This window comes from Stegodyphus dumicola, chromosome 5, assembly GCF_044657685.1.
Source record: "Stegodyphus dumicola isolate Sdum_Otavi_A_Nest chromosome 5, ASM4465768v1".
Classification (NCBI taxonomy): domain Eukaryota; kingdom Metazoa; phylum Arthropoda; class Arachnida; order Araneae; family Eresidae; genus Stegodyphus; species Stegodyphus dumicola.
The window spans coordinates 103,588,469-103,832,261 of record NC_140772.1 but is presented as its reverse complement, the minus strand read 5'-3'; the positions used below and the strand labels follow the sequence as shown (position 1 = coordinate 103,832,261).

The 243,793-nt window shown below is 33.0% G+C and overlaps 1 protein-coding gene and 1 long non-coding RNA gene across 6 annotated transcripts; one reads left to right on the top strand and one right to left on the bottom strand.

The window, feature by feature from the left end:
* Positions 1-2,215: 2,215 nt before the first annotated feature.
* Positions 2,216-165,540, bottom strand: LOC118201299 (putative sodium-dependent multivitamin transporter). Of its 5 annotated transcripts, XR_015041186.1 has the most exons (16): positions 103,377-103,558; positions 94,966-95,335; positions 94,800-94,865; positions 94,215-94,334; positions 93,816-93,970; positions 93,579-93,719; positions 74,566-74,704; positions 60,719-60,923; positions 57,795-58,103; positions 48,714-48,868; positions 35,895-36,127; positions 34,717-34,814; positions 29,146-29,222; positions 16,289-16,368; positions 8,506-8,550; positions 2,216-6,592 (listed from the first exon to the last, which is right to left on the bottom strand). XR_015041186.1 is itself a non-coding variant. In XM_085816933.1 (14 exons), exons 2-14 carry the CDS (start codon positions 95,308-95,310, stop codon positions 16,342-16,344), a joined length of 2,070 nt encoding a protein of 689 aa, XP_085673059.1. In that variant the 5' UTR covers positions 95,311-95,335; positions 165,366-165,540; the 3' UTR covers positions 2,216-16,341. The 5 variants fall into 5 exon arrangements, 3 of the variants coding, with proteins under 3 accessions (XP_085673059.1, XP_085673058.1, XP_035229275.2); XR_015041185.1 differs by having other exon boundaries at positions 2,216-8,550; XM_085816933.1 differs by lacking the exon at positions 103,377-103,558 and adding an exon at positions 165,366-165,540 and having other exon boundaries at positions 2,216-16,368.
* A 66,554-nt stretch (positions 165,541-232,094) lies between these two features.
* On the top strand, positions 232,095-234,560 carry LOC146997187 (uncharacterized). The gene is made up of 2 exons (XR_015041002.1): positions 232,095-232,436; positions 234,413-234,560. It is a non-coding gene; the product is annotated as an uncharacterized LOC146997187 (long non-coding RNA).
* Positions 234,561-243,793: the final 9,233 nt, after the last annotated feature.

The following is a 243,793-nucleotide window of genomic DNA, read 5'->3' as shown; positions in this document are numbered from 1 at the left end:
CTAAAGATAACTATGCATATTTTTGCTTTGTGTAGTTTCAAAATTCTAATATACATACTATATGGGCAACAACCCTGTGGTTTGCAACACACTAAATCAAAAACAAAATTCAAACGAACACTTCAAAATTCTAATTAAGCTTACATTTATTTTGGTTTATGATATGAGATATAGCAAACCGTTTAAATATACAATATTAACTTAGCATAATTCTCCCAGGAGTTTAAAGAAGACTATTAAATATATCCATTCCAACTTATACACACAGGTATTTTCATAAGGTTACCATTAACGGGTTTTTCATAAAAATTGCTATTAATACATATCTAAAAATTACTAACCGGTATCTTTATTTAATAAAAAATCATTTCATTGATAAGCACAAGATATTGCCCCTATAGATATTAATCACTATAGACATAGCTCTGGCAGGGTAAGCAAGGAATCAATTAAACAGTAAAAAAAATTAATTTACATCTAAGGATAACTTGATACAAAATTAAAAATATAAAGCTTAAAATACATATTGCACAAAATCCAACTGACCTACAACTAACAACTCCCATTCTATAGCTATCGAAGTACAAAAATTAAACTATATTGCACTAAAACGAGAAGCTCGAGATAAGGTAATTACACCCTAAAAGAAATTTAAATTTAGGAATCCAAGCTAATCTTATCTCATTTTTAGAGACACAGATTCTGAATCAAAGTTCAATCTTACGCTTAAATTTAGAACTCAACCTTAAAAAAAGAAACCTTTAGTAATCCTTTCCCCCTTTTTTTACATGCTCAAGTTTAGAATTACAATAAATCTTAAGAACTTGTAAAAAAAATTGACATAAAAGACTCAGTCTGACTGTCTTTGGGTTCAATGGACCGCTACTTCTACCAGCCATCAGGATATTACTGCAGGTGAGAAACCTTAATTCCAAGTAAAGACAACTAGCAGATGAGACTAAAGCCGGCGATAGGTAGAGACCTCCATGAAGGCGGATGATCTCGGAAGTAGAAGGTTATCTCTGGAAACTTCGAATTCTGCAGATAACCATACTAATTCCCTCCTTTCCAAGATCAGCTGAAGATAGATGAAGAGGGAAGATGAAATCCAGAACCAGCACCACAGCATAGGAATATGTAGTAAAGTGGAGAGCAATCACGTTTGGAACGAATGATGGATTACCATGGCGGTAGATGCACAACGATATTTAAGATGAGTATTACGAAACCAGTAATGGCTTAAGCTTCACATAAGATGAACTGGGAGTCAAGCTGGAATTTAACTAGACAAAGAGTTAGACTTAGCCAGTTAGTTGTAAGAAGCAAAATTCATCTTAGAAAATTTTTCGAGAAAAAACTAAGTAACTAATTCCACGGTTTCAAAAAAACAATTGAGTAGAATATAAAAAAAGCAGTAAAAAAAAGATTCCGGGTTTTGATTCAAACGTCTACCACATTCCTTGACAATACAATGAAACGTAGAATTTTTGGGAAATATTCATCTACTTTCTATTTTGTTTGTAATTTTGTTAAGTCATTGTAATGAGCATATGTAAGATGCAAAATACATACGAAAGCAAAAATTAGCAAAAATTTCAGTATTTCTCAAAGAATCAAATTTCACTAGAAATGAAAAGATTTGAAAAATGACTGAAAAGTAAAAAACATTCCATGTAGAATATCTTGACTATAATGTCTGAATGCATTTGTTTCGAATAGCAATTCAACTAAATCATAAAACACTGAATACGGCCTGTTTCATTAATGCTATAAAGAGATCTGCTTACTGGTAAAATATTACCTAAATTCTGAAGCTGCAGTAAAATACGACTTTCCTCAAATATGATATGTAAGAAACATGATATGCAATAAAAATTAAGAAACAAGACCATCCGTTGTTAGATTAGTAAAAGCAACTTATTTGAAATGGTTACTTCAGAGATATTAAAGAAGTAATGTTTGAATTAAAATAGGAACATACATATTTCCTAAAAGTGTTCTCTTTTTCATTAATGTTAATAACCATTTTCTTACCTCATTTAAAAGGAGGAAATTTTAACATGCATTTAAATTTCAGTACTATGACTTATCTGAAAATATATATATATATATATATATATATATATATATAATTGCTGTATAATATCTATTCTGTACATATGCCATGCAACCATATTTTAATATTTATATGTTTTATCAATGAAAAATAACATAGTACTTCTAAAGATAATTTTATTCACAAACATTTATTTTTTGTACATGCAAGTTATAAGTTAAAAATAATACAAGAAGACTGTCCAAAAATATTGATCTTAATTTCTATCATCTACTATCTACTGATCATAAATTATTAATAATACAAATTGAACATACTGCATAGATGAATACTGATAATTCAAGTATACCAAAATGATATATTAAGTACAAATATTTTTGTACAAATAAGTACAAAATAAGTACAAAAAATAAGTACAAAATTATTTAAAAATACTTATAATTTACAAATAAGTACAAAAATTTTATGAGTTGGCAGTAGTTGGATATGTAATGAATAAAAAAAATCTTAGAAGGAAAATTATACTCCTGAAATAAAAATATTCAGTGTGTTACAAATGTAAACAGAATGCAATACTTAAAATATTACATTTTACAAATGTAAACAGAAATGCAATTTACGAAAAACAACATATACTAAAGTAAATATAATACTTTTTCCTTCAAAAATCAGGACTAGCAATTTTATGCGTAAAAAGTGAATTAGCATATGAAAAATTTAAGAAACATCTCACTGCAAATTATTTTACACTTTTCTATACATGTAACATACATTTTACGAGGGCCATCCAGGAAGTAGATTACGTTTCCGTCTGTGTCCGCTAGGGGCGGGGCTAGCGCGGCCATCTTGGGGTCAGAGCGTTGCGCAGCTCAGTCTGCATCTAGCCGTGCTAGTGAGAGGTTCGTGCTGTGCTCCGTTCAGATACTGTGACGGTTTGAAATGTCTGCGTTAATTGAAAATCCCGCGAGGTGCGCTCAGTAATAAGGTTTCTGACTGCAAAAAACTGTAAACCGATAGAAATCTATCGGCAGCTTCGTGAAGTGTATGGGGACAACATTATCACTGAAGGTGGAGTGCGTCAGTGGGTCATAAGATTTCAAAATGGCCGAACCAATGTTCACGACGAAGATCGAAGTGGGAGACCCAGCATAGTGACCGCCGAACTTCTCGAAAAAGTCGATGCTAAAGTCCGTGAAAATCGAAATTTCACAATAACGGAACTTTCTTTGAGTTTTCCACAAATTTCGCGAAGTTTGTTGCACGAAATCATCAGCGAAAAGCTTGGTTACCACAAGTTTTGTGCAAGATGGAAGGCAAGAAGAGGTAACGAAGTGGTTGAAGGCGCAGGCGGCCGAATTTTTCGACGAAGGAATTTCCAAGCTCGTACATCGCTACGATAAATGCCTTAATTTGTATGGTGACTATGTAGAAAAGTAGTATTTGAGTGTGGCTTTCATCTGTATATAATAAAATTTGTTTCCTATACTTTGTTTATTTTTTTATTCCAAAACGTAATCTACTTTCTGGATAGCCCTCGTATTTGTAATGAATCACCAATATTAAAAGCTTCCACAGTTCCTAACACTTTCTACTTACAACCTTTGATAAAATACTTCTGCTCCATATTAATTGTTCTAGTTTTAAAAACCCCAAAATAAAAAAGCATATACTTACAAATATATTTTGCTACTTTAATTGATTAGATTTTTACAAAATTACTTTTTTTCTTCACATTTCTGTTTATACTTAAATTTCTGCATGCTGTCACATAAAATGTAAAGTACTAACAATTACATATCAGAAGAAAGTAAACAATTCTTTGAGTACCATCATAACACATGGATTGCAATGACTTTAAGCTTAACACTTTGAAATTAAATTCATTGCCTTCCAATTACAAATATTAAATTCTTTGTACTTTAAAAGAGCTGTCAAAATTTTCCATACATTTAAAATGACTAATTTTTACAGTTTTAATGCATATAGTAAATACAATATTCTTTCTACTCAGTTCAATGTACTAAGATAGATTTCAAAATACTATCCACTACTTTGCTTGCTTTCTCATAAGAAACACAAAGTATTCAGGAAAATAATTTGTTTATGTTTTTATTATTCTTATATACTAATTAAGATAACATATATATATATAAAGAGGAAAGTCACAAATTTGACACTTTCAGTTTAGTGTTAAACAGTATTAAAATAAAAATTTATTGCTTTACCGTTTATGAGGAAATGTTAGGGAAAATACAATGAACTTTTTCCTGCACACCATCTCTGAAAATGACAAAATTTTCAGAAAAAACAAACTTGCACTGATGTTAAAAATATCACTTCTCTAACATGACTTCCATAGAAAATCAAAATCAGATGGAACCATGGAAATTGTCTTGGAGAGGATTTACAATAGTTTCAAGGAGCGCATGATTATTTTAGGTGGCTGGTTTTAGTAATATAAACAGAAAACCCTAATACTTGCAATTAAAATAAAAACTCAAGTTAATGTTTAGTTGTCAAGTTAATGTTGTTTTGTAATTATGCACTGAGATTTAAAGAATGGAATTTCAGCACAAGTATGTAGCATAAGATTCAAGTTATTATAATGCATTTATACAATTAAGATGCTTTAATACACAGTAAAGCCTTCTAAAACAATAATTTTGGTCTAAAAGACCAAATGTGTCTAGGTGTCTGTTTTAGACTGCTTATAGAAACACAATTCTCAGTAATGCCAATATTATCATTTAATTATGCATCCCAGAATTACTTATCACTTTTAGATGTGATCAAAAGTGATTGTTGTGGTGAGAGATTTCATTGCATATCATATATAGCAAAGCATATTTTAAAATTAGAATAACTATACATAAATTTAATGCTCAGATGATTTTCAGAATGAGTTCAGAGATTCATAACAATTCTTCTATCAGATCTAAATGCTCTCATCAGTATGTTACTCATGGTTCAAAATCTGCTTTAAATCAGAGTATCTTAAACTTTTTTCTGTCACGACCCCCTTTTTTCATCACTGATATTTTTTTGCAACCCCCCAGGACCCCACAATATTTACAAAAATTTTGTTTGGACCCCATAAGTATTGCGCATATCCGACACACATGCGAGTGAAACTGCCAATTTTTTCACTTGCACTGTAATATACTATTGCTGTTTTAGGTCATTAACTCTAATTTCTAAGTTGAAGACATAAAACAATGTGAAAATTTTAAACAAGTAACAAACGAAATGACAGCGTCACATACAAAGAAAGGAAAATGAACATTTATACTATAAAAAGAATGCATCAAAATGCTGTCATTTTTTCTTTGTCTGTATTGTCTTATCTTTATATATTTTCAGATATACTGTGTAAAAATATTTGGTAATTGTAAAATTATTATAATAAGTTAAAGAAATATCAAAACTGCTAAAATTTTTGACGACCCCTTGCTGTAGGTCCCGCGACCCACAGTTTAAGAAACTCTGCTTAAAATTATAGGTTCTTCATGCATGAAATATAACAATAAATATATAAATAATATAACAGTAATTAAATATAACAGTAAAACAACAAATAAAACCATTTTAGATAGCAAATGTATTTACAACAATAATATTCAAATTTTTCATAGAATTTCCTACCTATGTTTAGCTATTCACTGCCTAGAAGACATAAAAGTTACAAATATATAGAAAAAATACCTTAAAATCCATAAGAGCATATTCATTACAAAACATATAATATTTTCACACTTTTTAAATGTTTCTTTCTTTTTTTTTTAAACAATCATTACATTGCTAAAATATGTGAATACAACTAAAATTTTAACTGTATGTACAATTAAAATATCATTTCTCAAAAATTCAACAGAAATATTAAAAAATTTAGCATTTCAGAGATTGCAAAGATTCTGTTCTTGCAACAGTAAATAATAACAAATTGCAGCTAATTAATTTTAAAAATGAAAACTCATAAGTAAGTATTAACAAATCATCCAAAAATAAGAGTCAATTATAAGGATATATATAATTTAATATTATAAAATAAAGCATATGAAAATAAACATATTACAGTGTTATATAAGACTAACTGAATACCATAAAAGGGAAAAAAATAAATTATCTTATAAACTCAACTAAAAAATTTATATATATATTATAATAATCAAGAAAATCAACACATTTATCACCTTAATGATCATTGACTGAAGACAAGTTTTCAATTTATGGCTCATCAGCCAATGGTAGACAACAGTCAAATAAATATATCACATATAATTTTGCAAAATTTAACATTATAATTCAATTATGTATTTCATAGCTCTTAACATAAAATAATCCAGTAAATACAAAAATTCACTTAAGATATGCTCATAGCTTAATGCATTACAAAAATTCACTTAAGATATGCTCATAGCTTAATGCATTAAGTACATCATAAATATTAAAAATCAAACAAAAATAAAATTTATAAAAGACTTCTAATATGCAATAAATTTCTTCATAAATGAACATTGTTAATGCTGACAACATAAGCTGAAAGAAAAATTATGTCAGCATTATAAAAATTATATAAATTATATGAGGTATGAGTAATTGCATAAAAAATCTTCATGAAATACATTTTTATTTTTTGACCATAATTTTAAGCGTCACATCACAATGCAATCATAAAATTTTTGCCTCAGTTCCATGTTAACCCGATCATTTCTCAATAAGCTGGATTAACTTTTGTGAAGAATGATGCAAAATGATTGTTGTTTATCTGTTTCCCCCTCGCATTAAAAAAAAGAAGAAAATCTCGGATCTGTGCTAAGCAGAAAGGCAAGATCCTGGCAAAGAAAAGTGAGCACTAATGGGCATATGTGATTTTATAGAAAACGGATAAACAATGGCAATGGAATACAAAAAATTATAACAAGCAATTTATGTTTATACATGTTATATCATAACTTGTATGCTGTGATTATGAACAACTAAATAACGGCCATGGGTTCTTTCAAACTTTTGCCAGAATGACTGATACAAGTTTGTAGAATCTCTGCTACTTACATGGTCAAAAGAATTTCATAATTGCACAAGATGTTTTACTTTCATATTTTAAAGGCCTAATAGCTGCTTTTTATGTCTGATACATATTCTTTTCAAAATTTTATACAATGTCATATGTATGCTTTTGGTATTCATGCTGATAACAAATAAGATGACTGTTTTTTTAATTTTACAGGAGAAAAATTTTCTTTTACTTATTTGTCTTTTCTATAATGAATTGCACTTTTAACACATTCGCTGCCGAGCAACATTTTCAGAAATGATTCCACCAAGCCAAGAAATTTTAATTAATTAATTGTAATATAAAAATACAAAATATGTATTTATGGAAATGATATCAAATTTAGATCATTTTTATACGAGTTACATCATAGTCGGTTTTTGCAATAAAATGCTTTACTACAGCACCAACTACGAGTATATTCGTAGCTGGCAATTGCTTTTAACAAAGATTGATTATTTTTACTACAATTATTATGAAAAAGGTTATTATAGATTGCTTGGTTATTTTTATAGTTCCTATATTATCTACTTTATAATTACTTATATATATACATACTTATATTAATTATAATAAATCTCTTGAATTGTGGCAAATTGTTGTGTTTTTTCCCCCTAATCCCCAAAGCCAGATACCTTCAAAGAACATGAAAATACTATGAGTTTGTATGTGGTGTAGCTAAAACAAAAACTTTCTACGCATTAACTCATAGCTGGCACTTAATCACAAACTTTGACCTACGAGATAACTCTTAGTTGGCAGCGAATGCGTTAAATGCTCAACTACCCACAATTTTCACATATCTATCATTGGGCACTTTCCAAGCTTTTCAGATAATCCAGCTTTCGCTAAAAATATTCAACTTAAAAAAAAAAAAATCTTTAAAAATACATATACCTTAAAGATACATACTTAAAAGAGAACAACTTAAGATTACAATGTATACCATAAAATAAATCTTCAATGAATTTTCAATCATACCTTTAATGAAAAAAAAACTACCCACATATTTTTTTCCCAAAGCTTCAGCAATGTTATTCTTATAATACTATAATAAAATGCAAAATGAAAAGCAAACTTTCATCAATCCATAACAAATATTGAAGAAAATCAAAAAAGATATTTCTTAGTGAAAAAGTGCATAAAAAGTCTCTTTTTTGGAAGAAAATTGAAAGTGAAAATGTAAAGAAAAAATGAAGATAGACTTGGAAAAAATACTGATGTGGCTCTAACTTTCAGAACATTTTTAGAATTTTCACACCTCTAAAAGACACACAAACACACACACAAAAAGAATAGTTAAAAAAATTATTTTATAGTGAATGGAATAATATTGAGCATAATAATAATATTTAGCTTACAATAATAATATTGGAATAATATTTAGCTCACTTACTAATATTTGAAACTCTGTTCAGCTATCAATGTTCAGGGGTTTTTACTGCTTGGCCATCGGTGGGATTTTATAATGCAATTAAAAATAATCTTTTAAAATGCAATTTTTAATAAAAATAACAAAAAGTGATAAGAATTACAAACAGCAAGATTATAGTTAATATAATCTATTAAACTTTCCTTCTTAATGCTGCTGATAGAAAATTCGACAGTAAAAATCAAAATAATACAAATAAATACACATTAGGTACACATCTAAACACAATTCCCATCTATAACACTGATCTTAAGAAGTATATTTTACAAAGATATACATATCTCACATAGCTTTATCAAACCTTTAAACTTTTAACACACGTTAAAAGAAAATGCTACAAAATGCTTTTCTAGCTTCTTTGTTTACTCATGATCAAATAAATGAAGCTGAAATTTTATTGGATTTTTAACAAAAGTTTACTGTTACTGCAGATATTGTCTGCACAAATAGTTTATGTTGGTGTGTTTAATCATATTTTGTCAAACGATTTTTGGCTTTTGGCATTTGAAAGAAATAGACTTACTTTAGAACACAATGTTGTGAAATTTGTAAAAAAATATAGTTATCATTAAATAGGAGGTGTCTGATATAGAACTATCAGATTAGAACAATCATTTAACTTCGAGCTCTGTTGCAAAACAGTTCACTATAGAATGTCACCAAATCATATGTATAGCTTTAGGTACTAATGTTGTATCATATGACACTGTGCAGGTTTGGTACTGAATGTTCAAAAACAAGGACTATGACATTCAAGAAACAAAGCACTCTGGATGGCCTACTGATGTTGATGAGGCCCACCTGTGAACACTTGTCGAAGAAGATCAGTATGCAACCACTTGAGAGCTTGCAAGGGAGTTACTCTAGTGCCATGCCAATTAGTCGTGCTATGCACGCAGAAACTTGATGTGCAAGTTCAATTGCTGGGTGCCACATGAGCTGACTTAAGCAGATATGTTCAGGCCTGCACTGATCTGTTCAAATATCGGGAAATTTTCCGTAACCGGCCCTTGACTATTTTTTGGCCGCCATCTTGGATTTCAAAAACGGACATTTTATGCATAAAAAGAGTAAAAATTAAGCCAGTTATCATTTGGCTTTGTGGTGTCATCGAAGCTTTGCTTCTTCTCCCAGCATAAATTCTTTGGTGGTACACTACTATACTGTCAACAACATTATTTTCATATTAGTTCCACAATAGTAAATTAACATGTTCCAGTTCAGAGTTTGAATGCATCTGAAATATTTTGTGCACAGTTTGAATTTAAGAAAAATTTCTTTGCTTCAGACTTATATTTTCAGCTTAATATTCTAATGATTTACTTTTTTTGAAATCATATACTACAGCTATATCCATTTGAATTTGAAGGGAAGATTAATAATTTTTATCTTCTTATATCCTACCCATATATCTTTCTATTTCTTTTTAACATTAGAATTCTAGTAAAAGTAAGAAAAAAGCTATAATAAATTAAATGCTGTTGTTGTTGGTTTCATTTTAACTTTTCCCAGTTTGTCTTCATGGCAATGGCAATATTTATAACATATATAATACCTAAAAAAGGAACTTTTTGTTATGTTAATAATAATAATTTGCTGCATTTTTTAACTCCCAAAACCCCATAAACGTTTTGCGAAAATATAAAAAACTTTATTTTCTTTTACCGTAATGTTCGAAAAATAAGCCCCATAAACGTTTTTTAACTCCCAAAACCCCATAAACGTTTTGCGAAAATATGAACTAATAATGATTTGCGACTTTCAAACTTTATTTTCTCTTACCGTAATGTTCGAAAAGTAAACAGAAAATTTCCCTTTTCCTCCTTCAGGAAAATTCCCTGTGTGGGTTGCGACAATTATCAGGGTTACCATATTCTGGCGCATGAACGCTCACTTCCGATGTAAACAAATCCGCAATTTCGCCAAGTGCCGGTTATGGAAACATCCCCAAATATCCATGCAAGGACTAAATTCTAGACCAGATAGTCACTTGTGATGAAACGTGAATTTACTTCAACAACAGAGGCCATAAAGCGGGTTCGTCTCTGCTTGGCAAGCCTATCGGCAGTGTAACAAAGTGTAATTTAACTAACAAAAAGATAATGCTTTGTATTTGGTGGGATTGCTGTGGTATTATCCACTAGTATCTGAAAAAAAGGTAAAACCCTTGACAGTAAGGTACACACCGAGATGCTGCTCCATGTTGACGCTGCTATCAAGGAAAAGCATTGAAATGAGTTTCGGCACAAAAAGGCAATGTTCCGTCAAGATAATGCAAGATTACATGTGTACATCGGTGTCTGCATTCACTGAATGGACTCTGTATGGACTCGAATTTTGTCTTTTCCCACACCCACCACATAGCCCCTTTGCACATCTACCTATTTTTCACACCTGCGGCTACATCTTGCTGGTGATATCGTCCGTTCTGCACAGGATGCTCTGTTTTTGAACTCATGGCCACCCCGTATCTTTGCTGAAAGCTTTGAAAAACTACCATAATGTTGGCAGAAAATCATAGATTTGAGTGGTGTTTACTGTCCACACTAAAGGTACTGCTTTCATGTTTTTTTTTTTTTTTTTTTCCTAACTTTATTAAGAGGGTTTTTTAACAGAAAACTTTCATTAGAACCAGATATATTCAGAATAATCATTTTATGCATGAATACAGTCTTCTGTCCTGTTACAGCAAGCACATGATTTTTAAATTTAGAATTTTTATTAAGATGTTAATTGTGCATTACATTGGTAAAATAAAGACCCCAGTAGCAAAAACACAAACATGTTATTAAAACTTAAAAATATTATGAAGACAAACTCTCTAAATGCTTTGAACACTTTGGAGACGTGCTTATAATACAAACCTGAAAAAATTGTTATATCTGTCACATGGCCTGTGGTATCAGTCCAAGTATTAAATAAGCAATAGCCCCCCCCCCACAAAAAAATTTTAATTTCAGATTATATATGGCTATTTCTAGATTTTTCTAATATTATTATAAAGTTAATATTTTATTCTCATTCAGAGATCAGCAGATGTAAAGACTTTGAAACATAAAATATATTTTCTTATCCTCAATACATTTTATGGCAAAATTCTTAATAACTCAGTTTAATGTACAATAGGCACTACTTGATTATGATTGTGTTTGTTCACAGCTATTTTGATAACTTTAACCAAATGATAACATTAAATGATGAGAAAAAACATCTTTCAATAGCAGTAGAATTTCACTAATTTAATATAACTAGAAATGTATAAATATTTTCACAGCATTTTAATTAGGAAAATGCAAAGCTTTGTTTATGAACTGTTCATTACATTTCTAGAAATTATTTAACTAGCTCTATACCCCTAATCTTGATAATCCGAAAGCATCCCTCATTCACTGGAAGAGGACCTGCTAATGTAATATATAAAATTAGGCAAAAAGTAACCTTAACATATATTTTTCAAGAAATTGTCCCCTTTTCCTTGCTCCCCTAAGAAGCTGAAGCAAACAAAAATAAAAATTCCACAGAAATTACCTTACTGCTGAAAAAACGGACCTATATTTAATCACTCTCAAAATCAATAGAGTTACTCAAAATATGCCATACTAAATTTCAATTTTTTGCCTAAATTCAAACGATTGATTACAATCAAATCCCAGCTGTTTGGCAACTTAGTTCCTTATTTGACAACATTTCGTTGCCACTTTTTATACTCTATTTTGAAATTACTTGATGACCTTGCTACAGTTAGAAAATTAATTCTAAATTACTTCGATAATATTAACTGAATTGTTGATCACAATAAGTAATCTCGCTTCCATGTCTTTATATACAAGCGGGCAGAAGCTCAGCAATTTGATAACATTAACCAGCATCACATTAAGTGGTGTCTACTGCATTCTCTTATATAACATAGTGTGTTAAATATAGATATAAAACGATACTGTGCTAAAATCCTATATATTTTAAAAAGGTACTAGTTTTAAGCTCATTTTGTTTTTGCTTCATATTTTCAGAAAGTGATACTACTTAAAAAAAAAAAAAAAAAAATCAACGCAACTGAAAGGATACATTGTATGGACAAATTATAAAAAATGAGACCTTTCATGGAATGAAGCAGAATTCTCTTTATAATTAAAATACTGTGTCTTTATTTAACATGTATCATAATATTCCCATTTTATACTACAGTTTATGACATTGTAAATATAATTTAACCATGATGTGAGTGATGATAAACAGAGAATTTTCTTTAAAAAAAAAGTCTGTACCTGATATGAAACAAAGTAATATTTAAGACTAGCAGAGCCTCAAATCAGAAAAGGAAGTTAGTCTTGATAAATAAAATATTCACCAGTCTTAAAAAATAAATAAATAAATAAAATAAAGTAATTGGTTAAAATGTGATCAATGAAATAACAAGAACAATGGAAGACAGATTCAGATTAAATTTCTCGTTCACACATCGTGCATCTAAATCTCTCTCTATATATAAAAGATTGAAATTATGATTATATATATGTAAGATAAAAAATATGTGAAACAAAATTATAATTTAAACTAATGGTAAACTCTTTAATTCTTTCTCTCTGTTCTTAAAATCATAATAACTTCTCTCGATTGCATCATTTCTAGATCTTTCCTTTTTGCATGGCCTGCACAGTGCTGATGACGTAATTATTGGAAACTGAAGTTTCTTTAACTCAAACCCAAAACTTTCTCTTTGTGTGCTTCTATCTTGCATAACTATGCACTTCAGCTTCCCTCTCTGCCCTGCTAGGATGTAATTTCCCTGTCTTGCTTGCTGTCGCTATAATATTAAAAGTGTAAATGTCTTGAATAGGCATGTTTAGAGTGGCAAGTGAATTGTGGCCATAACGCCAAATGGAAAATAAAAATGGAATTTAAACTGCCTTGGCTGCCAAGTTTCTTAGACACTATGAACTCAACATGTTATGCAATCATAGTATTACGCATCAACAGTGTTCTGGCTTTTCCTTTCGCATTTATTTCGTATATATATATATATATATATATATACAGGGTTCATAGCCACATTTTAGTTAAAAAAATAAGCACCTATAAGCACTTTTCAAGCACATTTTAAGAAAAAAAAATAAGCATCTGTCTAATTACATTATACACAACTGCATAACCTTAAAAATTAGACTTGTAATTTAAAATATGAGAAATGCAGTATTTATTAAGAGAGAATAAGCATTACCTCAACCATGGAAAATAATTACTTTTTTTTTTTTTTTTAATTTTAAATAAAAGTTCAATTTACAGAACTAGTTTACAATGAGAGAAAAAAAAACTATGCAGAACTAAACTATATTACAAGATTTAATGATGAAATTTCATTCAAAATAGAGAAAATAAATAATAATAAAACATATTTATTGTATTTGTCTGGAACCTAATAATAAATATAATTTATTTTTCCACTCATATTTATATTTAAATAATTTAAATCTAAATTCTGAACATTTTCTAAATTTTCATCGTATATCAGTTTTCCCTTAACAGATATTGCGAGCAAAGTAATTTAAGTAAAAAAGAGGAAAATTTCTGAAATCAGAAGACAGAAATTTGTTTCATGCAGTCATCCTTTAACAGTAAAAGCTTAACTAACCTGCACCTGAAATTGGCGAATATTCGGACAGTCGAGCGTAACTTGAAAAAGAGGAGCGGAGGGGAGTAGACTATAGCCGCTCTTTAGATTTTCCCGCTAAATAAATGCTTTTGACATTTTGATATGTGCATTATATAAAAATAAACCAATGGAACTGAAAAATATTCTGCTTAGCAAGCACAGTAAAACTCTTTTAAGTGTTCATAAACAAATCACGGACAGAACATCAAAATTAATTATCTCTGCAAAATATCGCGAACGTTATTGCGCAATACGTGCCCTGTAATTCTTCCCTACGTGATATTACGGAATCAACAGCTGCCGGTATTAAAGAACTAAATAACTGGGGTGTTTTTCATTCTAATTTTCAACAGATGGCGTTAAATTTCTGGAATAGAATCATTCTTCGCTTGGGTTGGTAAACCGCAGAACTTTTAGTCCTATTCAATCCAGATTGGAAAGTGACAAAAAAAATTCTGTTGTTTGTTTTGCAGTGAACTGTAACAGTTTCAATATTCGAGATTTTGCGGAGAAAGGGGAGAACCTCCCAATCTTCATACTGTATAATGTATTGGCCAAAAAAAATGAAATTATTTTGACTATTCGATTACTTTCCCTTTATTCAAGCCATTCTGAATATTATTCCTTAGAAAGCTAATCTATGTTAAAACACAACCATTTTTGGAAGTTTACTATACTTCAGCAGTTACTACAACTATGTTATTACAAACATTCATACATATATGCTCATAATATAAGCATAACGATCATAATAAACACGAATATGAATTGCCCAAGCGGAACGAGAATGCAAATTATTAAGATCTTGATAGAAATTCAAACGTGTGTAGTATTTGGGTGGGAGGAAAAGAACGCCGAATGTACCGGAATTTTCTACTGCTTTCGCAATTCTTTGACCAATAGACCGATGGGCACGGGCACCTACCTGTCTGTACTCTTCATTCACACCAAAGGTTATGTTAATGCAGAGAAAGGGGTAAAAGCTATTTCCGGGAGTATGATTCACCATCCGACATTCCATATTAGGAAGAAAAGTTATTTATTTAGTTTTGGCTTTGAAACGGGGAAAAATAGCACGCTCATTAAAAAAAAAAAAAAAAAAAAAAAAAAAAAAAAAAAAAAAAAGCAATAAAAGCAAAAAATAAGCACTAAAAATAAAAAAATAAGGGCTTTAAAGAAAAAGTAAGCACCTATAAGGGCCTTTATATTTTATTTTCAAATATAAGGACTTATAAGCACTTTTAAAGACCGCTACGAACCCTGATATATAATCATAATTTTAATCTTTTTAACAGCAAAGATCATAAAAGTAATATGCACAGCAATGAAAAATTATGAAAAAATTAATATATACCAACTATTTATAATAATGCTATTTCAATATTTTGTTTTTATAATAATTTTTTATTTATTTTTCAAAAAGTATAATTAACTAAAATACCTGATTCATCTTCCAGCTTTGGTATGGCTGTTTATAAAAGACAATTATTTCAGCAAATCCACACAAGTGTAAATATCTCACATATACAGCCTCCAGGCAGATCTCAAAGGATATTTAAATGTCCATGTATATAGCTTAACTGACAGTTTCAAACAGTACAAGTTAAATAAAAGACAATGTTGTCAAAATATAATAAACTGCTTCCATAAAATTTATGTTGAAAGAAATATCACCGGAAAGCATTCAATTATTTTTAAATTTGCATATTTATGAAAATGCTTATTTCAAATGTCCTTGAAAAAATACTATCATATATTTACAGTCTTTTAAAAGATTAAATCTCCCTAACAGAAAACAATAACAATTTTACGAAATTCATAAAAAAAAATTCAAGCAAAGCAGCAGATGTAAAAAATAAAAATTTGTTCTAAATATCTTTTATAATAATTTCCTTAATCACATTCAGTCACAAGAAATACACAAAAATATATGTTCTTCTTAATCAATTTGATATGCAGATCAAGTTATTATGGAAGACTGTGATTACTTGGAAACACACACACACACACACACACACACACACAAAAAAAAAAAAAAAAAACTTTCATTAGCAGCATAAATTAAACTAATAATTCTTAACATGAAATCTAACCAACAGCATTTTTGCCTTGAATTTTCCAGATACTTTTTTTTTTTTTTTCATTTTATTTTATCTGCATTCTTTCATCGGCACTTCCTAAAAGAAAGGGAGAAATAAAATTCAATACACAAAAGTATCTTCCATAACTTTATACAAATATTCATAAAAATTACAAATGTTATACTAAAAAAATTTGAAATATGAAGGCAGTTTTAAGTAAAGTAACCTTAATATCAGACCTATACAGAATTCATTCTAGGGGATGTATTTTGTTGAAAACTTGTACATAAACTACACAGACAACAAGGAAAAAGAAAATTGATATAAAAATTTCAGATTTTGACAACCATATGAAAAGGTGTTTGAATAAGAAATTTCTCATCCCAATATTTTTCAACAAATGTTTCCAGCAGCATCGAATGATTTGTCGGTCTCTTGTGGTCTACAGTAAAAAAAAAAAAAAGGTTCTGCTATCTATACAAAATCTACATGGAACAAAGTTGCACCTTCAAGACCTACATCAATGCACTGATTTTGCTTGACATTTTTGGCAAGAACAGCAATTGACAATGCATGGCCTTGAAACATTTTGTGATCAGACAAGGTGGTTTCTGCCTCAGATAGAGCAGTAAATACTTAATGTGGGATCCTCAAGTCCCACTGCTATGAATGAATGTCTCTGCATTCTGATTATGTGACTATAGGTGTGATTTCACTGCTGACATCATTCTTGTCTCCTTTTTCTTTGAGAGGAAAGCAACTTCAGGAAAATTTTACAGTAGTCAATGTGTAAATGATATATTTACAAGTGTAAACATGTATAGATAATAATATTTTATAATTAATTAGTCTAACTTAAAATCCATAAAGTACAAAAAGTTGAAAAATTAAATGTACGTCTTATAAATTATATGCATATTTAGTTAGAACTTTTATTTTATTACTCAAGCAAAAATATCAGTAAATCTACTATAACATATTTTTGAAATGAATATTGTAAATCACAAATAATCATAGGAACAGAAATCAGAAAAAAATTCTGTAATTCTACGGAGACAAGAAATATGTAAGTAATGAATTCATCAACAAAACTATTTATAAGTTTTTTATAAATTATGAATTTGAAATCTATAAGCAAGCTTAAGTTTATCTTTTTCTGTACCACAATTCTTCATTTTTTTGCACATTTACTTTTTCAATATAGTAACAACTTCAAGAATTTCCATATCAAAACTTAGTCAAAATACAGGCTGACTTTTTTTTTTTTTTTTTTTTTTTTTTTTTGATAACACCAGAGATCCAGAGATTATCCAGAGATTGTGTTTCAATGAGGAACAAAGAGTATTTATACATTTTTAGAACAATTTCAGGGCCATTTAATAAATTTTTAAAATGTAAAGAGTAATTTTTTAAATGCTTGATCTGATAGCCTTTTTTCTGGACTATATGTCTGCATTGTGATTTCCATGACAAAAAGAGCTTTTTGTAAAATTTCCAGGGATATTCATTACCATTCCTCTTCCCCTACTTTTCAGAGTCCATCACTCATGGCAGGTTTGTGCTTAGAAGAACCGAGGACGAGAGACCAGAGGTACAACAGCCCATAGATGAAACATCAGGTGACTTTGTAAGAATAAGTTGAAAAGTATATGAGCAATGCGTGTATCAGTCTTTATTGTTTCAAGGAATACAGTGATACTTTTCAAAGTATTACTTGTTGCTTTATGTTGAGGAAGTTTTACTCTTTAAAAGTCACTGTGATAAAGAATTGGAATTTCTTCTGTGACATAAAATATTCTCTTGATAGTACACTGAGCTGCTTTTAACATTTCTTCCTGAGTTGATTTTAACATTTCTTCCCATTCTTCTTGTTTTTATTTTCCATTGTAAAAGAATCATGTGACAATCATAAACGGCCTTACTGAAACTTTCTTTGCAATGATGGAAACAGGTTTGTATAATTTTCTCTTTGTTTTTTATAATAAATATAGTATTTTTGTTCCTGTCACTTAGGTAAACCTATGCCTCATAATGGGTACAACATATTCCCACTTATCTCCAGCTAAATAATTTTCACACAAGGTTCTAAAAATTGCTCTGTGTTTAGCTACATGGCAGGTGTTCAGCTAGTTCTGTGTTTAGCTACAAAAGCAGGTGAATATTATTCTGTTTAGCTTTTTTAATTCATAAATCTTAGTGTATTATTTTGTTTAATGTTGCTGTGATGCATTTAAAAAAAGACTTCCCAATTATATTGGTTTCTGTGTCCGTATATTTTCTTTTGTTACCAGCCCTTTAACTTTAGAAACATTACTAATGGTAGATAACTTTTTCAGGTATTTGTTTGGTGTCTTTGTTCGGTGCGGATGTAATGACAGAGGCTTTTTTCCTTTCCAATTAATAATGTTGTTTGTTTTGCACTTGGTTTAATATTATGCATTTCACAATGTTTATAAATTATGGAATAGGAATGGTTCTTTTCTAGAAGTGCAAAAACACATCCCTCAATCCACAGCTCGTTTACATGTGATATTTTGATAGAAGAATAAATTTAAAAGTAGCAGATGATACTCCTCATTTCAAGTAATAAATTGTTGTATGAAATTTTTATTCTAAAACATTTGCTTCTTTTTAATTCTTTATCAAAGTTGTTCTAAAAATGTGTAAACACCCTCTGTATTATTAAAAATGCAAGCATTATAACTGTGAATACTTTGTACTGAATGCAACCATATCTTCTAATTCTGCAATTTCTGCCCATGCTATATCAGAACACAAATCTGAAGCTTCTTATCTAAATCTGAAACTAAATTATTTACTTTATACAGTGTCTCACAAAAGTGTTCACACATTTTAAAAATTTGCAGAAAACGGCACTGTAACCTGGAATTGAATTTGAATATAAAGCCGATATTTTTCCATATCATCTCCATGTAATTTTGAATAAAACCAAACTTTTCATTTTTAATGCTGACTTATTTTCCTTCTCTCAAATTGAAACTGTAAGGAGGCATAGATAAAACATGCCACAAAAGTGATCGCACAATATTTTCGTAAAATTTCATAAATCAAATTATAGTCTACCTTTTTTTTTTTTTTTTTTAATTTTTGTATTTTAGTGACGTTTAAAAAATTGTTTGACTTTATTTTTTGCTTGCTTACTTTGTTACATTTTATTCAACATTTAAAAATGTCTCGTAGTCATAAAGAAACAACGAATAGCATTTGAAAATTGATAATTTTTATCATAAGTATGGAAATTCGGTTTGGGATATCGCTAAATTTGTAAATTTATCCCATTCTATGGTTCAGTATGTGATAAAATGCTTTAAAGAAGAAAATTCAGGTCCAAAATAAAGTCAGAAGTTGTTCGGCAAAGAGGACTCAATGTGATGAGAGATTTATGGATAGAAAATCTGTGAAAAATCCATGTTTGAGTGTTGTAAATATTTCTACAGTATTTACTAAAAAATTTTCTACTTCAATTTCACTTAAAACTCTTTGATGAGTACTCAGATCAGCTGGATTATATGGGCACTCTGTCTGAAGAAAATTTTTTGCATGTGCAAAAAATAGAAAGCTTAGGCTTTTCTTCCCAAAATGAATGGTAAAAAAAACCCCAAACATATTGGAATGTCTTATTTGCAGATGAAAGCAAATTTAACATTTTTGGTTCCAATGGGCATATAACTGCATGGAGGGGGGGGGGAAGGAGCTTAATTCCAAGACCTTGGTTAGAAAAGTAAAGCATGGCAGTGAAGGTGCTCTTGTGTGAGGGTGCATGTCAGCATCAGGATTAAATAATTTAGTATTTATTGATGGTATAATGAACCATACTCTTTATTTAAATACTTTAAAAGATACTTTTAAATTAGCTGGCCAAAATTTAGATACTGTAAACAACTTTATTTTTTTTTATCAGGATAATGATTCTATGCACATGGCCCTCGACAATTGCCTTTTGGGTGTCTACAAGTTCTGAAAACACCACCTTAGCAACCAGATTTAAACCTAACACAAAACATTTAAAAGAATTATAGGTTACAGTAGGAAGACACAACATTAAAACAAAACCAAACTAAAAACAGTAATGATGGAAGAAAGGAGAAACATTGATGCAAATATTGGAAAAAAAACTGGTGAACTGCATGCCCAGATGTTTGAAAGCTGTCATAAACACTACAGGATATACTACAAAATACTAATTGACAGAAATACTACAACAGTTACTAATATGGGCAGATTTCTTTAAAGCGTCCAAAGACTTCTGTCAGGTAACTTTTCGGTTACTTTTTTATTACTGATTTAAAAAAAAACACACACAAAAAAAAAGTTTTAATACCTTTATAAAATAATAAATGTAGTTTTGCTAAGAGAAATTTATAGATATTATTAAAAAATTATCATTCTAAAACATTAGTTTTTATTAATGAATAATGCAATATTTCACTGAAACTCATAAGTGTCCGAACACTTTTGTGAGCCACTGGATATAGAAAACTCAATTTCTACTTGATCGAGATATTTTTTATTGCTAATGGAAAGAAAATTATTCACCATGAAATCAGTGGATGAAATGAAACATCAATTCTTAAGTTTATGCCGCAGCTTCAGTTTGTTTTAAAAAGGGATAATTCAGAGAAAATGTATCTGCTATATGAGCTGTTCGCTGCACAAAACAATTAACTCGCCTTTTGGAAATTTTAAAGTTTTTGCTTATCAAAGCACTTGGTTCACTTATAGCTTTTTATATTTATAATAAATTTCCCAAATAACAAAGATTAACACCATTAAACAACAAAATGCTTTAAGCCATTGAATAATAGATAATTTATTTCAGGAGGGATTTTGATTAACTCCATACTTTAATGTAAATTGCTGCAATAATTCAACTCAAATCCAGCAGCATGTTCTGAATGACAATGATAATTTTTTTACGGCCATTTTATCAGAATTAAAGTAAAACAAATTATTTAGTCACAATATAGTTGTCAGAGAATCAAGTATTGTGTTTGAAATATTATAAAACATTACTTCAATTCGACAGTTATTTTTAAGGAAATAAATATTATGCCATTATAAGCAAGATGAAAGAGACTAAGAACAATTTGGATGTGGTAAAATAGTGAATAGTGATGGTTCTTTAATATGATTTATTAACAGAAGGCTTGGCTCAAGAAAACAGTTATGTTTACATTCAATTTCTTCTGATTCTAACAATAAAAATATTGCAACAAACATATTGATTGGGAGGAAAAGAAGCTATAAGCCTTATAACTGAATGCATAATTTGCAAAAGCATAAGAGAACAGAAGGTTTGGCATACATGAATAGAGGAGGAAATTTAATACTTGAAAAACATTTGTTGATTTAAAATGAAAATGTCATCAGACATGCAATCAAAAAGTTATTTCGGATGAGAGAGAGATTGCGATGAAGGCATTTTACAGTTTATATAGTCAACTTGAGCAAAATACTTTCTTAAGCAGTTGTATTAAAGAAATAAAAAGAAGATGCTCCACAAATAATACTAAAGAAACAAGACTACATTTCATTATGCATTATTTTCAAAAAGACTGACATGATATTCCCACTGGCAAAAAATATTTTAAGGACACCTATCAAGCAAGTGACAGACAGATAGACAAATGTTGTAATAAAGAACAAGTTACATATTTGGTTAATCAGCGCAATGGCCATGTTGCAAGCAATAAAATAGATGACATGTTAAAAAACATATAGAGTAATCTCCAGCCTGCATTAATTACTACACCAAAGCTCATACTCCAAGATGGCAATATTTAAATCCTAACCTAAATATTAAGAAAATGTATGAACTATACGTCACACAATAAGAAAAGGAAAATGTAGTACCAGTGAAAGAAAAATATTACTATTAGGTATTCTCTCCAAAATTTAATTTACATTTTAAACAACCATTTAGGGATACATGCCAAACTTGTGACTCTTTGCAAATAAAAAATCCATCTTCAGATGGCAACAGAATTCAGATGGCAGAATTTGAAAGGAAACTCACTTATATGAGTCTGAATGGGCTTGTGGTAAGATGGCTGCAGATCGAATGGCAGAATCCAAAAAATTTTCATATTTTCTTTCAACTTAGAAAGAGTTCTAATCATTCCTATATTGACCACATACATTTATTATTATGCTTAATATAAGCAAAATTTATATGTTTATAACTTCAGTTGCCATATTTCAATAAAAACATAAACTGTATGTTTAGCCAGAAACTGAAGGATCTCGTGGGTCTCAAGAAATTTTCTCATGCCTTTATTAAGCATGATGAAAATAATGACTTATGTTGAAAATAAATAAATACTTATGTTAAAAATTATAAATAAATACTTATGAAGAAAATAAAGACTTAAATTAAAAAAAAAAAACTTTTTTAAATAACATTTTCAAATTCATGTACCCAACAAAATTTTAAGTTTATAGAAACTTGTTTAAGGTATGGAAATAAGAACTGAGTCAACTGAAATGAAATTTGTGTTAAGTGGACATAGCTATTTGCCTAATTCAGATTTTGTCGTTATTAAGTCACATACGAAAAAATTCAAAACATTTTTTCACCAGATAATTGGTATGATACAATCAAAGGGTAAAAAAAAAAGTACCATTTAATATAATCCAAAAACTCCCCAACATATTTTTTGTCAACAAAACCTTAAGAAATTCAGTCATTAACAGAAAAGTAGCCACTGCAAGGTTTTACAGTAAACTGGCTTAAAATGTACAGGATAAATTTAGAAAGGTCTAAGCCCCACTCATACAATTCAAATATTACAATACTGGTCATCAAAATTAAAGGATAATGAGAAAAATAGCCTAAGTTAATGTTGCAACCAATGCCCAATGCTGTAATTATTTACATAATCAAATACACTTGAACACAAAATTGCACTTCCTTGCATACATTAGCATTAGAAATATGCAAATTCGGTGATTGACAATGTTATGTACAGTGGAAGAATGTTGGAATTCTGGTCTGTAGTGTTGTTTAAAGTGAATGTGCTTTCTGAGACTGACCAGTATTATGGCTGAGACTGACCAGTATTAGTTATGGCTCAAAGGCATCAATTAAGGGAAGGTCAAAAGTGGCAAATAATTGTTAGAATTGAGGGACATCAAACACAAATGGAGGTTGTACAAGATCTAAATATCCCTCAATGTGTTATATCAAGAGTTTGGAGCAGATTTTAAGCATTGGATAGTTGATAGCCTGTTCAAGAGCGATGAAGAGCAATGTCAGAAGACTGTTTTCTGTCGTCATCATCTCAAAGAAACCATAAAGCGACTACAAGAAATTTGGTTTTAGACCTTCAGACTTCACAGAAACTCGAATTACCCATTCTACTGCTGCCTAATGGATTAATGAGAAATAAAAGAAAAACCAATGGTTTGTGTCCCACTCACCCAGCTTCCTGAGAAGTCCGTTGAAACTGATGCCATCATCACGTTCAATGCAGCTAAGATAACTGGGCCAGAGTGTTGTTTACTGATGACTAGACATAGTCTGAACAGGATTCTAGATGTATTTTGATTTGGAGAGAGGTAGGAACATGCAATTAGTCTTCCCTTGTCTGTGAAATATCCCGTTTCTGAGACCACTGTTTAATGGTTTGGGAAGGAATTGTTATAAATGGCCACACTGTGCTGCCATATCTTTCAAGAAGGTTCTGTAACTGCTCAGAGAAATGTGGATGAGGTATTGGGATGGCAAGTTAGACTGTTTAGAGGTGCTGTGGGCACAGAAATTTTGCTAATGGAAGATAATGCTTGGCCTCATCAAGCATATGTAGTGTCAGAATACTTGAAAACATAAGATATCACTTGAATGGTTTGACCACATTACTCACCTGACTTGAACCCAACTAAGCACATGTGAGATGCCTTATGGCCCCAAACTTCAGCATGGCAAATTTCTCACCTGACCCTCCATGAGCTGAAAGTGGTGTGCAATTCCCCAAGACTTAATCGACCCTTTGATAAAGTCACTGAAATCAAGATGTGAACTATGCATATCAGTTCGAGGTAACCATATACCATATTAAAGAAAAAATGAGAGAGAGAAGACTTAATTTTCCCATCATTTCCCAATTCCTATAAATTTGGTTTTAATTTCAATATTTTGTGATTAATCAATGAATAATTACAATGTTGCAATGGAACATTGTAATTTATGTAATTATAAATTACATTGTAATTGATGATTACTTTTTAGCTATTCTTTTTTGCTAATTTTATATACCATTAGCTACATCTGTTTTTATGCATTCTGCAATATTTATTTAAATTCACATTAGAAAGGAAATTTTAAAACAATGTACATTAGTTCATTGCATTTCTCTTTTTGTGTGTGTGTGTGTTATGTGTGTGTAGTTAATTGATTTCTGCAGTGAACAACTCATATATGGGCATGCAGTCACAAAAAAAGGCCTGCTCTTTAAATCAAAAAGTATCTTTACTTTCCTTTCATTCAATTTGGCATGCAACTATTACACTTTTGATGGAACAGACATCAGATTGACTTATGCACCTTCTTCAAAAATTGTTGATGGTTTTATGAAACTAATAAACAATTCATTAAAAGTTCAGAGTTTTTTGTAGAGGAATAATTTATTAATTAACAAGCTGTAAATTGTTGCAATTCATGATCCCTCATCACCAAAAGTTCAGATCATTTGATCAATACACTATTGGTTGGTTCAGTATTGTCAAAAGAAATAAATTACAGATGAAAAATTCTTTTGACACAAATCTGTTTAGTCACTGTTTTAGTAACTTTAAAATGATGTCATTAAAAAGAATTTACCATATTTTCCATATTTTAACATCCAATGCTCATAAAAAAATCTGTTTTCTAATTCTGTACTGAAAGCTATTATTTTTGGTACTACCAGACTCCAAAACTTAAATCTGAATCTCACAACATGGAATCAGAGTGAAAATTGAAATACTGTCAGTTCTTGTGTAGCACACATAAACAAAAGATGTGCTGAGATTTTTCACTTGGTTTATGAATTAAATGTTTTTAATAATTTAATTTTTAAGTAAATTTAGAAGCAATAAAAATACTAAAAATCTTTTAGAGATTTAAAAACTTTTCACTGGTACTTTGGCAGTTTGGATTTCACTCTGCATCAGAAATGGAAAAATATCTATTTTTGATGTACTTGATTAAGAAGAGGCTTCAAATGATGCAGCTTTTGGGTGGCTATCAAATTAATATTATAGCGCATGCTGTAATAAGTCATACATAAGTATACATTTTCAAATCTGACCATTAAGATAAGAAACAAAACTAATTTCATTTTGAAGTTTCATAACATTCATCACAGCTCATTTATATTAATGCATAATGCCTTTCTTGAACACATTAAAAAATTTTTGAAATAATAAAATTTTTATTTTGTAATAATTAACTGCATTAAATCCACTAATTAATTTTTGTATTTTTGCTTCATGCTTGATGAATATACTGAAATTCACTCATTTGCTGAATCCATTATGGAAACTCCAACAAAACATTTCTTAAAAGTAAAAGTAAAAAAAAAAAAAAAAAGTCTTAGAATCATAAGTATAATTTTTTGTCATACTTTAAATTCTCAAATGCATATAAAGATCAGAATTTGAATTTTCATTCAAAACTCTGATATTGTTGCATATGCAGATACTAAGTAGCAATTTAATTATTACCCTTTCAAACTTCAAATACCTAAATCATTTACAACATGGTCTCTTAAAAATCAAATTCATATATATATATACACAAACAACATAAACAAAAGAAAAGGTCTGTTATTGAATCCTGTGCCTAGGCTGTAGTGATTTAATTAAACACAACCAAATGAATGAAAGGGAATACTTCTATTAACATTCAAATACAGTAAAAATGAATGCCAAAAAAATAAAACTAAGAATTATAATTTCTGAAGACTACATTAAATTCCAATCTGCAAAGTCGTAATAGAAAAGGTAAAGAAAAATTAATTTTATAAAATCCAAAAGGTAAAATTATTTTGAAAAGAAGTATGTAAAAAAAGAAAAGTGACATATGGACAAAATGCCATACAAGTACTAGCTAATAGTAGAGGAAAGTATATAAATTGAGATGCAAAAATTGCAAATAAAAATTACAGCAATATCAAAGAAATGACCAAAAAATGAACAATTGAAAAGACAGTGAAATAATCCTGACTCTTCAGGGGAAATTACTTTTTTTTACACTATTCCCTATTGCTCAAACATCGTGTTTCATCTTTGCCATACATATGTAAATTAAAAATTATTATACTTAAATATTCAATTATTGACACATATATATCCGAAATGATCTAAAATCCGGACCTCAAAGCCACCACCAACTTTTTAAAAATTTTCTTTTATTCATTTGTGTGTGTGCTTTACGCATGCGTATTTGATCACCCCCCTTCCCCGCATAATAAAACATGTAGAGAGTCACGATTCTCGATTTCACTTTGGCACTAAATAAAATACAATGTTGTTGAAGAAACAATCATTTTAGCATAAATTTGTATGATCCATAGCTGTGTATTTGGCTCCATAGCTGTGTATCTACTTGTTACATCTCAAACCAAAACATTCTACACAGAAACATCCTTGATTTTACACCTACTAATATGCCTGATGCCAACCTGGCGAATCATTATTTATTACATTTTGCTTTCATGACCGCATGTTTATCAACAACAACTCGGGTAATGACTCATGTAACGATATCTAAACAATTTTTTTATATTAGGAATTGAATAACAAAGAGTACAGTAACCTTTTATGTTGACATTGTGCTTGGCGATGATTACAGATTTAAGTTACAGAAACGTTGACAGAAAAAATTTAACAGAAATATCTTTTCATATGCTAAAAATACATTTTTCTAATGATACTCATAGGCCAAAAGAATACATTTAGTGCTATTTGAATTGAGAATAACTGATTTGTTATTCGCATAAACCCAGAACGAGCAGTAGAGCTCCTATGGCAGCATCGAGCGGCAGAATTTAGGGAAGACAAAGGATGGTGCTTGGTAGCATAATTTAGGATCCACAGAGACTGCATCCGGCGGTAGGATTTCTAATGCAGGCCCTCAATAAACCTTAAGTATATGTGAGAAAATATTACACTATGCACATGTTTAGACTCAGATAAGCCTTAAACATGTGCAAGAAATAGGCGTAAGTATAATAAACAATTCAGGCTTAATTGTCTCAGTGCGCAATAGGAACAAGATAAAATTTAGCGGAACAACTTGTCTTTAATCGCCAATCTCATGATACATAGCCAAATATGTACAGTGAACGATAGCTATTATGATGATAGCCGCGAATCTGAAGGTTTTTGGATATCGCAAACAAGGTTAAATTTTCTAATTAACGAATTTTGTAGAGAAATATGGAGAAGCGGTAATAAATAAAGGAGGATGATATAAAAGGAGTTTTTCATTATGAAGACAATGCTCCTCGTTCATCAATCAACGAATGGCAAAATTCGTAATATGGTTCTAGATCCATAAAATACCGCTACTGATAGTGAAGAAAGTGAACAGGGAGAATGAAAACAGTTTTATTAACAAGTTAGTTGGAATCCTAGACACAGAAATTACAGGCCTTCAACAATGGAACTTTGTAACTGAACAAATTATGTGTCTAAAGAATTAAAGAGAAAGTAATGGCACAAAAAATGAAGCAACTTAAAAAACTTGAAAGAAATGTTTAATAAAGTAGACAAATAAATATTAAGCCCACCAGCGGCTGAGCGGTAAAAGCTGCTGAACACTGGTAGTTCGTTCGGGGAACGGGCTGGCTGCATGGGCGTTTTCGTGGTTTTCCCCATGTGTAATGTGGATACGAGCCAGTTTCCCTTAAAAAGACCTCCACGAGGCATCCCTCCCTTTCCGTGTAGTGCCCAAGGGCAAAGCACTTAATAAGAGATAAAAAAAAATAAAAAAAAAATTAAAACGTGGTTTTCTAAATTGTGATATCCTTTAGATCATAAATGCTTAATTATTTCATAAATTAAGATTTTATGTTTTTTATTTTATTATTTCTACATGCCGTCTTACTAGATTTAAACTGATGATCTAATATCCAGAAAAATCCCAATCAATTAAGTCCCGACGAGTACAGATCTTGGACTTTGTACTGTAATAACTTTTAATTTACACTATGCATATTTACATATACATGGGAAGGACAAAACAAGATGTCTGAATAGTTGGGAAGAGTGTGAAATAAGCTAATTCCCCCTGAAGAGTCGAGTGTTATTTCCCAGTCTTTTTAACTGTTCATTTTTCAGTCATTTCTTTGATATTGCTATAATTCTTATTTGCAACTTTTGCATCTCAATTTATATACTTTTCCACTACTATTAGCTAGTGCTATTAACATCTAATTCTTACATAGAAATTAAATTTATTCATTTGGTTACATTTAATATTTGAATAGCAATTTCATAAATATCTTAAAACTATTATGCATTCAATTCATAATTTGGAAGAAAAAATACTTACTATGCAATTGAAGAAAGATTAAATAAATAAATCTGAACAGTGATTAAATAAATAAATTTGAATATAAAGATACAATTCTTTCACAATGCTTAGATTTATATGAACACACATATACCTATTCAATCCTGTGATGGAATGAATAAATTCTAATAAATGTACACTTTACTCACATCATTTCTTATTAAATTTTAAAACGAACAACAAAAGATTATTGCTTTCTAAAAGACACTATATTTTGGCATTAGAACATAAAAGACAAGAACCACACTTAAATCACATGATTTGTTAAAATTATGTTATGTAAAATAGAAATGTACCTCTGGAAGTGGTCCTTGATTAACATTCCAAAATTTAGCCAATGGACTTAAAAGTACTGGATTAACTTGTTCTTTTCCTAAAAAGAAAATTAATTTAAATGTGATATGAATATTAATTACCAGAATATGAATTCTAGTCATTGTATATGTTTTTCATACATAACAAAATAATAAAAAAAAATTAGTGAAACTACTCACACAATACCTGCTATTTTATATCAATAGATATTTAAAAGGAAAAGGAAAATTAATTCAACTTTCATCAGGCTTCCAATAAAATTTTTACATAAAAATGTATATGGACAAAAGTTAAACTATGGGAAATCTTACTCTCTTTGGAATCTTGAGAGATAACATGAGATCTACATACTTAAATGCATCTAATTTTTATTTTAATGTTCAAATGCAAAATATAAACCAAAAATTAGATTTCCATTAAACATACAACTTAATGGCAAGAACACCATTTTTTTTTTTATCCTATCTAACTCTGACAAATTCTTAAAATAATATAATTACTGTACAGCTGAGCATCAATGGTCACATGGGGGGAAATTTTTAAAAAGAAACAAATTGGTCAAAAGGGGAAAAATTTTAAAATAGAAACAAAACTTAAGTAAATTGCTGCCAAAGTATGAAAAGGGTTCACAACTCAATCTGTACCATTATGCAAGGGTTTTAATCTGTTATTCTGGTTAATAAAGCAAGCAAAAAAATCCAATTTGCATAGCTATGTCCCAACATACTTCAGAAATGCTTGTGAAGATTTCAGTTTTACCAAATATGGTTCAGTCTGCATAAAGGTGACAGCACCTTTATGAAAGGAAAATGTTACACAATAGTACTTTTCTAACAAATCTTCATAAAACAATCTTTCTCTATCTTTTGAAGTCTTCATTAGTCAGTTTTGAAGTCTTCATTAGTCACTGAAGTCTTTTGATGTTGGTAAACAATTGGATTAAAATTATTCTCTATTACTATTTGTCATGATGAAACTCATAGAACTAGTGGTGTGCTCTCAACAGTGGCATAGCAAGGGAGGGCATGACAGTTTATCATGCCCCAGGCATGACTTGAAGAAGGATGCCAAATGGTTCCCAGAAAAGAACTGTCTCATTATTACAAATTCAAAACAAATTTATTCATCTATTGGCATCAACAGCTCAAAATCAACTAATAAGTGACATCAAAAGAAATGAATATTGTAGATATTCAACTCCTGATATTGTTCATTAAGAATAAATGTTGCAAGTCTTTCAGCATGTAGACGTTGATTTTATTAACAGAAAAATTTCTGTCAAAGAACCTTTTTTTGGGATTTATTGAAATACGTGCTGAAGATGCAGCCTCAATTTAAAATATAATTTAAAAAAAAAATTAAAGTATAATGAGATTTCATTAACAAACTGTAGATCACAGTGTTATGTTAATGCAGCCATGATGTCAGGTTACATATCTAGCATTCAATAAAATATTATACAAAAAAATAATAAAGTATTATTTGTAAACTGTGATAACCACTCTTCAAATTTTGTAAGAGTTACTGCAGTTAAGCAAGATCCAATCTTTATAATATGTTTGGGAATAATTGAAAACATATATCTCTTTTTTTTTTTTTCTCATTCAACATTAAGACAAGAATTATTAAAAAACCCTTTAAAGATAACTGTTAAACATGAATCTGAAACACAATGGAGCACCAGAGGACAAGCAATTAGTGTTAGTATCTGGAAGAATTAGAACTATTAGAAAAATTAGCAGAGAACACACAGCACAAGTAACACCAGAAGTGAAGCTATAATTTTATTGTAAAATACACTGAATTTTAATTTCATAATTTTAGTCCACTTTTGGCATGAAATCTTGAGCAGAAATGATACCGTGTGCAGCTCAAATTACAAGATCCTAAAATGAATTTTAGAGAAGTGTTCTATAATCTTGAATCAATAGCAAATGAATTTGAAGTAATTCGAGATAAGATCTGTAAAGGAGCAATAGAAAAGGCAAAGCCTCTTTGTGAAAAATGGGATAATAATATAACAACCCATGTTAGAAGATGCCAAAAAAATGCCCGGAGAATCGACTGGAGATGTTGGCCTTTCTGCAGATTTTGAAATTTCTCGCATTACGGAAAGCATTCTTGATCCTCTGTAGCAGGAAATAAGTACACAATTTACATGACTAAGTGATCTTAATTCCAAATTTAGATATTTACTGGACATTGAAAATTTATTAAACAAGGTTAATGCTGACAATGATATGGAAAAGATTTGTAAAAATTTTAATGAATTTTATAATACTGATTTTAATGGAACTATGCCAAAATATATGACTACAAGATATTATTCCATAACAGAAAAGAAACTGAACTGCATTAGAACTCCATTGGAGCTTCTAAGCTTTATAATCTTGCATGGAGACGATTTTCCAAACCTGAAAGTTGCACTTCAAATACTCTTTACTATTTCAGAATCAATTGCTAACTGTGAACGCTCGTTCAGCAAGCTAAAATTAATTTTGACACATCTACAAACTAGAACTCCATTACAACTTCTAACCTTTATAATCTTGTATGGAGAAGATTTTCCAAACCTGAGAGTATTACTTCAAATATTCCTTTCTATTTCAGTATAAACTGCTAGCTATGAATTTTCATTCAGTGAATTAAAATTAATTTTGACATATCTATGATCAACGATGGGATGAAACTGCTAAGTGGCCTAGCATTTTTAAGTGTGGAAAGAGGAAAATTTGCAAAGATAGACTTTGATGAAGTGATAAATTTGCTAATAAGAAAAATGGATTCACAGTAATTATAATATTATATTATTAATAATAAATATATCTATTTATATAAAATACATATTAACTTTTTTCATTGTTTAGAAACTATCTTTTTTAAAACAATTTTATAAATATGTTTCCACTATGTTTGAAATCCAATCCTAGTCTTATCTTTATTAACTAGAATTTTAGTCTCAAATTTAATGCCTAACTTGAGCCTGTGTCCTTGTTTATCCCAAAAAACAGTATAGTATTTTGTAGAAGTGTAGATAGGTAGTGACTATTTGTTATATATTATAGAGTAATTTAAGTAGTATCTGCATCCTTTTATTATTTGCATTATATTCTTATTATGAGTACTATATGTTTTCTTGGGGAGCTCATCAAAAGGTATTGTGCTCCTGGTGCCGGTTATGTTTGCTATGCCCCTGGCTCTCAACGGAAGAGTGGTATTAGGTTAACATGCTAATATTTTACATGATAGAACTCAAACAAACTTTTACTTAAATTTAAAAAGCATTAAAAGGAATAACATTTTATCTTTCTTGAGAATACTCAAATGGAATTGCCCTTTGATTACATTTGGGTTTTTGTACAAATTGGATACTTTCAGATTACATTGCCTCTATGCCAGGATGGACAATCTAACTTTCACACCCAGTCATACACAACTGTCCACATAGTTACCTCAGGCATGCTGTTAAAGACTGGCAATAGGTCATAAGAAATTTTATCCAATTAATATGTAATTAATTGTAATTGAAATTAGACACTTTAGTTTTTAAATTAATTACACTTTTAGTGCTATATTTTAAATCATGTTCATGAATGTTTTCTTGTGATATCTTAAAAAAGTCAAAGATACTGATGCAAGTCAGCATCTCGGGCATCATTTCAAAGTGGAATATAATACAATTTTTACGGTATCTATCAGATTAAAAAATTATTTACTTATTAAGGCGCGAGTCCCATAATATTATTTGTACAAATTTATCATAGCATATTATGCATTTTGTACTTGTCTTTGCTATTATTCTATACGAGCTATTGTTTCTGAAAGTGGACAATATTTCTCAGAACATATATAAACAAAGGTAGTGAACCTCACTTTCTGTAAAACAACACCAGACACTGAGAACCCAAAGGTATAAGTGGTTATCTTAGTCAGAATTACAATTTTTGTTTAAACCTAGTCAAACCCATGGCATGCTGCTGCAAAAAACTGTTCCCAGCTTCCAGTTTAACTCCTGTTTTAAAATCCCAAATATGTAGTAGCTCTATACTAAAGCTAGACACTTCCTTCAATGCGCTGAAACTAACTAAGCAATACACTATGCATACTTAGTTGACGAAGTCCACAAGTAAATGATTCCTTACATTTTCAATGCAAAGTTTTTCACGATAATTTTTTTCCTTTTTTAATAAGAAAAATTTAAAAATAAATTACAAGCAGATACAACTCTTATGCCACATATTAAATTGGCAAGCAATTCAGTTTTATGTGAAAACACTGAAAAATGCACTCATTTTTTCAAATTACGTTTAACATACTTCAATAAAAGATCCTCACATAAGAACAGATACTTGCTGTTTATCACAATTACTTTAATAGAAGTCACCAAATTTTCAGAATTTGCCAAACTTTGACAGCCATGGCAACCATGCCCCTAATAATCCTTCAATTAAGCAACATTGCCATTTTCACATACATCTTTTTGTTGCATTCTAAGTTCTAATGGTTCTAATGGTTCTTTGTAGACAAATCATGATATTTTTTGCCTTAAATTCAATTTTAAAATATATGCTTGTGGAATCTGCCAGCAAAGGAAGATACTATAGCAAAATTTCTGCAGAAAGAACACTTGGTGCAAAATCACCACTACAGAAAAATAATTAGATGTATTGGTAGATAAACAGCATGCAATGCCGAGACCGCACATGATGCCAAGTTAGTGCAAATCTGATTTTTTTAAAATCAAAAACAGATCACTGTGCACCTGGGGAGAAGAGGAGTGGAAAAAAACTTAATGAATTTCACAAAAAAGAAGCATTTTATTTGCTTAATTATCATATAATCCTTATTTAATAATTAAAATTTGTACTTTAAATTACTAAAGTGTGTTTTCTTTTGAAATGTTGATACGATTTGCCAGCTTATAGTAAATATTAATATTTTTTTAATCTATTTTTTAAAACGGCACCAAAAATTGCCATTTTGTACCTTAAAAGTAACTTTTTTTTTCATCTGTAAAAAAAATCACTTAATTATGCCAAGGTGGTTGCATTAATACGCAAGTATAGAAAAAAGCTACCGTTTTACTAAGATGATACAAATGTTGCACTAAACAAAATATTGATGTGTCATCCTTCACTGAACTGAAATAGTGTTCAAGAAATTTAAGAAGGAATACTCTTCAAACAATACTTCAAAATAACGATAAAAATTTGCAGTTTTCTTCTTTAGATACCAAATTTAATATGAATAATTTAATCTCTCCTGATTAACTAATTGTTATTATTATTGGCTGTTGCTGCTGTTATTTTATACATGACCTAAAAAATATGCAATATATCTGTATATACTTTCACTTTTGAAAATACTTTACATAAATATGTTAAAAACCTGAAATAGTATATGAACATAAACATGCATAAACTTTTTCATATTCAAAGCACCCCCCCTCCACAAAGATAAGAGCAACAAATTTTAGTTTAGCATGGATATTCTCAATAAGCATCACATAAAAAAATATTAGCTACTATATTAATTAATAAATATTAACATACTAAATAGCAAGCTCACTCCTAGACCAACAATAATACAAGCTGACCATCCAATACCAGCATACCACATATAAGATACTTTGTACAAAGGAAGCACGTACCTGGATAAATAAGAAATGCAGTTAGAAACAGTATTAAAATTACAAATGTATAAAGGAAATACAGTAGGACCTTTGTTCCCAGCTACTTTGATAATACCAAACAATTACAAAAATTATCCTTCAACATAGCACTGAAATTCAGCTATTTTAAACTAAATGGTAATTTGAAACATTAAATACTCATAGCATTTTAATAATGGGAAAAAGATGTTATTAATTAAACTTCTGCAAGTGCCATGCAAAAGTTCATTTATGAACTATTCATATTGCCTCTGGGAATTATTCGGCCAATGCACCTGTAACTGTAATAAGTGATTATAATAACAAAAAACTTTAACATTAAATCTATGGCTAATACAGAAAGATCTATGTTTCATACTAAAAACATAAATCAATTTGATATAAAAATATAATAAATGTTTCAAAACCTCTGTTAAAAAGCATTTCACTATTTCAGCCATGCATGAATACTTAATTTGAACATGCACGCATGAATACCTAACCTTTTGTAAACCAATTAATCCTGCAAGTTTATGTCAATTACTCTTTCACATATAATTTTATTTACTTGCAAGATAATTTTATTTTAAAATAAACCCATACTTAAACTTTCACTTAAAAAAACACAATTCTCTTCAGAATTAATGCCAATCTAAGCTTGAATGCTTAATTTTTCAAATGGATAATTAAAATAAATGAATTCTGTATGATGATCTTCAATATAATAAAAAGTATTTTGAAAATTTTATTTAATTTAAATAAATTTTGGACGAAAACTAAGATCTACATTTTAAATATGTGACTTTGAATCACATGAATTTTAAAAAACGCATAATCAAAAATAAGAATCAGAGAAAAAAAAACTCAGATCATTTGACTGTTTGCAAATTTAATGCCACATATAACAATGATAAAATATAATTTCACATGCTATATAGTTTAACAATATGTTTTGTGTTAATGAACAGTTTCTATATCTTTTGTATATGTTAAAATATGAAGTTAAATACAGTATTTTTAAAATAAATTACATGAAAAATTTGTCATTAAAAAAATTTGCATAAATAAGGCTTGACTTACTCAGAGTCTTTATTTACAAATGTGACATTTTGAACAGAAGCAATAGTCCAGTTCTTTGATAGTGATTCAATTGAAATATTATACTGAAAATTTTCAGATTCAAGTATGGTATCATTAGACAGACAACTATCAGTGCTTCGATGATAGCTTAGAATCTTTTTGCTTTTCAGCATGCTTCCAAATCCAATCCAAAAACATAGACATAAAGCAAATAAAAACCCAGTCATAGAGCCCTAAATGAATAATTTCAATTAATTCATTAATTGGCTATGAAACTATTTAAATTTTACTAAACGAAATATTAAATTATAGAAGACATACTTTTCTAATTAATCATAAAATTTGCTCTCTGAACTTTCAATTTAAAGTGAAACAATATAAAAATTTCAGAAATACAAAACATATGTTTAAGTATAAAAGAATACATTTTAAGAATTGTGTCTTTGATTGGAAGTAAAAGCACAAAATCGTTTCAAAAACACACACAAAACCGAATTTTTTAATATAATTTTTATTTAACAACACTTAGCATAGAATTTTCTTGTTGTTAAATAGATCTAAGTAAATGAAATAAATTAGGAAGCATGAACCTGATAAAATTATGCTTTCAGTCAGTAAAATTAAATTAAGCAGATGTTAAGACCTTTTTTTTTCTTTCAGAAGTTTAATAACTGAAAAGGCTATGAAGGCTGACTTATATGTAGAATGGTAATCATCTGCTTAAATCAAAAGAAAGAAAAAATTAGATAATCATCTAATCTTAATTAAAGAACTAAAAACTAGCATGATCATGTCAGTAGAAGAAATTTTACATAAAAAAAATAATTCCTTTTAAATACTATAATAAAAATAACTCCCATACTTGCTGCAACTAAAAAACACACACTTTTTATTTTACTCATGTTGAATAAGTATTAAAATATAAAACCTGTTTCCCCCAAGTATATAAATTTTGAAATGATGGCACCCGAAAAGAAAGAAAATTTTAACTAAAAACGAGGAGCGGAGAGTAAACAGAGGGAGGATAAATATATAATTTTAAAAAACAATGCTGTATATGATTTTATTTTATTTATTAAACCTTTAATAGTCACTTTCACTTAATGTTCATGAAAATCATTATAAAACTATATTCCTTCTAAGAATACAGTTTCACAATACCAAGACATAAAAATCAGAAAGAAACGCTTTAAACCATTATACTGATGAGAGTGACTAGCAAGAAGTTTAAAAAAAAAAAAAAAAAAAGAAGAAGTATATGTATTAAGGAGGAAACAGCTTTTACTTGTATTACAGATAGAAAATCATGCATTTTAAGAAATCAAATATGTCCTGAAACAAAGTAAAGCAAGAAATAACAATACTTTTTTTTCTATTCCTTTAAATTTTTATCTACAAAGAAAGGAAAGATGAAAACTACTTCTGAATATAAATCTAAAATGTATTTGTTTAAAAAAAATACAGTGACATAGGGAGATATTTATAAAGAGAAAAGAGATGATACAACCAATTTTAGTCTTATAACCTTATTTTAAATAATCATTGCTCAGATTTGAGAAAGTTTTGGGCCCTTACTCGCACTTGTCTTTCACTTTCTGCTTCCGATGGCATATTTAGAATATTGCAATATTTATTGACATTATTATTTCATTTTAAAAATAAAAATTACGGGTACTTACTGTTGGGTAGAGGCGAGTGAGCGTTTTTCTTATGTGCATGCATATTAATTATAGTGGTGCAGCATCTCTTCTCGTGACACATCCGTCATTCGAGTGTACAGAGATGGTGAAATACTATATCCTGTGTAATGGTCAATATGATTTGCTGTGTGCTCTTTTTATTCATTAATCATGTAAATAAAGTGTGTTGTTCTAAATCGATGGCTTCTTTACTCTAAATATGGTCCTCTGAACAGCAAATGGTAGCAGGTCTGTGGTTATTTCAAGGAGATCTGGATGAAATACCAAGTAGAAATCCAAACTGCCTTAGTGAAAGCCAGAAATGGAGAAGTGGAATATTCCCAAATTAACTGGTGAGAACTATTTTATCTAGGCATTGAAAATAAAAGCTGCCTTATCAATGAAAAGACTTGACTCAGTAATTTCAATCAAAAAACAGACTAGAAAGATGAAAGATTGTGGAATGAGAAAAACACTGATGCCGTAGCGTATATAAAACTTTCACTGTTTCATTTCACAATGTAAACACTTCACAACAACTGTAAAACACTTCGCAACAGGCGCTTCAGTTCTTCACAGAAGAGAATGCAAAAATACTTTGGGAGAAAATAAAATCAACATTTATGGGACAAGCCGAAAATCAAAAAATAGATACCAGTAATAAGTTAAAAAATTTAGAAATGAAGCTGCATGAGTCAGCTAATGATTATAACGCAAGAGCGAGATTAATAGCAACTAAGTGCCCATCACTAGGACTAGAAGTATCTCCTCAGGAATTGGTGTTTTACACAGTCCATGGACTTTGTGGAAAATTCTCTCGAATTAGGGATATTTTAAAAACACTGCATGAAAAAAAGCAATTGATGAAGCACTTGAAATACTCTGTGAGGAAGAATCTACACACAGTTCAACGAAAGAGAAACGACCTAATGGAACCAACGCTGAGGCGTTCATATCAAGGAGAAATAAAAACTATAACCCAAGAATTTGTTACATTTGTCAATGGCCTGGTCACATCGCGAAAGATTGCTATTGCTAATCCAAAAAGTGAGTTATCCAAAGGTAATAAAGAAAGAAAGAAGTCACAAACTACAAGTGTGAACACTTCATCTTGTTCTGATGAAAGAGAAAGTGATTTTGCTCTTCAACTTACGCATGGAAAAAATGACGAATATGACAAAATTTGGTTGCTGGATAGTGGTGCAACTGGCCATATGGCAAAAGACTCATTTTGGTTTCAGAATATTACATCAGAGGTGAGAGAAATTTACCAGGCAGGTAAACATTCAAAAATATTTTCATAGGGTATTGGTACTGTTAAATCAAAAACTATAAGTTCAAAGAATTCTAGTTCTGTTAATTTAACTATTAGTAATGTAAGTTACGAGGGCTATCCAGAAAGTAGATTACGTTTTGGAATAAAAAAATAAACAAAGTATAGGAAACAAATTTTATTATATACAGATGAAAGCCACACTCAAATACTACTTTTCTACATAGTCACCATACAAATTAAGGCATTTATCGTAGCGATGTACGAGCTTGGAAATTCCTTCGTCGAAAAATTCGGCCGCCTGCGCCTTCAACCACTTCGTTACCTCTTCTTGCCTTCCATCTTGCACAAAACTTGTGGTAACCAAGCTTTTCGCTGATGATTTCGTGCAACAAACTTCGCGAAATTTGTGGAAAACTCAAAGAAAGTTCCGTTATTGTGAAATTTCGATTTTCACGGACTTTAGCATCGACTTTTTCGAGAAGTTCGGCGGTCACTATGCTGGGTCTCCCACTTCGATCTTCGTCGTGAACATTGGTTCGGCCATTTTGAAATCTTATGACCCACTGACGCACTCCACCTTCAGTGATAATGTTGTCCCCATACACTTCACGAAGCTGCCGATAGATTTCTATCGGTTTACAGTTTTTTGCAGTCAGAAACCTTATTACTGAGCGCACCTCGCAGCTCGCGGGATTTTCAATTAACGCAGACATTTCAAACCGTCACAGTATCTGAACGGAGCACAGCACGAACCTCTCACTAGCACGGCTAGATGCAGACTGAGCTGCGCAACGCTCTGACCCCAAGATGGCCGCGCTAGCCCCGCCCCTAGCGGACACAGACGGAAACGTAATCTACTTCCTGGATGGCCCTCGTATATTCCTGATTTAAGAAATAACTTATTGTCACTCACTGCATAAAGGATGTAAATTTGAATCAAGGAATAATTCTGTATTAGTTTTTAGTAGGTGTAATCAATTACTTCTTAAAGCATTAAGAATAACGATATAGGCTTGAAGTTAATTTAGAACCGTATTATAATTCTGAATGTCGCATTGCTAGTGATTGTACAGGTAATAATTATGAACTTTATGTGCCATTTAAATCCAAAATATATGGTTAAAATGTAAGAATACATTGATATTAATGATGTAAGTGATTTTAAGTTTGAAACTTGTCACATAAGTAAAATAACTAGAAAAAGTCACCCAAATATTAGCATTAATCAGAGTTCAGAAATTTTAGAATTCATTCGGATCTATGAGGCCCTGTTCAAACTGAATTAATTGGTGGGTCTAAATATTTTATGATCTTGGTGGATGATTTTTATGAAATGTATTTTACTTATTTTCTTAAAAGTATTTTATGCATTTTCTAAATTTAAAGCTAAGTATGAAAATTCAACTGGCAAAAGAATTAAACGTTTGAGAACAGACGATGGTTTAGAATTTGTAAATGAACAATTAGATCTTGCTAATTCTGGTATTTTTCATGAAAAAACAATTCCATATAACAGTGAAAGTAATGGGAAAGCTGAACAGGTAGATTTCTTTTGGAAAAAGCAACAACATTACTACATGACAGTGAGCTTCCGGTAAAATTCTGGGCAGAAGCAAATAATTTTAGTATTCAAGTATCTAATTTAACACTTCGGAAAGGAAAAGAAAAAAATCCTATAGAAATTTGGACTGGTAAGAAACCCAAATTAAACTATCTAAAAAAAATTTGGATAGGTGGCATACTTTCACATTCCGAAAGTAATGCGAAACAAATTTGATATACCAGGGGAAAAGGGGGATAATGTTAGGCTATGCTAGAGAAAGAAAAAGATATCATATTTATGATATAGGAAAGCAATAAAATAATTGAAGAACGATCAGTTAAATTTATGAATCTTTAAAAGGTAGTAATTATATGGGAAAAAATAAACCATAGAAACTTGGGATATTGAAGAATTAAAAGGAATTTGATGGAAGGAAAACGAAGTAGATCAAAAAACAAAAAGTGAAAAACCACATCTCGAATTGGTTGTTAGGGGAAATACTCAAGCAAGTGAAAATGATTGACTCATTGAATTTCGAAATTGGCAACATGAGCTGCTGTAGTGGGGGGTGATGACAGGGGGAATAAAATCCAAACATCTGATAGCTATGAAAAAAGTAATAAATATGGAAATAAAATACCATTAAGATATTCACATCAGAAAGGCTCAAATCTAAACAACTATCATCAAATAAAAAAAAAATCAGTTATGTTCCGGAAATCGGGGATGGAAAATGAATTAGATTCATTACATAAACACGAAGTGTGGGAAATAGCATAGAGGCCAGAAAAAACAAAATTAGTAAAAAGTAAGTGGGTGTATACTTTGAAGGAAGGAGACTCTGGGGAAGTAAAATATAAAGCCCTGCTGGGTTTAATCAAATAAAAAATAAGGACTATACCGAATCATATTCACCAGTAGTTAACATTGATTGTTTTAGATTATTACTTGCACTTTCAGCTAAATTAAATTTGACTGTTAAATTTTATGATGTAAAAACAGCATACTTGTACATTGACTTAAACAAGGATGTATATGTGACTCCTCCACCTGATTAGGAAAAATTGAATGGAGAAGGGAAAGTATGTAAATATAAGTATTTATGGGTTGACTCAATAAGGTAGGAATTGGTATATGAGAATAAAAACTGAATTAGAAGAACTTGCACTGGTACAATTAGCATCTGATAATTGTACATTCATTTATAATGATACCAAAAACATTTTTATATTGTGTTTGTATATCGATGATTTAGCTGTATTTTGTAATAATAAAGAAATGCTTGAAAATACTGTTTCTAAAATTAAAAATATATTTGAGTTACATGAAAATAGTAATTCAAAATTTTTGGAAAATGCAAATAGCAAAATTGAAAAGCAGTAATAACGTCAATCGTTAAAGGGGCAGATAAAAGTTTTTCATGTACAAATGAAAAGATTGATACAACTTAAGATTGATACCAGGAATTAATTGGAAAACTTTTATGTTTAGAGAATAGAACACATCCTGATATATCATTTGTAATAACTTATTTGTCACAATTTAATCATGTACCAGGAAAAAGGCATTATCTTTTGGCTAAAAGGGTATTAAAGTATTTAAAAGGCACAAAAAATAAAAAACTTTTCTATAGCAACGATTTTGGAGTTTTAAATGCATATGCTGATGCTAGCTAGGGAAATGCAGAAAATGGTAAGTCATTTTCTGGTGGTACTATTTTACTAGGTGATTCATTGATTTCTTGGAAATCTCGTAAGCAAAGAAGTTTTAGTCTGTCTACTTGTGAAACAGAATTATTTTCTATTTCTGAAATTGGTAAGGATATTATTTGAACTGTAAATTTATTATCAGAATTAAGATGTAACCAATTTTTGAATGGTGCAGTGGTTTTAAATACAGACAGTCAAGCTGCTATCCAGTAGATCAACTATGCCAGATCTTCTATGAAATCCAGACACATGAACTTACATTTCCATTTTATGAAGGACTTAATAAAGGACAGTGTCATTAAGTTGGAATATTCACAAACTGATAATATGATTGCAGATTTTCTTACTAAGAGTGTAAGTGAAGAAAAGTTAATGCATACATTGAAAATAATTTGCTTCATTTCTTTATGTAATGTTTTATGTATAGTTTGTATTTCATTTTTGTATTGAAAAAATGTTGCTCGCAAGAGAGGTGTGTTGGGTAGAGATGAGCGAACTTTTTTATTATGTGCATGCATATGAATTATGGTGGTGCAGCCGTCTCTTCTCTCAACACATCCATCATTCGAGCGTAGGGAGATGGTGAGATACTATAGGCTGTGTGATGGTCAATATGATTTGCTGTGTGCTCTTTTTATTCATTATTCGTGTAAATAAAGTGTGTTGTCCTAAATCGATGGCTTGTTTACTCTAAATATAGGCCTCTGAACAACAATTACATTATTATTATTATTTTGATTATTAATATCATCCTATAACCAAATAGATATAAATGCTTTAAAAACTGTAATGCCAAACATTTAAAATATTAAAGAGCATAATAAAAGAAATTTGAAAATCTAGCACAACTTCACTAAATTCAAAATTACATAAAATTCACTAAACTGCCACATGCAGAACTTAAAAAACATGCAACAGCCTAATTTATTACACCTTACAGTCCAATTTTATTCCTAGCCCCTTTCAGATTTGACATCATTACAGATTGCAAAATCGTAATTAAATAGTAGGTATAATTTTATATATATATATATATATATATATCTATATATATAAAAAAAAAAAAAAACATATCAATGAAAAAAGAAAAAGCTTTTCCTTCTCCCTAAAAAGACTTGACAGGTGCAGTTTTTATTTTAAAAAAATTTATCCATTTGAAAAGTGACTGACATAAATCCCTCTTTTTCAAGCAAAATTTTGATCCTTTATAATTATTTATTTTTGAATAACTTTCCCTTTTTATACGAAAAAGTTTACAGAAATCATATCATTGATGCTCTTAAATACATATAGTTTACCCAAATGAAAGCAATTGTTTACAATATGTTTCAATAATTCAATGTTCACACATTTTAAAAAATAATTTTAACTACAAATTAGCATTTGTATAAGAATACGCTTGATGTGCTCAAGACACCTGCAAAAGAAAATCATATTAAAAACTTTTTAGAACCCAGCTATTCACAAGATAAACAAAAATGATAAGTTATTATATTAAAAACTCCACAGTCTATAATATAAAAGCATAATATAACTCAATGGAATTGAAATAATCTCTGACCACTGAATCTATTAATACCCCATTCCCCACTCAATTTTTAATGTAAACAAACAAAATATCAGTTGCCAGAAAATTTTTAATGGCATTTTTCTCTATGTTTATGGAAATAATTTTTACAAATACACAGTGTATTTATAATATATTTTGACTGAAGAAGCAAGTTCATTTTATTGCTGAAATTATTTGGGATTTTTTTTAAACCTACATCAGTGCTCTCTTTTTATAGTAAACACAGGTTATGAATCTCTGCAATTTTTTTTTTAAATTTAGATAAATCTTTTGGGGACATTTGCTATTGTTTTCTAATATAAATTTTGAATTTACGGAATTAACCAATTTTGGAATTATGAACTAGATGTCTAGAATTTGTCGACAACTTTTCACATGTTGCATTTCAACTTGACACATTTTGAATTGTTTTGACTGAATTCCACACAACAAGCATGCAATCTTAAACTGGTAGCATGTAAAGATAGATTCTTAAAAACAGTACTTGTAAAGAGTTTTCTGGCATTAAAAATGGAATAAATGATAAAGAAAAGAAGCAAAAGAACACAGCAATTCTATTTTAATCGATCTCAATTAAAGGAAATCCTTATTGCTGGGGATTTTGTAAACAATGTTTCTATTTGCTAGTTTATTATTATTATCTTGTTAAAAGTGTAAAATTTATTTTTAAATAATTTTGTTAGTAGATAAAGAATTTTTTTTACAAATTTTTTAATACAGTTTTACAAGTTCTTTACTTCCTCTTTACAAAAGTCCCTACTTTAACTTGCTGTTGCAATTTTCCTTTGAACTGACATTTTCTATATATATAATTATAACTATGAAATATGTCAGTTTTATAGTCAATAAATCTTGACTTATAGCAAGATTTATTGAATATAAAACTGATACATTTTTAAAATGTAATTATATACTTTATGACTTGGCACACTCTTGTTTTAGGAGATTATAAGAATTTTGTTGTAATTCCTTTCTTTCAATCAATTAGCTATAAGACTGCACATATTTTACAGAAATTTCACTTTTGGGTTTATTCTCCTATCAATAAAGTTCACAGTTCCATACCTAAGGACCCCATTCCGGATATGAATTCTTGGAGTATTTATAAGATTCCTTGCCAATGTAGTTTAATTTACACTGGTCAAACTAAGAGAGACTTGAAATTTTGCATTAAATAACACAAGGCATATGTTAGGAAAAAGGAAACAAGGAAGTCCTCTGTTGCCCAGGACTGTTGGTCTGAAAATCATGCTTTCCATTTTTCTGCAACAAAAAGTATTTAAAAAACATCTTCCATTGGTGAATTAGATTTTCTAGAGGTGTTTCACATTCAAAAAATTCTTTCTGTTCTGGTTAGCGACCTTAATTCCAATCCATCTTTACCTTCAGCCTTTAAGGAAATGCTTTTGTTTTCTTGTTTTATCAAAAGATGGTGACAGTAGCTTAACTTCTGTCCTGCCATTCTTATCTTATCACTCCATCTTATCTTGTTCATTTGCACTTCGGCAGCTGAGGTAGACAGTTCCGTAATTAAACCACCAAAACTAGTCCTACAAAATTTACAAATATAATGTTGATTCTCGTTGCTTGATTTCTCCAATAAATCTTAATTAAACAATTAATCCTTGCAGTCCTAGACTTTCCTAGGTGTGACCCCTTCTAAAATAGCTATAAAATATTGTTTATAGGTGTTACAATAACTTCCCTTCAGCACATTAACATGTTTGTTGTACCTCTCACATACAGCGAGAATAAGTCTGGCAACAACTGCAGGTAGAAAAATTCTGCAGCGCTTGAATGGTAACAGCAAATAACATGCCAGACATGTTTTTGGAATGGAGCCAATTTCATCTCGAAGAGACGACTGCGTAATAAAAAAAAATTGAGCTTGGGTGGAAATGAAATGGAATCCACTGCACGCTGCATATATTAGTAAAATATATTTTTACAATTAGCTGTGTTTGAAATGATAAAATTCTTATGTTTGAGTTTGTGGTAGTTAAACTCCTAAATTTGTCTCAAGTTCAGAAAATAATGCTACGCTTATTCTCGTTGTGCAGATAAGTTCAATTTTTGTTATTGTGTTTATAGTATATAATTTGTAAATATATGATTAGAATTCTATTAAATACATTTTTAAAATTCTGGAATGGTGTTTAAAAATTTAGATGTACAGTATTCATTGCTATGTCAGAGCCAGTGGCAGTCGTGTGTAAAGTAAGAACGTTTTGCTCACAACATAACAATGTTCCTATTTTAGTTATAGAAACTAAAATGCCACCATTAGGTCTCAAGGCAAAAATTCATAAAAAAATCTAAAAGCTTTCAGAATTTGCACTATCCTCAAACAGGCATTTTTATTAACATTTTGTGTGTTACCTTTATTTATTAAATATCATATTCTCCTCACTTAAACCATAACATTCAGTTCAACAGCAATATCGCAAAATAATTTTAAAATGAACATATCTTTAGAATTTCTGATACACAGTCTCATGTGCTGGAGATACAGCAATCTCAGTCAGTTGCACACTGGAGTCCAGATTTCAGACTTTGTACATATAGCATTTAATTTAGTTGCAGTTGATATAAGAAAAGTGGTTTTTCACACAAATACAGTGAATTCAAAAGATGACACTTTTAGCCACTATACCACAGCATTTTTTATGGGCAGAAATGTAGTTAATATCAAAGAATTAAAAAAAAAAAAAAAAAGTCAAACAACATAACAGCACTCTTTACTCAGAAAATATCTATAATTTAAGTTTAAAAATACATACATATTGCATTAAAAATATAATCAGAAATAAAAAGGAAAATAACAACAACTTTTAATATAACATGGAATAGCTGATAGAAAATGAATAACCTACAATGAAACGTCTGTATGTCAATTTTTAGAAATACACTTCAAATATATTCCACACTTCTTACAAAAATCATACTTAAAAAAAAAGTATTTTCATTATAACACTGCTAATTATTTATCACAATGCAATGAATTTTGTGAAGCATAAAATTTTAAAGTCTTTTCCCCAGTATCCAATATTTAAAATCATATGACATACTTAAAAACTTTATATCAATCATTTTCTAACATTAAAGACATAGCTGCCAACCTTGAAATCTTAAAAACAGGGAGATTTTGGAAAGAAACTGGAAGGGAGATTTTTGGAAGAAACTGCACAGCAACACATTCTATTTCAAAAGAACTCCAAACTCACTTCAAAATGTTCAAGTTACTGAACTAGTTGTAATTCAATTCAGATGTGAAATATATTAGCATTTAATTGGATATTCTAAATTTTACGTTCTTTGGCTAAGTTCACTTTGTAATTTTCTTATACTTTTCAAGAAAATCCTAAGTCAGAAAGGAAAACTCTTATTTGTCAAAGTACTTTTAACTACAATGAAAATAAAATTAATAATTAATGTACATAGTATTCATGTGCATAAGCTTAGCAATATACCGTTTATTGAGTAAACAAAATTAAATATAAATGTTAACTGAGTAAACACTGCTTAAATCTTCACATAAAAATCTACTACAAGTACAAAGTCCATAATCCGGACGTCCATTATCTGGAATGATCTATAATCCGGACCTCAAAGCCACAAACTTACGCATGCACGTTTGATGTGTGTGTCCACTACGCATGCGCGCAAAGCCAGTAAAACATTTACACATGCGTGCTTCCAATAGTGAAGAAAGTGACAGAGAGGTTATTGAAAACGAAAAAATTTCAATTGACAAGTTAAAGTTAGTCTGTATTCTCAACACAGCAATTACAGGATTTGAACAGTCGAACTTTCTAACTGAACAAGAAATTATGTCTGCTTATAGAAGAGAGAATTAAAGAGAAAGTATTAGCACAAAAAACGAAGCAACTTAAACAACTTACATTGAAAGAAATGTTTAATAAAGTAAACAAATAAATATTAAGTTTTTTTTTTTTTTTTTTTTTTTGTAAATTTTGATACCTTTTAGATAATAATTGCTCTTTATTTCATAAACTACAGTTTCATATTTTTAATTGTATAATTTCTGCATGCCATCTTACCAGATTTAAACTGATGATCTATAATCCGGAATTGCCGAAGTCCCGACGAGTCCAAATTAAAGACTTTTGACTGCATTTTCTGCTTGTTAAAAATACGATTTCAACATACAGGTCCGGATTACGGACTTTGTACTGTATTATCTACAGTAGATTAAGACAAATCTGATCAAATGAAATTAAATAAGAAAAATTTAATAAAATGAATAACGTGTAATTAAAAAAATACAGTTCAGATGAAATAAAAATTTAACTAGAAAAATTATTCTTAAAATCATTAGAGGTATGGCATTCGCTTAATTTAAGTAGTACAGTACAAAGTCCGCAATGCGGACTCGTCACGACTTCGGCGATTCCGGATTAGGGGTTTTTCCAGATTATACATCATCAATTTAAATCTGGTAAGATGACATGCAGAAATTATACAATTAAAAATATGAAACCGTCATTTATGAAATAAAGAGCAATTATGATCTAAAGCGTATCAAAATTTACAAAAAAAAAAGCTTAATATTTATTTGTTTACTTTATTAAACATTTCTTTCTAAGTTGTTTAAGTTGCTTCATTTTTTTTTGTTAATACTTCCTCTTTAATTCTCTTTTCTATAAACAGTCTCTCTCTCTATATAAACAGTATCTCTTTATGCACATGATTAAATGTATTATGAGCATGTGTAAACGCATTAATGCGTTTACGCATGCGCATAAAGTTTGTAGCTTTGAAGTCCGGATTATAAATCATTCCGGATTATGGGCATCCAGATTAAAGACTTTGCACTGTATTATTAATCCAATAAATTCCAGAACTATTTTGCTTAATAAAGGAAAACAATTAAAAGCCAGGAAATTTGGTAATCTATCAGGAGACTAAAAGATGAGGTGAAAATCAAGGAGTCTTGTAGTAAAACCGGGAGGGTTGGCAGCTATGTTATTTACCATAAATACACTTTTAATTACATTTAAATGATATAAGAATAGGCTTACTTTTGCATTGGCTCTGTTACAGAGCATTCCTAAAGAAAATAAACCGAGCATAGGTCCACCAACGACATTAAATATAGTCAATGATGCTTGCAAAACACCTCCTAACTTCTCAACAATAACAGTTAATCCAATACAAAGCAGACCATAAGAAAATGCTGTAATTTAAAAAATGTATTATTTGCTTATATAATATGCTCAGATGTGCACAGCAAAACTCATCAGGTATATACAATTGTTAAAATAAATGTAGCAATAAAATAAAAAAAATTAAAAAAACACTTATCAAAATAAATAAAAGAATGCAACAATAATTTATGCAAATTTTTATCAGATCCAAAACAAAGACACATTCAATGTATGACGTTTTCATAGCTTAACACTTGCACTGCATGTTTTTTGTTTGACCTCTAACCATGATGTGCGACTTAGTTAATATATTATATATATCAGATTTGCACGATTTTGACCACAACTTAGTAAATGGAAAAAAATCTAGTATTCTGTTTATTAAACATAACTTACTTCCTTAAATTAATTTTTGTTGCAAAGTTAAAAATCTTCGAAAAAATTTTCTTTATTTTTTTATTTCACAGAATTACATGACAAAGATCAAAGATTCATCAAGAGAAACTCAAAGATTTAGTGCAAAGTACCATAACAGAATTTAAAAAAATGTAGAACATGTATCAAGAGAGTGACTGGTATATTCAGTATCAAAAGATTCTGTTTTTGTTACAAATGTTTTGGTAAGTCAAAACTGAGTTCGTTTTTAAATGAGGGTTACAGAAACTGGAAAAATATTGGCGAGATATGAAAATTTAGAATTTCATGTAAATACTTTGAAATAATGCATAGAGCTGAAACAAAGTTTGGAAACTTGTCAGACCATAGATGCAGCTGCACAAAGATGAATTTTTTCCAAAATTAAATATTGACCTGAAGTAACAGAATGGGAGTTATTGAATTGCTTGGTGAAAGCTCTGTAGCTTTTCTGGGTACCAGCAACAAGATTTATGAGCATAATAACAGAAAATTCTTAAAGTTAATTCAATTGCTTTTGACCCAATAATAGAAAAATATATTCGAAAAATCCTCAATAATGAAGAAAGGACAGAAACATACTTAGAAAAACTAAATAAAACAACATACTTAGGAACAACATACCAGAATGAAATTTTGAACAATTAAATAAGATAAAGTCTTATATTATAAAACAAGTTCAAAAAAAAAAAAAAAATGCTATTCGGTTACTTTTAATTGTAGTCCTGATGTGAGTAAGGTTAAAGAAATGATATTTTCAGCAAGATATGTTTCGACTGATCAATTAGGAGGAGGATTTGAATGCAATATTAATAAACATTTTTGTACAAGAAGCCTCCCCACTCCCTTCCATAGAAGTTTGGGCTTTAACTAAAAATAGAAAATACAACACTAAACTAATGCTAGGAAAATTTAATCAGCTGGAGCTGCACAGAATCACACTCGCAGAATTGGCCCTTAATTAAGATTACCGGCGTATGATAGCAGGCATGTATTAAGTATGGCAGTAGAATAGCAAGCTTTAACTAATAGCAACAGCATGGCTGAAAGGCAGAACACACTTTTCTATTGAAGTAACTGAGACCTCAGCTTAAATACTTGTTTCTACCTTATTTGTATAAATCATAATAATGAAAACTCATTCAGGCAGGGAAATGTATATAGAAAATCAAATCAAAATGTATAGGAAAAACTTGTTCCAATTTAAAAAAAGAAAAACTATTTGAAAAACAAAGTAAAACCCTACAACAGTAAAGTTTTGAAAGAGAATATATTCAGAATGCTTTATCAAATATTTATGAAAATGTAGAGATAAACATGATTCGAGATAAGGCCAGTAGTTTATTAATCACAATAAAACATTTTAAGTTTTTATGTTCGATCGTTATTTAGTATAAAATTTTATATCACATTAATCAGATAAGTAAGCTAATAAAAATATTTTGTTTTATCTCAAGCCACTGATTCATTAAATAATAGCTCATTAACTTTTTTTTAAAGAATTAAGATTGAATGAATCCTTTAATGAAATAGACATAGGAAAAAACTAAACAAAATTTTTTTAGATAAAAATGTAGATGAGCCTATACAAGTTTTAAAAGAAAATTATAAAACAGAATTTTTTTCTTTACTATACAAAAGGCAATCAGTGCACTAGAACTGAGATTTAACAAATTGAATAATCATAACTCTTTGGAGTTCTTATACAGAGGCTGTTCACACATTTCTTAGACGATGTATATTGTATTCACAAAACTAAATTACATAAAATTCTTGTGTTTTAAATGTTCTATTTGACATCCCTTATTCTGAACTATCTTTCGAGACCGCAATTTCCAGGATAATAATGCCTTTTGAAGTGGCAGAAGAGATATTCTATCCCATTCCTCCCGAACAGCTTTCCAGAGTCCTGTTAGGGTTTGGGGACAACGCTTGGATAATGCAAAGTCCGAAAGCACAAGTTTTTAAAAGTCCGAAAGCACAAAAATCCATAGGTGACACATCAGGAGATTTAGTAAGGATATCAGTGAAGGATATGGCCTTGATACCAGTTTTTTGTTCCATTTCTTTTAGGAAATTTACAGTGGATTTTGATGTGTGACTGCTAGCTTTGTCCTGATGGAGCCTCACAGATTGATGGCACTGTGGGTTAAGCGATGGTATTTCATTCAGAAAAATTGGCAATAAAATATGTTCCTGATAGTATTTAGAGTTAATCTTGACATTTTTTTTTTGCAATCTTTTTATTTTTAACTTTCCATTATAAGAAAAACCAGCAACAATCATAAATCCCTTAGAAAAAGTTTCTTTCAATTCTTTGAACCATGTACTTAAATTTTTTTCTCCCCTTTTATGATAATAAATGGCTCTTTTTTTGTTACAATCATTTAAGTACACCCATGCGTCATCTATTGTGACAATTACTTTCCCTTTTTCTTTGGATAAGTGTTTCTCATATAGAATTCTGCAGCATGTCCTGCGTTGAACGATATGCTTTGGAAGAAGACGATGCACATTGCGTTTTTTCGCTTTCTTAAGGTTTAAATCAATGTTTATGATTTTGTTTACAGTGGACACCGAGCATTTTAATGATTTTGCAACTGTCCTTTGACTAGGGGGATTTTCTTTTAACATTAAACAACGTACCTTTGCAATTTGACGTTTTTTCCTTTCTTGTTGATGATATTACCTAACCACACTTTAGATATCACAAAACCATGACTCTCACATAGTGTTTGGATAACGGAGTATGCATATTTCTCTTCGGAAAGACCGTAAATGTAGCTTTTGAACCACTGCTTTGTTAAAATTCTCCATTTTGAATAAAAACAAAACTCTCAAGCCACAGACGATAATTTTAACTTTTAAAAACATAGTACAATTGCAATTACTTCTTTTGCAGAATTACTTCTTTTTAAAAATGATTTTTTATTACCGCTTACCAAAATCGTCTATAAAATGTGCAAACAGCCTCTGTATGATGTCAACAATCTTATAAAATGAATTACTGGCACACTGTAAAGATCTGGAAAGCATCTTTAACAGATGGTGATTCCCCTGATCTTAACACTTTAGAATTTGCAGATTAAATTGGCCTTGTTTCATAATTTTTAAAGAAAGAAGGTTCAGTTGTTCTTAAATTCATTAATCCTGATGCTAAAACAAAGTTTAAGGTTTAAAGAAATTAAACATTTAGCAGTAGTAGCAATAAAAGCTCCCTGAGATATGTTGTGCAGACACTGAAGACAATAAAAGATTTTGAACTTAACCAATTTATTAACAATATAATAAAGAATAAAAACACAGAAAATAAATGTCAACAATATTAGAGTCTTAGGAAAAATATAATATAACCATCATTCATCAAATATTTTTACCTGGTCTCCAAAACACTGGCATTCTATACAAACAAAAAGTCCTAAACAGTAATTATGCGGCCTAAAATTGAAGCTGGCTACACATTTAATAAGTCCATAATCAATGGTCAAGAAAAACACCTGAAAATTTAAATGAAGTTCTTGAAAACACTTAAAACCGGCCTAACTCCGTTTGCAGAAGAAATCGCCGCTCACGTATTTTTAATTGCCGCCTTTATTGAAGAACATGGATGCCGCTCACAGCAGTCACTCACATGGTAGCCTCTGGAACCAAAGAACTCTATTCTGGAATCATCATCCCGCAAACCGGAACCAAGGCACTTTAATCACCGGACTGCATGCATCCTTCTGAAGGGGCTGGAAACCGCTCACTCAAGTGCCGAGAAAGCAGGAACTAGAAGAGTTGAGCCAATGTCAATGATTTGCAATTTTCGGAGTGCCTATGGTTCAAAACCATGTACCTCCACATCAGAATTACTAAAAGTGAGCAGAAATAGGAAAAATTTGGCATAAGTGATTTACTTGATGCTCAATAGAGGGAGCCAAAGGCTCGAGAAAGTTTAGGGATAGAGATGAGAAAATAAAAACTTAAGTATCATAATTTTTTTATAAGTTTTTAGGTTTTTATAATTTTTTTGTATTTTATATTTTATACTTTTTTTTTTTGGTTTTTATAATTTTTTATACACAATACAAACACTAAAGCAAAAAGCGGATAGGAAAGAGTTTACGATTAATAGGCTCATTGGCAAGTGGCTTGTGTAGGAGAGTGCAAATAGTTAATGGGAACGCGATGAAAATATTCATAGGCAGATTAGAATCTGCGGAAGATGTGATTCTTAAGTAAACAGATTGATAACTTTGCTTGAAGATCTTGGATTGCAGTTGTAGAAGATGAATAAGCAATTATATGGCAGCTCGCTGAAGAGACATCCTTCCTTCATGGTGCGGGGGCTGGAACTGATGTTGAGAGGGCGTGTCTTGCCCTTTTGGACGGCGGATAGATGCCGAACTCTCGGCCAATCACGGCTCTCGGTCTCTTCTGTGAGCTGCGAATAACAGGGTCGTATGCTGGTATCTGCTGGAGTGCTCGGTTTTCAATCTGTTCAATTTTGAGGAATAAATTTTGACTAAGTTTTTTAATATAGTAATCAACAGGTTTAATATTAAGGTCCGAATGAATCACATCTGTACGGACGTACCAGGCTGCATTCAGGGCCATACGTAAGGTCTTACTTTGAAAAGATTGAAGTTTTTTCACATGAGTTTTTGCAGCAGTACCCCAGATTGTACATGCATACATGAAGACAGGTCTCATAATTGATGTATTGAGAAGAATTTTGTTTTTAATTGACAGATGGCTCTTTCGAGCTAAGAGAGGGTAAAGTTGGGCTCTAGCACCTTTTGCTTTATTGAGAACATTTTCAATGTGAAGGTGCCAGCGTAATTTTGAATCAAGTACAACTCCTAGGTACTTGTAAGAATTTCACCAGGGAACATAATCGTCGAAAAACTTTAAATTAATGGAAGGGTATGGGAGGGGGCTACGTTTGAATATCATAGCAGCACATTTAACAACATTAATTTTAATTTTCCAAGTGATGAGCCAGTGCTCAAGGCTGGAGAGATATCTCTGAATGGTGTGAACCAAGTTTTCAAGGCGTTTGTGTTGAGCTAGGATGGCCGTATCATCTGCATAAAGTGCAAGAGTGATACTAGGTGATTTTGGTATGTCATTTATGAAAATGTTGAACAAAATTGGGCCTAAAAGTGACCCTTGGGGGACGCCGCTTAGTATAGGACAGGGTGCCGAAATGAAAGAATTAACTCGTACAGAAAAAGATCTATTAGTGAGGTACGAGTTAATTATATGAATTAAATGGGCCGAAACGTCAAGTCGTATGAGCTTGATAATGATTCCTATATGCGAAGTCCTATCAAATGCTTTGGCTATGTCAAGAAATAAAGCGCCAGTAAGCATATTGTTACGAAACCCTTCGTGAATGAACTCCACTGTCCTCAGCAGCTGGTGCGTAGTGCAGTGTTTTGCTCAAAATCCAAATTGTTCATCAATCAGAACGTTGTGATTTAGGAGTTCAGGCGTTTAAGTAACACAAATTCGTATATCTTTGATAACGATGATAGGAGGCTGATAGGTCTATAATTTTGAGGATTAGAAAGGCTTTGGCCTGGTTTTGGAATAGGCACAATGAATGCTTGTTTCCAGCTTTGAGGAAAATAGCAATGCTGTATCATAAAATTTATAAGCATTACTAGGAAAAATAGATAACTGGTGGGTGAATTTTTAATCATACGATTAGAAATAGAGTCCATAGCAGGGGCTTTTTTGGGTTTGAGCTTGGTAATGTATTCACTTACCTCGCTCATGGATGTGTATTGTATTTCTCTCGCGAAAGGCGAGGAGAGGAAACGTTCAACATCTTGTGGGAAAGAACTTGCGTTGTTCGCAAAAATTCCTTCATTATGTGGTGTAAATTGAGTTTGAAGAGAATCCACAATTAATCCAGATTTCTCAGCGTCTGTGTGAGCCACCGCTGCGTCCGTAGCTAAGGATGGAATGTGAGATTTGTGTTTGCGTAGGCGGGCTGATGCGCGCCAAAGACTGTTATCATTGGTCATTAGGGACTGAATGTATTTCGTGTATCGTGATTGGAAGAACTGGTCACATGATGCCTTGATCTCATTTTGGAGAGTACGGAGTTGAATTTTTAAGTCAGGATTTCTATTTCTTTGCCAAAGTCTCCGTACTTTATTCTTTTCTTTAATTTTGAGTTTAATTTCTTGAGGTAATTTACGAAAATTGGGTCTGAGGGTGGGTTTTGATACTTCCTTATAAGTATCAGTTAAGGTGTTCGTTAATTGATCTACTGCCTTGTCTATATCATGGCTGGATTTAATTTCGAGGGAGGGTAAGCTTTTAGAATTAAGTTTAAAATGAAAATTGTCCCAATTTGTTGAGACGAGTGCCGGAAAATTTTGAGTAAAAATAGTACAGCTAAGGTCGATGATCACGGGGTTGTGATCTGATGATAAACAATTTTCAACAGTCACTTTGTATCCAAAAGGGATGTTTCTAAAAAGTGCCAAGTCAATGAAAGAGGGGGCACCCCGTGAACCATATCTAGTGGGGGAATCCGGCGCAATAATTTTAATTTGGGCGCACTGAGCCCATTTTAGGAGGCCACGACCAGCAGGGTTTGATCTGTGACAACACCAATGCTGATGGTGACTATTTAAATCACCAGCTATGATAAGATTATTTGAAAAATTGAGCAGTTTGTTAAAATCTACCACAGGAAGATTTCCACCTGGTGGGAGATAGGCAGAGATCATAACTAGGGAAGGTGAATTTTGAATAAAAATTTCGATAATTGTTGCTTCAAGTTTGCTTATGTTCGGTGTGTCAATTCTTCGATGGGGTATTGAATTTTTTATGTAGACACAAGTGCCACCATGATAAACATCACGTGAATCTGAAGCTTGTCTGTCATTTTTATATAATGCATAGTTTACAAGCTTGGGAGCTCTCCCTGGCTGGAGTTTGGTCTCTTGGACAAAAATGATATCAAAATCCTTCTCTTCTACATAGTCTCTAAACTCATGGAGTTTGGAAAGAATGCCATTTGCATTCCAGGTGCATAGTTTAAGATTTTTCAACCCTTTCAAAGTATTGAATTTTAATGATTGGGGGAATCAGAAAATTGGAGAGTGATATAACTCTCAAAGATGTAGTAAGCCGCGTCAGCACCAGATGGAACCACTCTGAGCTGCGGTAAGGCGTTTTTGAATGCCAAAAGTAATTTGCTCTGGTCAATACCAGGCTGGTTAGAAATTTGGATTATAGCCAAAAGGATTTCGGTACAATTTAGGTTCGAATTGACTCCTATGGGGACCGATAAATTTGGAATAAGTTGGGGTGCAGTCTGTTGCATACCCGTAAGGACAGCGGAGTAGGAAACTCCAGGGCGAGTATTATTTGCACTGGGTGTGTGTGCAGCCGGCAGTGTTGGAAATGTTGTGTTTTTTAGGTTAAATTTGTTAGTGTTGTCAACGGTCTGACTGGGCTTGGTACTTGGCTTTGGAGGTTGTCTGTTTTTGGAGCCGGGAAACTTCGGGCAGGAACGCCAGTTTGCTGCGTGGTTTCCTGAGCAATTTGCGCATTTGTTTGGCTCTTCGAATGGCTTTGTACAATCTTTTGCTTGATGCGGCCCAGCACATCTGATGCATCGTCTTGGTAAGGTGCAAACTTCAGACGAATGAAAAAATCCCTGGCAACGCCAGCATTGGGAGGGACCCTTCTGTCCTTTGAAGTGCTCCATGGAGACTTCAGTTCCAAGGAGTTCGGTTATTGAGTAGATTTCATCAGCTTTGAGGCTATTGTAGATTAGCAAGTAAAACAGGGGCATTGGCATCTTGGTTTTCCACTTTAGTTGAGAAATTTTATGAATTTTGAAGCCAAGCACTTCAACCGCAGTCTGTACAACGTTGAGTGGTGTATTGGAGGGTAATCCCCTAATGACAACTTTGAGTGGTCTGTCTGCTTTAAGTGTATGTGATTTGAATTCAATGTTGTTTTCTGTGACGAATCTTACAACTGTTCTATAATCAGTTTCGTTAGTGGTTGTGAGTCGTAGAAAGTCTATGTCTTGTTTGGAAAGAACAGTTGGTGCGTGTCTGCGTAACTGATTGAGGAGAAAGATCCAATCAGCACGCGGTTTTATGAATATTGGAGGTGGTGCTTGAATTTTTGGTGTTTGAGTGACAGCTGGCTGCCGAGTGGAGTGTCCTGTGTTATCAGAGGAGTTTTGTATGTTTGCGAAAGAATTAGATGTTGTAATGTTGTCATTATCATTAGTGTTTGGTAATGTTTTTTTGGCAATAAGATGTTTAGGAGGGACTGCAAATCCTTCATTGTCTGTAGGTCTACTGTGTTTTTTAGATTCCAATTTGGAAGTATCTTTTGGAGGATTTTGATTGGCTGAGGATGAGGGTGGATGTGAATTTTGAATTTTAGGATCAGAATCGGGGGTTTTGGTGGATTTTTTACATTCTTTGAAGAATTCCTCTTCAGTGGCAGGGAGGGTAAATAAATTTATGCCGAGTTTAGTGCAGAGAGTGTGCAAGGAAAATAAAACTTTCTCACCCTCATCCTGTAACTGCTTGAGCATCAATTCCTTGTTCGGAGTCTCCGATCGTTGAAGCCGCTGAATATCGAAGAGGAGGTCTGTGTGGCGATTTTTGAGAGAATAAATTTGAATTGCGCTTTTCGACAGCTCAAGTGCAGAAGGAGAAGCAGGAGGAGTAGATGTAGTTATATCCATTTCAGTCAGTATCTGGAGAGGCGGAGGAGAAGTTGATTGATTGCCCGCTGGCGGCGCCGTATTCGGGATTCCATTCGCATTGACATTACGGAGCTCAGAGCTCGTACGTCCATCACTGTTAGCAGCCATCGCTGTAAATGTCAAAAAAAGTCAAGTCCAAAAAATGAAGAGTTGAGCCAGAGCGACGCGAGATACTTATAGCAGAAATAGGAATGACGTCATCTCACGGCAACCAATCAGCTATCGGCACGAATCGGCTTTTCAGATGACGTAACATCATGTTTCGTTTTTGCATCTCAATTAGGTTGAAACAGTCCATTCTCAATGCAAACAGTGGCAGCAAGAAAAAGAAGTAGAAGTAACTACTATATTACATTAAAATAAGGACTAAACTAAATAAACATTTCAAGGAGGAGAGATGATGCAGTAAAAGGTTTAAAAATAAGCTATATTTTCCAACAACTCCCCTTAACATTGGGCCAAATTTAAGTATTGCCATAAGAAGTTTGCTAACAGTGTCCATAACTGTTGCTATCACTAAAGATATTACTAAAATAATAATAAAAAAAAAACTGTAGCTAAAGATCTTTCTCTAAACTACAAATAATAATAATAATAATAATAAAATACTTAAGAGCCATGTCTTCTCAAAATGGCCTTGATGGGTTAGCAGTGTTGGCCACTGAACACGAACTGAGTATTAAATTAGATCCAAAAGAAGTTATTCAAAATTTTGCAGAAAAAAAAGGTTCAAAAGAAATTATTTTAATTTAGGCTTAAACTTTGTATCTTATAATAATCTATACTATTCAAATCTGTACGCATCTGTCTGTTTGTTAGTAATATCATCTCCTCTGGAATGGGGAGGGGAGTTGAGTTCCTTGAGAGAGGTACCCCGATTCCAAAAATTAATGGGAAACCATTCCGACCATTCTCATCTTTGTATGTTTTAATCAGCCAAGATATTAATTAAAAATTCTGAAAATGCTATATTGGAAACAAAAAATTTATTTATAAATTGGTTGTTGCGGGTTGCATGAGATATTAATTATTGATTACTGTGGGTTGTTGCAAGATATTAAATACTCTGACAACACTAATCTGGCCACAAAAAAATTATTTACAAATTGGTTGTTACGGGTTGCACGAGTTAATTTTTGTCTGTTGAGGATTGTTGCAACATATTAATCAAACACTCTGAAAATTTTAATTTGCTAACAAAAAATTTATTTGTGAATTGATTGTTTGCTTGAAAAGCCCACTAGCATACTCTAGTCTTTTAAAAGTATTGTTAACACTAGTTTTAATTCCCACATTTGCATGTTTTTCTTAAAAAATTGTTTGTTAAACATTGCATAAGTATTATTGTCTTAATTAAATTAGATTAAACCGTACTTTTCTGGTTTGTACCACATTGTTTTTTGTAAAACTGAAGTTTGTGAAGCTTCAGAGGCGTCACTATTAAAGTTTGCCTACCACGACAAAAACCCTAGAGCCAGCCCTGGTACACCGATGCCTAGATCATTGGAACTGTGATTACAATTTACTTCAAGCGTTCAGATCTAGCTCTTTCTAACTCTGCTTTGCAGAATGACTTCTAAAATTGGAATACATAATGGAACTTTCATTTTTATTATTTTTTTACTGCTTTTATGATTACTGCTATTGAAAATTTTGATACTTGAAAAAGAAAACACTTGTTTGTCCCTGAGCATACAGCCAAATGCTCCACAGAAAAAACACATTTAGTAAACAGACAATGTCATGTCAACAGTCAAATTTAGATCTCCAATTTTTTTACTTCCTTGTACGAAGGAAAAGAAGTATTGTAATTGCTAAAACTTTTGGGTATCATATTTCAACGAAAATTCTTTGCATCAAGAATACATATACCTCAAAACTGTTAAAAACAGAGTTGAGATGATTCAAATAATTTACAGTAACATTATATGTTCTTTTACTGCAACATATAATAAACTGCATTGCCATCATATTCTGATGGCAAATTAAAGTTTCATTTCATGATTATTTTCAAAATATCCAGTGAGTGAATTCCTTTCTATTGAAGAAATTTTGCTTCTTTTTTAGTAGAAGATAATCCTAAATTTTCCACTTAAAAAATTCATCTTATGGTTTTACATGTAGAATTGGTTGTTCATAAGATATAATAAAGTGCTGCTTAAGTTTTGATAAGATTAATAATAAATTGGGAACTTTTGTACTCTCATCCAACCTAGTAGTTGCAAGCATATAAAGTGCCATTTATCATTTTATGTTCTGTTATTAAACTAAAGTTTAAATAATCATTAGAATTATTCAGTTAAAACTTTTACACAATTCATCACTTACTTTTCAGGATAACAAAATTTTTATCAATAACCTCACTTCTGAAGTGAAATAGAAGGGAGCACAATGTTCTTTAACTATGGTTACAATGGACTTTAATATTGAATAAAAACCACATATTTCACTTTCATATTCAGTTAATAGTCAAAATATTAAATGCTGATTAGCTTATTGTACATTAGAAATAATTATGTTTCAAAAAAATGGAAAATCAGACAGGACACAGATTATGAAAATTACCAAAATATAAGAACTCCCTCGATATTTCATAGGAGTTGAATTCAAACTTTTAAAATTCAAATTTTATGAATTTCAAAAGAAATAATAACTTAAGTTGAACTGACTGCAGATTTTTTCATATACCATGTCAAAAATGAAATATAAAAAATATGACAATTACCAGTTACTTTTGTAAAACATGCAATTCGACTCTCTGAAATATCACGAAAACAAAGTGGTCTGAAGAAATCTTCAACTGTAACAGCTGCTAATGAATTAATTGCGGATGACATTGTGCTTAATGTTCCACTAAAGATGCCTGCTACAAATAAACCTGGTAAGCCTGGAATCATGCTAAGTGATGCCATCACAAAATAAGGCAGAATCTAAAAATAAATATATCTGACAACTTTATTTAAAGAGCATACAAACAATATACAACATAAATATGGCAATAATATTAATATAATGTTTTTAGTACATTTGTTATTCCAATATACAAATGCATAAACACATATGTATGTAGTTATCTATTTAATTAATGTTGACATCTCTTTGTTAGAGCAAAAATAGTCAACACAGGCAGTTACATATTTTACATCCCCCAACAAATATTCATAGCAACAAGGTTACTAACAATCCATTAAAAGCAGAAATTCAAACATAATGCTAATTTGAAAAATAATAATAATAATAATTGTTCACATAATATATAGTCAACATATTTGAAACTATACTTAAATCATAATTATTTTGTTATATCTACAGATCAGTTTTGAAAATAATTCATTATTACATTCATCAGTATTCACTGCTATTGAAGGTGATCATATGAATGATACTGAAATTATGCGAATTTGAGGCCTTCCAGTGTCAAAATTCGTTAATGCTTTGCAACTGTTATTACATATAATAAATAATTACTGATTAAAAGAACAACTTGTCAAGAATAATTGTTATTATAATAATGATAATGACAGACTAGATTTCCAAACTGTATAGTAACATTCAAATGCAAAATCAACTTCAGCATAATTAATTAAATGTAATCAAATAGTTAAAGACAAACTCTTAGTTAAAGAATTTGACCACAAAAGAACTACTTTGACTACTATATTTCCCTTTTATGCAGCAAAATGTTTATTCATAATACAAATGATTTTCAAAATAAAAAGTAACAACGGAAGTTATTTGTTGGCATAATTAGATGCTCAGTGTCATGCTCAGGTTTTATAATTTATCATAGTTGCAAACTATAAGAATAACAAAAGAAAACATGTTATTAAAACCTATTAGAACAATTCATGCCCACTAACAGCTCCGTTAATAGAAATTGTTAGCACTCAGATTTAAATTTCAACTGTAAAGGCTTGGTTGATGATTGTTTCTTTGGTATTTATTAAGGTTATGTTAATTTATTAAAGCAAAGCAACTTGAGGACTATTTGTCTCGGGGGGGGGGTAAATGCCTTCTCGGAGACTTTTAAAGGAAAACTGACTCATATCCACATTATGGGTGGGGGAAAAGGTCCCATGTTGTGAGCCTGTAAATTGAGATATGAACCTAGGTCGAGCTATCAATAACTGATGCAGCCAGATGGAAAGAAGCAAACGGAACAATCTGCCCAAGGAAGTATATTTTTGGGGTGGCAATTTTCATTGAAAACATATAGTACAATGGTATTCATTTAAATCTTGTGGCAGGAAAAACGACTGGTATATTTTATGTTATGGCAGTGCTTGCTATAGTTATCTGCTTAAGAGGAGGGATTTCTTAATGAAGAGCTAAGGTTCTCCATGAACGACTTAGAAACTGTAAAACTGCTCATATTCATGTTACAAAAGGGACACTAGCTCATATTAGACTTAAGATGAACTATCAAAATGCTAATGAGGCCAAACCTCATTAGCATCTTCACTGGATTTGATCCCAGGTCAAACTAGCAATATTCAGTGGTCTTATCAAGTTGGTAACTGGTAAAGTGAGAATACTAAAATTCTGAATCATCACATGAAACTGAGTTGAACAGAGGCTTGTTTTTACACTCCACAGAGTTTCAAAGAAATTGCAGTTTCAAAAAAAGGTTTTAACAACTAGCAGACATCCGATAAGGTTTTGCGCATAACAGTCTTTCTGTTTCTAGTTCTACATCATGTTTAGTAAGGTCAGTACATTCTGGTTCATTAGAGTTAATACAGGAATATTTGCCTATTAAGTGCTTTAAATCTTTTTGTTGGTCTTCAGATAACAGTGAATTCAACTGAATGCCTTGAAAAACTTCAGTATTTGAGCTATATAATTTAGACTCGATATTTCATCCCCATAGCCGTTTATCCTGTCTTCTAAGCATAGCAAGTTTATTTATATTCTTGCTCTGCCTTCCCTTACTCCATCGAAACTTTTGAATGAAAAATATGAATGTTGACAAAATTATGACACTAATAAATATGATTCCTTGTTGAGCAAGAAATACTTAAAATCTGTATTTCTATTATTGCTAGGAAAGATAAAATACAGCCACAATATTCCAACATGCTACTATGAATTTTCCTCACAGTTGTTCTAAATATCACTTGTTATGAGAGAATTTTTTTTCAGCGCAAATAAATTAAAAACCACCTAAAAATAAAAGAGTACCTTCTGTTTAAGAAATCATACTGTACTGTGTCCAGAACAGCAACTAGAGTTATAAGCAAATTTCAGAATGTCATCAATAATAGTAGTAATCAGAAGAACAAGCAAAAGAGCACTTTAGAATGTTGAGATTATGGTTTTATATCAAAAGTAAACAAACTTTTTTTTATTTTCCTATATGGCATTTTGACATTTAATGGATTTTTTTTAAAATGCATTCAGAAGGATAGCAAACAGGTCGCCCCGGGCAGCAAAAGCTCTGGCTCTGCTATAGTTAAGTCTGTTATTTTAACCCTCTGAGTGATATGACCGCCTTTATTCAGTCATGAGATATTTTGTCACTTGGTATATAGTAGCTTACAATTTAAAATATTTTGCTTTTTCACTTTCTTTAATGCTGTAAACACCATGATCTTAATAAATGGAAGTTTATGAAAACAAAACTAAAATAAGCAATTGTATAAATTTAGCTCATAAATGCAATTTAAATACAGGTCTTTGTGACCAGATCCAAAATGTTGTGTCAGGGTTAAAAGAAGCATTTCAAAGTTTTTCAACCTTCTTCATTTAGCATATCAGCAACAACACACAGCGCTTTTTCTGCATTTGGAACTACAGTTAAAGTAAGCTTTCATCTGTGTGCTCTTGCATGCTAAATAGAAAGAAAATGAGGGGGGGGGAAATAGGGGTATCGAACATTTTCCACCATCAGCTCAGGTTACCATGGTAACGAGGCAACGGGAAAATGACTCTGAAGTCTCATATTGCTTTACCCCATGCACTCTTTTCACCCGTTGCTAGCTTATTTCTCCTCTCCCTCCTTTCGAAACTCGAAAAATATATACCATATTTGCCGGCGTATAAGACACATATTTTTCCTTTGAAAATAGGTCTAAAAAACGGAGTGCGTCTTTATACGCTGATACTCAGTTTTTTATTACATTCATTTCTGGAAATTTCCTGTATTCGGAGTTATGAGATTTTTTTTCTTGTTTCCTTGAGGAGTGTGGGAATATTACAATAACATAAAGTTCAGTGAATGTGCATCTGCTATCATTGACTATCACTGCTGAGTTTATTTAAATTTTCCAATTTTTGCGAATGAGTTTTAAGTGTGTGAAATTTCTACTGTTCAATTTTCTTAAATTTGTTGGCAAGTTATGGCTCAAAAACAATGTCGATATTGCTATAACATCGCATATAAGCTACATATGATTGTGTATGCTAAAGAACATGGAAACAGAGCTGCAAAGAGGCATTTCGGGCCACCCTCAACTGAGAAAATGATCAGAACTTGGTGGAATCAGGAAGAGGATCTAAAAAAAAAAAAAAAAAGCAACTCATAGATTGGGTATTTGCAGCAACTTTGTATTTGCATTACATTTTATTTCAAATACTGTAAATTCATTATAATAAGGATAAATAATAAAGTTTTATCCTTCAAAAATGTGTATAAAAAAGTGGTGCGTCTTATACAACGGCAAATACGGTATACTCATTTATTTAGATTTAGATTATTTTGGTGTTTTATAAATTAAACAACACAAAGAATAAAAAAAGGTTGGTAAAACACCAAACTTGAATAAAAGTAGTTTATATATTCATAAATTAAAACTAAATCTTCAACAGCAAAATAAAAGGAAAACTGCATTCTCCTCCTCTAAAACTATGAAATCTACTCCCCCTGTTCTAAAGTATCAAACTATGTCATTACACACATTCACCTATTCCAACATTATATAAATATAAACATTAGTTTGTTTCTCTTAAATAACAAAAGTCCTCTATGAAATATGTCTCCCAATTTCAATTAAACAGCCCTAATGCATTTTACCATTGATTAGTTATACTGGACCAATCACCTCCTCCCCCCACAAAAAAAAAAAAAAAAAAAGAAAAAAGAAAAAAGAAAAAAGAAAAGAAAATGCTTTAGCAAGTCTTCAGTATTTTGTAGTTAGATACATTAAATTTTCTTCAATATTGTTTGGATAACTAACATTACACACACATATATAAAATAATGAAATTTTAAAGAAATCTTGCCATTTATGACAGAGCAACCAACTTTATTATCTTAACTTATAATAACTGGAAAACAGTTTTAGGTGCACAGATCTTCAAGCACAGATATTTTATGTGTGAGGTTTCTTTATATTTCTTAGTGAAATTATGTTGATAGTGTAGTAATGCAAATATTTTGCAGTTATAAACTCCTTTCCTCACAGGGAACTTTTCCAACAAAAGTTTTTCTTTCAATTTTATGGAACTTTCAAGAATTAAATTTGTTTACAAGACAAAATGTACTCTGTACAAAATGCATATCTGTAACAAATACAATTAGATACCAGACCAAATAAGTACAAGTGCTTTAAAACAAGCATTTTAAATAAACATATAAAATTTAATATTCTAATATTAGAACAATTTAAGCAATGAAGTTTTAAACTGCCTAGAATATATATTTTTAGTTGTGAGATGTTTGGATACGATGACTTAAACTGTCAGCATTTTGATGGTGCTTCCCCTTTCTATAGGTTGTAAGATCAAAGCCCATCTTAATAGTCTAGGATTAGTTCCAGTGTTTTTATCCACCCATATTAAAGGATTATGATCATTCTTAATGATGAACTTATGAGGTCCATCTATGTAGAATTTTACCTTTTGTACTGCAAAGACAATGGCAGCACACTCCCTTTTGATTGTACTGTACTTCTGTTCAGCAGGTGAAAACTTTTGCTAAGAAATATTATTGGATGTTCTTTGGCTATAGCATTTATCTGTGATAATACAACGCCAATGCCAATATTCGAAGTGTTGCACTGAACAATAAATGGATGAGAAAAGTTTGAACTGTATAAGACTGGATTTTGTGTTAACCATTTTGGCAGTCATCAGTCAAATTTACAGTTGATTTGCAACATTTTTCTTTTCTGTCAATGGAACAAATCTGTTAGTGGTGCAGAAAATACAGAAAATTCAGAAATATACCTTCGATAATACCCTGCAAGTCCTAAAAATGACCAGACCTGTGCTTTCGCGGTTCGTTTAGGGAAGTCCTTTATGGCTTGGATTTTAATTTCTGCTCTGGTCTTCTTTAATCTTATCCTACTACCTAGATATTTGACAGTCGTGTGAGCAAATTGAAATTTCAAAGGCTTAATATGCAGTTTAGCAATTTTCATCTTCTCCAAAATAATTTCTAGGAACTTCAATTGTTCTTTCCAGGTTTGCGAGAATACTGTGACATCGTCAATAGAAGGTACAGCAAATTCTTCACAGTTTCTTAATAATCCTGCCATCAAATGGCTAAAATAATAAGGTGTATTTTTTTCCCCGAATGGTAACCTTAAGGGTTTAAATGCTCCAAAACTTGCCACAAAAGCATGTGTCCTAGTTGCTATGGTCAAGCGACGGTAATCACTACATGGTCTTGCCTCTTTTCCAGGAACTTCAAACAATATGTGGAGAGGTAAAATCCGATACACCTGGTTCTATTACTTTGAGTTTTATCATCTTTCCTACTTCAGTTTTTAAAATCTCGGTTTGTCTAGCAGACGTCCGATAAGGTTTTGCGCATAACAGTCTTTCTGTTTCTAGTTCTATATCATGTTTAGTAAGGTCAGTACATTCTGGTTCATTAGAGTTAATACAGGAATATTTGCCTATTAAGTGCTTTAAATCTTTTTGTTGGTCTTCAGATAACAGTGAATTCAACTGAATGCCTTGAAAAACTTCAGTATTTGAGCTATATAATTTAGACTCGATATTTCATCCCCATAGCCGTTTATCCTGTCTTCTAAGCATAGCAAGTTTATTTATACAGTCAAAAGTCTTTAATCCGGACATCCCTAATTCAGAATGATCTATAATCCGGACCTCAAAGCTACAAACTTCCTGCACAAGGTATTATGCGCATAATGCGTTTACGCATGCGCGTCCAATGTATAACGGATGGTACAAGCTAAAATTATCTAATTATCTAATTATCTATTTCAGTTAATGTTGCAGATTGCATTGTTCCTTAATCTTCTAATTGGATCCGGCTTATTATTTTTTTTTTCAGACTGTTACAGCAATTTTATAAAAGGAAGCTTGAACTTTCGATTATGTCAAAAAGAATTTCAGATTCTGGAGCTGCCAAAGGATCTACAAAGTGAAAGCATGTTTCGATGTCCATCAAACAAAAAGTGGAATTGCTGCAAAAAATGGATAAAGGCATATCCTTTGTTTCTCTAACTATTCCGAAATCTGTTTATCAATTTCACACTGCTCTGCGGGGGGCGTCGGGGTGCGCAATGAACTGGAAGTTGATCTGCCAGCACTATCCTTATCTTCAGGGCAGATGTTTTTATTTTAATCGGCTTATATAATTCCTTACTAAATGGAGTATTTCATCTCGATGTACTCCATCTTTGATATGATTTAAATCAAATTCCTTGTTGTTATAAATATCACGAATACACATCAAATAGTTTTCTTTTTGCAATTTTCTAATTTCGACTATGCGTAATGTATGCTTTATGCATGCGCGCGTTGAAAGAAATGTTTAATAAAATAAACAAATAAATATCAAGCTTTTTTTTTTTTTTTTTTTTTGTAAAGTTTGATACCCTTTAGATCACAATTGCTCTTTATTTCATAAATTAAGGTTTCATATTTTTAATTTTATAATTTCCGCATGCCATCTTACCAGATTTAAACTGATGATCTATAATCCAGAAAAACGGATAATCTGGAATTACCGAAGTCCCGACGAGTCCAAATTAAAGACATTTGACTGCATTTTCTGCTTGTTAAAAATACGATTTCAACATATTAATAAGGTACACCTGAGATTTATTTTTCTCGAGAAACTCCTCAACAACATAATTTGTCTCTGATAATTGTTGAATTATTTTTCCACAATCCATCCTAACTCATAGTTTGTTTGGCTTCAATGGAACTACAACTGGAACTAAGTCTCTTTCTTGAAATTTACATTCTACGGCTTTGTGATCATACCAGAGTTTTTGCCTTTCTTTGGCTTCTCCCATATGTCGGACAGCGAGTTCTTGCCATCTCATTCGATTTATTAGTTCAAAAATATAGTCCATTACAGTACAGTCAAAAGTCTTTAATCCGGACTTGTCGGGACTTCGGCGATTCCGGATTATAGATTTTTTCGGATTATAGATGATCAGTTTAAATCTGGTAAGATGGCATGCAGAGATTATAAAATTAAAAATATGAAATTTATGAAATAAAGAGCAATTATGATCTAAAGGGTATCGAAATTTACAAAAAAAAAAAAAAAAAAAAAAAAAAAAAAAAAAAGAGCTGAATATTTATTTGTTTACTTTATTAAACATTTCTTTCAACGCGCACATGCGTAAAGCATACATTACGCATAGTCAAAATTAGAAAATTGTAACCAGAAAACTATTTGATGTGTACTCGTGATATTTATAATGACAAGGAATTTGATTTAAATCATATCAAAGACGGAATACATTGAGATGAAATAGTGCTACATTTAGTAAGGAATTATAAGCTGAATAAAATAAAAACATCTGCCCTGAAGATAAGGATAGTGCTGACAGATCAACTTCCAGTTCATTGAGCACTGCGATGTTCCCCTGTTGATCAGTCTGCACCTCTTTTGGAAATCCCATTCGATTAAAAATTCAAAGGAAAACAACAATCGTGGTTGAGCAAAGATTTGTGATAGGAACTGCATTCGGATATTTTGAAGACATGCAGATCGCAGTTATAAGATACTTATTTTCTGAAGGTGTCACGGGCAGAGGTCCACAACCATCAACATTTGTTTTTGAAAATATTTCTGCGATAACAGGGACAGTTTTCAATGCCGCTTTCTTTTTATCTTGTGGCCTTCCAATTCTTTGACGTTTGTCACAAGTTTTAATAAAATTCTCGACATCTTTGTAACAATCTGAGCAATAAACATTTTTGAATAATGCATCTTTGGTCTTTGTTGCACTAAGAAGGGTTGCTGTTTCTTCATGACAAATAGCCATCAACTGTTTCCGATATTTCTCAGGAACAACAATCAATAGTCTTTGTGTTCCATCATGATCTTTTTTGAGAAAGAGAATTTGGCCTTTTTTTATATACTTCATACCTTTAGAAGATTTTAATTTAGCTTCTTCATAAAGTGGCTTGAATTTGACGCTTTCCTTCTAAATTCCTTCTTCCTCCGACACTAAATATTTCTGGAGAGGCCTTTATCAGATCTAATTCAAAACATTCATATTTCACAGGAGGCAAACTTTCATTTTCAGTCAGTGTGTCTTTGTCGTTAAGTTCAGTTTCAGAATTTAACTCATTTGTTGAGAACAGATTTTCCGTTTCTTTTAGTCATCACTGTTGAGCACGAGTTTGTATGGCATTTATCATACGAATTTGAACTTCATCTACTTTTGCTTCTTTAAATAATGCAGCGGTCTTGTTACCTTCCTTGATCTAATGAATCTCTTAAGATTCCAGCCTTTGTTATTACATGACCAAGAGCTCACATTCAAGCTCTACCTCAGCCAAAGGTAAGCATACTGGATGTTCTTCCAGAGGTGTTCATATCCACACAGTTTCACGTGTATACGAGGCGTATTCGGAAACTAAGTACTGTTTTGAAAAAAAAAAAAAAAAATAGTAAAACAATTCTTTCGAATCCAATTTTATTTTTACATGAAAATACATGTCTTAAACTATTTTTCAACATAGTTTCCGCCAATGATCAAACATTTGTCATAGCGGGTGACCAGTTTTTGTATACCATCGTCAAAGAAACTTCCCGCCAGTTTTGATAACCACGACTCCACAGCATTTTTCGTGTCATCGTCAGATCCAAAGCGCTTGCCACCAAGCTCGCGCTTCATGTGCAGGAACAAGTGATAGTCGGACGGCGCCAAGTCCGGGCTGTACGGTGGGTGATCGAACTGCTCCCAATGAAACTGTCGAATTAACGATTGAGTGACACCACCAGTATGGGGCCGAGCATTGTCATGGAGCAACACAATTCCTTTACTGAGCATTCCTCTTCGTTTGTTTTGAATGGTACGCCTTAGTTTTGTTAAAGTCTCACAATATCGTGCCCCATTAATGGTTTCCCCTCTGGGAAGAAATTCAGTAAGCAAAACGCCTTTCCTATCCCAGAACCAGTGCACATGATTTTTTGTGATGACATTGTCACTTTGAACTTTTGTTTTTTTGGAAAATGAGTGTGTCTCCATTTCATCGATTGTTGTTTCGATTCTGGTGTGAAATGACACATCCAAGTTTCATCACCTGTCACAATTTAGTTTAAAAAGTTTTCTCCCTCATCACTGTACCGCGTGAGAAATGCCAGGTCACTACCAAGTGGCTTTGTTTTGTGAACATCGGTGAGCATTTTTGGAACCCATCGGGAACACAGTTTGTGATAATTCAAGCGGTCAGAGACAATTTCGAACAAAACAGTACGTGAAATTTGTGGAAATGCCTCTGAAAGAGTTGTCATTGTGAAGCGTCTGTTCTCATGAATTGCTTCATCAACTTTCCTTACCAAACCATCGGTGACAACAGAAGGCCGACCACTCCGAGCCTCGGCGTGGACATTTGTTCGACCTGCATTAAACATTCTTACCCACTTTCTCACCATTCCATCACTTATTGCGTATTCACCGTAAACTTCTGTCACTTGACGATAAATTTCGGCCAGTTTAACATTCCTCGCGTTCAAAAATTTAATCATGGCACGAATCTCCCAGTCAGCGGGAGAACTAATTGTCTTAAACATTTTGAATGTGCACAGCAAACTGAAAACACAACATAGAGCAACCAAAATGGCGACAATTGAAAGTCAGTGAACAAGAAAGACTAGTGCGCATGCGCAAGACGCCTACCACAGCACTGCGACGGCGCTAGAATGATACGGTACTTAGTTTCCGAATACGCTACGTACATGGAAGGCTGTACATACCTTTGGCAAATTAAATTTAAAGTTGCACCAGTACCTCTAAGTGTGGGCATTTTATAGCCACTTACTTTACCTACTCTGGGATATGGAGCCATAATATCCTTAAAACTATTTTTGGAAAATTCACTTGAGGGTACAGTTTCATTGGATGCTATAGTTTCTAAATCCTTCTTGAGTTTATGGTGGGGTAAGGGTTATTGCTCGGTATATATCCTTCAAAGACACGACTCCGCCTCGCTAAACATAACTTTATTCACATACATCATATTTTTAACACAACTATCATATTATAACAGAATAACATAACAGAAAAATCCTAAACAAAAATTCACACATCCTACACTCGAGCTAACGGTGAAGTGGGAGAGTTCACTGTCGCACTGGCAATTTTTCTTTACACAACATGATGTGGTCTGGAGGTGTATGCAGCCGGACGTCAGACTGCCACAAGTTTATCACACAGAGGTCGAAGATGAGAGTAGGATCCACATTCATAACAGCCAGACTATCTCCATTTCTCAAATTCCCTTTCATGAATTTTATCGGTACATTCTGTCTTAATTATAGGTTTAGTATTAAAATCTTCTGATATTTCTTTAGGATTATGTCTATGGTGATAACTACTTTGCATTTTTTTCCCCGTTTTGATGACTAATGAAGTTTTAAACCTTGTTTTCTAGGATTTTCCTTCTTATAGCTCTGTTTAATGCTCTCATACTTGTCTAATTTTTCTGCTAGCTCATATGGAGTTTTCAATTTCATCCACTGGTCAAGAAAATGATCCTTTACTTCCGTTGGAACCCTACACAGTCAAGTCGTTAATTCGGTCACCCATAATCCGGAATGATCTATAATCTGGACCTCAAAGCTAAAAACTTTCTGCGCATGACATTGACGCATAGGCATTTACGCGTGTGCATAAGACCTTTACGGCTGCGAATATGCGAGTGCGGATGCGCATAATACGTTTACGCATGCGCATTTAATGTATAACGGATGGTATAAGCTAAGCTAAAATTATCTAATTCAGTTAATGTTGCAGATTGCGTTGTTCCTTAATCTTTTAATTGGATCCGGCTTATTATTTTTTGCAGACTGTTAGAGCAATTTCATAAAAGTAAGCTTGAACTTTCGATTATGTCAAAAAGAATTTCCTATTCTGGAGCTGTCAAAGGATCTACAAAGCGAAAGCATGTTTCGATGTCCATCAAACAAAAAGTGGAATTGCTGCAAAAAATAGATAAAGGCATATCCTTTGTTTCTCTAACCATTCCGAAATCTGTTTATCAATTTCACGCTGCTTTGCGAGGGGGGTGTCGTGGTGCGCAATGAACTGGAAGTTGATCTGCCAGCACTATCCTTATCTTCAGGGCAGATGTTTTTCTTTTAATCGGCTTATATAATTCCTTACTAAATGTAGTATTTCATCTCGATGTACTCTGATATGATTTAAATGATATCAAAGACAGAGATAATGTCTTTGATATGATTTAAATCAAATTCCTTGTCATTATAAATATCACGAGTACACATCAAATAGTTTTCTGGTTGCATTCTAACTTCGACTATGCGAAATGTATGCTTTACACATGCGCGCGTTGAAAGAAATGTTTAATAAAGTAAACAAATAAATATTAAGCTTTTTTTACTTCCTCGTACGAAGTAAAAAGGAAGTATTGTAATCGCGAAAAGCTTCAGGCAGCATATATTTCAATAAAAATATACACTTTGACCGCTTTCGAATGCAATTTAATGATGCTTTTGCGTGATGTCTGTACGTAAGGACAGAATAAAAGACTCTTTTCCTCCAAAAAAACTAAAAACTGCTTTAAAATGAATTCTGAAGAGAATTTTTTGTGGTGTGCGTACGAACATACGTATCTCACATAACTCAAAAAGAGAGTAGCCTCAGAACGTTGAAATTTTGTATATAAGACTTCTATAACATGTAGATGTGCACCTCATATTTTGGTTTCAATCGGCCACGCGAAACGTATATAAATAAATATATTTATAAATATATCCACTCTGTTACCCGGCTCAGTGATCTCAGTTTCTTTACTCTCATATGTTTGTAAATTGTACATTTTTTGCTTTAAAAATGATTGAATTATGTTGTTTTTATCTTCCGGTTAAGGGTTTTATGCCTGTTCCCAGTAAATCTGTATGCAATATTTTTTGAATTATCAACAATTTTAAAATTGTTTAAGTGCCGCTAAGCCTACTTTGATGGCGGCCATTGATGTTTCCATTTGAAACAGGAGACTAGTGGATTTGTTGCCAATCTAGAGAAACTTAACTTCGCAACAACAAAGATAACGCATTCATTTATTATTGCCAATTAAATCATGCTTAATACTTTCTTGAATTTTTTCGAGGAAATAAGCGTTTAAGATTTACTTTGTAATTTTTAATACAGATATTTTGAGTTTTTATGTATTTTTACCTTGTCGCGAAGTGAGAACTGAATTAATTGAATGAGAAATACTCAATCGTCTGTGAAAAACTGTTTCTTTTTTGTTTTGTTTGCTTAATTTCTTTTATACATAGTTCTAGCTTTATTATAGTATTTGAATAGAACATGTGGCAACAATTAGATAATTCTTTAAATGATATAAATTTTGTGCATTCAGAGTTATAACATGAACGAAATATAATACTGTTAAGTAAACCTAGTGCCAGAGTGTCACTATGGTAAACAAAGTGAATTTTAAAGAATGCATTTATTCTATTGTGGTTTATGCGCTGTCAGCGAAGTAGGTTTAATTCAATCTAATAAGTTTAAATAAAATGCAAGAAAAAATGTGTATAATTTAATATTCCGTACAAGGAAGTCATGTGGTGTACACATCAGATTTTTTTTTGTAAATTTTGATACCCTTTAAATCATAATTGCTCTTTATTTATAAAAAAAATATGGTTTAATATTTTTAATTTTATAATTTCTGCATGCCATCTTACCAGATTTAAATTGATGATCTATAATCCGGAAAAAATGATAATCCAGAATCGGCAAAGTCCCGACAAGTCCGGATTAAAGACTTTTTACTGTATTTATCTTCAAAGCATATACTAATGTTTTATAAGTTTATTTTGTATAAAATTACATGAAGAAATTTTCAGCAATGTGTGATTAAGTAAAATTTATTTATGAAAACATTAATAAATATTAGAAATTTATATTACTTCCTATTATATGATATGCATGTTGCAAAAAAAAAAAAAAAAAAAAAAAAAAATAATTTAACAAAACTATTACTTACAGAACAAAATACTACTTATTTCTGCAATCATGGCGTTTATCTAATTTTGTAAAATATAATACAATTTCAAATGGCAGTCATAACAGATGTTTCATATTAAAAGTATCTTATAAATTTTAATTTGTAAAGAAGTATGAAATAAAATAAAGAGACTAACAAAGCAGAAAAATAACTCACCTGATCAGGACTTTGCACATTGGTCACATCTGATCTTAAAAGAGGATCACAATTTGCTAAATTTGCATACACTACAATACCAGCTAAAGAAGTTCCAATGCTCAAAAGGATTGTTATAGGCAAATTCAAAAACAAGGCACTGAAAAATAAATAATTCTTTCAAAAATGTTTAATAACTTTCAATCTGTAAGTAATAGTTTTATTCTGGATAAAGACTGCATTATGAACTATTACACAATCAATATTTTATTCTCATCAAAAGAATGCTGCTTGTATTTAATCTGTTTCTAAAAGTGACAAATGCATAAGTAGATTCAAAAGTTTCCGCCCTGATATACTTCTAAAAGAAATAGAGAAAATTTTAATAGTTTTCTCAATATAATCTCCTTGTAATTAAATACATTTTTCTCATCATTTAATGAACAACTCTGTGCCTTAGAAAATGTAACCTGAAGTTTGATCCCAAAATATTCCATAATCGCTCTTCTCTCAACATCACTAAATCTCTCTCTATGAAGATAAGACTATAGTTTGAAAAACAAACAATCATTTGCAGTTAACTCTGGGATGTAAGAAGGGTGGTAAAGGTCTTCAAAACCCCACTTCTTTATTGCTTTTTAAGCCAAATTATTGTGAGAAAGATGAATATTATAACTCAGCATTCCATTCTTTTTCTCTTTAATTTCATTGCACAACTGATGAAAAAGACTAGCATAATATCCTCCATTTACATTTGTGTTTCTTTCTTAAGTTTATTAGGAGGATTCCTTGATAACCCCAAAAATGGTCACTGTTACCTTTTATACTTAGTGCTGCACCTTTGCTTATCTTGGTGACACTTCTCCCCTCTCTGGTAATTCTCCCTTTGATATAGGATCATAGTATAGGACCACTGTTTCATCAGTGATCATGATCCACTGAAAAAAAAAAAATCCAGTTTGCTGTAAATGCAATAATTGCTCGAATTGCTAAAAGAAGTTGAGGTTTCCAACTTGTAGTGACTTTGCTCAGGTGAATGTGTTCCTGATGAATATGAAAACAATGTTGTTTGAGACAGATCCAATCTTGCTGCTATCTCTTTGATATTTTAATCTCCTACACTTAATATTTCCTTCTGGATACAAAAAATATTGTGTGATGTCAAAGTGTCTAACCGTCAACCTTCATGAAAATAATTTTCTATGGATTCACAGCACATGCAATTTGTTTTACCCATTATTCCATTGTAGGCAAAAGAAGATGAATCACCATACACATGAACCAAGAGTTGTTTTATTTCTTTTGGATTAAGACCTTTTTTGGACAAAATTCAGTCAAAGAACAATTCTCAGTTTGAAACATTTCAGAACAAACTAGCACATCACTTCAATAAGTAAACTGTCAGAAATGTGTTTAATGACACTGCAATTTGTTTTACGCATTATTCCATTGTAGGCAAAAGAAGATGAATCACCATACACATGAACAAAGAGTTGCTTCATTTCTTTTGGATTAAGACCTTTTTTGGACAAAATTCAGTCAAAGAACAATTCTCAGTCTGAAACATTTCATAACAAACTAGCACATCACTTCAATAAGTAAACTGTCAGAAATGTGCTTAATGGCACTGGCATTCAGCCAAAGGTCCTACAAGCAAAAAGGGAGGCATGCTAATTCATTTGCATTTCCTTTTTGTGAATGATTGTTGTAAAGGCTCAAGTACAGGTTTGTCCAGAGATCAATAATGCTAAGATATGAGTGAAGGCAGACATGGATCTGTCTACATGCATCAAGAATGTTAAGTACTGGAGATCATATTTTTAATGCTGTGAAATATTAACTATACCTCTGGAATAACTTTTACAACCCTTTTAATTTCAAAAATAAAATTAAGTTAATTCTTATAATTTTAAATTAAAAGAATTAAGAATAATATTCACTGTAAATACTGAAGAAATGCATCAAGACAAAATTTTGAATAATGGATGACTAAAAAAGAACTAAATGATTCTTACGTTGTTAATTAAATTTTGTTCCTAAATTAATGTAGATTATAATCAAGAAAAAAGGCAGAAATCTACATAACCAAAGAACTAGTTCATGAATTCTGTTTCTAAAAATAGGTCTCTTAAAAATAAGTCTCAGATCTCTTAAAAAAAGAAGAGAGAGGAAAAAAAAAAAAAAAAGAGAGAGCAACAAAATAAATACTACAAGAGCTGGTTTTTGTGAATTTTTCCTAAACACATCTTTTTAAGATGTTATGTTAAAATTCAAAGAAAAGGGACGAAGTACTCTAAAGTTTAGCAACTTTTTGCGCTAGCAGTTGTGGTTCTGGTACTAAAAATATTCTACATATAAAGATCATTCTTACCCATGGCTGCAATAGTTAGAGCAAAAGGTAAATAAAAAAAAGTATGCAATATCCTGTTGTTTCTGTTTATGCTTCTTCTTACCTACATCTTCAATATTTACTTAGATTCTTCAATATTACAAAAGTGTACAGTAATTATATATGCTTACATAGATACGACCATTAATGAGACCTTTAGAAATCTCCATTGACCTGCTAATATTTTACCCAAATGCACAATGTAATTTCTTATTTATGTTTGCACTGTCATAAGGATAGGTTTTTCCAACAAAACATTACAATCTCAAAATCATGAGATTAAGCTAAAAAAAATTCTTTGGGAGATTTAATAGTAATATACTTATTATTATTGGGTTTTGTGAACATCTCTATGAGTATGAAATACTTAAATACGTTGAAGCAAAAGAGAAGAATATGTAGTTGTAAGCATACTGACGGCTCCTGATATGAATTAGACTGTCTTGAATACCTATAAGGACTGTTTTAAATTCTTCAATATTATAAACTAAAGGGGGAAATGTCCTTTTGATGATAAAATAATTCCCATTAGAATTTATAAATCATTCCCAGAATGGATTTCATGAGGTTTCATACCATGGTAGAGTCTAAAAAAAAGTCAACCAATGTATACTTAAAAATCATGTCCCATGTCATTTTGTATGTTTCATGTAAATAAACCTATATGATACCTAGAAGATGCATTCAGTGAAAAGATTATTTCAATTTTTAAAAGCTTAAGTGTTTTGTTTAGTACTTTTTGTTTCCAAACAAATTTCTAATGAGTCTTTGCAACAATAGATGGCGCTACAGCCTAATGGTTCAATTATGGTTGCTATGGCACTGAATACTTTTCAAATATGTGATTTGTATTCTATTCCCCTCCCCACCTTTTTTTTATTGCTACAGTGCTTTAGACTGATGTATGCATCAATGCTGTGTCGTCATGTTGATGGCATTTCTTCTATTTCAAATTGTTATGTAAAATAAATAAGTGATATTTACAGTCCACTTACCTTTGTTTTTGTGAACTTAATCATTTTCTGGTTCGTGCGAACGAAGAATTTAATCAGTGAGCTTTGGATAAATGTGATTTATTCAAATATCAGCACACGAAATCTGCTTCGATTTGTGGATTAATAATCAATGTAGTGTACTTTCGATTGAATTTGTGGATTATGGGTGTGGCATGGTGCAGTGTAGAAACCTCAGCATTGGGGTGAATACCATTCCAATTTTCCCCTCTTCTTTTGCTAAAGTTATTAGTATAATATTTATTGTTATTCATAATGGCTGCTTTGAAACCAGTTTAAACTAAAAAGAAAGTTCTAAAAAGCAATATAACAACGTTTAAAGGCATGGTAAATTTAAATTTAGAATAAGCAGAAATTTTAGAGGTAAAGTTGTTTGAATTGAAACTAAATGCTTTTAAAAGTAACCTTTGCTCTACCTTTGAGGACATTTTTTTTGTTGTGTCCTGAAAAAGATTGTGATATATTCATTACGGAACAACAAACAATACAGGAAACTTTAGACGAATTATGAATAACTATAAAGTTAAAGAAAACTTCCAGTGATTCTGTTAACGAAACAAGTTGTATAGTAAAAGTAAATTTGTCTGACGCTCGATTACCAAAATAAGAACTTTCTTCCTTTACAGGGGAAAATATAGAAGAGTGGATTAGTTTAGAAGAGTGGATGATCTTTTTAAGGCAAGTGTAGATAACAATCTGAATATTTCTAAATGTCGGAAGTTTCAATATTTAAAGCCTTCTTGTAAAAAAGCAGGCTCTGTCTATTTATTATTGATTCTATTCCAATTTCTGATGCTAATTATGACATAGCCTTGCAGCTTTTACAGGAATGTTAGTCTAATAAAAGAGAATTAACTAATGCATTAATCCGTAAAATGCTTAATTTGTCAAATGTTTCTGATTCAGCTTAAGTTATTTTACATTGTGTTGATGTAGTGAATGAATATGTACGTTCCTTGAGAACTCTTAAGCTAAAAGTTTCTGATGTTCTTTTTGTTTATCTGATAACAGAGAAATTAGATAAAAACATAAAATTTTGGTGGGAAAGAACTTTGAAAAAAGATGAATTAGGTACTTTAGATTATTTACTTGAGTTTCTAAAAAACCAAGCTAGAACCCTTCAGAATAGTAGAAAGAAACCTAAGATTTAAGAAATTTTCTAATTCCAAAGTAGCTTCTTTAGTGTTGAGTAAAAACAGTTGGAAAATGTGCAGGGAAGATCATTCTCTTCCCAAATGTGATAGGTTTTTAAACTTAAGTGTCCAAAAAAAGAATCAAATTTGTTAAGAAACACAAACTTTGTTTTAATTGTTTATCTACTCAGCCTCATTTAGTGAAAAATTGTCATAGTTAACATAAATGTATTACGTGTAAGTTGCCTCATCATACTGTTCTTCATTTTGATCGAAATCCTAAAACTAGTGAAAATGAGAAACCCAAACAAACATCCTCACTCTCCCCCCATGCTGAAGTGTTCTTACCAAAGAATGAAGTCATTACAAATGCCACAACATGTACAGGACAATTTAATTATTCTAAAGGTGAAGCAAAACGTCTATTACTCTGTACTTATGCGATTAAAGTTAGTGATTCCAATGGTAAAGCCATCCCTTGCAGGGCTTTACTAGACTATGGCAGTGAAGACAGCTTCATAGGTGAAGAGTGTGTTAGAAAACTAAAGTTAGGTAAACTTAACAAAATTTAAGTGTCGGGCCTTGGTTCATTCAACACTGTAACAAGTGGAGAAGTGGAATTGATCTTTACCCCACTCTTTGAGTCAAACTCCAAATTTTGAACATATGCACTCGTGATTCCAATCATAACTTCAGATGTGCCTAACATATCGCTTCCTACTAAAATTGCGAATCATTTTGATGATCTAGTCTTAGCTGATCCTATGTTCAATGAAAGAAAAACCTATTGATATTTTGTTAGGTGCAAATGTATTTTTTACTATGCTTAAATGAGACATCATAAAGAGAGGACGATCATTACCTTTTGCTATTTGTTTTCAGTTGAGTTGGATCATATCCTGGAACACTATTACTAATGATTCAAATCTAACTACCCCTTATGCAGTACAAAGTCTGTAATACAGACGTCTATTATTCAGAATGATCCATAATCCAGACCCCAAAGCCACAACCCTTTTTTTTGTATGCTTTACACATGTGCGCTTAATGCATAACAGACTGTATAAGCTAGGCTAAAATTATCTTTACTGATTTGAAGGCATTTCAGTTAATGTTGCAGATTGCATCTTTCCTCAATCTTCTAATTGGATCCGGCTTATTATTACTTCCTTGTATGAAGTAAAAAAGAAGTATTGTAATCGCGAAAAGTTTCAGGCAGCATATTTCAACGAAAATATCCATTTTGACTGCTATCGAATGCAATTTAACGATGTTTTTGCATGATATCTGTACGTAAGGACAGAATAAAAGAATCGTTTCCTCCAAAAAAATTATAAAACTGCTTTAAAATGAATTCTGAAGAGAATTTTTCATGGAGTCTGTACGAACGTATGTACGTACTTGCGTACATACATACGTATCTCGCATAACTCAAAAACAAGTAGCCTCAGAATGTTGAAATTTTGTATATAGGACTGCTATAACATGTAGATGTGCACCTCGTATTTTGGTTGCAATCAGCCACACCCAACGTATATAAATATAAATATATTTATATCCACTCTGTTACCCCGCTCAGTGAACTCAGTTTCTTTACTCTTATATGTTTGTAAATTGTACATTTTTTGCTCTAAAAATGATTGAATTATGTTGTTTTTATCTTCCCGTTAAGGTTTTTATGCCTTTAATAAATCTGTATGAAATATTTTTAGAATTATCAACAATTTTAAAGTTCTTTAAGTGCCGCTAAGCCTTTTTTTATGATGGCCATTGATTGTTTACATTTGAAACAGCAGACTAGTGGATTTGTTCCCAATCTAGAGAAACTTAGCTTCCCAACAACAAAGATAACGCCTTCATTTATTATTGCCAATTAAATCATGCTTAATCCTTTCTGGAATTTTTTTGAGGAAATAAGTGTTTACGATTTACTTCATAATTTTTAATATAGATATTTTAAGTTTTTATGTATTTTTGCCTTCTCGCGAAGTGAGAACTGAATTAATTGAATGAGAAATACTCAATCGTCTGTGAAAAACTGTTTCATTTTTGTTTTGTTTGCTTAATTTCTTTTATACATCATTCTAGCTTTATTATAGTATTTGAATAGAACATGTGGCAACGATTAGATAATTCTATTCTTTAAATGATATACATTTTGTGCATTATGAGTTATAATATGAACGAAATATAATACTGTTAAGTGAATCTAGCGCCAGAGTGTCGCTATGATTAACAAATACTAGAGTGAATTTTAAAGAATACATTTATTCTATTGTGGTTTATGCTCTGTCGGCAAAGTAGATTTAATTCAATCCAATAAGTTTAAATGAAATGCAAGAAAAAATGCATATAATTTAATATTCCGTACAAGGAAATCATGTGGTGTACACATGAGATTTTTTTTTTTTTTTTTTTTTTGAAGACTGTTAGAGCAATTTTATAAAAATTAAGCTTGAACTTTCGATTATGTTAAAAAGAGTTTCCGATTCTGGAGCTGCCAAAGGATCTACAAAGCGAAAACATATTTCGATGTCCATCAAACAAAAAGCGGAATTGCTGCAAAAAATGGATAAAGGCATATCCGTCTCAAAATTATACGAAGAGTATGACATTGGAAAGTCAACTGTATATGACATAAGGAAAAAGAAAAAGGAACTTTTTGAGGATTCTGACACCCCACTTGTAATGAATAACAGAAAAAAAGTCCATTATGTTAAAAGTGACAAAGTTATGATTGAATGGGTCGGTATTCTCAACACAGGACTTGAACAGTGGAATTGTAGGACTTGTACAGTGGAACTTTGTAACTGAACATGAAATTATGTCTGTTTATAGAATTAAAGAGAAAGTATTAGCACAAAAAACAAAGCAACTTAAACAACTCACGTTGAAAGAAATGTTTAATAAAGTAAACAAATAAATATTAAGCTTTTTTTTTTTTTTTTTTTTTTTTTTTTGTAAATTTTGATACTCTTTAAATCATAATTGCTCTTTATTTCATAAATTACGGTTTCATATTTCTAATTGTGTAATTTCTGCATGCCATCTTACCAGATTTAAATTGATGATCTATAATATGGAAAGAAACCTAATCTGGAATCGCCAAAGTCCAGATTACAGACTTTGCACTGTACAGTGAATAATCTTTAGTTGAATAAAAATGAATTAGTTGAAAGATTTTGGTCTTTAGACTCCATTCCTGAAGTTAAACGCATCTCTAGTGAAGATCAAGAATGTGAAGAATTCTTTATAACAACACACTTCTGTGATGAAAATGGTCGTTGCACAGTGAAACTTCCATTTAAAGATAACCCTTCAAAAAGGCTGGGAAATTATACAGATATTGCTTTACAAAGATTTAAATCTTTAGAGAGAAATCTCCTAAGATCTCCTGATACATATGAGATGTATAAAAAATTCCTGAAGGAATACTTGGATCTCAGACACATGGAACCAGTTCGTAGCTCAGAGTCCCCAAGTCAGGCATACTACACGGGATATCATGCAGTAATTAAGGAATCTAGCTCTACAAGCAAATGCATGTGGTGTTTAATGCTACTAGTAAGTCTTCATCAGGACTATCTCTTAACGACATACTGATTACAGGTACTAGAATATAACAAGAGCTATTTCCAGTTTTGATCAAATTAAGATGTTACCCAGTAGTTGTTACAGCTGATATCATGAAAATGTTTAGACAAATTCTAGTTAATGAAGAACATACAGACTTTCAAAGGATATTTTGGCGGGACAATCCAAGTGATCCTATTCAATAATTTTACCTTATAAGTGATCCTATTCAATAATTTCGACATATACTGTCACATATGGCACTGCCTCCACTCCATATTTGGCTACTCGTGCTTTATACCAACTTGCCTACGATGAGCAGAATAACTAAGCTTTAGCTTCGAAGGCTGTACTTCAAAACCTTTTTGTAGACGATTGTTTGGTAGGTGCTCAAAACATTGAAGAGTGTAAAAATCTAGAAAATCAACTCTTGCAAATGTTAGGACATGGAGGATTTCTTCTGCGTAAATGGTCATTCAATGACTTGTCAGTGTTAGAGAATATACCTAAGGAGTTGAGAAATGATTCTGAAGCAATGAAAATTCAAGACGATAGCTCAATCAAAGTTTTAGGAATTAATTGGACCTCTCCTCCCCTGAAGACTACTTTAACTTTTCCGAGTCCATTTCTGGAGAAAAGTTTAAATACACTAAAAGAGATATCCTTTCTGGTTTAGTGAAAATATTTGGCCCATTGGGTTGGCTTGTTCCTTGTGTTACTTATGTATGAAAATCTTGATACAAGACATGTGGAAACTCCATTTATCATGGGATAAACCTGTTAGTGATAAGATTGCTAACAAATGGAAGAGTTTCCAAAATGATTTACATCTTATTCAACAATTAAAAATACCGAAATTTATTTTGATTCCTGATGTAAACAATATTGATAATTGTGCATTTTGTGATGCCTCCAAGAAAGGCTACTATGCAGCAATTTATTTGCGTTCAGTATCACGTAATTTGGACATCAAAGTCTCACTCTTAACATCAAAAACGAGAGTCGCCCCTCTGAAGGTGCAATCACTACCACGTTTAGAGTTGTGCGCCTCAGTTTTGTTAATGAATTTACTTAAATCAAGCTTAGAACATTTAGAGTTTCCTATACGTAATGTTTTGGTCTGGACAGATTCAACTGTTTTACTGTCCTGTATTTCTGCAGAACCCTACCGTTGAGTTCCCTTTGTGCAAACTGCATTGCCAAAATACAGAACACACAGAACACAATTCCTAATGTAAGGTGGAACCATATCAATGGAAAGCTGAACCCAGCTGATTCAAGTACAAGAGCCAGCCAAATTTCTGAATTATGAACGATGGTTCATGGGACCTACTTGGTTATATTACCAAGATTTTGAAACATGTCCTGAGAGCAAACATCTCTGTACTGATGTAGATTATGAAGGAGTTCGTAGAGAAGAGAGAAAAATGTGCATTTCAGCATCTTGTACAGTAAAAGAAAATGACATTTTTAAACAGTATTCATCTTGGACAAAATTACGTCGTACAGTTGTTTTAGGCCTAATATTCATTTACAACAGTCAAAACTCCTCCGAAAATAGATTGAGAGTTTTTCTGACAAATGATGAGCTTCAATTAGCTACAAAAACAGTAATAAAAAATGTCTAAGAATCTTATTTTCAAGAGCTCTCTTGTTTAAAAACATCAAGAGAATTAAGAAGTGTGAGCAGTTGAGTAATACAATTAACTTCCTTCCTTGATGATGAAGGTGTCATTCAAGTAGGTGATTGCTTAATAGCAAACATCCTATTTTGCTTCCAAAAGAAGGACATGTCACTAATCTCATCGTATCTCATTACATGTCAATTATTTGCATGCTAATCAAGAGTTATTGATAAGCACTTAGCAAATGCAGTTTTGGATTCCTTCGGTGAGAAGTGTAGTGAGAAAGATAATTCACAGATGTATTCCTTGTATTAGAAATCGAGACAAGACTGTGACCCAGATAATGGGTGATTTACCCTCGCCCAGAATTCAACCATCAAGACCTTTTACAGGCACCGGTGTTGATCACGCTGGCCCATATTCAATTAAGTCCCAAAGTGGTAGAAGAGCTAAAACTTTCAAGTGTTACATATCCATTTTTGTGTGTTTCTCAACAAAAGCTGTACACTTGGAGTTAGTCAGTGATCTATCAACTTGAACATTTTTAGCAGCTTTAAAAAGATTTATCGTCCGATGAGGTAAACCATCTGAAATTTTGAGTGACTGTGCTACTAACTTCAATCTTCCAATATCTCCTCACTTCTGTGGCTTGTGAAAATCTAATGTGAAGTCCATGAAATTTCATATTAAACGAGTATTAAGATCCACACTTACAAGGAATTTTTAACAGTGCTTACACAAGTGGAAACATGTATGAATTCCTGTCCTCTATGTGCACTGTCTAGTAATTTAAACAACTTTAGTGCATTGACTCCAGGTCATTTTCTGATTAGATCCCCTTTGCTTGCCATTCCTGAATCTGACTTGAATGATGTTAAATCTTCAAGACTTAAACATTGGTCTCTAGTTCAACAGACTGTGCTACATTTTTGGAAATGATGGTGTGCAGAATATTTAAAAACCCTTCAACAACGTATTCGGTTGAACCATAATTAACCATAATTCGGTTGTAAAGAGTATTCTATTATCCTTATTCAATTCTTAACATAAAGAGCAGATTTCTGTCGATAAGCTACATTGCCACATATTTTTCTTACCTAAACTTAATTTGATAGAATGGCCATTTCTGCACGTTGTGCCTCAGGAAGGTTATCAAAATCCTGAAGGACGGCTATAGCTCTGATTCCATCCACAGCAAATTCTTTAAATTGCATTTAATGTCTTATTAAGTGGTTTTGTGCATCTCCAAATCTAAAATGTGGTGACTTAGTTCTATTCAAAAACGAACAACTGCCTCCAAACCAATGGAAAATTGGAAAAATTGCTATAATTCATCCAGGCATGGATAAAAAAGTTCGAGTGGCTACAGTCCATACAGCTGCTGGTGATTTCAAACGAGCTGTTACTAAATCGCGTCTTATCCCCAATCATGACTAATACGCACTATGAACTTTTCTCATATCTTTTAACTTTAATTTTAGTTATATTTTCAATTAATTTTCTGTTAATGTTATTATGTATGCTTTAACTATTTTTTTTTTTTGGAACCCTTAGAAGGCTTAAAGGTCGGGGGCTATGTTTAGTACTTTTTGTTTCCAAACAAAGTTCTAGTGTGTCTTGTGTATCTTTACAACAATAGATGGCGCTACGGCCTAATGATTCAATTATGGTTGCTATGGTAATGAATACCTTTCAAAATATGTGATTTATATGTTCTATTCCTTTTTTATTATTATTATTATTGCTACAGTGCTTTAGAGTGAAGTGTGCATTAATGCTATGCTGTCACGCGGACGGCATTTCTTTTATTTCAAAGTGTTATGTACAATAAATAAGTGATATTATAAGTACGCTTATCTTTGTTATTTTGAACTTATTCTTAAACATGCTTTTTTCAATATATTTCTTTAATGTAAAATGGTATCAATAAAAATGTATAAAAATTATTCTTAAAAAGCACTTTATCATTCAAATAAAACCCACCAAAAAATATGACTCTTACATTCCTACAGAATCTATCTTATCTGTATCATTAGTTTTATTTTCAAGCAGATGATAAAATACAAAAGCAAATTATTCTACGGCACAGCTGCATCATATTAGGTAGCAAGGCTATTCTTTATTAATTATGGTATTAAGATTAATAAAACATTGCAAAATAATAAAAAGAAATTTATGTTTCTTTTAAACAGCTTATTTTGTGTTATGATAAGCAATGTATTGCTTTAATTTTGAAGGTAAAGAAGTTCTTTTTTTGTGTACATGCACCATGTCATCACAGCTACAATTTTAATGAAAGAAAGCAATAAATAATAAATTTACTAAAAACTACAAGTTTTTGTGATACTTCTTGTTTATCACTAGCCACATTTTCTTAGTGATATTTTGGGAGATATAAGATACATTTTCATCACCTTTAAATATCCTTTTATTTCTGTGGTTCTGCAGTTTCATAAAGATAATTGCATCAATGAACTGTCATTTCTAATAATATATCGACCCTCTTTTGTAGTATTTGATAGACATATCAAAACACCAACTTTTGATGAACCATAATTTGATTGTAAAGAGTATTTTACTACCCTCAATCAATTCTTAACATAAAGAGCAGATTTCTGTCGATAAGCTACATTGCCACATATTTTTCTTACCTAAACTTAACTTGATAGCCTGGCCATTTCTGCACATTCTGCCTCAGGAAGGTTATCAAAATCCTGAAGGACGGCTATAGCTTCTGATTCCATCCACAGCAAATTCTTTAAATTGCATTTAATGTCTTATCATCAATACTAAATGCTTAACTGAGAAACTGCAGAAAAAGGAGCGTGAAAAATATGAATGAACAGAAATAAAAACAAGTGAAGCCATGAAAAAACACATGGAAAACTGAAGTAAATGTGAATAAGGGCAAGGGAATTTTTGTTGCTAAGAAAATATGATACAAAGCACTCAAAAAGTACCACTTTCTTCCATTTTGTTATTTAGGGCCCATCAACAGTTTAAAGAAAAACAGGATTAAACAAACTTAAGTTTTATAAAATGGGTCATTTGAATAAGAATTTGGCACTTCTTGCCTTTAGCCTAAACCTCCCCTAACTGACCAGGACATATATATATATAAAAACTAATAATTCGTAATAATTTATAATTGTATTAAAACAAAAAATTTCCAGGTATAAAGCTATAAGGATCTTAAGTTTTACTAATGGTTATTTTATTTTAAAACTTTACTGTCCTCTCTTATTTTCCACTTAAAGCCAGAATAAATGCACTAATTTGTTTATGCAAATTGTGCTTGCTAACGCTCAAGAATTTAAGTTGTGGCTTTTCACTGAGAACAGAGATAGAAGGAGAGAGAGTGAGCCTTCTTGCCACTTTATTTCAAGCGTGCTTTCAGTCAGTTGCAGTCCGCCTTTAAGGCCAAAGGTTTAGTCCTCTTGATATCCAAGACGTATTGTAGTTTTACGCAGTTTGTATTCTACACACATAATAATCTGAAAGGCCAATCTTAGTGTCAGTCATCAGTGTAGAGTATTCAAAGTTAGCTCTTAAATTTAGTTAGCTAGTAGTTCTTATTTTCTTACGTTCAGACCACAAGGGGTTGGTCTTTGTATCCTGAAGTGCAAGAGCACCTGTTAAGTGTGGAAAATAAAGGGTTAAACTATTCTCATCTTTGTTATTCCTTCTGCAATTTACTAACTCCTTCTCATCTTTGTTATTCCTTCTGAAATTTACTAACTCCTTCTCATCTTTGTTATTCCTTCTGCAATTTACAAAACATAGTCTCCAGTAGACTCACTCTTCTTTTCAGGACACCTACATATTCCCTAAACAGATTAGAAGGAATAGTAGTCCTGATGGTGGCACCCAAAGAAGAAGATGCATGGCTGAGTTTCAAGAAATATTTGAGGTGTCTGCAGCATCGGCTAAGAATCCAGAATTGTCAGCCACCAGCCTAGAAGGATTTGGGTATATCGTCCAAACCATGTGGGTGACAACGAAGGCAGTGGCAAGCTTTGATGGGGATTCACCAATGAATAACATTTTGGAGAAATTAGATGCCCATTTCATGTTGTATCCAGTCCATGAGTTACAAAAAGTGACTTTGGCTACTAGCACTTTGAAAGGTCAAGCGCTTAATTAGTTCAAGTTCATCGGAAAAAATCTCTTGGGTCAACCAGGAAGTCTCACGTATAATTACGAAAATTTCAAGACCGCCTTGGTAAAGGCCTTCCCAGTAGTAAGAAATCAAGTGAAATTGAAGGTGGAACTCCTCAGTATATACCAGCAAAGAATTGAGGACCTCTCAAGTTTTATTTTAAGGAAAATGCAAGTGTTTAAACACTTGTATGGAAGACGGCCAGATCCTGAAATAATCCAGGTGATTTTGCCTAGGTTACTTCCCCAGGTACAAGAATTTATCGAATTAAGGAATCCTACGACGTTGGAAAAGTTATTCGAGCTCGCAATCCAGTTTGAAAGCAGAAGAACGTGGACAACGAAAGAAGATCCCAGTACGAGCAACGTAGCCAATTTGGTGCGCCAAGGCCACAGCGAAGGCAAGATCACGGATATGGAAGTAAGTCGAATCAGCGGTCAAAGAAACCTGAATACCCAAAAACAACCATCAAACGTAGTGGAAAAAGAAGGAAGGCCCAGAAAAGAAGAAAGAAGATTTAAACTGAAACAGATTTTTGCTGACAGGAGGGTGCGGAAATCCGAAGGCCAAGAAAATCCCTCTATCATCAAGCTCAATATAGTCATTGAGAAAAATTTAGTTCTTCTGAAGATTGAAGTTCTAGTTAACAATATCCCAGCTACTGCCCTCCTGGATACAGGGGCTCAGTGTAGCTTCGTGGCAGAAGACTTTTTTTAAAGAAGTATTTTCGTAGATATAGAATCTACAGTTCAGAGGATACGACGGTGATAGCTGCCCAGGGGGAAAGATGTAAATGTTTAAGTAAAGTGTCATTGTATATCTGGATTAAGAACGAGCAGGTAAAAATAATATTTTATATTGTAAGAAATCTTCAAGCATGTATTATTTTAGGGAAAGATTTTCTTTCAGCATCCAAAGCAACACTGGATTTCAGTCAAGGATCTCTCAAGCTGTCCAAGAAAGTCCCAAAAGTAAAAACGGAGCACCTCACATTAAATCTTCAACACCTGCCAGCCGAAGAGCAAGAAAAACTATGCCAAGTGGTACATGAATTTTCTACCTTACTCAGTGATGTTCCGGGATTTACACAGCTAATGACTATGAGATAGATACCGGAGATTCACAACCAGTTAGGCATAAGCCTTATCGGTATGACAAACCTAAAGAGAAAATTATAGAGTAGTACATCAAGGATATGCTAAATAAAAAATAATAACCCCAATTTCAAGTAGTTATGCCAGCCTGGTTGTTCTATGTAAGAAAAATAATGAGTATCAAGTTACACACCCAAAAAAGGTGGCGTTTTACAATAGAATATCATAAATTGAATAGTGTCACAGAGTATCCAGTGTACCCATTACACATTATTGAGGAAATCTTGAGAAATACAGTACAAAGTCTGTAATCCGGACTCGTTGGGACTTCAACGAATCCGAATTAGGGTTTTTTCCGGATTATAGATCATCAATTTAAATCTGGTAAAATGGCATGCAGAAATTATACAATTAAAAATATGAAACCGTAATTTATGAAATAAAGAGCAACTATAATCTAAAGGGTATCAAAATTTATAAAAAAAAAAAAAAAAAAAAAGCTTAATATTTATTTGCTTACTTTATTAAACATTTATTTCAATGTAAGTTGTTTAAGTTGCTTCTTCTATAAACAGGCATAATTTCGTGTTCAGATACAAAGTTCCACTGTTCAAGTCCTGTAATTGAATACTGACTAACTTGTCAATCGAAATTTTTTCATTTTCGATAACCACTCTGTCACTTTCTTCACTATCAGAAGTGGTATTTTCTGGATCTAGAACCATACTACAGATTTCGCCTTCCGTTAATTGGGGCATTGTCGTCGCAATGAAAAACTTCCGTTGTATCATCTTCATTTATTGCGTTTCTCCACATTTCTTTACAAAATTCAATAACTGGAAAATTTCACCTTTAGTTTGCAATGTCCAAAAACCTTCAAATTTGCGGCTATCATCTTCATCGTCCTCACCATGAAATATGTTAGCTGGCCATAAATTATGCCAAGCATGTTTTAACGTATCTGGAGACACATCCTCCTAATGTGCATGCATAAACGTGCATTAACGCGCATGCGTCAAGCGTACAGAAAAACGTTTGTGGCTTTGAGGTGCGGATTATAGATCATTCTGGATTACAGACTTTCTACTGTATAACTTCCACTAGATATACGACTACATTAGATTTAACACCTGAATATTTTATGATTTAACATAAAAACCTGAAGATGTACCAAACACCACATTTATAACTAAGTCTGGCACTTATGCATTTTTGTGTATGCCATTTACCTTTCAGGGGCACCAGCAAACATTTCAACGCTGTATGGACATTGTACTAAGACCCATCCAATTGAAAAGCACATTTATCGACTTATACGACATTATTATAATTTGGATCAACATATAAAAGATTTAAAGGAGGTGTTTTTGTTATTAAATCAGTGTTATAAAAGTTAATGTTGATAAGTCTAAAAGTACGGTCTAAAAGTTAATGTTTGATAAGTGCAAATTGGCAGCCACAGAATTACTTTACTTAGGGTATAAAATTTCTCAAAAAGGAACTGAAACAGATAAATCAAAAATAATTGCGATTCAAAACTATCCGCTGCTAAATACTGTGAAAAAACTATCTTCCTTTTTAAGACTCTGCTGATACCATAGGTCCTTCATAAAGGTTTTTGTTACTATTGCCTAAACGCTATTAATATTAAAATTAAAACAAGCTAGATTCACCTGAACGGCTGAAGCAAACATTGCTTTTGAAAAATTAAAACATGCGTTAACAAGCCCGCGTTTTGAAATTTCCAGAAAATGATGAAAATTTGGAAATTGCGTTAAGACGCATGGGATTATGCTGTTGGGGCGGTGCTTTTCCAAAATAAGCAGCCCTTAGCAATTTTTAGCCATACTTTAAATGATACTCAAAGTAATTATTCTGCCACTGAGAGAGAGGCACTTGCAGTTCTATTAGCAGTACAGGTGCATCAAATCACAATTTCCAAATGAAATAATAGGTGGCGATTTATTGGGCCCTTTCCTAAAAAGTGAGTTAAATAAAAGACGGTATATCTCCTTGTTAAGGTCAACAATTTTAGTAAGTGGACGGAAGTTGTTCCCCTAAAATGAGCCTCCATGAAATTAGTTACTGATTCTATTTTAAATAAACATATTTTAAAGTGGGGGAAAACCTTAAAAGTTATACTGGATAATGGCCTCCAGTTTATTAGTAATATTTTTGAAGACGTGTGAAAAACTGGGCATACGCCATTTAAAAATGGTGCTGTATTGGCCACAATTAAATATAGCGGAATAGGTCAATAGAAACACGTTATTCATAGTTATGTTAAAAATTTTCATAAAAGATGGGAAAACCCCGTCAATGAATTAGCTTTTGCTCTGAGGACTGCAAAACATGACACGATGGGAAAAATACCTGCAGAGTTATCTTAAGGCAGGAAAATTATAACTCCATTAGACAAGCTGTTTTATGTACAAAAAGGAGCCTCTGAATTTCAAACGGCAGATATACAAAAGTTAATTAATGAAGCAAAGGAAAACACTGAAGTATCACAGAAAAAACAAAAACTGTACTAGGACAAGAAAAAATGGAAAGTGACTTACAATGTGGGGAATGAAGTGTTAAAGATAAAACATTCACTTTCTTCAGCACCAGAAGATAAAGTAGTCAAATTTTGCCCACAGTCTGAAGGGCCATATGTTATTGAAAAAGTAACCCACGCTGTAGTGGTCTTAAGAACCAAGAATGGTGAGAAAATTACTGCAAATATCAACCAAATTAAACCATATTACAATCGAAATAAAATGAAAATTTTTCAAGATCTTTTGCAGGATTCGGCACAGCACGCACCATCTCATGACATGGCACGACAACAACGACTGCCAGAGTCAGCCACAAGTAAAGATAGAGGTAAGAAAAGAAAAGCTCCCTTCCCGATGGAAAACCGAAGGGAGCAAGAAGAGCAAGATACTTCCCTGACCAGAAAAGAGAAGGCACAACCAGCTCCAACAGGAAGAAAAGAGAAATGCTAGAAATACAAAGCAATCAAGAAGAAATGGCCGCAGTCATGGCATCTGTGAGAAAAGACACGGAGAATCATCGGAAAGGATTCTATGCAACAAGTTTCCACGAATCGACCCAGGAAAGCCAGTTGCAGACTCAAGGCAGCAAGGAAAATTTGAACAATGAGCAAGCAGAACCCGGCAACAACCAACAAGAGATGTCCTGACTACTCAAAGGACAGCACCCATCAAGCAACCAGCGGATAAGAAAAAGCTTTTCAAGGGTCAACAAGAACATCAAAAAAAAAAAAATTGAATGGGGAGGAGACTGAGGGTCAGCCCCAAACGAGACGACGGGTAAACCACACCATAGTCTTTGCTACCTTCCAGGAGTAGGTGGCAAAACAGATGTTCGAATATCACAAAGATAAGTAAAACTTCATGTTACTTTGCTAAGTTAATTTTTTGTTCTTTACTGCAAATGGCAGAATGATAAACGAGTTTATCGCCTTTAAGGCCAGAGGTTTAGTTCTCTTGATATCTAAGGCGTATTGCAGTTTTTCGCAGTTTGCATTCTACGTACGTAATAATCTGAAAGGCCAGCCTTTGTGTCGGTCATAGTGTACAGTATTTGAAGTTAGTTCTTAAATTTAGTTAGCTAGTAGTTCTTATTTTCTTACGTTTAGACCACAAGGAGTTGGTCTTTGTATCCTGAAGTGCGAGAGCACCTGTTAAGTGTGGAAAATAAAGGGTAATTAAACGCTTCTTTGTAATTCCCTCTGCAATTTACAGAACATAGTCTAGTAGACTCACTGTTCTTTTCAGGACACCTACATGTTCCGTAAATAGATTAGAAGGAATAGTAGTCCAGATAAAGCAAGAGGAGCATTTTAGAAATATTATTGATACAGTCATCAACTCCCTTTTCTCTCATTTCTTATATCAAGAAAAAATATTACTAATATATTCAGAAATTAGCATTAAAAATGGTAATATTTTACAAATAATCACATAAACCTGAATTTCCATGAAAAAGGTCAAATAAAGCAAAATGTAAAGACAGGACAGAAATAACAATACTCACTAACATTTGAGATTTTCTCAGACTTTTAACAGTCAATAGACGCTGTACTTGGGCTTGATTTACTCCATATATCGAAGTATAAAGAAATACACCTCCAATGGCAAGAGTCCATACTGTATGTCTTATAGTTGGATCAGGATCAAAACTAAAATTAAACATATGCACTGCATAAATAAAATAAAACTTTAATATGATACAGTTAGTTACTTGAATGAAATTTTAAGTAAAATTGCATGCATACTTAAAGAACTGTATTCTTTCTCCTCTCTCAGCAATCTCCCAAACTTTGGAAAATCCTCCAACATCAATTGTTCCCTTTGCAATTACAGCAAAAATGGCAGAAAACATTAACAATGATTGAAAAAGATCAGTCCAAAGAACTGCTTTGATTCCACCCTGTTGGCATAAATAACATGAGCTTCTGAAAGAAATCATGTGGAGGTTATTAGATTTATAATAAAAAAGCACCACTTGATCGATAAACCTTTCAACCCAGAAATGGTATAACTAGAATGCATTCTGTATGAAACAGTTCTTTAAATGCTTAATATTTTATTCAGTTCAAAAACTCTTATTCAATTAATTGTAAATCATAAATATTACTGAATGAAATAATAATACACAGTACAAAATTACTTACAACAGTACAATAAAATGTACAAACGATTCCAATAGATATTACAGAAATCCATTTAGGAAGACCTGTAACAGCACTCAGAGTCAAAGCTGGAGCATATAGTACAATGGACATGTACAAAGCCTGAAAAAGAGAATAGTCAAAATATTTCAGAAATTTCAATGAAGTGTTATACTCTGTACTTTAATTAAATGATTAAAATTAATAAATTTGTAATTAATTTAATTTAAATTAATCTCTTCACCCCCCCCTTTTAGTACCAATTAAACACTAAGAAAAATTTTCAATGAATAATATTTTTTAGAATAACATTAAACATATAATTTTAATTCATGCATTATTTTAAAACATCAAACTGATTTTCTTTAAACATCACAAGAAACCTATTTAAACATTAAAAGATACTAGATGTTTACAGCAGCACAGCAGAAAATTAATTATGTAAACATAGTCAAATATTTTATGTACCATAACAGGGAAAGATATACAGACTTTAGACATCTCATTCTAGCTAAATTTCATAAAGTAAACATAGAATATTATAAATGTAAAAGAAAATATATTCTAATTTCAGCAAATATATTATACCATTTGCAAGATGAATACACAACTTGCTAAGAGACGAGTTTCTCGGTTGAAACGCTTTTCTAAATACTGTGGAGGGAAAAAATAAAGCAAAATCATATTATTTTATTCACCTACAAATCACTGAAGAATTGAATATTAATGTTTTAAAAGTATGAATAAATCTTACCTCAAAAGCACTAGTTGCTTGCATTTGGAAAAATACAGGAAGAAAAATAAAAGCAGCTATAGGAGTACCAATAATATAAGATACATTGATGATTAGAAATTGAGTACCATACATGTAGTTTTCAGATGCTACACCAAGTAAAGTTATAGCTGACATGAAGCTGGCCATTAAAGAAAATGCAACTGGGGTGATAGGCATATTTTTATCGGCAAGGAAATATTCTTTGTTCGTCTTTTGCCTTCCACCAGTGAATCTGTAGTAAAGACCAATACCAGCAGAAAATATTAGCATAAAAGCAAATATCATATAATCAAGAACTGAAAAAGAGCCCTTTGATGGATCCATGGTTAGTTCCTCAACAACAGTAGTTCTGAAAGATAAAAAGAAAATAATAAAAAAATTATTTGTTAAATAATATGGCAAAAGAACCTGTTACAATTCTGCAATATCATTACAACAGTTCTGATATTTTTGGCGAATCGAATCTTTGTTCAAAATGCTACTAATAAATGACAGAATGACTGAAAAATTTTAAAGATTACTGAGAAAGTGAAGTAATCATAGTTTTGAAATTATAGAGTGCCAGCCACCTTGTAAAATCACTGACATTCCAAACATGTTTGAATTTATTAACCCTTTGATGCGCGGTGGTCGCGCCCTGAAACCACCAATTTTCGAATTTTTTTCTCCTCTTCTTTCCAAAATTTTTGAGTTAAAATCAATTTATTACTGATCTTTTGCCTCTAAATAACACAAAATGACTGAAGAATCATACATGTTTTAGGTCTTAGTACTTCAAATTGGATGCCTTTTAAAATCAGTTTTCAATGAAACAAAATAACTTCCTTTTATTAATATAAACAACTTTAAATTTTAAAAGTTATTCATCGCACATCATGATTTTTATCATAAACAATAAAAAATAGCAATAATTAAACTGTATATATAAAGAAAACCCTCTATATGTGTTGATTTGCTTTGCGGTTTCAGGAGGCGACCACTGCACCACTAGACCATTGTGTCACAATGCTTACAATGCTCTAGAGGCTCGGTGGTCGCGCCTTGAAACCACTGCTCTTCACAATGGCATTTGCTTGCTTCTCAAATAAGAATGTTTATTTTTACCCGGATATAGATAAGGGGTTTTGAAACCACAGAGTTATTTTATTACTAAACAATACATGCACTTGCCCTGTAAAAAGGTCTTCTTTTCCAGAGATTTTTCTCTGACCTCAATACACTTGCTCCCCAAGCTAGTATTGCGATTTTATAAATTATTTCCTGTGGTTTAAATTTAATGTAAATGTACTTTGCTATAATTAAAAATAGAAATCGCGTAAAGTTTTACTTAAATTTAAAATATTTTCTGAATATTTTGGGACGAAATACGAATAAAATAAATATGAATGGGAAACGAATGATCCGTACCAAAGCCAAAAAGAACAACCCACCCCCCATTACCATAAAAAACAACAAATTTCATGTGCCAGATGAAAAGAAACTAAATAACGCTAAACATATAACAGTGAAATTTAGATCCAGGCAGTGTACATTTTGTAGTACAAGGGTGAAACCTCATAGAAGAAGATACATGAGCGAAACGTGCAATGTGGGTCTATGCATGTACTAAAATGACAAAACATGCTTTGAGCAGTGTCACAAAAAAAAAAAAATTTTTTTTCTTTGATATTAAAAAAAAAAAAAAAGTCTTTTTTTATCCTTATTTTCAGTATTATCCTTGAGCTTTTCATCCATTTAGCCAAACCTCCTTATTATGTAGGTACTTATATTTTCACTGCTATAGAAAAATTACATAAATGTTTATTTTTTAATTTTTCCTGAAGATTTACTTTGTAAAATAATGTAAAAAATTATATATAATTCAATTCTTACATACATTATTTTTTAAATTCGTAAATTTCTTCATTTATTGAAAACACACACGGAGAAAGGTAAGTTTTTTTCCCCTACTACCTCAGTAAGTTTCAAAGTCTTAGACGCGCAGTGGTTTCACAGTGCGACTACCACCCACAGAACAATGGGCAAGAGTAGATTTTTTTAATTCATATATTATTTGTCTCTAGGATCATAATATTCAATTTCTAGAGTTTTTAGTTAAAAAAATTATTAAAATAACATCGGGGTTAAAGGGTTAAATGGCTGAGTTTAATAGATGGTGATCTGTGTATTGCAGATAGTGATAACAGTTTTAAACCCATCTTGTAAAATAATAACTAAACACTAATTTAATAATTAATAGTTAAAATAATAATTAAAAATTGATGCTGAAATTAAACTGTTTATGCAATTTTGAAATTTATTTTAAAAGCTTTTCATAAAAATAATTTTACATTTATGCACTTGATGAAATTTTTAACTTGAACAAACTAATTTTCTGTCCATAACTTTTGTATATGGATGGTTATGATGGGTTTTAAACTGTTATCACTATCTGCAATACACAGATCACCATCTATTAAACTCAGCCATTTAACCCTTTAACCCCGATGTTATTTTAATAATTTTTTAACTAAAAACTCTAGAAATTGAATATTATGATCTTAGAGACAAATAATATATGAATTTAAAAAAATCTACTCTTGCCCAATGTTCTGTGGGCGGTAGTCGCACTGTGAAACCACTGCGTGTCTAAGACTTTGAAACTTACTGAGGTAGTAGGAAAAAAAAACTTACCTTTCTCCGTGTGTGCTTTCAATAAATGAAGAAATTTACGAATTTAAAAAAATAATGTATGTAAGAATTGAATTATATATAATTTTTTACATTATTTTACAAAGTAAATCTTCAGGAAAAATTAAAAAATAAACATTTATGTAATTTTTCTATAGCAGTGAAAATATAAGTACCTACATAATAAGGAGGTTTGGCTAAATGGATGAAAAGCTCAAGGATAAGGATAATACTGAAAATAAGGATAAAAAAAAAAAAAGACTCAGTTTTTTTTTTTTTTTTTTTTGTTTGTTCACCAACAGTTTTTCAATTGTTTGTCAACTTTGTAAAACTAGTGGTAGCTTTTTAGATTAGCTCTACACAGTTCAAGAGTTTTTCTTAGAATAAGCAGTGCTTTTCTAGATTTCATTGATGTTAACATATCATCACTTTCTTCTAACCTTCACCTTCTAGGTTACTTTTTTCTACCTCCAATGTCAATTTTTGAAGTTCTTTTAATATGTTCTATCATATCATGATCAGTTTTTTTAACATATCTCAAAACTGATGTCAGTTGACACAAATTCTAACAATGAGCTTCCGTAACGTTTCTCACCGATGTCCGAAACATTAGCTGTAGCTTTTTCTACATAAATGCCATATTTTTAAAACAGTTTTTTAACTGTGTTTTAAGAGACCCTTGTATTGATTATAATATGAATGGCCTCTACCAGAGATACCAATTTAGTTATCTCCTTCGAAATTATTGCATTTTCACAAGGTTCAATACTGTTTACTATTTTCTGAACCTTATTTCTGTAATGACATTTGAAAACTTTTAAAATATCTGGAACTACTCTTATATATGCACTCGCTTGGCAACAAATTTCTCTCCAAATAATTTTGGCAAGAAACTCTACGGTACTATATTATTATCTAAATTTGTCTACATTTCGAGCTTTAAGCCTAAAATGTCTCCCAAACCGTGGTTTTTGCATGTGCGAAAACCACGTTTTGAACACATAATTTAAGTCAAAAATCTGAAATGAAAACAAAAAATTTAGATAGCAAAAATGTAAAGTTTCTAACCAAAAATATTCAACAAGATTCCACGTACGCAGCGATATGTTTTAACTTAAAAAAATATCTACAAATTGCATGATCTAAGCAGCGAAGGAATCTATGAACTACAAACACCTCACCGCGGGAAGAAACGCCGCGGCGGCACGCAACGAATTGGAAGTTGATCTGTCAGCACTATCCTTATCTTCAGGGCAGATGTTTTTATTTTATTTAGCTTATAATTCCTTACTAAATGTAGTATTTCATCTCGATGTACTCCGTCTTTGATATGATTTAAATCAAATTCCCCATTATTATAATTCACTTCCAATAGTGAAGAAAGTGACATAGAGGTTATTGAAAACGAAAAAATTTCGCTTGACAAATTAGTCGGTATTCTCGACACAGCAATTATAGGACTTGAACAGCGGAACTTTGTAACTGAACAAGAAATTATGTCTGTTTATAGAATTAAAGAGAAAGTATTATCACATAAAACGAAGCAACGTAAACAACTTACATTGAAAGAAATGTTTATTAAAGTAAACAAATAAATATTAAGCTTTTTTTTTTTTTTTTGTAAATTTTGATACCCTTTAGATCATAATTGTTCTTTATTTCATAAATTACGGTTTCATATTTTTAATTTTATAATTTCTGCATGGCACCTTACCAGATTTAAACTGATGACCTATAATCTGGAAAAATCGATAATCCGGAAACGCCGAAGTCCGAACGAGTCCGGATTAATGACTTTTGACTGTATAAGAGTAGAAACAAATATCTTGGCCTTAGGGATGAATGTTAGGAGTAGTATTTGCAAGAAAAAACACTAATATTTCTCAGAAAGAGATCAGAGAGGTTATGCTTCCCAGTTATCTAAATAGAAAAGTTATTTTTTCATTTTTCATTTTGCTGTCCCATTTGGAGGGGGGAAGAGAACAGCAAAAACAATACTTATGATACATGAGTTCTTATTGTTATAGCAAGATAAATTCTTGACTCATTTCAAATACTGAGGTTTTTTCGACAACAAGCACAATTAGATCCTTAATTGTTAGTTCCATATTGCATTTTAATAACACAGTAATCCATTCCTTCAGTTTCTTAAACAACCATCTGTTGCAGAAATATTAATGTGTGTTTTTTTAACAATCTGTAACACAGACCAGTTTGACCAGTATGATAAATTTTTTGTGGCTTGCAATCATTTATCAGCCTAGGTAAAATATTTTATTCAGTTATCAGCTGCATGATTTGCTTTTTCCTTTTCGCAGTGCAATTCCCAAGACGCAATCTCATTTCTCTCATTCCCAGTTGTAAGCCCTACATTAATTGATAGAAATTTATCTTTTCCATTTCAGCATATTAGCTCTAGAAATACAACTCTGGCTGCACTTATATAGAACATCAAGACCTTTCAACAATTTATCACTTTCTTTTAGACTTTTTCTCTTAGGCATTTTTGATAAGTACAACATTAATCATGCAACAAATTTTTAAAAAATGCTTTTTCCAATGATTTATTCAATTTCAAAAGACACATTTCTAGCCAGCAAAGAGAGTAATAAACAATGTTTTAATGAAACACTAAACACCTCAAGGGCAAAGCAAGTTAAATAAATAAAATATAAACAGTTTTGGTAATTACAATTCTGATATTCTGGCACTAAAGGATAAGTTTTTTCAATCAGAGTTTTACAAGCTGCAGACATTAGTTTAATAAATAATGGTTTTAATAGAGATACTATTTCTAAATTTTAACATAAGTGGCTGATTTGATTAAATGGTCAGCTTAATAAGCAGCAGGTACTATACTTGCATAATAAAAACAAAATGAAATATTTAGCTTCAGAAAATAATTACACATACCAGTAACACTTTAATTTAAAGTTTTTCTTCCAAATTTTTTTAATTTTATTTATTTTACATATTTATTTCTGATGATATTTTTATAACAACATTTAAAGCAGCAAGAAAGTTCTCATTAGAAAAAATAAAAATTTATAAAATTTTGAAGAATTAAAAATCAATATATTTTTATTTTTAAAAGACTTCAAAATTCTTATGTACATATTTAATTTCAAAAAAAGGTAAATTAAAGAATAAATATAATAGTGATTATGGTAAAGTATCCTATGGTATATTTCTGATATTTCATGTCACATTCAGAAAAACTTTCTGGATCTACACATTTATTACTATATCAGTATTTTTTCATTAATTATAACATACCATTAGCTGATCTAATATTACTGTCATTTATAAATTTTGTTTAGATATGCTTAATTGTTATTTATAAACTGCAATATAACCAAGCTCCATGCAACACAATATTTTAGAAACATGATTTTTCAGTGACTGTAGCGAAATAAAGTGAATGAAGGTAAAAACAGTTTTCAGCAAAAATATGCTTGAAAGATGAAATATTTATCAATTCTTTAATTTCCTAAATTACAGTTATTATAAAACACATTATTTTGGATAGCCAAAAACTCAATGAAATATATATATTATCTGATTACTGTATATGTACACATGCAAATGAAATTTATATATAAAATAAGAATAAAAAAATAGGTATAAAATGCATACACCAATTATAGATTGATTTAATAACGCATGATAGTAAACTGCGATTCTAATTCGGATATGAATTTGATAAATTAAATACTGAAAAAAATCCAAAATTTCAAAGTACTTTTGAGCCCACCAGCAGCTAAGCCCTCAAGGGTACTTTTCCGTTTCACCGGCGCAAATCTTGCCAAGCAGACTTTATTGGCGACAACATACAGTATACACATAAAAAATATTTAAAAAATTTTAGTTCTAAGAATTTTTTATTTTGAAGGCATAAACATTTTAATATCGCTTAAAATTTTATAAAAAGCCAATAAATAAAGACAATACATTTATAAAAAGACACTAATTTAAGAATTTACTATGCTTTCATGGTTCAACATCCTGATTCGCCGGTTCATATCACGTGACCCCAAGCGATCTCATCTCACGCAAACTATTCTACAAAAATCTAATGCTCTCAGTAATTATCTACATTAATTTCAAGTTAAATCTTAATTTGGAACACAAGTTTAAATGCAAGAAATATTTTAATTCGTACGAATAGCTTACTCAGAAAATTTGGAAAACAGCAGTGCTTTACTTCGCTAATGCATTCTCATTAGAATTGATGAATTTAACTCTTGACTTTACCTTTTCTATATTTTCGGCTTCGGGTAAGCGCTGTGATTGCATCCTAATTGACTTAATTACCAAAAATGGCCTTAGACATAAAACTGAACTATCTGATAAAAATTTTATGTAATTATATGTCAGTATTGAAAGAAACAATCAATCTGATAAGAAAAAGCTGCGACTTGTTTTGAAAATGAGGTAAAAGGTTACCAGCGAGAATATTCCGTTTGGCATCGGTTGTACCATTATTGGCGACTTTATCGCTTGCGGCGGCAAAACGGAAAAGTACCCGGTCAAGTTGTTGAATACGGGTAGTTCAACCCGAGTTTGATTCCAAGCAAACCGGCTGTTTGCACAATTTCATGGTTTTCCCCATGTGCAATGTGGATACAAGACAATTTCCCGAAGTCCTCCAGGAAAGCATCCCTCCTCATAACTCTTGTGTGTTTTGCAATAATCAAATAAACCAAACCAAAGTACATTTATAATTAATATGACACTATATTATTCGCTAGAAACATTGCAATGCTTATTTTACTTTAGTGATGAAATTTTCTGAAAATATATTTGCAACAAAAATTTTCAAATAAAAGTATATAATAAATTTAAACAGCACAATTTTAAAACGAATTTTTTCACAATCGCTTGTTGCTTTGTAAGACGATTTTTTTCAGTTATTTTTAAATTAAAAGGGAAAAACTATACCATATACTTGACATATTTAAATAAAGTTCATAACATACCAAAATTATATAATTTCATATATATATTATTCTCATATACCAATTCAATTTTCACGTCCTTTTAAATGTCTAATACTACGCTGGGCAACATTTCATACTCTAGATCATCTGTTTACCTACATTCTGCTAACTCAAATAAAACATGTCAGCAATATTTTGTGATTTATCTATTTTAGTATTTATCACAACTTTTATGAATCTCATGCTCAATTATTTTTTTTATTGCTGGTATAATAAATACTATTGCCGAAGATTCAGTATATTACATGACACAAATTATGTTTAAAAATTCTGATTTTAACAGAACTTAATGAATTGGGATATATAAATTTAAAATGCAACTTAATTAAAGCATAATTCACGTCTTTACATATACTTTAAGATGTATGAAAGTATAAAGCAAAAAAATATGACATAAAGTGTTACATTATTCATTAAATTTAATTGGGGAAATTTCTTCAATTTTAAAACTATAACATCTACGAAGTCGCGCAGCAATAATCGGATATCAACATATAAATATATTACGAACACACGCTCATAATTTATATTTCGCGAAAAATTATCATAAAAGTTTAATTTATTAAAACCATTAAAAAACTTACGATATAAAATTTTAAGGAAAATTTTGTCAAATAAATAAAGTACCTGTACATTTATTACAGCCTCAATATATATTTTTGAAAAGTATGAAGTATAGTGGATTTGGCCGCAAAATTTAAACTAAAGAGGACGTCTTACCTGTACAAAAATTTCTTATTCCTTATGACTACATAGCAAGCATCTCCAAATTTAAAACATTATCTCATGCACCAACCCTCTATATATGTTAAGAGAAAACTAAAATAGCGCAGACTTTATTTAAGTTATCTAAAAATCCATAAAGCATTCGAGCGCTCATAACTCACAAATACACAACTGAAGACATGCTAGTCATAGGAATAATCCGCAAATCCTCTTCCGATCAAGGTTCTTTAATATTAAAGCCAGGGGGGGCCCAAGAGCGATGCGTAGTGCAGGGAGAAAATTATGCCACCTGCGCATGACGTCATGTGGGTGACAGTCGTTAGTTCTCGGCGTTTGTTTACATTCGTTGCATTTGATCTGGGATACATTTGATTTGTGTTGTTAATTTGCTTTTATACCTAGTCGGAAATGGCAAGTTGTGTTATAGCGTTGTGTCAGAATTATAGAAGGAAAACTAAAAGTCAAGGCATCACATACCATCGTTTTCCAAGTGATCGTAAGTTATGGACTATTCGCTGCAAAAGAGCAGATAATTTCAACATCGAAAATGCCAGAATATGTGCTATTCATTTTATCATAATTTTCCTTTTATGAAGTAGACTTATAGTGACATATTTAATCTCAGTGTCTTGTTTACCAATAGTGACTACCTGAATGATTAGTTGATAAATTCGCTTATCCAAGTTAATTCACATGTTTTGGTTACTTTCTTTACATCCCAAAAGTAATTCTATGTATTGAAGCAATGTCTCAGTTAAGCATTGAGAACTAAGTAAACTGACACATGCTTCAGAAGAAAGAACAATTTCTCGACCACACTATGATGCAAACATCGATGAGCGAGCAACATATTTCCTTCAATGTTGTTTAACTGATGCATATGTCTGATGTAATTTAATTGATATAACTAAGTGAACTTACACATAGCTGACTCTGAAGGAAAAAAAATCTGTGTATAATGCTAGAATACAAATAGCGAAAGAGTAAGTAGATACTCTTCAGTGTTATTTAACTGCTGCATATGTTTTAATTTTGATTCCATATAACTTGTTTTTAATTATAAGAGAAAGAAAAATAATTTAATATTGAACACATATTTTGAGTATAACAAAAGTATTTTAAGAAACAACCTGATAAAAATACATTAGTAATTAAAAATATTTAATTTGTGTACAGGCTGAATTGAAACTAAGATGTGGTGGTGTATTTAATTACGGCAAAGCACACTAGGGCTATCTGCGTAATAGGTGTGATGCCTTCTTGGAGGACTTTCTCAGGTAAACTGGCTCGTATACACATTACACATGAAGAAAACCACGAAAACGCCCATGCAGCCAGCCCGTTCGCGGGATTCGGACCGAACTACCAGTGTTCAGCGACTTTACCGCTCAGCTGCTGGTGGGCTGAAACTAAGATGTATGGCAAGTTTATTATTATTATTATTATGCGTATATGTCTAAGAAAATGTATTTTAATTGTTCCATTTTTAATGTATGGAAGGAAGAATAGGATGCCAATATCGAAGATTATTTACTATAGCAAATAATCACGTCAGGATAAATGTTATATAGAAATCTTAGGAGTGTAAGGGATTATAAGAGTACTTTTAGATTATACTGAAAAAATATGCACTTCTGCTAAAATCTGAAGTGAATCAGTATGAAGTGACTTTTCACTTTAAAAAGAATGTGATAAGTATACTATTTAAAAGTATAATGACGGATATTAAGAAATTTGTAGAATTTTATGGTATTTAAATATGAATTTGTTAAGTCAAATCTTTTTATATATATTTTTGCTTGAGATATGTAAATTAAACTGAAAATCACGATCATATCTTTCTCATGGAATGTCAAAGTTCATTTGTATTAAGAAAAGTGCATGAGTAATGAAAATAAATAGAACAATACTTTTTTATTATGTTTTTACCATGGTCTTAGCAGTTATGCCATCATGTGTTCTGTTCAACAAAATTTATTTAGTGCAAACAATACTACGAAAAAATATTGAAAAATACCTTGTTTTACAATATTTATTTCCCTTAGTTAACTTAAATATCGTTTTTCATTTTCTAAGGCTTCCCTTTACGAAAAGAATTTAATGTTTATAATTATTTTCAGCATTCGTACGAATTCTATGCATAAAATAAACATTTTCTTTAACAAAATACTTAATCGGAAAGTATATACCCGGTATTTCCGGTGTATCTACCACATATAAAATGATCATTTTGCTTTAGTTTACATTTTTTCCATTACCAAAATCATGTAGCAGACGCGTCGGCCGATGCGTCCTGTCTCCCGGGTGACGTCACTACCAGCAACCAATGGCACGCTTTTTCCGTTCCTGGCCTAACCTTAGTATATTAAAGAACCTTGTATTAAAGGCTAGGTCAGAAACGGAAAAAGCGTGCCATTGGTTGCTGGTAGTGACATCACCCGGGTGAAAAGACATATAGGTCGGCGCGTCTGCTACATGATTTTGATAATACACACAGATCGTATTTCATTCTCGAGTGTCAAGATGTAGAAACATCTTTTTACTCGACTTCTGATAAAGATCGGGTGAGGGGAGCAAGAGAAGGGTGAAAGGAGTATGGGAGGCGGATGAAAGAGAGTGAGGTCCAGGGATAAATAGAAGGGCTAGCTCATTTCTTTGTTCGACTCCTCGCCGACGCGAGCCTAGTGGGGGGACGTAACAGGCAATAATCTGACGTCACAGTGATGCCACCTGTCCTGATTTCCCGCGTTTAAAACAGTAGTTTCATTGAGCTGCGAGACGATTTTCTAGAGGTTACATATCCCAAATTAATTTTAATAATATATATATCTGTTTTCTAATAATGTATATATTTAAAATAATTTATATATATGTAATTTTAGTCAGTTTTTATTTTAAATTCTATATTGTAAAATATCGTTTACGTAATATGGCTTTTTGCGCTGCAGTAACGTGCCGTAGCACTTACAGAAGTATGAAAGGATGAGATATTTTGTTTCATGGGACCAAAGGATCCAAATGAGAGTTTGCTTTTGACGAAAGAATGGATACACAAATGTCAAAGAGAAGATTCTATTAATGTGAAGAGCGGAAAAATCTGCAGCGAACATTTTCTATGCAGTGTTTATGAAGATGATATGAAAAATCGATTGTTTGGATAGCCACAAAAAGAAACTGTTGAAATGGAATGCTGTGCCGAAAGTAAATTATGATGGCAATAATAAATCGAAATTGATGATGACAATAATAAATCAAATTTTAATGATTTTGAAATAAAACTCACAAATGAAAATGTAGATCATCTTGAATGTTTAAGGATAAACAAGAATACATTGATAATTTGAAGAACAAAATAATATCCTTAGAAAATTGTATTAAATTGTATTAAAGTATTGAAAAATAGAGAAAAGAACAATTTTAGAATGTTTGTTCAGCGACAAAGAAGGTGGACGACATCTAGACAGAAATTGGTATCAGAAATTAAAATCTCAAATAGCGAAATTTGGGGGGGGGAGCACAAATCGGAGAATTTGGAAAAATGTCTAAAGCCTATTTTTATAAAGACGCAGATTAATGCATTACTGAAAAAGAAGAAAAAAATCAGGTGGACTAGTGAAAATATTTCACGTAGCATCGTCATAAGAGCTCTGTCACCTTAAAGCTATGATTTTTGGAAAGAAAAAAAATTGGAATATCTTTACCTAGTATTATCAAATTAAAGAAATGGTGTTTATTTTATTTTTTAGTGTTTTCTAAATTTTAGTGTAGTCCAAGAATTCAAAGTAATGTTCTTACTCTATCTTACTCTAAAGAAGGAAAGAGGCGAATATTTGTATTCTGTAGAAAAAATATGCGTTCTCAGTTTCGACGAAATGCATATAGATTGAAAACTCTGCTATGACTCTAAACTGGACTAAGTTGGTTCTTTTCAAAATGTGCAGTTTGTTTGAATCAGAGTCTCATTTCGCGCTCTGCCTCAAATTACTGAGAAACCGCGTTTTAGATAGAGGATTTGTTTTAGAAGATGTAACTGTTTGAAATTTTGATATTATTAAAGAGGTTTTAAATAGAGATTGAGAAGAAATCAAATTGTGTCACAAACTAAAACCAAATTATTTAATGGTCAAGGGAAACGAGAGACAAAAAGTCGCTCCAGAGAAAACATTATTTTCAAAAAGTACCGCAAAAGGTATACTCTACCCCACAGGAAATCAGAAAGCATCTGACTTCTATGAGTTGATCGATAATATCTTCGGTATTATGTGTATGTGTGTATTTAATTATGGCAAAGCACACCAGGGCTATCTGCCTAAGGGGAGGGATGCCTTCGTGGAGGACTTTCTAAGGAAAACTGGCTCGTATACACGTTACACATGGGGAAAACCACGAAAACACCCATGCAGCCAGCCCGTTCGCGGGATTCGAACCTCGGACCGAACTACCAGTGTTCAGCGACTTTACCCCTCGGCCGCTGGTGGGCCTCTTCGGTATTATGAATAGTACCAAAATAGTACCAACAAGAATAACAAGTATTTAACAAACTAATTTTGTAAAGTACTTGTTAAAGTTATTCTTATTGTATCCTTTGTAACTAATTATTGATTAGATTTTGTGCAAGATTAGCATTCTAGATAAAATATAATAGTATAAAACATCAAAGTAATTGGCATATTGGCATAAAAAGACCTGCTTCCTTTACTCACACTTTTGAAAAATTAAATAACTGTTTTAGGTACTCTGAATAAAGCTATTTTGTCAAAATTAAGGTAACAATCTTATATACATTTATTTAATTGTAATATAGATATAAGTATAAATTACAAAATTATTTAAAAAATATCTATTATATTGAATCGGAAGAGAATTATAACGATGTAAAATTTACAATTAGGCAAAAAATCAAACGTAGGTTAGCAGAAATGTTGCCATATATATCATATATGTTTAAACCTATGTCAATGTAAAGTTGTTTTTTGAGTAAATTTAAATAGCTGCTATTATAGTTATCTTAGAAACAGCATAAAAATTCTCTCAGTTAGTATGCAAATAAAGAAATGATTAGAAAAAAACGTGCATTAAATAAAAAACCTGCAAATAAAAATAAAAAAAACACGGAACTTTATGTTAAAAGAGTAGCACATTTTATCTATTATTTTAAAATTGAGTAAGCATTATTAAATTTTTAATGGTTCAGTCTAAAATTCATAAAGCAGTAACATTGCCTTTTCCAAATTATAGCTATCTTTCACACACAGCTCATTTTAAACGCTGGTTAAAAAACGCTAATTTCCAAGCTGTGAATTATATTGGCGCGCTCAGCGTCATCATGGCTACGTCATCACTTCTCACTTTCTGCTTCAGGGAGAAAAGCTCTATGAGCTAGCCCTTCTCTTCTAAGTCCTGGTGAGGTCCACACGCATATTCACAAAGCCTACAGACAATTTCGCTACTGGCTGCTCTCATTGGAGGAAACATCTGCTTGGCGGTCATATTTGGAATGGCGAGTTATCGCCCTGTAGGCGTGGTAATTAACGCCAAACAAACGGAAACAGCGTTTATTTCATTCAATATTTTTTTAAGTTTATAAATGAAAGCTTAGAGGAATTGTGTGGAATATATCTTAAATAACCTACTGATCTTATTAATAGTTTATTTGTATTTAAATTTAAACTTTTAAAAGTACGTAATTGTTTTACAAGAAAAGGTGTTTATATCGAGACAGCATATGCACTTTTTCGTTATTTCACTTAGAAAGAGTCTGTTGTGTAAATTTTCATAGCGCATTAATTTATACAAATAAAGAAATATTAAAAAATTAACCAAATGAAAACATTCAGTAAACATTTAAGGGTGTCGGATACCTATTCTTTTTACGAGTAAGTATAACTAAAATTATATTTTATTCCATTATGCGCTATATCTATTGAAATGCTTTTAGGGATCTTGGATTGTAATCTTGCTTACTGGTACCTACTACAAAGAGTACAAACCAGTATATAAAAATAAGAAAAATTAACATTAACAAAAATAGAGAAACTAAAGGCGTTTAATTTTTAACACCGTACCCGAAGGCGAAAAGACAAATAATGACAAAGTCATTCAATAAAGTTAAAATAAAAATAAATCCGTATAGAGCAGAGTTTATGAAAGCTACGAGCGGGGATAGAACCGGCGACCTAGAGGTCTGTGAATTATTCTCGCGCTCGTTACCACTGGGCTGCGGTTTCTCCGGTGGGTTATGCTCACTTTTTGGTACACGACGCTCAGATACAAATTGTAAAGACGATGAACCCAAAGTCGCCAAGCACTAGATTCTGTAACCCTACCTCTTTTAACCAATCGGAACAAACAGCAGAAGAAACGGTCTGTAGGCTTTGTGAATAAGCGGTCCACACTAGCGGCGGCGAAAAAAGGGGGGTGTCAAGTTCAGTGTCGTTATAAGATGTAGCCGCGGGTGGTAAAACCGCAGAGTCAGTTTTGCGTGAATGAGTCAATTAAGGTTCTGATTCTTATGTGGGAAGGACGTCACAAGGGAAACGATGTTTATCTCTGGGACGGGGGGAGTGTCTGAGAGTGCTAATAAGGCTATTACTGTGGGTTTGTACTGAATAAAAGAAGTTGACCGCTAATCGTTTAATATACTCTTGAATAAGTTCAATTCGAAGGTCTCTGTGAATATAGATGTTGGGAATATATCAAGGAGCATTGATAATTTCTCGTAGAATTTTATTTCGTAGAATTTGTAATTGTTTAATATTGGTTTTAGCTGCATGTCCTCAGATCGGTGCTGCATAAAGAAGAGCTGGGCGCAGTATAAAGCGATATAGAATTAATTTGTTTGTAGTAGATAAGATGCTTTTCCTACCAAGAAGAGGTCGCATAGTAGCTGTGGTGATTTTAAATTTTTGTACTACGGATCGGAAATGGGTTCTGAAGGTAAGTTTTTGGTCAAGGGTGACTCCAAGGTATTTGGTTTCATTAATCCAGTCTATTTCTTCATCAAATATTTCGGGGGGTGGAGGATAGTATTTCATGTTTCCTTTACGGAAAATTATTGCCTTACTTTTATCAGTGTTAATTTTAATCCTTCAAACGGTAAGCCATTTTTCCAGTTTTATAAGATAGCTTTGGAGTTGGTTTCTTACGGCGATAACTGTGCAGGCTTTAGTAAGTATGCCGGTGTCATCGGCAAAGAGTGCAAGATGAACAGAAGGGTCTTTAGAGATGTCTTGTGTATAAATATTAAAAAGGTACGGCGAAAGTGCCGACCCTTGTGGGACACCAGCATTGATTACTCTGGTGGTAGAGTAAGCAGTACCGATTTTGATTCTGAATGTTCTGTTGCTGAGAAAAGAGGCTATTAAGCGAAGAAAATGATTTGGAAAATTACGAGTGATTAGTTTGTAAATAAGGCCTAGAGGCCATACCCTGTCAAAAGCTTTCGCGATATCAAGAAATATAGCACCGGTCGGAAGCTTGCAGTTGTAGCCTTCAGTGATAATGTTGATAACGCTAAGAAGTTGGTGGCAAGTGCTATCATGATTAAGAAAACCGAATTGTTCTTCTGGGAGAAAGTTCATGGAAGGGTTAATTTTTTGGATATGGAAAAGTAGGATTTTCTCAGTAACTTTAGACAGGTGGCTAAGTAAACTGATAGGGCGATAGTTCTGTGAGAGAGTTGGATTTTGTTGCGGTTTAGCAAAAACAATTATTATAGCTTGCTTCCATGAGTTAGGAAAATGAGCGAATTTGATAATGTTGTTGATTATCCTAGTTACGCAGGTAAGAACGTTGATCGGAAGATGCTTCAGTGTTTTGATCGAGATGCTATCATGCCCTGGGGCTTTCTTCGTTTGTAAGGAGCTAATGGTGTTGGCAACGATTGTTGGGGTAGTCAGGAAAGTGAAGTTGTACGGAGCAAGGTATTAAGGAAGTTATTGACCACCAGGCTGACCCGTTGAATATGGTTATTGTATCAGGTTCTGTGTTCCTTCTAACCTTCTTCGGGAACATACAAGGACCTGACTCGGAACATAGAGCTTACTAAAGCTATATTCACTAATTGTGGTAAGTAGACAGGATACAGACGAAGGGTATACAAAACCCTTTATTTTTCTCTATATACAATAACTTCCGTACTTCGGAATACACTGACCCTCCACTCGGTGTCTAACGTAAAAAAAGTATAAAAATAAAACTAAACTCTAATTTAACTTTAGAATAATACACGTGGAAGATTGGCCTTGTAATAACAGGAAGCGTATGTAGCACAGAGACTGTGAACACTACAATACGTTTAATTTATCAAGAGGATTAAAACCTCTGGCCTGGAAGGCGAACAGCAACTGCGTAACTTCTAAGGTAAGCGGCCTGCGTTGACTTACTGCTTCCTCTCTTTCGCTTGGCAAAAAGGCCACACTTAAATACTTGGCGTTCGCCAGACAAACTTTGCATAAAAACCTTCACGCTTATAATTCTGGCCGGAAGTAGAAAATAAGAAGTGATAGTAAAGATTTAAAATAAAATAAACGTTAGTAAAACTTAAGATCCTTACATACTTCCCGCCAGAGTTAATTAGTTTGAAACTGAGGTCTAAAACGACCTTGTTGAAAACTTTTAGCTCTAGAATCTAACGCGAGGCCAACCTTTTACAAACATAACTTCGTTAGAAACTAGAAAATTTAAAAGAAAGAAATTTGTTACAATAGCAGCTCCCAGGATATACAACAATCTTTTTTTCATCTGTACTGCATCTAAACAGGAGCTTTATTCAATTCTGGTTCCTTCCAGAGATCTGGAAGGAAAACTAGTTTAATGAAATGTTACACAATGACATGGCAAGTAACATATAGAATTATACTGCTCTTAACATTCTTATTTCATTCATGACTATTTTAATTATCTCTCCCCGTGCTCTCTGACATGTGTTGTAAAAGAACACCAAACACGAATGTGTTTCTGTCTACGTGTGCCACACTTCCTCCTACAATCAAAACACTAGCGTGTTAAAATTCAACATAACGAGACCTCTTAACACACCCTAATTTCAACTCTAAACCCTGAGGTACTATTCTAAAAGTGGCTAACTCTAAAGTGTAGCGTCAGAGAGCCTAACTACATCATTCAACCTTTAACACATATTCGCCATGATTTAGTCTTTACAGTCACACGAATAAAAAATTTTTAACATTACTTTCACTTTTAGCATATCACGGTATTTCTTAACATTTAAAATAACAGAACATATCAACATGCCGTTAATTTTACAGATTTGAAAACATACATTAGTAGTACATTGTTAACTTCTATTCTTTTCAAAGCAAGTGCCAATTCTTTTTACATTGAAATAATACATTTCAAAAAGTCTTTCAGACTAAAACTTCTCTCTTGCTAGAATGTTTTAAATAAAATTTATACCATAACTTTTTACAATATTTAAGTTTTTACACAAAGCTATTATACATCAACTTTAGTTTTACGCACGAGTAATTGAAAAACATAATACGAAAAACGGTCACAACTCATTTCTCGCCCTTTTGGCGATAAAGGTAGACCTCGCATGAGGTAAAACTTCTTGAAATCTGCCACTTGCAGTAAGAATGAAAGATTAACTTAAGTTTGCAAAGTAACATAAAATTTTACTTATCTTTGTAATATTCGGACATCCTTTTCTGGGCCCAGTCTTTAAAGGTACTGCAGATAGTAGCTTTAAAGCTTGGTTTATCCTCCTTCTTGTACGGCCTCGCCCTTCAGTGCTTTCCTCTGGAAGCTTCCTTTTTTCACCAGTACGGCCACCCTTGAATACTTTCCTTTTCTCCTCTGCTTGTGGTCTTTGCCGTTTGATGGCAGCTGGTCTTGGCGGAACCGGGAAATTTCTTCCGTGTTCTTGCTTGGACCTCGTTGCTGGCCGTTCAAACTTTCCTTGAACTTTTTCCTCCGCCGCTGATGGCCCTTCCGCAGTTCGGCGACTTTTGCTGCGGAGAGTTCTGTCGGATGAGTAGATCTTCCGTTTTAAAGCCGGGTTATAGTTGCCGTCATTTCTCCTGGTCCTCTTCACATACGTCGTCCTTCTCCCTTCTTCATTCTGGGGGTGTTCGTGAACTCTGTTTTCTGGACGGTGGAACGGCTTCTTTTTCTTGTTGCATTCAATTTTTCCGCGGGGCAATTTTCTTTTCACTTGCTTCTGTCTCTCATTGGCTTGCCCTTGTACTTGTCGTTTTTCCACCTCTGGAACTTGTACCTGCGGTGTATGCCGTGCCGGATCCTGCAAAAGATCTGAAAAGATTTGCATTTTATTACGATCGAAGTAGGGCTTAATTTGATCAATGTTTGCGGAACAGGTTTCACCATTTCTGGCTTTTAACACTACAACAGCGTGAGTTATTTTTTCTATAACATATGGTCCTTCAAATCGTGGAAAAAATTTGGCAGTTTTATCTTCTGGTGCTGAAGAAAGTGAATGCTTAATTTTTAAAACTTCATCCCCTACTTTATAAGTTACTCCCCGTCGTTTCAAATCATAATATAATTTCTGTTTTCTTTGTGCTACTTCCGTATTCTTTTTTGCTTCTTTTATTAGTTTTTCTATATCACCCATTTTAAATTCTGGGGCTCTTTGTTGCACATAAAATAATTTATATAACGGCGTTATAATCTTTCTACCTAAAAATAACTCAGCAGGAGTTTTGCCCGTTGTATCATGTTTTGCGGTCCTAAGGGCGAAAGCAAATTCATTGACATAGTTATCCCAGCTTTTATGAAAATTTTTAACATAACTACGGATAATTTTCACTATATTTCTGTTGACCCGTTCCGCTATATTTGATTGCGGCCGATACGGGACCATTTTTAAATGACGTATGCCCAGTTTTTGGCACATGTCTTCAAATATATTACTTACAAATTGAGGACCATTATCCGATATAACTTTTAGGGGCGCCCCGTATTTTAAAATGTATTTATTTAAAATAGAATCAGTAACTAATTTCGCGGAGGCTCGTTTTATAGGGAACAATTTCGGTCCATTTACTAAAATGATCAACCATAACAAGGAGATAGCGACTTTTATTTAACTGACTTTTTGGGAAAGGGCCCAATAAATCGATGCCAATTATTTCATTTGGAAATTCGGATTTAATACTATTTTGAAACCCGGCCGGGCGGAAATTAATATAATTAACGGCTTGACATGTTGGGCAGGACTGGACATACGCCCTTGTTAACTTTTGCAGTTCAGGAAAGTAGACTGCCTCGCGTACGCGTTGGATAGTTTTTCGAATACCAGCATGAGAAGCTAAAGGGCTGTCATGGAGCTCCTGCAGGATATTTAATCTAAGACTAGCTGGGATAACAGGTCGAAATTCGTTGTTGGAATTCGTAGTTTTTGTGTAGAATAATAGACCATCTATTAGTTCGTAATGGGCCGCCCTATTTCTTATCGCCACAATATCTTGGTGGCTAAAATTTTCAGGATCCTTCAAATACTCATAAATACTTCCAAACTCAGGATCCTTACCCAGTTCGGTTATTACAGTTTCTCGGGAATTTATTGTACATGCTGTCAGCATTGCCATCTTTACGGTATTGCCTTGTTCGTCTATTTTAATCCTTGATAGGGCATCTGCTACGATATTTTCCTTTCCGGGGGTATGCTTGATTACCAGATTATATTCTTGCAGCTTGAGTGCCCATCTTATTAACCTTGGGGATAAATTTTTCCCTGAGTACAATCTAGTTACTGCCGCATGATCAGAGTATACTGTTAACGGCGCCTTTCCAAAATAGACTCGGAACTTTTGCACTGCTAACAGAACTGCAAGTGCCTCTCTCTCGGTCGTGGAATAGTTTCTTTGTGTTTGATTTAAAGTTCGGCTAAAAAATGCCACGGGCTGCTGATTTTGCGAAAGTACCGCTCCTACCGCATAATCCGAAGCATCCGCTGAAATTTCTAAATTTTCATCCTTTTCAGGAAATTTCAACACAGAGGCTTGCGTTAATGCTTGTTTTAATTTTTCGAAAGCACTATTGGCTTCGGCCGTCCACGAGAATCTTGCCTTTTTCCTTTTTAATTTTAACAATGGCTCAGCGATAGCCGCAAAATCTTTTATAAAGGACCTATAATATGAACAAAGTCCTAGAAAAGAAGAGAGCTTCTTTGCCGTGTTTGGAGTCGGATACTTTTGTACAGCGATTATTTTTGATTCATCTGTCTCGATCCCTTTTTGCGATATTTTGTAACCTAAATATTTTAATTCAGGGGCTGCAAATTTGCACTTTTCGACATTAACTTTTAGACCGGCCTCATTTAATAAAGAAAACACCTGTCTTAAATCCTGTACATGTTGATCTAGATTATCCCTAGTAATAATGATATCGTCTAAATAGATAAATGTGGACTTTCCAAGAACAGGTCTTAACACAATGTCCATGCATCGCTGAAATGTTGCCGGTGCCCCTGAAAGGCCAAACGGCATACGCAAAAATGCATAAGTGCCAGACTTGGTTATAAAAGCAGTCTTAGGCACGTCCTCAGGCCTCATCCCTATTTGAAAATAAAAAGTCGTTAAGTCTAAAGTCGTCATAAATTTGGTTGATTTTATGTTCCTTAAAATTTCTTCTATGATCGGTAACGGATATACCGGATATTTCGTTATGGAATTTAATTTACGGTAATCAATAGCGAATCTCCACTTTTTTGGATGCTCCAAAGGATAGTCATTATTTTTCTTACATAAAACCACCGGCCTAGCATAACTACTTGAGATGGGCGTTATGATTTTTTTACGTAGCATATCGGTAATATGCCATTCTATAATTTTTTCCTTATTCTTATCATACCGGTATGGTTTTTGACGAACTGGCAATGCATCTCCGGTGTCAATACTATGGTTAGTAACCTGAATAAATCCTGGAATATCACTAAATAACGAAGCAAATTCACTTACCACTTGTCGGATTCTATCTTGCTCGTCATTAGGCAGGTGGTCAAGATTTAACCTTGGCGGTTCAACCTTTTCTACACGCACTGGTTTCATTGTCAGCTTAAGGGACGCTTCATTAAAATCCAGTGCAGCTTGTGCGTCTGAAAGAAAGTCTATTCCTAAGATTAAATGTGCTTGCAGATTCTTTACTATAAAAAACATCACCTTTACTTGTTCGTCCTTGATACGGATATACAAAGGTACTTTACCTACGCACTTACATTTTTCTCCTTGCGCCGCTAATACTGTCGTATTATCCGCATTATATATGCGGTATTTGCGAAAATACTTTCTAAAAAAGACTTCTGCCACACAGGAACACTGCGCGCCGGTATCCAGGAGTGCGGTGGCCGGGATATTACTCACCAAGACTTCAATCTTCGAAAGAGTCAAATTTTTCACCATTACTGTATTTATCTTGTAGGAAGAGCGGTTTTCGTGGCCTTCGGATTTCCGCACCCTCTCGTCAGCAGAAATCCGTTTTAGTTTAAATTATTTTTCCTTTCCGTGCTTTCCTTCTTTTTCCCCTGGCCTTGAGACTTTTTTCCTGGGTTGCTATTGAACTGTCGACGTTCGCCGGCTGTTTTTGAATGCTCGGGTTTCCTTGCCCACTGATTCGCTTTTTCTCCGTAGCCATGTGCTTGAGTTTGCTGTAGTCTTGGCGTACCAAATTGGTTTCGCTGTTGATATTGGCGTCTTCTTTCGACGTCCGCCGTTCTTCTACTTTCAAACTGGATTGCTAGCTCAAATAACTTTTCCAGTGTAGTCGGATTTCTTAATTCAATAAAGTCTTCACTTGGGGCAGTAACCTCGGCAAAATCACTTGAATTATTTCAGGATCCGGACGGTTTCCATATAAGAGCTTGAAAACGTGAATTTTTCTTAAAATAAAGCTCGAGAGGTTTTCGATTCTTTGTTGATATATACTAAAAAGTTCCGTTTCTAATTTCGCACGATCCCTTACAACAGGGAAGGCTTTTAGTAGGGCAGTCTTGAAATTTTCGTAAGTATAGGTGGGACTTCCTGCTTGACCCAAGAGACTTCTGCCGATACATTTGAACCAGTTAAGCGCTTGGCCCCTCAAAGCGCTGGTAGCTAAGGTAACTTTTTGAAACTCGTGCACGGGGTAGAGCGTGAAGTGGTCATCCAATTTTTCCAAAAAACTGGTTACCGGTGAGTTTCTGTTAAACGTTGCTTCTGGTTTCATCGAAGCGCGCATGGTCTGGACGATGTAACCGAATCCTTCCAGGGCGGCAGCTGGCATTTCTGGATTCTGAGCCGTTTCTGCAGGCAGCACAGGTTCTTCTTGAAACTCGGCCATGGTTATTCTTCTTCGTTGGGCGCCACTATCAGGTTCTATGTTCCTTCTAACCTTCTTCGGGAACATACAAGGACCTGACTCGGAACATAGAGCTTACTAAAGCTATAGTCACTAATTGTGGTAAGTAGACAGGATACAGACGAAGGGTATACAAAACCCTTTATTTTTCTCTATATACAATAACTTCCGTACTTCGGAATACACTGACCCTCCACTCGGGGTCTAACGTAAAAAAGTATAAAAATAAAACTAAACTCTAATTTAACTTTAGAATAATACACGTGGAAGATTGGCCTTGTAATAACAGGAAGCGTATGTAGCACAGAGACTGTGAACACTACAATACGTTTAATTTATCAAGAGGATTAAAACCTCTGGCCTGGAAGGCGAACAGCAACTGCGTAACTTCTAAGGTAAGCGGCCTGCGTTGACTATTAATATTGTAAAAATTGTGCATACAAAACAAATACTAATTTAAAATCTGGCGTGTGCCAAAGTAAAAATAAATTTCTTTTAGACGCATTTTAAAGTTTACTATGCTTAAAAGAATAATAAGCCATATCTTTTTTATTCTCTGTAAGAGTTAAAAACTTTCCAAGTTGTAGATTTTAGCTGCTGATATATATATCAGTTTTGAATAATAAAATTGATAGATTAATGACATACCTTAAACGGATACATAATCAATTTATCAAATATCGGATTTGTACCGCAACTTAAATAAGTTTAGTATTAGTTAACTTAAATAAGCTCTTGTCTAGATAAATATTAAAAAGTCTTCTTAGATAGCAGAATGGTTTTAAATTTCAAATTTACCATTTTAGGTAAACAGTTCTAATTTAATTAAAAAAATTCTCTTATTAAATCTAAAAATTGATTTCTTAAGTGGTTCTAAATTCACACTAATATTATTGCAATACATGCCGTATTAAGCTTTCCATTTTTAGTCATTGAAGTTATTTAACTTTCTTAGAAATTCCACATTTTAATACTAGAAACGTTTAAATATTTATTCTGTTCCCCAGTTACTCTACCTGATGTACTCTGGCATACATTTAATTTCTAATACGCATTTAATTCATAAATTGATAATTATGAGCATCTACAGAATTTTCATAATTAACAAAAAAAATTCGAACTCCATTATATTAATATCTTGGAATTTTCAGTTCCCTTTTAATCCATTCCTTTTTCACATATTGTACTGTATTCAAGTTTTCATGTATGTAGAATTTATATATTTTGTATTGTATTTATGCCAATTTATATTTAAATGATACTTTTTACAAATTCTTGCATCATAACTCTAGTTAACAGAAGATGTTTTTAATACCTTGGTAAAGCTTAAACTTCAGCATGCAGCTTATTTTCTAATCTAGTTTCAGGCTGAATTATTTGTAAAATTAATTATTTGTTAACAAAGAAGGTCGCTAATAATATAACTTTTTCAGCAGTATTGAAATTAATAGCAGGTACTGATAATGTTTATACATTTAGATTATAATGATTTAGATTGCCATTGCCTTCTTCACTGATGCTTTTATGATACATTCCTAATATTTCATAATGGCATACAGATAAGTTTAACTCCTTCACCAAACATGTAAATCTCTAATTCAGCCCACTTTTGTTCTTATCTGTGCTGTATCTTCTATTTTCTTTAATATATTGTTCAGCCTAATTTCAAAAGGTCTTATGATCAATTGGAAAAGTCACTAAACATTAGTAGTTCGACCCGAGTTTCTAATCCCAGAGATCTCTCAGCTCTTTCTTTTTTTATACTTATTTACTGTGTAAAAATGTATCTTAAAAATTTCAGTTCATGAAGTAAAAACACTTTTTTAATTTATTCTTTAAAAATATTCCAAAAATTTTCACCTTGGCATACCCTTTTACAAATCCCTCTAGTAAGAAATAAGGAAAGAAATTAACTCGTTTTCGGTGATTGATTCCTCGATGCAAATTATATGTAACTTTTTCCAAAAACATAGAGTTTATATGGATATCAATAAATGAAGGATTATTTCTCCAACTAATTTTAACATGTTTATTCCAGAATTTTCTTTTCACACTGTAGCGCTTAACTTTATGAGTTTTCTATAATCATTCAATTTCTTTAGCCATGGCAACTTTGCATACCTTCTGACAAGTAGTTATATTTTTAACCACTGTATTTTAATTCCTGTTGATTATCAGTACATTACTCACTTGTTTCACAAGTGCAAATATTTATTTTATACGCAAATCTACGTAAAATAGCAATAAAACTTCAGTTATGCGGAGCTCCTCATCGATTGCTTGTTTTAGATTGAATGAAATTATGCTTAATGTTACTGTTAACTAGATTGTTATTAATTTAATTATACATTTCTAATTAATCATATGTTAAGATATTTCCGAGTATATTACACAAACTTTTGCATCCCAATTTTTAATGTTTGGTTAAAAAAATAAACTTTTATTTATTGAGAGGCCTGATTGCCTCTCAATATTAATTTGCAGTACTGTTTAGCTAATTCTTTTCTTCTAGATAAATTTTAGAAAAAACTTCTTAGCATAAGAATTTAAATTTATTTACAATTTATACGTCAGTGTTCCAAACGCATAGTAATGTTGTTATAATACACTAAAAAGCCCGGCGCTCATACGAAATGACCGCTGTTCTAGATATTATAAATTGTAATTAAAATGATTTGTGCAAAGGTTTTTGCTAAATTAAACTGAATTGCCCAGGGCAGGCGGCGAGGACAGCCCTTTGCTTACTGCCTCAAGGGTTTCCCCCCTTTACTTGCTTAATTTCTTAAAGTAGAGTGCAATGAAGGAAACCACTGACGGTACATTTCTTAAGAGCCACTGCTAGCTCAATAAATAAAGGTGATTTAAATAATAAAACGTTAATTCACATGTCAAAGATCTCTTTGTACACAACATTTCTTGTGTAGATCGTTCCATCATTTTTAAGCTCGCCTTGCAGAGGACCATCAACTATTTTTAATTTTACGTCCGTTCTTTCACGAACTCTTGAACAGGCAACATAAAGTTGACTGTGTCCAAATGTAGGCTCAGGTAAAAAAATGCCAACACGCTTAAGCGTTTGGCCCTGAGATTTATTGATGGTCATAGCAAAGGCAAGTTTTACAGGAAATTCTCTACATCTCAATTGAAACGGCAACCCTGTGCTGTGGCAACTTCACTCCATTGGCTAGTACAGTTACGCAAGCAACCAATAAACTATCGGCGACAAACAGACACTTAAGCCGCATATATATATATATGGGGTGAAGTAACATCATCTCCTCCGAAACGGCTGGCTCCCGGGCTTAGCGAAGCACACCGTTGGATTCCGCAGGTCCGTGGCACGCCATTTTGTCCATTCGCGTCTCATTGGGTCTTTAATTAGCCGAGATATTATTAATTAAAATCTAATTTTCCCCTACGTTTTCCCTACATTTTGAACTTTCTTTCTTGGGTTTTCTCTATTAGAGGGATCTGGCTACGTGCCAAATTCTTTTTCCTCGAATATCTACAGAACGGCGCCGAATTGAAATTCGAGACGCGCATCCTCGGATTTCAAAAAATTCTCCGAAACATTCGATACCGTTCTCATCTTCGTACGACTTTAATCGGCAGAGATATTAATTAGAAACTGCGGAAACGTTAATTTCCGCGCTCATTTTTCCGAGTGGCAGCAATAAACTATCGGCGACACACACTTTGGCCGCTTGTATATATAAAGATTTCATGCTAAGCTTTTTTTTTTTTTTAAATTTAACTATTAATTTCTGCAAACATTTACATGAATACTTTATTTAACAAAAAATATTTTTAGCACCCTTTAACGCACTTTGATATGTTATAATCTTGTGCATGCTAGTAAACTCTATTAAATTTTCAAGTCTAGTTCAGACATCTTAACTATTATTGATACAATTTATAAAAAATATAATTGGTATGCTTTATAATTATTTAATTTATGATATTATTATAATAAATGAAAGATGTTTGTAATGCTAATATGTATGTTTACCACTACCTTTTATTTTCTTTGTTAGTCTCGTATTTATTACTGTTATTCAAGTAATTAGCCTGCTTGTTAGATATTTTTTACTTGTTCTTGTGATATGTAATTCTATTTCTTTATTTTTATTTTCCTCTTGGCTACAACTGGCTTCGAAAAGTTAAATTGCAACCCTATAGGCAACAGGGGTAAGAAATTTTGATTCGCGCAGTTGGACTATAGCAGGACTAGGGGGGGGGGTTCATTCGCGCAGTTGGAGTACACCCGTAAATTTTAAATTATCGAAATCCTTAATAAATTAATTACGAAATCAATGCTTCTTGATAGTCCATTTCCTCAGCTTATTGTTAATACTTTGTTAAATATCCTCTATGCGTATAGCAGAGAGTGAAAAATCAAGGGTGAATTCCGTTTCGCCGGCGCAAATCTCACCAAGAAGACTTTATTGGCGAAAAATTTTAAAAAAATTTTAACAAATGATAGTTCTAAGAATTTTTTATTTTGAAGGCATAAGCATTTTAATATCGTTTAAAATTTTGTAAAAAGCCAATAATTAAAGACAACAAAAAAATTTGTAAAAAATTTTCTCTTAAAGTCCCCTTTTTTAGTTTTTACCACACATGATCGTACAAGACCATCACGTCCTTTGAAGACTTGAATTACTCGACCTAAATCCCAGAGGAACTTAGATTTAGTTGTTCCTTCAAGTAAAACTATATCACCAATTTTAAGATTTTTCTTGGCTTCTGGTGTACCGAAGAACTTAAGAAGATACTGATTTTTCAATTTTTTCGAGAACTGTTTTATAAGTGTTGTCTGATATTCTTTTCGTTTTATTAGACTCTTTCTTGTTGGAGAGTTATTCAGGATCTCAGCAAAGTTGTATGGATATTCATCCTTATGTCCGATCAATAGAAAATCAGCCGGCGCAAGCGGTTCAGGTTCATGTAAATCGTTGTAAAGGTAGGTCAAAGGACGTTTGTTCACAATACTTTCGACCTCTGTCAACACAGTCATAAATTCTTCAAAATTCAGTTGAGCTCTGCCTAACATCTTTTTCAACGGTTCCTTTATGGTTTTCATAAGGCGTTCATAAAAAGCTCTCTACCATGGAGCAAGCTCGACGATAAATTTCCAAGTCAAGCCTTCATTTGCTAGAAAATTTTGAAAGTCTGTACCTTTAATTATGCTGTAAAAATACTGTGAATCATTGGCAGCATATTTGAAAGTTTTCGCGTAATCTGAATAAAAGATGCGACAGTTTCCTCTTCTCGAAATGAAACGTCTGAGAGCCAAAATGAATTTGTTTGCAGACATATTGGAAATGAGCTCTAGATGTAACGTTCGTGTAACAGCGCATGTAAACAATACGATGTATGATTTCTGAATGTCGTTTCCAGACGTTACGTAAACTGGACCTGTGATATCCACGCCTGTAACATAGAAAGGTGGAGTTTCAACAATTCGGTCTTTAGGTAACTGAGCTGTCATTTGTTTCGCTGGTTTCACTGTATATTTCCGACAAATTAAACAGTTCCCTAAGACTTTCTTTACCAACTGACGGCCTTTAGGAATCCAAAGTTGCTGTCGTAGTTTGGTTAAAGTTGCTGCAACTTCAGCATGCAGAACGTTATTATATTCCCTTTTTACAATTAATTCAGTAAATGTGGAATCTTTAGGAAGAAGAACTGGATGCTTCTCGTCAACTGCATATTCGGTTTCTTCTAATCTTCCCTTAATTCGAAGAATTTTATTTTCGTCAAGAAACGGTGCCAAGCTGAATATATTAGAGCTTGGAGAAATTGACTTGTTAGATTGAAGAGCCTTAATTTCAGGTGTGAAGAAATCCATCTGGGCTTTACGAACACAAACAATTTCAGTGTCCTGAATTTCAAAAGAACTTAATGTTCCACTATTAGCAGGCAGTTTTCCTGCTTTAGCAACGAAACCTCTAATCCATGCCATAATTCTGAGATATTTCAGCACATTACTGAATTTTGTTATATCCAATAGTTGATCATCTCTTTTCACAACAATGTCATAAACAGATATCTTACTACGGCGTTCTAGTTGTTTATCGTTTCCCACGTCAAACTTCGGTTGAACTGGCCAGTCTATACGTTTGTTTTGTAACCATTTTGGTCCAAACCACCAAAGTGAACAATTTCTTAAATTAGCAACAGTAGTTCCTCGTGATATGAGGTCGGATGGGTTATCTTTCCCACGGCAATAATGCCAATTATTGCTTTCAGTTAGTTTCTGAATTTCATAAACTCTGTTTTTGATGAAAGATTTAAATCTTTCGGGAGATCCATGAATCCAAAAATACGTTATTTGAGAATCAGTCCAGTGGAAGGGGATTACTTCGTATTTTAAACATTTTGCGATTTTATCACTGAATCTAGCGGATAAAAGCGCACCCAAAAGCTTCAGTCTAGGAAGTGTAAGTGATTTCGGAGGTGCAACTCTACTCTTGGAAGCAACAAAAACTGTTTGAAAGTTCCATTTTTCAAAACTATTCTTAGATATACCACACATCCATAAGCTTTCAAACTAGCATCAGAAAAGCTATGGAGTTCTATTTGTTTCACATCTGCATCTAATATTCCCTCTAAATAGTAGAGGGGAATTCTGAGGTGGTTCAGTTTTTCACTTTCTTCGTACCAGGCTTTTCATTTATAACTAAGATCAGGTGGCAGTTCATCGTCCCAATCAATTTCGGCAGACCAGATTTCCTGAATCAGACACTTTAGTCTTATAGTGAAAGGGCCATAAAATCCGACAGGATCACGAATACGGCCTGCGGTTTGCAATAGAAAACGTTTTGAGTTGATTGACGAGGAAATGAAATTTGTCAATTGCTGAGTGTCAAAATAAAAATTATCATTATCCGTATCCCAGTTAATTTCTAACACTTTGATCGAGACAACTTCAGGAGATTCTTGCATCGAAAATTCTTTGCGATGCCAAATATCTTTGAGTTCTTTGGAATTAATATGCCACTTATGTAGTGATATGCTAGCTTCATTAAAAATGTTCACAATTTCTAAACTTGTTTTCGGGGCTTGTTCTAAATTTTGTTGACCACCAATAATGTCATCAACGTACAGGCAGTTGTTTAAAAGTTCTACTGTTTCAGGATATATTTCTGAATATTTTTTAAGGTGATGCTTAACTGTAGCAGCTAGGAGAAAGGGACTAGATTTTACTCCAAACAAAACTCTTGTAAATCTAAAGGTTTTCAAACTTTCATTGTTATCATCAGGATCGTCTTTCCAAAAGAATCGTGTAACGTCCCTATCTTCTTCATTTAACTCTATCTGTAAGAAGCTTGTGAGTAATAGCTTGTGTAATGTCCGCTGTAAAGGCTATCGAATTTTGTCTAAATTTTATCAACAAATCAAAAATATCAGGATATAGGTTCGGACCAGTATATAAACAGTCATTTAGAGAGAGTGTTTTTGGTTTATGAGCTGAAGAAACATAAACTATTCTTAGTTTGCTTGTTGCTCTATCATTTCTGATGACTGCTCTATGAGGTAAATAAAATAGGGTTTTATCATTTTGATTGTTTTCCTGAACTGGTTCAATAATATGATTTAACTCGTAATCCTTTAAAACCTCTGTGTATTGAACAAACAAAAAGTTATCAATTTTAAATTTGTTACTCAATTTCTTAAATCTTTCAAGTGCTATGTACCTATTATCTTCCGTTAAATGTTTTGAATTCGGTTTCCAAGGTAATTTTACTTGGTATCTGCCGTTCTTATACTTGATATCAGATTCGAAAGATTTCATAATTTCTAAATCAACAGCTTTGTCGTTTTGAGTATCACTTTCCAAACCTAAGTTTGTAAGGATCCTAAGTTTTATTAACGTTTATTTTATTTTAAATCTTTACTATCACTTCTTATTTTCTACTTCCGGCCAGAATTAAAAACTTTAACTTATTTATGCAAATTTGTCTTGCTCACGGCTTTCTTTTTGCCAAGCAAGAGAGAGGAAGGAGTTATTAGAAGCAGGCCGCTTGCCATAGTAGTTTTACTCGGTTGCTGGTTGCCTTCAAGGCCAGAGGTTTAGTCCTCTTGATAATTTCAAACGTATCGTAGTTTTAGCAGCTCTCTGTACTACATACGGATTTTGTTAAATAACGGCCAATCTTGAAGTTAGGCACTTGTATATTAATCCAAAGTTAGTTTTAGTTAGAGTTTTTAGTTAGCATTTTTATATTCTTACGTTCAGACCACAAGTGGTTGGTCTCTGTATTCCGAAGTTCCGGAAATCGCTGTAAAGATAGAAAAATAAAGGGTTTTGTATACCCTTCCTGTGTGTATTGTCTACTTCACAATTTATTGAACATAGCTTGAGTAAGCTCTCTGTTCCGAGTCAGGACAGTTAATGTTTCCAAAGCAAGTAAAGAGGAATACAAGTCCTGAAAGTGGCGCCCCACGAAGAAGAATAACCATGGCCGAGTTTCAAGAAGAACCTGTGGTGCCTGCAGAAGGGGCTCAGAATCCAGAAATGCCAGCTGCCGCGCTGGAAGGATTTGGGTACATCGTCCAGACCATGCGCGCATCGATGAAACCAGAAGCAACCTTCAATGGAAACTCACCGGTAACCAGTGTTTTGGAAAAATTGGATGACCACTTCATGCTGTATCCAGTCCATGAATTCCAGAAAGTCACCTTAGCTACCAGCGCTTTGAGGGGCCAAGCGCTTAATTGGTTCAAATGTATAGGCAGAAACCTCTTGGATCAAGCGGGAAGCCCTATACTTACGAATCACCTATACTTACGAAAATTTCAAGACTGCCTTAGTAAAAGCCTTCCCTGTCGTAAGAAATCGTTCAAAATTAGAAGCGGAACTCTTCAGCATATACCAGCAACGAATTGAAATTCTCTCAAGCTTTATTTTAAGAAAAATTCACGTCTTTAAACTCTTGTATGGAAGCCGTCCGGATCCTGAGATAATCCAAGTGATTTTGCCGAGGTTATTGCCCCAAGTACAAGACTTTATTGAATTAAGGAATCCGACTACACTGGAAAAGTTATTTGAGCTAGCAATCCAGTTTGAAAGTAGAAGAACGGCGGACATTGAAAGAAGACGTCAGTATGAGCAACGAAGCCAATTTGGTGCACCAAGACCACAGCAAAGGCAAGAACACGGCTACGGAAGCAAATCGAATCAGTGGGCAAGGAAACCTGAGTATCCAAAAACAACCGGCGAACGTCGACAGTTCAATAGTAAGCCAGAAAAAAGTCTTGAAGGCCAGCGGAAAAAGAAGGAAGGCATGGAAAGGAAGAAAGAAAATTTAAACTAAAACGGATTTCTGCTGATGGGAGGGTGCGGAAATCCGAAGGCCAAGAAAACCCCTCTTCCTTGAAGTTAAATACAGTTATTGTGAAAAATTTGACTCTTCCAAAGATTGAAGTTTTGGTGAACAACATCCCAGCCACCGCACTCCTGGATACAGGCGCGCAGTGTTCCTGTGTGGCAGAAGATTTTTTTAGGAAGTACTTCCGTAGATATTCCATATATAATTCGGATAATACGACAGTGTTAGCTGCGCAGGGAGAAAGATGCAAATGCATAGGTAAAATACCATTATATATTCGCATCAAGGACGAGTAAGTAAAGATCATGTTTTTTATCATAAAAAATTTACAAGCACATGTCATTTTAGGGATAGATTTTCTTTCAGAGGCAGAAGCAACGCTGGATTTTAACCAAGCGTCCCTTAAGCTGACCATGCAACCAGTTCGGGAAGAAAAAAGAGAACCACCCACATTAAATCTCAATCACCTGCCTAAGGGAGAGCAACAAAAAATTCGACAAGTGGTAAGTGAATTTGCTTCGTTATTTAGTGATATTCCCGGATTTACTCAAGTTACTAACCATAGTATCGACACAGGAGATTCACTGCCAGTTCGCCACAAACAGTATCGGTATGATAAGAATAAAGAAAAAATTATAGAGTGGCACATTCGAGATATGTTACGTGAAAAGATCATAACGCCCATCTCAAGTAGTTATGCTAGCCCGGTTGTGTTATGTAAGAAAAATAATGACTATCCAGTAACACATCCGAAAAGGTGGCGTTTTGCAATTGACTATCTTAAATTAAACTCCATGACTAAATATCAGGTATATCCGTTACCTATTATTGAAGAAATTTTAAGGAACATAACTTCTACGAAATATATGACTACGTTAGACTTAACGACTGGTTATTTTCAAATAGGTGTTAAACCAGAATATGTGCCTAAGACTGCTTTTATAACCAAGTCTGGCACTTATGCATTCTTGCGTATGCCGTTTGGCCTTTCAGGGGCACCGGCAACATTTCACCGTTGTATGGACATTGTGCTAAGGCCTGTTCTAGGAAAGACCACATTTATCTAATTAGACGATAGCATTATTACTAGTGATAATCTGGACCAACATGTACAGGATTTAAGACAGGTGTTTTCATTATTAAATGAGGCCGGTCTAAAAGTTAATGTCGAAAAGTGCAAATTTGCAGCCCCTGAATTAAAATACTTAGGTTACAAAATATCTCAGAAAGGAATCGAGACGGACGAATCAAAAATAATCGCTGTGCAAAAAAATCCGCCGCCAAATACGGCGAGGAAGCTCTCTTCTTTTCTAGGACTTTGTTCATATTATAGGTCCTTCATAAAAGATTTTGCAGCTATTGCTGAACCATTGTTAAAATTAAAAAGGAAAAAGGCAAGATTCTCGTGGACGGCCGAAGCCAATAGTGCTTTCGAAAAATTAAAGCAAGCATTAACGCAAGCCCCTGTTTTGAAATTTCCTGAAAACGATGAGAATTTAGAAATTTCAGCGGATGCTTCGGATTATGCGGTAGGAGCTGTACTTTCGCAAAATCAGCAGCCCGTGGCATTTTTTAGTAGAGCTTTAAATCAAACACAAAGAAATTATTCCGCGACTGAGAGAGAGGCACTTGCAGTTCTGTTAGCAGTGCAAAAGTTCCGAGTCTATTTTGGAAGGGCGCCAATAACGATGGAATGAGGTGGCGAATTGTGGGGAGGCTAGAGACAGGCCAATCGCAAGTCCAGATATGCAGAGAGTTTAATTTAACGGTCAGCGTCGTGTGTAACTTATGGAAACAGTTCCAGGATACTGGATCTATCGAGAGAAAACCTGGGCAAGGTCGTCCAGAAGCCCCAACAACCAGAGATGATCCCTGTTTGTCAATTTTAGCGAGGCGTAACAGAGGAGCTAGAGCTTCTCAGCTTTCTCGGGACCTGTATGCAGCCACAGGAATCCGTGTAACAAAGGTGACTGTTTCCAAAAGACTGAATAAGAGAGGTTTGTTTGTCAGAAGACTGGCTGTTACGTCCGGCTCACATCTACGGACAGGAGAGTCCGATTAGCATGGTGCAGGCAGCATAGTGATTGGAGTACGGAGCAATGGGCGAGCGTTCTGTTCACCGACGAGTCCCGTTTTAGCCTAAACATCGATTCTCGCCGTACTTTTATATGGAGAGAGTTGTAGGGACCCGCTACCTACTCTCCAATATTCGCGAAATCAACAATTATGGCGGCAGCGGTGTAATGGTCTGGTCAAGCATCATGTTTAATGGCCGCACACCTCTTGACGTCTTTGACAGAGGCTCTGTGACTGGTGTGAGGTATAGAGATGAGGTCTTGGAGCCCTATGTTCGTCTTTTCCTGTGTGCAGTGGGCCCCGAGTTCATCTTACAGTTTAGATAACGCGAGGCCACATAGAGCTCTTCTGGTCAACGAATTCCTCGAGAGCGAGGATATTCGCCGGATGGATTGACTAGCCAGATCTCCAGATCTCAAACCTATAGAGCATGTCTGGGACTCTCCGGGGAGGGCAATAGCACTTCGCAAATCCCCCAAGACCCCTCCAGGAACTCAAAACAGCGTTGCTGAATGAGTGGGACCAATTGCCACAGGCACTGATAAACTGCCTTATTTCCAGTATGATATCACTCTGCGAGGCCTGTATGGCTGTAAGAGGGGACCATATGCCCTATTAACACATTCCTTTTGTGTCATATGCAACCTCTGATTCAGACTTTCAGACTCCTCATGAGTGTTACACACGAACATGTGTGTCTATGATAACTGTTGAATGTTTATTTTGTTTGTATTTTATCAATCTATGTTCACACCAAATTTTGTCCAGTAGTTCTGGAGATCGTAGATCAAATATAAAAATTCTCTTAATTTCTTACACCAGTGTAGATTGGAATGCTGTCAAGAAAGTCATTCGATACTTATATACAACTAAAAACTTTAAGTTGGTCTTTAACAAAATTGAAGAACCTATACCAGAGGTGGGGAAACTTTTTACGATTAGAGGCCACATTTAAATTAGGCAGCAATAAGAGAGGCCGCATAAGCTGAATGACCTAAGAAAGTGACTTTTGTGAAATTATTATAGTTTTTCTATAGATTTAACAATTTATTGCATTATATAGAAAAAATAAAATATAATACTACAAAATTTTAAATATAATATGCATATAAAATAATATAAAAATATTATAAAAAAATACAATAAAAATATTTTTTTATTCACTAAGTTAGTGACTTATTTGGCTTTGTTTTTTGTTTGACAGTAATTGTATATTTGGATCAAGCTTCGTAACACACAGCTTTAATTGATCCTCTAAATGTGCATCTGTAATTTGCGTTCTTAAATTTGTTTTTATTTTTGACATGAGAGAAAATGTTGTCTCGCAACAGTAGGTACTTCCGAAGCAGGAAAGTAAACGGCGAGCATGTTCTCGAAGGCATGGATATTCAACAGCAATTTTCCAGATTTCTATGGGATCCTTTTTAGCGTTAAAAAGGAATTTGATGATACTATCTTCCCCTAAATCAATTAACTCCATTTGTAGTTCTGCAGGGGCGTCGGATATATCTATTAAATGTGGTTCAAATGCCAGTTTCATAGCAGGAGTGTGCTCGTCAAAATCAGAAAATCTATTAATATACTCTTCTATTAAACAATCCAAGACACCTACATATTCCTCGAATATTTTATTTTCACAGTTCTGCTCATTTAACATTTTAGCTAGCTCCGAGAAGTGTTGTGCAGATATTTCCGATCGACAAAGCAATGTTTTGAAAAATGATAATTTTTTTCTAAACGCTTGGATCTTTTGCCACATTTCATAAATATACCTCGTTTCACCTTGCAGGCATATATTTAAATTGTTTTGTTTTGTCATCATATCGGATAAAAATGCAAGGTTTCTGAGAAATACTTCATCTGATAGATCACATTGTTTTCCTTGTTCTTTATAAAAGTTTAAAATTTGTCGTCGTAAAGACAAAACTTTTATCAAAACCTGACCTGTTGATAGCCAGCGAACCTTGCGGTAGTATGGCAGGTCAACACTATACGTTTTCTCATCTAAAGAGAGCATCTGCCGAAATTCACGATGACGCATTCTATTTACGCGAATATAGTTGACAATGGCAATGGTTCTATCCAGAGTGTCTTGCAAAATGGTAGATTTTGCGCAAAGATTTTGCTGATGCAAAATGCAGTGAAATGATATCAATTTTTTCAAGTTTAAGTTTTCCTTTTTTAACAAAGCAACGAATCCTTCTTTTTTGCCTCTCATGGAAGGTGCGCCATCGGTGCAGACACTGACTAAATTACTGACATTCAATTGTAATTTATTACTTACTTCTTTGAAGTTTTCGAAAATATCGGCTCCGCGAGTTCTTCCAGTTAGTGTACCCAACGTAAGCAGTTCTTCGTAACATTGAAAATCTTTAGTTAAAGCACGAATAAAATATAAAACTTGTGCCGAATCTGTTTTATCAGTGCTTTCATCTAAAGCAATTGAAAAATAAACATCTTCATATTGTATAATTGCATGAAGTTGCTCTGTTACATTTTGCGCTAATTCGTGCTGTCGATCTGTTACAGTTCTTCTTGAAAGAGGTAATTGTTTGTATTTGTCGACATTTCTTGGATCTAACATACTCACTGCTTCAACAATACATTCTTTAATTATTTCAATGTCACTAAATGGTTTGCCCCTTTTTCCAAGTATGATATATGTGCTATTTTATACGTAACAGCAACTGCAGCGGAATTTTGATTTACAAAGGCACTAAAAGATGCCTGCTGATGATGCTTCTCATTTTTCAACTTTTGAAGTGCAGCTTTTCGTGATTCACCTTCTAAAGCGAAATATTTATGTTCTTTATGAGTCAAATAGTGTTTATTTGCATTCGCTTTTTTTTAAAGTATTTAAAACTGTATTGCACAACAAACACATCATTTTATCTTTCTCAGCAGTAAAGAAAAAATCTAACTCCCATTCTACATTAAATGTTCTGTTTTCATCACCTAATTTTCTTCTCTTACTATTTGACATGATGGATAAAAAAAACGAATATCAATGAGCCTCATGCGTGTTAGAGTCCGTTTCAAACTAGTATTCTGACGTCATGTTACAATATGACTGTCTTTGGCGGGATTTTTCGCGCAACTGACATGGCGTTGATGTACAATAGTTGTTTGAAACGAACTCTACTATTTTGTACTAGGTGCAAAGGGCCGCACAAGAACCTCGCGGAGGCCGCAGGTTCCCCCACCTATGACCTATACTAACTGCAGATTCAGATGCAGATTCGGAAAATGACAGAACAACAAGAAAATCCATCATCGGATACATATTCAAACTAGGAAATAACTGCATTTCATGGAGCAGCAAAAAGCAAAACTGCATTGCACTATCTTCAACTAAGTAGAATATATTGCAGCAGCTAATACAGCAAAAGAAGCACAAGGGCTGTTAAATTTGCTTAAAGATCTAGGACTAAAACAAAATCTGCCGAATACTCTACATGAAGATAACAAGTCATGCGCCGAACTTTCACAGACGGAGAAGAAAAATACACTGGTGTGCAAAAATTAAGGACGAAGTCGAAAAATTAGCATATCAGCTGAACGAAGAGACAGAGCGGACAGAAAGACCAATCAGGAGATTAAGTAAGGTGATGTACGGTAGCACATGCGCAGATATGCAGGTAGACGTAATGGGGGAGTGTCTGAGTAGTATAAAGCATGTTGTCGGTGTAAGATCAGTATTTCTGGCAAAGAGATTGCACGCCGTATAGCAGTTAAAATCACACCGAGTTGCTGCCTCAGCGAGAAATGGCGAATAATCAATTTGTTAGACGACATCTGGATGCTTTTACCCGACGTCGAATCATTGGGAAGTTGGAGGAAGGCCGCAGTGTGACAAGTGTGGCTGCAGAGTTCGGAATTGCTCACAGCATCGTTTCACGACTTTGGAGACAATTTCAAACTACAGGAACAGCTATCCGGGGGTTTAGTAGTGCTCGTCCACGAGGAACCACACCCTCAGATGACCGGTATATTGCCTTACAGGCCAGAAGAAACAGGCGCAGACAGCGGGAGAAATCGCTAGACACACGACACAGGCGACTGGACGACCGATATCGCTTTCTACTTGGCTAGAAGACTGCACGGTGGTGGTCTGTTTGCACGACGCCCTGTACGGTGTGTACCTCTAACGCCTGCCCATAGGAGAAGGCGTTCTCTGTGGTGCCGGGAACACCGGACTTGGAGAGACAATGAATGAGGACGAGTACTCTTTAAAGATGAGAGCAGATTCAGTCTGAGTAGCGATTCTCATCGCATACTCATCTGGAGAGAGCGGGGAAGCCGCAATCATCCCTCGAACATCATTAAAAGGGACAGGTATGGAGGTGGCGGTGTTCTCGTTTGGGGAGGCATCATGCTTGGTAGTCGTACAGACCTTCAGATCTTCAACGCAGGTTCAGTCAACGGGACCCATTATTGTAACGAGATTCTTCTTCCATATGTGCGTCTTTTTAGAGGCGCTATGGGTCTGCAGTTCCTTTTCATGGACGAAAATGCATCATGTCATCCCACAGTAGCTGCCGAGCAGCTCTTAGAGAGTGAGGATATTGAACGTATGGATTGGCCGGCACGATCTCCGGATCTCAATCCCATCGAGCATGTATGGGGTTTTATAGGCAGACGCTTGGCAGCTCGTACCTTACCACCAGTAACGATTCCGGAACTTCGATTGGCGCTGCAAGACGAATGGGCAGCAATGCCTCAACAACTCATTGACACCCTCATTCTCAGCATGGGCAGACGCTGTGAAACCTGCCTAGCAGTCAGGGGAGATCATATCCCCTATTAAAGACCGGATGTTTCTTGCTGGACACCCATCACAGGGATGTTTCGGCCTTCAGTCGCATTGCGCTCCATGCTACTTTTTCAACAAAGCTTCTTTTTATCCCTCTGATTTCTCTTTTAGTAAGTGTTGCTTACATTACTCATGTCCTTACGTATTGGGGATCTTACGGTATTAAATGTGTTGATTTGGAAAGCTTTTGTACAAAGTTATATTGAAAAAAACCGTCTCGTCCTTAATTTTTGCACACCACTGTAGCTCCAGAACAAAACATATAGACGTCAAATACCACTACTTGCGTGAACTTCAACAAAACGGACTACTGCAGAAGTTCTGACATGATTTGGGGATCTACTTACCAAACCACTAGGCAAGCCTGTGTTCGAGAATCGCTGCAAATGGCATCCCGTCTATCAAATAGGGGTGTTGGTATGTAAATAATGATGGACTGTCGCCAATAGCGCGATAAACGGTATGAACTGGGAACCTTGCAAAGGAGTAATTTGTGTAACTCGCTTTTTCCTTTATCTTACTTTTCTCACTCCTTTAAGAAAGGACAGTGATATGACACTCTCTATTATATAAAACTCCCTTTTTGATATGTATCTAGAATACTAACAAATTTTATTCTATTTTCATTGTATTTTCATCTACAACCTCTTTTGGATTAAGTTAATTAGCCATGATCTTGCTTGATGCTGCGCTGAATACAAGGTAAGAGGAATCATTTTGCTCTCTACTTTTATTAATATGTTGTGAAATTTCGAGGCTATAAAAATCTTTTACAACAAAAGATCATGAGACTGAAGTGAAAAATCATAGCTTAATTGAATAATAAAACACTGTAAAGGCTTAACTGTAGTTTCATATTCAAACCGAAAATAAATTTTTTCGATGTTTTTGAAACAATTTTAATTTTTAAAGTTATTATGTTTTTTTGAAAGGATTTCTAGTTTTTTTTTTTTTTTTTTTTTTTTTTTTACAGGTGAATGTATTTTAATTCTTCAGATTTTTTTAACGATTTTAAGTTTTTTGAAGCTGCTTACTATGTTTTCTTAACCATGTTTGTTTTTTAAAATAATTATTGTGCTGTTTTTAAAGGATTTTCAGTTTTTAAATTTTTGCTTCAACTTTTATTTTGTATTTATTTTACTTGTTTGCCTTGTGTAAATGTCCCTCCTTGCGTAGTGTTTTCTGGAGGGGTTGCAAATCCAGGAGACAAGACGCGAGAGCGCGCTAAGTTGGCGATTTTGGAAAACGCGTCACCAGTACCGAAATAAAGTTAGAATGCGTATGAAATCAATGTTTTATACATATATGCATAAACACACTACTTAGCGTATGCAGTTCTTACCAAAGTATGCAGAAAATTTCACATTATTCAAACATTACACATATCATTGCTAAATATATAAGCATTTTCCGGCAATGGAAAAGTAATCTGATCGAAAATGAAAAAGACTTCCTACATAAAAATTCGCTACAGGAACAACATCAAAAATGGAAATTTAGCGTAAAGAGTTTATTCTTGAAGTAAAACTAAAGGAATTACAACAGAAATCATAAATATATGTGAGTTAAAAACCATTGGATATACCAAAGAAACAAAAGCAGCTTCCACGCTGTTTTACTGTGCGAGACATGAGAGCAGTGCGTTTTTAAAAGTCTATTTGGTGACAAAATTGTTTAGCAAGATATGTAGCTGTGATAAGTTAACCTCAGACTGCTTCAGATTATTCCTACTGTTAGCGTTTCTAAGACAGTAAAGCTTCTGCTAGCCGCATTATAACGATAGCAATACGCAGAATATACGCATCAATAAATTTGTAATACCCCGAAACAGGTAATTCCATCAAAAAATCATCAACTATTTTAAACTGCAAGAAATAGCGAAAACTTGCTGCTTAAGCAAAGCACTTTTATCGCAAGGAAATACAAGCCTCATAAAGACTGCATGATAAAATCAGTGTTCAAAAACATTTATTTTTTATAATGTAACTTGGATATATTGTTCATTTGATGTAGAGTAATATTTTGCTTTGATGAAGGAGATGTTAGGCTTCTGAACATAAACACCATAGCAAGTAATTGGCATGGAAAGCGGAATGATTTCTCTAGTTCTTCCATAATTTTGCTTTATTAATTTTCACATTTTTCGGTGAATGTTATCTATGATGGTATGGGTAAAACAACGATCTCACTACAAAATAAAACGAACCCACATAAAGATTTATTTCTGATATTATTTTTCCTGATTGTAGAGGTACATATTTATAAATACTGACTCACTGCTTCTAGTTAATTACACTAGCAGAATGAATCTTTATCAGTGGGAAGTAAATTTTATCTTTTAAATTATAGCTACTGATTGATTCCTTCCGGAAATATCACAAAATATGTGTATGATCAAGATACCAACGCCACAAATTCTATATTTTCATTTAACTTTGTTAAGTGAATTACTCTTTGCGCAAACTGGGGGGGGGGGTAGGGGGAACACGCCAAGATAAATTTTAAAATTTTAAAGTTTCTACCATGTTCTGAAACTTTTAATATTTAGAAGCATAATTTGAGTAGTAGAATCGAAAATGAAAAAAATCGGTACGTCATTTCAGAAAAAGTCGGATTTTTGTGTTAAAATATCTAGTATATTAGAACAATGCTATGTATATATATCTACTAGAAAGCCGGCGGTCATCCGAAAACACTCTCTGAATAAACACCAAGATTCATCCGTTTAAATTCTCACTTCACTTAACTTTAAATTTACATCCTGGCAAGGAAATACGAGGGGAAGTTGAGAAGTTCAGGAAAGATAATCAAAATTTGAATAATATGTTAATTTTAAAACCAAAGGAAAGCGTGCAAACTAAGCTAGCAGGATTGTTTTATTAATTCCTTTTAGATTTCTTTTGATCTAAGTTTTATTAACCATCGTGTCATAATTTTTGTTTTTCGTAGCATAGGTTATTGTATATCAAATAGTCTTTCTCTTTTCAGAATGTAATATTTCATGCTTATAATGTAATTGTCTTTTACTGTTTCATTTTTTTTCCGGTGTATTTTTACAATTGAATTATTTTTACGAAGTATTTTGCGCTTTTATGATTGTTAATTTAATGCATTATTTTTTGCATATGACATTTTAATCTTCTTCAATAGTAAAATCATAACATTACGAAATAATAAGGGTACTGTACTGAAATTGCTCTCTTCGAAGTATTTTTTTAAACTATAGAATTCTCTTGTCTTTTAGCTTTCATACTACAAATGTACAAATGTTTTGATATTTGCTGCTTAAGAAACACATAATACGAAAGGTATCGAAAAATGTTCATAGAAAAGTACAAATAAAACAACGACAAGTACAGGTGACAGATGACGGAGGACGGGGACGCCTGGCGTATAACATAGGTAAACAGGCATATGTCCCACGTCCTCCACTATCTCGAAGAAGCAACTCGCTGGAGCCCCGTGAGGCTGTACCGGGAGTTTACATGGCCATACAGGGGCTAGATGTCGAGTAGTTTTTACATAGGACGTTGTTAATAACACAAAGTAACGTAAAAAGAATATAAAGGATAGCATTAAAACACTAAAACACTCATATAAGCTGAAACACGTAGATATACAAAATTAAACGTAAAAGCATAAAAGCACACTCGTAATTACGTAACATAAAGACATAAAAACACACACGAGAATACATATCATGACACATAGAATACATATGGAAACACGTAGAGCACATAAATGCAAATATTACACACAGAAGAAACATATGAGACATAGTAAGGTGTGCGTAAAGCAGTAGCGCTGTGCGGAAATATGCTCAGTTCCCATAATACATAATGTACATACTTTCATTAGGGGCTTCTGTTGCATGAATTACATATTTCGTTGCATACACTACATTCGTGCATTGTACGGATATTATATATTTCGATTTACGATAACACATCATTCCATTGGGTGCCCAGTGCTTTACACTGATAAACGATTTACGAGCTTGGAAATCCTTCCAAATCACAGGTATAGCTATAAGAAAGATTGGTGTTGGTCAACCAAAGAAAACAACGGTGACTGATGACGATACATTGCCCTGCAGGCGAAAAGAAATCGAAACCAAACACAAGAAAAATGAGCAATGCTGGGATTCGAACCTGGACCTCTCGAATACACGCCGTGTGCGCTACCGTTATACCACGAAGGCATGCAGAAAGGAGGAAGAAAATGCCTTATATATTTCCCCTTTTAAAGGGCGACTGGTGATTAGGGAACCAGTCGACGAATCCATGTGGCGAAGAATCATCATCCGCCATCTTTTTAGTTCGGGTGGCACTGTAGAGTCACTCGGATTTTTTAAAGCAGGAGATGTGGAAAATCAGCAATGCCTTCGCCGGGACTCGAACCTGGGAATTTTCGAATACGCACCGAGTGTGCTACCTTTACACCACGAAAATATGTGGAGAGAAGGGAGAAAATAGCTTATAACTTAGCTATGTTTGTTGGGCGTCCTTCTCCGTTCTACACTACTTTAAATATTAATTTCTAGAATCTACAGACGACATAGTGTCCTGTCGTGCATTCTAAGCAAAGTAACAAATTTTGGTGAAGATTTAAAATTAATTTTTTTATTATAACGTCAGTGTAATGGTTGCACAAGTTATCTAATAAAGAAACTTAGGTTTCCAAGTTATACAATAACAGAATGCCCGCTATTTGCGGAAAACTCAGGACAAATGTTCCAAACAAATTAAAAATATTAAATACGAAGTAACACACGCTTAAATAAGTTTGGATTCTGACATAAATACTTCACAAAATAAATGCTGCTGATGAAGCTAAAGCTTATGAATCAGTTCAGTAGCTGGGAGGTGTAACATGGTAATCTTCTAGCAATAACTGCCAAACGCTGTTTACCAAACTCAAGAATTCTATACTTATTCTTTACTACTAGCTTTGAGATGTAACATGGTAACCTTCTAGCAGTAACTATCAAACTCTGTTAACCAAACTCAATTCTTTATTTATTGTTTGTTAGTAGCTGGGAGGTGTAACATGGTAATCTTCTAGCAATAACTGCCAACGTTCTTTATCAAACTCAAGAATTCTTTACTTATTCTTAACGAGCATCTGGGATGTGTAACATGGTAAACTTCTAGCAATAACTGCCAAACGCTGTTTACCAAATTCAAGAATTGTTTAATTATATACTGTGGATCCTCATGTTCTTTGGTAGAATAGACGAGAATTCTAAGACCTAATTCAATTATCATTTTATTTTGTAAAATACCAGAGAAACTGTGAAAGGGACAGACCCTTTTATTTAACTCAAATAAAAGCTAACAGAGGCACTACTTGTTCTTACAGAACTGGTAGCATTTATGGCTAAATGAAATCAAAAATAAAGAATGCAGCTTAACCAAGTAAAATGCAATCTAGACACACAGACAAATAAACGCTCAAGCTGTTTCTGACCTAAAGTTGGCGTGAAAACCCCAATGGCAAGAATAACGCAAGGCAACAGAATTCTACTCTCAAGGGAATCAATTAGTAAACGTGGCCTTCAGCAGGGTAACACGCTCTGATTCTACCTAAGACCTTTTATTAAATATTATCTCCTTTTCTACCTCATTTGTATATACGCGAAATAGAAATTTTCCTTCTGGTGGGAAAATGGGAGTCAGCAAGACAGATTTAACATAAAACAACAAGTTTATAAAACTAAGCGAATCCTTATTGCATCGTAGTGGGTGTTGACGAAAATAGAAATGATAGCATAGGCAAAATAGTAAGATAACTAGGTTAATTAACTTGAAACCCGAGAACTTTTTCGCAGGAGACCAGTTTTGTTTTCGTTTGCAAATAATTTACAGAAATAATTATACCCCTGGTCTTTGGTTAAAAGCTTTACTCAGTGAGTTCATCCCCCCCAGATTATTCTTTAATTTTGACGAGCAGCCGAACAGCTAGAGGATCTGGATACAGTGTGCAATAACGACGGTTACGTCAGTAGGTTCACATTTGCTTAAAAGTAGTAATATTTGTTACAAGATATATATTTGCGTGTGAAAGAGAATAATATTTTTTATTGAATGCACGGATGTAGAGTATTTCTGAAGTGTAGTAGGATGTTTGTAAAGTGCTTTTGTATAGTTTACTGAGATACAAACAGACTCTCAAAAATTTCTTTCTACTTCACGTTTTATTTTGAATTTGATTATTACTGTGTAAAGAAATGTATTTCATACCTCGATCGTAACTCACCCAACTGAAATGAAGAGATTAGATAGATAATAGACGTTAGACGGGAATGGAGTATTAAGCCGCGTTCTTTGATTTATAGATATTCTATATGTGGTTTTGTTTGCTAATTATCCTCTAAGTATTGTATTAATAAATGTTTATCTTAATCAAGCTTCGAATTACCTATCGATATAGAAACACTGCTCACATATAGAATTCGAAGACAGAATTACAATTTGACATAGAACAGTTTCGTTTTGATCTCCCCTTTGTTTCATGGTGTATCCTGTGAGCCAGGAAAGGCCGAGCACTTTCGATTTTAGATCTGATGTATTCGCGAACTTTCGAAAACGGAATTTCGTGAATGAATTTCGAACTGATACTATCGTCTCTTCGTATTGGATTAATTAAAATTATTTGGCTACTCCTTTTTTTGGAAACGTGACAAGAAAGAAGTAAGTTTTGTAAGATAGATAATAGACGTTAGACGACAATAGAATAAATGCACGCTTTAAAATTTACTATATTTGTTTACCGTAGCAACAATCTGGTATTATAGGATTTACAATAACCTTGTTACTGACAACCTGCTTTATTTGACTATTGAATTTGTGTGAATGGCAACAGTTGTTCAAGTTTATGTTTCAGTAGAATAGCGTTCTTAGCCGCACTGTGCTGCAGGCAATCTTCCTGTTAAAGAATTTCATGTTTTAGAATATAAATAAAGTTTGTACACAAAGCTGATGCTTTTTAGTTCAAGGCAACTATCTGGTCCCCCATTGGCAACTATTTAGTGAGGCATTTAATGATATTTAATATGTTGTAATTATATGCTTTAGAACTGCATTTAATGAACTTACTGTGAATCGTCTGCGTGACGTTAGAAAGATAAGTGGAAAGACAGTGTCTCACAAAAGTGATGGGACACTTGTGCTTTACAAAAGGAAACTGTGATAAAATAAATTAAAAAAACATGGAAAATTTTTTGTGGGTGTGTTTCATACTTAAATTTAGTAAAAATTATTACATAACATACATTTTCTCAAAATATTAAAATATTAATTTAATAAAAATGCAATTGTTTAAAACGGAGCAAAAAATGGCTCACATAAGTGATGGGACACCATTAGATACTACTACGTACTACAATAAAAATATTTTTTAGGGTTTTTATTTTTATTCAAAAGCAATTGGCAATAATTTATAAAATCGTCTGCAGTATTTCTCTCCAGTTTGTTTTGGAATTTTTGTGTTTTTTAGCTCTGTGCAGCCATGAATGCTAAAAGAAAAGAAACTTTGCCTGAAATTCGAAAATTAGTATTAATTTGCATATTGAACGGGGAAAATCTATTAGAGAAACTCCTGAAACAGTTAACCTGAGTCATTCAACAGTTTACAATATCATTGAACGATATAAAAAGAATCATATGATTCAGGATAAAAGAAGACCTGGCCGACCATCAAAGCTATCCAATGGAATAAAGCGAATTATCGTTCGAAATATTTAAAAAAATCCAAGAATGAGTGCTCCTAAAGTTGCTGCTGATTTACAAGCATTATATGGAGTAATTGTTAAACCTGAGACTATTAGAAGAGTAATTCGATCTGCTGGATATCACGGTTGAGCAGCCAGGAAAAAATTCCTCGTAAGTGAAAAGAATAGAAAACTCAGACTGGCTTTCGCAAAATCCAACATAAATAAGAATTCTGATTACTGGAATGAAGTCATATTTGCTGTTGAGAGTAAATTTAGAATATTTGGTTCTGACGGTAGAATCTTGGTGTGGAGAAAACCCAGGGAAGAATTTCGAAAACGGAACTTGGTGCCAACAGTAAAATATGGTGGAGGAGGAGTTATTGTATGGGGGTGTATGTCGTCCATTGGAGTTGGTACTGTTGTTTTTATTGACAGTATAATGAATCAGTAGAAGTATATTGACATTTTAAATCAAAATTTGAAATCTTCAGCGCGAAAATTGAACCTTCATAACGATTTTAAATTCTACCAGGACAATGACCCCACGCACACTGCTTTGAACATTAGACTCTGGCTGCTGTATAACTGTCCTGAAATAATAAAAGCACCACCACAATCTCCAGACTTAAATCCCATACAGAATATTTGGCAAGAATTGGAATCAAGAATTCGCAAACACACGATTTTTTCAAAACAACAATTAAAATCGGTGCTTCAAGAAGAATGGGGTAAAATCACTCCAGAAATCACAAAAAAATTAGTCGAATCCATCCCAAGAAGATTAAATCATGTTTTAAAAGTAAACGATATCCAACAAAATATTAAAACCTTTTAAAAAGTAAAATTTTTGGATAAATATTTGTTGAAAAAGTAAGTGTCCCATCACTTATGTGAGCCATTTTTTGCTCCGTTCTAAACAATTGTATTTTTATTAAATTAATATTTTAATATTTTGAGAAAATGTATGTTATATAATAATTGTTACTAAATTTAAGTATGAAACACACCCACAAAAAATTTTTACATGTTTTTTTTTAATTTATTTTACTACAGTTTCCTTTTGTAAAGCACAAGTGTCCCATCACTTTTGTGAGACACTGTAGTTTTGTGCTGCTTAAGTATCTTGTTGAATTTTTTGTGTTTATTAATCATTATTCATGGTAATAATGACTAAATTAAGTGATAAGATCAGTGTCACTTAAGAGAGGAGACGAACAAAATCTTCCCAAACTTGGCCTCACAATAGTTTGAGTAATCAGTTAAATCTAACGGAATTAGAAGCGCGATTAGAAAGAATTGAATAAATATTTAAAGAACTTGATCAATATAATGCCGCTTTACCCGAAGAAGCTTCTGAAATTGCTGAATTCGAAGCTAAATATTTTGAGACGAAAGTAATGTATCAGTCCGCCATTGAAATATCAACGGCCAGAAATCTTTTGATTTCAAATCCCACAGCAGTTGAGGCTAGCTTTAAACTTCCTCCTTTAAACATTCCAAGTTTTAATGGTAAATATACTGATTGGCTTAATTTTAAAGATCTGTACATGGCGACAGTTCATACCAATCAGTCACTAGCGAAAATTCAGGAATTCCAATATTTGATAGGACTTCTAACGGACGAACCAGCTGCTATTATTAAGCACATTCCGATTTCTGAAGCTACATACGATGAGGCTTGGAACAAACTGATGAATCGTTATGATAGAAAAAATCAAATTGTCATGTCGCTGGTCAGAACATTTCTTGAGAAACCCAGAATTATTAGCGCTGATTCTGTTAAGAAATCTAAGAAATCATCGCAGAATTTGTGCTTTATTTGTAAAGCAAAACACAATACTTTACGGCTTTCAAATTCATCTCCGTGTGATGAACAAATTTCTATTCAGGTTTTTCTATTCAGGCTCAGAGTACTTCATTTTTACCAACAGGGCAGTAATAATTTACAATTCTGCTGGTCAAGGTCACGAATGTATCATCCTTTTTGACAATGGAAGTGAAGTTTCTTTCATCAGTAGTCATTTATTCGACTGTTAAATATATGCAGACAAAATACCCGTATTTGCGTAAAGGGACGTGGTGATTCTGGAGCAGCTTTGAATTGAGGTTATGTAAATGGAAAATTGTTTCTGAAATCTGAGTTGAAAAAAAAATGGTGTTTTAATACAAGCATATACTCTTAAAAATATTAACTTCACATTTGCCTTCAGTAAAGATTGACAGCAAAGACCTTGATTATTTAAATTCAATTAATCTTGCAGGTCCGAATTTCAGTACTCCCAAACAAATAGACATAATAATTGGAGCTGACTATTTCTTTTTTCTGCTTCAGCCAGGGCAGATTGTTGGCTATAAAAATGTAACTGCGCAAAATACTATTTTTGGTTGGGTTGTATCGGGCAGAATTGAAACAGAAGGCTGTGATGAATTCTTCACACGATGATGGATAGTAATGTCATGTTCCTGGCGTCTCTATATCCATCTGTCTATTTGGCCTTCAGGATTCTCGAAATTTAATAGCCGGGTCAACGATGAATGATCTGTGAGAATCGAGAATTTTCTGATGCAGAGATAATCATGGAAATCTTTTACGGCTTTAATGATGACGAGCAACTCGTTCCTGGAGACGTAATAATTCCTCGCAAGTTTAGATAGACACTTACTCCAGTATGCCACGACACATTTTTGACCGTTTATTTCTTGGACCAAAACAGCACACTCCGCATCCCATTAGTGTTAATCGCATTAGTTTACATATTGAGGATAACGTCGATGCAACACTTGAGCGTTTTGGGGAGTTGGAAGAATTGACGTTCCAAAATTAACGTTCCAAACGTTCGCTGAACACTGGACCGAACTACCAGTGTTCAGCAAATTTACTTGTCAACAGTTAAAGAAGAGTTGTACGAGAAGCATTTTAAGGAAAATTATCGAATAAACGAAAACGGCAGATTTGTTGTCCGACTGCCCATTTTCAGTTGTAGGGTTTATATTTAATTTAACGAACATTTATTTTAAGTTTAAACTATCTTTCCTGTCAAGCCTTACTTTCCCCTGGAATTGCCAATGCCAGAGTATGTAAATTTTAGTAGAACGCGCAAGGATTTAAAATAGTCAGCGGAAGTTTCTGAGTTAAATAGAAGGGAAACGAGTTCGAAGGTGTGCTTTCTTGCTTCACGAGCGTGGAGGTGGCTAGTTAGAAATTGAAGAACCACGCGTTTCGGCCTGTGTACTTGCGTCGGCAGTTTGTTAAGCTTTCAACATAATATTCAGAGTTTGCTGAATTATCAGCGGTATTTTAGAACGCGGTGAGGTTAGTTACGTTTAGAGAGCCTCGTAGTTAGTCACGTGTTACTATTCTTTTCTTAGTTTCTTATTTTTATTTTACCGCCGGGTCGGCGTAGTTTATGAGCGTCAAGAGCACGCATTTGTAATTTCTAAAGTTGAATAAAAAGGGATTTAAACCCTTCTCAAGACTTTGGTCTACTTCCAGTTCTTAGCAGTCACCACTTTTGTTGCGTGCAGGTCGGAAGCGCGCAACGTTACATTGGCGCCCGAACACTTGTCAAACTGAAATGGCCCAAAATTGGATGGAAGTTGCTGGACAACAACAAGAAATGGTAAGTCAATTGGAAGGATTTGGATACCTGGTCCAGACGATGAGAGCGTCAATTAAGCCAAACGTCAATTTCGACGGAAAACATTCGGTGGCGATATTTTTAGAGAGCCTAGACAATCACTTCCAGCTCTGCCCTGTGCCTGAAAGACAAAAAATTGCCATCGGCATATCTGCACTAAGAGGACAGGCCGCGCTATGGTGGAAGAATATAGGCAAATTTTTATTAGGGGAATTCGGAGGCCAGACATATACATTTGAAAATTTCAAAAAATCCTTATTAAAGGCCTTCCCCTTAGTGAAAGATCGAGCAAGGCTAGAAGACGAACTATGTAGTTTTTATCAACGGGATATAGAAGAGTTGACGGACTTTATTCTGCGAAAAATTAAGCTGACGGATATGCTGTATGGGAAGAAACCCGACGCGGAGATTATTGAAATAATCTTACCAAGATTGTTACCTGCTGTTCAAGACTACTTCGAAATTAGAAACCCAAGCACATTGCAGGAGCTCTTCGAATTGGCAGTCAAGTTTCAAAATCGCAGAATAGCGGGAAAAGCTAGAGGGGCATCGTATTCTCAAAGTATCCGAAGGCAATCTTCAAATGAGCAGACCAGAAATGCAAACCGCTCTTATGCGGGAAAGAGCTATCAAGCTAACTCATCGAAGCTCGAAGGTCAAGGCCCAAAAAGGAAATTCGAAAATAAACGTCCTCGTACCCAGAAGGCAGAATTTGAAAGGAAAGCTTTAAACGAGTAGAGGGGCCTGTGAAAGCGAGGGTCCAGACCCCGGAAGTTTTGAAAAAACCCTCAAAAATACACTTAAATACGGTCATCGTAAGGAACTCGCAGTTACCAATTATACAAGTCCTAGTTGGCGATGTACCAGTAGAAGCCCTCATCGATACAGGAGAAGAAGGTAATTTTATGAGCGATAGCTTTATTAAGAAGAATTTAATAGGTTTCGATTATTTAAAAATAAAAACACAGAAATCATAGCAGCACAAGGACAAACTTGTCAATGTATCGGAAATCTATCTTTAAAGATACAAGTTCAGAATGAAAGCCTTAAAGTATTAATTTTTGTAGTAAAACATTTGCAAAGTCCACTTATTTTAGGTATGGAGTTTTTAAAAGCCGCGAAGGCCAAACTGAATTTTCAGGACAGTTCTATTGTGCCGGAGATGGACCGGAGGGTGATGGAACCAGTGGAACAACCGCAAGTCGACCTTAGCCATTTAAATGACCATGAAAGTCAAGCCATCCAGCAAGTGGTGAGTACTTTTTCAAACCTGTTTTCAGAACGGCCTGGTAGCTGTCAAATAGTTACGCATGAGATACAGTTAACTGCCGACAAACCCTGTAGGACTAAACCTTATCGCTATGATAAACAGAAAGAGCTAATCATAGAAGAACATATGCAGGAAATGTTAAAGAACAAAATAATAACGCCCATAAATAGTGAGTACGCGAGTCCAGTCGTACTATGTAGGAAAAAGAACGAGTTTCCTCCTTCGGATAAAAGGGCTTGGAGGTTTGCTATCGATTACAGAAAACTGAATAGTATTACTAAATTCCCAGTTTACCCTTTGCCGGTTATAGAGGAAATTATTAGAAAGATTAAATCTACAAGATACATGACTACTTTGGACTTAACGTCTGGCTACTATCAAATAGCTATGAGACCCGAAGACATACATAAAACCGCGTTTATAACAAAATCGGGCACTTATGCATTTTTAAGCATGCCCTTTGGGTTGTGTGGGGCCCCAACAACATTCCACAGAGCTATGGACATTGTTCTAAAGCCTGTCCTAGGAAAATCGACTTTAATCTATCTAGATGATATAATTATAACGAGTAGTACGTTGGAACAACATATTAAAGATCTAGAAGAAGTTTTTAAATTATTAAAAGAGGCCGGTCTTACAATTAACGCCTCAAAATGCAAGTTCGCAACTAAAGAACTTAAATATCTAGGTTATAAAATTTCGCAAAAGGGTAGAAAAACGCAAGATTCAAAAATAAAAGCAATCAAGGATTTTCCACCTCCCAACACCGCCAAGAAACTTTCTTCTTTCCTTGGGTTATGTTCTTATTATCGGTCATTCATAAAAGATTTCGCTAATATTGTTGAACCACTCTTAGTAATCAAAAGAAAGAGAAGCAAATTTACGTGGACAGCGGAAGCAAATACAGCATTTGAAAGATTAAAAGAAGCGCTCATCAATGCCCCTGTCTTGAAATTCCCGGAGGGGGACGAAAACCTGGAAATTGCAGCAGATGCGTCGGACTATGCGGTGGGTGCGGTTCTTATGCAAAATAGCCATCCTCTGGCATTTTTTAGTAAAACGTTGAATCAGACACAAAGGAATTATACAGCTACGGAGAGAGAAACATTAGCCGTATTATGGCTGTTATGGCTGTACACAAATTGAGTTTATTTCGGCAAAGCGCCAGTAACAGTCTTTTCGGATCATGCGGCTGTTGGTAGACTTTACTCGGGGAAAAACCTAACGCCCAGGTTAATAAGATAGGCTATAAAACTCCAAGAATATAATCTCAGAATAAAATATAAACCGGGTAAGGAAAACAATGTAGCTGACGCACTTTCTCGTATAAAACTGGACGATGAAGGCAATGAACTTAAATGCGCTGTGTTGACTTCAAAAATTTTAGATTCTAGAGATACGATTATCACTGAGCTGAAAGCTGATCCTGAATTTGGAAATATCTATGCATATTTGAAAGACCCCGAAAGCTTTGAGCACACAGATATCGATGCGATAAGAAGTAGAGCAGAAAACTATGAAATAAAAGATAATTTATAATTTTATACGAAAACAACAAACGAAAACCTCGAGTCCAAACCAGTCATCCCAGCCTCGCTTCGATTAAGCATTTTGAAGGAATTACACGACGCGAAAACAGCGGGTCATTTAGGGGTCAGAAAGACTTTACAAAGGATACGCGAGGCGGTATATTTCCCGCAATTATACAAAATAGTAACTGCGTATGTCAGGTCCTGCAATCAATGTCAGTTAATAAATGATATTAATTACAACCCGGCCGGGTACTTAAATAGCATTCGCGCTACATTTCCGAATGAAATTTTAGGCATAGATCTTCTTGGTCCTTTCCCCAGAGTGAGTTAAATAAAAATCGTTTTCTTTTAGTAATTGTAGATCATTTTTCAAAATGGACAGAAATTGTTCCACTTAAACGCGCGTCAGCCAAAACAGTCGCAGATGCATTCTTACACAGATACATTTTAAAATACGGTGCACCGATAAAAGTCATTAGCGATAACGGTAAACAATTTGTTAGCCAAATATTTGAAAACATATGCACTGGACTTGGCATACGCCATATCAAAATGGTTCCCTATAGACCACAGGCAAACATCGCAGAAAGAGTTAATAAAAACATTGTAAAAATAATTCGAAGTTGTGTTAGCACACATCACAAGCGCTGGGATGGCTACATAAATGAGTTAGCTTATGCTTTAAGAACGGCAAATCACGATACTACGGGAAAAACTCCAGCAGAATTATTTTTAGGCCGAAAGTTAATTACGCCTTTAGATAAATTATTCTTTGTGCAACAAAGAGAGCAAGAGTTTAAACAGAAAGATGTGCAAAAACTTATTGATCAGGCGCTTAAAAGCTCGGATACGGCAAGAAATAGGCAAAAATTATATTATGATAGAAAACGCCGTGAAGCAGATTTTAAAGTTGGGGATAAAGTGTTGAAGCGGAAGTTTTCTTTATGAAGTGCCCCAGACAATTTTACTGCAAAGTTAGCTCCAAAATTTGAAGGCCCCTATGTAATTCAGGAAATCAAGGGAGTCGTATTGTACTTTAAGAACGAGAGAGGGGAAATCTGTAAAGCAAGTAGCGACCAGGTGAAAAAATATTATAATCCAAATGATTTTGAAATCCTTAAAAGTTTCTTGCAGGACTCAAGCGTAAAAGTAGTAGAAGGTCCAGAAGTAACGTCACCCGTTCCACCACCCAAGAAGCAGAGAACTGAAGAGAAAACTAACCCTTCTACAACCCATACGACGGTACCGAAAAGAAGAAATGAAAACTTTCAGACTCCAGCATTTAAGAAAAACAAGAAAGCAAAGCCGCCGCGTAAAGAAACCTTGGTAAAGAGGAAAACACCACTTACAACGTATCGCAGTAGAAATTCTACATCGAGGAGAACGCTTCCAGGGCCAGAGAGTCAGGTGAAAACAAGGCCGCCGTTCCCGAAAACGAAAAGACAGCAGGAGGAACGAAAAGACCACCACCAACAGAAGAAACTCAAGAATGATTCCAGACCGGAGGACGCCAAGACCACCCGTCCAGGTGAAAAACGGAAAAGACAGCAACCCGACGACTACCACTCCAAGAGGCCAGCATGCAGAGGGCGAAAAAGAAAAAGAAAAAGTAACGTGGACGACACTCGGAGGACACTAAGGAGAAGACTGACGTCGATGAAACCTATAACGTGGGAGCAGTTCTGCCAGAAAAGGATGTCGGAGTTCCAATCATCGAAAACTCAAAGATAAGTTAAAATCTTCTATAATTTTTTTTCTTTTGTTATGCGTAAATGCGAAGTTCTATGTTTTGACGGAAGTCAATGTGTCTCGGTTGAGACTTAGTTTTGTTTTACTTTATTTAGCTAAGGCAAAAGTATTATTTTCTTTAAGTATAAAATCTAAGAACAAGCAGTTTCTGTTGGTCGAAAGACTAATTCTGTTATGTTAAAGCCAAAATTTGGCCGAAGATAAAAATAACTTCGTATTCTTGTATTAATAAGAACTTTAGTTTCAGTGCCGCCAGCTTGGCGAAGAATGAGTAAAGTAAAGATTTATTTTTCTCTTATTCATTTTATGGTAAATTGTAAAAATCATATGTATTAGAATTTTGTAAATATACGTAAATGCTTGAAAGTTATGTAAAAGTAGAATTTAGTCCAGAAGCATAAAATTTTAGATGCTAAAAGTAAATGCTCAAAAGCAATGAATTCAAATTAAGTATTAAACTGTAGATAAAATCATGCTTTAGAGCGAAAGCCTGCATGTCTAAAGATGAATGACGGGGAAGTTAGAATGAATGTGTTTTGTAGGGTTCTCCACCTACACTTGAATTTTAAGAATGTAAAGTATCTCATCGAGTTGTAGAATGTCGAGTAAGGTGTGTCTATTTGGTCGTTGAATTTTAACAAATCATTGTGGTTAGGGGAAGTGTTGCAATACTAAAACACGAATATTCCCGTTTGACACCACACATGGTGGAGAGCCAGGGTAAAGTTAAATTCATGTTTGAATACTTGAATGAATGTGAATTGAGCAGTAACTAAGGAAAATAAATCGTTCAAAAACAAAAACTTATTCAGTGCAAGAAAGTATAAATTATAATGTATTTAGAAAGATACTGATACTTATTCCTTCCAGATGCTGGAAGGAAGAGAACAGATTGATTGCTGAAGTCCAGGAAAAGTTGCTGTAAGAAGAGAAAGTTAAATAAGTATATACAGAAATTTATTCTACCTTTTGTAAGATAACAGATTTTTTTTTTATGTAAACGAGGCTCTTAAAATTTAGTTCAGAATTGTGGAAACTTTTCAACAGGTCGTTTCTAGGACCTGCTTTAAAGTTTACCAAATTCTGGCAGCGGCAAATGTAGGGTTTATATTTATTTTAACTAACATTTATTTTAAGTTTAAACTATCTTTCCTGTCAAGCCTTACTTTCCCCTGGAATTGCCAATGCCAGAGTGTGTAAAGTTTAGTAGAACGCGCAAGGATTCAAAATAGTCAGCAGAAGTTTCTGAGTTAAATAGAAGGGAAACGAGTTCGAAGGTGTGCTTTCTTGCTTCACGAGCGTGGAGGAGGCTAGTTAGAAATTGAAGAACCACGCGTTTCGGCCTGTGTGCTTGCCTCGGCAGTTTGTTAAGCTTTCAACGTAATATTCAGAGTTTGCTGAATTATCAGCAGTATTTTAGAACGCGGTGAGGTTAGTTACGTTTAGAGAGCCTCGTAGTTAGTCACTTGTTACTATTCTTTTCTTAGTTTCTTATTTTTATTTTACCGCCGGGTCGGCGTAGCTTGTGAGCGTCAAGAGCACGCATTTGTAATTTCTAAAGTTGAATAAAAAGGGATTTAAACCCTTCTCAAGACTTTGGTCTACTTCCAGTTCTTAGCAGTCACCACTTTTGTTGCGTGCAGGTTGGAAGCGCGCAACGTTACACAGTAAAGCTGAAGAGTTAGGCGAGTCCAAATCTTTGGCTATTTCCCACGTCTTCTATCCGTGGAAAGAAAATTTGATTTAGATAAAGAGCTTGGTAGGCAATACAAGGAGTTCATGCAAGAATACGAAACTTTAAATCATATGGCTCCAGTTGTTCAGACTGAAGAAAATAATCAAGTATATTATCTACCACATCATGCTGTTGTTAAACGGAGTAGCTCTACCACTAAACTTCTTGTAGTATTTGAAGGATCATGTAAACATATAAATTCAGTTTCTTTGAACTCTGGTTTAGGGGTAGGTGCAACACTACAATGAGATATATTTTCAATATTGCTGAACTTTCGTAGACATAAAATAGCTTTTCCTGCTGACATAGAAAACACGTACCGCCAGATTTTAGTAGATAATGAGGATAAACATTTACAAAGAATTGTTTGGAGAGAATCTGTTAATTCAAAAATGCAGACATGCAAAATATGTACAGTTACTTATGGCATTGCTTCTGTCCCAAATTTAGCGACACGCTGTTTGTGGCACATTGCTTTGGATGCAGAACAAGATCATCCTCATGTATCATCCATTCTTAAAAATGATGTCTATGTAGATGATTGTTTATCTGGATCAAACAGTTTAGAGAAAGCAGTTGACCTATATGTTCTAAGCTTTCACAGTTATTAGAGAAACGTGGATTCAATTTAAGGAAATGGAGCTCAAACTGTCCTAAGCTTCTCGAAAATTTATCCATTGATAATCAGAAAGAAAGTTACCTGGAAGTTCACTCAGATGAATGTGCCAAAACTTTAGGGCTGTTTTGGAACTCTACAGAAGATGTATTTTTATTTAACATTTCTGTGAATTTCGGACTGAAATTACTAAAAGAAGGGTCATTTCTCAATCTTCTAAAATCGTTGATCCTCTTGGCTTGCTATCGCCATGTACAGTCAAGTTGAAAATGTTTTATCAGCAGTTGTGGTTTTTAAAACTTGACTGGGATGCTGTACTGCCTAAAGAATGGGAAAAGAAGTTGCAACGACTTCAAGAAGATCTTAAGGTTCTCAGCAACATGGTTTTTGTGACGTGTCAGAATCTTCTTACGCTGCTGTCATCTAATGTGTTTAACCAACATCTCACGACAGGAATGAAGTCAATCTGGTGGTTGCCAAAACCAAAGTCGCACCAATTAAAAAAGTGTCTATACCTAGACTGGAACTCCTATGTGCATTACTCCTTGCGAGACTAATCAAAGCTCTCCGTAAAGACTTCTCCAGCACTGAAATTTCCTTCCATGCTTGGACTGATTCTAAGGTGGTTCTCTGTTGGTTAGCAGCTCATCCTCGAAAATGGAAGCTTTCTGTGGCAAACAGGGCTTCAGAAATATTAGATACTATTCCCTATCAACAGTGGAGCTATATTTCGTCGAAACAGAACCCTGCTGATCTTCCTTCTAGAGGAATCGATCCTAAACGTCTACCGAACATATCCCTATGGTGCTATGGTGGCATGGGCCATCATTTTTAGCATTCGACAGTTCAAAGTGGCCTCTACAATGTTCGGTCAGTAATGAGACCATTAGTGATGCAGCTGTCTTAGCTGAACAAAGGACAAAATCAGTTTTTAGTGCAACTTCTTATTTGACTAATGGCGCTTTGCATAATTTATTTCAGAACTGTTCTTCTTTATCTAAAATAGTTAATGTTATTTCTTTTTGCTTAAAATTTACTTCTAGGTGCAAAGAGCAGGTGTTTGGTTCTGAAGATAATAGGTTAAAAAATTCATCTAATGAAAGGCAAGAAGCTATGAAGTTGATCATTAAATGTATCCAGTTTGTGCACTTCCATAAAGATATAAAGGTTGTAAAAAATAATTCATCTCTAAGTACTAAAAGTGTTTTAAGCTCACTTTTTCCTTTTCTAGATGATGATGTGTTTTACGGGTGGGAGGTCGTCTGCAAAATTCTGACTTACCATTCAATGCTAAACATCCCATAATTATCCTAGGTCAACACAGGATTGCCTTTTTTCTTGTTAAACAATATCATATAACTTATATGCAGGCAGTGCAGGTTACTAGCTAACATTTTAAAGAAAAACTATTTGATTGTAAATGGTAAGAAACTTATTCAGTCTTTTATCCATAAATGTATTGTTTGTCACAGATATAAATTGTCATCTAATAACCAATTAATGAGAAACTTGCCAAAACAAAGAGTAACACTTGAGAGACCATTTTTTAGCACAGGTATTGATTATGCCGGGCCTGTAATTTTGAAATGTTACAAAGGTCGTTGCCTTAAGACCACTAGAGGTTATATAGCTTTATTTGTATGTCTAGGTAACAAAGCTTACCATATTGAGGTAATTAGCGACTTAACTGCAGATTTTTTCATTGCTGCTCTTCGGCGATTTGTATCAAGGCGTGGTACACCTCGATACTTCTTTTCGGATAATGGTACGAACTTTGTTGGGGCAAAAAGAAAATTGTCCGAACTACACACTATGCTACTTTCACTTAACAGCAATGAATTGATTTTAAATTATTTGATTTAAAATACTATGGAAAATGATTCCACCTGCTTCTCCCTACTTTGGTGGTTTGTGGGAATCAGGGATCAAGTCCATAAAATTTCATTTGAAAAGAATGATAGGAGAGACAAAGTTAACATTTGCGGAATTAACTACTTTACTAACTCAAATTGACGCTGTGTTAAATTCACGCCCCTTATCTAAAACTAATCACAATGATGTAGCTAATTTAGATACCTTGACTCCATTACATTTTTAACTGGGAATGTTATTACTAGCATCCCAGAACAGGATTTTTCTAATATTCCCAAACCCACTTTACTAAAACGATGAAAATTATTACAGCAAATGAAACAAGGTTTTTGGAAGAGATATTATAAGGAGTATTTAAATTCTTTATAACAAAGAAGATACAAATGGAAGGAACAACTTCCAAAATTTGTCTATAGGTGATATTGCATTAATTAAGGAGGACAACATGCCTCCAGGTGTTTGGACTTTAGGTCGCATTGTTGAAATCCATCCTGGAAAGGATGGCAATGTTAGAGTTGTTACAGTAAAAACTCTTAGTGGTCATTTTAAAAGACCTATAGTAAAACTTTTACCATTGCCATTGCATCGGGAATGATCTATTATAATGCAATGGCAAGGGTGGGAGTTAATGTTTTTTGGATGTATATTTAATATTTGGTTTTCTTTTTTCCTTTTGCTTTATTTATTTTCTCACTGTTTAATTTTATGTTATGATTTACAATAACCTTGTTACTGGCAACCTGCTTTATTTTACTGTTGAGTTTGTATTAATGGCAACGTTTGTTCATGTTTATGTTTCAGTAGAATAGCGTTCTTAGCCGCACTGTGGTGCAGGCAATCTTCCTGTTAAAGAATTTCATGTTTTAGAATATAAATAAAGTTTGTATACAAATCTGATGCTTTTTAGTTCAGGGCAACTAGTTTCGAAGTTAACAGTGTTTCCGGTGGGAGTCAGACTACAAACAATACTGAAATACAGGTACATTCGATCAAATTACCCAAATTAATGGTAAATAAATTTTTTGATGATTCCTCGCAGTGGTTAGAATTCATTGGGTAACTTGAAACTGCGACTTATAAAAATCCGAATTGATCAAAAATAGAAAAATTAATTTACTTAAAAAGCTTTCTTGGGAGTTCAATCGCCAAAGCTATTTCTGGTTTCTCTCTTATTGAAAATAATTATTAATTTTTGAACTGTTACGTTCTAGATTTGGGCAAACGAATATCTTGATTAATTCGCATTCAGTACAACTGTTAAGTATTTTACTTGCTAGAAATCCTGATGTAAACTTCTCGACTATACCGAAGTACAGAAAAGAAATCTTGAAGCATTTAAAAATAGACTGATTCATACAGAAATATTTTAACGCCGTTAATTTTGAAGTTTCTTCTGAATGAATTCGTTCTTGGTTATATCATATCCTCTTGCCTTCAGATTCAAAATTTACAGAACTGATTATTGAAGAGAACATAAGTTGATGCGTAGTGGAGTTACAGCCACTTTGACCAGCTTTTGAAAAGAATATAGAGTACCAAAAAGCCGACAGCCTGCGAAGAAGATTCTTAGAAATTGTTTTATTTGTAGAAAGAATACAGCAAAACCTGATCAACAGATGGTCGCACAGCTGCCGAAGACAGAATAGTTGAACTCTAACAATTCTTATCTCTAGAATCGAATTTACTGTTTCGATTTGGGTTAGAACAACAACCGGAACTAATAAATCGTATATAGCTCTTTTCACCTGTGCCGTTACCAGAGCCTTTCACTTAGAGCTGGTTTCCAGTATTTGAACAGAAAATTTCTTATGGCCTTTAAACAATTCGTCTCGAGACGAGAACATTGCCACACAATTTATTCAGATAATGCCAAAAAACAGACAATTCGAGTGTTTTTCAAAATTATTGAAGGATTCCAAATTTCCAAGATATTATTGCCTGCAAGAAGATATAAGGTATTTCCTCCCTCTTTTCTGTATGCCTTCGTGGTGTAACGGTCAGCACACTCGGCATCTATTTGAGAGGTCCAGGTTCGAGTCCCGGCGAGGGCATTGTTCACTTTTCACTTTTCCAGCATCAAAAATCCCTAATAACTCTATAGTAGCGCCCGAACTATAAAGGTGATGGATGACGATTCTTCACCACCAGGATTTGGCGACTAGGTCTCCTAATCCAAATTCACCCTTTAAAAGGGGGAATATATAAGGTATTTTCTCCCTCCATTTTGTGTTCCATCGTGGTGTAACGTTAGCACACCTGGATCACTCGGCGTGCCTTCGAGAGGTCTAGGTTCGAGTCCCTGCGAGAGCACTGCTCATTTTCATAGCTCCTGCTTTAAAATAACCTAATGACTCTACAAAAATAAGTTGGAAATTTATCGTAGAACCTGTTGCTTGGTGGGGAGGGTTTTACGAAGATTTAGTAAAATCTGTAAAAGATTGTATAAGAAAAATACTTCAAAAAACCTTACTAAATTTTGAAGAATCAACTACAATTTTGACAGAGGTTGAATATGTCATAAATCAAAGACCCTTATTAATGACCTGAAAGAACCAGAGCCTCTTGTACCAGCAAAATTTCTCAACTTTAATCGAAAAATTATAACTACTGTAGAGTCTTCTAGCCCTTTAACGGTTTGACCTGGAATATCTAGTTCTTTTATGCGAGTTCCTTAGCGGTTTTTACGGAATATTGTCATTTTAACCCAGGAGCGCGCGCCCTGGGTCCAAAAGACCCAGCTCCTGTTTTTTGAATAAATAACTGTTACTCTTCAGGTTAAAGTGCTACATTTATGCCAAAATTTTATGATCAAACTTAAAAAATATGCAAACTATAAAAATTAAAATTTCGATTTTAATTTCTATAATATTCCTTATGAAATAATTTTTTTAAGGAATAGAAAAGCGTATTATATTAACATAGAATTTATTAGAAATTCATTATATCATTATTCAGGTTATTCAGGAATTATTCAGGTTTATCAGGAATATATACTGCCTGAAAGAACATCTTCCTCGAAAGGCTTCAAGTTTTTCATTAATTATGAACTCACCGACAGTGTAATATTTCTGGCAATTACTCACAAAATCTTCAAAAAACTCCCTTATAGGTGCAAGTTTATCTGATTCGTTCTTGACGACGCGAGTTCCTTTGTCATCAAAACGCAAACATCTTTATAAAAGAAGAAAACATTTGTAGGACATAGTTTGTGGAAAATTTTCAAGCCAGTTCCGTCTATTGCCAGCAGATTCCGCACATTTACAGGAGACGACTTATGACACAAAAATATAAAAGTCCTATAAAAGTGTGAATTTCAGTTAGAGTTGTGTTATGAGTCTCTCTCTTTGAAAGCTGTCAGAAATAGATGCAATATAAATATTTCTATAACTGACGACTTTCAGCAACATTTGTTCACTTAGTAAAAATTACCACTATTCATTTGGAGTCTACACATATTTTGCCTTACCGATGTTTCCAGGCAATTTAGTAATAATATTATGAGCAGGAGTTCTAACATCAGCTTCAGACTTTCTTTTTACCATTGGGTTTTTTGTCTTTTCCAATAAAGCAATAAATGTCATTCTCATTTTCGTTTTCAGAATGCATCTCGTTTTCTGAATCAGTGTCATGACAACTAAAAAATTCATTATAACTTTCACCATCAGTTTCTTCAATGGAGTCTTCAACAGTTGATACATCAAATAATTTTTGCAAACGTAACATTTCTTCCTTATAGGATAAATTACGCGACATACTTGCAGTTTTCTGTGCTACCACAAATGAACTACCTTACAGCAATGCGAATAGGCGCGCTGGGTCTGAAGACACAATCCGATTAAAACAAAACTTCGAATAAAATTTCCGGCATAAAACTTCGGAAACATAAAGAGGATGGCCTTGGAGGAGACTACACTGAATCACAACCACTTGGGGAAAATAGGGGCGTTTTTAGAAAGGTTTCTTTAATCGGGTGGGTCCATTGGATACAGCGCGCGCGCTCGCGGGTTAAATATCCCCTTGGAAACGGACTGTCCCGTGTTTTTGTTAGAGTTAAAAGATACGTCAAGAAGGGCTAGTCCGAATTTTTGTTCACATTCACCCCCATATGACTAAGGGACAAGTGTTCACTCCAACCCTGACGACAATAGGTAATGATCTCTCAAATCAACGAAGGAATAAATTTTTTATTTAAAATTCCATATTATTGGCAACTACATAATAGCTAAACTTACCATAATATTTTTAGAAAACCGCCAAAATTCTAGAAATTGCTTTAAAATCCCGGAAAACAGTTATTAGGAAGATTGTTTGTCAGAGTTTCATGCTGATAAGATCAAGCGTTTACGAGGATGAACTCGGCTGTTAATGTACAACTTGTGGGAAAAACTCAACGCTAAATATAAATATGTATACCAAATTTTCCAAAAATGCCTGAGAAATATTGTACTCTTATTGTAAATATATATGGACTTATAATCTCAAAAAAAACTGCGTCGGTAAAAAAGGGATTAAAATTTAATTTCGCAAAATAAATTGGTCTACTAAAGTTAAATAAAATAGATAATAAGTAAGTAGTAAAAAATTTTGTGTAATAAAATGAATAATGATCTTTCTTAAAATACTGCCCAATAAAACACATCGAATAACTGAAAATTAGCATGGAAGCTAAAATGCTAAAAAGATTTCGGAAAATTCGGAAGTCAAATATTAAAGAAACAAGTCTATAAGTACAAAGGAAGAGGAGAGACCAAACTAACGCAAACAGCGAATCACTTTTGAAATTGTTGCCACCAAATATTATCCCCTGTATTATATTTAAATAAATTAAATAATGAAGAATCTGCATGAATGTATGTATATTTCCCGCAGTGTGAAAAAACAAAGGTGCCTAGAAACATCAAATTTTGAATAAGTAGTCCTCCACTCAAATATGAACCTCTGGAAGCCTGAATTTGAATTTGTTTTATTATTCATTTCATAATTTGTAACACTTTAACAAATTTTTGATTAACAAACTCAACTATTTCAAAGCGAGCAACGGCAACACTGCACCAAAAAAAAAAAAAAAAAAAAAAAAAAAAGACATTTTTATCTCTAGCGGGAGAGACGGTGTAGCGGAAATCGTAATGATATGCTCTTTTAAATGTTTTGCAATATTGCTGATGGATTGAATTTTATGGTTTAAGTGCGAAAAACATGGTATTTAAAATAAACAAAGGTAATACACAGAACGCCCCTTTAGGCGTAATACAAAATCTGAAAGCTTTCAGATTCTTTTTTTTTTTTTTTTTGGTTAACTAATTTTAAACAGAGTTAAATTCATATAAATTGTATTTTACTGCTGAACTTGTTCGACTGCTGTACAGCAGCCAAGTTTAGCAAGTTATCGCCAAATGTGCAGTTGTGCATATGGATAACTTGGAGTAGAGGAAACTGTTTGGTCATGTCACAGCTGATAAGGATCGAGTTACTTCCACGTATTCTTTAAGTGGGGGGGGGGCTGAATTTTTGGCTAAAAATCCATTGTTTTCTTTTTCGGATCAAAATCCACGGGTAAAAGTGGACATCACCTTCGTTCGATTTGGTAATATCATATCCGGCTTAATTAGACATTGTTATAAATCGATAATAAGTTTTCATTTATAATCGATGCTAATATATTGTTTAGTATATGTCAATATATTGTTTTAAATATGTCAATATATGTCAAGATAAGTTAATCATTTTAACAGCCAATTTCATCTCAACATAGTAACAGCATTTTACAACTTTTATTTTATACAACGAGTGCCGTAAATAAAATAGGTTTCTAGCGCCCTATAATATGTAGACCGAAAAAAACTTTAATCCAACTTTTTGCGTAAATGAAGTCTGCATCCATAATAAAATATGCTGATTATAATGAAGTTTTATCGCGTAATGTAGACTTCAAGCTCCTTCATATATATATACACACATATATATGTCTGAATGTATAAAATAATTTGGATGCTGAACACATGTCGATGCATAACGTAATAGCAGTGGTAATCTTGTAGCCAATTTAAAATTACTTTATTCTCATGATAAACATTTTTAAGACAACACATACATATGAAGTAGCAAAATAAGCGCGCTTGTTTCTAAAACTTTTACATTTTTAAGAAATTCCAGTAAGAAAAGCAGCAGCAATACTCTCTATACCAGAGGGTAACAGAGAGTATGCAACAGAGAGAAGCAGAAAGCAAGGCATATAAAGTAGCACAATGAGATAGATACATTCCTAAAGAGAAGAAGAGGAATTTTTTTTTTTTTTTTTTTTTTTTTTTGTCACATGCTTTAAGAACAACATCCGCATAGCATATGCTATGTTTACAGTGGAGTCGAAAGCAGATATTCCACTGAAATTAATTGATTTTTCGAATTTAGAAATTTGTGGCTATTGCGAGAAATTAAAAAATACGCTTGGAAATGATTTCTCTTTCCTTGATGTCAACAAGAAGGGTCTTTTGTTATTCAAGGAAAAACATGTGAACAATATTTGTTTCAAAGTAATGCCGGATAGCACGGTACTTACAACAAGCTGTGTTAAGGCCGAAATGAAGAAATCAATTAATTATGAAACATCTGTGCAAATTTCTACAGAAAACGAGGTAAGATTTATAAATTTTTCTTATGCATGATGCTTGCCAGTATTAATAACGTTTTCATTAAGAATATCAATTTAACTGAATATTATTCCCGAGACCTTGAATAATGTTTTCCAAACTTTAAATAAAGTTTACTAATAGTATATTCACAGTTCATGAAGTTGTTCTAAATTACTGAAAAGTCGAATTCGTGGAAAATCTGTTTATCTGAAAGACCATAAATACAAAGCCATTTTCTTTTATTACTATTAATTAGTGTCATAGAAAATTTTATGCAGCTAAAATTTTATTAATTTCATCAGGATATGCTTTAATATTTTAGCAGTTGTAAACGATTTTTAATGAATACACATAAATATCGGAATGTTAATTTTTTATACCTTCCATTGTAGGTATTAAGGATACCAACAGCTGTAATATTAGAAGCATCAGTAATACTGAAACATTTTAATATAAAAGGATGCTTTTATAAGAATTTATACTTAATTCTAAATTTTCATGGGAGATTGCTGAGATTTTTAGTTTAAATATTAAATCAGCATGTATGTATAGTCCTTGAAAATCAGTGGTTGTATCAGTCCATAGTTTGATATAACATGTGCGTTAAGTATATACATTAGAATTACAATAGTTTATTTCCTATGGTGGATCTTTTCAATAAACATACTTCAAAATCTTTTTGAGCTACATGATTTTAAAATAAAAAATTCTGAACATAAATTATGTAACTTACAAGATTAAAAATAATTTCAAATTTATCTTTTGAATATTTAAAATTTATACAGATAGTACTTTTTTATTATTTATTATCATAAATAGAAGAAAATGTATTATGAAAAATTATTAGTTTCACAGCTAGTACTGCAGTGAACTCAGTTGCACAAATCTCTTTATTTTTCTTTTTGGCATTTATATTATAGTATACAAAATATGTTAATTTGCAGTTTATACTATCAATAGGATAAAAGTCAGTTGCTAAAAATTAAATTTTAAATTGTATAAAATTATATATTAATTTTGAACTGCGCAGAATATTGGCATCGTTATTATCCTTACATGATTTAGTTTAAGGGCCAACTGCATTTGCACTGCTCCGGAAATTTGACTATTACTATTTTCAGAATCGAACTATTTATATTTACTGTTCTGCTTGTTAAGCTGATAAATTTATGACTTTAAAATATTTATAGTAACTTTCTTTTCAGTGTAGAAGAGCAATCTATGTAAACATGATTTTATGTATTCCTTTTTACACTTTTTATAAATGAATTAATTATCAGATCAAGGAAAGAATTCATAAATAAATATTAACAATCAAAACATGGTAAAGCAGGGAACAAAAGAGTGTCATGAAAATAACAATAACATATAAGAGTTACCAAAATTATACTAACCAAATGAATGAACAGTTAATTAATGAATGAAATAATAATTAAAGATGAAATGCAAATGTCATAACTAATTAAAAATAAACAAAGTTTCCGAATTGTCAACACATCTACCACAGCAGAAGCTTGTTTGTTTGCATTAGGAGTTCTTACATCACGTGACCTCCAACGTCCCCGGAATGTATCTCATAAGCGCATCTGTTTTTAAAACTTTTACATTTTTAAGAAATTCCAATAAGAAAAGCAGCAACAAGTCTCTATGCCAGAGAAGCAGAGAGTATACAACAGAGAGAAGCAGACAGCAACACATATAAAGTACCACAATAAGAGCGCCTGTTTTTAAAACTTTTACATTTTTAAGTATTTCAGTAAGAAAATCAGCAACAGGATGAAATCCCAGTTCAGAAAGAATCAATTTGAGTTCGGATTAAGTCCTGATTGGTTGTTAAAAGTTTTGATTCCCAAATTTGAAATTATTAATTGGCTGAAGTATTATGTGTTTTTTTCTGTCTTTAGTTTATGCAAGAATCATATGACGCAGATTATTTTGAAATAGCACAATTTATATATATATATATATATATATATATAATGTTGTATGATCTTTAATCCATTTAGTGCGAATACAAGTTATTACTACTTGCGCAATTGTTGCAAAGTTAGTTAATAATAATTTATTTCCTAAATAGTATTGATTAATTGATTATATTATCTCCTAAGTTTAATTAAATATATATATATACGAAAGTATAAAGATAACACTAACAAGAGAGACCTATGTGGTCATGTTTATAGATGTACATATATATGTAAAATATAAAAAATAAGATGACTTTGCTGTACACGAATAGGCAACCTCTAATTAACTTTCCGCAATTTCAGGATCTTCCCCCTATACCAGTACTTTCGAGCATATTAAGCTTTCGAGCATAACAGCTCCTATAAATTAAGAATTCGCGCCAATTTATCGGAATCCCCCATAAATAATTCTAACTTTTTCCAGCCAATTTTGAAGTTTCAAAGTATGACACTTTCATTTACACTGGCCTGGGCCACATCTACACAATCTTCCTCAAGGTATTCCTGCGAAGCACTGTATGTTATGTCTCCCCTAACCAGGGTTATTTGAGGTGCCTGTAATAGCGGGATATAATTCCTGATGAAACAGGCATATCACAAGTATCAAAGTTTGCGTCAGAAGAAGAGACTGCTTTCTCCTCCTGCTGCTAACAGACCTTTGCTGCCGCTCTTCCGATCTGTTTCCCTTTGTTCGAATAGCATGACGCAATAAATTTAAAGTCATCTTCTTAGGACGCAATAAATTTAAAGTTTATCTTCTTAGTAAATCACTATTGAATATGCAATTTTGGTGAATTTAATCTAAAAGAATAATGACCTGCCGTTTGATTGAATAAAGAGATGGAGCTGAAAAATTAGGAGCTAAAAAATTAAATTCTGTGTCGCCATTGGATTACACTCAGCCATAACAATGTCCGGAATTCTGATGTGACCAGATTGCCAAGCTTCACTCATGTGCCCGACTGCCAAAATAAATATTATATATATATATAAGGTTTAATAATAAATAAAATGAGAAATCCCTGCTCTTGAGCTAAAGGACTGAATTTAAGAAATTAAGAAATAACATTTCTTATATATATAAATCGAAAAGGAAATGTCGGAACTAAATTGAAAATTTTTTCCCCTTCTATATGAAGGCTTAACCATTTCATCTCCAGCTAAGAAAATTACCAATTGGTGTAGATGTAAATTTAATGAATCTATAAATACGTTATCTAAACGAAAAATTAATATGAGCAAAGAGAAATTTTTAAAAAAATTACAAAACATCATACAAAACAAAACAAAATAACATTTTATGAATCTTCTCTGTTTAACGCTTAAACAGAACTTTTCAAGGGAAAAGAGTTTTGAAGCCTTAAACCAAGTTGCCAATCCAAATTTCAATATAGCAGCACCTGAGAAGATCCTTCTCTAGGTTTTTTTTTTTTTTTTTTTTTTTTTTCAAAAGTACAATTTAAAAAAAAAATTCATTTTGGACTATCTTAAGAATAATTTCTTATATACCATATGTATGTATATATGTGTGTGTGTTTCATTTTGTCGAAACGGTAGTAGTATATTTTTTTTTAATATTTGTATTATCTTTCATTTTATACCATTTACAAAATTAGGAGAGAAATGGAAAACAAATGTCCAAAATTGTGGTTCTTTCAAAACTAAAGTTGTGCTTCGGTAAGATTCAACAACAAAGAGTTTTATGAATTGGTTCAATAGATATTTCTTTAATAATAGGAAGAGAAACACGTATTTGGATCTTGTTTTATAGTTTACAACTTTTATGTATTATATATATTTTTAAAAAATTTAATGGGAAACTCTGCTTTGAAGTAGTATACTCTAATATGAAGTTTACAGAATCATTAGGTTTATAGATTCATGAGACTTGAAAAATGTGCAGCACTCTGGCCAAGATTAGACCGCCGGACCTTTCGATTTCTAGTTAGACGTACAATAAGGCATTCGGAAAGGAGGAATAAAACTCCTTATAAATTTTCAGTCTAATTTTATTTTTATTATTTATTTATTGCATTTATTTTCCATAAATTAAAGAAAATTACAAACTTTGCATTTACATTCCTAAAAACAATTACATCTAAAGAAAAATTTTTATCGCTTACCATTAATGCAATATTAAATGATTTTGTTACTTGAAAATTGTTTTGAGTTGTATACAGTTTCATAAAATATGCATTTCCGAAATTTTTTTTAAATTAATTTCCAAGAGCTAAGTTTAATCTTTGGCTTTTCCCGACAGTTTACATGTGTAACGTGTATACGAGCCAGTTTCCCTTAGAAAATCCTCCACGAAGGCATCCCTCCCCTTAGGCAGATAGTCCTAGTGTGCTTTGCCATAATTAAATACACCACCACCCGACAGTTTACTTTGTATATTATGTTCAGCCTCCTATTGTTCGAATAGCTAGGACGCTTTGCAAATTTCGTGTTTGCAGGTAAGAATTGTCGTGCCTGTATTCGGCTAAGTATTTTATGAAGTTCAAAAAACATCGTAAAAGTTATAAATGAAAGGGTTATATGCAAACGTAAGATTTAATAAATGGGAAATTCATATAATTTTTTATTTAATTAAAAAAGAAGGAGAAATTAAAAAAGTTTTAGTACAATATGTTAATTGTATTTCATGCTGAGTTTAGAATCGAATGAAAAAGTATTGAATCTTATCATTTACACAAAATTGTGTAAAAAAATACTTACATGATATGTTGTTGAGTCTAGCCTTAACTTCACGCCTATCTGATGAACTTTCAGCTAGACTTACTCTGTTTATGGCAAGTTCCCACACTTAGCAGAACTCAGTTTTACAATAACGCAAATACAGCCGTAAATGAGCTGTTTAGTAAAGAGTGGCAATACCTTCCGACATAATATATAGGTATCTTTGGGAGCTGCAAAAGCGACTGGAGTAAGAAGTTGTCAGGATGAACAAAATGACAAAGTTGCATCACTCAAGGACAGCCAGTTTTAGCTTTTAATTTGCACAGATAAAACATACGCACTTGCTTTTCATAAACAAATTTAATTTAAATGTAAAATATTTAATGTGCTTGGTCAAAGTCAAACATTTAATTTTGCATTCGCCTCAGCAAAACAGTAATGAAAACTTATCAAATATTTCCTTTGGTATATGAAATTCTCCACTGTCATTTCATATTTTCGGTAATTAAATAAAAAGGTAAAAACAACCTTAAATTTTTCATATGAGTTCTGAGTCGACATTTACCTTGAAACTGCTTTAACTAAAAAATATTGTAACATTAGCGTTAATATTTTTATTTAAGGATGATTTCTAAGAAGTAGTTTAACTTGAAAGCTTCATCAATATAAAGCAAGATGTAAAGCAATCTTGAGGAATGTTTCCAGTATTTTGCAATATCAGGCACAAGACACAAAGCGTATGCCTCATCCAACTTATAGTCCAGATATTGCTCTCAATTTTCTTTATCTTTAGCCTACGACTAATTAGGAAAGATTGTGTAAAACTAGTTAAGAAAGTTTTGAGACCTAAATAGCAGTTGAAACAGCTTTTAGAGGCTAATGGAAGAGATTTGCGAGGAACTTAAAAGCTGATAAACATGAGCAATATTGTTAAGGTCATATATTTGGTAAGTTTAAAATTTAGGAGTTGAAGTAAAAGTAAATTTAAGCGAACATAAAACACATAAAAAATTTTTAATTACTCGACGTATTCAACTTTTTAGTTAATTTCCTTAAACAGTAAAAATAATTTTTCCGTTTTCATAGCATGCTGGTCATATGTAACTAAAAATTATGGAACTGCTAGCAGTGATGGATGTTTAGACGGAATTGCCTAATAGTAATTGAATTTAAATGAGCTAAATGTAATAATTCATACATGAATTAATATTAGGAGATAATATAATCAATATTTCTTTAGTAAATAACTTATTATATACGGACATATATACATAAATAATGTCAAAATACGATTGGTGCTTCTTCATGTCTTTCCTCGTATACTAAACTCTCTCTTGTTTCTCTAATTCTTTTCTGCCACCCAGCTCTCCCGACTTTTCTTTTGAAGGGGAGGGTATATGTAAGATATAACAAAATACGATAGCTGCTTTAAAAAAATTATTTGCGAACTCAAAATTAACATTTTAGATTTGGTGCTCTTCCCTTGAATTCATCTGTTCTCCCAAATTCAAGATTTTTCTACGTTACGTACGTTTGAAAGGGGCAACCAAAACTAATATTAACTAACCATAGCTTGTCTCTAGAATTTCACGTTCTCTGGTGTATATACCTCTGGCAGTTAATTATATCATTCTTTTCCTAGCTTCCGCCACTGCTACAATATCCTCGCTGCTCTTCTTCTCCATCTAAAATGCCTGCGTCGTAATTTTAAGAACCAATGTACATAGCAGTCTATCATATTTCATTATGATTAAATCATAGAAATGTCTCGTATTTCATTGTGATTGGATAAATATCTACGGAGATGATTTTATATGCGTGCAAATAAAGACTGTAAGTTCTCAAGTTCATGTTTTGTTATCTTTACTTGTAAGCTTTCACCCTCAGCCATGGCGACTCTTCAGAGCATAGAAGAGGAATCAGTCCATGCTGATTCCTCTTCTATGCTTCCAGAAATATTACATATACAGGATGTACCGTAAATGTTGCGACAAACTTCTAGGGAAGGTAGGGCAGATCATAAGGATTAAGAACTGCATAGGAACCTATAACCGGAAATGTCAGGGGTAAGTGGTAGCAGAGGTAGAAGATGGAAAAGGAAACAAGAGAGTGATTAATTTTAAACATTTATTGGACATGAATACAAATGGTGTTTCGATAGCTTGAATGTTACAACAGATGCTCGAAGTTTGCACCATCAGAAGCCAAACATGCCTCACACGACGGACCATTGATTGCCGAACATGTTCAAACACACCGGGAGTTTTTTGATTGTAGCAGCTGCGTAGGAGAGCCTTGCCACGAGATCCATTTCAGACGCAGCAGGATCGTGACAAGACACTTTTGATGGCTTCTCACAAAATGAAATCAAGGCTCGATAACTCCTGTGAGTGTTGCAGTCAAGGAACTGGTCCACCACGCCCACCCATCGATGGGGGAATGAGCTTTTCAAATGGCTAGGAAACACCCAGTCCAAAATGAATCCACTTCTTTAATGACCCGTAGTCGCACAAATTTTGATGCAGACGGGCAAACAAACTGTGATGTGGTTGATGCCTGTCAGGGAAGCGTTTTCAATAAATGCTTGCAGCGGCTCGTCCATTACTTTCAGCTATTCCATACACTAAATACATGTCTGCAAGCTCTCCATTTGTATAGCGTTCCATGCTGTTCGTATGGTGGCTACCGCTCGAATGAGGCAATCCTCACTTCCCATTAGCACTCTCCTGTAGAGCCCCCTGGCGGCGTACAGTGACGTTTCTGGACATGGATTCCTTTGCAATTCTTAATCCTTATGATATGCCCTACGTTCCCTAGAAGTTTGTCATATATATATGGTACACCCTGTATATATATGGACATTCCATCTTTTTATTCTTAGTTGTGTATGACCATTTACATTTAGTTTAAAATTGGCTACTTATTAATGATTAATGCGAAATTTTGTCAATATTTACTATAATTCATTTGCCGATTACACTTGGAAATATATTATAGTGCGATTTGCATGAAGCAAAACTGAATTATGATGCAAAATGACTGCAAATTTTACCCGAAAAACTTCCATTTCAGACCTCAGGTGTGAGAAATTTGAATTTATTATAAGCATTTAAATATTTTTCCCGTGTTATATAATGTTTAACAATATATTAGTACTCAGATACTGCACTAAACTTTTCAACTTTCGAACACATGTAATTCTAACTTTCATTTATTAATTTAAGTTTCGAAATATTTGGTGGTCAGCGGTAAGCCCTTTATGCAAATTCAGGATCCTTCCCCGATTGTTCTGTATGACTTGTAATTAATAATTTATATGCGCGTTGGGGAATTATCCCACATATCTGAATTTGTAAGATATAATTCAGATACTATAAAATTGAATACAAATGTAAAAATGAAAAGGGATTTGTTCAAATATGTAAGATGACGAAATGCGCTTTTCATGAATTGTTGATGGTTTTGAATGAATTGATGGTTGTATAGAGTAAACTACCTTTGATAAATTGGGATCTTTCCATGGAATCAGCAATAATTCTCTTGTTGTATTCTTTCATTTTACATTTTAATTGGCCATTTCAACGTATATATTGACCAATTACAATTAATAATTACAACAATAGTGCACTTTTGCTTCCTAAAATTCACCTCGCATTTCCTTGGGGATAAATCTCATTTATATTCTTTATTACCTTATTAAATTAAATATTATCTTTGCAGCAATAGCTCAGGATTTTATAACATTCACGAAAGTTTTTCTTCTTACTCTTATTTATATTATTGTTATTAGTATTACTATTACATGAAACTTTCAATTTTTTTAGAATGATAATGTGTAGTTTCGAATGTCTGCCAGCGTATAAGATTGTCACCAAATTTTTAAAAGTTCGCTGTGTACACAATGAAGCTTCATAATGCTGACAAAAATGAACATTGCTTCTAAAATCTTATGAAAGTATGCCCATCTTTCATGGGCTTTCTTCCACATAACTACTTACTCTGCTTGTTATCTTCAATTCCTTCTGAGGATCCACTTTGGCGTAATGGAGAGGCGGCAACATTTTTCGGAAGGGAAGCGGCTAACGGGCCCGATACTAAGCTGAAAATGGCCTTCCAACATGGGGGGCTTAAGCAGATCTTGGTGGTCCAAACCTACGTAACCTTGATTTTCCTTTTTCTCCTCTTCACTATAATTTTTCTCCTTTCCCAGTAGGTGTCGATTATTTCGTCGTCATGCTGAAAGAGTATGATGGGAACAGAATTACCTACATCCATCCAACCCTGCACCTCTTCACCAACCTTCTCAGGACTAGTAAATCCAAGATGTCGTATGTGGGCCCCGAATGTACTTTAAAACCGAAAGAATCTTCGTCACTCGACTCGTTATTTACGAACGTGATAGTACGATACAGTCTGCACCAACAGAAATGTAAAGCAATACTCTTAACATATTTTCAGGCAAGGGAAAAATATGGCGTCTTACTTTCTGTGAGAATTGTTACTAAAAATCATGGACACAAAGTTCACACATCGAGACAAAAAGAGATAGGTAATTCATCTTTATATTTTGGTTAACTCCTTCGTCTAGTAGTTGGATAAGGTTTGTTATGTTGATCGCAGAAACATAAATTAAGTTCATGTGATTTTTTAATGCTGTAATGAATGGATTGATATCAGAATGTTAACGGGATTTCGGCATGTCATTAGAGTTTAATGTGACAATAGTGTACTGCTGTTAAATTGTTCGCTTAAAATATGTTAAAGGTAAACGGTATAAACTGATAAAGGTATAAAGGTAAGTTATGATAAAGGTGATAAGAACAAAAATATAGAAACAGTTTTTGTTTGTATTGTTACGGATTTTGTATTTAATTTACTATTTTTAGTAGAATTATAATTAAAAGTGTTTTATTCCCCGCGTAACGCAGCGCGTGACGAGTTTTTAAGAGAGAGATACGCCGAAAAAGCAAAAATACGGGGGCACGCGCGTATATAGGTGTTATATTAAAATCTGTGCGCGTTTGTCTGTCTGTTTTTTTTTTTTTTTTTTTTTTTTTTTTTTTGTAACATCATCTTCTCTCAAACCGCTCGCTTTTTTTGGGCTTAAAGAAACACACGCCTTTAGATTCCAAAAATTCCTGGTAAGCCATTTTGGCCTCATCGTCGTACGACTTTAATTAGCCGAGATATTAATTAAAAATTAATTACTCTTTTCCAAACGATAAATTCAACGCTAGTTTTTCACTTTTTTTATTGGGTTTTTCCCTATTAAAGGGATTTGGATATGCGCCAATTTCATAAATATCACAAATATCTTTTTTCACAAATATCTATCGAACGGTGCTTAGTTGAATTTCGAGACACATATTCACTGATTCTAAAAATTCGTCGGAATCCGTTGATACTATCTTCGTACGTCTTTAATCAGCTGAGATAGTAATTCAAAACTCTGAAAACGCTAATTTGAATGAGACTCAATAGCCACTTTAGGTATTTTTTCTTATGTTTCCTTTTCTTAAGGCTTCCTGAAAGACGTGGGGATTTAGCGCCAATGTGTTAAAAACTATGTACCGCTTTAGGGATTTTTATTTTTAGATTTTTTTAGTAATGAATTGTTCTAGCTTAGAAAATTATTTGTTATTTGATTTGATACCAACAATTTCTTAGTCAGTAATTTTTTGTTATCAAGACGCTATTTTGAAGTCTGATAAAAAGATGAAGTTTTACATTAAATTTAAATAACGACGTAATACATAGTATCTGAAGAGTAAAAGTTTTGTTTCCCGGTTTGGCAACAAAAAATTCATTTACGAATTGTTTGTTGGCAGGCGGAAACAATTCTAAATTTTTTGAAGAATACAATTTCGTAAATATTTCCTGTTATTACTTATTGCATTTAATGCTCCTTAGTGTATAATATTTTATTTAGTCTAGGATTTTTTTTAATTTGTCTTATATACGTTTAGAATTAATTAATTTATTTTTACCAGAATTGCTTTAATGAACTAGTGTTTTCTTTCATCTGAGGACTTACTTTTTTAGTTCAATTACACTGCTGGCCACCGTAAATGCAACACCCTGAAGGAAGAATGCAAAGAACATGAAATTTACAACATGCATTAGCGGAGGTGAGGCATGCAAATGATTAGAATTTCAGCGCAGACGCACATCACGCGCGCCTGTGGTGCCACTTCAAAGCGCTATTTAAGGCTTGGAGTTTTCGACGATTTCAAGTTTGGCAATTGTGTTTTTCTTGTGGGTTTTTTTATATAAAAAAAGAAAGATCAATTATGCCTCGTAGTAAACAGCGATCATTGTTTGATCAAGTATCCGAGTTCGACAAAGGAAGGATAGTGGCCTACCGAGACTGTGGATAATCTTTCAGGGAAATCGGTAGTCGTGTTGGACGAAACCAAACAACTGTAATGCGGATATGTGACCGCTGGACGCAGGCGGGTACGATGGACCGACGTGTTCGATCGCATCTACCTCAGTGCACCCCTTCACGTGATGAGAGGAACATTGTGCGCATGGCAGTAACGGATTGCTCAGTCACATCACGAACCATAGCACAGCACATTCAGTCTGTAACACATCATCCAGTGTCTGCGCGTACCATTCGATGCCGTTTACAGCAGAGTGGTCTGTCAGCAAGACGTCCGTTGCTTCGTCTACCCTTGACGCAGAACCACAGACGTCTCCGCCGCAAGGGGTGCGATGAAAGAAGGATGTGGACGGCAGAATGGAAGGAAATTGTCTTTACTGACGAGTCACGCTTCTGTCTGCAGCACCACGATGGTCGATTTCGAGTCTGGAGACACCGTGGAGAGAGGGTGCTGAACATCTGCGTTATGAACCGCCACACTGGTCCTGCACCGGGTATTATAGTATGGGTCGGTATTGGATATCATTCTCGCACTCCTCTAATACGTATTGCCGGTACTTTAAACGATTTAAATATTTAAACAGCCAGCGCTACATCTCCGAGGTTTTGGAGCCAGTTGTCCTTCCTTACCTTCAGGGTTTGCCCACAGCCATATTTCAACAGGATAATGCGCGAACACACGTGTTTTGAAAGGTCTTTCCAGCGAAGCCTGTCTGATGCACATGGATGACATCATCATCATCAGAAAGAATTTTCAAGAACACCTAGAAAATCTTAGAAAGGTTCTTCAGAAACTAAAAGAAGTTAACCTAAAGTGGAGTCCCGCTAAATGCAAATTATTCAGACAGGAAGTGACTTACCTTGGACATGTCATCACTGCTGAAGTGCACGGATCCTGAAATAGTGTCAGCCGTTAAAGACTGAAAACACCCTGAAAATGTACATCAACTGAGAAGCTTCCTAAGGCTTTGCCCCTACTATAGGAGATTCGTGAAGTACGTTTCTTCCATCGCAAGACACCTTCACAAGCTGACAGAGAGCAAGCAAAAGTTCTTGTGGACAAAAGACTGCGAGGATGCATTTAACAAGTTAAAGGAAGCTTTAACATCTGCTTTAGTACTGATGTATCCTCAGCTCGACTGACCATTTATTCTCGACACAGATGCAAGCAATGAAAGTATTGGTGCTGTTTTGCCCCAAGAAATAAACGTCCAAGAACGTGTCGTGGCCTACTGGGGCAAGTGAATGTCTAAACCGGAAAGGAATTACTGTGTCACCAGTAAAGAGTTGCTTGCCATAGTCAAAGCCGTAGAATATTTCCATCATTATCTATATAGCAGAAAATTCCTGCTTCGCCCGGATCAAGCATCATTGACCTGAATTTTAAATTCCAAGAATCCTGAAAGTCAAATTGCCAGGTGGATACAGAGACTCCAGGAATGTGACATCGCTATTCTCCATCGGAAGGGATCATCACATAGAAACGCCGACGACCTGTCTAGCTGGAAGATAGCAACATCAAACCCATAATTCATTTAATGGAGATATCAAACAGGAAACCTACCTGGCAGGACATTTCGAGCTGTAGTCCCACAGCAAAACAATATTGGGTTCTCTGGGACTCACTTCATATTCGAAACGGTATCTTTCGGAAATTCGAATCGGATGATAGGAAGGCTTTCCGATGGCAACTGATACTTCCAATATCGCGGATTCTGAATATCCTTAAAGAATTTATAGCAGTCCTACAGGAATGAAGACCTTGCAGAGAGTTCGTGAACGCTTCTACTGGAGTAATGCAAAGGATGACATGCAAAAGTAGTAACGATCTTTCCATGCCTGTGCAGGTCGGAAAAGGCCAAAGAAACGCAGTCGAGGCAAGCTGCAACCTTACAATGTAGGAGCACCTTTTGAGCGTATCGCCTTTGACGTCTTGGGACCTCTGCTACGAACTGCAGATGGCAACAAATACATCCTCGTTGTCATTGATTACTTCACCAAATGGCCTGAAGCATATCCTTTTCTGATCAAGAGGCTGTCGCAGTAGCAGAGGTAATGATACAGCACTGGATTTCCAGGTTCGGAGTGCCTCTTCAGTTACATTCCGATCAGGGAAGAAATTTTACCTCAGCTGTAATCAAAGAACTCTGCAAGCTACTCGGCATAGACAAAATCCAAACGACGCTTTTACCTCCCCAGTCGGACGGCATGGTAGAGAGTTTTAATGGAACCTTCCTTAATAACCTCTTATTAGTGGTTTCCAGCAACCAACAGGACTGGGACAAGAAGTTACCACTATTTTTACTGGCTTACCGCAGTGCTGTCCACGGCTATTCCCCATCTCAGATGCTCTGCGGTTGTGATCTTCATCGGCCTAGTGATCTCTTGTTTGGTCGCCCTCCGAATGCGCCTTCATCGCCTGAAGAATACATCTAAGCTCTCTAGGCCCGGTTTGAAGTGATACACAATTTTGCAGAGTGAGTCAACTTGGGGACGGAGAAGATGAATACCCAATACGACACGAGAGCTACTTGAAATCGATTCAACGAAGGAGAGAAGGTGTCGTGGAATGCGACTCGACGGATAGGGCTCTGTCCGAAACTAGAGTCACGTTGGGATGGTTCGCACACAACTAAACAAGCTGAACGACGTCATGGTTCGGATCCGTAAGTCATCGAACTCTAAGTAAAGTGGTAAGTAAAGTCGTTCATTACGATATTCGTAGTTCATTGTCATAATTAACGACTAAGTAAAGCTGTTCATTACGACAGATTAGCTCGTTACTATGGCCATAGTACGTAGTGTATGCTATGTAATGTGAATAGTATAAAACCACGGTCCTTTTTGTGTCTAAATTTGTAATTGATTTGATTTTTATTTAGTATCTGATTTGTTTTAAGTTACTTATTGCAATTATTGTTTATGTTGTTGTTTATTGTAATGTTTATTATAGCAGTTTTGTCTTAGTTGTAAATTTGGCTTCCTGTCCAGGGATTGTACTGCCCGGTACGTGAGGTCCTTGGGAAGGGGGCAGTGTTACGGATTTTGTATTTAATTTGCTATTTTTAGTAGACTTGTAATTAAAATTATTTTATTTCCCAGTGCAATACAGCACGTGATGAGTTTTAAGAGAAAGCTACGCCGAAAAATAAAAATGAGGGAGCACTCGCATTTAACATTAAATAAATGGATATCTTGTAACTGTACTCTTTTCCTTTCCAGAAACCTCGAGAAAATACCAGAATGTTCTTGGTCATGATTAAAAAATCTTATAAAAGCCGGAGGAAAACATCTCAATTCAGTTGTTTATTTAATGCTGTTACTGATTTACTGTAGCGAATTCGCCGTGAGATCGGATTAGTATTGGATTGATTTCTATTTAACATTTTAGTAGTTTAAAATATAACTAATGAGTGGTATTGCGATATTGTACGAATATCTGTGAGGAAAAATTTCAGCATTTTGTTTAATTTCTTGTAATAAGAATAAATTTTATTGACTTTTTATTGGACTTGGGCATTCAATTTATTACGAACCCGTACGCACGCAACAGTATGTTTGTCTGGTTTCATTTGTGGAGTAACCTCGGTTGTTTTCCAAACTAGGAAAGCATCAGTCTTGAATGCTAAGTTGATGACCTTATGATCCTTCTAGGGAAAATATTCAGCCTTGACTGCTAAATTAAAGTAATAAATCTTGATCTGAAATTGAAATTGCTTGATAAATTATTTTTTCAGCATTGTATTTGTAATTCAGCACAGTACTTCTTCATATTTTAAGTTTTTAAAGTCATTAATAACTGTCGACGAGAGATTAAAACAATTTTGTTCGGGTGGAACTATTTTTTTATTTTGAATCATGCATTCAGGATATAAACTATATATTCTGTATACGTGCGCAGCATACTGCTGCAGGGACGGTAAAATATAGGCGCTGAGCCATCTGGAACTAAGGTGCATGCGATGGGAAATTCCGAAAGCAGATGCGGATATGTAGAAAGAGGCTTTGAAAGAATTGGGGAGAGGTCACAGGGCTTTGCATTTTGAAACGTTACGTCTTGTTTTGACATTAGATTTACATTTTTTATTTATTTATTTTTTTTTATTATTTTTTCGTAACTTTCCTGGATTATTTTTTTTTCTTAAATTTTTTTGCGCATTTAAATACCTTTTACAGTGCAAACGTATTGCATTGTTTTCATTTTTGCATCTTATCTGTGCAATATATTTTTACATTTTTAAACTATCTTTCTTTTATTTCATCTCTCAGTTAACTTCCGACGCTTGCGCTTTTGGAATTAATTAGCAAAAAATAAATTTCTAAACGAATAAAATCTTTCAGATATTAAAGAACTATCTTCAAATTTCAAACCAAAACTTCATTTTTCTCCATGCATACTGTTGTGTTTACGTATACTATATCTGTATATGTTTGTTTGGTACGAATTCTTTTTTTTTTTTTTTTTTTTTTTTTTTTTTTAGCCCAAAAGGGACGTTCTCGATACGGCATTTTATGTCGAACCACTATAACGGCATATCAATTTTCAGATTGTTGCCACCAATCGCCATGTATTATAATTAAAGAAATCTTCTTGCATTGTGAAGACAAAGGTACCTAGAGCCATCAGATTTTGAATAACGCAAACCTCCAACAGAACTTGAGCACCTGGAAGTCCTAATTTTGAATTTGTTTTACCTATTTCATATTTTATACAACTTTCATGAAATTTTGACTCACACACTCAATGATTTCAAAGCGAACTCGATTATCTGTCGGAAATTTCAAAGATATGCTGTTTTTATATATTTTGTGATTTTGCTGTTGAATCGAATTTTATGCGGTGTAAGTACCAAGAACGTAATATTTAATAAATAAAGTAAACACGCAAAGCGTTAATAATGAATAATAAAAAAAAAGTTTTATAAAGCCATCTTAGTGAGAAAAACTGAACATTGATATAATGAACTGAGAAAAGACTGAAAAAAAAAAAAAAAAAAAAAAAAAAAAAAAGTATGCTAACACTTAACACCTGCATCGGGAATTCTAAACGTATAATGCTATGCAGTTGTTTTCCTGTTGTTGTTGTAGTTTTCCTGTTGAATTGTATCTGGTGTACGTGGAAGAAAATGACGCTAAATAATGAAGCTAAATAGTCAAAAAAGGGGTGTGTTAATAAGAGTGGATGTAACAGCAGACTGGTAGGCAGCGAGCTGAGCGAGAATTCATTAAAAAAAAATTCCTCGAACGTATTTGTGCCTTGTAGAACTTTTGAAGCAAGGAAATCGAAGAAAAGCGCAATGTCCTCGAGCATGCAGAAAGGAGGGAGAAAATACCTTATATGCTCCCCCTTTTAAAGGGCGACATGGGATTAGGGGACTTCAGTCGTCAAATACTGATGGTAGGGAGGAATTATCGTCCACCACCTTTTAGTTCGGGCGCCACTTGTAGAGATTTTTAAAATTTTTTTATGCAAGAAAATCGAAGAAATCCAAAATTCCTTTGCCGGGACTCGAACTCTGGATCTCCCGACTAAAGGCAGTGAATCAATCTTAGCTCAAGCAATCTGTTAGCTCCATCCGATAAAAGTATTCTAAAAGATATTTTATGTGAATTAACCAGTTTTTATAATTTGGATATTTACTATAACTTCTCTTTTCGGTTAGCTCTCACTAGGATACAAATGAGTTTAAGGCAAGTTTTAAGGCAAGGGCTTTGAATTTTTTACAGATACAGCTTTCGGCAGTGCCTTTTGCAGCTGTACTTACTGTCGACCAGCTCTGACACTTAATATTCTGGCATTAGCTATTGGTTAGTCGAGATTAAATCGCACCATTAAAGTTGAGACAGCTCAGTTAGGTCAAATTTGAGTCTCGGATATAATCTCTTCTTTAAATTATAAATCTAACTTTGTTATTTTACTACATTCAAGTGGTGGAGTTTTGTGTGTACACTCAAGTTGTGGTCTCTGTTCAAAACAAACTTAAATAAAAATGGTTATTGCAGGCCTTCATAGGATTTGAGTTAAATAGAGAGATACATTTTCAGACGCAGTGATACTTTGCTCATCATCTTAATAGAGTATGGAGAGTTCGCTTATCGTTTTAATAGAGTTTGAATTAATATTACACATTAAGACGCTACAACTTGAGCACTTTTGTTCTTACGACAATACGCAGCAGAACGAGAGCGAATATAATTGGGGAAGCAAAACGTTATGTCAGTAAACACTGCTGAAAAACGAAAGTTTCAACTTTGTTTCCTCGTTTAGTTGTGTAAACATGTACTTTTTCGCTTCTGTTTTAAAACTTATTTTAGCTTTTTGAAGTGTTCTTATACAACTTTTACGCAGCTGCACCTGCTGGCTAAAAATCCACTGCACAACTTTTCTTTTATACAGTGCTTCAGATGTCGTTTCTCTCTCCTACGTCATTTAAATGCTCTGAAGTACTAACCATTTGCATATCCCAACCTCTTCTTTCTTTCATGCAATTTTGACGTTCGTCAGATCATTCTTTACTGATGTTGAAATTTTAATGGCCAGCAGTTTACATCCAAGGTATCCAGAAAGGGAATTTTAACCTGAAACTGTTTTTGTTTATTGGCTGAGTTTAAAAATTTTTGCTCTCCTGTCCAAAGAATCAATTTTATCGGAAATAGGAAAGATGAGACATAGTTAATAATAAACAAAGTCTTACTCATTAGGTTACAATATAATTGTTCAGTATGGTATATTTAAGAAAGAGTGTTACTGTACATTTTGTAAAGAATAATATTTTTGGGCGATATTTTTTCTAGGAATCCCAGCATTCCTTTTTTTGAAGCATTATGTTCTAAATAAATGCCTTATTTTATAATTATTCACACAAAATCCCCAAACAAAGAAAATGTCTTACTAGGGAGGATTTTTAAACAAAACGTTTTATTAGAATAAATATTTTTATTATTTTAATACTAATACAGCGAGAGTAATTTAAGTTCACTATAGTTAAGTGAATAAAATTGTTAGATGTTGGTAGTTTGTTGTTAACAACCAAACAGTTTTAGCTGCCTGGTGTCTTTATGATTTTCCCCATGCGCAACGTGGATTCAAACCAATTTTATTTAGAAAATTACCCACGAAGGATTTCCCTTAAAACAGAGAGCCCATGACTTTTTTTAAAACTGTAAATATAATCTATGGGTATTTTTTGTTGTACGACAACACGAACAAAATGGTTTTCTCTTTAAAAATATATGATCAGCGCTACTTATTGTCCGCCATTAAATTGAATACATCGTTCTTATATTCCTTACAATAATTTTCATTTCTCAAAGAAAGTTTTTCAGTAAATTGTACTATTTACAATCTGCCGCTTAATTTTGTTCTTTATTTATGCAGATAAAAAATTTCAGATACATATAACTTCAGATCTTACCGTCACCAAACGGTAAGATCGCTGACCACTGGTAAATCCTAGCGGCTATATGGGAGGTTTTCAGGGGTTTTAAATGCATTGTGAATTACCAGTCTGTTTCCCTTCCTTTTCCTTAGACAAATAACCCTTGTGTGCTTTACTATAATCCAAAATCTTGCGCTTAGAAACCTTTTATAATAGCTGATGATGACGATAATATGTTTTCTGGTTGATGTGTCAAGTTAGCTTAGTTGTATATTTCTACCGTAAACAGTTTGGCGCATGTTATCCTATAATGAAAAACAGATTCAAATCAGGTTTTAGATTAAGCAGTATTTTCAGTATTAATCATATATATTATATCAGCAGTGTTCTTAGTATTTGCAAGCATGTATATATCATAAATTAGTATTTGCGAGCATGTATATCATAAATATAATATACACAAGAGCTGTGCCTAATGAATGTGCCTAATTTTTATATAAAATTTTACTTCAGAAAAATTTAGGTTACAATTATTTACAGCAAAATTCTGGAGGACTGTACATGTAATCAAAACCGTATGGGAATTTCTTTTTCTCACATCCAACCGAAGAGCTGAGGGGACAATTAACACATAATGGGTGCTTGGGATTATTTTGCTTTATGTGCAGTTTTCTTGTTTATACAAAATAAAATAAACTTTTACCCATTCCAGGATTTCAAGAACTCACGGAGAGTAGAAATATCTACACCAAATTTTATTGCTGTCAGACTAATTGCTTTGGAAACAATAAGTCTTCTAACTCAAGCTTCTAGCTCGCTTCTCAGAAGCCGTTCGAACCGCATTCGCTCTGCTGCAGAAAGTCTTTTGGTGGTGAAACAGATCTATTTCAACAGGTTTCTCAAACAAAATATTCAGTGGCCTCTGTTACCTGCTGACCTGAAGAAATGCCACAGAAACTTTTGTTCGGAAAATTGAGTTTTATATTTTTAAGGATTTTCAGTCTGATAGCAAGATTTTGGTATTCTCATATATAGAAGGAAAAAAAGGTGTTTTTTAACATAGAGGAAAAAAATTAATATGCTCATTTAAATTGTTTTACACAGTACCGAATAAGGAGACGAAATTTAATTTTTTATACATATTTTTCTCAGAGATTACGTGTGTGTTTTTCAAATTACGAGAAAGAAGCGTTAAGTGGATGCATTTTCATTTAATTAATATCGTATATGGATATGCTGAACAAGCATACGGGTACATATATAAAACATATATTAATGAGTACATGGAAAAAGGAAATAAAATTTGAAAATAATGCAATTTAGAAACTGCTATTAAAAATAATTAAGAATTTGTTCTGATTTTTTTTCGTTATATGCCTTTATTTAATTTTATATCGTTATATGCATCTGTTAGTCTTTTTGATATATTTTATTAGATTATTTGAATATGGCAAAGGAAACGAGATCTCTCAGCCTAAGGAAACGGATGTCCCCACGGAGGACTTTCTAAGTAAAACTTTTTTATATTTATGTTAAACATGAGAAAACCACAAAACACAAGCTTACAGCCAATTCGTTCGTTTGCGTTTGAATATGAGTCGATTTTACCCAGGAGCCCATTAGCTGGGTTTGACAGATTTGGAAACCTAATAAATAATATTTAATAAATATAATATTAATAAAAGAATCCGATTTATAGAAACAAAATAAATTTCTTATATCGAACACAACTAAATCTCGATATAAACATAATTACACAGATAAACTGATGTATAATAATACTGATAAATTCAAATAGTAGAGTAATTCAATCATTAATTCTATATAGAGGAAATTTTTTAACATGTTTCTCTAGGAATGTCTGGCGAAAAATCCTGATTATATATACCCTTCTTTTAAATTCATCACATATCTGATGTTTTGACTTTTACCTTAAAACGCAAAGAATCCGCAACCTTCAATAAAATTAATACATTTATTTCCTGCTGAAAATTCTCCGGATCATTTCAATTATAAAACAACACGAGCAGTTTTCTTTCAATAAATATATGCAGCAACGAGAGAATACACTTTTGACAGCAGCTCATTTCGACAATGGAGAAGTTTTCTAAACATTAGAAATTTGTGACTTAAACTAATTTTTCATTAACAAAAAATGGGTGGGCTCCAACTGCGCAAATCAAAATCCCTCGCCCGTCCAACTGCGCTAATCAAAATTTCTTTCCCCCGTTGCCTACAGGGTTACAATTTAGCTTTTGGAAGCCAATTGTACCAAGGAAATAAATATAGAATTACATATCATCAATCAAAAATATAGAATTACATATCATCAATCAGAAGAACAAGTAAAGAATATATAACAAGCAGGCTAATTACTTGAATAGCAGTAATAAACGGGAGAGCTAACAAAGAAAATAAAAGGTATTGGTAAACATACATATTAGCATTACAAACATCTTTTATTAATTACAATATTAGAGCAAAGAGTATCATAATAATATCATAAATTAAATAATTATAAAGCATACCAATTATATTTTTTATAAATTGCGTCAATAATAGTCAAGATGTCTGAACTAGACTGGAAAATTTAATATAGTTTACTGGCGTGCAAAAGATTATTCCGAATCAAAGTGTGCTAGAAATATTTTTCGTTAATTAACGTAAGTAGTAGGAAACCATGGACCTTATAAGAAATAGAGTAACCCAAACGGGTTTTCTCGCTTGTCTGAGGCGTTGCCGGCTGTCATCTTCATCTCATCCGGAGGAGTAGGGACGACTTCCAGAAATTTACATTGATTGCCTATTGCAGCGTGTATAATTGTCAAGAAAAAGCTGGTTTTAGCGCCTCATTTCACAAATTAGAATTTCTACATGTTTTTATTTTTGAAATTGAGATTAATTTTTAAAAATGTAGCATATTTATCGAGCATAATTAACATTCCAAATAATTATAAAGCTATTGCATGCTTTCAGGACTGGATATTTTTTTAGCTTTTCCTATGCTGTAAGGAAATTTGTAACTACTTCTTTTAGAAAATAATATTTTAAATCTAACTAATAGAAAATTTCAAACAAGCAATTTTCTCTTGCAATTTTTATGCTTTTTATTAGTGTAAATAAGTAAAAAATATTAAAATATTTAAAAACGAATTTTTGAAAGTTTTGTTTAAAATTCTAAATTGTGCTCCTTTTTTAAAATTGTAGATGAGTATTATAGCACAATTTCTATAAGGGAATTTTATTTCAATTATATTTCATAATACATCATAGTGATAAACACGTTTGACTCCTTAATAATTTTTATACATTTAATTCTAATATTAAAATTGTATTTAACCGTAATAATTAATTTTGCTGGTATTTTATAATGATTACTTTTTTAAATTTATTTTTAGTTCTGCATAAGAATTTTTATTTATTGTTAATTTAATTTATTAGCCCATGCATGAATACATGTATGTTTCTCGCACTGTGACAAAAACGACAGTATCTAGAGCCATCGAATTTTGAATAACGTAATCCTCCACCCGAACATAGGCATCTGGACGGCCGAATTTCGAATTGGTTTTAATCTATTTCACATTTTGTAAAATTTTAACGAATTTTTGATTAACAAACTCAGCGAGTTCAGAAGTACTGTACGGATATGCTGTTTTCAAATGTATGTGGTTTACGGGCGAAGAACATGATATTCAATAAATATAGGAAACACACAAAAATTTAAAAAAAGAGTGCTTCTAGATTTTATTTTATCTTTTTTTTTCCTTCATTACGCTCAGAAAATTTTATGCTCCGAATTTTATGAATTATTAAAATAACTAATCCACTTTAATGTTAATAATTAAATGATCATATAATCAAATAAATATGATCGTTTTTAAATGTTATAGTTTGGAAAATCACTGCCTGAAAATGCTCATTAAATTTAAAAAAAAAATTATCAGATCTTGTTTAATTTTACCTTATTTATTTCAAAGCATCGCGTACTATCAATCTCATTTAATTTTACTTTATTTTTAAGCAAAATTAAGCTCATAAATTTTGTGCTTAGAGTTTTTAGTGTTTTACCAAAGTAAAGATGTTTGTACATGAATTACGCGTGAAAAAAATGCGCGAAATGCAGTAAAAAGTGCTTTAATGAGATATATTAAATCCTATTTGGAAAAAACTGTGGCTTTCATAGTCTCATCACTATACAACGTTTCACATTAAATAATTAAAAAGAGTTATGTGATACAAACGCCATAGGTAAAGTAAACCAGATCGTCCCTACTCTTTCTTGCCGACATGTCGGTGACGAGCGCCCCGCCCACTGGATTAGTCTATTTCTTATAAGGTCCATGTAGGAAACAGGGGTTTCAGCAACAGGAGGCGGATTGCGAATGAGCTCGCGGGCGGTGCGCGCAGGCGGAGCGCTGAGCAAGGCCGCACGCGGAAGCACAGCAGATAAGAAGGAGTGTTTCAGAATTCTTTATTTAACTCATAAGATGACGTCACACTTTGATAAAAGATTAGCTTTGTTTGATTTTCCCAAGGTTTTTGTTAATCAATGTTTAGCCTTTGTATTTTTTCTTCGTCTTCCAGCTCTTTTAGGACGTATACAATGCTTATTTCCTTAACAGCTCTTATTTTTAAATTCAATGATTGATTCAGAAAGTCTTGATTTTAGATGTATTTTTTTTATGTTTCCGTATACTTTAAGCCTTATGATTTCCCATACACTCAGATAATTTTACCTATTTCTTAAATCTTCTGTTCATAGTACCAGATTTACTTTCCATAATCTTAATTATATTCCTTATTTTTATTGTTTATTCCATTTTACCCAGAATTATTTTCATGCCTTTTAACCAATACTCTTAACTCACTTGTTACATTATACGAGCTTATTCAGATCTGCGTTTCTATTTATTATATTACTTAATTTTAGATGTAAAATTTAGCTTATTTTTTACATTTTAGCCGTCATAATATTTAATGTACTCTAATTTTTAACCAATTTCACACTATATACATGACTTTTATTTGATTTCTTTCATACATTTTATCCTTCATCATTTCCAATATAGTCTTAAATTTAACACAATTCCTATATTTTCAAATCATATACCTGACTTTTATTTAATTTTAGATATAAATTTTAACTTCTTTTCTACTTTTTAACGTTTTTAAGTTTCCAACATACTCTGAATTGTAACTAATTTGCTATATTTTCACACTATGTTCATGACTTTCATTTAGTTTTTAATTAATTTTCATACTTTTCTAACTAATTTCATACGTTTTAACCTTCGTAATTTCAAACAGGCTCTTAAGTTTAGCTTCATATCTCGATTTTCTGACTATATATATGAACTTTATTTAATTTTAGATGGTATTTTTAACGTGTTTCGTACATTTTCCTACCATACACCTAACTTTTATTTAGTTTTAGATATAAATAACTTCTTTCCTACTTTTTAACTTTTTTTAGTTTCCAACATACTCTGATTTTTAACTAATTTGCTATATTATCACACTATGTACATGACTTTCATTTAATTTTTAACTACTTTCATACGTTTTAACCTTCATAATTTCAAACAGGCTCTTAATTTTAGCTTAATTCCTCTATTTTCTGACCTTATATAAGCTGTACTGAATTTTAGATGTTATTTTTAACTTGTTTCGCATATTTCAAATCTTCGTAATTTTTAAAGTACTCTAATTTTGAACTTGTTTATTACATTTTCCTACCATATACATGAACTTTAATTAATTTTAGATATAATTTTAATACCTTTTAGATTTTTTTTAATTTCTAGTGTCCAACATACTCTAAATGTTAACTCTTTTTTTATAATTTTCGATTGTAGTCACGCATTTGATTTTACTATTTCAGCTAAATTTACATATTTAAATGTCATGAACATACAGATAGTTTTCAGTTAAGCATTTTATTTTACAACCGATAACTATTATTTATATCCAATGCGTTGAATAGCCCTTACTTTATAGTACTATTTTAATTTGCCAATTCTACGATTTATCATTCTGTAGCATTCTTACCATGACTAACTCTACTATTTTACCTCATTATTAACTTCATTGGCATTTTCAAACTTTTAACATTTCCTGCACATTCTGATATTTCCTTAAAGTTTTTACATCATTTTTATCTGAATGCATGCTTTTAAGCTCTTCAGTGTTACCAATGTTCGGTTTTGAATCTCGATTCTCATTAAGCTAACTTTATAGATTCCGCATTTTTAGAATGAATTAACTACTTTCATGCATAATTTTATAACCATATTCACAGTTTCATGTACACATCCAGAAGTCTTTCTTATTAATTTGAACGCTTAATACCTTTCAATTCAGTATTTTTTTATAATTGACTACATTGCATGCTATTATTTTTAAACTTTAAATGTATCGACTATGCAAATTTTCACATTATTGCCTTTTTCCTGCAACTAAGTACGGATATTTCTGCCTTCATTGTCAACTTTCATGTGAAATTAACGATTATTTAAATTACACATGCAAAAGAAATGCCTATGATAAACATTTTCAGTATTGAATGAGAGGTGCATGACCATTGATTTTACCCATTGGTTATCATTTCAGTTCCTGAAATTTTGTTTAATCGATATAATTTTATTTCTAGTGTATAATGTTAACACAATTCTTCGAGCCTAGTTCAGTTACAACTAAATTTCCCTAGGCAATCACATATATAATCTATTTTTTAATTTCTTATACCAGGATTTTCTTTCGTGAGTGTCAGTTTTCATTAATTTATTTATCAATTTATTCTGTTATGAACGAAATCCTGTGAAACACTACCATACCTTTACACAACATATATCATTAGCAATATACTTATGTTCATAGAACGAACCAAAGAAAGAAAGAGTAAGAGACATTTTACCAAAATCTCCGCTATACTTTTGAATATTTTAACTTTCATCCATCTCGAATACAGAAATTTACTCATAAATACTCATTATATCAGTTAAATATTCCTTACTAATACCCATTTAATGAAGAATAACCTCTTTAGAATGTAAAATTACACCCAAATAAGTGTTCCATTTTCGCATAATTGTACATATAAGTTTGCATTATAGGAACTTTCTATGCATGTTCGAGAACTGTAATTTAATTAATGCTGTTAAATATTACCTTTTTCTAAGGATAAAACTCTAAAGATCATTCAACTTTCCAACTCCAAAGGCTATTTAAATCATTCATCTTCTTCTGCAGAATTTTCTCAGCACCAAATACCTATCTTAGAACTATTTTCTTAAGAACTAAATACGAAAGAAACATTGTCTACTGTAGAATGTTTACTGTTTTATCCAAAATAAGGATAGAACCTTTACCAAATTTAAGCTTTTTTACCCAGAATTCCCCAACAAGATTTAGAAAATGTAACATAGAAAGAAACTTATGTACCTAAACATGAGTCTTAACAGATTCTTATCGGCTCCAGATTTACTATCAGTGGGAAACTTGAAGTTAACTTCATCTATCCTTGTCAGTATATACACAAAAGTCATGAATCATTTTGCAGTACAATTAGCATTTTAGATACATTTAATACTAGTTAACTAATTTTAATTAACTTTCAATTAGGATTTTAAAAAGAAAAGCATATTTATGCGACATATTATTAAATTATTCCCAAGCATTATTAAAGAAAATGCAATTAAATATCCACGTACACACTACGAAAATATCATTCATTAGGAATAGTAAAACTTTACCAATACTTAAATTCAATGTAAAATCTTGTAATGCATTAGTGTAAAACCTGAGTAACATGTCATTTCCTATAAGCAGTAAACGGTAAAAAAGAGTATTCTTATTAAGACATGTATATTAAGACTTAAGCAGTAAGAGTAATATAAAGAGATATATTATAGATAAAACATAATATGAAACAGTTGACAGCTAAATAAAGATACATTTCAATATAAATAAAACATTTTTTTATTAAAATACATACTTGCTAAAACAATTTTTTTCTCACAAATTTTCTATTCTATCACGTAAAGTTGTCAATGAAATATTCTTTAAAACGTCATCACTGTCATAAATACAACAGCAATTGTTTACATAAAGCTTTTGAGCAAGTCTTTTAAAGTTCATTGATAATATAGCTTTGTCAGCATTATTCATAGCTTTTTGCCCGAGTTGTCTGCATTATACAGAGGTGGCGACGCTGACTTGGATGATGGACTGCACATCCCTCGCAGATAAATACCTCGTTGAGACTGGTTAAGTACTCCTAGTAAATAATATTGAAAACTGAAAAGTTTCTGCATGCATTGCTCGCTAGTTAAATGTTCCAACTGCTGGCATTTTGATCGTCGTTTTCTTATCTCATGCGGTAACACATTTCGAAATAGAGCAGTTTGGATAGTCTGTGTTATTTCACTGTATAAATTTAAAAGTTTATCAGTCTGATATGACTCTAATTAAAAACAATTTGCTACGAGACGGAATCCACCGCAGGAGCTTTTAAAAATTTGTTGAAGAACACATTGCGCGTTTGCACAAAATACCGCCAATTGATTATTGGCTATGAAAGATGCTTCCGAATATTTGAAATTAAAGTTTGGTAATTTGTTCATGAAATCATACCACGTCTCAGGAGTCATACTCACACCCTCAAGAGAAGATCCACAGTTGAAATTATTCTTTTCTGCATAGTTCTGTATATGAATTCGAACGTTATTTTTTCTACTTACAACGATGGAACGACGACACATCTGTTCTAATGACCAATAATTGATCACTTCATCATGATTTCGTGATGATTGATAACGCCGACTCAGCCACTCGTCCTGGGGTATCTCGAGTATCTCATCTTCTAAACGTGCTTTCTTGCGCAGAAAAGTCTTTTTATTCACATACGGTTTTGGGATTATGGAGTTAATTATGTCATCGTAATAATCGAAGTCCATTTCATCAGAAGACCGGTTCAATTGCAAAGATATAATTTTTCTAATCGTGGAACTTATTCGAATAATCTTCACTTCAGGCTGGGATGGGATACCGTGTTTCCAGACTACATTCGTGGGGGGTTTCATCACTAGAAGCGATCCATGTTCTAGACTCAGAATGTGTTAACCACCATTACTAGGATATGTACATATCCTATTTTAACAAGCCCTCACTTCCCTAATCATTGCTCCAAAAAACCTATGCAGAGTTTGAGAAGTGTGTAGCGATTAAACAAGCTGCAGGAGATTCAGTGCAAAATATGTATCTGCGGTAGCATCCCGTTAGTTAATACTAGCAATGCTTCGACATCTAATCAAACTACAAAGCAACCCAAACCAGTTTCAAATGTTATTCAGGAAATAAGCAAAATAAATAATTATAATGAAAAATGGATTACACCCAAAAAATACCACAAACGCACACTTAGTGAAAGCAGCAACGGTTCAATGACGTCAACCAAACATAAATACGCTTCACTAAAAATAGATGATAAAATGGACACTACAAATGTTAGTTCGCTAAACTCACAAGAAGACAGTACTAATAATGAAGGTGATTTCATTACGCCCAACAAAAAGGCTAACAGAATTCCGCCGATTATCATTTCAGATGTCACGGACTGGAAAGCCCTCAGAGATAATATTAAGCAATTTATCATATCCATGGAATGTGTACAGAAAGGTGGTGATATCCACATTAAAGTTAAATCGGACACTGAGTATCGTGAAGTCACGAAATATCTAGACGAAAAGAAAATTCCTTACCATACCTTTCCTCTCCCTCAGGATAAACCGATAAGAGTTGTAATCAAAAAATTATCTGTTCACACAAACCCGAGGACATTATGGAAGAACTAATAGACAATAACATCCCGGTTAAACAGTAAGACAAGTTACCAAGAAAATAGACAATGAAATTGTCAAACTACCCACTTTCATGGTTGAAGTCAAACGCAGCATAGAAGGCAAGAAAATATACAACATAACGCATATTCTAGATTTGGCTGTTAAAATTACTCCCTTCAAACCCACTCCAGGACACAAACAGTGTCACCACTGTCAGAGGTATGGCCACAGTCGTGCTCACTGTAAGCACAAGCCCGGGTGTTTAAAATGCGGGCAAAACCATATTACTACTACATGCACAAAAGACAGAAACTTACCCGGCAAATGTTGCCTCTGCGGAGGCCCCCACATTAGTTCGTACCGTGGTTGCGAAATGCATCCGGATAACTTGAAAAGAAAAATTGCAGAAAAAGAATTCCAAAAAGAAACGAGAAAAACTTCAAAAAATAGTTCCCCTGATATCAACTTAGAAAATTTCCCACCTCTTCCAAGAAGAAACATAACCCAAAATAGCAGTGAAAATGTTAATGAGCAGAATGATTCATCCACCAATCAGGACGCAGCTGTCGAAAGTGAGAACTTATGCTCCGTTTCCGATTTCATAATTTGGCTGAAGAAATTATTCCTGCAAGGAAAAAAATCTCTTCGAGCGGTTCTTAAAAATCTAAATCAATATTGGAAAAAATCCAAGTCGGCTGGGAAGCCTTTGAACTTTTATCAAGCATCAATTATGAATTTTAACCACATTAACAGTAATTCAAGAACTCACCTCACTGCCCCCAGCAGTTTAAATCTCGCATTTTTTAACGCCAACGGTATTCGCCACAAGAACGTTGAAGTTGCAAACTTCCTTAATCACCATAATATTGATGTATTTCTAGTGAATGAAACTTGGCTCAGACCTAATGATAAGTTCAAGATCAATGGTTACAACGCATTCAGGACGGACAGAGACCATAACAGGGGCGGCGGTACTATGATATTAATTAAAAGGCATCTGCACGCCAACGAGTTTAATATTCCCAATAGCAGCAGCATTGAAACCACTGCGATCGTTGTGCATTCGCGCACAAATGAGCCGATTGTCATCATCTCGGCTTATAATCCCCCCAGAAACATTCTCACCAACAATGACTTGCAAATTTTTAACAATATCACTCACCCTGTTATTATAGCAGGGGACCTGAATTCTAAACATCATAGCTGGAATTCTCAAAGAAATAACACAAATGGCAACAAACTTTATAGCTATGCTCTTACGAACAACCTTAGAATTTTTGGACCAACGGAACCTACCAGGTATCATCATACAGGCAGCTCGGATGTTCTCGACATTGTTATTACAAAAAATATCCAGCAAATCCCTTTCCTACAGGTGATTAATCAATTAACCTCTGACCATCTCCCTGTTAAATTTACTTACCATGGCTTTGAGAAGACCTTGCCTTTAAAGAAAATTATAAACTGGCAGAAATTCAATAATTCTCTAGAACAATTACCTGCACACCCGGCTCTTGCCGATATTGTAGACATTGAGTACAATATCACTAAGATCAATAGTAAAATTAAGAAAGCCCTTGATGATTCCACCAAATTCAAAGATTATAAGAAAGATAAGCTCCCCGACCACATCATTGAGAAAATAAAAGACAAAAACCGCACAGCAAAAATCTGGCGAAGAACAGGCTATCCCACTGTTAAAAGAAATCTGAACAGAAAAATTAGGAACATCAAGACTCTCCTCCTAGAGTACAGATCAAATTGTTGGGACGATTTCTTAGACTCCATGGATTTCTCTCCGAATACAGTCTGGCGTATTGGAAATTCCTTAAGGAATAATAATAACAGAAATATTGGTCCTCTCCACACCAGTAGTGGAATTGCTTATTCTGAACATGACATGGCTGAAGCCCTTGCGCAGCATCTAGAAAAGACATGACATGGCTGAAGCCCTTGCGCAGCATCTAGACTAGACACCAATCATGCCTCTAATAATGATGAGACAGATGAAGAAGTCGATAATTTCATTAACCACCTAGCTGACAGAAATTGTAATAATCACTTCAACCCAACTTCTCCAGCAGAAATAAGTAATATAATTAGCAACTTTAAGTCCAGGAAAGCTCCCGGCTACGATAACATCACCAATACGGTTCTCAAAGCTCTCCCAAGAACCTACATAGTCCTCATTACAAACATAGTCAATGCTTGTATGAGGCTCAATTACTTGCCGCAACAGTGGAAGCACGCGCAGATAATTACGTTTGTCAAGCCGGGGAAAACCCAAAGGACTTAAACTCCTACCGTCCGATCAGCCTTCTCCCCAGTTTGGGAAAGGTATTTGAGCGTGTGCTCCCATGGAGGTAGGAAAGGGAGGAGAGGCCATTCCGCGCTAGAAGTGAAGCACTGCTTTGAAGCTTGGGTCACCAGACGGGGTGTTCTTTGTTTACATTCAGAAGCTCGCTTGACAAGATTCTGATAGTATTTCGACACAGGACAGTTCCATAGAAATCGAAAAAGGGACACTCTCGCATGAAAGAAACATTCATAGTGTGATGGATAATAGCAATTTGTATAGTTTACTGACATTTACGCAAAAATCACATCTTGGTTATTTTTCTATAACTACCAACAGCGATTTTGACTATGAATTTGTTTTATAAAATTCTAAGCTGTTGCACTACAAAAATATAGATTTTAAGAAAATTGCTAAAAGAGATCTGCCAAAATTTATTTTCTAGAAGATTTGAAAAGTTTGAAACTTGATGGCTAAATGTACATATAAAATTATGTATGTTAAAATATTTGTAATTAGGCACATAGGTCAGATTAAGTTTTTATTAAATAGAGTAACGCATGCAAGGGCTATCTGCCTAAAGAGAGAGATGCCATCGTGGAGGAATTTTGAAGAAAAACTGACCTTTGAGTGGGTATTAAAAATAATACTTATAATTTTCATTCAAATTATATTCATATATATTTTTTATGTAAAGCTTTCGGGTGTATGCTAAATTAGTGTAAATTACACGAAAAATATAGTGAATGCACAGAAATTAAAGATTTGCACATGCCGGAAATGATAAATAGGAAATATGTATGGGTATTTATGCATGTGCTTGCAAAAAGCATTTATCTGCCTTTGACAAAATATTTAAATATTCATTAAATTATTTATAAATGTATTTGAAATGAAGAATTTATTCACTTATAAACAACTGTGAAAGCACTGTGAAGAAATCTAATGATTAAATGTATCTAATTTATAATGATTATAAATGTTATCTAAATATATAATAACCTTAATATTGAATTGCAAACATAAATTGAAATCCTGTTGACAAATACGTTATAAAACTATTTAAGCAAGAATTGTTCGTATTGGAAAGCAATCTGTTAAAAGGTATTATTGTAAAGCAAATGCAATGAGATGCGCACTTAGGAACGTGATAAAGAGTTTTGTAATATGTATTGTTGAAATAAAGGGTTTAAAAAAAAAAAAAAAAAAAAAAAAATCTGATAAGTATAATTAAAAGAATTATTCCCTTTACATTTTATAATAACTCAGTTACAAGTTTTAAATAATACTTTAAAAAAAAAAAAGACTTATTTTATTCCCTTTCAGTAATGTTCAGAGAAAAGTCAAATACTATTTAATACCTATTTAATTATTAGGAATTAGCGAAATACTTATTTAAAGTATTTCGCTAATTCCTAATAATTCTCTAATTTAAAATGAACCGAATAGAGCATTAATTATAAATTGACTTACATTTTTCGATTTAAAAGAAGCCAAAAAATCATGTCATATTTAAGAAAGTATTTTAGGAAAAAGCTCTATAAATAGAAAAGAAATAATGCCTAATTTTAATATTAATAATACAATAAACTTTGATCTTAATTTTTGTACCTTAACCGAATAAAATCGAATTACCTTAATTTTTTTTCTAATGTAATTAACGAAAACTTGTGAAAATATTTCATTCAAATTAAACCATTCTGAGAAAACTGTCCTATGAAAAGTATAGCATTTAATTCCGTTCAGAATAAAATGCTGTTTAAAAATATGTTGTTTTCACATACTTAGGATTCTGAAGTATTGTAGAAAAAGAAAATATATACATTTATAGGTATATTTACGACGTAATTACAAAATATTTACATCCGAACGCGTCAAATCCCATAGAACTCAATGGTAAATGACCCAATGTTTTGGTCACCACGTAGGGATCGCCGGTGCTTCAGAGCAGGGTACGGGAGAAACTTGTTTAGGGCGACTCCATCTTACTTCCTACCTCCATGGTGAAAGGAGTATGGGAGGCGGATGAAAGAGAGTGAGGTCCACACTAGCGGCGACGAAAAAAGGGGGGTGTCAAGTTCAGTGTTGTTATAAGATGTAGCCGCGGGTGGTAAAACCGCAGAGTCAGTTTTGCGTGAATTAGTCAATTAAGGTTGTGATTCTTATGCGGGAAGGACGTCACAAGGAAAACGATGTTTATCTCTGGGACGCGGGGAGTGTCTGAGAGTGCTAATAAGGCTATTACTGTGGGTTTGTACTGAATAAAAGAAGTTGACAGCTAATCGTTTAATATACTTTTGAATAAGTTCAATTCGAAGGTCTCTGTGAATATAGATGTTGGGAATATACCAAGGAGCATTGGTAATTTCTCGTAGAACTTTATTTTGTAGAATTTTTAATTGTTTAATATTGGTTTTAGCTGCATGTCCCCAGATCGGTGCTGCATAAAGAAGAGCTGGGCGCAGCATAAAGCGATATAGAATTAATTTGTTTGTAGTAAATAAGATGCTTTTCCTACCAAGAAGAGGTCTCATAGTAGCTGTGGTGATTTTGAATTTTTGTACTACGGATCGGAAATGGGTTCTGAAGGTAAGTTTTTGGTCAAGGGTGACTCCAAGGTATTTGGTTTCATTAATCCAGTCTATTTCTTCATCAAATATTTCAAGGGGTGGAGGATAGTATTTCATGTTTCCTTTACGGAAAATTATTGCCTTACTTTTATCAGTGTTAATTTTAATCCTTCAAACGGTAAGCCATTTTTCCAGTTTTATGAGATAGCTTTGGAGTTGGTTTCTTACGGCGATAACTGTGCAGACTTTAGTAAGTATGGCGGTGTCATCGGCAAAGAGTGCAAGATGAACAGAAGGGTCTTTAGAGATGTCTTGTGTATAAATATTAAAAAGGTACGGTGAAAGTGCCGACCCTTGTGGGACACCAGCATTGATTACAAATAATACAAAGCGTAATTACAAAATATTTACATCCGAACGCGTCAAATCCCATAGAACTCAATGGTAAATGACCCAATGTTTTGGTCACCACGTAGGGATCGCCGGTGCTTCAGAGCAGGGTACGGAGAAACTTGTTTAGGGCGACTCCATCTTACTTCCTACCTCCATGTGTGCTCCAAAAGAGATTAACTCAACATCTAGAGGATAAGGAAATTATATGTAAAGAGCAGTTTGATTTTAGAGCCGGTCATAGTACCGTGCACCAACTACTGAACGTTACAGAATTTATTGCAGACTCCTTCGCAAAAAAGAACACAATCGCCAGCTGCTTTCTAGACCTAGAAAAAGCATTTGACAAGGTGTGGCATGAGGGTCTCCTCTACAAGCTGCACCTTGTTCATCTGCCCATCAGTTTTATTAAGCTCATGAAAAGCTATCTTAAAAACAGGACATTTCAGGTAAAAATTAATGGCTCTCTCTCTTCAAGAAAAAGAATTAAAAGCGGAGTGGCTCAAGGAAGCGTTCTGGGACCGCTTCTGTTTAATATCTACACGAATGATATGCCGGTTTCTTTGAATACAAAAGTAGTGAAATATGCCGATGACACAGCAATTTTAACCAAGTCGCTAAAACCTCAGCTCACTGTAGATAAACTTGAAAGCGCAGTAAATATCATAGAACACTATTATGATTCATGGAAATTAAAAGTAAATTGGTCAAAGATCCAAATTCTCCTTTTCAGACGTCATCGGAAGTTCACTCCTGTGAATGTAAATATAAAAATTAATGATCAAGCCCTAGCAATTGTTTCAAGTACCAAGTATCTAGGAGTGGTCTTCGACTCACAGCTGTTATTCAAAGAACACACTGAGTATGCCTTGCGCAAAGCCACCGCTGCTAAATTGTCTCTTTACCCTTTAATAAGAAGAAATGCTAAATTAAATATCAGTCTCAAGAAGAAGATCTATACCAGCTTAATAAGACCCACCCTACTTTATGCAGTGCTTATCTGGGCCACTGTGTACAAGACTTATAGACACAAACTACAGGTCTTTCAGAACAAAATACTCAGACAAATTGTTGACTCCCCATGGTTCGTACGTAACCTGCAGATACATAAAGAACTAAAAATAAGACCCATAGCTGATCAAATTCTCACCACGAGCCACAATTTCTATACTAAAATAGAACTTTCTCAATACAAACATATCCGTGATCTGATAAATTATGATCCTACTGTTAACTAGAGAACAGGGGCTCCATTACCTAGCTGACATGATGTCTGCCTTACATGGATTAAAGCCCCTGCCTCCAGAAGCTATTTATTATGACTAAGCAGAATAAGTTTACAGTGGCATACAAGGCCTTCAAGAACACAAGAACATAAGTAACATAGTCATAAAAGACCCTAAAGAAAGCATGTTACAAGTAGTACCTATAGCATTCAAACAATAAACCGAGTATACTTTCATAATTTGTACTGCAAATACGGAATACTTTCAAAACTGAGTCCAACTAATTTAAATAAAAACTATAGTACAAACAAAATATAATACATCCATTACTGCATTATACACAATTAATATCAATTAGATTCACAATTTCAAGAAAAACCATTCAATTTAGAAAAAAAAAAATGCATAAAGATAAACTAAGACAATAATAAACTGCCAAATAAAATTTTTTCATATGAATTCAGAATTAAGAACCAATAACTTTGATACCTGAACAATATTATCATAAAATACACTGAACCTGAGATATTATTACAATGCAAAACATAAATTTGGTTTAAAAACAAAACCACTCCAAGTAATATAAAAACTCTACATCAGGTTTGCTGGCAACGCGATAGAAATACAGTACAAGAATAATGCCAACATAAATATATGAAAATTTCCGATTCCAAAAACCACATACATTCAAAAATAAGTCAAAGAAAATTATTATAAAATACTGCCTTAAATGCACATTTTACAATAGAGAACTCAAGTAAAACCAGTAAAATTCACAAAAACAGGTCAACTATTCAATTCAGAAAAGTGCAAAAAGGTATACAAAATAATTGTTCTAGATTAGGTTTGCTGGCATCGCTAAGACAAATGCAATACTAGAAAAATGCCGACACATTTTACAGGATTTCAAAATCAAAAACAAAATGCATTCAAGATTAAAGTAAAGAAAATTAATATAAAATAACTATCATGAATGCAAATTTTTATAATAGAATGCACAATTAATGCCTATCAAATTCACCGAAGTGAATCAATTCAATTACAAAAGAACGCATTAAAATATGCAAAATAATAAAATTGTCACAAAAATTTTCTGTTAAATTTAATTAACAATTACAAAACTAATAGGCTACAAGTAACCGTTACAATTTATAAGAGCATAGATGCATTCAATGTCAGATACGTCTGTTCTACGTAAAACCATTTCTAATTTTAAATCAGTAACATAAGTAGTGGAAACAACAAAACTGAACAATAATAAGCATCAAGCACACAAAGTTAAACAATTACCATTATACAGTAAAAATCTAACAGTCGCTGAAAGTCAATTACTCACTCCCAATAGAGATGATCTGAGAGAATTATTTACAGAAAAATTTAATTCCTGACAGAAAAGCATAATTTCCTTAAATTTCTTACTCTCACTAGAGTTTTTTAATATCATTTCAGCCCATTTTGGCCTGTGTTGATCTAAAGGTTTATTCAAGTGAAGGCTTTTAGTAAATGGACAGTGAAAGATAAAGTGTTCAGGGTCTCCCAACTCCCCGCAAGAACAAAGCTCAGTCGTACGTAGTCCAAATCGAAAGAGATATGTATTAAAAGGTCCATGACCAGTGAAAAATTGAGTATAAAAATTCGATGTGCTTCTTTGACTGAGTGAAACTTTTGGAAAGAAAGAGAAGACTCGTCTTCCTGTGGAGTCATTAGTCCATCTTTCCTGCCATTTCACAAGCAGTGTATTTAAAGTCTCGCTCTTCAAGTGTGAAAAAGGCAATTTCGTTGGATTTTCAATTCCGTTGATATCATTAGCAGCCCATTTAGCTAAAGTATCTGCTTCTTCGTTGCCCAGTATGCCAACATGAGCTGGCACTCAGGTAAGAAGTGGTCTTTCAGATGAATTAAATCTTAGCAATTTCTCTTGAATAACTTGTACAATCGGATTTCTATTCGTAATGTCTGAGATAGCCTGCAGACTAGATAATGAATCACTGAAGATCTCAGTCTTGCCCGATAGATTTCTTTTAACATAAGTGAAAGCAGCGTTTATCGCTAAAAGTTCTGCCTGAAAAACAGTATTTCTGTTATCAAGCCTTCGAATCCATGTATATACCTTTTGAGTATTGTTAAATACACAAAATGCACAACCTGTTTCACGTTCAGTTTTAGAACCATCTGTAAATAGAGCAATGTCATTGGCTACTGGAGCCGTATAGTATAAATTGACTGCAGATTTGAGTTTTAAAGAGGCAGGATGGCCAAGATTAGATGGAACCCGTAGTTCATAATCATTTACTAGGTGATGTTGGTTCCATAAATCCCCATTTAATCGTAATCGTAGGATCCGTCCTAAGAAAGAGTCTCTTTGAGCCTGCAGATCTAATGGAGGTATACCCGCCAAAATCTGCAGTGAGGCTGTCGAGGTTGTTCTATAACCTTTGGAAATAAGTAATAGCTGATGCCTCTGTATTGAATTCAGTAAGCCACTCATAGTTTTGTTCATATCAAAACCCCAAATGGAGACTCCGTACAAAAGAACTCTTTCAGTGATTGTTTTATACCACAGCCGCAAGATTTTTGGAGAAGTACCCCAATTAAGGCCCATAGTCTTTGTCATGCCATTCGTAAGAACGGCACATCTCTGTTTAAGATGTTTCACTTGTGGAAACCAAGACAGCGTATCGCTGATAACAAAGCCTAAATATTTATATTTCAAGGTGTTTGCACAGACGGATTTCGACGCATTTTTCTTTTCCTACCGATAAACAACATAGTAGTTTTTTCTTCGGAAATTCTTAATTTATGCATGTCTGCCCACTCTACAAACTTATTAATCGCTTGTTGAGCTCTTTCTTCAATGTCCTTTACGCCTGAGATAATTAACAGAAAATCGTCGGCATAAGCTTGCAAAGTTACTTGTTCAGTATTTTCAAACATACCAAAGGCCGAATTAGCGACTAAGTTCCACAGGGTTGGTCCTAAACAGGAACCCTGTGGACAGCCTCTTTGCAAATCTTTTATTAAAATTTCATTATCCAGGGTTAATTGAATTTTGCGTTGTTCCAAATAATTTCGAATTAAATTCAAAATTTCTACAGGGCAGTTTGCGCTATCCAATGCATCAATTATGTCAGGCCACCAGACCGTGTCAAATGCACCACGTATATCAATGGAGATGATTAACGTGTGCCTGTTACCATCCCTGTTGCGTTTTACTGTGTTTAGCAGATTAAAAACAGCCATTTTAGTTGAAATCCCCTTTTTAAATCCAAATTGAAAGTCGCTGATCACTTTATTTTCAGTTAGAAAATAATTTAGTCTGTTCAATATTAATTTTTCAAAGAGTTTATTTAAAGAAGAAAGAAGACTCACTGGTCTATAAGAATACAAAATAGCAGGATCTTTACCTTTTTTGCCAAATAAAACTATTTCGGCAATTTTCATCTGCCGTGGAAATAAAGCCAATTTCCAACATGCTCGATATAAAGATAACAACAATTGGGGGAATTCTTTGAAAAGTATCTTTATGATAATATTATCAAGACCGTCTGGTCCGGGGGCCTTCTTAGACGGTAGAGAACGAATTGTATTTTTTAACTCCTCAAGCTCCAGGAGGGCAGAGTCACTTAAAGTAGAATTCCAAGTTTGATTTTAAAATTTTTCTCGCATTACTTTATGTAAATCCATATCGTCAATCTCCAAATCCAATGGAAATAACTCATCTAAAATTTTTTTATATTTCTCTCCCAGAGAAGTACAGTCCGGAGCTACCTCTACTGGCAGCTGAAGAGGTCGAAATACAGCAAAGCGCCCAAGAGGCATCTTCCATAACAGCAAATGGTGAAATGTGTATATATTGTACATAGTACTATTAGCTTTATTTTATCTTCATTGTGTCATTTTACCAGTGTCTTTGAAACTTTATAGACTTATGGACATGATCCGTGTACCTGGATCTTCAAAGCACTGATCTTATGTTTGTCATTTTCGTAATCTTCTTATTGTTATATCAGAGACTTCGTAATATTGTGGACTTATGGACATGATCCGTGTACCTGGATCTTCAAAGCTCTGATTATTTATTTATTGCTAGTGTAAAATGTTTTTCACCATTTACTACTTCGCTCAAATACCGCCGTCCCTATATGTACATAGTGTATAGTTTCAATAACTCATGTGCCTCAGTGTTGTACAAGAACTTTAGTGTTTAATTTCTCAGACCAAGACTTCACTGAATTGTGATGTCTACTATTTCAAGATGCATTGGCTGTGGACAGTTCACGGGAGGGTGACCCCCACGTGACTACCACTGTCCAATCTGTGTTTTACAGCAAGGATGAATTTGAATATTTTGTTTAGCTAATCTGTTGCACTTAGTTGTGCCATTTGTCTTCATTTAGATCGCGATATTAGTTTAATTATTCCAATCTGGATAACCTCTTCCCAAACTTGATAATTATTAATACATCCAATATTTCTCATTGCACGCGTAAGCTGCTTTGCTCGGAGTCTGAACTTGGGTGGGTGACCACCCACGTGACAGGCTCCTGCCAATCATCTCCCTCCACTCCACCTACATTTCACAAAATTTGACAAGTTTCGCCTAGTTGGCGCGGCGTAAATCGTCTTAATTAAAAACTTAAGTACCAACGCCTTAGGCAATTTACCAACATAGACGGTTAAAGTAGCGGTTGGCTACTAATTGCCGCCTAGCCATTGACTCGATTTCGATTTCCTAATCATTGGTTATACATATGTTAATGACATGTATATGTTTATGAAGTATTCTGTTATATGTATATGGTGTTGTGATTAGTTTTCTACTTACTGTTTATTTAAGAAAAATTATCTGTAAGAAAGCGAATATTCTTTACTATATGTAGGAGTAAAATTGGAAAGGCTAATGCAATATAATTAATACAAAATTAAGTTTTTTCTCGTGTACTTAAATACAAACATAGCCATTAAAGACTTTCTTAACCTTGCAGTTCTAAACAAATCTTTAGGTATAACAGGATATTAAAGGCAGCGAAATATAGAACAAATATGCCGAAGCTGAATGAAATCTATGTTGAATTTTATTATTGAACAAATTATGCTTTTCAGATTTAATGTTAGTTTTTATTGTTTAACAGTAATTGCAGTTTTTAAATACCTGTAAAATAAACCTAATTCTTAAATTAATTTCATGTGTATTTCTTTTGCAAGTATTACAGTTCATAATACTTGAAACTTGATACTTGTTAATTTATGTGGGATATGTTCATATTAATTGTATAATTTAAATAACTCATTGTCATCATATGAGCGTAATCTAAAATACAATTTGCATTTGACAACAAATTAATAAAATATTAGCCAACTTCTAATTGCTTTCTTTTGTCCAATTGCCTCCTTTTAAATCATTTAATACCATAAAGCTATTTGATGAAAAAAATAATTGGTATGTCCACATCAACATGTACATTTATAATGTTATAGAAAAAGTCACATGACATAAATATTTAAAAACTTCAATATTCCTAAACAAATTAACTTTTTAAAATTTCATCTGGTATACAAGATAAAATAAAGAACATATTTAGGTAATTTTGAATTTGCATAATTTTATGAACTTATTTATGAAATTAACAGTTACATTGTAAAAGGGAACTTTTTAAAAATGCCTCGATAAAGCATTTCTTTTGTAGAGGTGAACTTTTAGTACTGATCTAATATATTTATAAGATTTTAAACTGAGAAAGACAACAATAATAGATTACAATACATTGCAAGATTGACTGATAATTGTAAAATTTTTACATATCATAATTATGTGTGTAACTAAAACAGATTTTTAAAACAGAAGTTACTCAATTAACTTACATGCAAATTAATAATATTTTCTTTAACATGTTTTTGATAAACTTAATTTTATCAAATGAATATATATATAAATATTTGTGTATTATTTGAAGATATGAATGCAATATTTGTGACATTAAACATTCATCTTCAAGGAAAATAAGCAAAAAGAAAACTTCGTAACTATTGGAAAAGATAAGTTTTCTACAATATCCCTCCTGATTTATATTTAACAATTTTAAAATTTAGCACACTCATTCAAATAATCTAAATGTATGATGTTTTCTTTTGCGCTACAGTCGTTTACTGAATTTGGTAATTAACTATATTGTACTAGAATTTGGTAATTAACTATATTGTCGTTTACTGAATTTGGTAATTAACTATATTGTACTTTGGTAATTAACTATATTGTAACTATATTGTAGCTAGAAATTAACGTAGATATTTCCCGTATTTTACGGTACAAAAACTTATATATTTGATAGTAATTGACCTAAATCTTCCCTGTTTTCTTTGCATATGCGAATGACTTTGGTAAAAATTCAGTCCGATGTCTTCTCTTTACTGTGTATAAGTGCACATTTTTGGTAAAATATTTGCATAAATCTCGAATTACCTTTTTACTGCATTTTTCGTCAAATGTGCTTATTTTAATCTCATATTTTTTTATATAAATCTATGCAAAAATGTTTTACATATTATAATTAAAAGATAAAATGTTAATGTGATATCAAGTTTTTACATATCCACCTTTTAGGTATGTACAGCAATATGTAATATATATAACTGGAAAATTTAAATGCAAAAAAAAATTAATTTCTATTCAAAAATTACGTAATACTTAAAGGCTGAAAATCACTTTTAATATTTCATTTCAAAGTGACTACAAAATATGCAATAAATTTCGTTAATCTTGAGTTCTATGTTTTAAAGCAATTAATACTAGCGTTCATTTACATGGCATAAGAAAATGTCCTTCGGAAAAGCAAATAATTTATAATTATAAGTGTTATTTAGCAAAAATGAATTTAGTAAACAACCAAATTTAAATTTATGAAATGAATTTAGTAAACAAAAATGTAAATGGACGATAGCATTAGTTTATTTAAAACATAGAATTGATGTTTACGAAATTTATTGGATATTATGTAGTCACTTTGAAATTAAATATTAAAAGTTTTCAGCCTTTAAGTGTTATGTAATTTTTGAATATAATTTTTTTTTTCATTTACTAGTGCATTTAAATTTTCCAGTTATATAAATTCCATATTGCTGTACAAAACTAAAAGGCAGATATGTAAGAATTTGATATAAAAATGACATTTTACCTTCTAATCATACCATGCAGAAAGTTTTTGCATAGATTTATATAAAAAATATGAGATTAAAATAAGTACATTTTACGAAAAATGCAGTAAAAAGGTATTTGGAGATTTATGAAAATTTTTTACCAAAAATCTGCATTTATACACAGTAAAGAGGAGAAGACATCGGATTAAATTTTTACCAAAGTCATCCGCATATGCAAAGAAAACATAGGGAAGATTTAGGTCAATTACTATCAAATATATACGTTTTTGTACCTTAAAATACGAGGAATATCTACCTTTATTTTTACCTAATATAGAAGCATACGTGAAGCAAAAAATTGAAGAGTTTTACGTATATGCGATAAATATACGTAAATTTTTACTAAAAATATACGTAAATCCCTGAAATTTACGTATATTATACGTAAAAGTTGCGAATGAACAGCAGCCTCTCGCGTAAATATACCTAAATGTTACGTAAACGTTACGTATAGTATAACGTAAAAATATACGTAAAATATCTAGTATTTGCTACTGGACACTTTTTACGAATGGCCCTTCGTGTAAAAGAAATTTACGAATGGCCCTTCGTGTAAAAAACGTTCAAGTTGAACGTTTTTTACACGAAGGGCCATTCGTAAATTGCACGTATTTTTCTCGTGCAATTTACGAATGCATGCTGCCTGGGAAGCATCCAAAATCTGTTCGTCATACAAAAGTGTATAATGCCTTTCAAACATTCAGACAGCAAAGAATGGACCATTGTTTAATTATTTAAAAGAAATTAGTAGATAGTTGTGCAAGATAATATTGAAGATAAAGCGAAATAGAATTTATTAAAGAGAAATTGTGTTGAAATAAGAAAGTGAAATGAGTAATTACAGAGAATTTGAAAACTCATGTATACTGCGAAAAAAAAGGGGGATACAGTTCTATATCTCCCGTTCTACTGGGCCGATTGACGAAATTGAACTTGCGTTTTTCAAGTCTCGAAAGCGCAACTTACGATATGTATTAGATTTATATATAGCATTGTTCTAATATAGGTATTCTGACACAAAATCGGACTTTTTTTTAAATAACATACCAATTATTTTCCCATATTTTGATTCTACGATTCAAATTACGCCAAACTACTAAGTTTTGTAAAAATCGCACGACTAGTTTTTAAAAAATTTGCTCTCAAAATTTTAAACAACATTACTCTCTCTTTTTTTTTATTAAACTTATTTGATTCTTCTTTTCACATTTCGAACTTTAGGTTCTTTCCAAATGAAATTTACCCATTTTTTATGATTTATTTTTTTAAATTTGTATTTTTAAATAATTTTTATAAATTTTTCAACAATATTTTTACCATTATCTTAAAATAAACGTATTTCTAAGCATACCTGCAAAAAATTACAGTTTGTTATTCAAAATTTCCGAAGATATACGCGAATTTATGTATTGGTGCGTTTTGAAATTTCGCATATTTGTTGAATGTGATAAAACATCAAATGTGGTTTAGACACTTTGCTAAAATTATTTGGAAGTAGAAACGAAGTCACTTTTTTGCCGGTCATGCACACTGTAAAAAAAGGAGAAACGAGGTGCATGCTGCCTTTTCTTCCTCTCCGGCATAATGGAAGGGGAAGGAAAATTGGTTGGCATATATTAAAAAGTTTTCCAAGGGAATTATTCTTGGGAAAATCTAAAAAATTGTGCCAAGATAAATTTTTGAATTTCTCTGTAAATTTCGCACCAAATATTACAGAATTTAGTATTTAGGCATGATTTGAGTCGTAGAATAGAAATATGGAAAAAAATTGGTATGTTATTTTAGAAAATGTCCGATTTTGTGTCAAAATACCTATGTTAGAACAATTTGGAATGCTATATATAAATTTAATGCATATCCTAAGTTGCGCTTTCGAGACATGAAAAACGCAATTTGAATTTTGTCAATCTGCCCAGTAGAACGGGAGATATAGAACTATCTTTTTTTTAGTCCAAAGGGGCTTTGTCCCTGAAGGACTATTGTTTTCGTTTTGCGATTTTGCGTCGGACTCATAAACGTCGGTTCACTTTTCAAACTGTTGCCACAAAATGTTAGAGTCCTGCATTATATTTGAAGAAATTAAATAATGAAAAATCTGCATAAATGATTGTCTATTTCTCGCATTGTGATAAAACAATGGTACATAGAGCCATCGAATTTTGAATGACGAAATCCTACTGCGAATATGGGCATCTGAAATTCCAAATTTGGAATTTGTTTTATTATAGATTTTACATTTTGTAAAACTTTAACGAATTTTTGATTTACAAACTCAATGCTTTAAAAGCGAGAAATGGCAACCTTATATAGAAAAAAAATACTTTTATCTCCAGCTCGCGAGACTGTGTATATCGGAAATTCTAAAGATATGCTTAATTTAACATTATTTTGCGATATTGCTCTTGAACTGAATTTTATGGTTTAAGTGCAAAGAACATGATATTTAATAAATAAAGGTAACACTCAAAACGTTAAAAAAACGCCCCTTCGGACGTTATTTAAAATCTGAAACATTTCAGATTTTTTTTTTTTTTTTTTTTTTTTTTAGTCCAAAGGGGCTTGAAGGACTGTTGTTTTCGTTTTGCGATTTTGCGTTGAATCACTATAAATGTGCGTTTCACTTTTCAAGCTGTTGCCACCAAATATTAGAGTCTTGCCTTATATTTGAAGAAATTAAATAATGAAAAATCTGCATAAATGCATGCCTATTTCTCGCCTTGTGATAAAACAGCGGTACATAGAGCCATCAAATTTTGAATGACGTAATCCTCCTACGGATAGGGACATGTGGAAGACCAAATTTGAAACTTGGAATTTGTTTTATCATCTATTTCATATTTTGTAAAACTTTAACGAATTTTTAGTAACATACTCAACGATTTAAATGCAAGTAATGGCAACACTCTACAAAAAAACTTTTTATCTCCAGTCGGCGCGAAACTGTACATCAGAAAAGTAACTGTACATCAGAATAAGTAAAGGTAGCACACAAAACGTTAAAAAAACGCCCCTTTGGACGTAATTTAAAATTTGAAACCTTTCAGATTTTTTTTCCTCTCTTTCTCTTTTTTTTTTTTTTTTTTTTTTTTTTTTTTTTCCCGCGCAGTGTACATACATGTACATGGAGATGGTGAAAATTTTAGGTACGGATTTTATTTAATTTTAGTTAATAATTCAAATATATGTGATTTTTTTTAAACATATCACTTGTAATGTAAAAACATTTCACTTGTAATATGTATTTGTACTGTACTTACTATTATTACTAATAAAAGTTAGATTAGAAATACCTAATATGCTTTTATATTGCAATTTTGCTTGTGAAATGATAAGTCTAATTATCTATTGTACTGAGGTACACTGGGAAAAAAAAATGGGAAGCTAAACAGCCGGCAATCTATAAACAGATTGTCAAGGTACTTAAAGACGCAAAAATACTTTTTCACTGTCGCGAACTGCCAGAAAGTCAGAATGTCAAAGTGGTAATACGTAGCTTACCGATCTATTATAAACCAGAAGAGATTGAGGAAGAACTAAAATGTAAAGGATATGATGTTATTCGTGTAAATCAATTAATGAGACGCAGAGATGGAGAAATCCACCTTCTTCCATTATTTTTAGTCATTATTTCCTGTATCTCCCGTTCTACTGGGCCGATTGACAAAATTCAAATTGCGTTTTTCATGTTTCGAAAACTCGACTTGGGATATATATTAGATTTATATATATCATTGTTCTAACATAGGTATTTTGGCACAAAATCGGTCTTTTTCTGAAATACCACAATATTTTTTTTTTTACATATTTCGATTCTACGACTCAAATTATGCTTCGATATTAAATTTTGAAAAATTTGGTGCAAATTTACGGAGAAATTCAAAAATTCATCTTGGCGAAATTTTTTTCAGTTTGACTCAGAATAATTCACTTGCCGAACATCTTAATATATGGCAACCAAGTTCCCTTCCATTATGCTGGGGCGAAAAAAAAAGGACCCTGTTCCCACCTTTTTACATTGTGCATGAGCGGAAAAAAGTCACTTCGTTTCTACTTCCAAATAATTTAAGCAAAGTGTTTAAACCACATTTGATATTTTATCTCTTTCAACAAATATGCGAAATTTCAAAACGCGCCGATATATAAATTCACGTATATCTTCGGAAATTTTGAATAAAAAATTGTAATTTTTTGCAGGTATGCTTAGAAATACGTTTACTTTAAGATGATGATTTTATAGATTATAATTCGAATTTTTTTTGAAAAATTTATAAATTTTTTTAAAAAATACAAATTTTAAAAATATTGTTTCTTAAAAAATGCGTGAATTTTATTTGGAATGAACCTAAATTTCGAAATGTTAAAGGAAGAATCAAATAAGCTTAATAAAAAAGGAAAGATTAATAAATATATACCAAACTCAATTAACATTGAGAAGCTAAAAATTTGAGAGCTAATTTTTTAAAAACTACTCGTGCGATTTTTACAAAACTTGGTATTTGGCGTAATTTGAGTCGTAGAATCGAAATATGGAAAAAAAATTGTGTTCTCTCAGAAAAAGTCCGATTTTGTGAAAAAATACCTATATTAGAATAATACTACATATAAATCTAATACATATAGTCGCTTTCTGAAGACATGAAAAACACAAGTGAATTTCGTCAATTCGCCCGGTAGAAAGGGAGATATAGACCTTTTTTTTTTTTTTTTTCGTAGTGTACATCGATGTTGAAAAAACTTGCCCAAAACGATATTTGGAATTTTCTGATGCCAGTATCTATCCTGCATTTAATTAAGAGCACAGAAAATTTAAATTGCACAAACACAAGTGCGAATGAAAAGTTAAGCTATTTTATTACTCGTAATAAAGCTGACCCATTAAAAACCATCTAAATGGCTTGTGATAAGAATAATATGAATTGCATATGTATAACAATATTCATTCGTTAAAATGCCTCGATAGATTATTTTTAGAAATCATCTGAATTATTTAATGTCTTTTTCCGGGAGTTTAAATATGTTGATAGCGATCGACAAATAAAGCCATCACATCTCTTTCAAAATGCTAAAATTCACATTTCAATTAGTAAATATGTACAGTCAACTCTTGTCAAACATGGATTTGCTGAACCTCCATTTCGCATATACACACTGTCTTAATTGTTTCCATTTAATACATTTTATTCACATGCGGTTCAACGTTCATTGATCAACACTGAATGCTGGCTGGCATCAGTTCTGGCCAGAAGTTATCAACAATTTTAAAGGAATTCTATGGACTGAAAATGAAGCTAAAAAAAGCTCCTGCAAATTGCAATGGTAACTGGCAGCGAAGGATTTTCAGATGTGGTTTACTATACCTACAAAGAGGAAAGAGCTGAATTAACCGTTTAACAAAGTAAGGATATGATTAAGGCATCAAGTAGAAGACGTAGCGCAAAAATTTTGTCGGTTTTACTATGAAATACGAGCATATGGTGTAACTAAACCAAGATCAGGAAAGAAGGAATGGGGAGAAAAGACGCATAAATGTATGGCCAAAAAATCTCTTGCTCAGAGTCTTTAAAAGTCTTGTTAAGAGCGATGTAATTAAACACAAGTGTATAGATATTAAATACCAAAATTTAAATAGCTGTAAGTATTCTCTCCATTACCTTAAGCACAAAAGATTAGTTTTCGCGTAATACGTTTTTCTGTGGCATTGAAACGTCGACCTCGTAACTTGTAATACTTTTTCTTCTCTTCGTGATTAATATTCGCAGAACGTGACAAAAGCGATAAATGAGGCAGTATGAAATATAGGCTTCGAATGCATCTTATAGTCTGGGTTTTTCATCCAATCTGCGTATCACCAAAAGTCTCGCTTATCAGAACACTTTTACTATCTTTTACTATCATACTTCCCTGATTACGAAAAGTATTGAGTTTTTACAGCACCATATATGTACACCCTGCACACAAAACAACAACAACGACAAAAAGTGTTACAAGGAGAATACCCCCTTCCCCATTTTTTTTTTTTTTTTTTTTTTTTTTTTAATCTGAGTTTTCAGATTTTATGTTACCCCCAAAAGGGGCGTTTTATAACGTTTTGTGTGTTGCCTTTATTTATTAAATATCATGTTCTTCGCGCATAAACCTTAAAATTCAATTCAACAGCAGTATCACAAAATAATTTAGAAGGAGCATACCTTTAGAATCTTCGATACACAGTCTTGGGCGCTAGAGATAATGGTTTTTTTTTTTTTTTTTTTTCGTATTACAGTGTTGAAATTGCTCCTTTTGAAATCGCTAAGTTTGTTAATCAAAAATTTGTTAAAGTTTCACAAAATATGAAATAGATAATAAAACAAATTCCAAATTTCAATGGCTTCCAGATGTCCATACTCAGTGGAGGATTTACGTTGTCCAAATTTCAATGGCTTCCAGATGTCCATACTCAGTGGAGGATTTACGTTGTCCAAAATTCGATGGCTCTAGGTACGGTTGTTTTATCGCAGTGCGAGAACCATACATACATTTATGCAGATTCTTCATTACTCAATTTCTTTAAATATGACACAGTGCGGTAATATTTGGTGGCAACAATTTGAAAAGTGATACGCCCTTTATAGTGATTCCACGCAAAATGTCAAAACGAAAATAATAGTCATTCTGGGCTAGCGCCCTTTGGACTAAATATATAAAATAAAAATCTGGAAGATTTCAGATTTTGCATTACACCCAAAGAGACTGTTTTTTTTTTTTTTTTTTTTTTTTTTTTTTTTTTTTTTTAACGTTTTGTGTGCTAACTTTATCTATTATTATGTTCTTCGCACTTAAACCATAAAATTCAATTCAACAGCAATATCGCAAAATGATTTTTAAAACGATCATGTCTTTAGTATTTTCCATTCGCAGTCTCGCGCGCTGCAGATAAAAATGTTTGTTTTTTCCGTACAGCGTTGCCATTGCTCTCTTTGAAATCGTTGAGTTTGTTAATCAAAAATTCGTTAAATTGTTAAAAAATAGGAAATCGATAATAAAAGAAATTCCAAATTAGGTCTTCAAGATGCCCATATTCGGTGGAGGATTACGCTATTCAGAATTTGATAGCTCTAGGTACTGTTGTTTTATCACAATGAAAGAAACATATGTATATATATATATGCAGATTCTTCATTATTTAACTTTTTTAAATATAACATAGGGCGATAATATTTGGTGGCAACTATTTGAAAACTGAAACGGACATTTAAAATTTTCGACACAAGATGCCAAAACGAAATTCCCTTCTAGACTTAATGCTCTTTGGGCTAAAAAAGGGACAGTTCTATATCTTCTGTTCTACTGGATCGATTGTTGAGATTTAACTTGCGTTTTTCATGTCTCGAAAGTGCGACTTAGGATATACATTAGATTTATATATATCATTGTTCTAACATAGGTATTTTTGACACAAAATCGGACTTTTTCTGAAATAACGTAGAAATGTTTTTCCACATTTCGATTCTGCGACTCAAATTATGCCTAGGTATTAAATTTTGTAATTTTTGGTGAGAAAATTGTGGAGAAATTTAAAAATTTATTTTGTAGCACTTTTTTTCAGTTTGCGCCAAGACTAATTCACTTGGCGAACTTCTTAATTTATAGCAACCTATTTTCCTTTTCGTTTTTTCATTGTACTCGAGGAAAAAAAAGGTTATCGTTCATGCTTTCAAACAAATATGTTATTTAAAAATACAAATTTTTAAATTAAATCATAAGAAATGGGCTAATTTTATGTGGAAGGAACCTGAATTTCGAAATGTGAAAGGAAGAATCAACTTTTCATGAGAAAAAGAGATAATAATACACTCACTTCTAAAAGGTAAGACTGGTAATCTATCCTGCGAACCTTTCGATATATGCAGGGTTTAATGATCCACATAGCAGAAAAACATCCTTGGGATATCCCGAGGATGTTGCTCGCGGGATATGCGCACATCCTCAGGACATTCCGGAATATCCCGCGAACCTCCTAAGCACCTCCTCCTGAGTGCTTAATGTCACATCCCGGGATATCCTCAGGGCATCCTAACTAAGTCCCATCGACAGCGTGCGGGATGTTATTAGGATATGAACTCCTACTTACTACATCCTCAGGACATTCCACTAACCTCCTAAAACATCCCATTATATCCTAAAAACATCCTATCTATGTCCCATTGACAGTGTATGGGATGTTATTAGGATTTAAAGTCCTACTTACTACATTCTCAGGACATCCCGTAATATCCCAGTTTCCTCCTAAACTCATCCTCCCGAGTGCTTAATGTCACATTCCAGTATATCCTCAGGAAATCATATCTAGGTCCCACCGGCAGCGTATGGGATGTTATCAGGATTTGAAACCCTTTAACCTCTTAAATACATACTCTCAACTGCTTAATGTTACATCCCAGTATATCCCCAGAAATCTTCTTTATATTCCAGTGAAAGTGTGTGAAGGTGTTGTGATAACCTGAAACTTGCTTATTTTCCACAGACAGTCTCAGGTCCTCCATCTGTGGTTACTATGGAAAAATAAGAAATGTTAAGAATATTTATTCAATTTATTTTTCTAATTTGATTTTCAATTTATTTAATAATTTGTAAATATATCTAAAACTGAGCAAAAGACTTTAAATGAATTATTAATACAAAATACTATAAGAGAAAATTTTGCTTTAAAATATGAAAAATCTTTCGATCATTTTTAACCATTCAATAGCCCAAAACTGAATTCTTCGATATATTCATAATTAAATTATTCTACAAATTCAGTTCTGACTTCAGTTAATTTGTATTTAAAATTCAATAATAAAATTAAGCATTTAATAACTTTTAAGTAGTGGACCACACGTGTGTAAATTTTGAAATTCTGAACTTAAGTAGGTTACGTTGATTGAATCATTATTCATGGCTACAATACGATTAAACAGTTCATGAGTTCGTCTTGCTATTTGCTGTAATGGAGCGGAAGATTTTCTTTTATAATCAATTTTTTTTATAGAAGATATATAGCTTTCAAATTTAAATGCACTGTAATTATCTAACGGCCCAAACATTTTTACATCTTCGCAAATATGCAGTAGGCTGTGAACATTATGAGAAATATACTGTTTTTCATAATAAAGCCCAAAATTTACTACGAAGAGTTTTAATAGAGACTGTGCATATTCATCAATTGCCGTCTGATTCTGTATTTTGCATAAGAGTCTAATCGAAATATGAAGTAGTAAAAAATGATCATATAGCTTTTGGTTAAATTAAAAAAAAAAAAAAAGTGTGGGCTAGTGTACAGTAAAAATTGACGGTATTCTGTAGCTTTCCAGTGTTTCAATTCTCTTAGAGTTGGTTCCTTGGTTTTCTTGCAAATTCAATTGGTACATAAGGCATTAAAAACTGGTCATTTTAAAAAAAAAAAAAAATTAGTTCGACACTTTTATGTGGTAATCGTCTTGTAAGGGGCCTCCGCCTATCCTAATAGTAATCATTTTTTGTACTACTCTTAAGCACACAAGGGGCATAAAGTCTAACAGAATATTTATTAGTCCTATATTTGGAATATCCCTTAAAATGGGATAATCGTTTTGGTAATCATCATCAGTCAGTTCTTCTTGAGACATAAAAGTTCGGTTGTAGGAAAAAATGTCACCCGGAAAAAAGGGAAACGGAAAGAATATCCCCGGAAAATAAGGAACGGAAAAAATGTCACCCTTCGTTTGCAATGGGAAATATAAGGCATGTTTAGAAAGATCGCCAAGCTGGGTGATAAAAGTTTTATCTCATTTAAACATTTAATATGCAATGAACCCTCTTATGGCGACCTCTTCCAAAATAATTTCTCAGAGTAGAAATTAATACTTGTACCGAGCATTATCTCTTTAAGACGACCACTTCCACCAAAGACCAAAATAATTAGAAACGTGGATGATCGTATTAGAGAGGATTTAATGCATTTTACAATGCACCAATGCGTAACCTACTCAGAGCCGGACCATCTAGTAGCCCATAAACGATTGGCGACCATCTCCTTAAGACGATCACTTCCAAAAGTGACAGGCATTTCTATGGGTATAAACAAACGCTTGCACTGAATATCATCTTTCTAGGGTGGTGATCTTCACAGAATACCAAAAATCAACTAGAAACATGGATGGATTAGAATTATTCAATTATGGCAAAGTGCACGAGGGCTATCTACCTAAAGGGAGGGATGCCTTCGTGGAGAACTTTCTAAGGGAAACTGGCTCGTATACATATTACACATGGGGGAAACTACGAAAGTGCCCATGCAGCCAGCCCATTCGCGGTATTGGAATCTCGGACCAAACTACCAGTGTTCAGCGTCTTTACCGCTCGGCCGCTGATAGGCTGAAATCTGATGGATGGCTGATGGATATCTTAGAAAGGATTTTTACTTATAGTAGTTATATTAATTACAACTACGTGTAAAGCTTATGGAAACTTAAAAGCGGCCGAGCGGTTAAGTTACTGAATACCCTGGTTGTTAGATCTGGGTTCGATTCCTAGCAAAGCAGCTTTTCGTGGTTTTTCCCCTATATAACGTGGTTACGAGCTAGTTTTCCTTAGGAAGCCCTCCACGAAGGAAACCATTCTCTTAGGCAGATACCTTTCGTGCGCTTTGTTATAGTCAAGTAAAAGAAATACCCTCATATACGGTCAGATCGTAAATTTAGAACCCCTTTTTTCACGGGGGGCTGAAAAGTAGGGGATAATCCTGCTCCTGCTCTTGAGAAAATGTGGGGGTCATTTAAACATCTAACTTCTCTACATTCAGTTTTATACAGAGGAAAATACAAATTGAATTCTTCGAATGAATGCAATTTTGTACAATGAAAATGTATTACTTAACGATAAACTGTAAGATAAATAACATCTTTTTTTAAAGCCATAGGTGTAGAAAGACAGATATTTGTTACACGAATGAATTTGTAGTAAATATTGAGTTTTTCATTTCGAATGCTATGTTCCATGTATGCGAAGTAGCTGAGTATGTGAGATAATAGTCATAACCGAATGGCTTTCAACCTTTTCACGGCTAAGGACTGTTTCTCAATTACATTGTGGTCGCTGCTTTTTGGTTAATTTTCTAATGACATATAAACAATAACTGTTTTTATTTGAGACTTATGAATAAAATAACGCAAACTAGACTGCAGAAAATTCTTAAGAATGAAGTTAAATAATACTGAAAAATACATTATTGATGCACTTTTGTGTTTTATATGTAGTAGTATTAACTACTACTATAATCCTTAAATGGAATCCTTAAATTATATATATCTATGTATAGGTATATATAAATGGAACCAAATATAGAACAAGGTATAAAATATCTTTATTATACAATGTTCATTACCATACGTATATTTACGTAATATCAATATACATAGTTAGTTAGGTTTCGAACATATATAATTTATTTTTATAATTTTGTATTTTTTGTATTAGATTCAGTATTGTATACGTATCTGAAGTTTAATTTGTTCTCTTTTTGGGTTACGACTTTAAGTGAGAAAGAATTGTTAGGACCTTCATAGGGATTACATTATATACAATCAGTTAGGATCCGACTTTTCTTTTCTTTTAATCATTATATATATTGAAATACTACTTGATAAGTATACATAAAATATAGCAGTTTTTTAAGCTACTTATTTATATATCTATTGTTTGGTCTGGTTTGTTTGATTATAGCAAAGCATTCGACGGTTATTTGCCTAAGGGTAAGGGTGCCTCGTGGAGAACTTTCGAAGCAAAACTGACTCTTATGCACGTTACACGTGGGGAAAACCTCGAAAACGCCAATACAGCCATCCCCGTCGATCCGGATTCGAACCACGGATCGACCTGCCAGAGTTCAACGACTTTACAGATCAGTCGCTAGTGAGCCCCCCCCCACACACATCCACACATATACATTAAATAGTATTTACATGTCGTTTATAAAGTATAATTGAGTGCAATTTAATCATAAAGAGTTAGAAAATATTCTACGGAATTACTTCACTTCGTAGACTTTTTGTTAAGCTTCACCATATTTCTTAAAGAGAATCTCAATGCTAGTTCCATTTCCAAGCTGTTTATGTACCTTATTTTTCATGCTTTGAATTATATTTAGAAAATTATTTCACTTGGTTATAGCTGAAAATGCAGTTTTTTTATTGAAGAATTTAAGGGTAAGAAGAGAATTATGCCCTTTTCTAATTATTCTTGAAGCATTTAAATTTTTTTTTTAAAAAAAGCGCACATTAATACGGATCACTGAACTAAAGTGCTCGATACAAGACGGATTAATTAGCTACTAAATTTTGATTTTCGTTGAGTAAAAATGAATTCATCTGCATACTATAAGAAAGTAAATATTCAAAAAATGTTTTTTTTTTTTTTTTTTTTTTTTTTTTTTTTTTCCCCTATTCTCGCAGTCATAATATTTTTCTTAAATATTCAGCTAATTCATATTCAAATATTCCAATCCATTACAATAAGCAATAAATGGATACAGTAAATAAATTGCCCTATTGCGTACATTAGAAATAGTTATTCTCGTAATAACATATACGTATGTGTTATTCTCTTCGTAATTTTCAGTATATATATTTATATTTATAATTAAGAAATCTTTTAAAAGTAGCGTCAAACAGCTGTCAAAATTATATTTTAAAATTATTATTTAGAAATGCGCTTATAATGGCTTTTATAACGAAAGATACTTCCCGTTTACTCAGGCTCACTGTATTCAAGTCGATAGGACCAATTGAATGGAAAGATCGATTTGTTAATTCATTTCCAAGTTTCAAATCGGATAAATGGACTCGCGAATAAAATAGCACATTAAAATACGGTCACTGAACTACATTGAGCAATGAAAATTTTAACAAAGGTTTCGTACTTTATCTTATGAAAACAAAATATTAGAATCTAATTAAATGTTTCACTTATTAGAAAAATAGAAAATATAAATATTTGTGAATAAAAAGAAATTAGCTTTAAAAAAATAAAATTTAAATGAAAAAAATAAAAGAATTACAAAATATTGCAGAAATTACATAAAATAGCGAATAAACTTATTCCGCACATGCTTGCTAAATGTAAAACAGATTGTACAGTCAGAAAGCTCGCCTTGTCAGAAATATACTGTTCATCGGGTTTAAAGGTTATTCAGACTAACGCGCGAAGTTCAGTGAGTAACTTGTATTTTCCTTTGAATGTATAAACTAGCCAAAAAAATTGAGCACTTGACAATTAGATGCAAATTTAACAGATGGATTGAAGGAACCCTACTGCAACGTACCACTTTGTGTAAGCATTTTCGTGGATTTCCTTAAGGTATGTAAATATGAGCCCATTTTCCTTAGAAAATTCTCCATGAAATCATGCCTAGCCAACCCTTATATGTTTTGACATATTCAACACAAAATCATTTTTAAGATGATTAATTAATTAATTTTATGTTAGATGATACGAAGCTTTTCAAAAACTAGGATGCTTTCCTTAAACAATTAGTATTAATAAGCGCTGTTCAACTGGAATTGGGTTGGATTATTTGTTTATAGCAGTGCTTTTCAGCCGACTTATATGTACCTGTATGTATTGCTTAGAGGGGGTGGAAGGAAATTCCTGAACGAAAACAATGTAATAATGAAATGTTAATAAACAAACAAGTATAACTTTTCGTATCTTATGTAATTTCTCTCCATTCTGATACCATGTGCATCATTTATTTCTGATATACTGATACTGAATGAGACCTAAAAACACTTTTTTTAAAAAACATCTCCCCTTATGATCCCTGACACAGCCGTTTACTTTCCCCTTCCGTAATTAACGTCAGTCTCCTGCTCTTGACCGCATTTGCCAAGCCACCCAAGTAAATCAAACCAAATTAAAGAAGCTTATTCATTCTACTCTCCAAATTGAGCTCCAAATAAGTCATACGGGGGAGCTTTTCGTATTCATAACGTAAAACGTATCAAAACGGAAAATTAAATGAATTTAATTATTTAACTTGGTTATCTAGAATTCCAGTTTTTAATTTATCTCTTGTTTCCAAAAATCTGAGCATGAATAATTGTGTAATAAAGCATAAACCGATAACTTTGAAATTCAGAGAATAACTTAAATGGCCTTCGACCACTAGCAGCCGAGAGGTAAAAATCGTTGAATATTGGTAGTTCGACTGGCGTTCAAACCATGGCGGATGTGCTGCTTACCAGGAAATTTTCGTGTTTTTCTCCATGTGTAACATAAATACGAGTCAGTTTCTATCAGACGTATGAAATAATTTTTGTCAACTACCCGCTATAAACAGTCCTCCATGAAGGCATCCATATTCACTTCGGCAGATAATCTTATGGTACTTTGCCATAACCTAAATAATCTGATTTGATGATCCTGCTAATTTTTTCACATACTGAAGCCTGTGATGCTTTAATTAATGTTTTATTTATCATAAACTGTGTTAACTGCTTTAAATTAAATCAGGATTTTTTTTTTTTTTTTTTTTTTTTTTTTCTGTTAGATTTTTTTTTTGAAATTTTTGACATCATTTTAGAAGCCTAAATATGTCAGATCGATAGTAAGACGTATTATTTGTAACTGTTTTACATGTAAGTACAGAGAATCTCATGACGGCGAACTCTAAAAGTGTTTCCTACAACATAAATAAACAGGCTTTTATTCGTTTGCCTCTCTAATGCAACCATCTATATAAGTGGCTTAAAAATCGCTTGAAGCGGCCGTTAGTGGTCGCATTAGAAAAGTCTCATTATATTTGCATTTTTGTGGTATTTAATAATTTCAGTTACATGTCTGCCTTATAAATTATAATATTGATTTTTCAAGGTCGTGTAACAACTTTCAATATAAATTAGAATAGTAATAATCTCTTACATTCCATTCGGATTATTGTATCCGTATGAAAGCCTTGAATCAATTGTTGATCATTATTTTGTACGTATGCTATTGCAAAAATTTAAAAATTCTTAATTATGATATTTTCCAATATTCGGGCTTTAAATGCCCAAGTTATTTAATTTTATGCCAAGATTTAAACTTTATGCATTTACAATAAGATCTTAATTCTGGAACTTTTTAACATCTGAAGCTGGTTAAAGCTGGTTGAAATGTGTTGCAGTCGCAGTTCGTATGCAAAACCATTCTCGCACTGATTTGTTTAATGCGTAATTTATAGCAATTTCCCTAAGTACCCAAATTTTAGATTTATATCATTTTTTTTTAAATTGTGAAAATAAACAAAAGGAAAGGAGAACATTTTTCTTTCTTACATTATAATTATTTTCAGTTCATCTTTTATGATAAATAGTGTATTTTTCAATTTTCCTCAACTGTCAAATCTTCTTGTATTTCTAAATATCTTTAGATTATTTACAGTCCCTGCAATTTTAGAGTTTTTATGTTAAACTCTAAAATAGTTATTAGAAGAATTATTAGAAGCATTTGATGTAATTAATGACGCACGTCGCCCATAGATTCGCAAATTTTGAATTTTCAATATTGTTGCAAGCACTTGAGCAGAAAATTCGTCTTTTCTAGCAAATTGCAAATTTTAAAATTCAAAAAATTCAACTCCATCAATCTAATTTTCAGACTCAATTAAAGACACTGAAGTTATTTAACATTTAAGAACTCTCGGTGATTTAGAACTCCCCGGAATTGGTACTCAAGAAATGATTTCAAAAATGCTCTTCTACATCTATTAATAATTGTTCTATCCCTTGAATAGCTAGTATCTACTGCATTTTCTCCTCATTTCTTCTTTGATGGTTATTTGAATCATGGCAAAGCACGGAAACTGTCTGTCTAAGAGAAGGGATGCCTTCGTGGAGGACCTAACGAAGTATGAGAAAGGGAAACTTGATTGTATTTACCTTACACATGAAGAAATAACTAAATTATCTTGCAACCAGCTTGTTTGCTGGGATTTGAGCCCCTGTCGAACTATCAGTGTTAAGCGACCGCCAGAGTCGTAGCTACGGTTTTCAGCGCCCAGGGACAACTGAAGATTTCGCGCCCCTTACTGCTTGCCAAGGATGGAAAACATTTAATTCTACAATGTCGTAACATCAGTTTGGCGCCCCTTGGATTCTGCGCCCGGGGACAGATCCCCCCTTGCCCCCTTCTAGCTATGGCCCTGGCGACCGCTGGAGCGCTGATGAGCTGCATTATGTATTCTGCTTAAGAATATAGAACACAAATTACTGTCAATTTTATCATCAGTGTTTGGTAACTTTCCCTATGAAAATAAAATTGTTAGAAATATGAGTGAAAAGACATGTAAATATTTTGAATTTGGATTCAATTTAATCCCCTTCATGTAACATATAATGCTGTAATTTACGTAATAGCATTTAAAATTTTTGAATATATTAACACAAAAGGATACGGCAATGCTGTTACGGCATTCGACAAAATATTTACGAATCTTTGCAGAAGGAAGAAAATTATAGCCGATGCAGAAAATTTCTAAATTCAATTTCGCCAGATAAATTTTACATAAAATGAAAAAAAAACAAATTTTAGTACACATAAATAATTAATTGAATGAATGTAAATTTTTACTGCAGAATACATAAACTTATTTTCAGCTCAATGTAAAACTGTTCCCACGGAAAATTTATATTATAAGAAAAAGTTAAATGTCTGTTATGGCGAATATTTCTTCACTTAGATTGCAGAGACATTCGATATTTTATGGAAGCAGGAGACTTGAAAAATGAGCAACCCCTTCTCCGGGAATCGAACCGCGGATCTCTGGAATACGCGCCCAGCGTGCAGACCACTACACCACGAAAGCACGTCAAGAAGGCTCAAGTCTAAAATTTATGCATATTTAGTATTAATTCTATATTTTGCATATTAACATTTAAAAAATACCTGACTAAATTATTCCTGGACTGTTGTGTATAAGCCTATGGTTTGTTTGATCAAGTGCGACTCATTTGTAAAGTATTGAATGGTGTACTCGCTTGCAAAACCTTGTGAATTTTGTGTTTCTTGAAAAATCGGCAATACTAAGTATGATTGCTAAATATTACATTCTTTTTAAGGGATATTTTATAGTATAATAATAAGAATATTTTCTCCTGGGATATACTTTTATCAATGATATGTTACTGTAGCGCAGTTTTGCTAAATTCCTATAAATCAGTTCTAATTATTCTAAGCTGATTTACTAAGACTTGGAATGATGCTCAAGGCCGGCGCTAGACGTTCTGCCGCACGGTGCCTGCTTTACAACTTCAAAATTCTGCCGCCCAGCTCTTTACAAAGTTCTAAAAATTTTGCGTTCTCTCAATTCTGCCGCCCGGTGCGGCCGCACCGATTGCATATGCTCTGGCACCGGCCCTGATTATACTAGGAATGACTAGGAAACGATAATATTGTCATTTCCTCATAAACATGATGCTTATTAAAAATTACAGATGTTTTAATTAATAACAACCTTAAAAACTGGTTGTTAGTAGCTTTAATTTTGACTCCATACACTTCAACAATTAAGAAAAGATAAAAGATAGGAAGTTTCCTTGTCAGCTCTTTTTGAGTCCTTTTCTAATACTGCTAAAATTCTGCATGATATTTGTTTTAGAACTGCTAAGAAACTGCTAACAAAATTTTAAATACAAAAGTTATACTGCAATTTTAAGTCTGAAAAGTAATTAATTCAGACTTGAAAGCTCTTGAAACATAGAACTTGAGCTCAAAACAATAAGAATAGAATTTTGCATTCATTTTTTTAAGTATACGATTGTTGCTTCATTGATAACAATGTTATAAATAGTTCATTTAGAATTACACTACAATTGCTGCATTAGAATTCATATTTCTTACTAATTATTTAAACATGAAAAATGAGAACTATAATATTTATATGTACTTTTTAATCTCCAAAGTCATAATAAAGTTTTCTCATAAATAGGATATTGACTGTTTTCAAGTTTTCACCTCTTCGTCAAGAAACATTTCTTTTACGGTCCTAATTAAAAATTACAGAACAGCAGAACATAATCTATCTCACGAAATTTGCTAAAACAAATTCTTTCGCATTAATTTTGAATTTTATTTAACTCAAATTTATTCAATATTTCGATTCTGGATAATCAAATTAGCGGTATCATTCTAAAGCTATGCAAAATGTAATTAAGAAGCTCAGCTTCGTTTTTAATGATTCATTTTACCACGCCACTGGGGGAAAAAATTATATCTGAGTTTTCAGATTTTCAATTACGTCCAAAGGGCGTTTTTTTAACGTTTTGTGTGTTACCTTCATTTATTAAATATCATGTTCTTTGCACTTAACCATAAAATTCAATTCAATAGCAATGCCGCAGCATATCTTTAGAATTTCCGATACACAGTTCCGCTCGCTGGAGACAACACTCGTAGAGTGTTGCCATTGCTTCCTTTTAAATCGCTGAGTTTGTTACTCAAAAATTCGTTAAAGTTTTGCAAAATATAAAATCGATAATAAATCATATTCCAAATTTCAAATTTGGTCTTCCACATGCCCATATTCGTAGGAGGATTACGCCATTTAAAATTCGATGGCTCTATGTACCGTTGTTTTATCACAATGCGAGAAATATACATACATTTATGCAGATTTTTCATTATTTAAAGGAAAATCTCAAAGCTTTCATATTTCATATTGCGCCCAAAAGGATTTTTTTAACGTTTTGTGTGGTACCTTTATTTATTAAATATAATGTTCTTTGCACTTTACCATAAAATTCAATTCCACAGCAATATCACAAAATATTTAAAAAGCGCAAAATTTAAGACTTTTCCAATACACAGTTTAGGGCGCTGGATATACATTTCTTTTTTTCGTACAGTGTTCCCGTTGCACGCTTTTAAATCGATGAGTTTGTTAATTAAAATATTCGTTAAAGTTTTGCAAAATTGGGAATAGCTAATAAAACAAATTCCAAATTCGGAATTTCAAGTGCTCATGTTTGGTTGGAGTATTACGTTATTCAAAATTGGATGGCTCTAGGTACTGTTGTTTTTTGAAAATGCGAGAAACATTCATGCATTCATGCAGAATCTTCATTATTTAGTTTCTTTAAATATAATGCATGGCAATAATATTTTGTAGCAACAGTTTGAAAAGTGAATCAACGCAGGAAGTGAAACCACGCAAAATGTCGTTTTGAGACTAATAGCCCTTTGGGTCTAACGCCCCTTTGGGCTAATAAATAAATAAATAAATGTTAAATTAGCAAGTTAAAAGTCAGAAATAGCAACATTTAACCGATAAGAAAGTCAGAACTCTACTACCTCGCTCGAAAAATGCAATTTTGAATAAAATGATAGTTTTGCTTCTTTATTAAATTATTCTTATAACAGGGTTTGCATGAATGGATTATATTCTACTACAAGAAATTTTTTCATACCAATAAATTGCCAGAGTTAGGGACAGAAAGTACAGTAAACCCTTTCTAAGATTACCACAGGTTCATAAGATTTTGGGCTTTTGCGAATTAGAGAAATAGCTCTCAGCACCGATGTCCAAGTTCTCAGAAATACTGATCATCATAGGAAGATAATCACCAGAAGAAAGTTCACTGTTCACATTCGGAAGTGCATTATTGTATAAATGAAAGTACATTAAGCCGATTCGATTGCGTGTATGGCCGTATCTATTTATATATAGGAAAAATTTTAATATAAAATAAATATAGTGTAAAATATATGTTACCGTTAAAGCGTATAATTAAGTTATTTCCTCGAATAAGTAAGTATTTGGCGGGGGGAAAACTAGCCAAGCCGGTTTAGCTAATTATTTTAAAATAACTATATTAATTAGTATAGAATATAATACTCTATAAACTAACTAATGATAAATGCCGCCCAGACGGTGTAGTGGTTAGGGGCGCCAACTACGATACCTAACGGCTTGGGTTCGAATCCAGGGAAATGCATAGTTCTAATTGTCCGTCCCTTCATAGGAGGCAAAGGTGGCCCACCTATTAGGTGACTGCATAACAAAGTGACAACTTCTTCTGGCCAAGTCGAAGTCGCCTGAGGGACCATCATTCATTAAAAAAAAAAAAAAAAAAAAAACTTAATAACAAACAAAAAAAAAAAAAAAAAAAATTCTCTAAGATTTCAGGTTTTAAACTACGTCCAAAGAGGGCGTTTTTTGTGTGCTACCTTTATCTATTAAATATCATGTTCTTTGCACTTAAACCATAAAATTCATTTAAATAGCAATGTCGCAAAAGAATTTTAAAAAAGCATATCTTTAGAAGAATTTCCGATACACAGTTCCGCGCGCTGAAGATAATTTTTTTTTTTTTCGTATAGTGTTGCCATTCCTCGCTTTTAAATCGTTGAGTTTGTTAATCAAAAATTCGTTAAAGTTTTACAAAATATGAAATAGATAATAAAACAAATTTCAAATTTGGGCTTCCAGATGCCCATACTCGCAGGAGAATTACGTCATTCAAAATTCGATGGCTCTATGTACCGTTGTTTTATCACAATGCGAGAAATATGCATATATTTATGCAGATTTTTCATTATTTAATTTCTTCGAATATAATGTAGGACTCTAACATTTGGTGGCAACAATTTGAAAAGTGATTCGCCGTTTATAGTGATTCATCGCAAAACGAAAAGGATAGTTCTCCAGGATCAAAGTCTCTTTGGACTTTGGGAAAAAAAAAAAAAAAAAAACCCACCTAATGATAAACCGTTAAAGTGGGGAAAAAAATGACACTATAAAATATCTGTCGTTTTATAAATTAACTGATGATAAACCGTTAGTGTTTAGAAAATTATATTTCATATTACGGATAGATTAAATAATAACGGAATGCATAATATAATATTATTGCTACATTCGTTAAACCGTAATAAAAAATAAGACTATAACTACGCCAATAGTTCTGTTTAGCAGCTTTCGTGTGCCGTCTTTATTGACAATTCATCATTTATCAACACTTTAATGTGAACAAGCTGTTAGCTTCCAGTTAGAGATGGATGAAATTTAGTTTAAAGACCGGCAATCATTATTTAACAGAGGAGAAACATTTGCTCCCCGTGAATTCTTTCCTTCCGGGTGAGGTGGGTCGGTTTCCTTTTAAGGAAACGGGTGAAGCAAACCACGGGGGAGAACATACGATTTTCCCGCAGGCAAGTTGGAAAAACCTGCTTTCGAAATGACCTTGCTCAGCTGCAGCCAGCTCAACGTCTTACCCTTAAAACCTCCCTCAAGAGAGCCCGCTGTAATCCTCATCTCCAATCGGAGCACATTATTTGGCGAGATTTTAGAGTTCCTTTTTTTCCGTTCCTTATTTTCCGAGTGACATTTTTTCCGTTCCTTATTTTCCGGGGACATTCTTTCCGTTTCCCTTTTTTCCGGGTGACATTTTTTCTGCACACCTAAAAGTTCATATTCCGAATCACAGTTTGAAATGGAACTTAAAGAATATTTTCTAGCGCGAAAATTCGGCACAGGCTTTTTTCATAATTAAATGCCACTTCATCTTCCGACGAATCCGATAATATACGTTGATTTATTCTGCTGTAAATCCGTCTTTTAGATATCTGAGATAATTTTCTTTTAGTTCTGATCATTTTTGTAGAATAAAGGAAAAATTTTGAAACTTACTTTTCACACTCTCTCAGTGTAACTCTTGCAAGCGTCAGCAAGTCAGTTCGTAACTGAAAGAGAATTTGGAACGACGGCTTTTAACGTTTAGCAGAATAGCTGAATTCTGGAAATCAGAAAGAAGTACGTGTACTTTCCACTTTGTGGGGTTCTTCAAGGATATCACTATTACGGAGCAATTAAAACCATTGGGGGTGTCCTTTGTTGTGAAGGGATGTTTCCCTTGTAGGGTATACAATGAAGGGAAGGTCTGACACATAAATCTGTCACGTTAACAAAAGAGAAATCTTCTTGGGGCATCGGCTACAGAAAAAGTGCTCAGAGGTGTTACATTCTGAGCGGAGCTCAGTTTCTCAAAAGCAAAGAAAATTTGAGAAGCAGTTTTACGAACAATGATTGTGATGGAAACAAACATTTAAGATTTTCAACTTCAATTGTTATTTATAGTATAAAATAAAGTAATAAAACTGCTGAGTTTAAAGAACGCGTTTAATTTAAAAATTAAATCATTTTAATTTAAAGTTTGAACATCTATTTAATCCGTTATCTAATTTTGAGTTTTCATAACAACATTTAACTTCGTGTTATATACCTTGAAGGAACGTGTTAACTGCATTTTCTGGATGTTACAAATAAATTAATAAAGCAGTAATTATTGTTAAATTATAAGGAGTCATGTAGCATTAGCGGCATAACGTATAAGACTGCAGAGCGTTGGATATATTTTTTCGCGCTTTGTTTAGCAAAGACCGAATATTTGCATGGTTAAAGAGGTAGCAAAGTGAGGTTTGAGGAGAGTAAGAACTTAATGTTAGTTCTTCCCATTCTTAAACCTCATTTTCCTATTTCAGAGAGGTAAAAAATAACTTACTTCTTACCTCAGTCGCTTTGAAAGACTAATTCTCATTATTAAAGAACTTACCAGAAAATGAACGAAGAAACTGCAATGCAATTTTTAGCCAAATAAAATTATTCTTCTGTTTATAAATTCAAATTAAAGCAAGTTAAACCTCGTACAGACTAGTTTTTAACTGCGTCTGTAAACTAAAATTTCGTTTGTTAAAAAAAAATTATTGTTACTTATTACTGCACAGCACTAAACATCATTCATTACTAATATAATAGTGTAACAGATCAGAAAGTATTTTTTTTTTCTTTTGCAGTTTCAAAATATAGTTATTTCTATGCTAAGAACTATCGATGAATTTAATAGAATACTTTTATAACTTGATATTTCTGATTAGTGCCTCAGAGACGGGTAAGTGATTAATGACTGATTGCCGTACAGAAGGGCTCAAGTTCGAATGCCAGATAAGGCATGGATGTACATCATGCCCATCTGTTCATAGGATCATAGGTTCATAGGATCATAGGATAAGTTCATAGGATGTCTTCGTGAAACATTTTCTGAGTTAACCTGTAACGTAAATAATATTTGTGTTCAAAGATATTAGAAAAGTATCTAAATTAATGTTTACAAAATATATTATGTAGCAATTAGAATTTAATCGTAAACACACTTTCAATATGAAACTCAAAACGGCTGAAAACACTTGAATATAATTTGTAAGAAAGTACTCTGATCACTAGACACTGTGAAACAAAAACAAAAATTTGAAAATATTATTACGTAACACTTACAGTCAACATATACAAGACAAAAACCAGTGTAAGCATAACAATTAAATTTTCATATTATATTTTCATATAAAAAGTAAGTACTGAAGATATCTGAGAAACAACATCCTCAGGAGATCTTCATATCCCGGGATATTACGACTTGAACAGGACATCCTTAAGATGCTGACTTACGAAGTCCTCAGGATATCTGAAAATCAACATCCTGAGGAGATCTTCATATATCCCGGGACATTGAGATTTGAATAGGATATCCTCAGGATGTTGACTTAAGAAGTCCTCACGATATCTGAAAATCAACATCCTCAGGATATCCTAACTGCTTCCTGGGACATTACGACTTAAATAGGATATCCTGAGGATGTCTTGTGTTATGGGGGAAACTTCTATTTAGGATAAAATACAGCCTCCATACTGTACCCGCTACTGGCCGAAAGATCCATTGACCTCGCCAACAAATATTCTTTTATTAATCAAAATCAAAAATACAAATCATTAAATTTACATATTTACATTAAAATTTTACATAACAAAATATCCTATTTAGGATCACAAAACTTTAATCGATCATTTATACAACTTGTATTTCATACAAATAAATCATTTATAAAATTTTTATTTCATAAAATAATTGGATCATTTTCTTTAATAACAAAAATTATTTTAAAATTGAAACAGAGACTAAAAATATTCTTTTCTTACAAGTTTAATAATAACAAACTATTAATCTTATTAATATTACATTTTCAAATAAAAGTACAAATCCTTTGCATATTTTAATTTAATAGAACCATTAACCCTAATCAGTTCTTCTAATCAATAAATCATATTGTCTTTTTATACATTCACAATTTTTATCTAGACTACAATGTCTAGAATCTAACCCAAGTTTATATTTTTTGTTGGCTTCTTTACAATTTATGCATTCTGGTTCTTCCTTACAATCCCAATAGTTGTGACCTTTTCGAGCACATCTAGCACAAGTCTGACTATTTATACAATTTTCATGAAAATGGCCAAATTCTTAGCACTTGAAGCACTTAACAACATTCAAATACTCTTTAATCGATATTCGGAACCATTTCAAGTTAATTTTCCCTTGATTTACTATAGATTTGAATTTGGCAGGCTGAGCTTCAGCCACCCAATGCAACTTTTTTTTTTTTTTTTTTTTTTGCTTTAACTGAAAACAAAAGTTCAAAACCTCCATTTTCAAAAATGTGATTTTGTTTAATCACCGATTCTTCTTGAATCTCTTTCTTTTTTAAATCAGCTTCTATATTATATAATATTATCTTTGGACTTTTCTTTTTTGGAGCCTTTGCTTCAACATCTTCTTTCAGCAATATATTTGATCTTATTTCTTCTTCTAAAATTTCAACTTCTTCTTTATTTACACATTCTATAACAATTCCTCAGTTGTTAATTTTTGTCACATTTTTTATTCCAATCTTCAGCTGAGCCGGATCTATTGCTTCAACCACCTTTATTTTCACTTCTTCAGATGAAACCCCTTTCACCTTTGGGTAACGCTACGTGTTCTTCGTTTTCCTTAAATTTATCCTTCTTTTGATTCAATTTCTTTTCAACTCTTTGTTCTTGAACAATTTCAGCAAAGGACTTTTCAATTAAAGGTTGTGGTTTCTTTATCACTTCTAATTTTCCTTTCAGGTTCTCTATTTCCAATGCTTGTGAAACAATATAACCAAATAGCACTTCTTGTGCTTTAAAGATCCTCTTACGAAGAGGTATTGTAACTCTAGAAGCATCTTCTAGACAAGTTTCTAGTTCACTAATAAGTGAACGAGCCTCCTCAATAACTTCTGATTGAACAGCAGTCTCTGTACACTTTCATCCATTTTCAAGCACTCTGTGTGGAGTTTGGATTAGACCTCCCCCCTTAGTAGGAGGAGCCCCCAGACCACAAGATCCCAAACTCCTGGGAAGTATTCTTCAATTAGCTTATCAAAATTTGCAAGTAAATAAAATACTTTCAATAAATAACGCTTCCAATCACTTTATAAGAGCTGTTTAGTATTTTTTGTTACCAAACGAATTACTGGTGTGTCTTTGCAACAATAGATGGCGTTGCTGCCTGATGATTCAATTCTGGTTGCTATGGTAACGAAATTTCAACTCATAACTTATGTGATTTGTATTCCATTCCTTTTTGTTTTTTTAATTGCTACAGTGCTAAGAGTGAAGTGTGCTGTGTCGTCACGTAGACGGCATTCCTTCTATTTGAAAGTGTTATGTAAAATAAATAAATGATATTACAGTCCGCTTACCTTTGTTTTTGTGAACTTATTCTTAACATTCTTGGTCCGTGCGACCGCAGAGAAGAGTTAGCGAGCTTTGGATATGATGTGATTTATTCAAATATTAGCAAGTTAAATCGCTTTCGATTTGTGGATTAATAATCAACTTAGTGTACTTTCGATTCGATTTGTGGATTATGCGTGTGGCATCTGTGGTGAAATCAGTTTCGATTTGTGGAATATTCCCGTGACATGGTGTAGCGTAGAAACCTCAACATTGGGGTGAGTACGTTCCAATATTTCATCTTCTTTTGCTAGAGTTGTTAGTATAATATTTATTGTTATTCCTAATGGCTGATTTGAAGCCAGTTTTAACTAAAAAGAAGGTTCTAAAAAGCAATATAACAACGTTTAAAGGCAAGGTAAATTCGAATTTAGAAAAAGCAGAAATTTTAGAGGTAAAGTTGTTCGAAACGAAACTAAATGGTTTTAACAGTGAGCTGCGTTCTATTTATGAGGAAATATTTTTGTTCTGTCCTGAAAAAGACTGTGATACATTCATTATGGAACAACAAACAATACAAGAAACTTTAGATGAATTATGGATAACTATAAATAAAAAGTTACAGAAACTTTCCAGTGACTCCGTTATCGAAACAAGTAGTGTAGCAAAAGTAAATTCATCTGACGTTCGATTACCAAAATTAGAACATTCTACCTTTACAGGGGAAAATATAGAAGAGTGGATTAGTTTCTATGATCTTTTTAAGGCTAGTGTAGATAACAATCCGAATATTTCTAAATGTCAGAAGTTTCAATATTTAAAGGCTTCTTGTAAAAAAAAGGCTATGTCTATTATTCAGTCAATTCCTATTTCTGATGCTAATTATGATATAGCGTTGCAACTTTTACAGGAACGTTATTCTAATAAAAGAGAATTAACTAATGCATTAATCCGCAAAATGTTTAATTTGCCAAATGTTTCTGATTCAGCTCAAGCTATTTTACATTGTGTTGATGTAGTGAATGAATGTGTAGGCTCTTTGAGAACTCTTAAGCTAGAAGTTTTTGGTCTTTCTGATGTTCTTTTTGTTTATCTGATAACTGAGAAATTAGATAAAAACATAAATTTTGGTGGGAACGAACTTTGAAAAACGATGAATTAGGTACTGTTTAGTATTTTTTGTTACCAAACGAATTACTAGTGTGTCTTTGCAACAATAGATGGTGTTGCTGCCTGATGATTCAATTCTGGTTGCTATGGTAACGAACTTTCAACTTATAATTTATGTGATTTGTATTCTATTCTTTTTTGTTTTATTAATTGCTACAGTGCTGGGAGTGATGTGAGCTGTGTCGTCACGTAGACGGCATTCCTTCTATTTCAAAGCGTTATGTAAAATAAACAAGTGATATATTACAGTCCGCTTAACTTTTTTTGTGAATTATTCTTATCATTCCTGGTCCTAGCGATTGGAGAGAAGAATTAGCGAGCTTTGGATTTGATGTGATTTATTCAAATATTAGCAAGTTAAATCACTTTCGATTTGTGGATTAATAATCAACTTAGTGTACTTTCGATTCGATTTGTGGATTATGCGTGTGGCATCTGTGGTGAAATCAGTTTTGATTTGTGAAATATTTCCGTGGCATGGTGTAGCGTAGAAACCTCAACATTGGGGTGAGTACGTTCCAATATTTCATCTTCTTTTGCTAGAGTTGTTAGTATAATATTTATTGTTATTCATAATGGCTGATTTGAAACCAGTTTTAACTAAAAAGAAGGTTCTAAAAAGCAATATAACAACGTTTAAAGGCAAGGTAAATTCGAATTTAGAGCAAGCAGAAATTTTAGAGGTAAAGCTGTTCGAAACGAAACTAAATGCTTTTAACAGTGAGCTTCGTTCTATTTATGAGGATATATTTTTGTTATATCCTGAAAAGGATTGTGATACATTCATTACGGAACAACAAACAATACAAGAAACTTTAGATGAATTATGGATAACTATAAATAAAAAGTTACAGAAACTTCCCAGTGACTCTGTTATCGAAACAAATAGTGTAGCAAAAGTAAATTCGTCTGACGTTCGATTACCAAAATTAGAACTTTCTACCTTTACAGGGGAAAATATAGAGGAGTGGATTAGTTTCTATGATCTTTTTAAGGCTAGTGTAGATAACAATCCGAATATTTCTAAATGTCAGAAGTTTCAATATTTCAAGGCTTCTTGTAAAAAAAAGGCTCTATCTATTATTGAGTCAATTCCTATTTCTGATGCTAATTATGATATAGCATTGCAACTTTTACAGGAATGTTATTCTAATAAAAGAGAATTAACTAATGAATTAATCAGCAAAATGTTTAATTTGCCAAATGTTTCTGATTCAGCTCAAGCTATTTTACATTGTGTTGATGTAGTGAATGAATGTGTAGGCTCTTTGAGAATTCTTAAGCTAGAAGTTTCTGATCTTTCTGATGTTCTTTTTGTTTATCTGATAACTGAGAAATTAGATAAAAACATAAAATTTTGGTGGGAACGAACTTTGAAAAAAGATGAATTAGATACTTTAGATAATTTACTCGAGTTTCTAAAAGACCACGCTAGAACCCTTCAGAATAGTAGAAATCAATCTAAAGATTTTAGGAAATTTTCTAATTCTAAATTAACTTCTTTAGTGTCGAGTAAAAACAGTTGTTTAATGTGCAAGGAAGATCATTCTCTTCATAAATGTGGTAAGTTTTTAAACTTAAGTGTCCAAAAAAGAATCGAATTTGTTAAGAAACACAAACTTTGTTTTAATTGTTTATCTTCTCAACCTCATTTAGTGAAAAACTGTCGTAGTTTACATAAATGTATGACGTGTAAGTTACCTCATCATACTGTTCTTCATTTTGATCGAAATATCAAAACTAGTGAAAATGAGAAACCAAAACAAACGTCCTCACTCTTCCCCAGAGCCGAAGTGTTCTTACCAAAGAATGAAGTCGTTACAAATGCCACAACATGTACAGGACAATTTAGTTATTCTAAAGGTGAAACAAAACGTGTATTACTGTGTACTGCTCTCATTAAAGTTAGTGATTCCAATGGTGAAGCCATCCCTTGCAGGGCTTTACTAGACTGTGGCAGTGAAGCCAGCTTTATAAGTGAAGAGTGTGTCAGAAAACTAAAGTTAGGTAGATTTCACAAAAAAAATTGAAGGTCTTGCCTTGGTTCGTTCAACACTGTAACAAGTGGAGAAGTGGAATTAATCTTTACCCCGCACTTTGAGTCAAATTCCAAATTTCGAACATATGCATTCGTGATTCCAAGGATAACTTCAGATGTGCCTAACGTGTCGCTTCCTTCTAAAATTGCGAATCATTTTGACGATCTAGTCTTGGCTGATCCTAAGTTCTATGAAAGAAAACCTATAGATATTTTGTTTGGTGTAAATGTATTTTTTACTATGCTTAAAGGAGACATCATAAAGAGAGGAGAATCCTTACCCTTTGCAATTTGTTCTCAGTTGTGTTGGATCATTTCCGGGAACACTATTACTGATGATTCGAATCTAACTAACACTTTTACAGTGAATAATCTTCAGTTGAATACAAACGAATTAGTTGAAAGATTTTGGTCTTTAGACTCGATTCCTGAAGTCAAACGTATTTCAAGTGAAGATAAAAAAATGTGAAGAGTTCTTTAAAACAACACACTTCCGTGATCAAAATGGTCGTTATGTAGTGAAACTTCCATTTAAAGATAACCCTTCAAGGTTGGGTAATTCTAAAGATCTTGCTTTACAAAGATTTAAATCTTTAGAGAGAAATCTCTTAAGATCTCCTGATACATATGATATGTATAAACATTTCATGAAGGAATACTTGGATCTCGAGCACATGGAACCAGTCCGTAGTTCAAGGCCCGTTTACAGTAGCGGAACTTTGGTCCCAAGAAGCGTAAGCTAACGTCCTAAGAAACGTAACCTAAGTCGAGCGGTTAATCTTCAAAGGGAATTGACGTAAACCCAAGAGATGGAAAATTTTAACTCCGAACCTATGAGATGAAAGCTTTGGCCAATCACAGACTTACAAACTATCACGAGGGTTTTGTTGATGCTTTAAGCGAAAAACATGGCTGAAAATTTGATTACGTCTGACTGCAAATTAATTGCAGAAGTACGACAACATCCGATTTTATGGGATAATAGAAAAAAAGAATATCGAATGAAAAGAGGACAAGACGTTGCTTGGCTACTGGTTGCCGAAAGACTGAACCGAGATGGTATGTATCCATTTATTTATTTTTTTTTTTTTTTTTGCTCCTTTCGGATTGCAATGTGCTCTATTTTATTCTAGTTCTCTTTCGACTAACGCAATTGTTCAAGTACAAAATAGGTTTAATAACGATTACACGATAAAAATTTGGGTAAAATCCTAGTATACGGTGCGGCCTTGGCGCGATTTTTAAAATTGTCGCCAACACCAAAATGATGTGTTTACGTTTGTCGCCAAATTTTTGGTAACCTCAAAGTAAAGCGTCACCACAAGTTTGAGTTGGCAAAAAAAGTAAACAAAATGATAATCATAAGATAATAAATCCTAAGCACACGGTGAGGCACAAGAAAAAAAGCAAGCATTTAGAAATTGAAAATAATTTTTAACAGACCTTTATAACAAATAAAAATATAATTTTCAACATGCATCGCAACAAATACAAAGCATTCACATATCAAATATAATAAATTAAATACCATGGCTCAGTGTCACATATGTCTATATCATAACTCAAATGCCATAGCCCTAAAACTCGGGTGGCGGATATATTGCTTTTATTGCGTCAATATTGCTTTTATTGCAAACATAAAGTCTTTCATTTTTTCGGATGACGATTTATTATTTTTCAGGCGCCGCCACATATATTCCACCAAATAAAAGTCAAACTCTTCGCTTACCTTTTTCATCTCCTTCATCCCACGCTTAACAGCACTCCATGTTCCTTCCAAATCCTAGTATACGGTGCGGCCATGGTGCGATTTTTAAAATTCGGCAGCAATCCGGCATCTACTGCCCATTGAATTACAGCAAGCTTTCCTTCCAGTTCTAACTTCCAAAAATTTTCGTGTTTAAATATTCGCAATTCATAGCACTGCACAGCATAATCGAAAAGTAACGTTATCCAACTGTAGAACAAAATACGTTAGCAAAGAGAACTGTAGAACAAAATACGTTAGCAACTCGAACTGTAGAATAAAAGACGATCAAACTAAAATCATATTCAGTATCTGACCAAAAATCGGTTAATTAAAAAATATTAACCAATCACAAACTCGGCGGAACCACTACTGTTATTTTAAAAAATACAAAAAATAAAAGATAAATAAATTTTACCTGAACATACGTTATCCTTTCTCATTCAGTTCAGCCGAAGACAGAAGATTAACGGAACTTCAAACAATGGTTTGAAATAATTCTTCTCTTCCAACTACACCAATCAAAACTTCTCAATTTAATATATTTAATGAGCATGCGCGAAAATGCTCCCAAATGCACTCTCCTCCAGAGCATTCAAATTCGGGCTTGGTTACCACAATTGGCGCGCTTATTAGTCTCTTAAACCCAAATTTCGCCAACTCTCATGTGCACCGTACCCAAATTTGTTGACATATGTTAAATTATAGCATTTTAGAACATTTCTGAAAATCTGAGTTTCATAAAATTTAAATAAGCTCAGTAGATGGATTTTTTTAAAATTAAAGTTTATTAACTGCTTTAAAATGTATCTAAATGTACACTGTTCTATGAAAATTATATGCAGCAACCTTCAATTATATATATTTAAAATTTTTCCCAAATTATGGAAATTCAGATGATTACATAATTTTAGCTATTGTCTTTACATTAGTTTGTTCTTCTTTTTTGCAACATGTTACTGAAGGCTTATGAGAAGAAGAAAGTAAAAGTAGTAAGTGTGAAGATCAACAGTAGTAAAAATTTGATTAAAATTTTCCTCCTCAATTTTCAGAAATACATTTTCTTCATTTCTCATGCAAATGTTTATTCCGAAATACATAAAAAATCCCTAAATATATAAATATCCATATATATAAATATATAAGGTCCATATTTCATTTTCATATGGATACATTTTGAATCTCATATAATTAGTATAATTGTTTGCATAAAATATTAATAACTAAACAGTAATTAATTACAGTGGTTGAATTAAAATTTCGGCTATATTTTTTTTAAATTTCACAGTTGAAGAGGTTATTACCGGTGGCAGAATCTGCGTAAGCAATATAGCCGAAGAAAAACAAAATGCAAAAGTGGACATAGTGCAGAGTTTGCAGAGCAGCAATGGCATCTGATGCTCCAAATGTCATTTTTGGATCCATGTATCCGCTATCGAAGGTAAATATTCAGAACCAAATTATTTAGTTATGTTAAATATAAAATGATAAATTTTCATATTAACAATACAATCTTACTTGTTAGTAGTCTGTAATATTATAAAGCATAAATGGATTATTTGGAGTTATCCTAAGTTGACTAGCAATAAAAAATTGTAACTTTATTGATATAAATTTATTAAATATGTTAGATAGTCACATATGTGGATATAAACCAATTTACTTAAGAAATTCCTCCCCTTAGGCAGATATGCTTTGCCTTATATGCTTTGCCATAACTCAAATTCTATCCAAATATTTACGCTCTGGAAAACAAAAACTTCTCCTACACAATTTTTTTTAACATTTATTGCCTCATCACTCGTTATGAATGGTTTAACACCTTGTAAATGTGTTGTAATAAAACTCTATTACACATTATAGTTTTTTTCTAACGTGTTTGGGCCAACTTGTAAGGATCTTAAGTTTTACTAACGTTTATTTTATTTTAAATCTTTACTATCACTTCTTATTTTCTACTTCCGGCCAGAATTATAAGCGTGAAGGTTTTTATGCAAAGTTTGTCTGGCGAACGCCAAGTATTTAAGTGTGGCCTTTTTGCCAAGCGAAAAAGAGGAAGCAGTGAGTCAACGCAGGCCGCTTACCTTAGAAGTTACGCAGTTGCTGTTTGCCTTCCAGGCCAGAGGTTTTAATCCTCTTGATAAATTAAACGTATTGTAGTGTTCACAGTCTCTGTGCTACATACGCTTCCTGTTATTATAAGGCCAATCTTCCACGTGTATTATTATAAAGTTAAATTAGAGTTTAGTTTTATTTTTATACTTTTACGTTAGACCCCGAGTGGCGGGTCAGTGTATTCCGAAGTACGGAAGTTATTGTATATAGAGAAAAATAAAGGGTTTTGTATCCTTCGTCTGTATCCTGTCTACTTACCACAATTAGTGAACATAGCTTTAGTAAGCTCTCTGTTCCGAGTCAGGTCCTTGTATGTTCCCGAAGAAGGTTAGAAGGAACATTGACCCTGATAGTGGCGCCCAACGAAGAAGAATAACCATGGCGGAGTTTCAAGAAGAACCTGTGCTGCCTGCAGAAACGGCTCAGAATCCAGAAATGCCAGCTGCCGCCCTCGAAGGATTCGGTTACATCGTCCAGACCATGCGCGCTTCGATGAAACCAGAAGCAACGTTTAACGGAAACTCACCGGTAACCAGTTTTTTGGAAAAATTGGATGACCACTTCATGCTCTACCCCGTGCACGAGTTTCAAAAAGTTACCTTAGCTACCAGCGCTTTGAGGGGCTAAGCGCTTAACTGGTTCAAATGTATAGGCAGAAGTCTCTTGGGTCAAGCAGGAAGTCCCACCTATACTTACGAAAATTTCAAGATTGCCCTACTAAAAGCCTTCCCTGTTGTAAGGGATCGTGCGAAATTAGAAACGGAACTTTTCAGTATATATCAACAAAGAATCGAAAACCTCTCGAGTTTTATTTTAAGAAAAATTCACGTTTTCAAGCTCTTGTATGGAAACCGTCCGGATCCTGAAATAATTCAAGTGATTTTGCCGAGGTTACTGCCCCAAGTGAAGACTTTATTGAATTAAGAAATCCGACTACACTGGAAAAGTTATTTGAGCTAGCAATCCAGTTTGAAAGTAGAAGAACGGCGGACGTCGAAAGAAGACGCCAATATCAACAGCGAAACCAATTTGGTACGCCAAGACTACAGCAAACTCAAGCACATGGCTACGGAGAAAAAGCGAATCAGTGGGCAAGGAAACCCGAGCATTCAAAAACAGCCGGCGAACGTCGACAGTTCAATAGCAACCCAGGAAAAAGTCTCAAGGCCAGGGGAAAAAGAAGGAAAGCACGGAAAGGAAAAATAATTTAAACTAAAACGGATTTCTGCTGACGAGAGGGTGCGGAAATCCGAAGGCCACGAAAACCCCTCTTCCTACAAGATAAATACAGTAATGGTGAAAAATTTGACTCTTTCGAAGATTGAAGTCTTGGTGAGTAATATCCCGGCCACCGCACTCCTGGATACCGGCGCGCAGTGTTCCTGTGTGGCAGAAGTCTTTTTTAGAAAGTATTTTCGCAAATACCGCATATATAATGCGGATAATACAACAGTGTTAGCGGCGCAAGGAGAAAAATGTAAGTGCGTAGGTAAAGTACCTTTGTATATCCGTATCAAGGACGAACAAATAAAGGTGATGTTTTTTATAGTAAAGAATCTGCAAGCACATTTAATCTTAGGGATAGATTTTCTTTCAGACGGACAAGCAACACTGGATTTTAATGAAGCGTCCCTTAAGCTGACAATGAGACCAGTTCGTACTGAAAAGGCTGAACCGCCGATGGTAAATCTTGACCACCTGCCTAATGACGAGCAAGATAGAATCCGACAAGTGGTAAGTGAATTTGCTTCGTTATTTAGTGATATTCCAGGATTTATTCAGGTTACTAACCATAGTATTGACACCGGAGATGCATTGCCAGTTCGTCAAAAACCATACCGGTATGATAAGAATAAGGAAAAAATTATAGAATGGCATATTACCGATATGCTACGTAAAAAAATCATAACGCCCATCTCAAGTAGTTATGCTAGCCCGGTGGTTTTATGTAAGAAAAATAATGATTATCCTTTGGAGCATCCAAAAAGGTGGAGATTCGCTATTGACTACCGTAAATTAAATTCCATAACGAAATATCCGGTGTATCCGTTACCGATCATAGAAGAAATTTTAAGGAACATAAAATCAACCAAATTTATGACGACTTTAGACTTAACGACTGGTTATTTTCAAATAGGGGTGAGGCCTGAGGACGTGCCTAAGACTGCTTTTATAACCAAGTCTGGCACTTATGCATTTTTGCGTATGCCGTTTGGCCTTTCAGGGGCCCCAGCAACATTTCAGCGATGCATGGACATTGTGTTAAGACCTGTTCTTGGAAAGTCCACATTTATCTATTTAGACGATATCATTATTACTAGTGATAATCTCGACCAACATGTACAGGATTTAAGACAGGTGTTTTCTTTATTAAATGAGGCCGGTCTAAAAGTTAATGTCGAAAAGTGCAAATTTGCAGCCCCTGAATTAAAATATTTAGGTTACAAAATATCTCAAAAAGGGATCGAGACAGATGAATCAAAAATAATCGCTGTACAAAAGTATCCGACTCCAAACACGGCAAAGAAGCTCTCTTCTTTTCTAGGACTTTGTTCATATTATAGGTCCTTTATAAAAGATTTTGCGGCTACCGCTGAGCCATTGTTAAAATTAAAAAGGAAAAAGGCAAGATTCTCGTGGACGGCCGAAGCCAGTAGTGCTTTCGAAAAATTAAAACAAGCATTAACGCAAGCCCCTGTGTTGAAATTTCCTGAAAAGGATGAAAATTTAGAAATTTCAGCGGATGCTTCGGATTATGCGGTAGGAGCGGTACTTTCGCAAAATCAGCAGCCCGTGGCATTTTTTAGCCGAACTTTAAATCAAACACAAAGAAACTATTCCGCGACCGAGAGAGAGGCACTTGCAGTTCTGTTAGCAGTGCAAAAGTTCCGAGTCTATTTTGGAAAGGCGCCGATATCAGTATACTCTGATCATGCGGCGGTAACTAGATTGTACTCAGGGAAAAATTTATCCCCAAGGTTAATAAGATGGGCACTCAAGCTGCAAGAATATAATCTGGTAATCAAGCATACCCCTGGAAAGGAAAATATCGTAGCAGATGCCCTATCAAGGATTAAAATAGACGAACAAGGCAATACCGTAAAGATGGCAATGCTTACAGCATGTACAATAAATTCCCGAGAAACTGTAATAACCGAACTGGGTAAGGATCCTGAGTTTGGAAGTATTTATGAGTATTTGAAGGATCCTGAAAATTTTAGCCACCAAGATATTGTGGCGATAAGAAATAGGGCGGCCCATTACGAACTAATAGATGGTCTATTATTCTATACAAAAACTACGAATTCCAACAACGAATTTCGACCTGTTATCCCAGCTAGTCTTAGATTAAATATCCTGCAGGAGCTCCATGACAGCCCTTTAGCTTCTCATGCTGGTATTCGAAAAACTATCCAACGCGTACGCGAGGCAGTCTACTTTCCTGAACTGCAAAAGTTAACAAGGGCGTATGTCCAGTCCTGCCCAACATGTCAAGCAGTTAATTATATTAATTTCCGCCCGGCCGGGTTTCTAAATAGTATTAAATCCGAATTTCCAAATGAAATAATTGGCATCGATTTATTGGGCCCTTTCCCAAAAAGTCAGTTAAATAAAAGTCGCTATCTCCTTGTTATGGTTGATCATTTTATTAAATGGACCGAAATTGTTCCCTTAAAACGAGCCTCCGCGAAATTAGTTACCGATTCTATTTTAAATAAATATATTTTAAAATACGGGGCGCCCCTAAAAGTTATATCGGATAATGGTCCTCAATTTGTAAGTAATATATTTGAAGACATGTGCCAAAAACTGGGCATACGTCATTTAAAAATGGTCCCGTATCGGCAGCAATCAAATATAGCGGAACGGGTCAACAGAAATATAGTGAAAGTTATCCGTAGTTATGTTAAAAATTTTCATAAAAGCTGGGATAACTATGTCAATGAATTTGCTTTCGCCCTTAGGACCGCAAAACATGATACAACGGGCAAAACTCCTGCTGAGTTATTTCTAGGCAGAAAGATTATAACACCGTTAGATAAATTATTTTATGTGCAACAAAGAGCCCCAGAATTTAAAATGGGTGATATAGAAAAACTAATAAAAGAAGCAAAAAAGAATACGGAAGTAGCACAAAGAAAACAGAAGCTATATTATGATTTGAAACGACGGGGAGTAACTTATAAAGTAGGGGATGAAGTTTTAAAAATTAAGCATTCACTTTCTTCAGCACCAGAAGATAAAACTGCCAAATTTTTTCCACGATTTGAAGGACCATATGTTATAGAAAAAATAACTCACGCTGTTGTAGTGTTAAAAGCCAGAAATGGTGAAACCTGTTCCGCAAACATTGATCAAATCAAGCCCTACTTCAATCGTAATAAAATGCAAATCTTTTCAGATCTTTTGCAGGATCCGGCACGGCATACACCGCAGGCACAAGCTCCAGAGGTGGAAAAACGACAAGTACAAGGGCAAGCCTATGAGAGACAGAAGCAAGTGAAAAGAAAATTGCCCCGCGGAAAAATTGAAGGTAACAAGAAAAAGAAGCCGTTATACCGTCCAGAAAAGAGAGTTCACGAACACCCCCAGAATGAAGAAGGGAGAAGGGCGACGTATGTGAAGAGAACCAGGAGAAGTGACGGCAACTATAACCCGGCTTTAAAACGGAAGATCTACTCATCCGACAGAACTCTCCGCAGCAAAAGTCGCCGAACTGCGGAAGGGCCATCAGCGGCGGAGGAAAAGTTACAAGGAAAATTTGAACGGCCAGCAACGAGGTCCAAGCAAGAACACGGAAGAAATTTCCCGGTTCCGCCAAGACCAGCTGCCATCAAACAGCCAAGACCACAAGCAGAGGAGAAAAGGAAAGTATTCAAGGGTGGCCGTACTAGCGAAAAAAGGAAGCTTCCAGAGGAAAGCACTGAAGGGCGAGCCCGTACAAGAAGGAGGATAAATCAAACTACTATCTGCAGTACCTTTAAAGACTGGGCCCAGAAAAGGATGTCCGAATATTACAAAGATAAGTAAAATTTTATGTTACCTCATGCGAGGTCTACCTTTATCGCCAAAAGGGCGAGAAATGAGTTGTGACCGATTTTCTTATTATGTTTTCAATTACTCGCGCGTAAAACTAAAGTTGATGTATAATAGCGTTGTGTAAAGACTTAAATATTGTAAAAAGTTATTCTATAAATTTTATTTAAAACATTCTAGCAAGAGAGAAGTTTTAGTCTGAAAGACTTTTTTTGAAATGTAGTATTTCAATGTAGAAAGAATTGGCACTTGCTTTGAAAAGAATAGAAGTTAACAATGTACTACTAATGTATGTTTTCAAATGTGTAAAATTAACAGCATGTTGATATGTTCTTATATACAATGTGAACTGTTATTTTAAATGTTAAGAAATACCGTGATATGCTAAAAGTGAAAGTAATGTTAAAAATTTGTTATTCGTGTGACTGTAAAGACTAAATCATGGCGAATATGTGTTAAAGGTTGAATGATGTAGTTAGGCTCTCTAACGCTACACTTTAGAGTTAGCCACTTTTAGAATAGTACCTCAGGGTTTAGAGTTGAAATTAGGGTGTGTTAAGTGGTCTCGTTATGTTGAATTTTAACACGCTAGTGTTTTGATTGTAGGAGGAAGTGTGGCACACGTAGACAGAAACACATTCGTGTTTGGTGTTCTTTTACAACACATGTCAGAGAGCACGGGGAGAGTTAATTAAAATAGTCATGAATGAAATAAGAATGTTAAGAGCAGTATAATTGTATATGTTACTTGCCATTTCATTGTGTAACATTTCATTAAACTAGTTTTCCTTCCAGATCTCTGGAAGGAACCAGAATTGAATAAAAGCTCCTGTTTAGATGCAGTACAGATGAAAAAAAATTTTTGTATCCTGGGAGCTGCTATTGTAACAAATTTCTTTCTTTTAAATTTCTAGTTTCTAGCGAAGTTATGTTTGTAAAAGATTGGCCTCGCGTTAGATTCTAGAGCTAAAAGTTTTCAACAAGGTCGTTTTAGACCTCAGTTTCAAACTAATTAACTCTGGCGGGAAGTATGTAAGGATCTTAAGTTTTACTAACGTTTATTTTATTTTAAATCTTTACTATCACTTCTTATTTTCTACTTCCGGCCAGAATTATAAGCGTGAAGGTTTTTATGCAAAGTTTGTCTGGCGAACGCCAAGTATTTAAGTGTGGCCTTTTTGCCAAGCGAAAAAGAGGAAGCAGTGAGTCAACGCAGGCCGCTTACCTTAGAAGTTACGCAGTTGCTGTTTGCCTTCCAGGCCAGAGGTTTTAATCCTCTTGATAAATTAAACGTATTGTAGTGTTCACAGTCTCTGTGCTACATACGCTTCCTGTTATTATAAGGCCAATCTTCCACGTGTATTATTATAAAGTTAAATTAGAGTTTAGTTTTATTTTTATACTTTTACGTTAGACCCCGAGTGGCGGGTCAGTGTATTCCGAAGTACGGAAGTTATTGTATATAGAGAAAAATAAAGGGTTTTGTATACCCTTCGTCTGTATCCTGTCTACTTACCACAATTAGTGAACATAGCTTTAGTAAGCTCTCTGTTCCGAGTCAGGTCCTTGTATGTTCCCGAAGAAGGTTAGAAGGAACATTGACTCTGATAAACTGAAGTTCTTACCCTTAAAAAATGTTGTAGAAACTTTGCTGTTCTGTACTTTTTTAATCTTCCCAATTAAAAATAGGCCAATATTTTTGCAATGTAAACTTATTAACAAAGTACAGCATATGCATAATATAAACAAAGCACTTGCTCTTTCCTTTGAAAACTGAGTTTCTAAATATTTTGATGAAGACTCGTCTGTATATGTTTGTTTTTTTTTCTTTTTGTGGCCAATTTCTTTTTATAGTTTATCCCTCTATAGTTGATACCCATATTTCTGTACTCACACAGCTCAAAACTGATGTGTTACTGACCATTTTGATGTTCAGAAGTTAGTGTTTGAGATTATGCATACCTGCTTTAATTTTATGAAGTTACTTTGCACTTAACACATAAAGCCTGGGATTAATTATCATAATATATACCATCAGATCAAGGAGTTGTGCTTAAATTATTACATTAATTCATAATGAAAATAAATACAAAAGTATATATGAAACTGAATTAAAAAATGAAGTTGTAATACTTTATTACTGAATTAACTGTTAAAATCTTTCATGGCATGAAATTTTTCAAAACAGTCCCCAAAGTATAGTGATCTTTTTTTATTTATAGAATGTGAAATGTGTAAGCCAAGATTATGTAAAATTGTCTTAAACTGTAAGATACAAAAAATTTGATAAAATTCTCTTGTGGTTGTGTTTCTATAAAAAGAAATAAGAGTTATTAGTGGCTCAATATTTTCATTTATTACGTAAGGGCTTTGTATGCATATTCAAAATTTCTTCAATGAAGGCAAGAGATTCTTCTTTTTCATCTAAAATATTGATTTCTTTATAATTACTATATGAAGTCATTTAAAGTCATCTCTATTTAGGGCATACTACATTATTGTTACTGTCAAAAACACTACTGTCATCACAACTGTTAAATTGCAGCCTCCAATAGTAATATTTACATCCATGTTATTTAACTCATAATCCCGCTCATCTTCACTACTATAAATTTGATTTTCTATGGCATTAATATAAATAAATGTTACATTATAAATAACATTTATTTGGATTAATGAGAAGGATGAAACTGTTTGTGCTGAGATGACAGATTGTAATAATTTTGTTCCCTGGTTGTTAATTTTAATCTGAGATGCGATTCCACGTCCAATAATCTGTTCCATTTTTTCATCTTAATGTCTACAAATACAGGCAAATACCGAAAATCCGCGTTGCCTCTCAGAATATAAGCATTCAGTTTATATTCTGAGTTTCTTGGTTTCGGAAACCGCAACATTGAGTACGAAATGTCGAAGAAAAAATACTTACCGAATAATGACGTCATAATAACTGAATAATAATGAGTCATAATGGAAATACCAAATTTTTGACATAAAAAGTTTAAGAAAAAAGATAAGTTTTTTTTCCTTCTAATCTGCATCGAGGTAAAAAAGCAGACGATTCACTCTTTGTTCAAGTTCATGATTCAGGTTGTTGCATTTTCTGAGCTTTGTTATTTTCACAAGATTGTTTAGTGCTGCCTTTTTTTTTATCCGGATATTTTGTGGATAAATTAAGAATATTTTAAATTTCAGTCCTTGTTAATACAATGACAGATAAGAAACACACTCATGATTTTACTGCTTGCAACTTTGAAAAACGTAAACACGTTGCATTGACAGTAACGCAAAAAGTGCAAATTAGATGGAGGCAGGTGCTACTCCTCTATATAGCAGAATGGTATGGAATTGGGACATGATTGTATATGATATACGGAAAAATAAAGAAAAGCTGTTGACATTTTACAGCAACAGTGATTCTAACGCTGCAATCCGAAATCTTTGCATGAGGCGAAATCGGCAAACCTCGATGCTGTGTACATATAATTCAATGAATAATATAATCATATATGTAATA

Excerpts from the sequence above, each read along its gene's own strand:
- LOC118201299 (XM_085816933.1), bottom strand. The coding sequence starts at position 95,310 with ATGGATCCATCAAAGGGCTCTTTTTCAGTTCTTGATTATATGATATTT. Across the intron at positions 93,971-94,214 it reads GTACATTTTATTGTACTGTT|GGTGGAATCAAAGCAGTTCT; the intron begins GTAAGTAATTTT and ends TTATGCCAACAG. Across the intron at positions 29,223-34,716 it reads AGGAGTGAGCTTGCTATTTA|GAAAAGAACAAGTTAATCCA; the intron begins GTATGTTAATAT and ends TTTTCTTTTTAG.